Below are 288,358 nucleotides of genomic sequence, written 5' to 3'. Positions count from 1 at the left end.
GACAGGGGTATAGACACTAGACACCTGAGTAAAATAGTGCCCCCCTTTAAACAAGGGGACGACATCCACAAGTGGATAACTGCCTTGGAGAGGGCCTGCACTGTCCAGTGCGTCCCCCCAAGTCAGTGGGCAGCTATACTGTGGCTTTCCTTTGAAGGTAAAGGAAGGGACAAGCTCCTCACTACAAGAGCTGAGGATGCTAACAACTACCAAGTCCTGAAGAACACACTGATTGATGGGTTCGGCTTAACCACGGAACAGTACCGGGTGCTGTTCCGGGACACCCAGAAAATTCAGTCTCAGGATTGGGCTGACTTTGTCGATTGTGCCACTAAGGCTTTGGAAGGCTGGTTGCTGGGTAGCAAGGTTACTGATTACACAGGATTGTACAATCTTATCATGCGAGAACAGATTTTAAATAACTGTCAGAACCAATTGTTGCATCAGCACCTTGTCGACTCGGATCTGACCTCTCCCCAAGAATTGGGAAAGAAGGCGGACAGATGGGTCAGAACAAGGGTCAAGCAGAACCAGAATCAGAACCAGGGTGGTCAGAAGAAAGCAGACCAAAAGGGTAACAAGAACGAACAAAATGACCAGAAGTCTTCGACAGGTCCCCAACAAACCAAAGAGGGTGGGGGTCAGGCTTCACAGAAGAAGAAGACTCAAGAAGGCCAGTCAAAAAGGTGGTGCCAATACTGTAAAAGTAAGACTCACTGGTTTAGTGAGTGCACCAAGAAAGGAGGGCAAACTCCTACCACTGCAGCCCCTAAGGCACCTGCGCCCCCTAGTACAGTCAGCAGTGGTAGTGCGCCTCCCAAGGCATTAGTTGGGTTAACCTTGGGAACCGAGGGGAGTGACGACTTAGTCGGCACGCTCACTCAGGCCGTCCTTGTCTGTACAGGGGATATGGATATGTCCCCTGATGCCAGTCCCAATACTTTGGGCAAATACAGGCAGACACCTTTGATAAATGGAAGAGTGGCTCAGGCCTACAGGGACACGTGTGCCAGTGTCACCATGGTGACGCCTAACTTCGTGGACCCTGGACAGATCATGCTAGGTACCAGTTACCTAGTGACCAATGCCAGCAACGTCACTACCAATCACAGTATGGCAGTTGTTGATTTCTCCTGGGGGGGGGTAAGTGGCCCGAAAAAGGTTGTGGTTAGTTCAGACCTCCCCGTAGAATGTCTGTTGGGCAATGATTTGGAAACGTCACAATGGTCAGAAGTGGAGCAGAGGACTCACATGGAAATGTTAGGTTTGCCAGCACATGTCCTTGCTGTGACCAGGTCACAGGCCAAAAGATGCCCCACTGAACAGGTGCTGGATCCTGGAAGAACGGACCAGACACCTTCCAAGAAAAGGAGCAGTAAGGGTAAGGCTTCGCCTTCCCCCTTGCCCCAGGTCGTGGATCAAGTCTCCGAGGAGGCTGACCTTAAAGAACTGAGGGAAACTGAGCCGCAAGAGCTTGAACCTGGTCAGGTTGAGTTTCTGGGCTCAGGGGGACCCTCCAGGGAAGACCTGGGGAAGGCACAGTTAGACTGCCCCTCACTTGAACCCCTCAGACAGCAGGCCGCTGCTGAGGCTGCAGGGAACGCCACAGGTACCCACAGAGTGTACTGGGACGATGGACTCCTGTACTCTGAGGCAAGAGACCCCAAACCTGGTGCGACCAGGAGGCTGGTCATCCCCTTGTCTCTGAGAGGTTTCCTTCTCACCTTGGCCCACGAGATTCCCCTTGCAGGTCACTTAGGCCAGAATAAGACTTGGGACAGAATTGTTCCACACTTTCACTGGCCCCACATGTCCGAAGATACGAAGGAGTTTTGCCGCTCCTGTGTCACTTGCCAAGCCAGTGGTAAGTCAGGTGGCACGACAAAGGCCCCCCTCATACCACTACCAGTGGTGGGGGTACCCTTTGAACGAGTGGGGATCGACATTGTCGGACCAATGGAACCCCAGACAGCATCAGGGCACAAGTTTATACTGGTGGTGGTGGACCACGCCACCAGGTATCCTGAAGCTATTCCCCTTAGGACCACTACTGCACCTGTGGTGGCACGGGCCCTACTTGGAGTGTTCTCCAGAGTGGGCTTCCCTAAGGAGGTCGTCTCAGACAGAGGTGCAAACTTCATGTCGGGATATCTGACTGCTATGTGGAAGGAATGTGGTGTCAACTACAAGTTCACCACACCCTATCACCCACAATGCAATGGGCTTGTTGAGAGATTCAACAGGACCCTAAAAGGGATGATTCACGGACTACCTGAAAAGCTTCGGCGGAGATGGGATGTCCTGATACCCTGCCTCTTGTTCGCCTACAGAGAGGTCCCGCAGAAGGGGGTTGGCTACAGCCCTTTCGAGCTTCTGTTCGGACATCCTGTAAGGGGACCCCTTTGTTTGGTAAAGGAAGGATGGGAGAGACCTCTCAGAAAGCCGGCATCAAACATTGTGGACTATGTGCTCGGTCTCCGCTCGCGGATGGCGGAGTACATGGAAAAGGCGTCTAAAAACCTGGAGGCGAGCCAAGAATTACAGAAAGCTTGGCACGACCAAAAGGCTGTCCTGACTGTGTACCAGCCTGGACAGAAGGTGTGGGTGCTGGAGCCAGTGGCCCCAGCAGCACTCAAAGACAAATGGTCTGGGCCCCACACGATCATTGAGCAAAAGGGAGAGGTCACCTACTTGGTAGACCTGGGAACTCCCCGGAGCCCCCACAGGGTGCTCCATGTAAACAGGCTCAAGGCATATGTCGACAGGGAGGGCATGGGCTTGCTCATGGCCACAGATGAGGGACAGGAGGAGGAGAGTGACCCTCTCCCAGACCTGCTCTCTCAGAACCCTGACGATGGATCAGTAGATGGTGTTGTCTTTTGTGGCAGCCTCTCTGGACATCAACAAGAGGATTGTAAACAGGTTCTTCAATCCTTTCGACATATGTTCTCTCTGACACCCAGTCAGACCAAGTGGTGTACCCACGAGGTCGACACTGGGGACAGTCTGCCCGTAAAGAGTAAAATCTATCGGCAACCTGATCATGTCAGAGACTGCATCAAGACAGAGGTGCAGAAAATGTTGGAGCTGGGAGTCATTGAACCCTCGGACAGCCCCTGGGCTAGTCCCGTAGTGCTCGTGCCGAAACCTCACACCCAGGGCGGTAAGAAAGAGATGAGGTTTTGCGTGGACTACAGAGGTCTCAATGCGGTCACTAAGACCGACGCCCACCCGATACCAAGAGCAGACGAACTTATCGACCGGTTGGCCTCGGCCAACTACTTAAGTACGTTTGACCTGACAGCTGGGTATTGGCAAATCAGGTTAGCTGAGGAGGCCAAGCCCAAAACAGCATTTTCTACCCCGGGTGGGCATTATCAGTTCGTGGTAATGCCCTTTGGTTTGAAAAATGCACCTGCCACCTTCCAAAGGCTGGTGAATCGAGTTCTCACTGGGTTGGACGACTTCTGTGCGGCGTATCTGGACGATATCGCTGTCTTTAGCTCCACCTGGGAGGATCACCTGGTCCACCTGAGGAAAGTGTTAGAGGCCCTGCAGAAGGCAGGCCTCACTATCAAGGCCACCAAGTGCCAGATAGGGCAGACACAGGTTGTATACCTGGGCCACCTTGTAGGTGGAGGCCAGGTTCAACCATTGGAGAGCAAAATACAGGCCATCCAGGACTGGGCTCCTCCAACCACCCAGACTCAGGTTCGAGCTTTCTTGGGCCTGACTGGTTATTACCGGAAATTTGTCAGAAATTATGGATCCATTGTGACCCCGCTAAACGACCTGACAAGTAAAAAGATGCCAAAAAAAGTTCAGTGGACAGCAAGCTGTCAGAAGGCATTCGATGACCTAAAGCAGGCCATGTGCACAGCACCTATCCTAAAGAGTCCAGACTACTCCAAACCATTCATTGTCCAAACAGATGCTTCGGAGCTGGGTGTGGGAGCTGTTCTATCGCAACTGAATTTTGATGGTCATGACCAGCCCATAGCTTTTATTAGCAGGAGGCTGACCCCCAGAGAGAAGAATTGGTCAGCTATTGAGAGGGAGGCCTTTGCTGTGGTTTGGGCCCTGAAGAAGTTGAGGCCATACTTGTTTGGCACTCACTTCAAGATTCAGACCGACCATCAGCCCCTCTTGTGGCTAAATCAAATGAAGGGTGAAAACCCCAAACTACTTAGGTGGTCCATTTCCCTACAGGGGATGGACTTCACAGTGGAGCATAGACCTGGCACTGATCATGGCAATGCAGATGGGCTCTCCAGGTATTTCCACTTAGAGCAAGAAGACTCACCTGGTCAAGGTTAGCTTATTGTCCCGAAGTTTGGGGGGGGGTCATGTAGGAGAGTAGGGTCTGCAATCCTATGATCACCCAGATTTTTTGCTTTTGCTTCATTGGTTTACGACTTTCTCCGGCTGTGGGCCTGCCAATCAGACCCACAGCCTAGCTGTTCTCTCTCGAAATTAACACACCTGTACGTTAGGTGCATCCACTAATTGGAACTGGGCCGCCTTGTCAGTCCCTGTCTCAGCATACCACAGGTATCCAGGGCATCGGTGTACCCAGGGCCTACCAGGGGCTGAAGCATGTATTATGCCACCCCTGGAATGGCCGCCCAAATCTGACACAACTGGCTGCACGACAGCTGGGGCCACGTGGTGTAATCACCCGTTGCTGTAGGTGTAGTATTCCTACACCTAAACCCTAAAATGGACACATGGATTCCTATCAGTCACTCCTATAGCAGGCCTTATCAATCCTGAAGGCAGAGTGCAGGGGATCATGTGGGACGGTGCTCTGGCGCGAGCTGAGCCCGTCGACGGCTTGCGGAACCAAGTCCTAATAGCCGTTCCATGGTGACGCGGGCCAACTACTTTTAATGCAATTGCTAACTTTGGCCTCACCTCACCTATACATGTCGAGTAAGGTGTCATACGAATGGGAATACGAACCCCTCGCCAGTCCTGGTGACGGGGTTAGCATTCCCCCCTTTTAGAGGGACACGACATGGAAGTAACCTTGAACCCCGGTTAAAGTTGACTCAAGCCTCAGCATCACAAAATGGATGCTGCCACCAGACACAAGTCTGACCTCCTGCTGCTGGGGGACCTTCCAGCAAGGGGAGCTTGGACAAAGGGTTTCCTGTCGAGGGCGGTGTTAGCACCGTCCCAGACAGGGTTTGTGTATCCCAGGTAGGCAGGGCTGAAAGGAAGGTGATTGCAAGTGGCACCCCGGTGCTCACTGTGCATAGCCCGGCTCAAACCAGTTTCGGGGGCACAACAGGCCCTGAGCTGGCGCGAAGCCGGACAAAGGTTAGGGGTGTAACCACCCCCCCTCCTGGCTCCACCCATAGGTAGAACCTAGTCACGGGCCAGCCCCTTTTCTTAGAATAAAGGTAGGAGCGAGTCCCCTTCCCAAATTGGATAATCAGATAATCGGATAACTCCGAATCACGAACCACTTTCCACGAAAGGAACTCTTGACTATTTCTGAAGACTCTCCCTTGTGGCTAAGGAGTAGCCACCCTGCACCAGCAGGCACCACCTAAGCGCTTGCGGTTTGCTGTAAGTCTCTCCTACAGATCAAGACTGCCCAGCTCGAGGGGAGGAGCCTAGCGCGCATCCAAGATGGTCGCGTGAGCACAGGGCTCCCCGGACCCTTTCTGCTCCTCGGAATTTATCCTGAGAATATCCTGATGTGGTTTATGGAATCTGGGAGATGAAGACCAGCTGAGCACATATCTCTTTTCAAAAATCAACTCGGACCTGGGAATCCTGAGTTGTCGTCGTCGGAACTTTTGGGACCCACCCGACGGAGGTGACCGGGGTGAAGGTGACCCGTGGGGCCGGGCTGCAATTGAACAACAGCGGCTTCAGCGCGGTGCCAGTTGCCGATCCACCACTTTCGGTTTCGGTTTTGGACTTCAGGAGACCAGCTGGCGGGTGCGCTCGGGGTGGCGAGGTGCTTCCTGGGCCTCTGCACGAGGTTTTCCTCCACCTGCCACTAGAGTGCCTATCGCCTCGGACCCCCTATACCGACATTTTGAGGTCTTCTTGCTGGTGCCCTTACACCTCTTGATTGGAGGTCCCCTTGAGTGACCGTGTTCACATGGGGGGCAAAGGGGGTCCCGAGGGGCGCAAGACCAAGGCCTCCCTCCGCGGGGGAGCGGTCCAGAGCAACAACATGGACCGCTACACCCAGGGCAGAGGGTCCCCTGGCGCTGCTGGCCTCCCCCCGGACGCTGCAGGGGGAGGCACGAACGTCTCTACGGAACTTTCCCTGCAGGACATTATGGGCGCCATTGCTGGCATCAGGGAAACCATCGCCACGCAATACGAGGCCCTGGCCCGTAAGATCGACACCGTCGCGATTGATGTCACCCTGATCCGGGCCGACCTCTCCAAAACTAACCAGAGGGTCCAGGCCCTCGATACACGGACCTCCACCCTCGGTGCGGAGGTGTCGGATCTGCGGGCCGCGCTTGGAGACATCAGGGTGGTCAACGATCATATGGCCCGGCGGCTTGAGGACTTCGAGGGACGGGCCCGACGCAACAACATCCGCGTCATAGGTGTACCGGAGTCCTCCGACGGCCGCCCGGTTGACCTCGTGGTCGAGGAACTTATCCTGCAACAGTTGTCCCCGGCTGGCCTAAGTAAGTTCTTTGCCGTGGAGCGGGCCCATCGAGTTCCGGGCGGTCGGCCACGGCCGGGGGCCCCCCCGAGGCCTATCGTGGCCAAACTATTCCACTACAGGGACCGCGACGCTATTCTGCAGGCCTCACGGACCCACGGCCCGGTTCGTCACGAGAACTCGACCATCAATTTTTACCCGGACTTCACGCAACTGGTCCAGAAACAGCGGATGGGATTCCAAGGGGTGAAGCGTCGTCTCCGCGAGCTGGGCCTAAAGTATTCGATGCTCTACCCTGCAAAACTCCGAGTGGAACATGGGGATCGGACAGCCTTTTTTGACTCTCCTGTGGCCGCAAGTGACTGGCTGGACTCGCTGCCGGACGGAGGTGGCCGTCCCGGACCCTCTGCGGGCACCGCAGGTGACGGGTCCCCTTTAGAATGACTTTTGGTCCTTGATTTTGCCGTTTTGCACTGTTCAGTTGGGTCTTACTTCTTTTGTATATTGTGTCTCACCAGGACCTGTGAGGGGGGCGGGCGGGGACGGGTCCCTTTCCTCCTCCGGGGTCTTTTCGTAGAATGGGGTTAGTGGGGCGACAGGCACACTGCAAGTTGGGGGGGTTTTTTGGCCCGCAGGGGTGCAGGGTGGGGGGAGTTGGACTTGGGGTGGGGTTGGGGGGGAGGAGGGGTTGTTTTGTTGTGTGTTTTTTGTTTACAGGGCGAGGTATTGATTTTTGTCCACATCTGGGAACTGTGCTGCAGGCTGGGGGACCCTTGATCTATTGGAGGGGATGGGGGGGGGACGGGTTGAGGCTTATGTCATGGAACGTCAATGGGTTGGGGGACCGTATCAAGCGGGGTGTAGTGCTGCAATATTTGCGTCGTTTGACTCCTGATGTGGTGTTTCTCCAGGAGACGCATCTGGTTGGTAATGTTTGTCATGCAATGAACAGGGGGGGATATCGCCTCGTAGCCCATTCTGGTTTCACAACTGGTTCCAGGGGGGTGGGCATTCTCCTGCGAACCTCCCTTCCGGTGGAGATCACTAAGATAGTCTCGGATGACAGAGGGCGCTATGTGTGTTTGATTGGGAGGTGGGAGGGGCAGCCCCTTACCCTGGTTTCAGTCTACGTCCCCCCGGGCCTCCAGAACTCCACCTTCACTGACTTGGGTCGAATGCTGCTTGACCTTCCGGACAGCCTCCTGCTCATGGGCGGGGACTTTAATTCTGTGGTTTCGGGTGAACTGGATCGTCACCCACCAAGGACCCTCCCCGCTGCCCAGGCATGGCTGGGTGGGATGTTGGAGACCTTCGGTCTGGTGGATAGCTGGAGATTAATGCATCCGACCCAATGTCAGTTCACCTTTCACTCGGGGGCGCATGGGAGTCTCTCTAGGTTAGACTACTTCCTTATGCCCGCGGCGCAGACTGGTCGGATTAGAGAGGTCAGGCACCTGGCGCGGGGTATCTCCGACCATTCTCCGCTGTGGCTTCTTTTTGACACCGGGTCGCGGTCTGCAGGGCGGATCGCTCCCATTAACCCATGGTACCTGCGAGACCCTACGACTCGCGACAGCCTGGTTAAGGCTATGGACCAATACTTCCTTGATAACGAGGGGTCGGTGTCGTCTGCAATGTCCCTGTGGGAAGCCTTTAAAACCGTGATCCGCGGACACGCCCTCTCCCAGATAGTGGTGGCTAAGAAGGTCAAGAGTGAGGCAGTGGTGAGGCTGGAGACTGACATCTCGGGGCTGGAGTCGGCCTTGGAGGCGAATGTCACTCCGGACGGGCTCCATGCCCTTAGCCTGAAACAGTTTGAATATAGGTCCCTGGTCACGGACGCGGCCAAAACTATGTATAGGGAGCAGCAGGGTCGACTGTACGACGCCGGGGACAAGGCGGGAAAGTTGATTGCGTGGCTGGACAAAAAGGAGAGAGTGAATCGTGTGGTCCCGGAGTTGCGTGCTGCGGATGGTGTGTGTGTGACTGAGCCGGATGAGATTGTGGAATGTTTCGCCGACCACCTCCGGGCTGTGTACTCCCCAGTGACTGACAGAGATGAGGACGACTCTCGCCTTCTACTGAGGGATATTGCCTTGCCCGGCCTGTCCGTTGAGGACCGTGAGCGGCTGGACGCCCCCTTGTCGGCGGATGAAATAGCGACCGCGATCCGCTCCCTTCGCTCGGGCAAGGCTATGGGTCCCAACGGTCTGCCCATTGAGCTATATAAATTGCGCCCTGATAAGCTTGCGCCCTTCCTCAGTCGCATGTTCCGTGAGTCTCTTGCGGCGGGTTCCCTTCCGGCTGACCAGCGTTTGGCCACGATAGTCGTGATCCCCAAGGAGGGCAAGCCGCGAGACCGCTGTACTTCTTACCGGCCTATTTCACTGCTAAATGCAGAGCCTAAAATCCTGGCGAAAGTCCTTGCCAATCGTTTGTTGAGCGTCGTGTGCGATCTTATTCATCCGGACCAATGCGGCTTCATCCCGCACCGCAACACCGCTCTTAACTTGCGGCGTCTTCACGGCGCCCTGGCCAGGGCGGAGCTCCTCTCCGAACCGGCCGTGCTGGTTTCTTTGGATGCCACGATGGCTTTTGACACCATCGAGTGGCCATTCCTCTGGGCTGTCTTGGCTAAATTTGGCTTTGGGGAAGGATTTATTGGCTGGGTGAAGCTTCTTTACACGGGACCCATGGCTCAGGTGGTGGTGAATGGGCGGGTCTCTCGGCCCTTTGCCCTCGGCAGGGGCACGAGGCAGGGGTGCCCGTTGTCCCCTTTGCTCTTTGCTCTCGCCCTGGAGCCACTCGCTGCTTGGCTCCGCTGGGAGCCCTCGCTTAGAGGGATCCGGTGGGCCCCGGGCTTCGAAGATCGGATCTCGCTGTATGCGGACGATATTCTCCTGTATCTCACCTCACCGCGGCAGTCGCTCAACGTCCTCTTTGACGTTCTGACTTCCTTTGGGAACAATTCGGGTCTCACGATCAATTGGTCTAAATCCTGCGTCTATCCTATCTCTGGTGGTCCTCCTCTCCTGCCGCCTCGGCTTCCGATCCAAATATCTCTGAGCGGCTTTAAGTACCTGGGGATATACGTTTCGCTGGACCCGGTGGCTCGCTATGAGCAGAATCTCCTGCGTCCACTCCGGCGATTGCGAGAGGACACGGCCCGGTGGTGCAGGCTGCCCCTGTCCCCGCTGGGTCGGGCCGCGCTGTTCAAAATGATGTCCCTTCCCAGGTTCCTCTATGCACTCCAGAACTCCTTCGACGTTATCCCAGTGGCCTACTTTCGGGAGGTGGAGAGCCTGCAGAGGAGACTGGTGTGGGACGGGCGGGCGCGTATTGCTCTTGCTAAGCTTACTCTCCCCTGGTACGACGGGGGCATCGCGCTTCCTGACATTCGCAGGTACTATTGGGCCTCGCAGCTATCGGCCATTAACCATGCCACGTATGCGCCTGGCTTGAATCCGGCGTATGAGATGGACAAGTTCCTGCTTCCCGGCGGGAACTATAACAGGGCACTTTACTCCCGCTCGGCTGGCCGGACCCTTACGGGTCCTACTAAGATTGCGGTGCGGACCTGGAGGGCTGCCACTGCGGCCACGGGCTGGAGTGAGCGACTAACATGTGCTACTCCTTTGTTTGCCTCCGACCGCCTGGGCAGCCTCTGGACTACGAAGGGGTTTGACCAGTGGGATACGATTGGTATCAGCAAAGTGGGAGACCTGTGGCATAAGGGCACGGTTAAGACTTTCACGGTGCTCCAGGCCGAATACGAGCTTACGGACAGGGAGTTCTTCCGCTATGCCCAGGTTCGACACGCCCTGCTCTCGGTCTTTGGGGAGGGGACCAAGATCCCGGTTTCCTCGCCCCTCGAGGACCGCATACTTGACGGACATGTCCCTGACAGTACTATTTCTTTAACTTATAAAAAACTGATTAATCATCGGGCTGACCTCTTTGTGCGCCTCCGGGAGGCTTGGACGGGGGATGGGGTGGAATTGGACGACGAGGACTGGCAGTCTGCACTGTCGTCCCCCAAGGAGGTCGCCATTCCAGCCCGTCTCCGGTTGGTACAGCTTAAGATTCTTCACCGGGTGTATGTGACGGGTCCTCGCTTGGTCGCGATGGGATTTTCCGACGACGGGCTCTGTAAGCGGGGTTGTGGGCTCAGCGCCACCTTTCTCCATATCCTGTGGGAGTGCCGCGAGGTGGCGGACTACTGGCGCCGGGTCCATACGGTTATGGGACAGGTCACTGGGGTTGTGCTGCTGCCGGAGGTGCGTCGCTGTGTCCTGAATGTGTGGGAGCCCAATGATTACAGCGCGGCTCAGACTCGGTGGGCGGCCCTGGGGAACATGATTGCCAAGAGAGATATAGCGCAGCTTTGGGGCGCCCAACGGCCGCCCACCGTGTCAGTATGGAAGGAGAATATGGACTGGTGTATGTTCAGGGAGAAGACTGTGTATGTGGCCCGTGGTAAGCCGGGGGCATGGGGTAGAATCTGGGGGCAATGGAATGCGTATCGCGGGGGTATCTGTACGCCCCCCCTGGTGGACACCGATATCGCCATGTCCCCCTGACCCTTGATGGTTCTTGGCACCTTTTGGAATAACTACATATGGACGTTCATCTCCCTTGACCCCCCCCCCCGTCCCCAGCCTCCCGGTACTCCTTCCTTTTGCCGGCTGCTTAATGGTCTGCACTGGAGTTCCCCGGAGGAAGCCTGACCCGCACTGTTTGCCCTTATGCCTCGCCTTTTGTTTTTCTTTTAGTTTTTGTGTCTGTTGGACTTAAGTCTCCTGTTTCTTTAGAACTATCCGGAGCCACTACGGGGCTGCGCCCCGGGACTTGACTGCAGCCTTGATAAATGTATATTTCATTCTGTACCTAGCGGCCGGCCCTGGTGGTTGTAGGCCCGTGCTTGTAACCGAATTATTGTTCAATAAAAATTTTATAAAAAATTTAAAAAAAAAAAAAAAAAAAAAAAAAAAAAAGACTGCCCAGCTCGACGAGACCCGAGTACCCTGCCATCTCTGACCTTTTACCTACCTCATCAGCCCAGCTGAGAGACGTAGGTGTGACGAGACCTGCGGGACCGGCTATCTTCAGAACCTGCACGACGCTTATCTAGCACGCCCACCGAGGGACCCTCGAGTGAGTGCACCTAGGGTTTGAGAAGCCCTAAACCCTGAGCAGCTCCAGCATCGAAGTCTGCCTCCCCAGCATCCCCGAGATCTGCGTGGGGGCCCTTCCGCTCCTTGTTGTTCACCGCGTTGTTCGACCACTTGCCGACCGGCTTGTGGCCCTCTTCACGACGCACCACGATTGTTTCATCACTAGTCTGGTTGCTCCAGACTGGCTCTTGCTCCCCTTCAACAGAGGAGTACCACGGACCCTCCTGGTCCACTCCCGACGCCATCTTGACTCCCCCGCTTGGGTTGCCACTGCCAAGATCCGCTGCCCCTGCCTGGGCCCAGCATCATCGACAGCAGACACCTTCGTGGGACAGCTCGCCCTCCATCCTGGTCGGCGCCGCGCCTCCTGGCCCGAGGAACAGCCGAGTCCGACGTCACCCACTCACCTGGTCGAGGTGACTTCAGCCGGTACCCTCCTGGTACCCACACGATCGCTGGCTAGCGGTTGAGAACTGAGTCCCCTCTGCTTTCAGGTTTCCTTCATCACCGATCCAGGCGTGGATCGCTCTGAACATCGTCACTGGTCGCCTGCCAGCAACTGCTTCTTTCAGGCTCCTGAGACTACACGAGGACTCCCGACATCTTGCCGAACTTCACGCAGCCGCAGCCTCCGGGCTAGGTAACTCGAGCATCTCGGTGCTCCATCGCAGGTTCGCTCTACAAGTGTCCAGTTCCTTTTTCGTTTAGTCCCACTGATCGGATCACTCCGGAATCAGTACCTCCAGACTCTAACCATTCGCATTTCACTGTTAGTGTAGATGGTTTCTCGTGCCCCTCGGGCATTTGTGTAAATTGTGCAACTGAAGTATTTTCCTAAGAGTTTTGTAGTGTGCTTAGCTCCCTGACTCATAAGGAGCCAGGGTAGTCTTGTTATAAATAAATATCCTTTTATTTTCATAACAACTTGTGTGGTGTCCTTTCACTTGGTGTTCAAGGGGTATATGTGATGGTAAACAGCTGGCTTAACACGCCCTCTAGAGTTTAGCCTAAAGACTGCTCGTATCCACGCTACTAGGATAGCTGGTCTAAAAGGTTGACTTACAACCAATCATCAATAAGGGTCGTTTGGAATGATACACAGTGATCACTAGAATAGTGAGCACTACATATCAGGCCAACTTCTCACAGGCAGCAATCCGAGGGTGCACCTGATTTGGTTTCCATTAGGAGGGACTGAAAGGTCTCTTCGCTAATCAGAGGGAGACTATTGAGGGTGCTGTTGTTACAATGATGGACCGGGGCATCCTGCTGAGGGGGATGAGACGGTATACTGCTTTTTATTAGTGTAATCTTGTCAATGAAATAATCATTCAGGGAGTCACATAGTTCCTGGGAAGGGGCGGCTTTTCGTAGGGTACGCTCAGGGTTGGAAAGTTCGTCTATAACTGAGAATATTATTTTGGAGCTATGATTAGACTTTAGGATGCGATCAGAGAAAAAAGCAGTCTTGGCTGTCAAGATGTTTTTCCTATAACCTTTGTGCGCAGTGATGTACTGAGATCTTTTTTCAGGAGAGTATTGTTGGCGCCATTGTCTCTCCAATTGACGTACAGTCAGTTTCTGTGCTTTAAGGTCATCAGAGAACCATCTGTTCGTTTCAGTCCTACGCAGTAATTTGACTCTTTTAAAAGGAGCATGTTTGTCACTGGCCTCAAGAAGCCACCTGGATACCTTGTTTTCCAGGATGTTAACATCGTGATGATGTAGTACTGGAGTGGTGTCTGCTAGTGTATTGAAGAATTCTTCTTTGTTAATAAGGTTCCATTTTCTAGCCATGCCTAGCTATCCCAAGGTGCTCTTTTAGAGGGTAGTGTGGTTGAGCGGCCTTAGGCTTATCAAGGAGGAGTGTTAGACATCCGCTGCTCACACACAGCCAGTAAATGATACACATGACTCAATAAGGAGATCCACACCAATTTATAAAAATAACACTTATATTTATATAACTTTTGGCACCCAGATCATCAAAAGCAGGTAAGTACTTTTTAAGGCAGCAGGTTTGTAGAAAACAGGTTTTTGATACTTTAAATCATAAGTGAAGCACTTGGTGGGAATGTTAACCAAGGAGGAAAACATATGCTTCATACAGTCACTTAACAACGACTTGCGTGACCCTTCCCCGGGTCCGAAGGTGAGTATGGGGCAATGTCCAAGGCAGTACCAAAAGGTCACTTTGGGAGGCACGGGGACGTCTGGGTGCAGAAGTGTGTCTTTGAGGCTTCGGGTGATTTTGATACTTTAAATTGTGATTGAAGCACTTCGGGGTAATAATAACCTGTGGAGGAAAAAAATGTATTGCATTCGGGCTCCCAGCAGTGACTTACGGGACTAATCTTCTGGACTTAAGGTGAGTATGGGGCAAGGCTCAAGGCCACAACAGTAGGTCACCTCCAGCGGCACTAAGGCGACCAGGGGCAGTGGTTTAAAATAGAGTCAGGTACCCAGGATTATACAAAGGGGGATCACTTCAGTCACAAAGAGGCTGCAGGTTGGGACTGAGAGGTCAGTCCAGCTGAGCCAACAAGGGGGTTCAGGTCGTGCAATGCTGCAGGATGTGGGGACACCTTTGGGCCTGTTCTCTTTGGCCTGGGGTGGCCGGGTGCAGAGGGTCTTTGGGGTGTTGGGTTTCTTCGTCTAGTAACACTTGTGGTTGAGGGGGGCTACAGACAGAGGCTGCAGGCGGCGTCAGAAAGTTCATGAGGGGCAAAACCAAAAACCAAAGTGGAATCTGTCTTTTGAGGGCATGGGGACTGCACTGACACCATTGGCCCACTTCGACAGGTGCTGGGGGGTGCTCGGGTGCAGTGGTGCTTGGCTGCGTTGTGTTTTGGCAGTACCGGAGTCCTTGCAGTTCTTTTTTGGGTGCCTGCAAATGCAGGGTAAGCGAAACAGGCTTGGGTCCTTATGCTACCTGGACTGAACCACTACACTAATATTTAACAACCAAGATGTCCAGATAGACCATTCATAGAAATGATTTTTTTAAACGTAACCTTGGAAATAACTACCAAAGTTCGTGTGATTTATTCCACTTTTCTTTGAATTTTTAAGAAAGAGTTTTTATGGCATTATTTTCATGTCAAATATCGGGCAACACTTTATATACATAGACAAAAAAAATTCATGTGATATTCACTTACAAAGACAAAAATCATACATAAACATTGCTATAATTCAGCACAGTGAAAAGCAATCTAACAACACAAGTGACATGCATAATGTACAATGTAAACAGAGCGACCAGCCCAGCTACAAATACCACTAGGCGGACACTACATTGTTCATTGACAAAGGCTAAGGCCTTGAGTTCTGCCTGTGTACAAGGCTAAGGGATTGCAAATAATGGAGGATATTGTCTTGGCAGGGAAAAAAGATAAAGAAGTTCCCTCTTGACACACCCTAACTGTCTTAACCCATTAGCTAGAGTCAACGCGTTTTGAGCCCCGTGTCGTTCAGGGGTTCTCCTCAGGACTAGGACTTGGTCTTGAGAACTGCAAAAATAATAATAAAGAATATGTTATAGTTATGGAGTCCTGTTCTACACCTATCACTCTCTTGTCATTTACATCTGAGAGATTTGGTACCTGTAGGTTAGCAGAGGTGCCAGGGATTTAATTGATCTGTGGCGCGTGATTCATGCAGGGAAGCAGCTCCGCTCCTCCACGGGACTCCTTGAGTCTTTTATTGAAGGCAGGCAGTCCTCCCAGGCTTTGGAGGCATGACAGCTTGCTGGACGAGATGACTTTGGCGCAATTTGACTGGGATACAGCAGACAGGCGGGCAAGACTGGGGCCAAGTCAGTTCCTCTTTCTCAGTCTTGGCCTTTGCGGCTCTGCAGTGTCCTTCTTCTTCCTAGGTTGTCAGGATCTCATTTGGTGGTGCCAGGGTTCCCTTAAATACTGAATTTAGCAGTGTTAGAGGAGCGTAGGGTAGTAACTAATGGGCTAACTACCCTTGAAGGCACTACACCCCCTATATGACCACTTTCTGTGAGAGGTGGTCATATCCCTGTCCCAGAATTCCTGATTTTGTCAACACCAATATGGCTACTTTTGAAAAGTCATGCCCACTTCAGGTTAGGCCACCTTAGAGGGGGTATTAGCTGGGGGTGGTTACGCCTGTCTGACTTGATACTTTTACCGCAGGTTCAGGAGCCAAAAGGCACTGGACAAAGGGAGTCACTTCTTCTCCTGTGAGAGAAACCAGATTCACATACCAAAAGCGGTTGGCGCTTTGAAGATCCCCTGCCTTGGAATGTTAATCTGCAGGTCATCCTTTTGGGGGAGGTGAGAGCACCCCCTTCCCAAGCAGGCTCGGTTTATTGCCCCCGGAGAGCAGAGGCCTCAACCCTTGGGCATCAGACTGACAAAAACCAGTCAGTCAACACCAGCGGCTTGTATTACTAAATCCAACAATGGTATCAGTGTTGATTTATTAATATGAGCTGTTTCATACCAAACATCCCTATTTTCAGTGAAGCCACCCTGTAGTTGGGGAACTAGTTTTCACCAGCATCCAGCACATGTTTTAAAATGGCTTCCCTGGTCACTGGTATTGGCAGAAATTGAATATAAGGCACCCTGCCTTAGGGCTGTAAGGCCTGCTGTAGGGGTGACTTATGAATATTACATGCAGTGTTAGGTGGCATGACACACAGGAATGCCGTGCTTTCACTTTTGTCTGCACCAAGACACTCAGTCTTCAGTGGTGGTTTGCATGACCTTAGAGAGAGGTCCCTTAGGGTGGCACACTTCGTGCTGTAGCCCTAAAGGGACCTCTTCAGTGCCTTAGGACCTAGGTACCAGAGGTACCATTTACTAGGGACTTACAAGGGGTACTAAAGGTATTGCCAATTGGGGTACAATTGCACAGTTTTGGGAATGAGATCAGGCACTGGGGACCTGGTTAGCAAAAAGCCAGTGCCCTTTCAGTCAAAATCACATCAAATACCAGGCAAAAAGTGGAGATGACCATGTCAAAATGGGCACTTTCCTACAGGATACATTAAGACTTCTGTCGAAACTTCAGCTTACTAAGGAGTGAAAGGCTTCTTCATCTCCTTCATAATCTGACTGTTCATTCATACAAGGATCCTGCTTGCTCCAGGCAATCTGACACCGAGACAACCTCTACCATGACACACTTACTCATGCAGAAAAACATCTTGATTGCCACTCCCTAACAGGGGCATGTTCCTTCTGCGGTCCTTTTTCCTGGATTCTCATATTTGAGCATTGTTTTGATGGATGGGATTCTTCTTTTCTGAGGTATCCATCAATGCTTTTGGTGTTTACTGTTTATAAATAATTTCTTAACTGGCGTTCACAAAACAGGATCTTCACCCCACCTGCTCTTTCCCAAGAAAATATAAGGAGTATTGTGGAGATATGGGGGCACTCCATAATAACATAGAAACTGTATAGGACGCCCTCATAAAAAAAATTAAATACAAAATAACTAAGGAAAATATAAGAGGGTTGCTTCATGAATGCAGGCCATCAAGACCTGTCTTCATGGCTGCCGGTCGATTCCCATTAACCCTGCCTGCATCATATTCTGGACGCCTAAAGATTACAAGTGAAAGAGTGGTAGAGGCTAACAAAATATTTGTGGCCAAAAGGGGGAAACAGCAGGCGCGCTGGTAGTAGAAGAGAATATGTGTGGACCCCAGGAACTTTAATGTGGAGACCTCATCAGTATACTGCACACGCTAGTGAGATCCTCACCATTAAACATCTTAGAACCCTTAATTTATGCTTCTAAAGTACTTCCGTTGGTAAATATTCAAAACTTTAGCACGGAGCTTACTACAGACATTGGGGCAAACTTACTTAGAATTCACACAAAGCAGTGCAGCCAACAAAGTTGCTGAGATGTGTTTTGTGAAAGGGAAAGAACCTGGATATCTACTAAGAGGTGGCCTAATGATGTCTCCCCTAGAGCTAACACACACTAGGCACTAAGAGATTGCGCTGTTGCTATCTCCCCTACCTAGTTCTGATGCACTTTAGACTGTCTTGCGCTACTCACACACCCTTACACCACAGTGCAAGGGTGTCTTTGTGATGTCTAGCATAGGTTTTATACTGGAAGGTTTCCCTTCTGGTACAAAATACTGCAGTTGGGCATAGTGTACATCTTTTGCCATTTTGCATGTGTGTTGAGCAAACTAGCAAAAAAACAAAACTTCATACATTTGAACACATTAAAACAATGCTCCAGGGGGGCGTGGCTAAGATGGCGGCCGAGTGAGACGTGTTTCTCCGTCTCTCCGGCGCCGCCACCCATCGCCTTGTGTATCCTGTCCCCTGATGCCCATCAGCTCCTGTTCTGTCGTCTGCTGGAGTGGCCCACTTACCGGCTGATCCCGGGGACCCCCATTTCGAGGAACGCCGGGGCTCCGGTGTGTGACGTGGGCCTGCCCGGCCCCGGCCTCGCTGCGGCCCGGCAGCCCGCAGTGCAGGTGCGGCGCCGGAGCCGCTTTGAGTGCGATCGGACTTAGCGGGCCTCCTGGTGCTGGCTGACGCGCCCCCGGTGGAGGCAGGGGCGCTGGTGGAGACCTACGAAATGTGGAGTTCGGGCGGCGTCGGCCGCCGACTACGGCCTTGGTGGAATGGTGAGGCGGTTGCCGCGCAAGTGGGCCTGCGGCTGGCGGTGATATGGCCGGCGGACTTTGAGGCCTTGAGACTTATCTGTGAGGCGGACTCTGAGGCCTTGAAGCTTTCCTGGGAGGCAGGACGTTGCTTGGTGGTTCCAGCGGGGCCCTCCGGTCCCGGCATAGCTGCGACCCGGCGGCCCAGTGGACTCCAGCGCTGGACCTGAGGACGCCGGCGCTGGGAGCTGGTGCGGGCCCCCCTTGTGACGGCTGGAGACAGCGAGGGCCGCGTGGTGCGAGGATCTGCTGGAGGGCCCCTCTGCGGTTGGTTCCGGCGCACGCTGCCTGGCGGGACTTCGTGCCCTTTGTGGAAAGCGCTTCTCTTCGCCCCGGTGAGTGCTGGCTTCTAGGGGGCGCTGCTCGGTCCGCATTTCGGCGGACGGGGGACCGGTCGCTGCTGGGGTGTGCGGGGGCTTGGCTGGGCCTTGGGGCCGTCCCTTGGCGATGATGCTCCATGCGGCCTGGGCGTGAATTGAAGTGAGGGAGCTGTTGGTGCATTACCTGCGCTGCCTTGGAGGGCGTTGGCCCGGGGCCTACATCTCGGCCCGTGGTCTGGAGGGCGGTGCTTTTGGCCCAGTGCACTTACGTGAGGGGTCGGCGGTGCAGCCTCCTCGGGCCGCATTTCGACGGACGGTGTGAGCGGAGGGACCGGGGTGTGCCGGGATCCTGGCTGGGGTCCCTCTGGTCGACGGCTGAGGTCGTGCTTCGGGTGGCCTTGGGGCTAGCCGCACCCTTGGGTGGTGGAGAGCTGAGACTGTGCAGGGGCTCCCGGCCTTGTCGGAGGGCCTGGCTGGGGGTTCGAGGGGCCAGTGTCTCTGGTTCCTTGGCCCGCTTCTCGGCCCGTGGATCGGCGGGTGGCGCTCGGTGGCTGGTGCCCCTCGGCAGAGGGCCGGTGGGCAGCCGGCTGGGCCCGGAGGGTGGAAGCCTCTTGCTGCAGTTGCTGGTGTGCCACGTGCTGTCACACGATTGAGGGGCCTTAGCTGCTTGAGCAGGGGTGGTGTTCGGGCCGCACATCGGCGGTCGTGGAAGGGGCTGGTGCCCCGTCAGCGTTTTGCAGCCGGGCCAGGGTGGTGTTGGTGCGCGGCCTCCTACTCCGATTCCAGGGGCCGGACTGCCTGTGTTGGTCGGTGGAGAACCCGGGCAGCTGCCATGTCTTCCACTAAGGCTCGGCGAGATAAGACTCCGAAGGATGCTCTGCAGCGGTCTGGGGGGCAGACCTCCTCTCAGCCAGTTCCCCCCTCGCAAACACCTGAGGACAGTGACCAGATGGCTACTAAGGCCTTTATGCTCGACCTCTTCTCTGCCATTAAGGAGGACATCCTGGAGCTCCGCTCCCAGCTCTCATCTGACCTTCGTGAGGTGAGGCGCGACGTGGATGCTGTCGGGGACCGCGTCGCCACTGTGGAGGAGCATGACTTAGGACGCGAGGACGACATGCACCAGCTTCAGCAGGATGTCCTTCGTCTCAGAGAGCAAAATCTAGACTTGCAGGCCCACGTCGAGGACCTTGAAAATCGGTCCCGATGGAATAACATTAGAATCCGTGCAGTGCCGTGGAAGGGCGAGGGGGATGATCTCCGGGAGCATGTGCTCCAGCTTTTCCGTCAGATTCTCGGGGAGGAGACGGAGAGGGCCATTCAGATGGATCGCGTGCACCGCGTTGGCTTGCTGAGAGGTCCGAGGGCACCCCCTCCGGACATCTTGGTGTGCGTGCACGATTTTCAGCTTCAGGAGCAGATTCTACGCAAGGCTCATGAGCATAGCCCGATCCGGTTCCGTGGTCACCAACCAACCCTCTTCCAAGACCTAGCTGCTTCCACCCTGGTGAAGCGTAGGGAGTTCAGGCCCATCACTACTCACCTGCGCGAGAATAACATTCTGTACTCGTGGGGCCATCCTTTCCGTCTTATTTTTAAGCACCAAGGCAAACCACATCAGCTACGCTCGTTGTCTGCAGCTTATACGGCTCTGGGACTGAGGTAGCTGACGCGCCTGCGCGGCGGCGCTCAGATGGCTGGCAGCGGGTTGGCCGCTCCCCCCGGCCCTCGGGGCCCGATGTGTCCGCTAGTCTTCTGGAGCGGGAGGCGGCGGTCACTTTGGTAGTGCAGGTGATGGACAGCAACGGTGCTCCCTGAACCCTCTAGAGCTGCATCAGGTGGTTTTTCTCTGGCGGCGACGGGGGGAGGAGGCCCTTGGTGGGGGGTGCTGGTCGTCAACTACCCTGTGGGGTTGGATGGCTGATGCCCTTTGTACCGAGGGGTCGTCCTCCTAGGTTCCATGTTCCCCACACCGTTGGCTCTATCTGTTAGACTGTCGTCCCCTTTTGGGGTCTTTGGGTTCTGGGTTCTGCAATGACTTTCCTATGTCTGCTGTGTTTATTGCCTTTGGGGTTGGGGGTGGGGGGAGGCGGTGGGGGGTATGGGGTGTCTTTGGGAATGTGTTGGGGCTCCGCATCAGTCCTCTTTGGGGTGGGGGTTTGTTTGTTCCCGAGCCCTTACCGGTGAGTCTCCCTACTGGCTCTGGGTTCTTGCGCCTGATCATAGCCTTTCTTTCCCCTGTCATTTATGAGCAAGAGTCTTAAAGTGGTGAGCTTGAATGTTCGGGGCTTAAATAATCCGGTTAAGCGCTCAGCTATCCTATCCCTCTTGGAGGGTGCGGAGGGCGATGTGTGTTACAGGAGACTCATCTTCTCTCTAAGGACGTTAAGCGGATGAGAGATCGTCGCTTCCCCCTGCAGGTGTGGTCTTCCGGGGCGGCTAAGAAACATGGGGTGGCTATCCTTTTTAGTGCGTGTGCTCATTGTAAGGTTCTCGCCCAGGTTGCTGACTTGAAAGGGAGGCTTTTGGTGCTTCGTGTGCAGTGGGGGGACAGGTGCTTTACTGTGGGGTCCATCTACGCCCCGAATGACCACCAAGAGTCTTTCCTAAAGAGGGCCTTTTCTGAGGTACTGGCCTCGCCTGATTCCCTGATACTGATGGGGGGAGACCTGAATGTGGTGATAGATGCGGGTCTTGATAGTTCGGGGCAGCGATTGCACCAGGCGGGCGCTCTCTCCCCCGGTGGCAGACAATGGTTGAGTGATGGTGGTCTGCATGACGTATGGCCCCTCCAACACCCTACTGAGCGCAATTATACCTTCTACTCAGGGGCGCGCAAAACGTATGCCCGCCTTGATCATTTCTTTGCCTCCACCTCCCTTTTGCCCTCTCTCTCGGATTCGACCATCGCTCCCCGCTCCCTGTCCGATCATGCCCTCATCTCTGTGCAGCTCAGTTCTCCGGCGACCCGTCCCTCTCCGTATGGCTGGTGCCTGCGCGATTCTTTGCTCAACTCTGACTCCACGGTTGCTCGGATCCGCGAGGCGATCATTGCTTACTTGGCGGTTAACGATCAGGGCACTACGTCGGCCCTCAAGCTGGTGGTGCGGGGGGAGTTCATTGCGCTGGCGGCTGCATTTGCGCGTCTCCGTAGGGAAAAGAGGGCGGAGCTGGAACATGAGGTGGGGGCCCTAGAGTCCATCCATAAGCGCACCGGAGCGCCGCGGGTGTGGCGAGAATTAGAGGCAAAGCGGCGTATGCTGAAGCATCTGGATCTTGACAGGGCCGAGTATGCGTTGTTGCGCCTGCGGCATAAATTTTACCTTAGCGGGGATAAGGGGGGGAGGTTATTGGCTCATAGGCTACGAGCGAACATGCAGCGCGCAGCGGTTCAGTCTATTCGGGATGCTCGGGCGGTGGAGCAAACTACTGACGCCCTTATTGTGGAGTCTTTCCGACAGTTTTACCAGCACTTGTACTCCAAGGAGGCGACCGATCCGGCAGGCCGGGAGGCTTACCTCGCTTCTTGTCGTGTCACACCGCTGTCTGCGGCCTCTGCTGATACGTTGGAGTCTGCCATCCGTATTTAGGAAGTCATATCGGCGATTGCTCGCCTCAAGATCGCCAAGTCGCCTGGTCCTGACGGTTTTTCCGCCCTATTTTTTAAGACCTTCTGTGCTGAGCTGGCTCCCCTTTTGACGCGTCTTTTTAATTCTTTTCTGGAGACAGGGGAGGTGACCCCCACTATGGCAGAAGCTGCGATTACGGTTATCCTTAAACCCGGGAAGGACCCGCGGGAATGCGGCTCGTATTGGCCAATTTCCCTCTTAAATGTTGATGCTAAATTGTTCGCGGGCATCCTGGCGGCGCGTATCAGTCCACTGATGGATGGCATTATTGACCCAGGTCAGTCAGGGTTCATTCCTACGCGTCAAGGAGGGGACAACACCAAACGTCTTCTCCATCTTATTGACTTGGTCCATCGGTCTCGGACCCCGGCCTGCCTCCTTTCCATTGACGCTGAGAAGGCCTTTGACCGGGTTGACTGGGACTACATGTTCGTGGTCCTGCGTACTTGTGGCTTCAAGCAGCATTTCCTTCCCTGGGTGCACTGTCTCTATGTCGCTCCTAGGGCGTCCGTGAGGGTGAACGGGTGTTGGTCCTCACCCTTTCCCATCACTAGAGGGACGAGGCAGGGGTGTCCCCTGTCTCCACTGTTATTTGTGCTTTATATGGAGCCCTTTGCTCAGCGCATACGGTAGAGTCTGGGGGTTGAGGGCCTTAAATTTGTCACGGACATTCACAAAATTAGCCTTTACGCGGACGATGTTATTCTCTCTCTTACCCGCCTGCGCACCTCTTTGCGGTGCTTGATGCAAGAACTCTGCGACTTTGGATCGGTTGCGGGCTTTAAAGTTAACTTCTCCAAATCGATGGTGCTTAATCTTTCTATCCCTGACGAGGAAGTCGATGATTTGCGGAGAGATTTTGCATTCCAGTGGGTGCATTCTGACATCTCTTATCTGGGGATGCGTTTGGGTCCGTCAGTCGTCAAATCCGCTCACCTTAATTATAGACTATTGGTGGAGCACACCACTAAAGCGCTCACTGATTGATCTCGTCTTGGTCTGGCCTGGTATGGGCGACTTGCGGCGGTCAAGATGACGGTGTTGCCGAGGGTCCTTTACCTGTTTCAGATGCTTCCTGCACAGCTGTCTCCTGGTGCCCTCCGCAAGCTGCAAGACCTGCTCAATAAGTTTTTGTGGCACAATAGGAGGCCAAGGTTCGCCTTCTCGATTGCTACTGCGCCGAAGGCTGCTGGTGGCTTGGGTTTTCCGTTGTTGCAGGCATATTACCAGGCCTCTTGCCTCCGGTATATCACGGAGTGGAATCGGCCTTCCTCTAGCAAGCATTGGCTTTTTATGGACCAGACGGTCGCGGGCTCTAATATCTGGCGCGAGCTCTGGCTCCCACGGAAGCATAGGGCCTGGGGTCTTTACTCCTCCCCGGTGACTTCTCCGACTCTTAAGGTATGGGATCAACTAGTGCGCGCTCGGGGTGGACTACGTTCCCCTTACATATGACGCCTATTGTGGACAATCCCGATTTTCCGCCGGGTTGCGCATCACCTGTATTTCAGCGTTGGCGTGAGGCAGGTTGTAAGAGAGTGGGTTCCCTACTGGAGCCGGATGGTGTGATCCTATTCGCCCGCCTGCACAGAGATTATTTTGATCTACCACCCGCTGACGCCTATCACCACGCACAGCTTGCACATTGGGTGTCCCTTCCTCGTAACTTCGCCTTGATGTCCCGTCCCTTGACTGCTTTTGAGCGCTGGTTGATCTACAAGAAAGATGATCAGAAGCTCATCTCGGAACTCTATGCCCTCCTAATGGCGCGTCCTACGCAGCAGAGGTCGAAGGCGCAGGTTCGCTGGGAGACTGAGCCGGGTCGCCCGCTGACGGCTAAGGAGTGGGAGCAGGTCTTCTATCGCGCCCATCATACGGCATCAGATACAGCGCGGGCTGAATCTGCTTATAAAGTGGCGTCATACTGGTACTATGCCCCGGCGCGCATTCACTTTTGGGACCCTGCTAAATCGGGTCTTTGCTGGAGAGGGTGTGGGCAGACTGGTACTCTGTTGCACTTGCTGTGGCGTTGCCCGAAGCTGGTGCGGTACTGGGCGACGATCTTGGATGACCTTGATGAGGCGTTTCATATTAAACTGCCGCGGAAACCTGTCCACACGTTGTTAGGTCTTCCGCACCCCAAGTGCTTCCCCTTGCGCTCGTTGCGGGGCAGGCAGCTGGCCCTGGCGCTGCTGTCGGCACTGCAGGTGCTGTTGGCGCAGTGGGGCTCCCCGGCTGCGCCGGATCAGCGGGATTGGTTTCGGAAGCTCTGGCATCTGCTGGCGATGGAGCGCCTATCACTTAGAGTCGATGGGAAGGGATCGGATTATGTGAAGCTCTGGTCCCCCTTTGTGCAGCTTTTATCCAAGGAGGTGCGGGAAGTTATGTGCCCTAAATACCTGCAAATTCTTCAACTTATCCCGCTAGAACCAGCAAGGGGCGCTGGGGAGTTTTGATTTCTCGTTGATTGAGACTGTGGGCTCCTAGGGTTTCGGGGTAGTGGGTAGAGGCTGATGCGGAGAGGGACGGGAGGGGGGTGGGGATTTGTTTGTTTTGTTTTGTTTTAGGTTCTTGAGTTAAACCTGTGATCTCCGAGTGCGTACCTGGCTGGCCTGTCCTGTGTTTCATCCCTGTTTGCGGGGTCGCCCTCCGGGCTGTAGACCTGGGCGCTGTGTATGGCATATATTGTGTCGCTCTGCCGGCCCATGGATGTAGGCAGCCGAGCTGTGTATTTGGCAAGCGTATCACTTAATAAAAAAGATTGATTCTAAAACAATGCTCCAACGTTATGCCTGCCTGGAAAAGCTTTTTGCCACCAACCTTGTCTACAAATTTTAGCAGACAGGGATTTGTGTCAAAACTCATGGACGGTTACAGGGTGTACTACCCATGGGACGTTCCCTAAATGCAAAGTAGTGCAAAACACAACTTTGCGTTACTTAAGGCTACTTTCCAGAGAAAGTCAAGTTTTGTGTTGGAAAGTAAATCACAAAAAACACTTTGCACAAGTTTGAGTCACATTGGGTGACACTGCACCGACGTAACGTTTAAGTAAATCTGGACCTTCATCTCTTCTTGACTAGAATGTTTGTGATGATAGGAAAGTTGCATTGGCTCTCTGTGTCTCAGTTAGATGTCAAGGTCTGCTGGCTGATTGGGCTATGAATCCACTCCTCAAACCTCGGTTTGACCTCATCGCAAACAAGTTCAAATCCCGGCTGACCCTATCAGCCTTTAATGCTTCTAAGGTTGATTAAATGAGTATCTGTCAGCTGGGTAACAATAAGCACCTGTTGTTCAGTTCCATTTCTCAAGGGGTGAACAACTGCTATATAAATACGTGCTGGGTTATTAATTTATGGCCACATTTTGGGCCACATAGAAACAAACTAAACGGCAGTGACCCCTGTCCGCTTTATTCTTCACCTCCATCTCACCTCCATTGGTCATCTCAGGTGTAGTTCAAGCGAGGGTGAGGTAGCTTCTTTGTGGAACCCCTTCTTGGAATGAAAGATGCAGAGATGCGCACTTAGAGACAATTGCCTTTGCCACTTAAATGTAGATCCCTGTGCTAAGTGCTTCATTTAAGCAAGTGGGTGCATGTCGGACCCTGTACTCGTTTTTAGGGGCCAGGATTTATTTCAAGAAATCAGACTTTGAACCAGAACAAGAGAGAGGAAGGCAGCAAAGTGCGAAAGGAGGAGGGAAAAAAACTGAAAACAGAGACAATGGAGGAGATGAGAAGAAAAAACCTTCAAGAGTGAGACAAAGGCGCAGGGAGGGTATATTGATGGAAGAAGCAGGTATGAGGTGACTAGGATTTAGTATTCGGTAATCCCAACATTGTGCAGTGGCGCTAGCGGGCTTCTGAGAAACATTTGTGGCCTGGCGTGTATTCTTCTACAAATTAAGCACTGGCTGTGGTTGTACGTTTTTAGATGTACTTCTGTTTTACTAATTGCATAGGAAGAATACCATAATTACACATTGGTCTCCACTCTACATTGTGAATCGGACAACCACTTTATGGTTAAATGTTCTCACTTATGTATGCAAAAATATTAAAATGTGTAGTCTCGTTCCTGTAGTTTCGTTAAAGAAATGAAGCTCACTCAGAACGCACGCATGTAGCTTGTTTTGACGTTTAGCCCTGGCAGGGTGAATATTAATGAGCACATTATTCCCGCTGAATTTAAAAATGTCATTTAATACTGGAGTTTTGTTACCAAAAGCAGGCAGCAAGCCTAAGTCAACTTCTCCGTTGGAAGCGAATTACCAGATACATATTACATTTTGTGGAGAAAAAAAAGTCCCAATATCTCAGCTTGTAAAGGGCGTGAATGGAAAAACATTGGCTGGAAAAGGTTTCATAGAAAATCCTATACCCTTTTTTTAAAGAACGTAGAACATGGAAATGAAAATATTTTATAACATCGTAAAAAAAAGGCTGAGGGTTTGGAAATCACTCGGCGGGGGGCGGCGTGAGAACGCACCTGTTGGGCTCAGACTTGCCCAGCGCCGGTCCCAGACTGTTTACGAGCTGCGCGTTAAAATTACATAATAATGGGTTTGTTAATCACAGAGAGTGCAGCGATCGTATGTGGTTAGGAAATATAAATGAGGGTACATCTTTCCAATGTGCTGTTCTTTCCATTGGCAATCGGAGCCCAGCAGGCAGCTGTTAATTACACAGACGCCTGATTGTTACAGGAAGGAGCTCCTGGTAATGTTATGTTTTGTTCTCAACTTGTTACAAAACCCCCTCCCTCTTTCTGATCCATGCAGCGAGCATTATTCGTATAACGCTTGGAGGCCATTTTGTTAGGGTTGCCGAATAGCTTGGAGCTTATTTGTGAGCCCCTGCCTCACTTTTGCCCGGCCACTGTGTCACTTTTTGTGACGCAGCGGCGGCGTAAATAATGTGCCATGTTGCGCCATATTTACGAAGTGACGTATCTAGGCAGATGTCACTTTGTACACCCTTGCGTTGCATTATACGTATGTCAGGTATAATGTATGCAGGATGGGCGTTCCCGTGCAAAAAAGGGTTGTTGGAGTGGCGCAGTAAAATCTATAAGATTCCAGTGCGCCACTTCTAGGACGCCAATGCGTCAAAACCTTATGCCTCCCTCATGGCAGGCTTAAGGGTGACGCAGGCCCTTTCACACGAGGCTTACCCCATGTGAAAGGACACATTCCTGGAGTTGCATCTGTTTTCAGACATACCCCAGCAATGCGTCGCTTTTGCGCCTACAGATACATCAGTAATACTGACGTATCTGTAACTCCTTACGACATGATGCGTCATGCAGTAAATATGACACATCCATCATGTCGCAAGGAGGTCGCAATGAGAAGTGTCACATCGCTGCTTTCACGTAGCAATGCGACACTTCTCATAAATAAGGCTCCTTGTTTTCTTCACTGCGCCACTGGTATTGCATTTTATGATCGCGCGCATGGTACCACAGCTGAGATCAGCTCCAATATAGCCCTCCCACTGCACAAGGCCACTGACGTTCGGTAACAGAGGACACTGGGCGCTTGCAGTGTACTCAAGAGTAGGACAGCCAGGGCGAGCTTCTCAGTGAACTCCAAGCCAGGATCAAAGAAGTGCCCTGTAAATTTAAATGTTATTGCTATCCTACTAAAAAATAGAAGAAAATGAGTCAGTGAACTTTAGCTCCGCCTTTTAGGCACTCATCCATCCGCAGCGGGGCCAGACTGGGAACCGAAACCGGCTCTGGCAAACTGCTCGTCCGGGCCCCCCGGGGTGAGGGGGGTGCAGCCGAGCTGTATTGCCGACCCCCGGTAATGGCGGCCCACAAGGGAAACACCTGATGCCCGCTACGGCCAGCCCGGCCCTGATCCGCAGCCATCATTCTCAATCGAACTCACAGGTACTACCACCCAGTACAAGACAAAAAATTCTGTTCCCAAGTGTAACGTGCTGCACAAATTTAGGTTTAAGATATATAGTTCATTTTTAATATCCATTATATTTTTCCATGCTTTACATATTATCTTTTCAATGGTTTACCTTTAGGATTATTTTTTTTTTGCACATGGCATTCAATTTAAGTGCTTCTTTTGATGCCTTAACGGGGAAGCCAACTTTAAAGAGTTCTCTTAAATCTTGTTGTATTGCCATTTGATCTAATTTTTTATAGAATATTTTAGTTGTGCCATAGGAAACACCTTCTAACATCTATCTATTCGATGGGTAACTTGTATGATGTATTGTTTGATAGCGTATAACATGGGGCCTAACCCCCCAGCACTTTCACGCTGACTGGAATGCGAGCTAAGGCACTAGCGGGACATTAGGAATACCGCTTGCAGCCTCAAGGGTGATGGTGTTCTAGTAGAAAGAACGGAAATATCGGAATAAAAAAATATTCCCACAGTTTGTTCTGTGCTACAGGGACATCTTTGGCAGTTTCCAGCAAGGTTTGATGATACATGATGTACGTATGCAAAGTTGGGCGTGTCAGAGTCAATTGCTGGCCTTACCTTATTCGTTCTCTTGACTGAGGGATGGTGAGGGCGACCCTACCCTGATGCCCCTGTTCCTTTCCGTAGTGTAAACTAGGATACGCAGCGGAATGCAGAATTAGGTGTCAAAAGAAAAAAAAAACTGCCAAAATGCAGGAGAATACAATGAAGGACTGTACCTTATTGAGAGGAAAGGCATAAAATAGGCCTATCAAACTTCTGAAAACAATATTTCCCACACAAGAAACAAGGAACAAGAACAAAATCAGAGTAACAGTCATGCAGAAGAAATATGGGAATGCAATGCAAAAAGGATAAAGAGCATGGCAACGAGGGAGTGTCCTTGTGCGTCGTTAGTCAAGGCGAATACCATATATGCTTTTAAATAGGACCCTAAGAACGCTCTCCCTGTCCTGACCTGGGAGAAGCCATCCCCTGTCATTGACTGGGACATTAAATACATGTACACAAAGAGCGTTTGTGAGAATCCATGAAAACCCATGCCAGTATGGGTCACTGTGAACACGTGCAGACAACCCGTGTTGAGAAGCAGGACTCTTCTGCTCCAATACCCTGCTTGTCCTGCCTGTGAACAAAGCCTGCTGCTACCAATTCACCATCACACAAAGGTAAGTGCTGCAGGAACAAGGACTGTCGAACAAGAGGACCAACCACAAATCCGCCATTTCCAAGGCTCTGATACTACAAGAAGCATGGCACCGATGTTGCAGCAGTCCCAGCAGTGAGGGGCAGATAGGAGAGCGTAGGCGCCGCCATGAGGAAAATTGTCTAACTGCACAGGCGGAGAGCTGGAGCCATTACAGGGACAAGTGCCCACTCTTTACAGTCTCACATGCCTCAGGTTGAACCAGGATTAAGCTTCTCTGTTTGCGTGTAGGTGGACGCTTCTTCAACCATCTCGACCAATTCTCAGTCGAATTATAGTTTGTCTATGGAGATTCTGGATGGTTTGTTCCAATAGGGGATCCATGGTCAACCAATGGAGCTTCTCTCCCTGGATGTTTCTGTCTATTGTCTTAAACACTTGACTATAATAATCGAGCAACAAACAGTACAGTGGCATAGGCTTCAGACTGCAATATGTCTTATTGAGATGTTACAAAACATACATTTACTCGGTAGTGAAAGGGCCTTTCCAAAAGCCCCTATACAATTATGCAAGTGACGTAAAATGCATCATGCAAACAGTTTTTATTGAAGGAGTTTTATGGGTCGATGTAAAAAGTAATGCTCATCCTGCCAAATAGGCGTGATGTCAGATTCACGCTAGGGGAGACACGCAATCCGGCATAAAGTGCGTGTGGGTGGGAGACTTTGAAAGACGGGTCTGTGGGAACTGAAGATGCTAAGAGCACAGGATTGATAATCACCAGCAAGTTCAGTTCTCACTTCCTAATTTTGGGTCACTTCCGGGTAACTGGCAGCAGAGCTGTATGCACTTAAGACCTTTCAAGCCAAAGAGCCTTTGCCGGCCAACATGTTGGGAGTTGTGGCTCTTCGCTTCCTTACCAGTTCACACTCATTACCTGCCCCTCACGTTTGTTGGTTTCCTTTCTCTCAGTTTTCCTCGGTCGTTCCTGCCTTCTTCCCTGGTGCTCGGTTTTGTGCCTCTTCTCTAGCTTGCATCCTAGCTGCTAACTGGTGAGTTAACAGTGGTGTCCTGGGGCCCTCAGTTGGAATCCGTATGTGCTAAAGTGTTTCAAAGAAACACCTGATGCCGAAGCAGGTAAGCCTTACAAACACTGCTTTACTGTGAATGTTCAACGCAGCTGTTATCCCTTACGTACCTGTTGTCTTCTGTTTCTGATGCAGCCGATTCAGTAAACATTTCTCCTCAACATCGAGATAGAGTTATGCTGCCACTCGACTGAGATAAATCCCACCTTAAAGAGTGAGGTCCAATTTGATCTCTCTCTCTCTCTCTCTCTCTCTCTATCTCTCTATCTCTCTATCTCTCTCTCTCTCGTTAAAGCAAATCAATTCAAATGTAAACATTTTTCCAGGAAACAGGTTTGTAAGAAGGAAGAGCAGCCAAGAACCTGTTGTCTTGCATGGGGCATGGTTCGTCCGTAGAGGCTATTTGGCTTTCTAGAATACAGAAAAGTACACCAGGGTCACGGAGAGGCATAGGGAAAGAGGAGAACAAATGGGGGTAGAATGAGAAAGAAAGAGAGAGGTAGCTAGAAATCACTTAGGAAAGTGAGTACTACTTTTTTCAGTACATTTGAGAACATACAACGTTTGCGTTTCACATTACATGACAGCTGTATAAAAATAGTTCTGTTTAAATTTCTACAAATCTTTCGCATGATTTTTCTATGTGGAATGTCCTACACAGAACAAGCTTGAGACCTCTAAGCAGCAAAGCATAAAAGTGTAAGCATGGCAGTGCTGTAGCAATGAAATCCTGAAAACTAACACAGAATCAACAGTGTTTAATCATCAGCTGTTTGAAATGAGTTTCTCAACTCTGCAGCGAGGCACACAGCTCAGATAAGCAATCACTTTGAAAGTACAGACCCTCAGACCACATGAGGGCCTGTGGTTTCTCTTCGGTTACTCAGCTGTTTATTCATAAATGGACAGGAAGTAATACTGCTGAGAAGGGAAATCATTGCGTTATACAGCACACGCACAAGAAACAAGCACCCCCAACATTAACTTGAGAAGAGAAGACGACAACAAAAATGTTATGAGGCTTTGATATTAGGGTTTCAAAAGACAGACCTTACCCTTGTCTTCAGCCATGAAGCAGGTGTCCTGTATTCAAGAATATGAAACATTTGCACTGTACAAACAAAGTGGAGCTGAAGTAAAACTATGCCTTCAAACTGATCTCTTGTTACACTTTCAGAAAGATCCCTGCAACTGAACTACAACCTGAAACTGATCTTCCTGTACAATGTCGGCTGAGCACATGTTTGCAAGGAATCCTGCAGTGAGTGTTACTCAGTCATGCAAAATTAAAGTACAGTTCGGAAATGGGTTTGGAGTTTACGCACAACTAAAAATGCCCCTCCCCCTGCCCCGGGTCTGGAAGCTCCAATTTGATCACAACAACACCCAAGTATTAGCAACACTAATTGCTATTCATCAATTGGAACTTTCAAAAGGCAAGCTGCAGTACCTTAGGCCTCCAGCAGAGGTCCCCTCTAACAGGCTGCAGTAGCTTAGGCAGCTAGTAGGGATCCCTTAGAGCAGGGTACAAGACTTTAGGCCACTACTAGGGTTCCTTGTAGCAGGCTGCAATACCTTAGTGCCAGGAATTGGGGTTGGAAGTTCAGTTTACTGCATTATGTGGCTCTAGTGTGTGTGTGTAGAGGAGGTATTCCAAATCCACTTGTACTGGTTGCCTTTCAGGAAAGGTAAGGCTGGCGGTCATTACAGAGTGTTGTCGGGACAAACACAAGAATAAGGAAGAGAGCTTTCAAATCAAGACAAGAGCAGACACCTGGGGTAGACAACAAAGGCATCTAGTCCTATGCAAGGGCCTGGTATAAAGGCCATTCTATATATAGGTTGTGCATTGGAAACAATATGTTTACCAAGAGACAGATAAAGCTGCCCATGGGAGGAACCTAAAAACTACCCTTTATCCTGATTATTTGAGAAACATGTACTCGATCTCTACGCTCTCTTTTGGACAACGATTAAGCACTGAGGATGTGATATTGTAGTCTTGGATGAGATGGAGAAAGATGGCAGAGGCGTCAGCTCATTTTTTTACTGGATACCTTGGCTGCTTTTCATACTATTGGCTATCCTCTCTTTAAAAGCAACTTATACACTTTGGGATTTAAAACACTACCTTACAGAGTAGTGAGCCTTTCTTCTCTGATCTAATTAAACCAGTGATTCTTTCCCAAATCTTAACTCATTATTAAGTGCATTTCCCCCTGAGCCCTTTGTGTAGCTAGTAAGGTGGCTTCATGGTTATAATGCTCTTTCTTTGCCAATGGTGCACAAATTTGGATAAGACTTAAAGACACTAATAAGGCATTCTTGGCTGTAACTGTAAGTATCATTTTAATCCAGCCTGTCAATGATCAGATTGGGTATGACCACAAATCTTTTAAATCCCAATCCCAAAACAATGAAGTTCTTCCTTGCTACCTTAGGGTCTTCTCATTGGGATTGTAGATTATGGCCCACAGACTAAAGCGGTGGTAAACAATCTTGGAATCCCAAATCTCGAAAAATCTCTCCAACTCTCTGGAACAAAATTTTACTCCATTATCAGTTAATACTGTTCTGGGAAATTCCTTGCAGAGATAAAGCACCTCAAGAAATGTTATAACTGTAGTAGCAATTATACCCTGCACATAGGAAACCACTGGCTATCTTGAGAATATGTCTAATGCAACAATTAAAAATGGCAAACTATTTTCTCCCCTCAGAGATCCCATAATATCAACAGAAATATCTTAGCAAGGACCACTCAAAGCTCTCTGCAATCACTGGTTTTCAAAGTGTTGTCACTGGCAAGACAGTTATACGAACTTCGAACAAATCTTTCCAACTACAGATCAAAACCAGGCCACTAAAAGTCAGCACAAATACGTGCCTTAGTTTTATAGGTTCCAAAATAACTTTCATAAGGAATATTCAGCAGCTTTTTCCTCAATTTTGTTGGGACTACCAACCCGCTACCTCAGAACATCAGGTTATCATAACCAGACAATTCATACCTAACGTCAAATTACGTTCCTAACTCTTGTTCAAGCAATTTCTTCTCTGGTCATGTATCACTCAAAAATGTTCTACATTTAGATGGTAGGTAATCCTGTAACATTTCGCTTTCCCTGTCTTCGCTTTCCCACTATGTATAACTCCTCGGTTCACTAATCATACACTGTCTTGCAGCCACACATCCTCAACTATGATTTCCTCCCTTGGTATGGAATTGTCTTGTGCAAGCCTGAAAAACAGTCTGCCACACAGTTGACTTTACCAGGTATATGCTTCCTTGTAAAAGTATGCTCCTTTCATTCCACTACCCATTTCCTAATATGTGCTGAGACTGTGTCCAACCCTCTTTTCATAAAGATCTCTTTCAGAAGTTTCTTGGCTGAACTAATAGCAAAGTGTTACCACAAAGAAAGCTCCTAAACTCTTCAAAGCCAAATCAACTGCATCCTTTCCTATGACCGAATAGTTCAGTTTAGCTCCCATCAACATGAACGAAGCAAAATAAATAACTGTTTCTCTTTTAAGGATGACCTGCAAAAGAACAGCACCAAGATCTTTCATGTTTTATTCTGTTATCTTGGGTAGCTAAGTGAGGTAATTCTCGGAATACTGTGATGCTCTTGACTGAGGATTCCAAGAATGACCATTAGAGACTTGGTGGACGAGGTTCAATAAATATGACTTATCTTTCAAGCTGCCTTATGTGCTCCTTCTTCTCTGCCTAATCCAAACTTCACACTGGCACAGTTTTGTCTCTTGGTACAAAAACCTGAAATTCAGGCGTCTTCATAAGCTCTTCCTATAAACAAAAATACATCAGTTTGACACAAATCATCCCATAAAAACGTAAAACCTTTTCTGCACAAATTCCTCAAAGCATGTGATTTATTGGCCAGATTATGTATAAACCTAATGTAGAACTCCAACATTCCTAGAAAAGAAAATGTTTCATCACTGTTAGTAGGTACAGGAAGCCCTACATATAGTTTCAACAACAACCCTTAGACTTTACCCCATTATCACCATTGGGTTTGTGGGCTACAACAACAGTAACCAAATACTGCGTGTCCTTAACAGATGGATTTATACCCTCCTCTTGCAGATGATTCAACTTGTTTTTGACAGCCTCTTGATAATTTAGAGGAAGTGTTCTCACCTTGGAGACTGAAGGTATGGCATCTTTTTTATTTTTATTTATTAAATAGAGTCCTGTGAGTGTATCCTTCAAAATAACCAAACTCAGATCTAAAAATCATCTGAAAACTTTCTGGAAAATCCCAATCCCACCTTCTTTTGAATGCTCACACTTATCCAAGACTTCTCTCACAAATACTTGGGGATCAGCATTAGGATCAGGATAAACACAAAGTTATTTTTGATTTGGTTCTTAATCTGGGCAAAGATTGTAAGTTAAGTTTCTTTAAAGAAATTTCAAATTCATTCAGACCATCAGCGTCTTCAAGGCTCAACTGAGGAAGATCTTCTAACACTTCCTGACCCTCAGCACCTAAGCAATGTAATAAAAGAGCTAGTTTTCATTCTGCACCCAAATAGTTCCACTCCTGAGTAATTAAAAAAGAAAAAATTTCCATCTACTCCATCTAATAATTGGTTCACTGGGATGTGCGAGAAAAAAATGGAGGAGGAGTTACATTCTGAAATATGACAACCCAACAGTAATTTCTGAACACAACAAACAAGAAACATGCAAAACAAAATAAATAAATATGTGAAAGAAAATGCAGAATAGATTTCCCCAATTATCTCCATATTATACAGCATTACTCAAAAACAGACTATGGGGCATATGCATCAACCAAAGTAATACCGATTCCTTAATAGCGAAAAATAAGGAATCGCCATTAAGGAATCGGTAATTGGCATGCATCAACAGATTCGGTAAAATTTAGCGATTCCTTAAAAATCGCTAAATTTACCGATTCCTTAATAGCGGGGCACGCAAACGGCCCCACTAGCAAATAGCGAGTTCGGTAATACCGATTTGGCTAATAGCGAGTTCGGTAATACCGAATTAGCAATTACCGAATCGGTAATAGCGAAATCGCAAATTGCCGCGTCGCACCGGGAACAGGCTGATGACATCACCAACCAGGAAATACTGCTGCCCCACCCACATAGCCTCGACAGAGGAGCAGACAGGAGCTGGAAAGAAGGACAGGCTGTGCAGAGTGAGGCCACACAGATTCTGCCAGTCACAGCACACATCCATCATGTCGCAGGAAGTGCCATCCAGCGCTGAATCTGCACGCAAGCGCAAGAAGAAGTTTTCAGACAGGGAGCTGGAGTACCTCATCGAGGGAGTGGCCAGCAAACACGACCGCCTCTTTGGCAAGCTGTCCCTCAAGGTGCCTGAGACCGAGAAGCGGCGCATCTGGCAGCGCATCCGTGAGAGGGTCAATGCGGTTGGCGTCACTAGCCGCAGCATCGACGATCTCAAAAAACGGTGGTATGACCTCCGGAAGCGCGCAAAAGAGAGGATTGCTGAGAGGCTCCGGGAGGCAAGAAGGACTGGAGGCGGAACAAGCACTGCACCATCCAACACAGCCCTGGAGGACCTTGTGGAAGGGACGATAGAGCGGGAAGCCGTCGTGGGGGTGATCCAGATGGACACGTCCGGCGCAGCCACAAGTGCCCAAGGTAAGATGCATGCCTGTGCCACACCCAGCATAGCGTAAATCCATACCCATGCCCCCAGCCCAATCTCACTGTGTCTGCAGCTCTGGCACAGACAGTTCCACACATGACACTACTGCATCTTGGGAGTTGTAGTCTAGTCAGCCCAGAGTGCAGGCACAGGCGTAAATCCTCACACAACACATATTTTGTACATGGCTGTAGACTGTTCATTTGTTGGACCACAGAGGGACATTGATGGGTACAACACTATGTAGGTGTAATCATCCCACTAATCATGCACTGTTTCACACACAGATGCATCACCTGGGGACTCTGACGACAGCGACCAGCTGATCATATCTGAGACACCCGTGGAGTCAGACCAGGAGACTGTGCAGGATGCGCACGCACCGCCAACACCTGCCACCCCACCAGCACAACCTCCACCAGCGCCACAATCATCGGCACCAGCACCAGTGCCACAAGCCAAGGCACCACCACCTGCGCCACAAGCAACGGCACCAGCAAGCCAGCCTGCAGCCAGTGCAGCCACAATACCGCAGAGGCACAGGCACCAAGTTGCGCCCTTGCAGGAGATGGCAACCCCCCCCCCGCAATTGGCACCCACGCAGCGCACATCCACACCACCTGCTGCACCACATGGAGGCTCAAGACACGCACGGCGTCACAGGGCCCGTCGCAGTTCCGTCTCCTCAGCTGACCAGGATGTCCCAACAACCTCTGCAATTGAGGAGAGGATGCTGCGCACACAGAACCTGCAGGGAAGACATGTGGCTAGCATCAGCTGCAACATCGTGCGCCTAGCGAGGGAGATGCGCGCCATGACTGCAGCAGTCACCGACATGGGCTCCGCGGTCAGGGACATGGGCACGGCGGTCAGGGACCAGACCACTGCGGTTGCTGATGGCAATGCTCAGCTCAGGGAGGAGGTACGTGAGCTCACCCGTGCCATCAGGGAGGGCCATGAGTCCCAGAGGAGGAGTAACCGGCAGCTAATGTTGCGTTCTGCCGCCGCTACCAAGGCCATACAACGGCACAGCAACTGCACCGCTGTGTTGGCACGCCGCACAGTCTCCCTGCAGGTGGACCTTGGGCACTTCTGCGGTGATGTTGCCAAGTCACTGGGACACATCACCACTGCTGTGGAACAACTGCAGAGCAGCACATGCAGTGCTGCAGCATTGGGAGGGGATGACACCAGTGAGGCTGCCTCCAGTGTCAGCAGCGTGTCACTGGCAGAGGCCAGCACCAGGCGCCGAAGTTCGCGTGCCTCCACGGGGACAGGCCGTGGTGAGGGTTTGGATGCACCTGAGCGGAGGCTTGGTGTACGTGGCAAGCGGCACTAGAAATTTGGACATGCTGCAGGTCCATGGTGGAGCAACCATGGCCATCCAATTATTCTGTTTGCACAGGCCTGACTTTAAGGAACCTTTTATTTACATTTATGCAATCGGAGCATGATTCACAATGCTAGTTCTGTTGCACAATCCTCTGTGCTACTGTGCATTAAACAGTTGCACCCAACACCAACTTGTAATGTCTCATTTTACCCAGGGTCAAAAATGATTTTGCGTTATGTCTGTCCGCCTCCTATGGCCCTCTGCTGTGTTAGGGATGTGTGCCGGTCGTCGTTGGGCGGGTGGTTGGTCAGCCTGGGGGTCGTCATCCCTGTCCACCTCCATGGGTATCCCCCTTCTGGTGGCAATGTTGTGCAGCATTGCACATACAGCAATTATTCGACAGCATGTGTCTGGTTGGTATAGCATTGTGCCGCCAGTCTTGTGGAGGATACGGAAGCAGCTCTTGAGAATCCCAAAAGTCCGCTCTATCACATTCCTCGTGCTGATGTGTGCAGCGTTGTAGCGATGTTCCTGCGGGGTTGCTGGATTTAGGTATGGGGTTAGTATGTATTCCCGCAGGGCGTAAGCACTGTCACCTAGAAGATAGAAGCATAGACTTAGCATTGGTGATGTACATACATGTGTGGTGTTGGTGTGGGGAAGCGTAGTTCTACTTACCTAACAGGAGTCCCTCTCCAAATTCGCCATTGAGTAGTCGCCTGTGCATTCCACTGTTGCGGAAGATGTATGAGTCGTGTGTGCTCCCTGGGAATTGTGCCACTAGGTCCGTTATGATGTTGTTGGCATCGCACACAACCTGCACGTTGATCGAGTGGTATGACTTGCGGTTCCTGAAAAGGTACTCATTTGCTGACGGAGGGCATATGGGGATATGCGTGCAGTCGATGCATCCAATCACATGTGGAAATTGTGCCACCTGGTAGAATGCCTGTTTGGTGCGGTCCAACTGCTGTGGGGTTGTGGGGAAGCTGATGTGTCTGTGGAGCATTGTCAGCATGGCATCTAGGAATTTTTGGAAGAAGCGTGACAGTGCGCTTTGCGAGACACCTCCGGCAACCGCAATTACCCCCTGGAAACTCCCTGAGGCCAGTAGGTGCAGGCTGCATAGTACCTGAACGTGCGCAGGGATTGCATTTGTCCGGTGGGTCTGGTGCTGCAGTATTGGTTCCAGGTCTGCAATCAGGCGCATGATCATAGCGCGATTGAGGCGATATTTCTGGTACACCTCGTCCTCATTCTGGCCGAGCAGGGTGATGCGCAGTCTGAACACTCGCTCCTGGACCCTTCTCCTGCGCTGTCCTGCTGCATTGATCCGCATCCTCCTTGCAAGCACGTAGAGGGCAGCCATTTTGTGGGAGCCAACAGGGTCTCCTGGGCCAAATTTAAGGGTTTAGTGATTGCCTCAATCATTTGCACATGTAGGAATATTTTTTTTTTTTTTTTTTTTTTTTTTTGTGACTTTACCTCCAGGTTTTGATTCCCCTTATTTAGCTCTGGCAAAATAGCGATTTTTGGGATTTTCGTTATTAGCGAGTTTTGTTGCATTGGGGTGCGATTCGTTATTTGCTATTGGCAATTTCCGGGAGCTAATAGTGATTTCGGTAATTGCGAATTCGGTATTTAGCGATTCGGTAAATTAGCATTTTGGGTATTAGCGATTCGGTATGTCCGAGGTTATTTATTTAGCGATTCGTTATTTGCTCGGGTTTTGGGTTGATGCATTGGGATTGGGTATTTTTAACACAATACCGGGAGCTATTACCGAATCGGTATTTTACCGACTGGATTTTGGCTTGATGCATAAGGGTGTATATGTGTTATTTAAAAAAAAGTTATCAAAAAATTGCAACGAAGTTCACATAAACATCTCCCGTAGAAAAGGTGTGCATCGTAGAACAGAACACGCAGTCTCTTCGTAAAAGATGCATGTCCGTGAACAAGACACATAGTACTTTTAAAACTGTATGTATCTGTGAACTAAACATGCACTATACTCCAACGTTTTTGCACAAGATACACCTCCAAAACGGTGTGCATCCATGAGTGAGACGCACCTTGAATAATACAGAAGTCATCTATCTGCCTCTGTTTGACTTCTAGGATCCACCTGCAATAATCCTGCACATGGAGCCCAGCCATGTTCTCAATCCACATGGGAAGCCTTCCTTACACAGCAAAGCGTTCAGCACTGCTATGTATCCTGCTGCTAGACATATTGAAACCGCTCCACAAGATAGAGACCAAGAGGAGGACACAGTGAGATACATCAAAGGTGCTAGGCAAATGGATACTTTGTAGGCCACCAAAAGTCAGCACAAATACGTGCCTTAGTTTTACAGGTTCCAAAATAACTTTCATAAGGAATATTCAGCAGCTTTTTCCTCAATTTTGTTGGGACTACCAAGACCTCACTTCGAGGGAATAGAGAGTGGACTGCAGTGCTGAATTGTCGTGCAGTCAACAAAGATCAGAGGTAACTTAGAATCGCTACCTTGAGAGCACAAAAGCACCACATAAGATGAAAGAACCTTGTAATCTCTGAAAACTCATATCACGTCCTCATAGCCAGTGTGAAGTTTGGAGCGGGCACAGAAGACGGAGCACTCAAGGCAGCCTGAGATCGAAGTCATATTTATTGAACCTCATCCACCAACTCTCTCTAGTGGTCATTCTTGGAATCCTCAGTCAAGAGCATCACTGTATTCCAAGAATGACCTCACATAGCTAACCCAGATAGCAGAATAAAACAGTGTTGAGAAGAAATCAGGAATAAATACCACACAGTGGTTATCCCTGACATAATCATGGGCCTGGAATATTCTTAGCATCTTTGGTTTACTGCGTCCCTTTATCAATATGATCGCCATCCCTAGCATAATTGTGTCATACATTAGGCTACCTTACCATCTTTTAGCCGTTGTGGTGGCAATCCTGGTATAAAAGTGGCCATGGCATGGTGTGGTTATCCTTTGCACAATTTGCCCGTCTTGTTGGCCACTCCTGGCACAATGGTCACAACTATATTGCATTATGGCACACTTGGCATAGGCAGCCTTTATGGTGGCCAACTCTGGCACACTGATGCCCTAAGGCATTGCTGGCACGCTTCTTTGATATGGTGACGTATTGATGGCATCCTGGCATAATGCTTTCATTATGCTAGTGCGAGCATCTGCATCATTTTGTTACTCAATGGCATTGTGGTTGCTATCCTTTCATTAAACGTATCTCTTGCATGGTGGGGACAACCCCGTCATAATGGATGCCATAGCTGCCTGTAAAACCTGTGTTTTTTTAACAAATTAATTTGAGAATTGTCCTACAAAATCATAGAACCCTGGGAAAGTTTCCTTCATACTTGGGTACAAAATTGAGGAAAAGAATTAAAGCGTATGAGATACTGAAAGCATTATGATAGTCCCATTTTTAAATTATGGCCATTTAAATTGAACTGTGCGTGGTTAAGGCATAAGTGTGGTCAAGGCATGTGTGGTTGAGCTTGAGGGGAAGCGGCACGCGTGGCTCGGCTTGAGTTGTAAAGGCCATTTCCCTTTTGGACTGGCAGCTACAAAGCAAAACAGACCTCAAATCACACACAGGTCTGACAGAGAGGGGCGTGTGGGTCGAGCATTCCCTCATCCAGCTGACATTCCACATGTGAGGTAGCAGTGAAATGTAAAGATACACAACTGATGCAGCCTAGGTCTGACTGAGGCTCCTTTTCCCTTCTGTCTGCCTCTCTCTCTTGTTTGTTCACCCTTTATTCAGAATGATCCACCTAATAATGCTTACCAGTGTTGTCGCGCCCTTGCAAGGCTTGCCGGTGCTACTTCCTTTGGATTCAATCATTTTATTCATGTCTTCTGAATTACATTTTTGATTGAAATTTGTGAGGCTCTGTCAATCATCCATTACCCATACTATCTGTAGCACTGTTTTTTCAAGGACTAATTTACAAAGTGATTTGCAGAGAAAACCGTTTTAGCATCTGATTCACGCTTGGCAGAGTTGTTTTAATTGCACATTTAGTTTTTGCAAGAGTCCTAACATATGCAAGAGATGCGCAGTGGAGTAGAGTTTTCTTTTTTGTTTTGTACGTGTTTGCGATGTTCTAATGATGGGTATGAAACACCAAAGAACACACATGATCACAACCACAATAAACAACTTTTATTTTTTTAAATAAACAGAAAATAACAGAGTCTAGATTACTAATTACACCAGGTAGAAATAATACTAAATCATTTTAAATTGATTATGACTAATAAGATTCAAAAACAATTAAGAAAATATCCAACTATTTAAATTTACAGTCCTTTCAAGACATCCATAAAATAAATATGTATATTAGAAAAGTAGTCCTACAAATAAAAGTTGCTAATTTTCGAGGAAGTATAATGGCAATAGTTAAAACTGGGTATCTACCAAATCTGACACCAATGATCAATAAGTATTTTTTGGCAGCTTTACTTCAAAGCAATGATTTCCGGAAATGCTGAAACCAGTAAGCCGCTAAAATAACTTAGTGGACCAATGGATCCATTTTAGAGATCTGTGTGTAAATCGAATATAACAGGTTCTTCCTAGAGGGCACTCTCAGCCAATAATCTTTGTGAGAGCTCCTGAGTAATAATTAACGCCTACAGTCCAGACAACTGGCAGAGAGTGCTATTTAAGTTTAAGAATTATTATTACCTAAAACAAATTTTGACTGAAAGGATCATGGTCCACAGTTGTCATGTACAGTACGTCACCGGACAGCTTAAAAGTGCAAATTGCTGTAAGGTTGGCTGCATCCCTTCCAATAGCATGGGTGTAATATGTTAAGTGTATAAATTGCTAAAAATGGCCAGTCAAAAAGTGAAACTCAAACACCCTGCGCTAATACATCAAGCCAAGTTAATGTTTCTAAAGTTGAGTGAGAGTCAAGCAGAGAGACTGCATGTTTTTCTACCTTTATAATTTACACTAACAACCACCCTCATGTTGGAGGCGTGTGCGTGTTACAGTAAGCTGCCTACCACAATGACCAATCAAGGATGCTTATTTGGTGGGGCAGAGCAACACACCCCTGAGTTGCATGTTCATTGGCTGAATGTTTCTAAAGACAATATCCATTGGCTTCTGAAAAGATCTTGGTAGTGAAAGTTGATATTAATTCGCTGATCCTGTCGTGAGGCTGAATAGGGAAGTCTGTATTTGTTTGTTCCCTTGACTGTATGTATTTTATTTTTTTTTGGGAGTTTTATATAGCGCGAGCTTGACACGAAGGTATCAGAGCACTTTACATGAGCACCAGTTGCGTTACACAAGGATACATTCATTTTTGTTAGGACAGGGTGATTAAGGGGCATATTTGCAAGGGCCATATCACCGCTTTTTTGGCTTTTAAAGCCAAAAAAGCGGAGATAAAAATATCGCCCTATTTACAAGAGGGTGATAACATGCATTAGCGCATGTTATCACCCTTTTACCCGACGCCTCCCTTTGCATCTCTAATGAGATGCAAGGTGGGTGTCACTGGGCAGTACAACTTTGTAAATATCGCTGATGTACACATCGCGATATTTACAAGGCTGCCCACGCATTTTAGCAGACGTTAGTTTTTGGAGAAAACAGCTGTTTTCTCCAAAAACTGACGTCTGCTAAAATACAGACTTAGCTATACTTACCATTGGGGGTGGAATATGCTGATACGACCACAGGGTCGAATCAGCAAGATTATTGCCGTTTTCCATGGAACATCGCTGGAAAACCAGCGATGTTCCATGGAAAACATTGCTATCGCTGGGAAATGATCGCCATTGAGCTATGCGTTGTCAATACAACGCTAGCATGGCGATAATTTCCTGCGATAGCCAGCGATAAAATTTTACTCGCTAAGAGCGTCCAGCAATAATTATCGCTGCCGCTTGTTAATATCCCCCTAAGTGATTTGCCCAGAATCACAGGATGTTGAGCGTCCCTGCTGAGACTCAAACCCGGTTCCCCAGCTTCGAGATTGACCGCTCTAGCCGTTAGGCCACTATTTAAATAGTGCGAACCTAGGTAGAAAGCAAAGGAACACTGTATATTACATGTGGGGATTAGGAGATGATCTACAGGATCGATACATCACACAAATCACTTTTTCCCAAACAATTTTAGTCACGGGTAGCTTAAAGTAATTCGCCCTGAAACTAACAATGTTGAGCCAAGTGTTGAGGCTGTGGCTCAGACCTGGGTGCCCAGGTTCCAAAATCAGCAATCCTCTCCACTGAGCCACATCTCGTGCATGCCTTTAGATTATGAAGAGTTGATCAATGCACACAGTTCTGCATGACTTAATACTGGTCAAGAGATTTGCTCTTAATTAGACAAAATTACTTCTCATTGATAATGACTAGGATATACATTCCATTAATGAGTTCAGTCCTCATAAAACAGATCAACATGCATAAAATTGCAGAACTTATTTTTAATTGTCTTTGAAAAGCATTACTAGAATTACAAAGCCTCGAAAATATTAAGTAGCACATTCAGAACTATTTGCAAATAGAATGGAATAGTCTGCCCTCCCATCTGCGATTAGAGCCCTCGGAGGCTCTCTTTCCAAGCACCTGACTGCTATTCAGGGAATTCTACTTCCATTTATGGGGATTGAAATCCAGTGCGGGAGCACTCTGGATTGGAGTAACCAGGCACTTTACACTTTGCTAACATAACATAACACGTATGTGAAGTGGTACTCCTCTCCTGCTCTTGACATTTCCTTTCATGCTTTGTGAATTGGTTCCAAAACACCTAAAATAGGAAAACAAATGGAATAGTCATGGAATGTCCACATATAATTAGTACAAATAGGAAGAGCTTTGCCCTTTTTGCAATTTTTGATTCACAACATATAAGACTATGTAAAAGAGTACTCCTGTTTTACTAGTTCTGATACTCCTTAATGCTTTTGTGGATCAGGCCCAATGTTTTTAAATAAAATCCATTAGATGTTAATTGAAACCCGAGAGAATATTCTGTAGACCAAATGTTTTCAAGGTTTAGTTGGGAGAGTAGGGGTAACGGTAAACAATACATCCAGTACAAGAATTGGCATTGGGAACATATTAAGTGAATGATGCAAATAGCACAGAAACATACCTCTGTATCTGGGGCTAATTTGGCACATGCCATATGATTTGTTCAATTTCTATTTGAACTATATTCATGTTTTCTATTATTACTCAGATTTTGTGTTGTAAATATGTCTCTGATTTTGTAAGTTCACATTTTCTGAGATGATTTTGACCAATTACTGATACTTAAAGAGAAGGTGAATGTATACACTTATTTATTGAGTTTTACATAGCGCTGGCTAGACCCGGAGGTATCAGAGCGCTTTACATGAGGAAGAAACATTGTTTCAGAACATGGTTACAAAGTTACATCAGTTACTGGAGCTTAGTTACAGGAATTACTTGAGTACAAAAGCATAGCATAAACATGAGGAAAAAATAGGCAAGGGGAGAGAAGAAAAGGGGAGAGAGGGAAGGAATAGGGGAGGTAGAGGAGAATAATGGAGGGAAGAGGAGGGGGAGGGTATAGGAGGCACAACGGGGAGAAGAGGAAAAACAGTGTCTGCCGTCTGGCTTGGTAGGTGACGACCGAGGGGTGAACCAGAGCCAAACTCCTCTATAGCTGCGTGGGACAGCTCCACCGGTCATCGTCAAACTGATAGTGACATTGTCATGAGCCTGGCTGGATGAATGAGACTGTGGCGCTGATACTGCAGCAAGTCTGGCACCATCTTAACTGAAGGGAAAGCGGCTGTGGGAGATGGTGAATCTCTGCATTTGCGCTCACCCAGGGCAAAATGGGGTTAAGGAGGGAGGTAGAAAAACAGAAGCAGGCTCCGCTGACATAGGGCCTGATTCAGAGGTTTGCGGACCGTGCTTCTCTGTCTCAAGCGTGACAGATATCCCGTCCACCGTATTACAAGCCCATTATATCCTATGGCACTTGCAATTCGGCGGACGGGATACTCCGTCACGTTTGTGAATGCTTCTGCGATCCCTAAATATCTGCACTGATACAAGATAGAATGTATCATCAGACACAGAAATTAGGAGAGGCACAGGGAAGGGAATGAGAGAGAGAAATCCCAGACTGAATCCCACTTCCGGGGTTTTGTCTGTTTCAAGGGGACGGCATGACTCCGTTTGGATGCTACCGTAATAGGTAGATCTGATCAGCTGGGATACAGAGTGCATATGGTAAGGGTAATAATACTAACTGAGGCGCACGGAGCAAATAACAACTGTAAAAAGGCTTATTGGTTTCAGCATGATGCAATGGTGAGCAGGGAGATGACTTCGAATCCGGCTAAGGTCCCTGGATGCTTTTGGACACTCACGGGTAAGACAAGAGACACCACAACCAACAAAACAAAGAGAGAGAGAGAGAGATTAATGGGAACCATAAAAATGTAAACAACAAACACTGAATGGATGCAAGACGGGTGTATACAGTAGCGAGAATCAGAGAGCCAATGCAACCACACATTATGTGACTAGCACAGGACTAAGGGCCTGATTTAGAGTTTGGCAGACAAGTTACTCTGCGACAAACATGATGTATATTCAGTCTGTGGTATTACAAGTCCAATATATTCTATCACTCTAATAATACAGTGGATGGGATATCCATCACGTTTGTGTTGGAGTAACCCGTCTGCCAAACTCTAAATTAGGCCCTGCGTTCCCCTGTGATCTAAATAGGGCTCTAACCCTCTTAAACCAGAGATGTCCCCAACGCAGGAAGTGAGTACATGTGAATCACTAATAGCGGTCTAGTGGCCCAGCCTCAGCTTCCACTGACCGATATTTCTGCACCTCCAGCCCCTGTGTGCCTGTCATTTAGACTGAACTCTCATAATATGCAAGCAAACCTGGAAGCACTGAACAAGCTCCGCCTGTTACCCTATTGGTCCTTCATCTGCCTGTGATGTGCCTCCACCTCCTGTTCTGCCTCCCCCACCTCCACAGGCCCAGTTTCCACCTTCTCCATCCACTAAGTTTCAGTTTTTGCCATACTCCTATTTCATGACGTTTCATTCTTTTCGTGTCACTCCTTCTCACAAACGTTTGTCTTAACTTCCTGTAATTTATTTTAAAATGTTTCAAGTACTGGTCATCTGATATTGTGAATCTGCGAATTTGTTTTTTAATTCCCATTGATAAACATTTCTTATTTTACATTATTTTGTGAGTTTTTTCTTATATTTTCATAAGTGTACAAACTCCAAAATATCCAAAACCATTTTGACAGAATGACTATTGTCTCACTAACAATTTAAACATAACTCAGTTTGTTCTCTATCTTGGTACATAACCCCACTTTCTACTATTAATTCATCTTGTGCGTATTACTATATAGCACACTATTTTTTTGTCAGGGTTTGCCATTTGATTACAACTTCACATGGGCTGATTAGAGTACATGCTCTGGTTGATTCTGTGGCCTTGTGATGCTTCACGGGCAATCATTTCCAAGTTCAACACCAGTTTCCTGTTACTGATAAATCAGAAAAAAGAGGAAAATCAAGAAATTAATACTACAGGGGTGACTTCAGGTGCCTTTTCTGTAATGCTGTTAATGGCTACCAAGGCTGAGAATGTGAAGAAACTATCATATGATCTCATTTATGCACCATTTTTACGAAAGTCCTCTGCACTATGTAGTTGAGGATTCACGATGCACAGAACAATTGGACAGCAAAAATGTGTCTCAACTCAGCATATTGCAAAGAACATGGTTTTCCTAATCCACATTCAGAAAGAGGGCATTCTTTGACTTGTCTAGCCATACTACCAAATGCAGTGAAGACTGAAGGAAAAATTGAAATGACTGAGAACATCAATACTCCTCCACAATAGGCTTAATTTTCTGACGTCTTAACTTGAAAGCAAAAAGATTTAAAAAATGAGATGGCCTATGGGGGTTGCTTCTGTCCTTCCTGTCCTAGTTCAAGAAGTACTTGGCCTGGCAGCTCAGGCTGGACTGCTCCTATTGTATCTGGGTCAAGACTGATTTGTATATGGCTGGGTCCTAACTGAGATGGCATGGTTGGCTAAGGAACGATGGGTTGGAATGCAACCTGAGTGAATACCAGTGGTTATACAAATTAACCACTGGCACTGAAAAATTACAAGCTTTATTTCCATCATGTTTTGTGTGTTTGATGTACCTCCCTGAGTGGCAAGGGTATGTCCAGATGTTGTCCTGTACTGATGGTGCCATTGGAACCATGCTACACCCAACTCAAGAGCGACAATCAGGGCAAAACTGGTCTGGGGTTGCTTGTGTTCTGGTATAGGGAGTACCTGGTATGGCAGTTTGGTCAGACTGTTCCTATTGAAGCCGGGTCAAAACGATATGGATGGGTCCAAACTGAGGTACCATGGTGGGCAAAAGATCAATGGTTTGGAATGCTACCCAAGCAAATGCCAGTGGTTAGACAAATTGCAAGCATTCTCCCATCACCTTTTGTGTGTTTGAGGTCTTTGTGTATTAAACTTTGTGGTTTTAAATGTTAGGTTTACCTGATGAACTTTATGTTATTTTGGTTCTGTAGGCTGAGCACACATCCTTACAGGAGGAAATGTGTTCCTGTTGTTTTAAAAAAAAACAGTTTAGTAAAGTTAATAACACTTAATCGTTTATAATTGTTACATATTTTCTTGGGTTGCAAGTATTGGTGGGCTGGAGGACTGTCTGGCTGTTTGCCTGTAATTTCCTCTATTAGTGTCATTTAGGAGAATGGATTTGAGCTGGACCGGAGCTGTTCATGAGCAGGATTCTTTTTTGGCATCTCCTGACCTTGTTTAAGTTCGCCTGTTCTACCTCTCGCCTTTTTTCCTATTCTTCCTCTTATGCTTTGCTTTGCTATGAAATTGGGACATTTATTTATTTAGAGGAAGTGAGTCCTTGGACAATGGGGATGATGATGAATACAAGCTAATAATTCTATACCATGCTCAGAATGTCTATTTTCTACTAAGACAATGTTTATCATCAATTGTAAGTAAGCTCCATATTCTACCACTGGAAATGGAAGGTGTTAACCATCAAAGTGAAATGCAGGAAGATCCTTAAATGTGGGAGTAGATGAAAAGAGATATCATTACAGATGAAAAGGGAGTGGGTTGAGGAGTTACTTAATTCTGAAGCTATTGATCAGAAAAATAGAGTTGTGATTTTGATTGTCAAGAATGTAGTCTTAAGTTAAAAGATGGAAAATTGACAAAGATGGAAGATGCGGTTGAGCCAAACTAAGTGGCAAGTTAGAGGGTGTGATAGTTTTCAATATCTGTGGACCTATGTTGAAAAAGTGTGGAGAAAGAATTATTGTCAATTCCAGACATAAATAAGCAAGTTACAGGGGTAGATTTTAAGTTGGTATTAGATCAGGTATAACATATGTATAGCACAAAAATACATTTATACTACATGTGAACAGATAAACCCAAAAGACCAATGAATGGACTGTTTCACCCCATCGGACAAGAGTTTACCTCCTTTTTTTCTTTCTTTACTAATCTTAGATTAGATCACTTGATTCAAAGTCTATTTTGTAGTGTAGAAAATGAATTTATGTGAATATTGGATCACGCTTATGTTCAGATAAAATTGTGAAGACTGAATAATGATTTGTTAAGTTACTACCTTTGTAGCATTATTTCCAGGAAAATAGAAATGGTGTTTCTAATTATGTAATGATGGACGCTGCAATGAAAGTATTAATAAGAAGTATTTGAACTGGTATATCTGCATCTGAAAAGGATAAAATATTTATGCCGACTGAACAAGAAATCTAAAAACTATGCCTCTTTAAAATGAAAAACGATGAAATACAAATATAATAAAATCTTATTGATGAGACCCCTAGGCAGCTAGGACAGTGTATGTGACTAATAAATCTGGACTCTCAATTCATTTTTCCTAACTATTTTAAAACAGAACATAAGATCAAGGAACCATATTTTAGCTCTTGGTGTTGGGGAGTGAGTGATAACTGAAACTATTGAAGATTTTAATACTCTTTATAGTCATTTTGTGAATCAAGATCAGAATGGAATTTATTGCATATCTTAAGTCCTTACCCTCCACAAACTTACTGTTGAGGGGAATGACTACTTGAATCAACACTGTAATTGAAAAGTTTAGAGAGCTGTTCAGTGTTACCAAAAGGCAAAGCTCCTGGACCTGAATGAATTACAGATATTTTCTATAAAATATATAGCTCAGTCTTATCTAACCCAATGGAGAAAGTCTCTCAAACCTTTGAAAATAAGGTTTTCCATGTTAATTCCCATAGGAGTTTTGAACACAACTACAGCCCAAAACGCTGGAAGGAATTACACCAAATTTGGCAGAAAGGTAGCTTTTACTTTACAAGAAATTAAAGGAATCCAAATTTGTATATTTGTGGCCGCAAAGCCTTCGCAAATCTTGGCAAACTCGTGCGGAGCCAGCTCCTGCTATGTCCCAGGGTGCCCACCTCCGGGGGATAGCTGTTTGATTTTGCTTGGTGGGAGCTGTGTCGAATCCCGTCAAGCAAAAGCAAACACTCCACTTCCAGCAAGCAGGAACTGTCAAACCACTCCCGCTTGCTGGAAGCGGATGTTTCATCTCTTTCCCTGACCGCAGACATGCGGGCAGGGAAAGAGATGAAAATATTGCTCCTGCACACAGGCAGCTGCATTTCCAGCAGCTCCCTGTGTGAAGCAGCAATGCCGGCTCCCTCAGGAGGAGGGGAGCTGGCTGAGATCACGGCGAGCCGGCAGAGACCGCAGGAGTCTTGAGGCTCCCCCATGGTCGCCATCAAACCACACTGGGTGCCAAGGTACACATGGTCAGGTGCCGGAGAATGGGGTCCCCATGGCCAAAATTGACGCAGGCCTCGGGTTTTTTCAAGGCTTTTTTGGTTTGTGAGGACACGTTTCCAGGAGAGCAGCTGCATCCAGACGATTTGTGTATATATTCAATAGTTACATGTAGGGTTGTCTCTAAAAATATCTGTGGGTCATAGAGGTGGGATAATCTCATGGGTGGTGCTAAAGAGTATAGCAGCTGTGTCCAGACATCCAAAGGGTTGGTATAGCCCTTTAGTTGTGTTCTGAGTGAGTCAGTAAGGAACTGAAAAGGTCCTTTTGGTGACTGGTCCTTTTGACGACCAGAGTGACCGCCTTGAAGATTTTGCTACAAGTATACCCATATGTGAGATAATTTGGATTTATAAACAGTGTCTGCTTAGTGTCATAAACGTTTTGCACTAAAAATTAAAACAGTGCACTTTCCAAATGTATGTTTTCTTAATATTGACCAAAAAAGGCCTAAAGTAAGCTTGACTCCATCCATGTTCATGTTTTCATTTCTCCTCTCATCACATGTAGGAAAATTTGCACTAATGAAATGGTTAGTGTTGAAATGCACTCTGTGAACTCCGGAGGAAACTTTCCTTCCAAAAGTCAAGGTCTTTCCTGTCTGTATTTCAGTAGGTCTATTCATTATAGGAGTCTGTCATTATTTTGTTTGCAACTTGATTTGTACTGTCCCATCCAATGGAATTACACCAAGAGGGGACTAATAATTATTTATTTACTGGATGGTGTTTGTATTTTTGCGCTTCTGGCTGCATTATGATTGGCCGAGCCTTGCAATATTTTATTCACTTAATGCTGTCTATGTGATTTTCACCTGTATTTTCTTATAAAAAGGACACATTTTAAAGATGAGCCGTGAATCATTTCTTGACTCTTACAGAGCAGACCCTTGTCAGCCTGTCTTCTGCTTAGGACTTAGAATCATCTTTTTAATTCTTTCTGGGACTTGACTGTATGTCAGATCTCCTTCTGCATTTGACTATCTTTATGCTAGTTCCCTGTGTTTGATTTATTATGAATTTTGGCTGACTTTGAGACTAATCATATTTTGCCTTCTGCAATGCACTTTGATCCTTTTATGAGCTTTTAAAGTTTCTAAGGAAGACCTTGTCTAAAGAAGTCTCATTTAACTGATTATTCAACCTGTTTTATTGATAATTTTGTCTTTTATTAGGGGCATGTTTCCTCATTCAGTTTTTAGGATAACACTGGCACCCAATCCTGCGAAGGTGTTTTATTTCAGTTCTTCTCAGATAATCAAAGATTATCTTGACCGCCACATCTCGGGAGTGTAATTTGAGACACCTTATTTTTGTCCATCTCTGTAGCCCACTAGACTCCTGTTTTCTCCCGTATTTCTGTGATTGCTTTCAAAGTTCAGTACTACATCCTGAATGAGAAGTCTAAAGCCATTCCTTAAACTCTGAGCCAACATAGGAACTACTTCAGGCATGTTTTCAAAGGTTCCTCAGAAATATTGCAAAAGAGCGTGCAGCAAACTGTGGTTTGCTACAAGGCCCCATTGTATTCCGCCTAAAGTTTCCTAGCCCTGGCATGCACACAGAAGGCTCAAACACAGGAGTCTCACATTCCATGGGATTGTCATCTGTCTGGGATACAAAGTAGTGAGGTCACTACCAGTGCTAGACACATGAATGGAACATGTTCTGAGTCTACTGTGCAATACAAGTCTCTTTGTACTCACTTGCCTTGCTGGTTCCCAAACTCTAAAGGAATGCGCCTAAAGAAAATTACAAGTGCCTCTTGGTGCTGTGCGGGGCCTTTAAAAGAATATTCCAGTCCGACAAGCCCCATAACCTTAAAAAACCTTCTTTGGCTTGTGGTTGGCCTGTTGAAATGTTGCAAAGTTTTTCCAGGCTGGAGGAGCGGGGTGAATGAGGGCGGTTGTTCCACCCTCACGGGTATAATTGCGCGCGCAAAACACTGTTAGGGCCTGTGATGAAACTCCTACCGTTGCTGGCACACGGTCCTGAAACTTGGAATGTGAAAGAAACCTTTACAAAGGGAAAGCTAAAGCTGTAAGTAAAGAAAAAGGTCTCATTGTTTGTGAGGGCCAGAGGAGCCAGGTGCGTGAGTGACCCAGGTGTTTACTGCATCAAGCATCTGTCAGATTAAACCTCTACCTTCATCAATTTTATCTTAACTTGTAGTCATTGGTTTGTTGAACAGCACTCCAGCAGACATTTTGGCACTGCGTATGCTATGTCATAGTTAAATAGTGCAAATATAAGAAATTATTGAGAATAAGGCTACTAGCCTGCCTTCATGCAATTATGTTTACTTTGGTATACTTTGTTAGTCTAACAAAGCACCTTCGTATTGCTCCCGCTGTATTCTTCATCTATTTCATTGACTAATGGAAGCAATACAAGGAATACATGCTGTTTGTTTTTTCTGGTTGTCTAAATAGTCCTGCTTAATAAAACAGAAGGTGATTAGATTACCTAAATTCGGCGCTCAAGACTTTTAATCTGTTTTTTTCTCTATTTCTGTCTCTTTCGCTCTCCCTATATATCGAGAGAGATTTTATATATATATATATATAATATATATATATATATATATATATATATATATATATATATGAAGGACAGAGAATGTTATCTCAGCTGTGATCAAACATCAATCAAAATAATGCAGAACAACTACTATAGCAAGCTAATAGCTTGGAAAACTGCAAGACTAATCAAAGCACAGGAATACAAATTTCTACGCAATGCCCATCCGGTCACTCCCATACTATATTTTATTCCAAAAGTGCACAAGGACCCTCTCAAACCTGCGGGCAGACCTATAATCTCTGCCCGATGTAGTCTACTAGAAGCAACATCACAATATGTAGACTTCTATCTACAGGACCATGTCCAACAACTACCCTCTTACATCAGAGACACGGGGGACTTTCTATCCAAGATACAAGATCATGAGTGGAAGGAGGACTATCTATTAATTGCTTTGGATGTCACGTCGCTTTATACTTCTATCAACCATCAGGATGGACTCCGGGCCCTGGGTCATTACCTTGCAAGAAGAATACCGGAACAAGAACAGCATAGTAAAATGATCATCGGTATGGTTGAATTCTGTCTGAAGAACAACATTTCTTTGTTCCAAAATGCCCACTACCAACAACAACGGGGGTGGCTATGGGGGCCAGCTTCTCCCCAAGCTATGCCTGTCTGTATATGGGGTGGTGGGAGGAGCTGGTCCTCCATAAACACTTTGAAACAACTCTACGCAACAATGTGAAATGTTGGCACAGATTTATAGGTGATCTCTTTGTAGTATGACAAGGTTCAGAAAGGTCAGCAAAAGAGTTTATAGACGGCCTTAATATAAACAGCCTAAACCTGCATTTTACATTCACCATTAGCCAAGAAAGAATTACATTCCTGGATGTTGAGATTTACATAAAAGAAAGTAAGATAGAGACCACACTGCATAGGAAATCTACGGCAGGGAATTCTGTCTTACATGCGAGCAGCTCCCATCCATCGCATTTGATCTATAGCATCCCCTATGGGGAGATGCTTAGATTGAGAAGGATCTGGAGTGGTCAGGATGATTTGAAAAAAGCACAGACAGATAGCAAATTCAGATTCTTAGCAAGGGGCTACACACAAACATGTGTAGATGCAGCTATAAAGAAAAGTGCAGCTATCCCCAGAACAAGCCTCCTAGAACAGAAATCAGATAAAAGAAAACAAAGCACTCAAGGAGAGGATTATACAACATTCAGAATGATTTTTGGCTACAACAAACAGCACAGACACATAACAAATATCATCAAAACAAATTGGCCACTCCTGCTAGGAGATCCTGTTATAGGTCATTTGCTACCAAGACAAGCTTCCATCACATTTAGTAGGGCACCCTCAATTTTCCCAGGTACATAATGATGTAAGCACACCACCAACTGGCACATGGTTATCCCAGAGAAAGGGTTTCCATAAATGCAAAGTTTGCAAAGCGTGCCAATTTGGGAGGAGCAAAACTACCTATCAGACACCTTTCAGTGAAGTGAGCAAACCTATTACCATAGCATTAACTTGTAAAAGTGAGTTTGTTGTTTATGTGTTGGAGTGCCCCTGTGGCCTACAATATGTGGGCAGTACCATTCTGCAGGGCCACAAAAGGGTACTCCAACACATACGAGCCATTAAAAATCATGACCAATCTTACCCGGTGGCGAGGCACTTTGAAGAAAAACATAATGGAAACCCTATGGGTCTCATGTATTTCCTTATAGATGCCATCCCACCCAACAAGAGAGGAGGAAATAGAGAAAAGGCACTAAGACGCTTAGAGACCCGGCACATTTTGGATTTAGATACAAAAGCCCCACAGGGCTTGAATGCTACCGAGGAACTCTACACATGCCTCTAGCGAATCATTTACACAGAATCTAGCTGAACCAAATCTGTCAAATTATATCAAGCTAAAAGTAATAAGGTTATTACAATCAGAGATGAAATTCGCCCAACTCCCAATTAAATTTATTATAAACACATTCATTCACGGTTCAAGACAGGGTGATTATTTTTAAGATAACAGCACATCAGCACTTTACACTTTTAGTAACTTAATAATTTTTAGTATTTGCACTATACGCAATGGGCAAGATTTTATTTGCAGGTATTTATCTTTGAGCTTTTAAATAACTGCACATGTTGATACAACAAGCTATGTGGCTATATAGCATAGTAACAACTGTACGAAGTCTATGGCAATTTCAGGTATTTAGACCTGAACGCCACCTAAAACCCTCAAATGGGCAATACAGGCAAACCCTGCAAATACATTAGTGAGACAAGGCAAAAACAAAGGCAGGCAACACATCTTAAGTTAAGCAGGGGGAATTACAGTAATTAAAATATAGAAGAAACAGGAAACTCACAAAATGGGGTTCCCTGCTAATCAGCTTTGAATTGGATACACTTAGACCTAAGCACTACTGCCGAAGGCCAGCAAGCTGTCAGATATATGTTATTAACAACAATATATAATGAATGTTTTCACATTAATGGTTTTACATATTTAAAACTGTTTTTAACCTTAACAGGTAATCAATTGTGAATATTTATTTATTTATTTATTATACCATTTGCTGCTATTCATATGATGTTTACTTAATAACTTGCACTATAAAATGCCAAAGGTCTGTCCACTATGTCTATTATACAAACCACCCATTGCACTGTCACTGTAAGAGAAAATGAAAAAAATGCATTTAAACTTACCTGTTACCTGAGAGCGCATCATGTGATCAAGGGCCTTGGGGCTCGAAACGCGTCATGATGGCTGGTGTTGGAGGAGTTTAAATAAAAGACTTCTATGCACCAAAAACGTGGTCTGTGCTCCGTCACTAATATTGGTGGCAGTAGAATGCGAGCGGAGTTTGCATATATATATATATATATATATATATATATATATATATATATATTCACTGAAAAAACCATAGGTTTCACACATGTTATAGTTAGCGGAAATTTTACTGATAAAAAACCAATGAAATTCCCCCGTTATAGTTAGTGCAGGCAACTATAACTCACGCGACCGCAATCCTCTGCTGATGCTAATACTGTATTTAGACACTTATTTGCCCATGTCTTCTTCCATACATTTTTAGCTATACAGATATTACAAATATTTTTTTTTCATAAAGACACATATTTCATCAGCAGAAGATTGCGGTCGCGTGAGTTATAGTTGCCTGCACTAACTATAACGGGGGAATTTCATTGGTTTTTTATCAGTAAAATTTCCGCTAACTATAACATGTGTGAAACCTATGGTTTTTTCAGTGAATTTGCAAGGTTTTTTAAATGCTAATTCCTAACTATAACGTGTGTGAAACCTATGGTTTTTTCAGTGAATTTGTCCTAGTTTTTTAAATGCTAAGTTACTTTACGCCATTCGTGGCGTGCGCGCCCACTTAACGCAGTTCGTTCCGTGCGCGCACGGTGCGCTTCGCGCACCGTGCGCGCACAGTGAGCACGCGGTGCGCTTCGCGCACCGCGCGCCCACTTTACGCAGTTAGTGCCGTGCACGCACGGTGGGCACGCGGTGCGCTATGCGCACCGCGTGCCCACGTTACGCTAGATGGGCCATGTACGCACGATGCGCTTCGCGCACCGTGCGCACATGGAGGACATATGATGCACTTCGTTTTGAAAGGTAATATTTTAATTTTTCGTATATGCTATAAGCCATGCACAAATGGTGCCCTTCGGGCACCATTTGCACACGGGGTGGAGAGAGTGTGGATCATTTTTTTTTTAATTTTTTTTTTTTAAAATATTTTAGTTTCTCTCAAACCTAATAAGCCATGCACAATTGGTGCCCGTTGGGCACCAATTACACACGGGGTGGGGAGAGTGTGGATAATTTTTTTTTTTTATATAATTTTTTACCGTACGCGTACGGTAAGCGTAATCGGCGAAATTAGCGAAAAAATAAAAATTCCGTTTTTGGCCTTGGGGGATCTTTGGGGACTCCCTCAACATGGCTATGTGTGTGGGAGCTGTCTAAACAGCCCCTTTACATGTTTTTGTGCTTTATATTTTAAACATCACTCCGCCGCCGCTTCCTGGTTTCGGCCGATTCGAATGTTTACTAAGATCTAAGAGCCAATCAGAATCGCGCTCGCGCACGCCACCGTACGCGTACGGTAAGCGTACCGTAAGCGCACCGTAAGCTGGCTCAGATATATATATTGATTTAAAGGCTATTTTCTCAGAATCTACTGAACAGATTTACACCAAACCTACAAAAGGCACTTCCTTGACCTGAGGACTACCTCTCTGCCAAATTTCTAGTAATTCTGTTCAGCCGTTCGGGCTGTAGCCCTGTCTAAAGGTCCTATGGAAAAATGCATGGGAAAAACGCGTTTTGGGACCCCCCTTTTATCTCAGCCCCCGCTTGACGAATCCCCCCGAGACTTTCAGGGTAGGAGCGGAGCGTAGCGCCCCACCTATTTTGAAAAATTCGCGAGGATTCGTCGACCGGCGCCAAAGTTATTCAAAATAGAATGTTGCGGATTTCCTATGGAAACGTGGTCCTAACTATAACTACCTACTGGCGACCGCCAGTAGGTAATATATATATATATATATATATATATATATATATATATATATATATATATATATATATATATATATATATATATATATATATATATATATATATATATAAATATATATATTTCTTCTTCTCTCGCCCTCTGCCCCCTCTACTATAGGTAACGTGCTTTTTTTTTTCCCACTATTTGGGGTGTCAGTTTCTTAAAACTGACGTCGACACACAAACTGCAGTGGTGGCTCGCATGGGGCGTGGAGCGGCTGCTATGCTAACAGAATAGTAATTGACCTTGTTTAGTGCTGCTAGTTCTATACATATCAAAAATGTCACAATGAAGAAAAGCACACGCAAATTCGCACATGCTCAGACCAAACTCACACACGCAAAATGTGCCAGTGCAGGAAGGGGATATTTTCCAACTCACACGGCACAGTTTGTGTGCAGACCTCGGCTTAGGAGGCATTGGTGCATTCAGAAGCCTAGAATTAGTCCTTTCTTTATACTTCTTGCCTTGTCCCTCCCAGCCAGGGTCCAAGATGGCCACTGCTTAGCAGTTTTACAGCATATCCCTGTTCTTGGAATTAGCTTTCATTGTGTTAGGGCAGGGCACTCCAAAGTTGGTCATGGAAGGCGACATCCTTGCCAGATTTTTAGCATATTCCCGTTTGGATAAATGTGGTTATCAAATCTGGCATAGATCTGGCTCTCCAGGACCGACTTTAGAGAACCCTGTGGTAGGGTGTAATGGCTCCTGAAACGTTGGTCCATTCCCACTTGAGGTATTGGTGCAGCTGTGGGAAGCGTCTGCGGGCTCCATGGCCTGAGTTGTGCCCCCTTAGAGAATTTACATAATGAGGCCTAACATGGGCTATTGTGATTTTTGATTTGGCATATACAGAGAACCCAGAGGAAGCAATTGAGGTACTTGTTGCAACTGGACAGTGGTGTGACCTGCTAGAGTTGGTGGTTGTGTCGAGGAGCATGGAAATTCAGATGCAAGGGATTGACACAGCAAAAAGAACAATTGATGGACATAATGTTGAGCAATGTCAAACAATCACCCCAGGCCAGAGATCTAGGCCTAAATCCATAGTTTTTATGCTCCCCATGCCAAACCAGTTTAAAGCCAGTCATATGCAAATCAGTCTTGACCCTGCTCGCCATGAGAACAGTCCCGGACAAACTAACAAGCCAGGTCGTCCCTAGACTGGAAACAGGCTTTCTGTGACCTGTTTTGGGGTTTAACCCCTCATCAGCCTGGCTAGCTTGAGAACAGTGGCATGGAGAGCACGGGACCCACGTTTGGGCATTCCCGTCCCCCTCAGCGTGACAAATGCAAAAAGAACAATTGATGGACAGAAGGTTGAACAATGTGAAACATTCACCCCAGTACAGAGATCTGAATTATAGGGTCCAGAGGGGGCTAGCCTTGCAGTGTGAGGAATAAAAATGCCTACAAAAGATACCAAACAATGTGTACGGAAGGGAAAGCATGATTTTTCACACCATGGGTTCGACATGTAAAAAGGCAAGCAAGGTGTGCCCCCTGGACCTTAGTGGATTAACTTTTTCCACAGGGGGTCTTTGATCCTGTTTCAAGGAATTGAAGGACTACACTGCCAGGATAGAGGCCAAGAAACAATGATGGACGAAGAGTTGGAGGTGTTGATGATTCACTTTGCAAAGACAGACACTACAGTTTGGACTGCGGCTCATCAAGCCCTGGAAGATACAGTAAATAAAAAAGAGGAAACAAAGTGAAAAACCAAGAGATTTGAGGAATGTCCCTTTTCATCTGATCAATCTTGAGGCAAAAGCAGAAGCCCTAAAGAATGGGGCAAAAGCATCCAAACTAATTGTCCTGGAAGTCATGGTACCTAGTGGAACCTGGACCCTTAAATGATGAGTTCAACAATTCTGTGGTGCCTGGTGGAGAGAAGAAACAGGCAGTGAAAGTGATGAAAGTTAAGCAGGGGCTCAGTGGCCTCTCTCCTAGTAGAAACAGTGGACTTGAAACCATGTGGGAGAGTTACACGTGCCTCGATGAGCAGAAAGAATACGGTAGTGGGTAACTCTAAGACACAAATGTTTCCAGAGGAGAGTCACGCCACACTTAGACGATGGCCAGATCGGCGGTCAACAAAGACGAAAATGGTCTTTGTGGGTGTTTAAGGCCTTTTCCTGGTTCGTGGTCAGATTTCTGGTGTAGAACAAAGGGAAGTTTTTAGTTTTCTCGCCCAGAGGCCGCTAGAGTCTTTTTGGTTGCACACAAGAACAAAACCCCTCACCCATCAGAGGATACTCAAACCGCCAGGGGAGGCATGAAAGATTTTCCTTTCTGTCATTTACAGTAGAGGTCTGGCTGATGCCCTACGGGGCTGGATAAAAATACAGTCCGTGTAATGGGGCTGATTTTTGGGCGAGACTAATATGTGTTTTTTTATGAAGTCGTTTTGTTTCCTACGAGTGCCTCCTGCTGTTTCTCCTACCTCCCCGCTTACCCACCTACCCTTTTACTATGAGTGCCCCTCTCTGTTTCCCCTACCTCCCCACCCACCCCTTTACTATGAGTGCCTCGCCCTGTTTCTCCTACCTCCCCACCCACCCCTTTACTATGAGTGCCTCGCCCTGTTTCTCCTACCTCCCCACCCACCCCTTTACTATGAGTGCCTTGCCCTGTTTCTCCTACCTCTCCACCCACCCGTTTACTATAAGTGCCTCTCCCTGATACTCCTACCTCCCCACACACCCCTTTACTATGAGTGCCTCGCCCTGTTTCTCCTACCTCCCCACCCACCCCTTTACTATAAGTGCCTCACCCTGTTTCTCCTACCTCTCCACCTACCCCTTTACTATAAGTGCCTCTCCCTGATACTCCTACCTCCCCACACACCCCTTTACTATGAGTGCCTCGCCCTGTTACTCCAACCTCTCCACCTACCCCTTTACTATGAGTTCCTCTCCATGTTTCTCCTGCCCATTTCCCCCTTCCCTTTACTACGAGTGCCTCTGCCTGTTTTTCCTGCCCCTTCCCCCATCCTCGGCTCGAGGATCAGTCCCTGATCACGTGGATTCATCAGTGTGTGTCAAGTGAACTTAGATATGGACAACACACTCTTTCCACTGTGTTTTAGTAATTTTGCGTGGCAAGGGGTTGCCTATGTTTCTGTAAGTGGACTTTATTTCCATTAGTGCGCACGTAAGGTTGGTTTGGATTAATATAAATATTTAAACCATGAATATATTCTTTTTTCGGCATTTCACTTAACATGAACAAACTTGATTGATCTGTTTAACGAGGTAAGGGGGGGGGGACATATCGAGTTAAGTCAATTTGAGGCGTGTTTTATCATCATGAATATTTTTAAATAAATAACAAAGCAGGAGACAGCCCATAGCAGCAGCCCAAAGATTGTGCATTGCTACCTGCTGAAAGTTTTGATTGATAACCTTTTGGAGGTCATTTTTCATGTTTTTATAATATATCCAGCCCTTCCTGTAAAAGTCCACACTCCATAAATATACAAATCACAGTAGACGCCACCATTACATGTAAATATTTTAAAACATTTTCTGCTGTTCAAAAATCATAAGGTATGTCCAGTTGAATGCTGCAAATCTCTCCTTTCTTATTCTGCAGTGTTTGCCCTCCCTTGCTTCCCCTCAACAGTTTCTGATCTCACTGCTCATTCTCCTCAGCAATGCTTACGCCTCATGCTTCTCTTTCCCTCTGAAGAAGCAGTTCTTGTTGTCCTTATTTTTTTCTTCTCCCAGATATGTGCCGATCTCCTTTGGTTTTTCACATCCAACACTAGTTTCTCTCCCTGTCTCTTCTCTCATTAACAATCCCTACTAGCCTGCTTTACGCTCACTTCTTCAGCCTTTCTCGTTCTCTTTTTATTCACCACTCCACGACAGACCTAGTTCTTGCTTTTTTTTCTTTCCTCTTCTCAGCATGTCTTCCTCTCTGCTTGTGCTCTTTCTTTATCAGTTCCTGCTATATTTGTTTTCCTGTCATGTTTCTACTTTCCTCTTATATTTAAATGTGCTTTATTAGAGTCCAAATTTTAACATTTCAGTAAGAAAAAGGAAACATTTTCCACTGCAATCCTTCCAAATTTTTATATAAGCCATTGGGTATAAATTGAAAGTAAAACTTAGACCCAATCTCTCTGTCATGCACGTTAAATGTGAAAACTAGTTACCCGTTCTTGCACTCTGTCTTCTTTCGCAAGTTTGTCTGTTCATGTTTCTCTGCTTTCTTGTCCCCAAAACATTTTGCTAGATCACTTTTTGTACAGCCAGGTGCTTGCAAGACACTGTGTTCACAAGATATAGGAACGAAAGGGTATACTCTAAAAATAAGCATTTGAAGTGAGTGAGAAATGTAACAGTTGCTCGGTTAAACGACAAAATATCAGAGGCAAACATAACGAAATAAAAAAAATCAGCAAAAAACATATTGAGGACAAAAAATTCCTCTTTCCATACTTTGGGCCTTATTTCGGTCTCAGCCGGACACCATTGCAGAATTGAACCGCCCGACCATAGGTCGGCGGTTCTACACGCAGAATTGGATGTGACCGCCCTATGGGCTGTTGGAAACATCCATTTTACAATTGTAGCTTTTGCGGTGGGTGGAAAAGGCCTGCAGCACAAGCTACAATTGAAAGATGGATGTTTTTAAACATCCCTGTACCGTGAGGCAGGCACCATATGGTGCCTGCCACACGGTGCAGGACCCCCCAGGCCCTATAGCTGAAGCAAAAGGGGTGAAGGGGGCCCTGATAGTGGCTCCCATAGTCACTTTCCGCCTGCCTTTTCTTGGTGGGTGGACCGCCATGAAAGGACAGGTGGAAAGAGACATCATAATCCCGATGGTGGAGCAGAGGCTGGCTCTGCCGTCATTAGGAAATTATGAGTCCTCCCGACACTCCAACGGACTCCTTGAGCTTGTCGGAAGTGCGGTGGAATCCCCCCACTGGTTTCCCTCTGACTGTCGTTATTGTAATATCCATCGATGTCGCGCAGAAAGCCTCTCACTAGCTCTTGGATTGCCTTCCGCCCGACATTGAAATCGGGCCCATTGTTTGTAAATGACAAAATATTGACTACAAAAATATAGACGACAAAAATATTGTCACAAAGTAGATAGATCTCTTGAACTTTTTAAAATGATAGAATATATTTACTTTAAAAAATGAATGTACTTAAAAAACGTATTAAAAATGCACATCATGTACAAGTAAAAAATAGTTTTTTAATATAACTTACAAAAATGATATACAAACTACTTTGAAATAAATGTGAAAAATAATAAACCAAATTAATATATTAGTAAATAAACAATGAAGAAATAAATAAAATAAATTATGAAAACATATATTTAAGATATTTAATTAACAAATATATGCAAAAACATTATTAACATGATAAAATCATTTTTTTAAATATTACTATAAAGAATAAAAACACATAGGAAAAATAATTAAAATGCATTAAATCTGATGAAAACTAAAGTGAAAATTAGCATAAAAAAGTAGGGGTCAAATGTACTACTCTCACTCTAAAGCAATGAATATTAGGAAAAGTGTTGGACTTTGAAGGGGTCAAATTTACTATTCACCAAACCATCTTCACCAACAGTAATTGAACGTGTTGAACTTTGGAAGAGTGAAATATTATTATTCTAACTCCAACAGAGGGAATGTGTTGGAATTTTAAAAACTTACATTTGTTATTCCCCCACAAATAAATAAGAAAAAAATTTAACAGACTATATGTTAACAAATATATATATATATATATTACCTACTGGCGGTTGCCAGTAGGTAGTTATAGTTAGGACCAAGTTCCCATAGGAAGAACATTCTTTGTTTTGCTTATAACTTTGGCGACGTTTGATGAATCTTCTTGAAATTTTCCAAACTAATTCTTTGTTCATATCAGCTCATATGTGGGAAGTTTGGAGGTGATTCGTCAAGAGGGGGCCGAGAAAAAAGGAGGGTCCCAAAACGTGTTTTCTCCATGTTAATTTCCATAGGAAACTTTAGACAAGGCTACAGGTCGAACGGGTGAACGGAATTACCCCAAATTTGGCAGGGAGAATGGTCTTGGTCTAGAAAGCACGCTTTTGTTTATGTGGGGTACGTAGTTTTTGAGAAATATCGAAATTTACAGATATCGATATTTGGGAATTCTGCCATCTGATTGGCTGAGGCATTACGAGCACAAGCTTGCTGCTTATTGGTTGTGAGCGCTGCGAGCGGTTGCAACTAGGAAGTGTTGGCCGCCATTTTGTGATTCCGTTGAAGCGAGTAAGGGGAAAGAAGGGCGAAAAGAGTAGGAAAGAGAAGGGTAGGAGCGCTGTGAGGTCTGTGGGGTGGTTAGGGTGTGCTACACAGGGAGTGTGAAGCGATGTATTCACCCCTACCGGTGTGAAAGTGCTTTTTTGCCCAGAGTGAGATGGTGCTGAGGTGAGGTGCCGGTACACTCGGGGATGAAACCGTGAGCTGATTGCTGCAAACTGATGTGCTCTGGGCGCTGTAGGATACTGGCCGCTGTAGCATAGCTGTGCAAGTGGTGTTAATATGGGTTTAGAGTATAGCGGTATGAACTCTGTGGGGTGGTTAGGGTGTGTTCTACAGGAAGTGTGAAGTGAAGTATTCACTCCTAACGGTGTGAAAGTGCTGTTTTGACCAGAGTGAGATGGTGCTGAGATGAGGTGCCAGTACACTCGGGGATGAAACCGTGAGCTGATTGCTGTAAACTGATGTGCTCCTGGTGCTGTAGCATACTGGCCACAGTAGAATAGCTGTGCAAGTGGTGTTAGTATGGGTTTAGACTATAGCGGGAGTGAGAAGCAAACTACTCACCCCTACCGGTCTGAAGACTCGAATGGAGTGTTTTAGCAAGCAAAAATAAAGAAATAATTGTGAAGAATATAATGCAGAATGTTGCAATGCCACAGAAGACAAATGGTGAAATCAGGTGTGTTTAAGAAAGTGGCTGTGTGGGATAAAGCGATGGGGTCTGCAAGTTATATAAAAAGTGTCTTTATGTAAGTGCCATAAATGGAACCACTGGTGCAAGAGCTAAGGCATCCAGCTGAGGCAAACTCCAACCGTTTCTGCTGTATTCAAAGCTAAGCTTCTGCATCAGTCAATTCCACATTTCATGTTACAGTTCCATGTGACATAAACAATACCTATTAGACATGAATAACTGTAAATTGTAGAATGAAAATAAAGGTAGGATACGATTACCACACTGTGCCTACCAGTTCCTAAACAATGGTGTGTTTTTTGATCTTGATCGCCAGTTCGTGAGCAGAGGCTAAGGATGAGCTAATTTGTGTGAAAGGGCATCGTGGATAAGAGGCAGGCAGACAGACGTGTGTACAAAGAATAGATATGGTTTCAAAATGGATGTCGGGTTTAGGCTAATTTAGCAAGTAAATAGCGTATTTGCATAGGCCATACATCATCCATCCCTGGTTAGTGTGGAGGTAAGGGCCAATAATGAAAACAGCGTTCAAATGCCTAAGCATACTTAGAAAGTTATTATATGAAAATAGTTCAATTGAAGTGTATTAAAAAATGTACTAGGAAAAAGTCAAAAAGTCGAAAAAAATCAATCCAAGAATAAAGTGAATTTCTTACAAGTCTTGGAGATTGCAGTCCGGAAGTTCTTCAGCGGCTTGAGATGCATATTGTTCCAAGAGGCGATTGTTGCCATCGTGTGAGAAAAGCGAAGTGATCCAATTAATATCCTCGAAGGGACAGTAATGTTCCTCGAATGTTGGAGTGGCAATTTGAATTGGCAGGCAATCTGCGATGTTGTCAAAGGTCGCACGTTGCAGGAGATCTTTCGCGGCTGCGCAGAAATCCCATTCCGCCAGGATACCTTTTTGCGTTGCATCCGCCATTGCTCCACTGCCCGAAAAATCAAGTTCATGTTTTTCAAGATACTCCATTACCTGCTGGTTATCGGGAGCGCTTGCTGGGATGTTGGCAAGGCATAGATCCATTCGCCAGTCGATTGGGCAAGTTTTGCAATAAAAAGATGGTTGCACGCAGATTGTATATGTGTAAATAAATGTCATGTTGTAGCTGGCTCCGATAATAGATAGAGGCAGGCAGCTGAAAAGTTGTTCCATTTTTTCACGGTATTGATGTAGCTTCGCGTAGAGGCGTATTCTGTCGGACATGCTTGTTACCACAGGGAGCGTAGCAATTTTTAACAAGCTAAAATAGTAGTAGGATGGCCGCAAACAGAGCGAGAATTATGGGCACTGTTGCTGTTATTCCAGAGATGATCGAATGAATGAAGTCTGGAATTAGACTAAAAACAGTTTGAAAGCCTGTGAGAAGGCCGGAGGAGACAATGTTAAAAAAGTGTGCCAGACCTTAAATGTCAGATGTGTTGAAAATTGTGTAACAATTCACAAAGTGTAATGGGAGGTTCGTATTTAAAAGGGAGTGTATTTTACTTGAAGTTCGTGCTATCTGCCGTCGATAAATTACTTTTGGAGAAGTGAGGGACACTTCTGTTTGAAACAAAAGCGCTTTCAGTTTGCTACGTTTAATAAAATCTGTTTTCAAAGTAGGTATTGAAGGCCAAGTTGAACTTTGGGAGTTACTTTGTGTGGGTGGGAATAGAGATTGCCAGAGGATGTTATCTGGTTTGAAACAGTAAGGACATATGGTATGCCAGCTCACATTGCGTAGCAGTCCATGTTATTAAGAAGCAGATAACTGCCGTTAGAAAGCTGTGTGAATGTTGGTCTGATTGTGGGAGTTGGCGTGCTTTTAAGAAAGCACTCACAATTGGGGGCTGTAAGCTTAGAAGCGTTGTGCAGTTGGACATTCTTGCATAGTAAAGAATGATTGCCATTGCGGTCCCAGTTTTCACCTGTGAGAAAAACTTTGGTATCCTCTTTAAGACAGCAATATGTAAATGGGAGTAACCACTGCTCGTGAATAAACGCGCTACCTTATATAATCACATACAACATGACAAACAGCATGTACACCTAGCAGACACAACGACACTACATACTGTGGGAACCGTGGCTAGCCATGTCCACAAACCAAACATGGCATGGCACCTCTGCCACACAATGCAGAATGCGGGGAGAGATGGGAGCAAAGTATGTGCGAAGGTGGCAAGTGATTCTCGATTATAAAAGTATACAATGCAAAGTGTTGAGGGGATGTGCAGGACAGACTTTGAGTATGCAGAGCACAGACATTTACTTGTCAACATACACTGATGGTCTATTGAGTGAAGTCGACAGTGGACGCAACCATGATAGTACAGTTAGTAGGGAAGATTACGAAAACATAGCGCGTACGTGCCCCCTCCCCCCCAAATCTTTAGCGTAGTGGGCTGGCTCGGCGTACGCAAGGCTAGCGTAGGGGTAGGAATAAAAGGCACGTTTTTCTGGGTGTGGTTCTCTTCCGGAATAGCGATCATGTCTGTCAGGTCTGCGCAGCTTACACCGCCACGAGGCTGACGCCATGAGCGAAGGTGGCTGCGGGAATAATGCTCTCAGCCTGCTGCTACCCAGAAACCGTCATGGCCGCTGCGACGCACATATGCCCCACAGTTCACCTTTCGACACCGTCGTATGTGAAAGAGGGCCCACCACGTGCTGGCGGAAGCTTTTGGGCCGAGGTCTGCGAGTTGGGAAGGCTCCTGAGATCAACACTGGCTACCGCGACACAGGCAGACAGTGCCCAGCCTGAGGCCCAGCACAGTGAAGTGCTCTGTATACTACTAACACAGCAGTCGAAGAGGTACCAACAGTGGAATGGTGTCTTGATCCCACAATGGACGATGTTAGAACTGCATCTGAGAGTGCAGATGAAGGTACTCCCTTCGACCAGGTGTAACCAACTCTAGGTCCCAACAGTGGAACGGTGTCTTGATCCCACAATGGACAATGTCTAATATTACCTGCTGCTTGTGGGTTTTCAGAGAAGTCTCTGCGTTGACGTGCATCAGACTCTGTGCTTCCGTAGCTAAGTGCTGCACATGATTATTGTGCTTGGTAGACACCAGTCGGTGGAGTACACCGCGGTACAGCAGGTCATGGGAGTGGAATGGGGTCTTGATCCCAAAATGGATGATGTTAGAACTGCATCTGAGAGTGCAGATGAAGGTACTCCCTTCGACCAGGTGCAACCAACTCTAGGTCCCAACAGGGGAACGGTGTCTTGATCCCAAAATGGACAATGTCCGATATTACTTGCTGCTTGGTTTTGACAGAACTCCCTCCGTTGAGGTGCATCACACTCTGTGCTTCCGTAGCTAACTGCTGCACATGATTATTGGGCTTGGTTGACTGCAGTCGGTGGAGTACACCGTGCTACAGCAGGTCGGAACAGTGAAACGGGGTCTTGATTCTGTGATTGAGGATGTCAGAAGTTAAAGTTTGTGATGATTTCTGTGTACCCACTCCGATCAGGTGCAACCAACTGCGTGCTTCCGAATACAACGGCACATGGCTGTGAGGCGTTAATGACCACTGCCTCTGGCCTACAGTGCGGTCAGCAGGGCTCACAATTCAGATCGAGTGGTGATTGTTTAATTACAGAATCCAGTAGGCAACTAACTACAACGTCTATTGAAATATACACAGTAGCCTTTTAGTATACTTGCTTGAAGAAGTTTTTTAAGAGGACTTATAGGTCTAGTACAATGCCCAAATTCTTCTTGGTAGTAGTAAAGAACACTGACTAACAGTCTACACATTGGATAGCAGAGATCGCAATTCGAATTGTTTTGATTTATTTATTGCAGAGTTTTGTGTAATTTATGTTGTTGTATTTTGTGAAGAGGACGGGAGAAAAAGTATTCATGGAAGACTGTGCTCACTACTGCCTTCAATTTACACTGCAGACAGCAGTGTTAACAATTCAGATCGAGTCGCTATTGTAGATGACACAGTCCTGTAGGCAAAAGACATTGCTCCAGTGCGCTCTGTCCGCACCATGCATACGCATCATCACAGGGTGCGCACACGGTTTTTGTTGCTTCTCGTACGGCAAACTGGGCAGCTCAAGTCAACGCCACGTGGCTGTGGGCCCTTGCTGACCGCTCTCTGGCCTACACTGCAGACAGCAGTGTTTACAATTCTGATCGAGTCGCTATTGCAGATGATGTAGTGTTGTAGGCAACATACATTGCTACAGTGCGCTCTGTCCCCACCACGCATACGCATCATCACAGGGTCTGCAAACGCTTTTTGTTACTTCGGTAATGGCAAACTGGGCAGCTCGAGTCAACTCCACATGGCTGTGGGCCCTTGCTGACCGCTCTCTGGCCTACACTGCAGACAGCAGTGTTTACAATTCAGATTGAGTCGCTATTGCAGATGATGTAGTGTTGTAGGCAACAGACATTGCTCCTAGTACGGCCCGCCCGCAGCACGCATCATCGCTGGCTGTGCACATGCTGAATGCTTTTGATTTGGCTATCTAAGTGCACTAGACCTGATTGACCCTTTATGATACAATCTTTTTGTGTATTATTTCAGATCTACTGCCTGTATCTTAGTATACCACAAGTTATGGTTGTTTTACGATAGAATCTTTTATATATTATTTCACATCTAGTGTCCCTACCTTACTGCAGAACAAACTATTGACCCTTTTATTATTGAATCTCTGTGTGTGATCCAATGATTACTGTTGTAGTTGATGCTAGCACAACCATTCCCAGAGGGCTGGTTTACACTCACCCCACACCCATCCAGCACAGACGTCACTGGATATGTGACCCTGGTAATAAAAAGGAGTCGAGCGCACGTGTCCGTACCCACTTCCACTATCTATCTGTGTCCGTGTGTTCATTATGTATGCATGATACTGCCCCTGGGCCGTACCACATTACATTGTGCTGTGGACAGCGCATGCAACCATGTTACCTCTGGCAGTGGGGAAAAGTTCTGTTATGTAGCTTTTAGATGCATGGCTATCAGAGGTGGATGGCTGCTTTACAGAGCATGAATATTGATGAAGATGATGGTTGCATGTTGTGTGTACTGTCAGATATGTGTACATAGCAAACAGTTTTCAAAAAAGCTCTGTAAGCAAAAGAGGAGTCTCTCATCAAACGCTGTAGAGAGAATGGCGAAAATGGGTGGGGTCCTCCAACTGTTACAATGGGAAATGTTACGAACCAATCAAATGCTTTGCTTTGTTCTTTTACCCACCATGACACATCAGTTTGGACCGAACCATATTCAAATCAGTCTTGATCCTGCTCCAGTAGGAACAGTCCAGCCAGAACTGGCAGGCCAGGTACTCCCTGTAACAGAACAAAAGCAACAGTACTCCCTGTACCAGAACAAAAGCAACAGAAGGCCGGTTTTGCCCTCATTGGGGGACTTTAGTGAGGTGTATCTTGGTTCCAGCAGCACAGTGAGCACAGGACCCACACCTGGGCATACCCTTGCCACTATGGGCGATGGCCACTGCCAATCACTCCGGTATCATTCCAACCCATCGGTGTTTTGCACACCATGCTACCTGATATTGGACCCAGCCATATCCAAATCAATCTTGACCGTGCTCCTCTTGGGAACAGTCCAGCCCGAACTGCCAGGTCAGGTCCTCCCTAAACTTGAACACAAGCAATCCAGGACCGGTTTCGCCCTGATTGGAGCACTTGGTTCCAATGGCATGGTGAGCAGGGGACCACTTCCAAACATTGCTGTCCACTTATGTTGCAATTCTGGTTTTATCAGACCATTTATTTTATTTTACAGTGCTGCCTGGCAGAGCAAGCTCACCTCTCATTGTCCCTTGGTGCCACCAGTGGGGGTTCCCAGAAACACACCTCTGTTGACTCCCGAGAAGAGAAAATAAGCTTTCTGCTATTAGCTAGTTTAATGCTCTGAGGGGCATATTTACAATCCTCTGTAGTCACCACAACGTCACTTTCTAGACATTGTTGTGACGATAGGGGCTTGCCTTATTTACAAGGCAGCGTTAAGCCACTTAACGTGGCTTAACCCCACCTTGTGAATAAGGCACCCTTTCACACTATACTTAGCGTGAAAGAGGCGGGCAATGGGTGTTGTGGTGGGCGTTCCCCTGCAACACCCATTGATTTTGATGCTGCCCCATATTTACAAGGGTGGCGTAAATATGGGGCAGCGCCAACATTAAGACCCGGAAAAACCTGGTCTTAACCTGGCGCAAAGGGGAGAAATGTTTAATTTCTCCTTGTTTTTGCTGTTTTCATGTGTGCTGTGTTGTGTAGCACACATAGAAACAGCAAAAGGTTATTGATTGTTAATGTGCAGGAAGGTGTCCCTTCCTGCACATTAACAATAAATGTAAAAAATTATGTTTTGCAACTTCTATATGTGCTGCATTCTAATTATCCTTTCCTAACATAAACAATCTTCCCAAGCAATGGAGGCACCCTTGCACTATGGAATAAATAATTCTGTTTTCAAAATGCTTTCTTTCTTAGTCTTGGATTTACTCACATAACTATCCCCAACTTTCCTACGTGGTAATTAAGGTTATCCTTTCTCCCCTATTTTGGGAACCAGGTTTGAGCAGTTATGGAAGTTTGACTGCCGTCAATCAATCAATTCATCAAAGCCTTATTTGTTTATTTAAAAACAATCATAAAAGCTATATGAGCATAACAATCATTTAAAAGAAAGCATAAATAAACTTGAAATATTCCATAATAAATAAAGCAAAAGGATCAAAATATTAAACCTACAATGAATTACATTTATGTAACAGACTACATAAATACAAACCAAATAATTCAGAAGCATACGTAAAATAAATACAAGGCACGCTTCCTTTGACGAAAGCCATAAAGCTTTAAAACTGGTTTTAAGAACTTGTTATTTGGAAATTCGAAATATTTGTAGAAAACAATGACATGTTCCAAAGTTTGTAGAGACATCTGGTCACAGGGACAAACTAAGACAGATGCTTCATCATATTGGAAAAGCAGAGGTGGGATCTAATGGTTCCCAACCGCAATTTAGCTACGAGTAATCTTTCCTAAGGGCTCCTCACCCTGGTCAGATAAGGCTCAAGGTTGGATGACATTTGAATAATAGCAAAATCAAGCAAAAGGGGTTTCCTCATCTCAACTTGCTCCCTGGATGTCACAAAGTAGCTCATAAAACGTTTTTTTTTTAAAGTTGAAGAAGCTTTATGAATGTATTGTACATCATACAACATAGGGCAAGATGTTACAATATTAATAATAACAAACATATGTAGTAAAACATGCCATAAAAGATATCTGAAAGCTATTTTCAATTTGTAGGGTTTAAATAGGGAAAGAGAAGGGGAGGGAAAGGGAAAGGGAAAGGGAGAAATAAAATATACTCTATAAGTGAAGATGAACTAGCAATAAATACTCATCAGAATAATTGAGGATACAATCAAAAAACAGGAGAAAAAAGGCAAAGAGATATAAGAAATAAACAAAACTCATGGAGGTTGAAAGTTTTCTGACTGGTTACTAGAAATCTGAGAAATAGAGGGTTTATTTAAATAAACCGTTATGGGTAATCAAAATGTCAGCTTTAGATATGGAATAGGGAAATGTAAACAGTTCATTCCATCCAATGGCTTTAGAGGTGGATCGAACATAAATTAGCCAAGGGATGGTAATACCCTTCACACAGGACAAACAGTGTTCGATGATATCTCAACTAAGAATAGTATGCTTGTTTGACCAAACTGAACCCAGAGCAATAAAGGTGCAACCTTGGGAAGTTCAGTAATATAGCTAATACCCAGTTCTTTGTGTAGGAAGAAATGGGGGGGGGGGGGGGGGGTGGATTGAAGGAGGTGAAGCAGATGCCAGCAGAATGGGTTCTCGTTTGAATGTAACTTAGATATGCCGCAATAACCCAAACTCCAGCACCATTCATTAGGATGGGTAAATATTGACGGGTATAGACGACCAAAAGGGGCTGAATCGGTTTATTGCCACTCTCCGAGCAAAATCTAACAGAGCCCCAACAGAATCTTTGAAACGTAAACACCGGTTGTATACGAAAGGGAGCCATGAGGATATGGAATCAAGGATAACACCTATGTATGGAAAATTATTGACCAGCTCAATCCCCTGACCCCTGATCCAAAAAGAACCCGCCTTAACTGCTCTGGAACCACAGATTCTATATTTAGTTTTAGAGATGCTGGTTTCCAAATCTAAACTGTCTATGAAAGCAACAAAGCTGTCAACTAGGGCCCTCTACTCGTTAGGGGTGCGGGACATTAGAACGGCGTTATCTGACTGCTGTTAATCACTTTGCTAGGGTAGCAATTAGAAAACGTTATTTCCCTTTTGCCCTCTCACAAGCATTTCTCTTTATTTCAGGCTCTTAAAAATGTTTATCTAGAATATAAGTTCAAACTCAAATTATATATCATAGAAAAGTGCTTTAAATTAAAGCAGAATTATGCATCTTTCATTTTTCCACCCCTCAGTCTCTGAGGGAAAAAGCGTTTACAATGCTGTTTCCACAACGCAAAGCTATTACAACGCGGTTGTTACAATGACTGCGTTGTTAGTACACAATACATTTACATCGCAAGTCATTACAATGACTTGCTGTAGGGGGCACAAACTGTCCGCAGGAAAACAGGATCCTAGTCACGGAGGTGATGGAACACCATCAACAACTGTTCGTCACCTCCAACGTGTCACAGGGCACCAAAAATGGAATATGGCGGGACATCGTGGACAAGGTGAATGCCGTCAGAGAGCACAAGAAGTCAATGGACGAGGCCAAGAGGCGATGGATTGACATCAAGCTAAAGACCAAGGATAAAGCAGCCAACCAGAAGGCAGCAATGCAGACTGGAGGTGGGTGCCCAGCGCCACAGCTCATGCTGGATGACAGAGGAGCTGGTGTCGACAGTCATCAGTGTGGAGACTGTGGCCGGAGTAAGGGGACCGGACACTGCTCGACAGAACACAACACAACCGCAACAGGGTGAGTGACCACCAGGTACTTGGGGGACGGGTGGAGATGGCCACAATGGCACACATGCACAATCAAGCAGATCGCAGTGCACACCCACAATGACTCTGGGTCATGGCCCTGATATACAGACTGTCCCAATGTACAATGCCATGCTGTCTGAATGTCAACATGTACCATGCTGCTATATACATGTGGACACATTGTAATACACCATCTCCCCTTCACATTGCAGGGGCACCGTCAACACCTCCTGCAGAGCAGTCCCAGCCACTCTTCACTGATGACGAGGAGGACACCCCCAGCATCGACACCCAAGCCCTCTAAGACATAATTGACATCATCCGCAACTCACCTCCAGGATCAGGGCAGCCCAGCTGCATCGAGGAGACCCCACCCACTACCCAAACCACCCAGCAGGAGGCACCCACAGCCCCAGCAGTCTCCCAGGACCCTCAGGAACAACACATGGCCTTCCAATGCTGTGTGCTGGAGGGCCAGAAGGAGACGGCTGAGCAGGTGTGGGTGGGGTTCGACATCATGGCTACCAAACTGGACGCCATCCATGGGTGCCTAGGTCCCATCAGGGACCAGCTCCAATCCCTAACGGACACCCACGGCCCGCTCCATGGACTCCAACGAGCCCTGACTGACATAGCTGGAGTCATGACGTGGAGATAAGAACACCTGTCCGCTCAGGGTGGCTCCAGCGATCCCAGCCGTGAGTTGACACACATGCGGAGGCTCATGGAGGACATGGTGCGGATGGAGGCGGCAAGGATGGCAGCCACCGCTGCACATGAGCGAAATGTAGCTGGAATCTACCATGCCCTGCAGATCCTCATCATGGCATTGCTGCCACAAGGCATGGCGCTGATGAATGCTGCTGCCCCCACACCATCCACATCTCCACCCCCTGGTGTGTCAGTGCCTCACTGTGCGGCAGGCGTATCCACTCCAGCACCAGATGTATCACTGTCACACAGTGGGGCTGACAATCCTCCTCTGGCCCCTGATGTGTCAGTGGCACACAGTGCCACAGCCGGTACTGCAACAACCACAGGTGGGGCAGAGCACACATCCGAGGACAAGGATGTGGAAGGGTTTGAGTTCAGAAGGAGGCACTAGCATTCATTTCCGCCACCTGGCCTGTTTCTGCTTGGTGCCGCACATGGCCCTATGACCTTCCACTGACCCCAGATATACTCTGCTGCACTCACCTTGGATCACGACATGGACTGCCATATCCTGTTTGATGACCAATGACACGGCGACCAGACTGCGGACTGTACCCTTCCTCTTCCGCAGTACTTGTCATCCCCGGATGGACTCTGGCTTGCACTCCACGGGCCCATATTGTGAAGTGTGCTTGGCATGTCCCTGTACCGCTCCAGCTGCAAAACTCCACTGGATGTGTAATAAACATCCAGTAACGCACTGCTGTGTCATGTCTTTCATCATTCATGTATGAATGTGTGGATGAATGTAGGGACAGTGATTCCCATTACGTCAATGATGCTCATCTAGTGGGATGCCAGTCACAGTGTGCTACATTGCCTATTGTGTTCCGGGTGCTTTGGACACTACAACAGGGAAACACACATTAGTCACTTCCTTGTCCTGACATGGACTGAACTACGCCCAGAGCCCCCGAGTCATTGTTGCAAGCCCTGCGCTGGTCGGGCGTACGCCAGACCAGACCACTCTGCTTACGCTCCGAGGGGGGGCCCACATAGCTACCTGTCGCAGGCATACTCGCTGGTGGTGTGCAGGTCACTGGTCTAGTTGTCAGCATGTCATAGCCACTCCCTGAGGGCAGGTTTGCACACACACCACACCCATCTGGCACAGGCGTCACAGGCCATGTGACCCCGCAAATATAAGGGGCAAATATAAGGGGCCGACAACGTCACATTTACCTCTGCCGGTGGTGACTGGATGACAGACGCTCCATGGTTCTCAATCATAAAGGGCCCATGAGTTGTTGCGCACAGGGTCAGTCGCACCTGAAGCCTTGTCGCCGTCACCGGCCTTCACCACGTGGCGCTGACTGGGGTTGCACAGGGTTAGTGGCACCCGAAGCCTTGCGGCTGTCACGGGCCTACCACCACGTGGCGCTGACTGGCGTTGCACAGAGTTAGTGGCACCGAAATAGCTGAGCAGGTGTGCAGCCTGCGATGATGACGTGTGCACTGATGTGGTCTCCGCCATTGATGACTCAGGACTCAGCGTCATGTGTGGGACCTGCTGGGCCGCGGGGGCGGGTCCGCATGATGTGGACCATGCCTTGGTGCCGGGACCGGGGACTGGAGCTTGCACGGGTATGTGGTGGGCCCACTGGTGGACACACCGGTGGCAGCAGGTGAACAGTGGGGCCTGGGTGTGGAGGGGCGACGGTGTCTCTCTCTCCCTTCCTTTCCTTCTCTCTCTCTCACTCTCTCCCTTCTCTCTCTTTCTCTCTCTCTCTCCCTTCCTTTCCTTCCCTCTCTTTCTCTCTCTGGCTTTCTTCCCTTCTCTGTTTCTCTGTGTCTCGCTCCTTTGATGTGCACATGACACACGTCCTGATTTTGTGCTTTATTTTCCAGGCTGTGACGTCGAGATTGTCCCTGACGGACCCGACAGGAGTCTTCCACTTTGGTGTTTTATGTTGTATTTCAATAAAGTTTTTGGTTGCTACTTCAGTGCTGTGTGACTGTTTCTTGTTCTTCTGGCCACACGATTTTTTTTTTTAAGGCAATGTGCGTCATCATGCGCTTTTTGTGGCTCTTGTGTCGTGCACGGTATGTGTATGTCCGAGGAGGGACTGGGGGGGGGCTGGGGGTGGTGGCTTGGGTGTTGCGGTCCTCATGGGTATCAGAGCTGCATGATCATTGTCTCCATGGCATCTGTGGGTCTTCAGGTGTGGCTCTTGGCTGGGCTCCCTTTCATGCTGTGGGTAGTCATCCTGCTTAGCACCAGCAAAAGGCAGGTGTTAAATCCCTGGTGTCCACCGTGGAGATACATTTTGGGGCAGTTATCGCGTGAATACTGGCGTTGTCTGCCGTTTGCACCAGCTTGTGAATGGGGTGTTAAATCTATCTCCACTTTTGATGCGTTAAGGTGGAGATAAATCGGAGATAAGTTCTTGTGAATATCCCCCCTAGTGTTTTATGTTACTGTAGCATATTGTATCCTTATGAGATGTTTGAGTGGAGATATTGCTATTTGTAGAGTAAAACACTGTGCTCACTTTTAGGAAGGGTGTGTCTAGAGTAATGTGTTACTTTATAAACTGTTGTGGAACCAATTTTGATGGCATGCTAAAAATGATTGTGAAACAAATGCAATGGTTGAGGGTGTTGAATGCTTCAAGGGAAAGGAATATGAAGGTAGTGGTACAGTATATATAACTATGTGATTGTGGGTGAAAAATGTAAAACAAACCTTAGCGTATATAGTGATGTATCACTGTTATCAACTATTGATCAGTTTGTAACTTTACATTTTTTGTTTTTCTTGTCTTTTTGTAGGTGAAAAATGGGAAACGGAAGTTTTGGAAAACAGAAGTATCATGTCAAAAAATATATGGAGGAGAAGAACTAAAATTGTTTCCTTTGGAAAAAGAGGGAACAGTAACCTTGTGGAATGCCAGGAAAAAAATAAATCGCTCAACTGATGTTGTTACTGCTTAAGGCAACATTGGTACCCTTGAAGAAGCTTGTTCTGTGTAGGTCTGCTTCTTTTTTGATGACAAAATGATCTGCTTACTTAAGCAGCAAAAAAGTGCTTTAATTAGAAAAGGAAGGTTATTATCTGTTTGAGAAGGTTTAGATTCCTGTAATGGTGTAATATACTGGTTGTTTCTAATTTTCCGTCTGAACTCCTTTTTGCAAATGTTATATTATTTTAATTTTAAATGACTCTTTTGCCTCCTAGACTGCCAAAAAAGGCTATTAAAGCAGATATTGTTTGGCAGACTGAGGTGACTGAAATAAAGGAAAAGAAGGTCTATGTACATCAAAATCCAGTAGGGAAATGAAGCAAAAGGGGAGGAGGAATGAGCAAAAACATGTGATAGACTAGTTAAGCTTGTTGTTTTGTTTGTTTAACAGTTGTTGTTGTAGTTTGTTAGTGTGGTTGTTGTTGTTTGTTTAAATTGTTTTGTGGTAATACAAAGTTTAAAGTTTTTTGTTTCTTAATAACTGTTAAAGATTTTAATATTATCACTGTCTTGCCATGTTGACTTAAAGTGGCAGTCCCATCTTTAAGAACTGTAACTGTGCTGCGTGATGTATATGCATGTATCCACTGTAGGATAAAGATTTTTACACAAAAAGAGGTTTTGGCACAGAGATGAATGCATCCTCACAGTATACTATGCACTGCTGTCACCTGGTGGAGATGGTAGTTCTTTTGCATCTCTCTGGAGAGACGTTTCAGCTCAGAGTTATGTCTCTGTGTATACCTTACTATACATGCCTGTCCCCATAAGGAGATGTCTAAGAGAGAGGTGAGTGTGTCCTTACATACATATATGCACATTGGTTGTCTAAGAGAGGATACTCCATTTTATACTCTACTATTGACATTCATTATCATAAAGAGCGGTATGAGCAGAGAGAGCACAGCCTATTTTGCATATATGTTACTCTGGGGAGAAGTCTGAGCTGACCCGGCAGTCTATCTATACCTTAATCTGAATGCCTGTCATCCTAGAGAAACTTCCCTGTATAGCGGCTAATTTCTCTCTGCAGCATTGTTGTATATCTGTCATTCAACAGAGACTTCTCAGCAGAGAGGCCAACCCATACCAACACACTACTATGCATACTCATCATCCAAGAGAGAGATCTGAGGATAGGGGCCGCCCTCTTCACACCCTACTACATGCACCTGCCTCCCCGAGAGAGGTCTCAGCGGAGAGACCAGTACCTCCCCACACCTTACAATGCACACCTGTCATATGAGAGGTCTCAGTGTAGAAGCCAGTTTCTTCATACACCCTAGTACACACACTCTTCCTCCAAGAGAGAGTTCTCAGAGTTGAGGCCAGTCCCTCAAAATACTGTATTGAGCATCCTTATTGTCCTGGGGAGAGGTCTTAGTGGAATGGCCAGTCCCTATCATAACCTACTATGCAGAGTGGCATTGCTGTGGTGAGGTCTTTGTGAAGAGTCCAGTCTCTCCTCACTCCATACTATATACTGCTCCCATACTGTGGAAAGATGGGACTGGAGTAGTCACTTTTTCATAAATACTAGGAGAAGGAAGTAAAAGTTATTGGTACTATAATGAAAGAGAGTGTACATTATGCGTCATAAAAAAACTTTACAATCTCACAAGAGTCTTCCAGATCATAAAAAAAAGTAAAAAACAGGGTGGTGAAAATCGGGTGCTATGAATTAATTACAATAGGATATGTACAAATTCCAGTACAAAAGTACTGTCTCGCGAGACGCTCGCAATGCAAACCAGCAAACACTGCCTCCTGGACATGGAGGACTGGGTGCCTAACTCTCGTGAGAGGCTTGTGAGAATGTCCCATGCTATGTATTGGGGGCCTCTTGACTCTTGTGAGTGTCCCGCAAGAGAGATCAAGAAGGCAAAAAAAGAGGTACATAGTACAAAAAAACCATACAATGAAAGTGTAGGGTAGCTCTGAAAAGAGCTTTTTCAAGTAACATTTTGAAAAACTGTATTTGTCTTTTTAACCTTTTTAACCTTTTTTGTTTTTTTTATGGGCTAGAACCAAAACAAGAAACTGCTAATCTCAGAAGAATAAAAAATCAGTTTGCATATGCAGCAAAAAAAGTTATTTGTTCAGATTTGCTGGAGTGTCGTTTGCTTGAGCGGTGAGTACCTGGGCTGGCACACTGTCATCACATTGAAAAGATGTGGATGCCCCTGACGCGTTATCAAGCTCTGCACCATAGCTAACTTAGCCCGAGCAAGGTGTTCAGGGTGCATAGCTCTCAAATATTGCCACATTCCAGTGGTACTCATGGAATATTGCTTGTTCCGGCTGCCCCTGCTGAACTTTTTTTTACATATGTTTCAAATGACATATTTGACAGACACTTTCTTCCCACGAGGCCCCATTTGAAACAAATGCCAGACCAAGGACTCCCAGGGTGGCTGAGGTGTCTGTTTGCAGGAACAGGGGTAGGATTCTCACCTGAATCAGATGATGACATTCTGATCAAAGAAAAATCAGCATAGTTAGAAAGGTAGCCAAAAAGGTGTAATCACAGGAAAACCCAATAGGCAAATGATTCAACAAGGAATGCTGCAGCAGAAGGCGTTGCATATCCAAATACATCAGAAAACGACGCATTAGGACGTGGAACGCTTTCTGATACCCGTACTTCTAATCATTTCTGCAAAGGACTCTTCGTTATCGATACCCGTACTAGTACACAATGGATGCTTATCTCTTATTAGGACACTTTGCTTTTCCAATTTGTGGTCTAAGCACAACCATAAACAATATCTCCCTGAGGAAGCCTATATTTAGGCTGCACTTGTCTGTATTTTCTGAAGAGGTACAGAATAAAAATAAAAAGGACCAACTTGTCTTGGCTTCTTTGTTCTCTGCATAACTCTTTGTTTCCGTGTTTGAACTATCATAGCCTCCCATTTTGTGTTGACACTTTAAAAATAGATGTACATAGTGAAAACACATAGTTTCTAGTATAGAAAAAACTGATCAATGTATTTTTGAAATATAAAAATGAAGTTTATGTAAAGATACATACATGGACTATGAAAGCTATGCTGGAAATATTTTGGTATTTGTGAGTTACAAAAACTAAGAAGATAACATTCTCAGTGCAAACATTGTTGGAGTAGTTAGTGTCAATGTCTTTTCAACTATATATATATATTTTTAAGAATCCTCGAAATTCACTGAAAAACCCAAAGTTTGAAGTAATAATATAGCTACATCATTAATGTCATCAGTCATGTCATCAATGATTTTATTGATATGTCATGAGTGATCATTGATATGTCATGAGTGATCAGCGCTCTGCCCTCGGACCCCACAGGCAGGGTTCGAGTCCTCCTCCTCCTGGGTCCCGATTTTTTTTCATCCTCTCTTTTATTTTATTTGGATTTCTCCTCTCCCTCTTGGCTCCTTGTTGAGGGTTGCCCGCACCCGGAATGCCACCACCACGTTTCCTTCTTCTTTCCGCAGTACCCTGCCCCACTCCCGCCTCCCAGCCACACACCCCTCCCCCTCCTCTATTTAAATGCTGACTGCTGCGCGGTCCCACCGCTGGTGCTCCGAGGGCGTGCCTAAGGTAAGTCCATCTGCGCCCGTCCGCGCCTGGACTGCGCCCAGCGCCAGACTCCCTGGCCCCGTGAGCACCACAACACCCGACGCCGCTACAACGCCAACACCCTCCACGCACTCAATGCCAGCCGATCCTCCACCTGCTTCCAGGCAATCCCTAAGCTCACCCATGGACCCTTCACCTGCCGAAATTGCAGCTACACCTGCCAGCGCACACCTGCACGTCCTGCCCATCCCACAAAAGCAGACCACAACCATCTCAGATGCATACTGCTCAACACCCGCTCAGTCCACAAGCACGCCGTTGAACTCTGGGACCTGCTCGATTCATCCTCCCCGGACGTCGCCTTCCTGACGGAGACCTGGATGAACGCCTCCTTGACGCCCGACATAGCCATAGCCATCCCGGATGCCTACAAGATCACCCACAGGGACCGAAACAACAAACCAGGAGGAGGAATCGCCATCGTCCACAGGAACACCATCTGAATCTCGACCAACACCGAAGACTCCCTCAGCATGGCCGAACACCTACACTTCCAGATCCACGTCAATCACAACACCACCCTCAGAGGAACCCTCATCTACCGACCCCCGGGACCCCGACCGCAGTTCAGCAACTCCATCACCGACCTCATCAGCATGCACGCACCTGCCTCCACAGACTACATTCTCCTTGGAGACCTGAATTTCCACCTCGAAAACGCAAACAACAGCAACTCCACAACCTTGATCGACAACCTCACCAACCTCAGACTCAAACAGCTCGTCATGACACCCACCCACTCTGCCGGACACACCCTCGACCCCATCTTCTCCGCCAGCAACCGCGTCACCTTCAGCCACACCACGAACTCCACTGGACCAACCAAGACTGCATCCACTTCTCCTTCGAAAAACACACCGCGCACGACCAAACGCAATGAATCCCACACCGCAGCGGGAACAAAGTCACCGAAGACCAGCTTATCACCACCCTCGCTCAAGGCCCTCCATCTGAGCCCTCAGACACCAACGCAGCGGCCCACAACTTCAGACAATGGATCAATGATTACGCCAACACCCTCGCCCCGATCAGGAAACCCTCAAACAGGTGCACTGACACGCGAGCCATCTGGTTCAACGCCAAACTCACAGCTTCCAAGCAAGCTTGTCGAAGACTCGAGAAGCAGTGGCGTCAAGACCAGACACCAGACAACCACGCAGCCCTCAAGAACGCCAGACACAAGCACCACCATCTCATCCGATCTGCCAAAAGGATCTCCTTCAAGGAGCGCATCGACAACAACGCACACAACAGCAAAGAGCTCTTCAACATTGCGAAAGAACTCGCCAACCCCAGCGCCAATGACATCCCGCCTTCGCAAGAACTGTGCGACTCCCTGGCCACCTTCTTCCACCGCAAGATCGCAGACATCCATGACAGCTTCAGCACCCAGACACCAACGACAGATGCTGACAGCCCCAACTCAACGCCCACCAAACACACCGACCTCCTGCTCTCCTGGAACAACATCAACGATGAAGACACCATCAAAATCATGAACACCATCCACTCCGGCTCACCTTCAGACCCCTGCCCCCACCACATCTTCAACAAAGCAAGCTCCATCATCGCACCCCAACTCTGGAAGATCATCAACAGCTCCTTTGAGACCGCTACCTTCCCGGAGAGTTGGAAAACCGCCGAGATCAACGCGCTACTCAAAAAACCCAAGGCGGACCCAAGGGACCTCAAGAACTTCCGACCCATCTCCCTGCTCCTGAAACTGAACTCGGATAAGACGGAGGTCCTGGGCCCCACCCCCTCCGTATGGGACGACTCCTGGTGACCGGCCACGCTGGGAAAGGCCCCGACACCCACCAACCACGTTCACAACCTGGGGTTCATCCTGGACTCAATGCTCTCTATGACCCAGCAAGTCAACACAGTCTCCTCCTGCTTCAACGCTCTCCGCATGCTCCGCAAGATCTACAGATGGATCCCCACCGAAACCAGATTGACAGTCACCCAAGCCCTTGTCAGCAGCAGGCTGGACAACGGCAACGCCCTCTACGCGGGAACCATGGCCAAACTCCAGAAAAGACTTCAACGCATACAAAATGCCTCCGCACGCCTCAACCTTGGAATCCCTCGCCACAGCCACATCTCCGCCAACCTGAGAGACCTCCACTGGCTCCCGGTCAACAAGAGGATCATCTTCAAGCTCCTCACTCACACCCGCAAAGCACTCCACAATGCCGGACCAGCATACCTCAACGAACGACTCACCTTCTACACCCCGAACCGCCAGCTTCGCTCTGCGGACCTCGCCCTCACCACCATCCCACGCATCCGCCGAACGACCACCGGCAGCAGATCATTCTCCCACCTTGCCGCCAAGACATGGAACACCCTTCCCACCCACCTGCGACAAACCCAGGACCTGCTGACCTTCAGGAAACTTCTCAAGACCTGGCTGTTTGATCAATAGCTGCTTCACCTCCCCCCCCAGCGCCTTGAGACCCTCACAGGTGAGTAGCGCGCTTTACAAATGTTTGATTGATTGATTGATTGAGTGATGTCATAAATGATGTCATAGAACATGTCATGAGTGACATCATATGCGAGGTCATAAGCTATTGACTATAACTATTGGATTTCTGTGTTTTTTTTAGTTCAAAATGTTAACATCACTGAGATTTTCATCTAACTATAGCATTATGTAAACCTTTGTTTTTCTCAGTGAATACACACACACACACACACATATATATATATAAAATGTATATACACATACATGCATACACACGCACATTGAAATTGTTGCATAGGTGTTTGTACATATTTTATTTTACTGGTGTTATGTACTGAGTTATATATTTTGGGGGTGATTTATATCTATTTTGATAATGTGGTATATCGTTTGTATTGAATTAACAGGTGTATACGATGTTAAATGTTTATTTTAATGTGGCTATTTGTATTTTTAGTAATGATAAAAATTTTTATTCTTTTGCCAATATTATTGTAGTCGATATTGTATGAGAAGACAATATTGGCTATTTATATGTTTGTTTAGAGGGAACAATGTCTTTGTTACCAATATTCTTGTTTTCAATATAGGTATAAAGCAATATTTTTAACGGCAAACGTTTTGCTCTCAATATTTGTGGTTTTATTAATTAGGTATAGGAAAATCGTATTTTTGTTAACATTATATAATGTCTGATATTTTTGAGCATCGATATTGTGTGCATCAATAATGTGTCATTGAACAGCATAAATCAATAGGTGAGTGTCAGGCATGGAGAATATCCTCCTACCACCAACATGATTGCATTCATAAATGCAGTAACCTATCGTCTGATTTATACATTCATATTTATACTCATCAATTGATCCACTGACTTGTCCATTTATTCACCTACCCATTCATCTATCTAGGTACTCCCTCATATATATATGCACTCAATCAACCATTTGCCAGTGAATCCAACCACTCATCCATCCATTTATCCGCCCTTTGATTTACGTTCACAATCACCCACTCAATAATCTACACAATTGCACAAAGGAAATAGCCCGTCAACGAAGAAGCACTTTCATTAAAATGAAAGGCAGAACTATTGGCTCTGCAAATGCTTTCTAATTCTTCCTGACAGTCTGCACCCTCCAAGCCTACTCCTATATTTATGATAACCTTCAATTACATGAATTAAAAAGTCAATTACATGAGTTAAAAAGTCAGGATATATATGTGAAGTAAGCAAGTATGAAAACTGCTCTTTTTATATCTGTTGGAAATTAGGTTACTGGTTGTGAGGGGTGAAACACTGCTCAAGCAGCAACCACAATTCTTGTCAGAGTGAAACACAAGCAAACCCCAAACTAACTAATGTTTAGCCCTCTGGTAGCTTAGCACAAAAGTATTAAGACTTAATTTAGAGGCAATGTGTAAAGTATTTATGTAGCGCTTCAAACAGTAATCATGTGAAAACACAACACAAGACAAATATTTAGAAAAATCAAGTTAAATGGAATAAATCCAATCAGTAGAATCGGAGATATGCAGTGTTAAAGATGTAAGTGAAAACAGTGCTTAGAAGCACAAAGCGCCAACTGCAGTTATCTGGTCACGTTGGACCAGGACAAAGTCACAAGATCAAGCTGACCGCACAAATACAGATACCAAGGACAAGATTACAATCTCGACTAACGGGCTACTCCGTCACAACAGCGGCAGATATCCCGTCTGCCGAAATCTAAATTCCAATATATCTAGGGCTGCCGGTTTTATGGTGTTTATTTTTTTAACATTTCCATCTGCATTTATCCATATTTCGTTTATTGTTCATTTTCTCTGCATCTATCCACATTTTATTTTGTCACAAGCACAAAAGATGCTGCAGTTAGTATTTTGTTACATTTATTTAAATAGGCAATGCACGCTTGGTTGTTATAGGTTTAGATAGATTTATGTAGATGGGTAAATGGGTTACAGCTTTTAACAAAGAGATCCTTTTGTTACTTGCAATTAATACATGGCAATCCTTCTAATATAGCACAGAGAGCTATGAAGGACCTTGCATCCCTCACTTTCTTATGTAACACATCCTAAACATTGATTTAAACACATATGATTTATTGTAAATCTATAATGTGTGATGTAAAGTGCTTTGCCACCCTGCATTAGGATGATTTGCGCAATAAAAGAAATAAAACAAAATAGTAGTATTTAAATTGTTATTTGTGTAAATACTGGGACAGACCAACACATCTAATATTTCTACAGAGCATGCATAACCTTTGGATCCCGGGACTGAACAAAGCCAAATGTATGCCTCTCTTAAGTACCTGTGAAGTGATAAGCTGTGTGCATTTGTTTTCCCTCAATAGCTTTTAGGTGAGCATATCCCCATGCCGCCCTCATAGCTCCCAGCCAGGATACTTAAAGAAAAGGAGGCCTGATGGCCTCCTAATGACGGCCTTTGTTATGGGCTCAGCTGAAATCCGATAAGACCTCTCCCCACCTGCACTCGGACAGACTTGCCTTCTCCTTGCAGGCAGCAGAAAAGTTAAACATATTTTTTCTGTTTCTATTTATAAATACAGGCAAAGGAAAAATATTTTTCTGTCTGTATTTATATGCAAAAATCAGTATAAATGGAAAAACGGGTGCCTTATAGATATACTATGGGATTTAGATTTCAGCGGATGAGATATCTGTCACCGTTTTGATTGAGTAACTTGTCCGCCGAGATTGTAATCAGGCCCCAAGTTAGGTCCGCTGAACAAAGTACCTTAAATCCTGGTAGCCGAGCAGTGCACGGTCCTGCGTCCAGAAGGCATAGCGCAGCGGTGGCTCCAAAGTAGCTGGAATGTGAGCTCCTACGTCAAGGATATGTCACTCAGCGGTGGCTCAGAGGAGCTGCCGGGTTGCAATACGATGATGCATCATACAGCAGTGGTTCTGAGGAGCCTTGGGGTCCTGTGTAAGAGATGTGTCTTGCTGCAGCAGTTATGATATGGATCTGCAATGCGTGGCGCTGTGTTGTTTCTGCCCAAGTGAGCACAGCTGGGATGGCAGAGCACCCTTGGGCCCACTACCAAGATTTCAGGACTGGGGTGACCCCACTTGGGGGACAAGCCTCACAGCAGGCAGAGACCAGGTGCTGGGTTTAAAGTGGCTGGGCCAATCAAATCCATGAGGCTCCATTTAAGAGGCCAGCCAACTAGCCCTTGGAGTCACTCTAATGGTCCTGGGTTCAAGCTGCAGGTCCAGTCTTTCTCACTCAGGCAGTAGGCCAGCAGAGTAGCAGTCCATCTTGCAGAGCGGCACAGCAGTCCTTCTGAGTTTTCCACTGGTCCGAAGGTGTACTGAAGAGTTGGGTCTGAGGGTCCAATATTTATACCTGGTGCACACTTTGAAGTAGGAGAAGGTGCCAGAGGTTTCCACTGCCAGAATTGTTTGGAATTTCCTGCCTCCCTGCCCTGATGCCAGCTTCCCTTGGGATACAAAAGACTAGAGTCAAACCCTTTCTGAGTGTGCTCAGGCAGAACCTTTGTGATATTTAAGTGTGGTAGGTGACAGCTCCTCCCCCACATCAAGTCAAAGATGGCCCCTCCTGCCAACAAGTATTCCCCCTTTGTCTCACTGTCTGGGAGCAATACACAAAGACCAACTGCTAGGTACACCTAGTCATGTGAACCAGGATACAGGCCGCAAGCACCAAATGGTTAGGACAAAAAAATGCCAACTTTCTAAGTTGCGCGAAGTACCCAGCAGGATAACGAAGGAGAGAGAGAGAGACCGAGTTGGACGATTCGCACTGACATGACCCGCTCTTGAACAAACACTCCCTGCAGAGGAGGTCGAAGCCACTAAACCAGCAGGACCCCAGAGGTGAACAGTTGGATGGTCTCCACAAAAACATACTCCAAGGACCGCCCAATAAAACAGAAGCCCTTGATATGGAAACTATACATGTGCCTCAAAAGAACACGGGGACAAGCTAACCTAAAGTGTCCACAAATCTTATAGCCCTGAAGAATACCTTTCCTGAAACACATCACAGGCCCACCACGAAGGTCGGAACGCATCAGCTCTATTACAAAGGAGCTATCATTAATTGTTCTATCTGCACATAAAGCAGTGCATCACGGGAGATGGAATTCAGGACCATATCCTGCCACAAACTAATGCTCTGTCCCCCACTATCATAGGGCCAAGTAGCACTGTCTAGCTTTACAGATTAGAGGACTAAAGTGGCAAATGTCCCATCAGTAGGACAATGTAGGACACTATATTGTACATATTCAACTGGTAATGTCATGTAATGTTTGTCATTCTTGATTTGTATAAGTCTTGCCCTTTGTCATTTTGTTCATAATTGTAAGTAATATATGTACAATGTTTCTATGACTTTTTCTGTGAAAAAAAGCAATAAAAATGCTATTACTTAAGCAAAGAGGACTGTTGATTCATTTCATGCAGAATCACATAATTATATCTTAATTTTAGTGTGATATATTCAAGTGTACATATCAACTGAAAGCATCAAATAATTACAGGTCAAACAACAGACATTGGAAGAAACAATACTCGGGTTTTTTCCTCTAAAGATTGTTTTGATTGATGGTCTTGGAGGCATTTCCTGTTGAAAAACTTTCTAGATGTTGCATTTTCAGAATTGTGACTTAAAATCCGACAATATGATTGAAGAGGGTTTTAAATTACAATTCTTTTGACACCAAACATGGAATTCCTTTCTGCTGCCAATTGAAAGTTATCACTAATTAAATGTAGAAGGGTAACTCAGTTTTACTCTATGAGAGAGGTAGGCCTTGCAGTAGTGAAAAACGAATTGAAGAGTTTTTCACTACCAAGACATGTACAAGTTAAAAGTACATGTCCAACTTTTTAAAAACACTTCATCCTGCCCTGTGGGCTATTTGGGGCCTACCCTAGGTGTAGCGTCCGCCCCAGTCTGGAAGCTTGCAAATGAATACGCCATACACGGAGTTCTGGATTGAACGTTGTAGGACTTGGCCTTTTTGGCTAAAGTTCCCTAAACTTTTTGCTCTCCCCCTAGACCGTTTTCCTGACCTAGAATAGCTAATTTAGATGCTTTGGGTACTTTGCCACTACTGATCAGTGTCAAAGTACAAGAGTTCCCTGTTTAAAATGTAAAGGTGATTGGTTGGCCATGATTGGTATGTTTGCCTTACTAATAAAAAAATCCCTAGTGATGTGCACTGTGTGTGCAAGGGCTAGTAATGCAAGGGCGCGCAGAGAAGGGAACTCAGGCCTTCAGTGTAGGGCCTGCGCGCAGAATGCTAAGTTAGCATGTTGTCCTGACAAGTGTAACCACTTGTCAGGCCTGACTTTCCCTTTTACATACACATTGGGCACCCTGGTGGTAGACCCCAGGTAATCCCTGGGCAGGGTGCAGTGTAGGTAAAAGGCAGAACATATACTGAGGTGTGTGCTATGTTCTGACAGTGAAAAACTCTACATTTCGTTTTTCACTGCTGAAAGGCTATCCTGCCCATAGGACAGAATGGGGGAGGCTGGGTGTTGTGTTTGTTAGTCTAGTTTCCTGTCAGTTTATAATGGAGAGGTGAAGCTTTGTATGTATGAACTCACAGTGTTATAACACATCTTTCTGTGAAGGTGGTTTTATCACGGTCTGTTCATAAACCACTCTTTTAGAAAGTGGCTGAGTTTTGTGCTCTGAGCATTTCTGTGTGTCTTTGAAATGTGGATTGTCTGTCTGGAACTGAAAGGTGAGAGGAGCTGGGAGAGGTCTTGACAGAGAGAGGGGTGGAGATGGCACCAGGTTGCCCTGCACCTGGAGAATAGGGGGAGGAAAAGCCCAGGAGGTGGAAAGGCCTGGGCTGGCGCTATAAACCAATTGACCCATCTCCTGCTGAGTGATTAAGGATCCAGACCCCCAGTATCAAAGGGAGAGAGGTGACACTGGGAGGGAGACACCCAGAACTGATTTAGGGAGAGGTCGGGTACCCCTGAGCACATACGAACTTCAACGACATTAAGGGATATAACTAGGAGAGTTGAAACCCCTGAAAGGGGGAATGAAACTGATATGGATTGAGACTGTAAAGGCTTGGACCCATTCTGTGGGCAAGAGGAACCTCTGCTAAAGAAGGAGCAACTGAAGAGACTGCTGTGGATAGACCAATCCTTGCTTCGTGATCTGGAGCTGGTCTGCAGTTTGCTGTTCTAACTAAGGGAGAGGCTGTTGGGACTGTGCTTGGAGGCACTGGGTCCCCCTGCTTGAAGAAGACTGTGCTTTGTGCTTTGTCTTGTAACCCCCAAGGGCCCGAGGTGAGATGGCTTCCTGTTTGGAAATACAGGATCATAAAAGTTTCCATAGAAGACCCAAGCAATGCGGTGTGCGCGTGCTTTTGCAGCTTGAGACCCTCAGAAGTTGTGCCGCAGGAATAAACTAAGTCTCGGACGCGTGGTGTGCGTGTCGAAGTGCAGGCCAAGGCGTTGGTGAGGAGCGACTGGTCGTGGTGTGCACGGGGAAACGAGGTGAGGCTCGGATGCGCAGTGTGCATGTCATGGTGCAGCCCGGGTGTTAGTGAAGAGCGCCTGGGCCTCGTGTGCACCAAAGGAAGAAGCGAGACTCGGATGCGCTGGGTGCGTGTCGTGGTGCAGCCCGGGTGTTGGTGAAGAGCGCCTGGGCCTTGTGTGCACCAGAGGAATCAGTGAGTCATGGACGCGCTGGGTGCATGTCGTGGTGCAGCCAGGGTGTTGTGAAGTGTGCCTGGGCCTCGTAGGCACCAAAAGAAGTGAGTCTCGGACGCGCTGGGTGCATGTCGTGGTGCAGCCAGGGTGTTGGTGAGGAGTGCCTGGACATTGCCTGCACTGGGAGAAGAGGTGATACTTGGATGCGCAGAGTGTGTGTCGTGGAGCAGCCAGGGCATTGGTGAAGAGCGCTTGGACATCGTGTGCACCGTGAGGAAAGGAGAGACTTGAACACGCAGGGTGCGTGTGGAGGTTCAAGCCGAACGTTGGTGAAGAGCGCCGGATCGTCGTGAGCACCAGAGAAGAAGCGAGTCTCGGACGCGCGGTGTGCGTGTCGAAGTGCAACCCAAAGCACTGGTGAGGAGTGCCTGAGACAGGGGGTGCACCAATTTGGAAGTAAAAGTCTCCACAGAGCTGAGGGCAGATCTCGGTGTGGACTGAGACCGCCAGAATAAGGGCCAACTCATTGGGCCCTTAGAGTCACCCGCAGTGTCCCGGACCGGCTGCCATGGAAGAGCTGAGCCGCTGGCCCGAGTCGGCCGCACCCTGTGACGGAGTTCTGGATCAATTCCCAAGTCGCCGAATCGGGGAGGAGAGGGGTCAGGGACGCCCGCTTCCAGTATTTGGTGACGGTGGTAAGCGATGAGGACCCCCACTTCCATCAAACGTCTTTATTCCTCCACATAAAATCACATACACTGTTCTCTGATTATGTCATAACCATTATTGCCACGTCTTAGCACCTCCCAACCAGTTACGTACTTCCTCTGTTGAGCCTTCCTAGAACTGTAAGGGTCGTGCCTGGTTGTTGCTGCCTTTAGAGTTTCTCTTTGTATTGGTGATGGCTCTGTGTTTTGCTGTGGCGGGTATCTCTTCTTTTGTCCCCACCAGTAGGTTTCTGGCAAGCTTTTTGAATGAGCTCCTTTGCACAGCCTTCCATTCTTTAGAGGGCTGTATATGGGCTGGAGCAGGGCTTACTTTCCACACATGCAAAAACAACAATTGATGGACAGAATGCAGAACAATGTCATACATTCACCCCAGTACAGAGATCTTAGCCTAAATCCATCATTCTTCTGCTCACCATGCCATCCCAGTTTGAACCCAGCCATATGCAAATCAGCCTTGACCCTGTGCCCAATAGGAACAGTCCAGCCCGAACTGCCAGGCTAGGTCCTTCCTGGACTGAAAACAAGCATTCCGGTTTTGGGGTTTCTCCCTCATCAGCCAGGATAGCTTGACTCCAGTGGCATGGAGAGCACTGGACCTTCAAACTGCTTCTCATTGAATTGAGCTCATATGGTACACATGAGCAGTTAAAAAGTTTTGAGGTATAGATCCTGCACTCATTTCCAGTTGAAGCATCCTCCCCAACCCGGGAGAATGCAAATGAATACACCACACATGGAGCTCAGGATTGTACCTCTTTGTTCTTTTACATACAATCACATACACTTTTCTCTGAAGACGTCATTACTGTTAACAATTACACCTTAATAACTCCCAGTTACATACTTCCACTATCTCTCAGTTTGTAGTTTGGGGGCAAAGCAGGCCATCTCAGTTGCATTCTCAGTTGTATGTATTATTATTCAGAAGCTTTAATCACATTCTTCAGACCATTTGAAAGAGACATTTTGTTTTGTCAGTTCTCTCATTGAAGCACACACAGTGGCAAAATCACAAATGTATATTGAACAATAACTGGCCATGCTTAAAAAGGATCGCCGCATAGTGACATCTTGTGGGAGGGCAAGTAGCAGATAATGCTTTCACCTTATCAGGGTCAGAAGTCATTCCACCATCAGAAAATGTGTTCAAAGAATTTAAGTTTGGGCTGGTGAAACTCACACTTTCCTGCACTCACAGCGAAATCCGCATCAGCAAGTAATTGGCACACTTGTGTAAGAACCTTGTCATGCTCCTTTTTCATTACTTCAACTACCAGTATATCATCACTGTAGTCAAAAGCATTGGTGACAGGTTGTATTATTCGACGCATACCATCCTGAAATATTTCCACAGCTGACGACACTCCAAAACTCAACCTTTTGTATCTGAACAAACCTGCATGAGTTGAAAAAGTTGTGATGTACCTGCAATTCTCTTCCAACTCAAGTTGAAGGTATCCCTTGTTCATGTCAAGACAGGAGAAGACTTTGGCGCCATTAAGCTGCATGGTCATGTCTGTTATCTGTGGACCATGATGTCTTTTTCTCTCAATAGCTTTGTTGACCAGGCGCATATCAACGCAGATGTGCACTACACCCTCACTGTCCTTTTTTGGCACCACCCCTAAGAGAGACAGCCATGGCGTAGGACTACTGCAGCGCTCAATGATGTCAAGTTTCAAAAGCATTTCTATTTTTTTCTCAACAACTCCTTGCAAGTGGAAAACTGTGGTATTGCTGGACAACAGGGTGAATGTCCTCATTGATGTGAAGTTGCACTTTCATCATCTTGAACCTGCCTAGGCCATGAAATAACAAAAGAAAATGACTCACAGCTTCCAATTGAGTGTGGAGATTGTAATTGAGGGATATCAGTCCTATGCTAGCAGCAGTGGCAAAACTGAGTAGGCAAAATACTGAATGAAGCTCCTTGAAGAACATGAATTGGTGCTTGCACAGATACTACGTTATGGTTCAATGTTGCATTGAATGACACTTGGCTCCGCAACGGTTTAGAAGTAGCCAACTGTAAACTTTCGCGTGTGACGGGTTGAGGCGTGGCACAGGAGGTAGAGTTTGAACTTTTTGACAGGAATGATGTTAATTGACCCAACACTGTCTATAAAGTTACAGGGCAACCATTGATTTTTATTATAATCTTGGGGCAATGTGAGAAAGAGTTCTGTTGTTTTGGTTGTTGGTTGGTCTTTAGTTCTTCTCTTTAAGAAGCCACACCTATGTGTGCATGTCTCTCTTCGATCAAAGGTATCATCGCGCATCCGCTTCATCGGCACTCAATAGTGATGTTGTTGAGCCCTTGTGGGACGAACTTGATGAGAATCGACTTTGTATGATTTCTGCTTGTCGAAACTGATGTTGCTTTTTGGCTTCGTGGGTGGGGCAAAAATGCTTCTGGAACTTTCTGGTATCCATTTCCTCTTCTCGCTGGACTTAGTTGCTTTCTATTTTGGCTTGTAAACCGTTAAGAAGTGGTTTTCTTTGCCGCAACCTTTGCACATTTTTCCTATGGCAGGACATTTGCCTTCATGGGGAAATGAAAACCCAGATCAGAAGCACCACTTTTTTTTCTGCGGAAGCATTGACTTGCATGCATCTACCTTGCACTTGTGCTGGCTTTTCACAACCAATGCCAATTAATTTTTCACTCTTCCAGCTTCCATATCAGCAGCTTGTAGATTTGCTCTTACCACAGCTCTGGCAGCCACTAGTACTTTCCCTGAGCTGAGCGTCTCTCTCAACGTGCTTCTTCTGAAAGAGTCTGAAAGACAGCCAATGATGACTCAAAGACACATGGCTTCTTCATCATTACAGTCACTAAACTTGCAGTGGTTGATAAGCACATAAAGTCTTTCAATAATCACCCATCGTTTCACCAGCTTGCTGTCTCACTTGATTGAAAATGTACCTTTCAAAGTCGAAGTTTGGCATCGGATATAACTTGGCTCCCAATGCTTCTTTGACCTGACAGTACGATATTCCATCAGCTTGTGATCTACTTCTTCTAGGGCTTCTATGAAATCATCTAACATCTCCATCCATGCAGTCCACCTGGCGCCAATATTCTGCTTCTTCGCCGTATCTAATGGCAGTGGAGGTTTTAGAAATGTGGCTGCACCGTACATCATGCTCTCTATTGAAGCCATTGAAAATGATTTCTTTATTCCGAAGGCCTTTCAGTGCATTGAATGCCACTTGCCCCTGCACATGCATCCGTGGCTCAGCCGGGCCTGGTTGTTGCACCCAATTTGAGGTTGTGTTGTACTTCCCCCACTCTTGCACTTTCGTACCTGGTTATTGCGGTCTTTAGCGTTGTACCTGGTTGTGGTTGCCTTTAGCGTATCGCTTTGTATTGATGACTCATTCTGTGGCGAGGAGTTCTTTTTTTGGCTTTCCCAGTGGGGTTCTGGCCAGCTTTTCGAAGGAGCTTATTTGCAGGGCCTTCAATTTCTTAGAGGGTCATATATGGGCAGGACGGGGCTTCAATTCCACACACGCCACCTATGAACTACTTGCTGTAACGTTTGTGGTAAATAATTTAATTACCGGGACTTAATTTGATGCGGAAAATCTATAACAATAGCTCAGTAAAATAAGAGGCAGAATCCGTGGTATTAGAGGTTCGGAACGGGCTTTATTCCAGAATCAATTTAAATTGAGGAGCTCCATATTCCATCACCACGAAGGTTCAGGAAGTGAAGGACCAACTTTATTGACAGGTAATCATTTTTATACAATATGCATTACAGTGAAACAAATGCAGGAGGCGTAACAGTTGATAGTAAAGATAAGAACATACATGCGTCACTAAAGTAGGTGTAACTGGGCGTAGCTTAAAGAACGTCATTGGATATGACGTCATAAATGGGTGGTTCCATGAAAGAATTTCGCAATGTCAGCAGAAATACTTGGCAGAGATGCGCGCGCAGCAGCATGACGTGTGACTGACGTGTAACTAGGGGATGAAGGGGACTTGACATTTAGCTCTACATGTGGCGACAGAAGTCTGGAGGGTCAAGTCAACCTAATCCCGAATCATATCTAACATCCTATGTTTAAAGAACTGTGTTATCCAAAAAGAAAGGACTCTTAGGATAGAATCTTATTCTATACTGACTATACTGACCGTTAGTGCGTGTACAAGCGTCTAAGTGTCTACACTAGATGCGAGGGCAGAAATCTTCCATAGTAATAGGGCTATGAATTACTTGCATAAAGACAGAGAAGCCGGGCCTTTTGCTCGGTAGCTGAAAGAATGTTTACTTAAACTACTAGACAGGAATGCATTGGATAGGGAGCGGAGCAAAGCAGATAATCTTGAAGGTGAAATACAGTTTTTGGCAAGCAACAGGCTGGAGTCAGGCACCGTTAGCCGCGCAGGGAGTAGGACAAAGTTCATGGGTACAGATGCGAGCTCAGACTGGAGCTTTCAGAGGCAGAAGGCAGAAAAGACTTGATGGCAGAATCAGGGCCTACTCGTCTGAACTGTAAAATGGGATAAGTGAACCATATAAAGCCGGTGGCCTTTCATACTTAGAAATGGAATATCCAGCCCATTCATGGCGGATCTGAAAGAGGACATGTTGGCGGTGGACGCACATGTGTTTGCGTCTTCATAACTGGAACTGGAGGGAACATACATGTACTTGTGATTTATACATGAAACCGTTGGGGTCCAAGATAGGGGACATAACTGACCAGAAAAATCCATATTTCCACATTCCCTCCTTGTCCCCTACTTGCCCGTCAAGAGATATCAATCTTCATTAATCCATCGATCTGTTCATATAGCATCATTTGCTCTTCTTTCTTCTTCCGGAATCTTGAATGAAATCTTGGTGGTGGAATACACGATGTGGCACACAGACCACAGATCGCTGGTCCACATTGTAGGCATAAACAGCAACTGAATAGTATGAGAAAGCCAATACCTAGGAAGGACAGGACCCTCCATCCAAAGGTAGATAATACACTCCAAAACCAACCGGACCAAGTCCAGGGGCCTGGATTCTGGTGTATCTGGCTTACAATCTTATGAAGGCGAGTTATGGCTTTATATACAGATGGCGAATTTTCTGGTATGAAAATGCAACAGCTTGATCCGATGACCCTACAAGCTCCGCCCCTATCGGCCAGGATGACGTCAAGGACAAGACGATATTGAAGCACAACAATCCGCATAGCAGACTGCTCTTCTGTTAAATTGCCTAAGGCGGAAATAGTTTCGTTCACTACTGCTTCAAGGGTTCTGGTTAATCTACGTATCAGCTTACTATTGGTAACTGTACCTATATAGGGAAAGAGACCTTTATTGAAATCTGTGTATTTTTCCCATGCTGTCTCAGTGTAATCGACTATTGGGAGATCTCTCCGTTCTCTATTGTGTACTAAATGAGTATTTCTATGATAATCAGGAGGAGCTAGAAAAACAGGTGGCAAAAGGAATCCAATGTAGCAGGTACCATCCCAATCCAGAGGCAAACGTATATATGCAGTCTGACCACATACAAAGTAGGAATGGCGAGAAGCTCTAAATGTAGACTTGCCTTGATCACTGAATTCTATTACAGTGGTGCATTTACTGTGGCCCATATGTATAGAGCCATTCTTTCTGATACATAATTCACCTTTAACCAGAAATACTGACATAGCGGGCAAAATTGGTGCGGGTTCGGATTCGACATTCAGGATCATGAGATTAAGCGTGAAATTACCTAATCCATATACTTCATTCTCTAGATCAGTTCCTGTTCTTTTGGGAAGTCCCTTCTTGTCAGGGTAGCAGACTTTAAGTAAAACTAAGTTCAGGTTTCCCCAAACCCAGTTGTCTTGATAAACTGCGGAATTCGAATCTAGGGAATTAATTAAACTAAACCATGCTCCACAGGAGCCATTGTGTGTGAACGGATATGGAAAGAGAGGCAAGATTCCATTATAGTTCTGATAGGGAGGGAGTCGGCCGTTATCTGAGTAGACAACACGTGGTAAACCGTACCGTGGGAAGAATTCTCGAACTAACTGTTTGGCAGTAGTCGGGGCAGTGTAATCTGAAACCGGGTATGCCTCTGTCCAACGGGAAAGAGCACAAACAACTACAAGAACGTATTTGAATCCTCGACATCGTTCCATCTGGATATAATCCATCTGGAGGACTTCAAAAGGGTGATCAGGAGGCTGAAATCCACCCTGTTCTACGGGAATGCTTTTACCTGGGTTAAACTGACAACAGATCATACAGGTACGGACTTTTTGTTTAGCTGCTGCTCGTAAATGTTTGTTGAACCAAATGTGTTGAATGCTGTCTAGCATAGCTTTTTCTCCTAGGTGCGCTGGACTATGTACAGTGTTAATGATAACTTGGACCATTGAATCAGGAAGGAACCACACAGATTTTTCCTTCGTCATCCATCCTTGATCCGTTTGGGTCCCTCCTAATTCAGTCCATTTCTTTATTTCATCTGGTGTAGCATGTGTCTGTATGTCGATTACGTCAAGAGCGGGATCCTTAACCGTCATGCAATGTGTTGGTGTCGGAACTATTGTCTTTGTCATGTCAGACGTGTGGGTTTGAGCAGTCTGTTTAGCTGTTCTGTCAGCTAAATCATTGCCTTGGGAAATGATATCAGTAACTTTCGTATGAGCTTTACATTTCATAATTGATATTGCAGTAGGTAGATGTATTGCATCTAGTAAGGCATGAATAAGGGGTCCGTGCTGGATGTGGGTACCGTGGGAAGTTAAATAACCTCTCTCTCGCCACAGCACGCCGAAGTCATGTACAACTCCGAATGCATAACGTGAATCAGTATATATGTTGACTTTTTTATTCGTAGCTTGAATACAGGCCTGTGTCAGAGCGATGAGCTCTGCTGCTTGAGCGGACAAGGTATTAATACGATTTGTTTCAATGACTTCAGTGTCTGTTGTGACTGCATACGCGGCCACTAACTCTCCTGTACTTGTTCTCATACATGAACCATCTACATACAACGTCAGGTCTGGATCTGACAATGGGACATCTGTCAAGTCTTGTCTAGGTTTCGTCGTGATAGTGATAACTTCAATACAATCATGTGCAAGTGGGTCTGTTCCGTTTACTGGTAACAGTGTGGCAGGATTCAATGTACTACAACGTCTGATTTCTATATGTGGCTGAAACAATGTTAATTCGTAACCAGTGAGTCGTGCTATAGTCAAGTGTTGTGTCTGTGTGCGGTTCAAGAGAACCTCTACTGCATGTGGTACTTGTACTGTCAATTGGTGTACTAACACTATGGCATCGCTTTGTCGTATTGCTAAAGCTGTCGCTGCCACTGATTTCAGGCACGCAGGCAGAGCCTGAGCTACGGGATCTAATGTACTAGAAAAATAAGCACACGGTTTGTGTGATCCTGCTTGTTCCTGAGTGAGTACTGACAAAGCAGTACCTTCGCGTTCTGTAACAAAGAGTGAAAAATGTTTATAGTAACATGGTGTTGCTAAAACGGGTGCTTGACATAAAGCTTTCTTTAGACTTTCAAAAGCTTGTGTATGTTCCTGTGTCCAAGGGAGGACAGTCGATGTGGCTGCCTCCTGTGTTGTCAACTGAATGAGTGGTTTTGCTAGAAATGCATACTGAGGGATCCACTGCCTACAATATGAAGTGAGACCTATAAAAGCCCGCACCTCTTTTTGTGTCTTGGGTATTGGCATGTTAGCAATTAACTGGATGCGATCTGGTGTAAGCTGCCTTCCCTCCTTGGACAGCGAGTGACCAAGGTAAACAACTCGCTGGACACAGAATTGCAGCTTAGAAGGGGACACCTTGTGCCCCTTTTCGGCCAAAAAATGTAAAACCGTCAGTAAGGCTTTTTCACATTCACGTTCGCTTCTAGCGGTGATCAGCAGATCATCGACATATTGAAGCAGGGCAGTGTTGACTGGCATGTGTATACTGTCAAGTTCTCGTTTCAGTGCTTGGCTATAGATGCTGGGGCTTTCTGTGAATCCTTGAGGTGCGCGTGTGAATTTAAAGCTTCGTCCATTTAAACTAAATCCGAACAAGTATTGGCTTTCCGGATCTATTGGGACGCTGAAAAAGGCATTCTTGAGATCAATTACAGTAAAGAATGTTGCTTCAGAATCAATAGCTGTCAGTAATGAAGAAATGTCTGGAACTACGGGGTATTGTGGTACAATACATTTATTTAATTCGCGCAGATCAATAACCAATCGATATACTGGCGGAGCCTTTGGATCAGTTCGTTTAAGAATCGGAATTATCGGTGAATTACATACATTGGAGTCGGTCTCCACAACCACTCCTTGGCCAATAAGCTCGTCAATGATTTGTAGTAAAGCCACTACAGCATCTGGGGGTAACTTGTATTGTCGCATTCGTGGTAGTACCACTCCTGCCTTTAGTGTGACTCGATATGGTGTAATGTTCATGCAACCAACATCTGTAGGGCCTTGTGCCCATAAATGCGTGGGTAAAGTCTGCAGTCGGGAATCCATGTCTCGGGACACATAGTGCCCTTTGAAATCACGTAAAAACAATCTTACTCCTTCCGGAGAACAACATATTATAGCTCCTAGAGCTTTCAAAGTTTTTATACCTAACAAGTTTTCTGGGCATGATTTAGTAAGCAATAAATCTGTAGTTCGTGTCAAAGGACCAATCGTAAGGGGAAGAGGCTGTGATACTTCGTTAACGATAGGTTTTCCTGAAAACCCAAGGGAAATATTCTGTGAGCCTGAGAGGGGTGCCCCTGGAACTTCACTACGTTTTATTGTTGTTCGGCTTGCCCCTGTATCAAGTAAAAATTTTCTATCTTGGCCTAATAGTTCACTGTGTACATAAGGTCCTTCTTGATCTACAGGGACCTCAATAAGGGGTAAGCCAACTTCCCTCTCTAGGCTGTTTCATGAATATCGTTGATAATCAGGATAGTCATACTGTGCGGTCTGGTACATCTGTCGTGTCGTTGTTTGTGTGGCAGCAATAGGCTGCTGTGGTGGAGCTGGCAGAGACTGTAGCGGAGCTGGCATGGCCTGTGCATGCTGCGGAGCTCCTTGTTGGTTCTGATCCTGTCTAAGTGGCCGTGGTCTTTCTTTAGTATTACCTATGGCGATATTATGTTTTAAAACTGGACAATCGTGTACATAATGGCCTGGCTGTTTACAATAGTTGCATGTCCCTTTTACAGGACCTGTTGCAACACTGGACTGTGTCATACCCTTTTTATGACCGTCAGCTGGAACTGTCTGGGAAACTAGCATTTTCATTTTCGTGTCTTTCATGCGTCTTTGTTCATGTTCTTGTTCCTCTCTAATTCTATTGTGATGGTACTGTAGCATTTGTAACATTTGTGACGGAGTGTTGCCTTGCCAGGTACTCTCGAATTTCAATACTCTATTCTTAACTTGGGGCAAAGAATTTTCAACTAACTTTGTCACAAACAGATGTGGATACGATTCGCTACTTGCTTTTATTCCACTATTTATACCAAAACATTTTTCGAATCGGGCATAGAAATCACTAGTGTCTTCATCTTGCTTTTGTTTACAGGCTGAGATTGCACCCCAATCTTCCTTTTTCGTAGTTAATAAACGTGGCAGTACCTGTACTAGTAAACCTGGTAGTGTTTTTGTTTTCTCCCCAAGCCCTGCACCGGGACCTCGAGCTTTTTCTTCGTTTTCTAATGCTGTCCAATCTATCTTCTGGTCTCCCACCTCCCAGTCCTTTTCCTTGAGTTTTTCATAAATGCCCGCAGGCATTAATACCTTCAATATTGTCATAATGTCGGGGTAGGTATACTCTCCCATGAGCAACATGTCTTTAATTTCTCGGTGGAAACCCGCTGGGTCTTTGTCATGACTGGGTACCACCTTCTTCATTTCTAATAGTTCTATTTTAGATATGGGTGTGTATACAAACACACGTTTAAACTGATTGTCCTCACCTTTTATCGGGTGCACTTCACGTAAGGGATTCTGTCTATCCATATAGTACGTCGTTCTTTCCTTGATGGGCAGTGAAACATGTTCGGGACATACAAAAAGAATGTACTGCTTTCTGGATTCTAGTATTTCTCTAATTAACTCAGTACCTGAACCTCTCCATTTATTCGTGAGTAATTTAGTCAATATATCAGGTAATGGACCAGGATCGGAGTGTTGGCCTTTATATAATATAAGGAGTTGTTGAATCATATAGGTACCAGCTAAACGCTGTTCCTCTGGAGCGAGGTTCAAAAACGTGTGTGCTAATGTATCATCACTATATTTTCCGGGACTGTCAACCCAATGAACGGCTGACCTGGCTAATTCTTGTTCATCCATAGAATCAAGTATATGATAACCCCTTCGTTCTCGGAGCAATTTGTCAGCGGCTTGGAACGAATGTTCGGGGGACCTCATATTTATTATTGGGTTTTGGAAGCTTCTGTTATTATCTGAACGTGTCGGACGTATCGGATCAGTAATGCATCTAGTATTATTACAATATTTCCCTCTACCTACATAGGCCATAGTTTCTAACTGTCCTGTGGGCAGTTCTAATTCTTCCTCGTCTTCTGCTTGTTCAGGTTCGTCTACTGCTAATCTTTCCTCGTGTATTCGTTCTATTTCTTTGCGGATCTTTCGGCACATAGCTACTATACATGATCGTTTATCATGTCTCCCCTCTGATATATTCTGACTCCATGTGGTAAGAATTTGCATTTCTTTCGGATTTACCCCTGGTCGGTCTTGATTTCTGATCACACAATTTATGAGGAAACGTAACAGTTCCCCCTGTATCTCCACTTTCTGGTACTCCAAGGCTCTATTAATACTTTCGGAATCTCGTCCTGACTGGACAAAGTGATATATATTTTCTAAGTGCGTAGTCATTCCTGGTAGCTTCCCTAAATATATAGCAGCTCGTCGGATACGTAATGATGATAGCATCATTTCGTCCCCTTTTCCGGGCACCGGATCATATCTACAATCTATTAGAAGTTCCTTGAGCGTGTTGGGAGTTACTAGTTTGGGCGTACGTTGGTGAGCTAATTCTTGAAAGGAAAGTTTATTTACTCTGGGTGGCGTGGAAAAAATGTTTGATGCACCTCCGGTAGCCCCACCTGGGGTGCTGGATGTGAAAGGATTCGTCGAACGTGATATAGCAACTATAGGTGTGGATACAGATGTCGAAGCAGATGTGCTTGCCTGAACTTGTGTCGGAGTTTGCTGTTGCGGAGGTACAGACGGAAGAGGGTCTTGGCGTTGAACCCCCTCTGCAGGCGGTCTATGTGGCGCAGCATTAGTATACTCGGGAGCTGCGTCGTCTAAATAAGAGGAAAGAAAAACATCTTCTGCGGTTCTGGGATGTCCTTTGGGATGTACCTTTATCGGAAACAATGGGGGTGGCAAGTCTTTTGGTATCTCCGGCGTAGCCTTAGGTAATCCTTCGGCCAGGAGAGGATACATACCATTCATAAGGGTATTTCGTTGTCTGTCTACTTGTTCTGATTTTACTCGAATACCTTCTTCAATTAATATATTTTCTCGAACTTTATTTAAATTCTCCTTACTCTTCTCTTCCTGTCTACGTGCTTTTTCTGTACGTCTATACGATTCTTTACGCCATAATTCAATGGCGTCTTTCTGTGATTGTCTAGCTTTCTTTTTCCATAATTCTTCCTCTACTTTCACGATGCACTCTGCATCCCAGGTCCCAGCTGCGGGCCACCTCTGACTTTCTGGTAATTCCTTGGTGTAGTCTACCCATAAATCAAGAAATAATATGGCGTCTAGGCCATGTTTATGATACATAAAGTACCCTGGAGTGTCCCTAGGAGGAATGGGAAGAGCTTCTTCGAGTAACCCTTTTCTAGTTTTGATCTGTCTTAATTTCGAAAAAAGCGGCATTTTGAGAACTGATCTGATCTGATACCTAATTTTGAACACGTTTAATACAACGAAACACAATAATGAACAGTCATTCACACCACAATATGCAGAACGTATTTAAAACATTTGACATTTAACATTTAATGAACAACAATGATGGCCGTTCACTAAGCATAATACTCGATATTTAACTAGATAATTCTGACTTCATATACTAGACATACTTGATATACTGCTAAACAGTACAGATACACTGCTGAAACAGTGCAGACCGGATTTGTGTACCCAAACCCGTCTTGACCGGCACAACCTATGTGCACGTCAGAACGCCTCCCCGACAATGGTACCCACCGGGTAGCTCGGAACGGAAGGCCTCGGAACTGAACTGAACTGGACTCGGACCGGACTGGACTCGACTCGATACTTCGGAACTTCGGAACTTCGGAACTGGTGGGCCTCTGTATACCTCGGATCTTGCTCTCTCAGCTAGGCTCTGGTCGGGATACTTCGCACTTCTCACCGCCTCGTCTGGGTGTTGATCGCAGCCTCAGTTACCCCCGCTCGGCAGGAGGGAGATACAGGAAATCCTGTGGGTACGCGTTGTTGTCCGTCCAGCTGTGACAGGAGACCGGGCCTGCAACGCACCTCCGGCGCGTGAGATGAGAAAGTGTCCCTATTCGGGCGCCATTTATGTGGTAAATAATTTAATTACCGGGACTTAATTTGATGCGGAAAATCTATAACAATAGCTCAGTAAAATAAGAGGCAGAATCCGTGGTATTAGAGGTTCGGAACGGGCTTTATTCCAGAATCAATTTAAATTGAGGAGCTCCATATTCCATCACCACGAAGGTTCAGGAAGTGAAGGACCAACTTTATTGACAGGTAATCATTTTTATACAATATGCATTACAGTGAAACAAATGCAGGAGGCGTAACAGTTGATAGTAAAGATAAGAACATACATGCGTCACTAAAGTAGGTGTAACTGGGCGTAGCTTAAAGAACGTCATTGGATATGACGTCATAAATGGGTGGTTCCATGAAAGAATTTCGCAATGTCAGCAGAAATACTTGGCAGAGATGCGCGCGCAGCAGCATGACGTGTGACTGACGTGTAACTAGGGGATGAAGGGGACTTGACATTTAGCTCTACATGTGGCGACAGAAGTCTGGAGGGTCAAGTCAACCTAATCCCGAATCATATCTAACATCCTATGTTTAAAGAACTGTGTTATCCAAAAAGAAAGGACTCTTAGGACAGATCATTTTCTAGTGATTTTTACACTACGATGGTGGGGCCAGCCGAGGGAGCACCGTCCGATCTCTGCTCTAAAGCGACCTTGGCATAAGCTAGATAGCAGCAGACTGGCCACCTATTGGTCTACTGGGTAACATCTGGTCTGGATAGCTGTATTCCATCAAAGCTGACCAGGATAAGTCGGGATCAATCCAAACCTTGGTTTAATGAGTCGCTCTCTAAAGCTAAAAAGCACTGCAAACAACTAGAACGCGTGTGGAGACGCTCGTACAATGCAGATTGTAAACTAAATTATAGAGCGGCCATTAACCAATACCACAAGCTAATCCGCAGAGCTAGGGCTGAGTATGTGGGCAATAAAATTCTAGCGAGCTCCAATCCGGCGAAAACTATATTTTCACTAATTAAGACTATGAAGAATGGTGATGTTTCTAGGACTTCACCCATCTCCTCGAATAGTCAATGCAATGAGTTGGCCAACTATTTCATTAATAAAGTGGAGAAAATATATCAAAACCTCCCCCCAAGGGTTAATTCTGATGGGAAGATCGGGTCTGCTGTCCCGCTTCCCCAAGGACTCAACAGCTTGCTATCATTTCCAGAAATGTCCTTAGCAGGGTTGGAGATCATATGTAGGAAAATCAAATCAGGATCACCCATAGACCCACTGGCTCCTAAGCTCTTTTGCCAAGTCATGCCAACGCTCCTGCCAGTATACCTGGAATTGGTGAATCTCTCTTTGTCCTCCGCCATAATACCTGCTGCGTGGAAACACGCCAAAGTGATCCCACTGTTGAAAAAACCGTCTTTGGATCCAGCCGAGCCGGGCAATTATCGCCCCATCTCGCAGCTCCCTTTTCTGTCGAAAATGTTGGAATTACACGTTCATACTACTCTGACGGAGTTCATCGAACAGAATGTAATCTTGGACCCGTCCCAGAATGGCTTTAGAGCCCGTCATGGCACGGAATCTGCCTTGCTGGCAGTAACGGAGGAAATTAGAGGGATCCTGGATGTTGGGGATTCGGCGGCCTTAGTTCTTCTCGATCTAAGTGCCGCCTTCGATACGGTCTCCCATGAAATCCTGCTGAAACGTTTGCATGACATCGGGGTGAGGGATCTTGCGTTAGATTGGTGCCGAGCTTTTCTTACAGGAAGAACCTTCCAGATCTGGATGCCACCTTTTCAATCCCAGAGGTATGCTTTACAACAGGGAGTACCCCAGGGTTCTATTTTGAGCCCCCTCCTGTTCAATATATATATGCAACCTCTGGCTCAGGTGGCGCGTAGCAGGGGATTGTCAATGGTGTCATACGCTGATGACACCCAATTGGTGATCGCCTACTCTAAGAAGAACAATGCCAATCTAGGCAGGTTCAAGAATGATCTGCTAGAGGTAGCAGACTGGATGGCCAAAAACTACCTGCAATTAAACTCCAGTAAGTCGGAGGTGTTGCTGCTGGGAAAAGACCGGGACATGTGGGACAACCAATGCTGGCCAGACAATCTCAAGCCTGCCCCGGTACCCAAAGAGGCAGTTAAAAATCTGGGGTTCTGGATTGATAGTAGGCTGACGTTTGATACCCAAGCTAAAGTTGTGGCCGGGACCTGTTTTGGTTTATTGCGCGGCCTGAAGCCGATATTAGGCTTCTTTCCCCCCAAAGTTCGTCAGACCATCATCCAAGCAACAATACTATCCAGATTAGACTATGGAAACTCTTTGTATCTTGGGGCGAATAAATCTTGCATCCGGCGCCTGCAGCGGACTCAGAATGCCGCAGCTCGGCTCCTGGTTGCACTCCCGAGATCGGCATCAGTTGCCCATATTCTACCAAAACTACATTGGTTGCCGGTTGAGCGACGAATTCAATTTAAAACCCTCTGTGTCGCTCATAAAATTCTTACCCAACAGGCCCCTCTGGGCTTGGCCAAGCTGCTGCAACCGTATCTGCCTCAGCGACTTCTTAGATCGGCCAATCAGATGCTGGCAATTGTCCCTCGGGTTGCAAGAGCAAAAGCCGGGGGGCGATCATTCCGCTGCCTTGCGGCGACCCTCTGGAACCAACTCCCGCTGTCAATTCGAGAAATCCAGACTCATCTGACCTTTCGTAAAGCAATTAAGACCTGGCTCTACCCCCAAATGGCATAATGCCTACCTGCCTAGCTTCTCTCTTGCGTCTCTGATCGCGCTGGGACGCCCCATTGCTGGGGCAGCTATGCGCGTTATAAGACTACTAAATAAATAAATAAATAAATATACTGACTATACTGACCGTTAGTGCGTGTACAAGCGTCTAAGTGTCTACACTAGATGCGAGGGCAGAAATCTTCCATAGTAATAGGGCTATGAATTACTTGCATAAAGACAGAGAAGCCGGGCCTTTTGCTCGGTAGCTGAAAGAATGTTTACTTAAACTACTAGACAGGAATGCATTGGATAGGGAGCGGAGCAAAGCAGATAATCTTGAAGGTGAAATACAGTTTTTGGCAAGCAACAGGCTGGAGTCAGGCACCGTTAGCCGCGCAGGGAGTAGGACAAAGTTCATGGGTACAGATGCGAGCTCAGACTGGAGCTTTCAGAGGCAGAAGGCAGAAAAGACTTGATGGCAGAATCAGGGCCTACTCGTCTGAACTGTAAAATGGGATAAGTGAACCATATAAAGCCGGTGGCCTTTCATACTTAGAAATGGAATATCCAGCCCATTCATGGCGGATCTGAAAGAGGACATGTTGGCGGTGGACGCACATGTGTTTGCGTCTTCATAACTGGAACTGGAGGGAACATACATGTACTTGTGATTTATACATGAAACCGTTGGGGTCCAAGATAGGGGACATAACTGACCAGAAAAATCCATATTTCCACACGTTGCAAACTTCACGGCAGAGCAATCTTATTTCTTCAAGGCATAGATCCCGCACTCGTCGCCACTTGTAGCATCCTGCCCAGCCCACGAGCATGCAAATGAATCTGTCACACATGGAGCTATGCATTGTACGTCTTGATTCCTCCACATACATTCGCACACACTCTTCTCCTCCCAAAGAGTTACCTATTTCCTCTGTTGAATCGCCCAGAACCACAAGGGTCCCAGCACACATATTCTCAAAACACAACACTAGGGTTGAATTTTACATATAAAAGAGAGTGCAGGCCTGGTAAAAGGTTTATTTTGCCATGTCAAAATGGCAGTTTAAAACCGTACACACAGGCTGCAATGGTAGGCCTGAGACATGTTTAAAAAGCTACTTAAGTGGGCGGCACAATGAGTGCAGCAGGTCAACTAGTAGCATTTAATTCACTAGCCCTGGGTACATGTAGTACCACTTTAGTAGGGACTTACCAGTAAATCAAGAGTGCCAATTGGGCTTAAGCCAATTTTACAAGGTTTAGAGGAGAGAGCCCATGCACATTAGCACAGCCGCTGGAATCATAGCTTGATTTGGGATTATGGAGTAGTTAAGGCACATTTTTAAGTCTGCCATAAACAAGAGCTTTTGACTTTACTCAATTTATATGTACATACTTACATAAAGGGGCTTTCAGCCACCTCTCTTCAGTCAGTAGTCTCTTCTTGTGCCATTCACATTTTGCTACCCACTACAGTATACAGCATGGGGATATGGGCTAGCCTCCTTCAGCAGCTGGCTAACTTCACTTTGACTGCATTTAGCTCTTTCACAAGGCACACATCTGCACACAAGGTAGTTCTCTTCAGTGCCAGTGTGTTTTTTAAAACGTTATTATTGCTTTAATGTTGCCTTTGTTTGTAAAGGCTAATGCGATAGCAAGAAACCTTCTACCAGATGAGAGGAGAAGGCACTTCCAGCTTTATCGGCTCCTGTCTCCTGCCAATGCTGTTGTAAATTTCCTTTTGAAGTGGCCTTTGTTTTTATGACTGCTGCTTTTTCACAACATATCAGCAGCTCACAGAAATTCTGAATATAAGCTTTTGTTGGTACTCTATTTTTGCAACTCTGTGTGCCGTTTCTCCTTTCTGTCCGTCTTTCGTCCTTCTTTCTTTCCTTCTTTCATTTCTCTTTTTACTTGCTTACTTTCTTTTTTCTTTCTTCCCTTCTTTCTTATTTGCCTCCTTCTTCCCTTCATTCCTTTTTCTTTTTTTCCTTATTTCTGCCTTTCCTCTTTCTTTCTTGGCTTCCTCTTTTATCTTTCCTTCTTTTTTCTGTCTCTATTTCTTTCCTTCTTTCTTTTGTTTCTTTTATTTCTTGTCTTCCTCGCTTCCTTCCTTTCTTTCTTTCCCCCATTATTTTTTTCTTTCCTGGGTTAATACAGTAAAGAGCAGAGCGGGCATTAATGCACATGCTGGGTGTACATGTGCTTATTGGTGGTACAATACATGGCAGATGTAGAGTTGTGCAGTGTGTGCTGGAAAAATGCATTTGCTGGCTGTATGTGTACCTGTGAGTGAAACAATAAATGAAGGGTGCAGTGCATGCATGTGAAATGCATATGCTTGGTGTATGTGTGGCTACGAGTGGTACAGTACATAAAGGATACAGTGCTGGACAATATGGGCATGTTAAATGCAGGTGCTGGATATATCTGAAAGTAACACGCTAGTTAGATTCCTCACCTTAGAATATCCCCAGGCATCAGGCTGGATCCAGAAATATTTTTCGTCAGCAATACCCCGTGCGCGTCGCTAGGCATCGTCTGCGGCTCCACGTCCGTCGTCGGCGTTGTGCGCCGGAATGATGTTGTCGGAGTACTTAGACACCGCCCTCGCGCGCTGACGTCAGTTCTTCTTTTTTCCGCGCCAGACAGCGCCGATCCGGGAATTTTTGACTAAACTTTTTGACTCTTTTTGGTCTTTTGTCAACTCGACTCTGGTGCCGGTAGGATGCCTGGATTTAAGGCCTGTGACGCCTGTCATCGCCTGATGTCGGTGACGGATCACCATCGCCGGTGCCTTTACTGCCTGGGGGCCGACCACGACGCGGAGTCGTGCCCCGATTGTCAGGCCTTGACCTCGAAGGCTAGGCGGGAGCGGTCCCGTAAGCTTCTCGAGCTTCGGCACTCGGCTCCGCGCCGCTCACGGTCCCAGTCCAGGAGGAGGTCCAAGGACCGGTCGAGGAGCCGCAGTCACCATCATCGCTCATCGGGCTCGAAGTCTTCGGGTAAGTCGAAGCAATCAAAGAAGTCCAAGAGGCGACACCGCTCTTCGGACTCCCCTCGCCGGTCGTGCGACTCGGCCGAGGGTCAGGGTGGTCCCACCCCCGCGGCTCTGCCGGAGCCGCAGGAGCCGCGTCCGTCTCCATAACCGCCAGTCCCTGTGACTGACGCGACTCCGGCGAAGGTCAGTGCCTTCCTCTTGGCCATGAGGGGCCTGGCTCTGCCGTTGATGCCTGCCGGCGCGCCTTCGGGCCCCGCGGGCTCGACTGGGCGACCTCACGTGCCGGCGGCTCCGGCCCCAGCGCCGTCGACGACTTCGGTCCCGACACCGCAGGTCCCAGAGGGATCCAGGCCTGGATCTCTGTCGGCACCGGTCGACCTCACGACGCCTCCTCCGCCGGCGCCGACACCGGTTCCACCTCCGGCACCATCTCCGGACGACGCCGTTCCCCGGTTTAGCCCCTGTCCGGACCCGACGCCGGCACGGCACCGCCCGGCGCCGCACCCGACGCCGATGGATGACCGTTTCATCTACCGTCTGGCTCCGATCGTTCCTCCTGTTTATCAGGAATCGGATGACGGGGGCGACTGGGAGGGGTATGAGGATCCTATGGCCCTCCAGGGTCAACTTTCACAGGACTGGGCAGATGAACTGGGGGATGCCAGTGGTCTGGACACTTCGACGGACGCTGGCTTCATCTCTCCTCCGACTGTGGCTTCGGAGGAAGGTGCAGCTTTTTCAGTGGTGCTGCGCAAGGCGGCCGAAGCCCTGGGGCTCGAGTTGCCTGCTGTGGCCGTGAGGACTAATATCCTCACAGAGGTGCTTCAACCGTCAGCAAGCTCCACAGAGCCTCTGCTGCAGTTCAATGAGGCCCTCGTCGACGTTCTGCAGGGCACTTGGTCCAAGCCCTCCACAGTTCCTCCTGTGGATCGGAACGTGGCCCGGCACCACCGCCCTGCTCCGGGCGACCCCAGTTTCCTGTCCCAACACCCCACCCCCGAGAGCCTGGTTATCCAGCCCTCCACTTCCCAATCCTCCTTCCCGTCCGCTCCTCCGGATCGGGAATCCAAGAGGCTGGAACAGTTCTGAAAGAAACTGTTCTCTTCCCTGAGTTTGGGCCTCTGGTCTTCGAACACCGCTTGCCTCTTGGACCGTTTCTCCCACTCTCTGTGGGATGCGGTGGAGGACGTGCTGCCACTGTGTCCGGAGGAGGCCCGTACACGTCTCTCCCAGGCACTTGCTGACGGGCGAGATGCAGCGCGACATGCCATACGGTGTGGACTTGACACCACGGACTCGCTGGGTAGGGCGATTTCCACCACAGTGGCGCTCCGGTGCCACGCCTGGCTGAGGTCCACGTCTTTTTCGGGGGATGTCCAGAGTACCCTCATGGATATGCCCTTTGATGGCGCTCGCCTTTTTGGTGAGAAGGCGGATAGTGCGCTGGCTCATTTTAAGGACTCAAACTACGGCCCCGTCCTTGGGTCTCTCGGCCCCACGGCCACACACTTCCGCCTTTCACCCCTTTCGTGGCCAAGGAAGGGGCGCCTCCTCACGTCCGCCTAGCCACCGGCCACAGAACCAACCTGCACGCGGTCTCGGACGTGGGTTCCGCCGTGGCAGTTCTAGAGGACAACGCGGTCAGTCCACATCCACCCCGGCAGCATCCGCCTCAAAGCTCTCCTAGTCCGAGCTTTCAGGCCCATTCCACGCCAGTGGGCGGCAGAGTTCGCCATCACCTGCTCCACTGGCGCTCCATCACTTCGGACAGGTGGGTGCTGCAAATCGTCCAAAGGGGCTACTCCCTCCCCTTCGAGACGACCCCTCCAGCCATGCCACCGCAGTGCCACCGTATATCGGAGGATCACTTGAATCTTCTGCGGGAGGAAGTTATGGCCCTCTTGGCCAATGAGGCCGCCGAGCGCGTTCCTGGTCCAGAAGTAGGCTGTGGTTGCTATTCCCACTACTTTCTGGTTTCCACAAGGGCAAAGGGGGCCTACACCCTATCTTGGACCTCAGGAGCGTCAACACCTTCCTCCGGAAGGAACGGTTCAAGATGCTAACTTTAGCTCAGGTTCTGGCTGCCCTCGACCCTGGAGACTGGATGGTAGCGTTGGACTTGCAGGACGCCTATTTTCACATCCCCGTCCTGCCAGCCCACCGGCGTTACCTGCGGTTCACGGTGGGTCAGGAGCACTTTCAGTTTACCGTGCTCCCCTTCGGCCTCACCAGTGCCCCTCGGGTGTTCACGAAAGTGATGGCGGTGGTCGCAGCTCATCTGCGCAGATCGGGGGTTCCAGTCTTCCCCTATCTCGACGACTGGCTGTTGAAGGCGGGCTCACCCCAGCAAGTCGTCTCCCACCTCCAGACTACGGCCGACCTCCTGCATTTGCTGGGGTTCTCCATCAACGTGCCGAAGTCACACCTGAGCCCCTCCCAGAAGCTCCTCTTCATCAGAGCGGTTCTCGATTCGGGTCAGTTCCGGGCTTATCCTCCGGAACAGCGGGTCCGGGATATTCAGGTTCTGAGTCCCATCTTTCGGCCTCTATCCTGGGTTTCGGTCATGTTGGTGCTGCGGCTTCTGGGGCTGATGGCCTCCTGCATCCTGTTGGTGCATTACGCCAGGTGGCGAATGCGGGCTCTGCAGTGGGACCTGAAGTTTCAGTGAGCCCAGCATCGAGGCAACCTGTCCGACCATGTCTTGATCTCGGAGGGCACTGCGAAACAGTTGCAGTGGTGGCTCACGGACCGCGATTGGGTCAGCGGCAGATGCCTCTCCCTACCCCAACCGGAGCACGTAGTAGTGACGGACGCGTCCCTCCTGGGATGGGGGGGCCACATGGGAGAGGCGGAGATCAGAGGACTTTGGTCTCCGGCGGAGACTCAACTCCGCATCAACCTTTTGGAGCTGAGAGCGATCCGGCTTGCACTGAAAGCCTTCCTTCCCTCTGTCCGGGGAAGTGTCGTGCAGGTGTTCATGGACGACACCACCGCCATGTGGTATTGCAACAAACAGGGCGGGGTGGGGTCGTGGACCCTTTGTCAGGAGGCTCTGCGCCTCTGGACATGGCTGGAACACCAGGGCATCACCCTGGTGGTTCAACATCTGGCGGGCTCTCTGAACGCCAGAGCAGACGAACTCAGCCGCCGGTGCATGATGGATCACGAATGGCGTCGGAACTCGGACGTGGCGCAAGGTCTCTTTCTGCAGTGGGAAGAGCCTTGGTTAGATCTATTCGCCACCGAAGAGAACGCGCAATGTCAGCAATTCTGCGCGTTGGAATTTCCAAGGCAGCACTCGCTCGGAGACGCTTTTCGTCGCGAGTGGAGTTGCAGTCTGTTGTACGCCTTTCTGCCTATACCACTTCAGCCCAGAGTGCTGAAGAAGATCAGGCGCGACCGGGCCCAAGTTATCTTAGTGGCTCCGGATTGGGCACGAAGGTTCTGGTATCCCGAGCTACTCAGTATGTCAATCGATCCCCCAATACGACTGCCTCTTCAGGAGGACCTTCTGTCGCAGCAGCAGGGGACGGTCCTCCATCCGAACCTGTCCAGCCTCCACCTCGATGCGTGGAGATTGAGCGGCGGCAGTTGATGACATTTGACTTGCCTCCTGAAGTCTGTGATGTCATTCTGGCAGCCAGGCGTCCCTTCACAAAGACGGTATACGCCTGCCGGTGGAACAAATTTGTGGCATGGTGCACAGCAAAGGCTGTGGATCCCCTTTCCGCTCCTCTTTCTGAGTTTCTACTCTTTCTTCTTTCTTTGGCCCAGCAGAGCTCTGCTTTGGGCACCTTGAAAGGTTATCTTGCTGCAATCTCTGCCTTCTTACGGCTTCCTGATCAGCCTTCTCTTTTCAAGTCCCCTGTTGTTTCCCGTTTTCTCAAAGGCATTACTCACATGTTCCCTCCTGTCCCGTTCGTAATGCCTCAGTGGGACTTGAATCTTGTTCTGACTTTTCTGATGTGCGCTCCTTTTGAGCCTCTTCACAATTGTCCCATTCGTCTTCTGACCCTGAAAACTGCTTTCCTGGTAGCTATCACCTCGGCTAGACGGGTGAGTGAGCTCCAGGCTCTGTCATCTAAGCCTCCCTTTCTTTCTGTTCATCCGGACAAGGTTGTCCTCCGGCCTCGTCCTTCTTTTCTACCGAATGTTGTGACCCCCTTTCACCTCGGGCAATCTGTCACGTTGCCCACCTTCTTTCCGCCTCCGCATCCTTCAAAATAAGAAGAGAGGTTCCACCGTCTGGACCCAAAATGGGCGCTGTCCTTTTATTTGGACGGCACCAAACAGTTCCGGGTGGACGACCAACTTTTTGTTGGATACGTAGGAGCTAAGAAGGGGAAAGCGGTACACAAACGGACCATCTCACGGTGCGCCGTGTTGTGTATTAAACTTTGTTACTCCTTGGCAAAAAGGACCCTCCTGTTGGGTTGAGGGCCCATTCCACCCAGGCCACAGCGGCTACTACTGCCCTGGGCCAGGGAGTTCCCTTGCGGGACATCTGTCAGGCGGCGACGTGGGCTTCACTGCACACGTTTACCAAGCACTATTGCCTGGACAGCCAAGTCCGGAGAGACGGCTTCTTTGTCTGTTCTGTTCTCCAGGACTTTCTGGTGTGATCTTGGTTCGCAGACCCACCACCGGGGTTGGTATTGCTGGGGTATCTATTCTAAGGTGAGGAATCTAACTAACGTGTTTCTTTCAGATGAACAAGTTACTTACCTTCGGTAAGAAACATTAGTTAGTTAGATTCCTCACCGACCCACCCATCCTCCCCGTTCTGCGAACTGACATCTAGGGTTAAGGTTATCCTTTCAGGGCCCTAGATTTTTTGGCACCAGTGTCGGTCTCTTGCCTGGCTCTGCGTTCCTGGCGCGGAAAGCTATGTACAAGAACTGACGTCAGCGCGCGAGGGCGGCGTCTAAGTACTCCGACGACGTCCTTCCGGCGCACGACGCCGACGGCGGACGCGGAGCCGCAGACGACGCCTAACGACGCGCAAGGTGTATTGCTGACGAAAAATCTTTCCGGATCCAGCCTGACGCCTGGGGATATTCTAAGGTGAGGAATCTAACTAACTAATGTTTCTTACAGATACATCGTTACCGAAGGTAAGTAACTTGTTCATATGTGCCTATGAGTGGCACAGAGGATACAGTTCTGTGCACTGCATGTATGCTGCATACATGCACGGGATATATGCGTGCCTGTGAATGGTACAAAACATGAAGAGCCCTGGGTTACATTTTGGAAGACCCAGGCCTGCATGGTGAAACATGGAGAGGAGGTAGAAAAATCCCCAGACAGATTTGTGTATTACTGTATTCCTGTAAACAGGGTGGGACAGACACTTGGAAGGGGAGAGCGAGGCTTCCCCTGTACACTTCACAGGGTGCTTGTTGATTCAGTGAGAGCTCACTAGGAAGGGGCTTGGGCACATCTCAGGAAGAAGATAGGGCTGATAAGAGAATCATAAAGAGTAGGGCTGGGGGCCCTCGGCTAACCTTGTGATGCACATATCACTGTGGCTGACACCCAGTTGTTCACTCTCGTCAATCAAATGGACTGTGTTGCAGGACTAACAGATTTGGAGACACTCCTGCTGTGACAGACTGCTTTTCAAGAGGAAGAGGGAGCATAGTTTACACTTCATAAGGTGTAGAATCTCAACTTAATACTGCAAAGACCCAGACCCTAAATCACATTTGGTGGCTGGAAATTGACTATTAAAATCGGCGTTTGAGACACCAAAAATGATCATCTGCCAAGCAGCCAGGTGGGCTGTGTGAGAAGAGGAAGCTCTGCAAGACTTCTGCGTGTGGCCAGGGCAGGGGGCTAAAATCCGTTAGTCTCCCTGCTGGGTAAGGGGACATCACCCAGGGAATCTGGGACCGTCTGCCTTGGAGCACCAGCACCTGCCTGTTTGCCAAGATCAGTGTGCCTCTTGAGGAAGAGGAGAGCGTTGGAGTGAGCAAGGTCCAGTTGGGAGCCCTGTTGAGTGGACTCGCTGTGCGAGGTGTGAGGAAATGGCTGCTATACTGATTGGGTTGTTGCCTGTGTGCAGGGTAGAGTCAGCAGCTCCCGTATGCCAGGAGAGAGCTGGTGTGGATTAAGCCATGTGTCGTGCTGTGCCGATCGGGCTGAAGCCTGTATGTAGCGCTGAGCCGTGTACCAGGAAGGGCCACCGTGAAGAAGATTGCCATGCAGTATGGGCTGTAACCACGATGGCTAATGTGAGAAGTGAGTGGGACAGGGAAACTCCAAAGAACCACTAGAGCCTGGCCCTCTAACTTTCTTTCTTTCTTTCTTTCTTTCTTTCTTTCTTTCTTTCTTTCTTTCTTTCTTTCTTTCTTTCTTTCTTTCTTTCTTTCTTTCTTTCTTTCTTTCTTTCTTTCTTTCTTTCCTTCTTTTCTTTCTTCTTTATTACTATCTTTCTTTCTCCAGACCCATTGCTTTTTCCACGTTTGTGTTAGCCAAGATCTTTTGATTTTACTAAAACTATATTTTAGACCAAAACATTTTTGCCTTTACCCAATGTTTTTGTTTAGATTGAGGGCTCAGCAGCATTCAAATAAATAAAGTTTTGCTAAACCTTGAAAAAAATCAAACAAGAATTGCCAAAAAGGTGATGGCCAATGCAAGACTTAATCACTTTGCCAATGCTTGTTGTATTTTGACGTGTAGCTAGGTAAGCGCTGAGCCATTTATGAATTTATATACTTAGTACATGAAAAACATTTTCAAGTGAAGTAAAGGTCAAGATGAATGCAATTTACTATACCTATGAAATGGTATTGTTCTATGGTGGTTAGTGCACTGGTGCAATCTGGTGGAATCTTTCTATTTATTGGTTCTATAGAAATGAATTAATTTGTTGGTTTAATTGCCAACCCGCATATATAATAAAAGAATAATTATTTTATATATTTAGAACAAACTCTATATATTTTCATATGAACAAAGACATTGGAGAAGGGATCCTGAAGAAGGTGGTTTTGAGTCATTAAAGCTACCGAATCGTGCATTGACCGTTTGTTGAACCCCTTGTCTCCTCTCTGTGCTGTGCTGTGACACCCAGGGGGTGGAGAGGAGGGAATGGTGTCTTCGAGTTTGATTAAATTGCTGTGATGAAATATTGAATGTAAATATCTATGAAGTTTTCTATGTTATTATCATGAATTAACCAGTAACCATGATGTGGTACCTGCTGTGCACAGTGCTGGGAAAAGTAATGCCCCTCTGAAAACTCCGGGTGTAGTTCATGATTCTAATTTGTCTATGATCTGAGAGGTGAAAAAATGCAATACAATTGTTTTCTACCATCAGGAGATCTTTCGATCAATCATGCTACGGTGCTTCTAGAACAGACCATTGCATTACTACATACTGGTCCTCTAGCTAAGTCTGTGGCTACAATTTAAAGCTCACAAAACTAAGCTGTTTGACTCAACCTAGGAAGACAGATTACACCTTCCATTTAGTGATGTCTCTTCATTGGCTCCCGATCAAGCAAAGGTCCAAGCCTTTGAGCATCCTGCCCAAGGCTTTTAATGGTCAAGGTACACCCTGTCTCAGCAAACCTCTGCTGCTATACCAGTATCCTGATGTTGGCTGTCTAAAAGCTGCGCGCTTTGGTGGCAGACAATCTATACGCAAAACTATTCCCTTTGGATCCACCGTTCTTTCTCTATCTCATTGAGAACTCATTCCATAAAATTCAAGAACTCCCTTAAGACTCACTTCTTCCAGCAAGCCTTGTGTCTGCTTTCCTGGTGATTATCTCTGAGTAGCTGCGTACTCCTGCATTATTGTGGGTTCAAAGCTGATTGTAGCTCCACCCACTTGTGAACCCCCCCCCCCCCCCCCCCCCCCCAGAAAGCAATAAAAGGCTGCTAGCCCTGGCTATGCTCAGAGGTAGCAGTTTCAAGTTCTGGCATCAGCCAATGCCCTGTGTCCAGTACTGGTCCCCTCCACTGAGACAGCATTGGAAGGTCTTGATGTTCCAGCATGGCAGCAGGATTATTTCAAAAGTAAGAAGATGGCAAAAGAAAAACAATATACATTGGAACCACCATTACCAAAGGCAAATAGTTTGTAGTTAGACATTGTCAAAATGTTTAGAATTTCTCGAAGTGTAAAAGAGCATCCCTCCTGAAACCCTGCAATGGCATTACCTCCATTTCATCACCATAGTGCCCATGCCTGCTTCAGAAGCAGAATCCTGGAGCCGGGCTTGACTGGGGACAGAGATACTTCCCCTAGGTTCTCAGCCGAGGGCGGTTTATTTAGTGTCACCCATGCATAACTATTTCCAAAGGGTACTACTCGTCTAAAAACCCTCAACTACACAATAGCATGAATAGAAAATTGGATAGGTTTTCTACGCTTATTCAAATAACAGGGAGAGCAGAGCTTTGCTTAGATCAACACTGTACATCAATGTCAGGAAAGAAAGCCATCAGTTGTAGGACACTGTGCTATCCGGGCCTGGTGGCTCAGTGGTCTACTGTGCCCACTCTAGGGGCCTGAGTTTTAACTCATGGTCACAGGTTATAATCCCAGCAGGTCCACTAAGCCTTTCATCCTTCTGAGATCGATAAAATGAGCACCATTCGTTAACAATAAACATTTGTTATTCAGCGTCAAGATACCCTTCTGGTTGAATGTGGGCTTTACAAATACACGTTATGTTATCTTATTTTATTGCATTTTCATAGTGTTGAACTGCACGGGTGAAACAAACACTTCTGTGTTTTAAGTGCGCTTTGAAGGCATTCGCAGGGGAATGGGTCTTCTGTTTGAGAGCCACAGGTAATCACAGAATACCTTGTAGTAACATGAGTCAAAATAGAGTAAGTGAAGCATATAGAAGGAGGGCACAGGAGTGGGATGGACCCAAACATGGAGGTGATATTGGATCTCCATCTGAAACAACTGCTGTTCACTTGATCACCAGCAGGGGGACAGCTACCAAAGACTCTGGAGCAATTAGTGTAAGATCAATGCCAGCTCTGTCAGGTCCCAAGGCAATGGGAAACTCCCTGTTGTAAATGACTTGTTCAGTTGACAGTCACTTGCCCTGGGGGGAGTATCAAGATTGATCCAGCCGAGGTGGTAAATATTGATTGAGAGAGTGGCTACCTATTTACTCAGAGGGTCAATAAATCCTGCTATTTACTCAGAACAGACAGCGATTGCATTGATCGTGAGGTTTACTTACACAGGGCACAGCAGAAGACACAAACTACTTTTCTGCACGTAATGAATATTCTGACACTATGTTCAGAGACCATTATTTTCACGGATTAGACATGAATGGCTTAACTCCAGACTTCAAGACAACTGTGAATACATGTAGGGGATGTTTACAGACATTAATGTATAGCACACACGTCTGTGCTCCGGGTTTCTTGCTCTAAATCAGTGTTTCCCAAACTGGGGTCCGAGGACCCCCAGGGGTCCGTGGCTCATTCCCAGGGTGTCCTCAGCCAGCAATTTTAAAAGCACTGCAAAGTTCATTGTGAAATTAGCAGTTTTCGAGCAACTATAAAAGTGTCAAGAAAATGCCAGTGATTAATGTACCTGCTGGAGAGAGATGAGAGTTTGTTCCAATGGCAGCTTTGACTTCTCTAATGTGACACAGAGAGTTAATATGCCTACTGCAAAGAACGTGTACAATGCATTTTAAAAAACAGTATTTTGTGTGCCTGGGTCAATGGGTTACTGATTTTGTCACAGAGATTCTTTCGTCACTGTGCAGTTCATAAGGGACAATCGTAATCTAGCAGTGTCCTATAAACTGTCACCAAACAGCTGCTTGCAAACTGCATGGTAAAAGTTAGCAACATATGTTTATTCCCAGTCTATCATTATCTTGATGCTGCTATGTTCCCACTTCCTTCACATGAACAATTTTGTAATGCTGTTTTGTCACTTCTATGTGTGCTGCCTAATGCAGCACACATGGAAGTTACAAAACGTCATTTTTATTAACCCCTTCAGCGCGGCGCGGATTTCCGCGCCGTGCTGAAGGTTCTGTGCGCGGGCGGGGCCATGACGGAGCGGTTCCGTCATGCGCACAGCGCAACCGACGCTCATGACGGAACCGCTCCGTCATGAGCGTCGAAGGGGTTAAAGATTGTTTATGTGCAGGAAGGGTCACCTTTCTGAACATAAACAATCAAAGGTGTTTTGCTTTTTCCGTTGAAAAAAGCAAAAACGAGGAGAAATAAGGTATTTCTCCTCATTTCGCAAAGTTAAGACCAGGTTTGTCATGGTCTTAATTTGGGTGCTGTCTCCTATTTAAGCTGACCTTGTAAATAGAGGGCAGCGTCAAAATCAATGGGTGTTGGAGTGAAACGCCCACCGTAACTCCCACTGCCCACCTTTTTCACGATAAGCATTGCGTGATAGGGGGCCTTATTTACAAGGCAGCGTTAAGCCACAATAAGTGGCTTAGCGCTGCCTTGTAAATAAGGCGAAGCCCCTATTGCCACAGGAACATCGCTAAAAGTGACGTTCCCATGGCGATAGGGACTTGTAAATATGCCCCTGAAATCCTTAGTAATTTGAGTGTTAGTTTTGTGTGCACACGTGTTTTTATTTTTTTTTAATTACTGTTTTAATGTTTGAAATTTAAATCCTACAAATTGCTTGGGGGTCCCCGGCTTTCAGTGGTGACTCAATGGGGGTCCTCAGGAGTCAAAAGTTTGGGAACCACTGCTCTAAATGACAGCACACGATGCAAAATGTCCAAAAATGACATTTCCATAGTGTGATGTGCTGGACAGGACAGATGGGTTCATATATGTTGTCTGAAAACAACCATCTGCTTCTGAAGGCTTCGCAATTGTGATAGATGGCTCTCCTTACAAACAGCAGGCTTGGTTAACTTTGCCGTGGAATTATTTTATATTTACAATGCTTTTTTGAAGGAATCACCAGCGTTAAAACTATTTTCAAAGTTCTATTGGAAAAGTTGCTTTTTAATATTTTTCTGAAACACGGCCAAATGTTTTAGTCTAATGGCTCATGAAAGTGCATACGTTCTGTATTTAAAGAAATCAATTTATTTACTTACAAACTCGCTTGCAAGGCCTCACATTGAGATTACAAACAGAGCAAACAACACAAACTGAAATCGTGTTGATACGCCGTGGTTTAATTATGACATATATCCGGAGAAAGTCATATATTATCCATGTTTAACTTAGAAAGGATGTGCAAAGTCAGAAGCATAGTAGTTATAAAAAGGAAAAACAAATATTGCAGTACAAAAAAAGCCACAAAAAAAGTAATATTTTCAAATTTCGTAGCCCTACCACTGATGAAGTTGGTGTGAGTCAGATATTGGCTTACATCTGCATCTCTCTGAATATCAAACTTTTATGTATGCAATATAGAAATAATGTATGTTTTGATTTCGAGGCCTTTATTCATTAACTTACTTTTCATTTGAGCACTTATTTTGTGTAACTACGCCTACACCCTGGAGATAGCACTGCAACTGGATTCTCTATAGGGGATTCCAAAGAAAGAGGAATTTGATGAGATGCAAAACTGCTTAATGCAAATCACATTTAGAATGATGGGCTAGATTGGAAACCAATCTGAAGGCAGGAATCCATAATGGAGATCTTGGAGGCAAAAAGAATCCCCAGATTTCTCCATGAAAATCCAGGGTTTTAGGGGCTGCAGAAACTGGCCGGTGTGTTACTGATTCTCTTGTGAGTTTGTTTAATATGTAGGAAGATGAATTAGGATATTCCATGCTTAAATGATAGGGAAGCATGCGTTTACAATGGGAGGTTGACAGCAAGGAGGCTGCATGGAGCTACGACTTGTGATTGTTTTTTTTTATTAAGATAGTTTGTTAGGTCAATTTTTAATTTTGCATGTTACCTTTAAGTTAAACACAGTTTATGTGTTTTTTTTAATAAATCTTTTTATTAAACATTGTTCAGTCATATAGTAGTGCGACTGAGAAAAACATTGATTTATCTGATCACATGATACATTCATAATGTCTCGAGATTGGGGAATCCTTTCACCCTCTATCCTTGTCATATTCCCAGACAGAGGATCACTGCCCGTGTCTATTGAATTCTCTCGTGGGGGAGATACATAACTCTCCTCTGTGTATTCCACTTTCCCCATTTGTTTCCCCCTTTTCCAGGACGCCCTCTGTTTTTTAATACATCTTTCTCAGAAATCATACATCTATCCATATCATTTTCCCATCTCTCCAGTGTCGGTACTTCTCCCACCCCCCACTTCTGTGCAATATTGCGTTTGGCCAGAGTCATCCCTAGTGTAGCCCAGGATTGTTCCATTGTGTTTACATTATCAGTGGCTTCCCATATGTTAAGCAAACACAGTTTGGGTGATGGGGGGGATATCTTTTTCACTCACTGCTTGCATCTTGGAAATTATAGCAACCAAGAATGGTTGGATACTTGTGCATTCCCAAATGGTGTGGTAAAATGTACCTTCTTGTATACACAACCTCAGACATCTTGAGCCTTCTCTCCTCCCCATCTTAGTCAAGGAGCCCCACCGAGAGATAGGTTCTGCGTAGGATCTTAAACTGGATTAATCTGAGTTTCAATGGGATAGCTGCCTCTTGTGGGGAGGCCAGTGCCTCCTGCTAATCCTTTTCTTCTTGATTGCCAATGTCACCTTGCCATCGCTTCTGCAGTTGTTGGAGTGGGTCTGGAAGATTATAACTTAATTGTTGGTAGGTCATAGAGATTGCCATACGGTACATGGGCTCTGTCAGGGGTCTATCTTCTAACGGGGATGACTCCGATATATCCTCACCACTGCGTTGTCAAGGCATGCCAGATTTGTAGGTACCTGTATGGTTCCTGATTTGTCATTTTATATTCTGTTTGCAGCTCTGCAAAAGAGACTACCTTTCCTGTTTTTTCCAGAGATCGCCTACCGTTGAGATACCGATAGTGTCCCATTTATCTAACCCGGGGCATCTGTTTAGGTTGCCTAATTGTTCTGCTTCCCATAGGGTCGTTGCTTGTGTCACTTTTCTGTGCCTGCCAAGTTTTTTTGTTGCTTGGTATCATATAGCTATTGTTTGTGCTGTTGGGCCCGTGAGTTTTTGCCAGTTAGGGCTCAAATATAATTCTGTCTTGTATCCTCTGGGGCCCATTGAAAGTTTGTCCAACTGGTATGCAGGATCGTCATGAGGATGGTAAATCCAATCATTAATGACCACCAACTGAGATGCCCAGTAGTATAATCTAATATTAGGGAGTGCGATTTCACCATCATACCAGCTTCTTGTTAATTTATGTGTAGCTACACGTGGGGGTTTGCATCCCATAATAAGTCTAAATTCACTCTCTATATTTGTGAAGTAAGGACTTTGAATGCGGTGTTTTGTTTCCTGTAGGAAATAATATTCTTGTATTAAACTAGTCGACAAACTGACAATTACTATGGCATTACATTGAAACTGGAATGATGTGCAAACTCGGTGGGAATATCTACAGCTAGGTTGAAAGGCAGGTACCTTTTGCTATTCTTTTTATGTGTTTGACACCCATTTTAAAAAAAATGGATGGAGTCTGCCCCTCTTCTACGATAGGATATGTAATGACTGCTGTAATTATTCTAAATGTCAAACGACTCATAACACAGCTGTTAAATAGAGTTTTTCTTTGCTCTACAACATGATGTTTAATTTTTTTTCAAAACAAAAAAATATAAAATATAAATATAAAAAATAAATATTATTAAAAAAATCCATGTGAAAACATTTATTAGACTCCTGCACACAGAAATGTATCATATGTACACAGCAACTTTACATTTGAAGAGGGTTGCACCCTGTAGTGGCTTTAAAACACTGAAAAAAGTGGATCATTTATATAAAAATGAAAAGTATCTTAAATGATAACAGTCCCCGAACTGCTCATTTTAACTCAATACTCTTTTACAAGAGATCTGGAAAAAATGTAAGTCTGAGCCTTCTCTATTACAGTGAGGGAAATTCCTTTGTAAATTAATTCTCAATGAGTAAGTTTTTGTGATTAAATTTAAGAGTAGAACTGTTGAAATGTTGTCAACTCTAAAATAGCTCCTAAAATGACTCTATTATAACTATTCGAGACGGCAACATCATTTATGAGCGAACCATTAAAAATTTGAATTGGGCATGGCCAAGATGGCGGCGGAGTGAGGTGTGCTTTCTCCTCCGTTGTCTGGGTCTTTGACTGCTGAGCCTTGAACTGGTGCTGAGGTGCTGCTTAGTGAACTCCATCCTGAGACCCTCCTCTGAAGATGCACATAAAGGGTTATTTTTCCAGGAAGCTTTTCACTGGGTACGACCAAGTTAAAAGCTTGGAAAGGAAGGCCGAGCTGAAGGACTAGATGGTAGCTGGCTCACTGGTGACATGGTCCGCTTGGTGAGAGCTGCTGGACTTGGGCTTGCATCCCCAGGGGGATCAACCAGGACATGTTCGTTCACACAGGAACTAGGGAATTGTGAGTGGGCCTTGGAGGGCGAGGATGGAGCTCCCCTGCTACAATTTAAGGGCCTTATTAATGAGAAGTGATGCACCGTTGTGTGAAAACAACGATGCGTCACTTCTCAGTGCTCCCTCCTTGCGGCATGATGGATGCATGATATTTACTGTATGACACATCATGTTGCAAGGAATGACAGATATGTCAGTATAACTGACGTATCTGTCAGCCAAAAACTGATGCATTACTGGAGATGTGTCAGAAGCTTGACACAACTCCAGCAATGCAGAGAGGAAGGCTATGATTATAGCACTGCGTCAGTCGTACACCTGTTGTGAGGCAGGCATAAGATATTGACGCAATTGTGTTCTAGAAGTGGCGCACTGAAATCTCATGGATTTCAATGCAATACTCCTACAAGGCTTTTAGCGGGGGAACACCCACCCTGCATACATTATACTGACGCAGGAGTAATGTGGCGCAGGGCTTTACAAAGTGACGCATTTGCATCTGGTCTTGATATGCTGCAGGGTACGATGTCAAGAATTAAGATGGGAGACTTGTACCTAGCAGCAATGGAAGAGTGGACCCTTTGTACCCAGTGTCCAGAATTAGGACACTGTGAGAAATAGGGACCTGGGGTCTGTGTTGGCATATGAGTTTGAACTTGCTGGCATATGCAGTTTAGCAGACATTTGATGTGTGGTCGTATAATGCTGATGTGATGAGATATTATAGGTGTGCAAGGGTATGGTGGTAGGTGTGTTGGTATATGACGCTGGTTGTGTTGTAATATGATGCTGATTGTCTGGACCTATTATGGTTGGTATATTGGCATATAATGTTGGTTGCATGGATTTATGGTGGCTGTGTGGATTTATGAAGATGAATGAATGGACTTATGATGTTACTTGTGTTGATGTATTATAGTGGATATGTTGGTGTATGATATTGGTTGTGTGGACATATGTTGGTAGTTGGGTTGGTGTATGAAAAGGGGTATGTTGATGCATGATAGTGGGATTATTGGCGTATAACATTGGGTGTGTTGGAGATTTACAGTATGTTTATTGAAGTATGGTGGTGGTTGTTTTGGCATATGATGTGGTTAAGTGTGCTTCTGGATTATTGGGAAACAGAGGAGAAGAGAGAAGCCATCCCAAATCTTAGCCCCAACAAAATAAATATGAGGAACGTACATTGACCATGATAGAGTATATATTTTCTAATTATAACTCCACATATGCTTTAAAAAAAGGGCGAGGTTATAAAGTGGACTGAAGCAAATATAGCTGCACTTTTACTTTCTGATACATTCAATGAAATGTACTTAAAAACGTTATGGGGCATGGTCCTCATAGCACTCCAGCCCTCACAAAGATAGTGTTTGTCTGGGTCTGTCAGGGTTTACCAACACTGCAAGGACCAATCTAGTCCACATAACTTGGATTAAACATGCATGAACGAACACACACACACACTCAAACACATAGACAAAACCACTCCTCATTGTAGTACTTACCGTATCATGGTATCTTCCAAGTAATAATGTTGCACATTGCTTTCTGGACATGTGGGCCCATAGCCTATGTCCTGTCCATAGGATCCCGGAAAAGAAAATAGCAGATACATCCCATAGACAAAATGCACATGAAGGGTTACTTTCCCAAGAAGCTTTTCACTGGGTACATTCATGAGACACTGACCTATTGCTCCCCTGAGGCATATGAGCCAGTGCTTCTCCTGAGGTGTAACAAGTGCTCCCTTGAGGCATATTACCCAGTGCTTCCCCTAAGATACAGCACCCAGTGCTTGCCTGAGACATGTTACCCAGGACTTCCTCTTAGACTCATCACTCAGCGCTCCCCTGAGGCATTTTAGCCAGTGCTCCTCTAATGCATACAAATATTTCACTAAATGGCGGTAGTGGTTCCACAAAAGGAAATTACCGCACAATCAAAACACAAATATACTCTATCTAAAACAAAAAGTAATGTGTGAGATTATTATTGAAGGTTGAGGTGCTAAATAAGTTCAACCACCCTACTACCAGAAGGTGATATTGGCATATCTTAGAAAAAATATGCTCAAACATGAAACAATAGAACCCTATGACAGCACTCTCATAAGTAAACCGAAAAGACCATTAGGTCCTCGGATAGCATCAAGATAAGATATGCAATTGTACCAAAAATTACAACTGCTTAAAGTTGGAAAGTATCTCTTCTCTTAATGTAAATGTGCAAAAAAAGGTTCATGAAAGATAGTAATTCCACTGTTGTTTTATTAATTTCTTTTTCTTTTCACAACAATCAGCTGACACGTGTGTATCCAAAAGACTTTTTCGAGGCTGAAATAAAGACAGAATACACATTTGTCTTGATTTGTACAAAATGTGAAATCAGATGGAAACTGTTGAATATAAAATACTCGAAATTTACCATACCAGTGCAAAAAAGTGTTTTTTGCTTTTTAAAGCAAAGAATATGAAAAGTGATATGTATTGAGATACATAAGAACCATAGTGGAAGATCCAAGAAGAAAAATTCAAAGAGAATTCCAAAACAGAAAGAAATCCCAAGAAGAAGAAGAAAAAGCCACAGCGAGACCGGAAATACATCAAGATAGATAATATGAAATTTCCACAAAAAATAAATAAAGGAAATGTGATTGAAAGAACAGAACTGTAACCTAATAAATGACTAACTGAAAAAAGAATTCATTTCTGAATTGAATGAACCCTAGAGTTGAGGACTTCGTTTTTTTCTGAATACCACGTTGAGCTGTGTATATGGGACAGTGCAATTTGATATACAATTTGGTTGAACTAGTGGGTGTTTTTGTAGAGAAATTAATTCTTTTTTCAGTTAGTTTCTTCTTAGGTTACAGTTCTGTTCTACTTATTATGCCACTCATGCGAGTGGCATAATCAGTGCTGCAGACCCACTAGTAGCATTTGATTTACAGGCCCTGGGCACACATGGTGCTCTGTACTAGGGGCATACTAGTAAATCAAATAGGCCAATCATGGAGAAAACAAATGCCATTACATTTTAGAGAGGGAGCACTTGCACTTTAGCACTGGTTGGCAGTGGTAAAGTGCACAATGTCCTAGAGACAGCAAAAACGAAACTCAGCACACAGTCTAATACATGAGGTCAGAGACAAAAAGATAGGGGAAACCACGCCAATCAATCAATCAGGTGTTTGCTAAGCGCGACTACTCACCCGTGAGGGTCTCAAGGTGCTGGGGGAGGGGGTTTCGCAGGTTCTAGTCCATCAAGGAGGGGGTCTGTCGAAGAGCCAAGTTTTGAGGTTTCTTGTGAAGATGGGGAGAGATGTTGTCTGTCTGAGGTGGAGAGGGAGGGCGTTCCAGGCTCTGGCCACGAGGAAGGAGAAGGAGGGGGCACCTTATCTGGTCTTTCTGGTGCGGGGGACCACAGCGTAGGAGAGCTGGGCTGATCGTAGGGTCCTTTGGGGTGCGTGGAATTTGAGTCGGCTGTTCAGGTATGCTGGTCCGGTGTCGTGGAGGGCCTTGTGAGCGTGGGTGAGCTTCTTGAAGGTGACTCTAGCTTCGATGGGGAGCCAGTGGAGTGTGCGCAGGTGCTGGGAGATGTAGCAGTGTCTTCGCAGGTTGAGGACCAGTCTTGCAGCGGCGTTTTGGATGTTCTGTAGCTTGCGGGTGAGGATTTTATTTATTCCGGCATAGAGTGCGTTGCCGTAGTCGAGCCTGCTGGTGACCAGGGCGTGAGTGACGGTCTTTCTGTGTTCGAGGGGGATCCATTTGTAGGTCTTACGTAGGAGGCAGAGGGTGTGGAAGCAGGAGGACGAGACGTAGTTGAACTGGCAGTCCCTTTTGAGCTCTGAGTTCAGGATGATTCCCAGGTTCCGTACGTGGTCCGTGGGGGTGGGCAGCTTCCGAGGGCGGGGGGCCATCAGGTGTTGTTCCAAGCATCGGGGTATGGGCCCATGATGAGTACTTCCGTTTTGTTGGTGTTTAGTTGTAGGCAGCTGTTTTTCATCCATTTGGCGACGGCTTCCATGCCTTCTCAAAAGTTGTGTCTGGCAATGTTGGGTTCGTTGGATAGGGAGAGGATGAGTTGGGTGTCGTCTGTGTATGACACAATGTTGAGTTCATAGGCTCTGACGATGGGGGGGAGCGGAGCCATGTAGACGTTGAAGAGCGTAGGGCTGAGGGAGGAACCCTGGGGGACTCCGCAGGTGGTAAGTGTAGGGTCCGAGAGGAAAGGGGGGAGTCTGACCCGCAGCGTTTTGCCGGAGAGGAAGGAGCGGATCCATTCGAGGGCCTTGTCTTGGATCCCTGAGTCGTGGAGTCTGCGTATAAGGGTGCAGTGAGAGACTGTGTCGAACGCCGCTGAGAGCTCGAGGAGGATGAGGGCTGCTGTTTCTCCTTTGTCCAGTATGGTGCAGATGTCTAGTGTTGCGGCGAGGAGGGCGGTTTTCGTACTGTGTTTTTTTCTGAAGACATATTGGGAGGAGTCGAGGATGTTGTGCTCTTCGAGGAATGTGGCGAGTTGGCTGTTGATGGCTTTCTCGATTACTTTAGCTAGGAACGGGAGCAGGGAGATGGGTCTGTAGTTTCTGAGGTCGGTGTGGTCCGCTGAGGGTTTCTTCAGGAAGGGGTTGATCTCAGCATGTTTCCAGTCATCAGGGAACGAGGCAGTTGCCAGGGAGCAGTTGATGGGGTGGCAGAGCATGGGTGTGATGGTGACGGCAGCTCTGTTGAAAATGTGGTGGGGCAGGGGTCCTTGGGGGACCCGGAGTGGATTGACTTCATCGTCTTCAGTGTGTCTTCGGTGGTGAGGGCTGTCCAGTTGTCAATCGCTGGCTTCAGGGTGTCGGGGGTGGTTGGTGAGGGTTCAGTGTGTTGGTTGTCTTCGTCGAAGTTGTCGTGGATGCTCTAGATTTTGTGGTGGAAAAAGGTGCTGAGTTTGTCGCAGAGGTCTTGTGAGGAAGGGATGTCGGTGGACTCGCTGGTCGGTTGGGTGAACTCCTTATTGATGTTGAAGAGTTCTTTGCTGTTGTGTGCATGAGTGGAGAGATGCCAGGTCTAACACACTCCAATCCAAAACAATCTGCCCCACTCCAATTCAAAACAATCTGCCCCACTCCACTCCAATCCACCCCACCCCAATCCAATCCATTCGACCTCACCCCAATCCAATCCACACCACTGCAATTTAATCCACACCACCCCAATCCAATCTACCCCAATCCAGCCAATCGACCCACCCCACTCAATCCAATCGACACACCACAATCCAATCCACCACAATCCAGCCAAATCCAATCTACCCCACTCAAATCCACCCCACCCCAACTCACCCCACTCCACTCCAGTCCACCCAACTTCAATCCAATACACCTCAATGAAATCCAACCCACCCCACTCTAATTCAATCCACACACTGAAATTCAATCTGCTCCATTCCAATCTACTCCACTCCAATCCACCCACTCCAATTCACCCCACTGCAGTTCACCGCACTCTATTCTTTCCCAGTCCAGTCCACCCACTCCAGCCCACCCCACTTGAATCCAATCCACCCCACTCCAGTCCACCATTTCAATCCACCCAACTATAATCTAATCCACCGCATTGAGTCCACTACACCCCAGTCCATCCCACTCCACTGCAGTCTAATCCAGCTCACCCCATTGTACTCCAAACGACTGCACTGTACCCCAATCCACCCCTCCAGTTCAGTCCACCCCACTTAATCCAATCAATCCATCCCCCCACACTCCAAGCCAGCCCACTCCAATCCAATCCACCCCACTCAAATCCAATCCAATTAACTCTACTCTCCTCTCCTCAACTCTACGACAGTCTACTCCCCTTACTTCCCTCTATGACACTCTACTCCAACAACCCAGTCTACGACACACTAACCCCCCCACTCCAATTTATAGCTTTATTCGAGATAAAAAACTCATAAAAGCATTCCACTCCAGTCTAGAACACTTCATGCCACTAACTTTTAGCCATGCCAAACAATAGCCACACTGGTGTACAACATGGTAAAATCACATTGTCAAAGCCAATAGCTCTTGTATGGGCGGGGCCTATTGGCATTATCAATGCTTGTTCATTCAGTGACGTCTAGTGTGGGTATCTTAATCAGGGTTGTCAGCTGAACACTGGGCTACACTGCCTAGAAAAGGCTGAGACTGGCCAAGCTCATACCGCACGATTTAACATCTGGTACCCAGAATAATCCTGTCATCGTATGGTAATTATGAACGATTATGCGGAAGTGCGCTTGTTTGTCCATTTAAGTAATCTGAGAGCATCTCTAGCTCGTCTGCACTGTGCGTCGTCGCCAGCTCGATGTGCAGCGCCTGGCAGCTCCCGGCATTAAAGGCTTAAGTCAAATCTATGGAAAGACATCTTGGTAATTACTTCACAGGCTGCGAAACACATTGGGTAATTTCAGGGCCGTTTCTACCATTAGGCAAGACTAGGCGGCTGCCTAGGGTGGCAAAAGGGGGAGGGCGGCAAAAAACAGGAGCTTGGGATTCGGAATGAGTCATTTTAATGAGTACCTGTACTTTCCATTTAAAGCGCTGCTCTCATGCATCTCAAGACATGCGGCAGCGGGTCCTCCCTTCACCCTCTTTTGTGAGCGCTATATCCTGCTTTTTACTGACCCCAAAACCTGCCTCGCACTGTGGGAAAAGCTACTCCCGTCTTCTCAGCTGGTGGACAGAATTCGGACCATTTATCCAAATGCAGTCTTCACGAAGACTTTGGCGCCCAAATACAAAACGTATACAACAGACTGTAGTGTCGCGATAGCCTATCTGACGTGACACGCGATTGCGTGCGCGTCAGGTCACGTAACCTGTTTCCCCTCTAATAAATATGACGTCACGCCTGCGCGTCGGCAGAAGGGCCACGGCAACATCACCAATACATGTGTCCCGAGTCGTGATTTGACCACGTGGGTCTGGCCTGCAAGACGAGTGTGTGTGTGTGACACTAACCTCACGACACCACAAAGTGGCGACGAGGGTGAACGTGCCCTCGCTCCTGCTCCGTGCGCTTGGTTGGTGTGGCGGCCGGAGAGCGATCCTCGCTCGCGGTGCTCGTGCCCCGCCAGTTCGCGCGCTGCTGCCCCCGCGTCACGGACCTGCGGTGGACACGTGCGGAAGCGCCGGAGCGCTCCTGTTCAGCTGCTGGCTCGCGCTGGGGCCGTCTCCTGCACCGTCGCCCCAGCGCGCTTCGGTGTCCTCGCGTGCCCCGCCCCCTAGCCTGGGGAGCGTGAAGCATCCTTCGTTCCCTGTCTCCTGACTGACGCCTATGGGGAGAATGAGCTGCGGTGCCCTTTGCTGCCTGCAGGGTGTGTAGTCCCGAGAACACAGCGACTGACCGCCTGAGCCACGTGCTGCCAGCAGAAGTAAGACTTTGGTTGCCCCTGCCTGCATGAACAGCCCTTGGGTTACAGTAATTGCCCCTGCCTGCATAAGAAGCCCTCAGGACTCAGTACTGCCAGGTCCCTCAGGGAGTCCCACACAGCGCAGAGGGGACGGTCCTACCACCCACGGGGGAGCCACATTGGAGAACCCCATTGTCAAGGGGTGGAGGAGGTCTCGCCCAGCGCAAGGGCACACGTGAGCGAGAGGTCCCGCCCAGCGCAAGCCGCGCACGTGCAACATGGCGACCATCCCGCCAATAGAGCCGTTCTCTGTCGAGGGGTCCCCGTCGACGGTGGCGGCCCGATGGAGAGACTGGGAGGACAGAGTGCGCATCTTCTTCGAGGCCACGAAGGTCCACAGAGATCAGAAACGCGCAATGATAATCCACCTAGGTGGGAAGGAGATTCACAACATCGTAAAGACGCTTGCAGAGGCCACCCCCAAGACGCACACGACGCTAATAGCTGCGCTCAATGAATACTTCGAGCCAATGGCAAACCGCGACTATGAACGCTTCATATTTTGCCAAGCGCGCCAGCTGCCAGAGGAGTCGCTCGACAAGTTCTACGCCCGCCTAAAGAACCTAGCGGCCACCTGCGGGTTTAGGGATGAGACGGAGGAGATAAGAGGCCAGATAATACAGGGCTGTGCGTCCGCTAAGCTGAGGGAGAGGATCCTGGAGGAGTCCGGTAAGCCCCTGGCTGATATCCTGACGATGGGCCGAACGAAGGAGCTGTCTAAAGCGCGCGCCGCGCACATGGAAGCGGCCCTACAGGCGCCAGTGAAAACCGAGCCGGTCAACGCCGTAGCAGTCAAACCGAAACAGAGGTGGCCCCGACGAGGACCAGGCCCGGCCACTCAAGAACAACCAAAGTCCTGTGGGTACTGCGGTGGCTCGCCTCACACCCCGTCCGAGTGTCCAGCGCGAGGAACCAAGTGCAGGGGGTGTGGACGCTTCAACCACTTTGAGAAAGTGTGCCGGTCGAAGAAATTCCGTAAGCCCCGCCAAACCGTCAACACGGTTGAGGAAGGAGGCCAGGGGGCTAGCGACATGGACGATGATGAAGAGGAAGAAAAGGTCATACACCGGGTGCACATGATAGGCACGGCGGCCCGCCGGACTAGGAGACTGCCGCAATGCAACATCCGAGTAGGATCACAGGACGTCATGACGGTGGTAGACACAGGAGCCAGCATCAACATCATGGCCGCTGCCATGCACAAGTCCATGCGCCCACAGCCCGCACTCCAGCCCTCGACGATCACGGTGTTCGCCTATGGCCAGGAGGAGCCGTTAAAGGTGCGAGGAAAGTTCAGGACGGTGATATCCCATGGGACGCGCTCCATCACGTCGAATGTATATGTCACGGAAGACGGACAAGGCATGCTCTTGGGCTGTCGGGCGGCAGAAGACCTCGGAGTGGTAACGTTTGCGTTCGGTGTACACCAAGAGTCAGTGCACCACACCCTGGAGGAGTTCGAGGAAATCTTTCACGGGATAGGCAAATTCCGGGGCAAAGAAGTCCACCTACACATTGACCCCACCGTCCAGCCAATAGCCCTCCGGCATCGCCGCATAGCGTTCCATCTCAGGCCGCTCGTGGAAGCTGAATTGAAGAAGCTTGAGGCGGCGGGGATCATCGAGAAGGTGTCCGGGCCGACCCCGTGGGTGTCACCGATCGTCGTGGCGAAGAAACCCAAGCAGCCAGGCGCTGTCAGAATATGCGTGGACATGAGGCTCCCCAATGCCGCCATCAAAAGGGAGCGACACATCACCCCAACAATCGATGATATTGTCGGAGAGATGGCAGGCGCCAAGTGGTTCTCAAAGCTGGACTTACGCTCAGGGTATCACCAACTAGTGCTGGACGAGGAGTCCCGGAACATAACCACCTTCTCCACGCATGTAGGTCTGAGGCGGTATACGAGGCTGAGCTTCGGTGTGTCGAGCGCTGCGGAAGTATTCCAAAATGTGATACAAGAGCTCATCGCAGGAATTCCCGGAGCAATCAATGTCAGCGATGACATCATGGTACATGCCACCACCGTGGCGGAGCACAATGAGAGGCTGGTGCAGGTGCTACGACGCATAAGGGACGCAGGTCTCACCCTACATAGGGAGAAGTGCGAGTTCCTGTGCCGGAAGATCCAGTTCTTCGGCTACATCTTCTCGGCAGATGGTGTCAACCCGGACCCGGACAAGGTCAAAGATATCAAGGAAGCGGCCGCTCCTGCCAACGTCACGGAAGTAAGGAGCTTCCTGGGAATGGTGAACTATTGTGGCCGGTTCATCAAGGATCTGGCGAACCTCACGGCGCCACTGAGGGAGCTCACGAAAGAGTCCACTCCCTGGACATGGGACAGTGACCAGGATCGAGCGTTTGAAGAAGTCAAACAGGCACTCTCAGAAGCCACGACGTTGGCCTTCTTCGACCCAGCCAAGCTGACGCAAATCGCCGTCGACGCAGGTCCAGTCGGGTTGGGCGCGGTCCTGCTACAACGAAGGACAAGTGCCGAGGAATGGGCCCCGGTGGCATTCGCCAGCCGGTCGCTCACGGAGACGGAGCAAAGATACTCCCAGATAGAAAAAGAGGCGATCGCCATCCACTGGGGATGTCGTCACTTTCACCTGTACGTCTACGGAAAACCCTTTGTTGTGACCACAGACCACAAGCCACTGGTATCCCTGTTCGCGGGCACGTCCACTAAGCCGCCGCCAAGAATCGAGAAGTGGATGTTGCAGCTTCAGGACTATAACTGCAAGATTGAGTACCAGCCGGGCGCCCGTAACCCGGCAGACTACCTATCTCGCCACCCTCGCACAGCGACTCCAAAAGAAATGAAGGAGGCGGCAGAAACGGAGGAGTACGTCCGCTGCATCACGGCGCGGTCATGTCCCCGGCCAGTGTCCATGGCCAGCCTGTCTCAGGCCACTAGCGAAGACGAGTGCCTCCAAAGAGCGAGAGTGGCAGTCCGAGACAACAGCTGGACTCGCACCCGAGAGGAGTGGAAAAGTCTGACGCCCCGGGCGAAGCAAATAATGGAGAGCCTGTACCACGTGAGAACGGAGCTGACGGAAGACGATACAGGATGTTTGCTGAGAGGCCACCGGCTGGTTATCCCGACGTCCCTCACCCAGAGAGTGGTGGATCTAGCCCACATTGGTCACCAGGGCATGGTCAAGACTAAGTCCCGGCTCAGAACCAAAGTATGGTTCCCTCTCATGGACGAAATAGTGGAGGCTACGGTTCGAGAATGTCCGGCGTGCCAGGTCACCGGAGAGGTACCCCGGCCCGCCCCTGTGGTGATGGAGCCTCGCCCTCGGAGGCCATGGTCGAGGATCAGCGTCGATTTTGGCAGTTTGCCAGATGGACGGCACACCTTGGTGGCAATAGACGATCACTCCAAGTATCCAGAGGTGGAAATACTGACTGTTCTGAGTGCTCAGGAAGTAATCCCGAAGCTTGAGAAAATCATGGCAACGCACGGCATAGTCAAAGAGATCAGAACCGATAATGGGTCACCGTTCCAGAGCCAGGACTTCGCGGCATACCTACAGACCCTTGGAATCCATCACCGGCGGATCACCCCCCGATGGCCTCAAGCGAACGGAGAAGCTGAACGCTTCATGAGGACACTCAATAAGGTGATACGGATTGCTCACGAAAAGAGCCACCCTGTGGAACTTGCAATCTTCACATTTCTCCGCAGCTATCGCCAAACGCCCCACTCTGTCACGGGAGTGGCACCGGCGCACCTCCTAATGGGGCGGATTGTCACCGACTCCATACCGCATCACCCAGAGTGGAGGCCCGAAACCCCCAATGACAGTGCCATTGATGAACATCGACGCGGAGCCTTTGCTCAAGCCGACGCCCGCCGGCGGGCTGTGTCCTCCCACCTAGTCCCAGGTGACATTGTACTGATCCGCAATCGGATGCCAGGGAGCAAGTTTCGGTTGAACTTTGAACCACAGCCATGGACAGTGGAGAAAGTTCGAGGCACATGTGTGACAGCCCGGAAAAGCGCCGACCAGATCACGAGGAATGTGTCATTCTTCAAGAAAATTCCAGGGCCCCCTGGGGCGGGTGAACGACACCATGACAGTTCCACAATGGACAGGCTGCGGGAAAACCGATTCCGAGAACTCGCGGACCAGGCGAGTGGAGGAGCAGAATCCCCAGGTCAGGAACTTGACCCGCTGCTGAGCCGGCCAGAGCACACTCCACCCGAAGCGGCTGATGTACCCGAGGAGAGAGAGAGCGACGCTGATGGTGACCCCGGGGGTAGAGACCGTGGGGGAGTGCGATATGACCTGAGACCACACCCCGCGCCCTCCTGTCGGTTACGGGACTATGTCAAGTAAGATTGTTTCAGTTTGTTCCCTTTTGTTTTATTTTCAGACTGCCAATAATATGTGCAGGACTGCGGGACACTGAGAGACTGTTTTCCATGCTACAGCGTGCAGTCACCTGCCGTAGGTTGTTGTTTGTTTTTTTGTGTGTTGGGGAGGAATGTAGTGTCGCGATAGCCTATCTGACGTGACACGCGATTGCGTGCGCGTCAGGTCACGTAACCTGTTTCCCCTCTAATAAATATGACGTCACGCCTGCGCGTCGGCAGAAGGGCCACGGCAGCGTAGACGGCAACATCACCAATACATGTGTCCCGAGTCGTGATTTGACCACGTGGGTCTGGCCTGCAAGATGTGTGACACTAACCTCACGACACCACAACAGACTGTACGGGATAAATGCAGCGCCCTTCCAACCACACAGACTACACGCCATAGCCTGCAGCTCACGTAAGCGTGGGTTTCCGTGCCTTCCTGGCAGCAGAAAACCAACATAAATATTACAATATAATAAAATAAAATACAAGCAAGCACCGATGGTCCGGGCTCTACTGAGCAGTCGCTTCCGGGGTAGCAACGGGTGTTTTCTTCGTTGGTCTGTGGGCCGTCTTTTCCGGGGTGTGCCTTTTTTTGCTAAACAATCGCACAATTTTATGGGGCAGTGCAACCTCCCATTACCTCCCAGTACCGCCCTTGCCCTGTCAATCAGTATAAACTAGCTTTCCAATTTCCTCTACCTGTCTTCACTTATTTAAAGTCGGTTAAAGTTCTTTGTATATCGAAGTGGGTCAGAGTCGTAAGCAAGGCGTACCTGGTCTCGGATTTTTAAGATACTCTTTACCGGACACCTTTTGGGGACATCGCACCGCACCTGCCGCGGCAGGGTTGTTACGGGCGAAACATGGAATTATTCTGACAGCACCGGTGACAGGGATTTCTAATGTGCAGAGTAAAGTGAAAAATGCCAGTATATAGTCGAGGGTTTAATTTGTCACCTGTTCATCTCTGAATGACGCGCAGCAGGTGCCTAGAGAAAAACCCCAATTATTTTCATATCATCACTCAACTAATCGTGTGAGTGGGCGTGGAGCTTTGACTGCCACTGCAAGGCATTTGAATACCTCATTGTTTTACTGAAAAGAGAGTGGATATACATGGCACTATAAGCGGCGTTGCGCCGTTCGTTTTCTTTTTTTATCAAAATGTGTGGAGCCTTAGGGGCAGATTTATGTTTCCTGGCGCATCCCTCCAAATCAGCAGGGATGCGCCAGGAAAGATGCGTCACGCAAATTTACCCTTGCGCCACCACAGATGCGCCGCATTTACAATGCAGCGCATCATGGCGCAAGGATAAACAGATGCGTGACGCATCTGATGGCATAAGGGTGGCGCATTACTGGAGTTGTGTCGCAAGCACGACGCAACTCCAGCAATGCTCAGGGGCTGCCCATACCGAACATGCTGCGTCATGCCTTACGCCTGCTTCAAGCAGGCGCAGGGTTTTGACGCAGCAGCGTCGCAAAAGTGACGCAGTGAAATCTTGTAGATTTCACTGCGTCACTTTTCCGAGGCTTTTTCCGACGGAACGCCCACCCTGCATACATTAAACCTGACGCAGGTATAATTTAGCGCAGGGCTTTACAACGTGACGCATCTCCCTAGATGCATCACCTTGTAAATAAGGTGCATGGTTTACAGAAGTGACGCAACAGCAGCGCAAATGTTTCACAAGGGGCTTGTAAATCTGCCCCTAAGTTTTCATTTCAAATTCCTTGGGTAAGATTAATGGTATAAACGGAGCAAAGCAAATATCCCAAACGTGCATACAATGTTATAAATGGAGCAAAGAAAATCTATCAAACAAACATAACAGTACAAAGTTCGCCACATCTGTCCATGAATATCTTCTTCTTTTGAAGTACGCACTGTGGATTTTACTCTGTCTTAAAACTGGAGGTCAATTCCCAACCAAACTTGGCAACATTTTTCGGTTACCAAATTCCATAGCACTATTAAATAGTGTTTTCGGTCCATCAGATCTATCTTATGCTATTAAGTGAGTGATATGTTTAGAAATATAATTAACAGATTCTGCGAATTAAGACTTACTTAAGCACTTCTATACTCCTTATTTTCTTATTGTACCCGATCGGACGAGTTGTTTACCTTTTCCCTATTATCCATAATGTTATATGCTGTTGCTTTTATTTTTGTCACATCTTGTTGATATATGTAAAACGTTCTGACCCTTGCTGGTCTCCTACGTGTTATAAAAAAACTGCTAAATAGTAATGGGACTCAAAGTTGAAATAATGCGGAGTATCGCCAGCTATACACTGGGGAGGTGTTCTTTGGGTTTAGCGTTCCATTTTGATATGTGATTGAGGCATGCAAGCCTGGTACCATGGAGAGGCCATGGTAGTAAATGGGGTGGGGGGGGGGGCAGCATTTTTCAATTCTCGCCTAGGGCGGCAAAACACCTAGAAACGACCCTGGGTAATTTCAGAGAAACCAAAGGAAAGCGTCAGGGCTGTAATTTAGTGGATACACACGTTCGCTCTTAGCAAATTGTCCTGAATTGTTGTTTTCTTTCCGTCGCTCTCAGTCTCAGGCCTGAGTGCCTGCTGCCCTGTATGGGGCAAATTTACAAGCCCCTTACGTCACTTTTGCGTCACTTTTCACATGGGAAAAGTGACGCAAAAGTGGCGAAAGGGCCTTGTAAATCTGCCCCTATGTATTTAAGTTTAAGTATTTATATACCACTAAACTAGTCAGGAGCCGCGGAACGCTCTAGTGGGACATTAGTGTCCCTTACAATATTCATGTGGGCGTGGGGTGCAGCTTTATTGTGTCGAGAGGTGCACGGATGCTCAGCCTGCAAGTGGAAGGTTTGGGGCCCAGCTGACTTCACTCTGCCTTTCATCCTTCTGAGCACTGGTTAATTTGTAAAAAAAAAAAACATAAGTGCTGAGGCTCTCTCATCAGAAGGCAGCTTGCACCAGCCCCTTTCTCCTGTTAGCGCCGCTTAAAACAGAACCAACTACTAACCATCAAAGTAGGGGGAGGATGTGGCGTAACGGCCGACTGCCGACGTTGCAGCTCAGTAACTAGGTTCACATATCCGCGTTGGCTCAACATCCTGTGATTTTGGGCAAATCACTCAATCTCCCTCTAAATGAATGTGTTCTTAACTGGTGCTCATTAAAAGCACCTGTGTTGATTAATTGCGGGTGCTGAGCACAGGAAACAACCGGCACAAATTAAGCACTACTTCTGAGGTTGGCAGCATGTGTGATAATAATTGGCCTAAGTGCCATATAGCAGAAAGTGGGTGCACTGTTCAGGTCTATGCCAGGTGCACCCTTGGCGCAGACTGGGACAGTGCACCTGATAACAAAAAAGGCGCACTCATCCCAGCACAGGTGCGAACTTATTGCAGCGGTGAAAGATGGAGCGCGAGTTTCATTTCCAACCTCTTCTGAACTTTTGGCTGTAGGAGGACCACCCTAATTTTCAGACTGGGGAGAGAACACATATAGGCGAGTGACTTCAGAAGGGCAGTGTGAGTGGGGCCACGGGGACCCCTCATTAACACCTCAAGAAAGGTGCATGGGGGGGGGGGGCAAGCTAACTTCCTAGTTGCACTGTTTGTGCATCCCAGAGAGCCTGTACCTCTGCACTGATGAGCCACCGGAATATGGAAACCAGAATATTGATGGGACGCAATATCAAGGAATAAATAAAATATGTATTGCTGAGTCCAGATTTCCTATGCCTACGCGGTACATATATCTTCAAGTATGTAGATGGGTAGTGAGGAAAAGTAAATCTACATTTCTCTGTATATTTTTTAGCAGTTTTATATAGCGCAAACTCAGAGCAATTGGAGGGCTTTACATGAGCACCAGTTACATTTCACAAGGTCACACTCATTTTGTCCAGGCACGGGGAGATTCAGTGTTTGCTCAGAATCATAGGATGTTGAGTAAACCCGAGACTCAAACCTGGTTCCCCAGTTGCAAAGTCTTCAGCTCTGGATGTAACGCCACATCCTCTAGCCTATATGCACTTAAGTTTCAACATTTTATCCCTTGATATTCTTGTACCACAATATTGTTGGAGTCGATATTCAGTAGTACAATTCTGTGCACCAGGTTTTGTAATACTCGTAAAAGTAAAAGCGGGCACAAAGTCTATTCCCATTGAAACCCTGGTATACTAGGATTGAAAGAACAGTTGTTCCCAAAACTCAGATATACAGCACAGTTGATTCATATACCACATATGGTAACTCACCCATCTATATGTTTATTGGATAGTCTTAAATCAGACGTCCCAACAAGTGACAAATGTGCATACGTGTTTTTGCCATAGTGCCCGCTGAGTCAGGCGGTGATGCTCCTCCTGCTGGCTGATTGGCCATTGCTCTTCTTTGATGTTTGGATCTACTTGCAAAAGGAACTTTATTATTTTACTGACGTCGAATCTGGGTGGATCTTACAAACATACCTTGACGCGTAGAAGTCTGATGTAACTTGTTCGGAGGAGACCTACAGACTTTATTCCACCAATTGTCAAAACCTTTGACAGCTAGTGACATGATTGAACATTTATTCAATTGCTAAATGTTAGAACTGGGGGTCTCTATTTGGCTCAGGTAGGTACCTTAATCCAAATATGGACCCTTGCTTCTAGTCAGGAAAAGGAGGGACACACTCTTAGATAACCCCTGCTCACCCTCCGGTAGCTTGGCACAAGCAGCCAGGCTTATCTCCAAGGCAATGTGTAAAGTATTTGCAACCACACTCCCAGTAACACAGTGATAACACCACATATTGACACCACAATGATTTTATAAAATAGCGGTATCTTTATCAAAAGAAATACGATGAGACCAAACAATAGAAATCCAACATATGCGTATTCGTAATATTTCACTTTGCCGGTTATTAGTCAAACAATCACTTGTAGGTTCTTGCGGTATTAATGAGCAGTTCACGATGATCTAATGCAGTCCTAATGCAATGCTATGCAGTTCGAAAAATGTAGAAATAAGACAGTCCTTAATGCAGGTACTAATGCAGTTCATAATGCAGTTCGTAATGCAAGAATAATGTGGTTCGTAATGCAAGAATAATGCAGTTCTTAATGCAAGAATAAGGCAGTTCTTAATGCAAGGATAATGCAGTTCGTAGTGCAAGGAATAATGCGATAAGCCAATCTAAGCGGGCAGCTCGGGCATCACTAGGCCACAACAACAGAGACAACGGTCGTAACTTAAAGGGGTGGCCCCAGTACTGCTGGGCAGGTACGGGCCGCTCTGGGACTCAGCACGTCTAACGTGGTGCAGCGGGAGAGAGATCGGAGCACTCCTGTACTCCTCCTGCATGCCTCCCCAGGCCACACACGCTTGCGGCTCCCGACTGGAGTCCAAGCCGTACCTGGGGGGTGCGCTGCCTTGCTCTCTCTCTCTTTCCGCTTGCCGGCTATCCTGCTGGGCAGTCGCGATGACGTTTCAGCTCCGTTGCTAGGCGACGCTGTAGCCGGACGGGTTACGGCACTACCTTTTACTTCGTTGACCATCTTAGGCAGATTCCTCTTGGCAAACAGTGATCCCGATCCCCTTCACCTCGCAGCTTCCTTAGCATCAAGAAATCCTTTAGCACGTTGCGGCTTGGGCCGGTGGCGTCGATCCTTACTCACAGTCTCAGTTACGATGACGGCTCGGGCCACAAACAGCAATGCAGCAGCGTGGACGATGATTCACGTTGCGGTGGCAATGCAGTCACGGGGCACCTCGTAAGCAGCACCACAGACCACACGGCAGTCTCAGGCGTGCAAAAGAACACACACCAAGCGTCGCTGAGACATGGTTGGAAGCTTTGATGTTCCTGAGTTTCCACAACAGGGGACCAGCTCTCCTCGGGCCTTTGGAGACAAGTTACTTCAGGACACAGCACACAGCAAAGTCCTTCCAAGCAGGGGGACACAGCACACAACAAAGTCCCTTGTCCTCTCCTTAGTGAAATCAGCAAACTGCAGGCCAGCCCCAGAACAGTCTCTTCAGCTGTTCTTCCTTGGCAGAGGTTCCTCTTGATCACAAAATAGTTTCAATACTGTTTCAGTCTTTAATTCAGTCTTAAGTTTAGTCTTGAGTTTAGGGGTTTCAGCTCTCACATTTATACCCCTAAATGCCTTTGAAGTCTTTGTGTTCAGGGGGCTCTGAGCCTGGTCGAAACCAGTTCTGGTGTCTTCCTGCCAGTGCACACCTTCTTCCTTTGATAGTGAGGGTCTGCGCCTCAGACATTCTTCAGGAGGTGGAGCCATCGTTTTGTGGCAGCAGCACAGCCCTCTTCACATCCAGGGGGCTACTCCTCACACCACACCAAATGCAGACCAGCCTGTTGTTGTCTCATCTACTGCTCCCTGGTATCAGGACACCTCCCGAGACCCTGTCACATCCAAACCCAGACATTCAATACAAAACCAGGCAGAGGCACGCAGGATGGTTAGGACAAGAAACCAGCCAAAAGCGTGCTTTCTAAACACACAATTCAAAAACCTTCTTCATAAAAAGATATGTTATTAAATTCTGAGTTTAAGCACACTAAACTCCATCCCTCCATCTTATGCCTATGGGAAGATATGCTGGAAACATGTTACACAGCATTCCCCATTCTGTATATGGGCAAGATGGCCTTGCAACAGTGAAAAACGAAATTGGCAGTATTTCACTGTCCGGACATGGTACACACCTTTCACATACACTGCGCCCTGCCCAGGGGGGTGCCTCGGCCTACTATAGGTGCGCCTGGTGTGCATAAAAAGGGAAGGGTAAGGCCTGGCAAGTGGTTGCACTTTCCAGGACAACAAGGCAGTTAACAAACTGCGCGCAGGCACTGCAGTGGCAGGCCTGATGTCTCTTTTTAGGGCAACTTATGTGGGTGGCACAATTAGTGCTGCAGGCCCACTAGTAGCATTTGCATTACCAGCACTGGCATAACTTGTGCACTTTACAAGGGACTTTACTAGTAAAACAGATATACCAATCATGGACAACCAATTACCATAACAATTTACACAGAGAGCATATGCGCTTTAGCACTGATCAGCAGTAGTAAAGTGCCCAGAGTCCTAAAAGCAACAAAAACAGGTCAGAAACAATACAGGAGGAAGGCAAAAAGTTCAGGGATGACCCTGCAAAACGGGCCAAGTCCAACACTAAATAAAAGAGTCTCAATGACAAATGCTACTGGACTCCAATAACAAGACTCTGATTCAGACCCGAGTCCATATGTTGCACTTTTTCACTTTTTTAACCTGAGCACTTTTTTACTGTCCACTTTTCTTTCTGCACTTCCTACATTTAATATATGCATTTTCTATATACCCCTTGTTGCAATCGTGAATTGTGCAAACATATGTCGTGTTTTGCCTCGTCCCTGTGTTGTGTCGAAAAAAACCTCAAAAGCATTTATTGAGTATTGTGATATTTGATTTAAGGTTGGTAATACACCATGGGAGCAGGAGAAAGGTGTTCTCTCATTTGCATGGGCCCCAGTGCTTAATTTGTAAAAAAATGAAGTGGCAGGGCCCTTCTCGAAAGGCCACTGCAGTCTGCATCACTCATACCCTGCCAATGCTGCCATGACAGCACCAACAAAACACCTACTCCTACAAGTGTGACAATTCAGACTATTTCAGGCCACACAAAGCTATAACAACAGCATGAGAGGCTGATATTATTAATTTAAAATGTAAATAGACTTAATCAACACCGTTGTGCGCACCTCAAAATTAAAAAGATAGTGTCAAAATGTGGTGGACTGTCACTAGAGCTGATGCTGACAATTAAGGGCGGGTGCCGAGCACCAGAAACCACAGGCACAAATAAAGCGCTGGAGTCACACCTTCATACGAAAATGGGCCACCTCCTTGACATTGCATGAGTTCACAATATGTTACCACGCAAGTCTGGAATATGACTGTGACGCTAACGGGATCCCTCATTTGCAAGAGCCACACTCCCATTTAAATCAGGGTTGCCCCCTTGAGAAAACATGGTGCCTGCACAATATGTATTACATAAGGAACTACACAAGCATATGGGACCTCATCTGTAAGATAGAACCACAAAGCAGTGTTAAAAGCGGGTGTGGGTATTGCCATAAAAGGAATCATTCATTTTAAGCTATTTTGTTTTGTTTAATTTCAAAATACATTGAACTCTGATAGCCTTAAGTTGGAGCGCAGAGTGAATGACAACCTTCTCGGCACAGTGCATATCTAAGTGATAAGCAGATAATTCTATATATAATGCACATACATTGTCGCGGCACTCAAAGATTCCCCACACCGAAGGCAATGGAGCACTGCAGGCTTTAGAAAGTTAGTACCTCCAAATAAGGAGGGGATTGGAGCTGTAGCAATGCTTCACTGTAGTTAATTATATGTTTTTATCATTTCAGCTCATGTATGCCCCTCCAAGACCCTCTACACCATCTTACAGGGTAAGTTTAAAATCACATTAAATTGTGTTCACGAATTTTAACAACTGCGCCCTTCGTGCAACTAGAGAATTACTTGCACTGTTGGGCATGCTATATTGTTGTGATAAAGGAAAAAAAGCTGAACAGGATAGTCAAAACAAAGAAAAACCTTTTCCATCTTGTTCCTATACAAGCTCAAGAGCGTTCAACAACTCTGCTTTTCCTTTGAAGATGCAAACTAGGTCATGAGTGAGATGATTCCCTATGTTTCTCAGTGGGCTCTACAGCATTTTGCCACAAATTTGGGGATTTCATACTTAACCAAGCTACGGTCTGTCGAAATCGCCTTTTTCATTTTTTTCTGGGTCCATGCTGGTCTATCGTCGTGGTCATATCTTTCATTTGGATGAACAACAAGAAAACCATTGAAGGGTATGACTTCCACATGAGATAGTCTATGATGCCAGGTCCATGCCAGAAACCAGCAAGTGTGAACACACGCGCCCTTTAAGTATCATGCCAAACATATTGCCAAGATGTCTCTTATCTTTGACCTCTGACTATACAAGTCGGGGAACTCCTTTATCATGGTGATGGGCCCCCAAGCAACAAGATCTTTGTCATTTAGTATGACTAATCACATCTTGGCAAAGGTTAGGGCTTTCCCTTCTCTGGGTGTATTATTTGACTCCAATATGAGCTGGAAACCCCACGTCATTGCAAAGAAGGAGGAGCTTAGGAGGACAATTGGGGTCATATTTAGATATGCTCAAGGTTATAGAGCAGACCACTCAAAGCATTATAGCTATAATTAGAACATTGGAATGTTGGTAGCTCCATTGAAAACAATGGAGTGCTCCGGGCTTATAATGGCTGGTATAAGCCCGGAGCTCCAACATTCCAATGTTTCTTTGTTCACAGGTCTGGCTGTGAACAAAGGCTTCAGGGAGCCTGAGGGGATTTGAATCCCCTCGCGCTCCCTGAAGGCTTTGTTTTATTTGTTAGAACATTCTGCCCTCTAGTGGCAGAATGTTCTAATAGCCTTATAGCCCTCTGTAGCTGGGCTATACCGGCTCTTAAAGTCCTGCTGCTTTGTTAAAGTCCCTCGCCTTCGGCTCGGGCCTTTAACGATGCAGCGGGCCTTTAATAGCCGGTATAGCCCACTACAGCGGGCTATAAGGCATTAATAATTCCTCTTTGTGAAGCGAAAACATATCACCCACTTAAAGGTTCCAAGGCGCTGGGGGCCATTGAGGAGATTAAGTGAGCTATTACCCGAAGTCACATCATGCTGAGCTGAGCTGCTGCTCGCGATCGAACCGTGAACCCTGCGCTCTGGAGTCAGCTGCTCTGGCCGCTGCGCCACACGTCTCCCTTTAGTGAAGATCTTTCAAGTGCATATATAAGGTCCTGTATGGGAGCTACATCTGGGGTTATGTGGCTTCCAATGAATTTAAGACTGAAGAAAATAAATTCCTCAGGCATCTACTATGTGTCACCCAGAGCACCTCGACCTTTCGTGCGCATGAGGTGCTGGGAGCTAAGCATATCTGTGATCAGATAGCACTTTGTCCTCTGCCGAGCTGGATTAGGATATGGACGAAAGAGGAGCTTGGCCTGAATCGCTTAATTCTCAAAGACTGTTTGTCACTTGACCACACTTTAAAAATTCCTTGGTTTAAGTATATACAGGAATGGATCTGCAAGCTAGGAAGGGTGGAGCTTTTCTCCAACCCTGATGGAATCCTTGGAGCAGATTATAAATGGGTAAAGAAATACTTCCTTTAAAGGAATATCTTGATAAGGAAAGAGTCAGAATTCATTAAACCTTCTGTCAGAAAGTATGCAATGTTAACCACCACCCTGGATATAGAGCATTATTCAGCTCTGGTGAAAAACAACAGGGAAACATATTTGCCTGTAAGATATAGGTTCAATTTACTGCCCCTGTTTTTCGCTCATCCTAGAGGTTTTTATGATTTTAAATCCCTGGGTCCCTGCTGATGCAACCATAGGTCTCCGGCAGCCGCGGTCCGTGCAGGTAACAGCGGTGGGGTGGCGGGGCTGTGTAAGGGGAGATTCCGAGGGACGATGCTGAGGAAACATTTATTATTTATTTAAATTTCCCTAGGCATCGTTCCTTGGAATCCCCCGTTACACTGCCCCACCCCTGTTACCTGCACAAACCGCGTCTGGTCTCTGCAGGATACGAGGCATTTTATCATGTTTTGTAAATGTTATACTGTGCCCAGGAGAACCTTTATTCTCCCTTTACTTGAAGACAAGTTCGTCCAGCCCTCCTGTTTTCACAGATGCTGTCGGATGAGCTTATTCCCACAAATGTTATTTGTTTTTAAAGAGTCACTACCACCCTTATGAGCACATAGAAAGAGGAATCAATTTGTACATTTTTAAGCACGTTCCTCCTGTTCATGAATTGTTTTTATGTCAATGTCAATGTCAATGTCAAAGATTTTTGTATAGCGCACAAATCACCAAAGGTCTCATGGCGCTAGCAACCAAGACAAAGAAACCGGGAGTGACTGAAAGTGCTCATACCACAACATTTATTGGGAAAAAAGCCAAGTTTTCAGCTTTCTACGGAAGAGTAAATGGTCAGATATAGAAAGCAGATCCAGAGGAAGTTTGTTCCAGAGCAAAGGGGCCAAGTATGAAAAGGACCGACCTCCATTGCGGACTGTCCGAATGCGAGGTTGGACAAGGAAAAGTCTGGAACTGGACCGCAGGGGGCGTCGAGGAACATACCATTGGAGTTTTTTTGCCAGGTAAAGTGGACCAGTCCCATACATTATCTTATGCGTGAGACTTAGAAGTTTGAAATGCCCTCTTTGGCGGATCGAAAGCCAGTGCAAAGTTTTTAATGTGGGGGCAGAGGGGGTGCGGGAAGGAAGATTCAGAACAAGTCTTGCGGCCGTGTTCTGAAGGATTTGAAGTTTGGAAATTAAATCCTGGTTGAGTGCGGTGAAAAGGGCGTTGCCATAGTCCAAGCGGCTAACGATGAGACCCTGGACCAAGGGTTTTCTTGCTTCAATGGGTAGCCATTTAAAGATCTTGCGTAACATACGCATAATCCCAAAGCAGGTCCCAAGCACTTGATTTATATGGGTCTTCAAAGATAAAGAATTGTCAATCGTGATGCCTAGGTTGCGGACTGCGGACTTGGGGGAGGGACAGGTGCCCAATTCTAATGGCCACCAAGCGCTGGTCCAAAGCTGTTCAGCTTTCCCAAATAAGATAACTTCAGTCTTACCGCCGTTCAGTTGGAGCTTGTTTAGACTCATCCATTCATTTACACGGATCAAACAGCTCTTAAAACGGGTTTGAACATCAGACTGGTCGGGGTCACAGGTCACTAGCAGCTGGGTATCATCGGCATAGGATAGTGTGTCAAAACCATAAGACCTGATGATATCAGCTAAAGGTGTTAATATATGAATATATATGTATTCATGACTGCATGTATTCTTTTATGGTTTTAAATGTAACCAAGTAAAGATATATATTGATTGATACAAGTCAATCAATCAATCAATCAGGGTATTGTAAAGCACGCTACTCACCCATGGGGGTCTCAAGGCGCTTAGAGGGGGTCAGCAAATCCGTCGACTCATACTGTTTCTAGGCATTCATGGACACTTTCTCCTTAAATCCCTTATAGGGACAGTACCTCCTGAAGACAATAATATGACTCTCATGCCAGTCAGAATTTCAAGACACATTTCTATCACTTTTTCTGTGTTGGATTTGTAGAGCACACTTACACCCAAAAGCAAGAAGGCACTGCCGAATACAGCTGACTTTTCACAAAAGGTACTCGTTGTAGATTACTTGAAAGCAAAAGCCAGGATTGCAAGGTCATCCTACACTCAGCAGATTGGGGTTTGAGGGGTAACAAGGGGAAGATGATTCCAATTGGCCCTCTCTCCAGCCTTAGTTCATTTTGCCGTGAGTTCTTGGAGAAGGCATTGGTAATTTGATCTCAGGGACAGGGAAGGACCGTGCCACTGAAAGTGCATGGATACTAAGGCTAGTCTTTTGTTCACATCTTTATCTACCAGACCGAAGGATTAAAAAATAATCCATTCTTTAAAGAGGAGCCATTGCAGTTTTATCAGTGCTGGAGTAACAGGACCACACTTGCACAATCCCATGACCAGTTGAATAAGTTGAAGCCTATACAACAAAGGGCCCGATTCCGATCTCGTTAGGTAAGCCCTCCGTACGACTTGGCTCCGAATGGCTTTCCTAATGAATTGTGCTCCTGGAAACCGACTGAACGAGTACGATGCATCCGTATGCTGACGGACTCGGTTCGCTCAGGCTCCCATTGAATTCAATGGGAGCCTATGTGCCCAACGTGAACACAGGCTCGCATTGCGAAAAGGGGTAGGTGGGGAAAGCATGCAACCTGTGGCAGGCCCCCCATGGGGCCCACAACACTGTGCATGCATGGAACGGGGGTACCCATGGGTACCCCCACGGAACCGATTAGGTGGGCCCCAGATGATGGGGGGCCTGCCACAGCCCCCCAAAGTTTGATTCCCACAGCCGTTTTGTCCCAGAGTCGGTACGGCTGTCATACAAGTGCATCGTACTCGCTCGCTCGGAAGCTGGCCCCTTTGAGCTGCACGATTCAGGTCCGAACAACTCAGACTGACTGACAGCTTATTTGCATTGTACTTGGTCGTCCGGATAGGGGGACGATTCGTTCGGAAACAGAGGCTCTGAATCGGATTTGCTTTAAGCGAATCCCATTCAGAGCCCTTCCGAACAAGATCGGAATCGGCTCCAAAGTGTTCAGCTTACCGTTCATTGCAGTGGTCTAGTCAAGATGTGATAACAGAATTCATGTTGAGTATCTTGTTTGAGAAAGTGAAAAAAGAGAATGTACTTTTCGACACACTGAGGTAGAAAAAGCTTTAAGAGATTATACCACTGATAAAGGATGCAGGTATTTTACTCCCAAGAATGTTCACATATAAAACAGGCTTCAGGGGACCTCCTAACACCTGTGGCTAAAAGGCATATTTACCAAAGGGTCATGAAAACATACAGCATGAGTATCTCACTTTCGTCCCATTAAGTTTTATCTGGGTACAGTCTAGCATTTTTCAATTGCCTGCAAGGAATACAAACTAGAATCAAAATCATTAGGGTTCTTAAGAATGAGCTGCATATCATAAAAAGTATGTGTAGTTGCAACTGGATCAAGTTGGCCAGAATGAGAACACAAAGATGAAAAATCAGGGATAAAAAATCATTCCCTGAGTAACCCTTAAGAGATCTATAGAGGGGCTGGCATGTACTTTCTATAGTACGTTCACAGCGTTTTCCGAGGATGGCATCAGTCCCACAGCTTCCTGACCCATTATTGTTTTTTGGCCAAGAACAACTTGTTCCTCATATGTATGAAACCTTTCAATTGTGTCACCTTTCAAATGTTTGTTGACTTGGGATATTCCATGGGGCAGATCCCAAAGAGTGCAAAACAACCACTGAGAAAGGCCCTTAACACAACAGCCCATAGGTGACCCCCAGACCTACCAGAGAGGAAAGGGAAAACAACTTCTGCGAACTCCTCAGAAGCGCTACCAAGCTGCTCCAGTTACAAAACAGCACTCAACAAAATAAATAAATATGTAAATAAATTGAATACTGTTCCCTACCCGGCCCACAGGCTTCCTGCATGCTTTAGTAAGAGAGACTAGCATGTCATCCAGATGCCAATCTTCATAATGTATTGGCCCAATTTACAGCATAGGGGTATCTTAGGACACAGGCTCCTTTACATGCAAAAATACTGTTCTGCTTTTCTTCACTCCACAGCCTGGGTTTAATCCTGCAATAGACAGTATTGGAAATAGTACATTCCTACAGTGCTGCCGTTCAGTCCAAATAACTTAAATCTCCAGATAAACTCAGTAACATATTAAAAGTAAACCAAGCATATTTGATCTAAACAATTCTAGTTACCAGATATGAGTTGCCATTCTTTATTAGTCTTTCATTGTCTCTCAAATGCTAACAGTTAGAGCACTTCACCTTTTAAAACAATTTATACATTTTATAGCAGGTTAGCATGTCTTTGCTATAAACAATCTAACAATAATCAAAATCTGTGTCTCCGGAATAATCTCTCTAAAATGAAAACATTAGGTGTGCAGAGAGAAGTTTCATTATGCATCTTAAAGCTGTATGGAAAAAAGCCCTCGCAGCAGCCAGTGCATGGCATTCTGGGGGGAGTTTGTTTAGCTAGGGGAGGGTAACCAGAAAACATCTGTAATGACATGTCCGCTAGGGCCACACTAATGGGATCCAGGTTCAATAGAGGCATGAACGATGTGGATAACATAACAAGCATGGGGTAGATAATGAGTAACACAGGAAGTAGTCCCCATGGCACCACACTAACTGCAACAGATTCTTTCCGTATGCTGCAGTAAGCCACTCCACCATTACCTCCTCCTCCCAAGACCCATCCCTCTATCCTGAGTTTGCTAAGGGAAAAATGATGAGAGCCCACTCCCCCTCACCCCCCCACTGACCAGTGGGCTTATTGACCTCAAGACTGCAGCACATACTGGGGGTTTAGACATATGTACTTACAGGTTGATAATGGTGATGTGAGTCTGTGTTTAGTATTGAAAAGTCTGCAACGTTACTTATGGTCCATTGATGTAATTGTTCGCTTGCTATTGATCACACTTCTTGCGTTGACAACTTCTTTTCCCATCTGTAAATTTTGCTTTTCAGTGAAAAAAAAAGACTGCAGCACATGCAACCCTCTTCCCCCACAGTAGGGAGATGTGGAATCCAGGAGTGTTCAACAGGATGCAGCCACACCTGGCCCTCCACTTTCCTTCAAATAAGCCAACACTATGAAAATAGACACTATTCCTGCAATGCATCTTATATGGAGTGAAATGTTAATGTGTCTCTCCAGTGCACTGGCTCTTCAGCACACATGACCAAGACACGGAACCGTCACAGCAGCCCTGTCTCTCACTATCCTTTGTCAAAAAGTGAGGGGCAATGTCTTAACTTGTTTTCACTGATTGCAGGCCGGGGGTCAGGTTGTGATCCCTGCCTTAAAGTTTCTACTGCATGTACGACTACGAACCACTGCAGTTATGACCTGACCTTCCATCATTTTATAATCACAATACTGTATATTCCCTGGGCTCTGTGCGTAGATGAGAATTTAAAGAGTAACTTCAAACAGTAGGCAAGACATGAGGCAGTGTACCATTAGGAGCAGTCACTGATTCAACATCTTCTGATAGGAAGAATAGTATACAGCTGTCAAGAGGTTTTGAATGTGTGTGTCTTAGAATTTTGAAAAACTCAGAATCACATTAAAAGCAAAATTCTGTATGTATATGGATTTTCTATTGCATGAGCCTAGCCAAAAGACAGCAGAACGCTGTCTATGGTCAAAGGCAAGCTTAAAGTCTTTGAGTAATAGGAGAGGAAGCTGATTTGTGGGCGGTTAAGGCATTTTGATGTAGTGTTCTTTAAAGAGGCGAGCTCTCGACTCTTTCCTAATTTAGAGCAGCATTGGGGCGGTCCTAATGGATATGAGGATGTTCTTCTAGATCCCAGATGTGGGGGTATGGGTCCGTGATAGGGAGGAGAAGCACCGTCTTCTCAACAGTTGGTGGAAGTTCATGCAGTGGTTGATGTAGGCGGGTCCTTGGTTGTGTAGAGGCTTGTGTGTGTGGGTCAGCAGCTTCATTTGGCATCTCTTCTGTACAGGGAGCCAGTGGAGTTGCCTACGGTGGGGACTGATGTGGATTCATCGGGGGAGGTCAAGGACGAGTCTGGCTGCGGCGTTCTGTATGGCTTAAAGTCTCTGTAGGACATGTGCAGTGACTAATCCTGAAAGTCTGGAAGGAGGCACAGGGGTAGTCTAATGATTACCTTGTACTATATACATTTGCATCACTTTGATTATAGATAGCTAGTCTTGTTGAAATTAATTTCTAATGTTGCAATTCTGACTTTTGGGCCGTAGGTCCAAGATTGCGTCTTTGAGCTTATGCAAAGTGAGAGCGAAGGTAACAGACAATTGTTCATTTGAAAAAGTCAGGGACCGCTTCAATATCCTATTCCTAATAAAAACAAATATCATCCAGATAGAAACTCCACCCTAAGTCCACTCTCTGACTGATCATAGATGTAGTGGACATTTTAGAACTATTTAACAATAATAGGCTTTGAAGAATAATCTAACAATTTAACTGCCATGTTTATATCAGTCCGCTGGCAGACATCATACCTCTCTGGCAGCACAACAGTGTATGGCAGGAGCACTGTGCGATCACTGGCTGGAATGTGCTGCATCATGGGTATTTGCTTATGTGAGAAGCAAAATTGGCAACTACAGAAGCCTTAGGACTGGGGTGGCCATTCTTGAGTTAGGACTCACACTTCTGTTCTTACAAAAACATTACAAATGCCTGCTGCAGTAAAACATACTTAGTGTATACAATGCATTTGTGAGATAAAGAAATACAATACATGAAATATGTCTGAATGTGTCTTAGTGAGAAGTTGGCCTGGTATATGATGTCCATATGTAAAATTGTTTCTCGTACATTCCAGTGTTGGCAGAAGGATATCCCAAACTGCCAATAGAATGAGACTTTAATACTCTAGTGGCCTGATCTGAGATGTGATTGACTATGTTTTGAGTCTATGGCTGAAGTTCTGAAGCAAAATAGGTCAATGGCTTAAGCACCAAAACTCTTCAAATGTGAAAAAGGCAAAACAAGCTCCTTAGGCTGTTTACTGCATTGGCAATATATATTCCTGTAAAAACGGAGCTCCAAAAATGAATTATATTGAGTTGATATAACCAGTGAATAGGTGGTTAACTCTGTATGAAGAAAGGAATTGAGGGCTTAAGAGTTCCATTAGTAAAGTTTAAGTAAATTAGAAATGTATAATGGGACAGAGAATTTATAGAATAGAAATAAATGGAGAGGTACAATTTATAATTTACAAGAGTGAGAAACAAATAAGATGAGAGCCAGGATGGAAGAGGGAAGACAGTTAAAGGAAGAGAAAAAGGGAGGCTGGAGTGAACGGAAAATAGTTAATCAATTTCAGAAGAGAAAAGAGTCTTTGTGACAGCAGATAGAATGAAAGAAAAGAGATGCTAGAGAAAAAAAGAGGGGGAAACAATGCTAGAAAAAATGTAAACAAGAATTGCACAGTCCTAATATTAAACTACCTTTATTTTACAATGTGTGCTGGCTAATCATTTTTCACAAAACCTCTGACTAAAGGTAGAGGATGCACTGTACGTGAAGGATGAACAAAAAATATAGTCAGCTGTATTTGATGTCGAGTGACTGCTTCAAGCAAGACATTTTAAAACATTCAGCGACTGATTACCGAAAGGCAATTTTTTTATGTGCGCCTTCTGCTGCAAATTCCTAACCCTCCCTCCTGTGATTAAAGTCACCTTGCAACCATGAGAGATGGCGTGTGACGCATGTGCTTGAATATTGGGCCATGACTTAAAAATATATAAAGAAATTTTTTTGTGAACCTCAGAGCATTCAAAACGTTTCTGACACACCTCTTGCATCTAATTGTTGTTATTTTCTTTGCAATTTATCTTAGCGCTTGTGGTTCTGGCAAAGGTGTGGTTCACTTCTGTGCAGTATTGCTCAGCTTACTTACCAGTAATCTTCATTACTTCCAGTCATGCCTTCTGAAAAGAAGATGGCAGGTAAGTTTCTCAAGAGTTTTATTGCCAACAAGACAGGAGCAACGAACAGCAGGACTGACCAGAACTGTTTCTGGAACTGGTGGAAGTTCCCTAAGGTCACGAGAGGCACGGGAAGCCAAACAATACATAAATAACCATGCACAATACATATACAGCCCAACACATCATCCCCCTATGCAAAAGGAAAACAAAAGTAGAAAACATAAAAATAAAAACATAATACAAAGGTTCATAATGAAGAAACAACATGGCAAAAATAAGCAAGGTGCAGAACATACTAATGCATAAGATAGTCATGAAATTTGTTGGGTAATCTTGTTGCTCTGGAGGAAGGAACACTGGTATTAGAATCATGGCACACCCCACTTTGGTTAGAGCGAGACGCAAAATGATTAGGCGTCAAAAGATGAGGTGATTTAGGAACTGAAATCCTGTTTTCGTTCCACCATCTCCCGTCCTCCAATTGTACTGCACTCTTGAGATTGGAGAACTTGGATTCGCCCTTGGGTAAGATCCGAGAACATTTGACCCTAACTCCGATTTTCACACCCAGCTCCCTAGAACCATGATGAATATACTTGTTTTGGGCTTCTACTCTTTTCCTGCTTACTTCTTTTATCTTAGCTACTGGTAATTCGAACACACCCATCCACTTCCTTAATAACTTAGAAGATGGAAAACGGCCTCTTAGTAAAATGAACGGAGAAACCTCAGTATCTGAATTAAGCATGGTGCACACAGCAAAACCAAAGGGGATGATGGACGGAGTGTTGAACATTGCAAGCACTTACCCCTAGTCAACTGATCTGGGTTTAATCCATTATCATTCTTTAGCTCACTCCGCCACCCCAGTTCAGACAGCCCACAACAAGTTTTTTAGTTCATTCTTGCAATTTAAATTACTGGCTTTAGATAATTGTATGTTGTCTATGATCACCCTGTTGAATCTCTCAACGAGACCATTACTTCTAGGGTGGTAAAGTGAGGTTTTGGAGTGTTTAATACCCATGAAGTCTAAAACCTTCTCAAATTCTGAAGAAGTGAATTGACAGCCATTGTCCAAAACCACTTCATCAGGAACGCCTTCCCTTGCAAATAAAAATTCAAGGAATTCTATCACACAAGCAGTGGTGGGGACTTTCACAAACTTTAACTCTGGCCAACGACTGTAGTAATCCATTAAAAGTATACCAAATTCGGAAACGCCACTGTCAGACAACATCAAAGGGCCAACAATGTCAATGACCAGCTTGGACCAAGCCTTGGAAGGAACGTCTACAGCCTGAACAGGACTGGGAACCGTCACCTGAGACTTATCACTTACGGCACAGTATAAACAGTCTCTAACAAAATGCTGTACTTGCTTGTCAAGACTAGGCCACCAAAAGTGTTCTCTAATCCTTCTTTTCATGGCATGCATGCCAATGTGGCCTTCATGAACCAGGGTTAGCACTTTGTCTCTCATGCTCATGGGAACCACAAGTGAAGAAGAGTGATACAGGAGGCCATTGACAATAGAGAGTTCATCAAAGACGGGCTTGAATTTACTGAAAATATCATCCTGTAAACATTCTCTTGTCCAACCTGTGTGAATCACATCAATAAGGCTCTTAATGTCTAAGTCAGTATCATACGCATCTCTCCATTCACTCTCTAAAATGGCTCCATCTGAAGGAGACATAACGTAACAAAATATCTCAGACTCAAAATTCTTATCGTCATAATCATTCACATCATGCGTACCACTGGGTAACCTGGACAAACAATCTGTTAAGAAGATGTTTCGTATCCCAGGAACATACTCAACATCGAAATTATGTTCTAAAAGCCTATATTGCCATTTGGCAGTTCGAGGAGTAGCTTTGTCTCCCCCTTTGGTGGTAAAAAGCTGGACTAAAGGTTTGTGGTCCACTCTTACGGTAAACTAGGAGCCCCATAGATACTGCTTAAAATGGACAATGCCCCACCAGCAAGCCAACACCTCACATTCTACCACTGAGTATGTATCCTCTGCACCCCTGAGACCTCTGTAAACAAAAGCTACCACCTCATCTCCGCCATTCCTATGTTGCATAAGTTCAGCGCCAAGGCCTTTCTGACTGGCATCAGTCATGATTATAGTGTGGTCATTGATGTTGAAAGGCTTGAGAGGAATGGCATGTGCAATTTCCTTTTTGATTAATTGGAATTCCTTAGCACATTCAGCACTCCATTTGAAAATGACATTCTTTTTAAGGAGATTTCTAATATGAAATGTTTTGGCAGAACAATTAGGTACAAATCTAGCATAGAACTCGATGAGTGCCATGAAGGACCTCAACTGTTCTTTATCACCAGGTGAATAAAAATCCTCTATTGCTTTAACTAGACTGACTTTAGGATCAACACCCTTAGCAGATATTCTGAATCCTAAATTATCCACCGAGGTCACACTCAATTTACATTTTTCAAGGCTCAGGGTGACTACTTTTTCCGGTAAAATAGAAAGGACAGTATGCAATCTTTCATTGTGTTGAATCTGATTAGAACCATAAACTAACACATCATCTTGGAACGCCATCACCCCAGGGATGTCCTTAAACATGCTCTCCATAATCCTTTGAAAGACCGCGGATGCAAGCCCAAAAGGCATGCGTTTGTATTGGAACAAACCCTCCGGGGTGATGAACGCAGTGTAGTGCCTGGAATCAGGGTGTAAATCAATTTGATTGTAAACTGATGTCATGTCAAGTAAGCTAAACCATTTACCATCCTTAAGAGTAGTAGTCATAGCAGTGATGTTGGGCAATGGGTGTTGATTAACCCAGATGTGTTGATTCAAATCGCGAAGATCAACACACATGCGCAACGCCCCATTGGCCTCTCAGGCTAGAACAATGGGGGAAACTCAGTCGGAAGATTCAATGGGTTCTATGACATCGCTAGAACATAGTTTGCCTAATTCTTTTTTAAGTGCATCACGTAAGGCCAGGGGTACCCTGCGAACTTTGTGCACCACCGATTTGGCATTATCAAGCAATTTGATCTTGTGTTTGAATCCTTTAAATAGACCTAACTTGTCTTAAAAAATTTCAGGATACACAGACTCCCATGTTTCTTCCTTGACAGTTTGTACACAAACTAAATCCTTTTTCAGTATGATTTGGTAATCCCTAGTAATCCCAAGGTAATCCCTAGATTACCTTGGTCATGCCACCCCAGCAAACAGGTATCATCCTTAGCTCCATAAATAACACCTTGAACATTACTACCTTTAAAACACAAATTGGCATGAAATTCACCTAGTACTTCGATGGTTTTACCGACGTAAGCAATGGGACGAACTAATGAATGCTTTAAAACAAACCCTTGAGACTGAACCAGTTCTTCCCATATTTTGACACTTATAAGCGTGAATGGGGATCCAGAGTCAGCCAACATCTTGACATCCTTTCTGTTGACAGCCAGGTTACATAAGGGTCGTCTTATTTCTTACAAAACAGCAGAGATGACATCAGCGCACTGGGACTCTGGTGTTAAGCACATTTGGTCCTCTTCACCTGAAGACGACTCACCCGTGAGCTGTTCAACGTTGAGGATTTTCTTGGAAGATGAATCTGGATTAACAGATAGACTTACAAACTTTGGCGAAGTGTCCTTTTCTAAAACATTTGCTACAGGTTTTGTCCAAAGCAGGACAGAATCTGGCATTCCCATGGTGAGAACTGCAGCTGCAACGGTAACATTCCCAACATTTATTAGTGTATCTGGGTTAGTTCTTACATATCCTCCAGTTCTTTCTTAGCGTGTTTTTTTTTTGAGGTTTCGTATTTACTTTTAATGGCCAGAACATTTTGTGTTGGAGAACTAGAACTTGAAATCGACATTTGTTCCAGATAAGAGGTGGTACTTTCAATCCTTGTGGCAATCTCCAATGCCTTTTGTAGAGTCAACTCAGGTTTGGACAAAAGAGCCTCTTGAACTTTTTTGTTATTGTTTTTCTCCACAAGCTGGTCCCTAATCATTTCTTTTTAAAATGCTTTATAATCACATGAAACTGCTAAGATTTGTAAAGCGCCTACATAGCTAGATGCAGACTCTCCAGGAAGTTGCGCTCTCTTGTAGAATTTGTGCCTTTCTAATTTAACATTCTTACATGCTTTGAATCTAGTGTCAAGGGATTTAATAGTTGTGGCATATTCGTCTTCAACACCGTCACCTTCACCGTCAGTGGACAAAACTAAAACTTTTGGAATGTATTTAAGGATACTGCGACCTTCAGTACCTAAACAATGTCTTAAAATTGCAAATTTCTTTTTGTGCGTAAAGGAGTCACCATCGAGGGCATCTAAGTATGCCTCGAAACTTTCTTTCCATTTTTCCCAATCAGATTCAGGAGAAGCAGGAATTAGTGAGAACGCAGGTGGAAGTAACAAGGATTGTTGTATGACTGAGAAAAATTACCAACTATAAGGTTAAGGAAAGAAATGATGTATGTCACTGTAAGACTACTTTTCCAATAAAAGACGCACATGGCGAGTGTGTCACTGAAGTAAGGAAATGACACACTGTAGAAGAGGTATGTGTGTCACCGTTGTATTTGTGCACTGTGTGAAATAAGGCCAAAATGATCAGAATTGCAAAGTAACAAAATGTCAAGGTCAATAGGTAAACGTTGCACCTGACGTTGCTTGTGGAATTGCGCACGATGAGGGGGCACGATAACGTAAAAATCTGCAACTTGTGCTGGACAGGCAAATGAAACTTTGTAAATTGAAACACATTAACATGGGCTTGAATTAATGAGCTGTGCGTGTTAGCGAAGAAGTAAGGAACACATGGAGAAACAATGAAAAAATAGGCTGTGCGCATCAGCAATTTCTTCGTGAGCTGTGCGCATAGAAAACAAAATACCAAACAACTGTGAGCATCAGCATTGGAGGTAACACTAGCATTGCTAAAGCAATGCAATGCGAAGGAGATGAGGCAAAATGGCGGCACGTAACGTGGGAACGCTGCGTGGAGCAGCGCCAGGCAGTCAGGCAAAACCTCACAAGAATGTGTGTGACGTGCAGTACATCACAGACAGGGACGATGTCACTGGAAAGGGTGAATTCAAGATTCGGTGGCATGCACGGGTTGCGGCGCGAGAGGAAGGACTTAAGAATCCAAGCGCAAGGCACAACTTCAGAATGCTTACAAACAAACAGAGTCTCATCACAACCTTTGCCAGAAACACGGTTTTCTTTTCAACGTGTTCAGCAGGACGGCAGAACAACTTCTGTTGGTTTGCTGCTTGGGCGACTTCGATCAAGTTCGCTGCTCTGGGTCATCGGCAAGAAGCAGGAAAGCGAAGAGTTTGCAGGATCTTCACGCTTGGACATCTTGAAGGCAACAGGTAACTCGTCACCAGTGAAAAGAAGATGGCAGGTAAGTTTCTCAAGAGTTTTATTGCCAACAAGACAGGTGCAACAAACAGCATGACTGACCAGCACAGGATCAACCGTTTCTCATCCCGCACCTCCCGTTCTGGAACTCCATTGTGGTCGAAGTTCCCTAAGGTCAGGAGAGGCACGGGAAGCCAATAAATAAATAACCATGCACAATACATATACAACCCAACATCTTCCTTGTCACAGTCCTTACAACATGAGCTCAGTCTCTTCCGGGTACAGAATTCACTTATACTGGTAAAGTTTTGCTCCTACCAATATGGCCGTTCAAGTACATCCTGTCCTGTGACGTGGGAACGCTGCGTGGAGCGGCCGAATTTATACATAACCCACCATAGCAAAGACATCACCAATCCAATTTTGACTATTTCTAAAATATTCAGAAGTATAAAGACTCCTTTCTGCGGTAATAAGGGAGGGAAAGATAACGGTGACCGAAAAAAATATGACTGAGTGATGAAGATTTCCAGCAATTAATTAAGGGTGAGCGGAGCTCACGGATTAGCACTACGCAGAATTTCGCTGTGTTGCATAAAAACTCAGTGGAATTCCACGGAGTTCCGCAAGCTGGCCGAGTTGCTCCACTCACCCACCCCTACGCTATCTTAGGTCTGTCCCCCTAGAAGAAAGGGGGAGGTGGCGTTCTTCATGATCAAGGATCATTCCAGTGGAGCTCCCACCCAATGCCTTATGCATCATTATGAAATGGCAAGAGTTTTCAGCAGAGATAACGCAGAAAGCGCCAGCTGGCATGAAGGGCACACTAAATGCTCCTCCGCCCCTTACTGCAGCTGGCAAAGAGTTGGAATATTTCAGCTCTCTCACCATCCCAGAGAAGACCAGCGTACACCGGCCTAGAACTATAGATTCCGGAGATTTTGGGTAATCCATTCAGGGCCCTGAAACACTCCTAATTGCAAATTGTATTATTTCACCCGAAGATATTTAAAACCAATCTGTTCAGACACTTGGGCGCTCAGCTATTCCAATGGCCCAGTTATCTCGGACTCCTGCCCTCACCCATGCCTGCTGGTTAGACGACTAAACCCAACGTCAGCCCTCCCAACAGCAGGTGTCAATTCTCAGACTCAATTAACTTTTTCCTAAGGCTTTACAATCCAAGCACAAGACTAAGGGCCAGATGTACGATGCGCAAAATTGCACCTTGCAAATTGCGAGTGTTTTGCGACTCGCAATTTGCGAGGCTCAATGTGCCATGTACATTAATATTAATGAGCCTCTCGCAATTTGCAAGCCCATTGGGAATGACTGGCCCTCCCAGGTATGGTGGCCTGCTGGGCTCAGCACACCACCATGTCTGGGACTGCTTTTAAATAAAGCAGTTTTTTTAAAATGCAGCCTGTTTTCCTTAAAGGAAAACATGCTGCATTTAAAAAAAAAAATGAAACGTTTTCATTTTTTAAGGGCAGGTAGTGGTCCCTGGGACCCCTGCCTGCCTTAAAAAAATATTTTCAGAGACAGTCACAAAGTGAAAGGGGTCCCCTTCCAAATTGTGGCTGCATTACCACCCTCTAGAAGAGGATGATAGTTTGCGAGTGTTTTGCGACCGCAATTGCAGTCACAAAACATTCATACATTGGATTGCGGACGCTATTAGGAAGGGATGGCCCCTTCCTAATAGCAGCTCACAATTCCTAAATAATAAGTCGCAAATAAATTGCGACTCGCTATTTAGGAATTGTACATGGCACAGGGCCATTATGCATGCTCAAACGGGTCGCAAACCCGTTTGCGCATGCAATTTAGGGTCGTACATCTGGCCCTAAATCCCACCACATGACACTTACAAAATTAACACCAATATTTTGAGAACTAACAAGACCTCCAGTTTACTGCATTAGGAAACATCAAATTGTGGGCAGAAAAGGCTGCACAAAACTTGCTTTCTATTACGGTAAATATGTTTCTTTCTGTGCACATAAGGCTGAATTTAGAGCCCCACCCTATCTCAAACGAAGCACGAAATGCTAACCAGATATTTAGAAATATATTGTTTGTACATTTCAAGCCCTTACCTGCGATGCGACGTGGCAGCGGAGGGATGAGGGCGAGAGGAGCCCCTTCGGCCCCCACACTGAGCTTGGCTGCAGTCTTTGCCCGCTCCTCGGTGCTCCCCAGTCTCCTTCCTGCTCCCTGAAGCCTCACCTCCTGAGACTCCATGGCTGTGGACAATGAGTACATGTGCACACTGCGCAGTACAAAGAGTGATTTGCTCTTTACAGATGTTTCCGCAGACCACAGCGCGCAAAAGAGCCTGCAACCCCAGCTCATGCGGGGTTGAACGTACAACTTCCGGAACACATTAGATCTTTTCCAGTACCACAGCAAGGCATTTTCTTTAGGGGGAACATGGTTTTCATTTTGTGGGTGGATCATATTTCTAAGCAAGCACAGAATTAATGGTGAAGTGCAGCCTTCGAGTAACGCCCATTCCCCAACAACATAAATATTTATGATAGTGCTAAGTGCTAACAGTAAACTCCTCTACGCGGTGTAGATGGAGTTTTTGCTAAACTCCGACCTCCAAGCGGAGTGCGGTGTGGAAAAACTCTGTGAACTCCAGCGGTGGAGCAGAGTCTACCACCCACCATTACAATTAATCTGAACATTACCTACCCCGTCCATCTTGCTTATCCTAGTCCTCATAGCATGAGTGTATACCCCAAATTGTCAAATAACAAGAAAAACATAAACAAAAATAATGCAACGCCCAGGGAGGATTTATTACAGTCGTCTTCAAACCAAGAATACCATTATTGACCTGCATACACAGCAGCTGTACCAAAGGTAGAAGAAATCACCTCTCCCATACAAAGTTTATAATGAGAAATACATGTGTGAGGAGATGCCTAGGTTGCTGCTGCTCAAATGTCTTTAAGGGAGGCTCCCTAAAATGCCTACTAAGAAGTAGACGTGCTCCCAGCCCTGCATCATGGAGGGAAGAGAATCGGCTGCCTTTTGATAACCCTAAACAGTGGTCATTCTTGTCCACCTACTTAGGGTGGAGGTACAGGGAGAGGGACATTTTTTTCACCAGACCAAGGGGGACAAATAAGGAATCCACCTGCCTAGTAAAGCATGTTCTTTGAAGATAAATAGAGTGTCTTATGCAGATCCAAAATACACCATACTGTCTCCAGGTAAAAGACAGACAGAAACAGATCTTGAGAAAGATGGAATGAGGAGGCCACCTTTGGTGGAAGGACTTTATCTTCAATTTCTAAATTAATTGTCAGCTGTGCAAAGCTTGTTTTTTCATGGGTCAGTCAGCACACACATTGGTGTCAATTGGCCCTGCACTGTGTGCATTTATGTAATCTAAACCCAAGATGCAACTGAAATATTTAGGCATTATAGTTTGGAGCATCTACTTTTTGCTCCTTTATCTAATAACAACCAGCCAAAATGGCACAATAAAAAGGACTCATTTCTGTTTTTTGCACCTATGCAAATGATTTAATCTGACTCCTGTAGGTTACAAATTCTGTTAAATTCTACGCCTGGGCGAAATTTGTGTTACACCAGTGTAATTAGCTTCATTTTTTTTCATTTGGTGTTACTCTTGTTAGACACAATTTCTGAAGTTATCCTATTATGCCACATCGTGTAAAATTATGCACCATTTGTGGTAATTTTTTTTTACCAAGAATGCACTGTATTTGGTAAACATTTACCATGGACACACAGGGACAACACGAATGGAGGGACACAAGTGGTTTTTGGTTACTGTGCTTTTTTTTCTTTTTTTGCACTGTTTTTGTAGTGCTAAAGTGCTTTGTTGCGTCTGTATTTTCTGCTATAGTACAGCGGCAAATTCCAGTTTTGCATTACACGCAAATATGCATAATATTTTGTAATTTTACCAAAAGTTTGCCTACTTACGCAAAAGAAAATTACTCAGATTTCACACATCCCTATTAAATTCACTGAGCGAGGTGGCATTCCCTAGGCAGTGAGGAAGAAATTTAGGATCTAGATGTCATGTTCAAGATTAAAAAACCTGTTTTTCGAATGAGGGAAATGGGCAGCTGGAGCATGAATGGCTCAAATGAACATAAATACTTTTGTTCCTTATCAATGTATTGCGAAATTCTCCATTTTATACCTCCATTGTACAAATTCGTCCATACGTTTTTTCTGCATTGCAAGACAATTTTCACCATATAGGGAGATAATCTTTAGTCTAACCAAACCCAGCTATCAAGGAAAAAAACATATGGAGTATTCCTATGCCAGTTTACCCATTTCAGAATTTTTCTGTGGAAGTTTACCTTTTGAAGAGTTTTTTTCTCTACAAGGTCATTGCGAAGGGAAAGCACATTGCTTGTTTTCAGCAAAGTATACCATATGTAAAAGCTTTTAGTTCATATTAAATAGGAGTAGATGACTACAAAGTGGGACAAAAAATTAGAAATTTCAAACATAGTGGAAAACCTTTGCCTTGTCTGAACCATTTGCCATAGAAATTCAGTGAGGCTGCAGAAAATGTTTAGCCACTTTGCAAAACCCTGAATCATTCGCCGCACGTGCTGTCAACACTGACAGATTGTAGCCTGATAAAACCATCACTGTTCATCCTCCATGTTAGAAAGCATGCAAACATTGCTGGTATTATTTTATGCCTTTTGGTTTCACCTGTTTTTTGACAAGCGACAAACCCTATATATCCCTCTGTCAGCAATATCTGTGTTTCCCTACTGCAAGGACAACACAAGTATGTAGTAAATCTGACCCCAAAATGTTTAACCGGGACCCTGAAAATTCTCCTTTCAGGAGTTGCCTCTTTCTAATTATTAGCATCCGGTGTCTAAGCTCCCATAATCGAATAGATAATAAATATTTTTAGGGAGTCTGTTAAATCACAGTCAGACCTATGCAATTGTGTTTACCAGATGTATCACAGAGGGTCATATTGGCTTCAAAACTCAGATTTCTTGTCAACATTATAATGTGAGTTGTCCAGTCTTGGCCATCCTCTAGCAATTCATATCTGTTCTAACTTATCACCAGAGAATCCAAAATGTGTATCCTGGTTAAGATGAAGGACAAGGGACTTTTACTTCGAACAACCTTTCTCATTGAATATCTCAGTGTTGCTACATTCACCAGGTTAACTTGATGCCAGCATCATAAGAACCTCTCAAAGTATTTATACCTAATATTTATCATTCCTAACTTCAACCTTTGAGCAAAGTTTGGAGTTACCTTACATAGAGGTTGCCCGCATTTCACAAATAACATTTCAGTGTCTCAATACTTTTTTAAGTATGTCCAAGGAAGAATCCTACTGCCTTAAAGAAGGAAGCCTACAAGCTATGCTTCCTCTATATATTTCAACAATTCTGTAGATTGTCTCCCAATTTGAATATCAGTTTTACAAAGAGCTCTAGCTACCATCGTTGTGTGATTGACCGCCCATTTAACCACCTAAGTGCTAAGGACAAGATAGTCTCGTCCTCAGCACAGCCAGCCCCAGTGGTGCTGAAGACGAGACTATCCCATCCTTACACTCAAAGGGTTGATGTGGTCCACCAAAGACAGATTATTTACAAATTCAACCTCTCATTAAAGATACTTTGACGCCACTTCTAAATCTCACTACCTACCCTTCATGAATACTCTTTAACCTACCTCTTCTTAAATGCCATCAGGTTTGTTTTATTGTTGGAGTTGACCCTTCCTGCAGGGTAATCCTCAATCTTTTTGTTTTCCTCCTCCTATTTCTGTTTTAGGTCAAGCCTAGACAGCGCTTTTGCTGTCTGGAAGACCTGTTGTATGTACTTTGTGGGCTCTGGAGATCAGTCCCAGGACTTGTCTGCTTCCACTTTTGCTTAGGAACTCTTTTTTCTGTTTAACTGCCTCTACATAACTTTCTTGATAGAAAGGACCAGTAGCGGTCAGGAAAATACCAGAATTGCTTTCAGCTTAGGGACTTGATTTTTTATTTTTTTGGTAACTGCCTCTATTTAACTTGCTTGATAGAAAACGACCAGCAGAGATCAGTAAAATACCAGAATCACTGTAGCATTCCCTAGATTCCAGGCCATAGAAACTTGTCTTCCACGAGCATCCGTAAACAATAATAGTTTTTTTTTAATCTTGTATTTTCAGTGATATGGCCACCGAAGACCCTCTACGGAGTTCCATAACAGGCGGAATTCTGGTCTGCCATACCCAGCACACTTGTGCCTTCCGATTAGGGAATTGGGATGTTGACTGTAACCCTTCCACGGATGCAGGTACCTGCCTGGCACCCTACGTCTAATGGAAAGCTCCAGGTGCACCAGTAGAAAGCGGCCAAGTCTGTAAGTTGAGTGCTGTGTGCCACGCTGAATAATACATGCAGGGCTAGGGTTACACACCTATATTCATACCTTCTATGTTGTAGAGGACAATTCCTTAAATTATAATGTAATCACGAATGTACTGTGATACACTGAAAAGAAAATGTAATTGAATATGAAGGACAAAAAAAGGAAATAATAGAGTGATCATTGAGTGATCTTGTGGGTTTTATAGCCCCAGCCAACCATGAGTCATAGTTTTTGTTAAAATTGAATGTAGATGCCTTTGGGCATGAAACAATTAAGTCTATCTTTGTTTGATTATTTTATACTATATTATCTACTAGTTGGAAGATACCTCCATGAGCTGAAGGTTTGCTGCTGGAACAAAGCGGTAATTGGTAGATTGAGTATTAAGCGTGACAAGGCTGACAAAGGCTTCTATTCTCCTGAATGTAGTTAAATTGAGTACCATGAGGGTTATTTACAGTGCTTAGAAACAGAAAAACTGTTATGGAAACACTATTTAAAAAACAAATGATTATTATAGCTTCATTCCTTATGGAATCATTCAGTGTATGATTATTGTAGGAGAGTAGGGTCTGCTATCCTATGGTCACCCCAAATTTTTGCTTTTTGCTTCACTGGTTTTTGACATATTGAGGCTGTGGGCCTGCCAATCAGACCCCCAGCCTGCTGTTCTCTCTACTAAATTAAAACTATGCACCCTAGGTGCATAACCAATTGGAAGTGGATCACCCTGTCAGCCCCTGTACCAGTGTACACTAGGTACCCAGGGCATTGGTGTATCTAAGGCCTGCCAGGGGCTGAAGCATGTATTATGCCACCCCAGGCTTGGCCTAACAAATTTGACACAACTGGCTGATCACTCAGCTGGGGTAAGTTGGTGTAACCACCTCTTACTTAGGTGTAGTATACCTATACCTAACCTTAAATGGGACACCTGGTAACCTATAAGTCACTCCTAAGGCAGGCCTTAACAATCCTGAAGGCAGAGTGCTTGGTTCCATGTGAGATGGTGCTCTGGCATGAGCTGAGCCTGTCTGCAGTGGTCGGAACAACTTCCTTCTACTGTTTCCAGATATCGTCATACCATATACTCTTAAGTGCATTATGAACCTCGTGGTTAAATGCTAACTTTGGTTTGGCTTTATCAAAACATGTCGAGTAAGGTGTCATACGAATTGGAATACTAACCCCTCGCCAATTCTGGCGACGGGGTTAGCATTCCACCCTTCTAGAGGGACACGACATGTACAGTACCTGAAACCCGGGTAAAATCAGACATAGCCTCAGCTCCACAAAATGGATGCTGCCACCACAGACACAAGTCTGCCCTCCTGCTGCTGGGAGTCCTTCCAGCTTGGGAGGTGTGGACAAAGGGTTTCCTGCCAGGGGAGGTGCATGCACCACCCCAGACAGGATTTTGTGTATTGGTCAGGTAGGGCTTGAAAGAAACCAGACATGCCTGAGACTCACAAGGAGCCTCGGTGCATATGCCAGTTCAATCCGGTCCTGGGGCACACCAGTCCCGGGCCTGGGGCGAGCTGGACAAAGGATTGGGGGTGTAACCACCCCCCTTCCTGGTCCCACCCTTAGGGAGGGACCTAGCAGGTAGTCCGGCCCCTAGAATCCGCTTAAAGGTAGGAGCTGTGTCCTAAGACTTCAGACATCCAGGAATCAACTTGAAACTAAGAAGAAGACGGGAACTTCGACGCTCTGCCGCACAGAGGACTGAAGCCAATTTCCCCTGTGGTCAGGGAGTGACCACCTTGCTAACGCAAGCACCATCCAGCGAATCAACGTCTGCTTTGCCGCCGCCTCCCGCCGGAGCCCGAGCCCAGAGACTGACAAGACCTGGACCGCCAGACCTCTCACCGCCCGATCCACAGTCCCTGAGAAGAGGAGACCCGTGGAGGCACCGAGACACGTGGAGCCAGCCATCTTGAAAAGACCACGACAAGCTGCAAGCGCAACAACCGAGGCTCCCTCCAAGTTGTGCTTTGGGATCTGAGAAGCCCAACACCCGAGCAGCATCTGCACCAAAGGTGAGCCCTCCAGCATCTCCACGATCTGCGTGGGGCCCTTCTGCATTTTGCCACTCGACGCGCCTAACCGGTTGCTGGCCCGCTGGCTAGTGGCCATCTTGGCGATGAACTTCACAAAATACACCGCTGGTCTGGTTGCTCCAGACTGGCCCTTGCTCCCCTCCAAAGGAGCAATCCCTCTGACCTTGCTGGTCAGAACCATCAGCTTATTTTGTTTTCCACAACAATTGCTTTTGCTAAGGCCTGTTTGCTTCGATCAAGTCGCCGACACCGCCGACAGCGAGAGTCTGCGTGGGACAGCTCGTGACTTGACTCCTGGACGTCGTCGACCTTCAGGGACCACGTGGCTGCAGAGACAAGCTACACCTTCCTTCCTGTTTGCACCCGACATCGCCTGGTACCCACCTGGTGCCACGCTGGTCACTGGCTAGTGCCTGTGAACACTGTCCCCTCTGCTTACAGGTCTTCAACATCTCTGATCCACTCTTGGATCCACTGCATCTCTTCCGGACCGGTCGCCTGCAGCATCTTTGTCCACAGGCTCCATTGAACAGATAGAAGAAACCCGACGCACTTCGACGCCTATGCACCCGCTTCCTGTGGGTGAGGTAAAGCTGGCACTCCGGTGCCCAAGTGTAGAGAATCATCTCTAGTGTCTGTGTTTCCAATCTTAAGTTCCTAGTCCATCCGGAAGATCCTCTTTGCAGTAACTTTGTACTTTTTACGCACCTATTGAAAACTATGGGAGCTCGCGTGTGACTATTTGCTCTGCACACGCAACCCGTGGACCTCCTGGTCACTAACTGAAGTTAGCTCCTTGTAGGCCCAGCGATTCTAGAGGCCCTAGGCCTTTTCCCTTTTCTGTTCGTGGTACTTATACCACTATTTTAGTATATGGTTTGAGCGGCCACCAGGGCCTATCCATATAAAGTGCAACTTCTGTGTATTCTACTGTAATCTTGTTTGACGATTTGTGCTCCTGTGCTCATAAAGAGACTAGGGGTTACTTTGAGAAATAAATACATATATATTTTGAATATATATCTGTGTGGTGTCCTTTCATTGGTATAAAAGGGGGTTACATTTGGTAAAACAGCCTGCTTAACACGTTTCACGAGTTTAGCCTCAAAGACTGCTTAGCCTACGCTATCACTAGGGCAGCTAGTCCGAAAAGGTTGACTTACAACCACACCATAAGGGTTGCTTGGCATGGTACAAGGTGGTCACTTTAACTAGTGAACATCATATACCAGGCCAACTTCTCACATTGGTGAGCAGCGGTTGGATTTGAGCTTGCTGTGTTTTACCATTGTAATCTCTTGGTTACCAATTGAAAGATCACATAGGTACCTATAGGTACATATAAAACAAGATTAGATATACTTAAGTTCTACTGAACTTAGTTGTTGTAGAGCAAAGGGAGTAGCACACCCTGACTACAACTACTAGATAGGTTTAGTAGGTAAACCCAAGTGTAGGTAGATTGCAACACATCCACCCACACTTAAGAGCAATGGCTGGGGCAGAGGGGTCCACTGTACCCATCTCTGTTGAGAGTGACCCCCAGAGGGCACCATCCATCTCTGCTACCCTTAATCAGAATGAGCTCAGGCATTTGGCAACTCTTAGAGGCCTTAAACAGCCCAAGAACCCTACCTCTGCTGAGCTCAGAGAACTCTTACAGAATGATGAAAATCAAAGAGAGCTCAAGAAAGCTTCCCAGTTAGCCCCCTTAGGGACAGGAACAGGAGGCCCCCCTTCTGAAGATGCTACCGAGGTACCCCTTTCCAATAGTCACCCCTTAGATGAGGTTCCTACTACAGAGGATGAAAGTGAGAAGGGTACTGATACAGAAGGTAGTGGGGATGAAGGGAGAACTAGCCCAGTGCCAAGTGTTATACTTGGCCCAGCTAAACTAAGGCTATTGGGGACTGACAGTGGGTTCACCCCACTGGATCTCCCCAGTGGACTTAACACAGGGCTTGGGAGGCAAAGGAATCGCTCAGGTGAATCCAATGCTTCCCATGGCTCTAGGGGCTCTCAAGGTCACTCCAGGAGAAGGATGACCACAGGGAACATGAGGCCAGAATGCAGGAAGCCCAGCTGAGGATCAGGAAGCAGGAGCTAGAAGTAGCCCTGATGGAAGAAAAACTGAACAAGGCTAGGCAACCTAAAGAGAGTGGGTCTATACCCACTGGTGGCAGCATTGTCCCTAAGGACAAAGATAGGGTCTTTGATAATAGGAACCTGTCTAAGGTTGTGCCCCCCTACAAAAGTGGGGATGACATCCACAAATGGATAACTGCTCTTGAGAGAGCCTGCAAAGTGCAGCAGGTTCCTGAAGACCAGTGGGCAGCAATCCTCTGGCTCTCCTTTGAAGGAAGAGGCAGAGATAGACTCCTCACTGTTAGAGAAGAGGATGTCAGAAATTACAGAGTCCTGAAGAGTGTCCTAGTTGATGGGTTAGGCTTAACCACTGAACAGTACAGGTTAATGTTCAGAGACACCCAAAAGACATAGACTCAGGACTGGTCTGAATATGTTGAATGTGCCACTAAGGCTTTGGAGGGTTGGTTGCTGGGAAGTAAGGTATCTGATTTTACAGGATTGTATAATTTGATGATGAGAGAACAGATTTTAAATAACTGTCAAAACCAGCAACTGCATCAACACTTGGTTGACTCTGATCTGACCTCTCCCCAAGAATTGGGAAAGAAGGCAGACAAATGGGTCAGAACCAGGGTTAAGCAAAAGAACCAGAACCAGGGCCAAGGGGGTGATCAGAAGAAAACAGACCAAAAGGGTGGAGATCAGAAACCTAAAGACCAGAAGTCTTCAACAGGGCCCCAAACTACTGCTAAGGAGGGTGGGTCCCAACAGTCCAAAAAGAAGAAAGAAGGTCAAAAGAAACCCTGGTGCAATCATTGCAAGAATACAACTCACTGGACTAGTGATTGCAAAAAGGGTGGAGCCCCCAACACTGTTGCCCCTAAGGCACCTGCTCCTTGTACTACTGTTAGCAGTGTTGGTCCCCAGACAAAGGGTGTAGTGGGAATCACTATGGGAACTGAAGGAGATTCTGACTTAGACAGAACCCTGACACAGGCAGTCCTGATCTGTGATGGGGACATTGATTTGTCCCTGACTGTGAGCCCCAGTAACCTGGGCAAGTACAGACAGACTCCTTTAATTAATGACAAAGTGGCTCAAGCCTACAGGGACACATGTGCCAGTGTCACTATGGTGACACCAGGCTTTGTGGATCCTGGACAGTACATACCAGGTGAGAATTACCTGGTGACCAATGCCAGCAATGCCACTACTTCACATAGTGTGGCAGTTGTTAACTTCTCATGGGGAGGGGTAACTGGCCTCAAAAGGGTTGTGGTTAGTGCAGACCTCCCAGTAGAATGTTTGTTGGGCAATGACCTAGAGAGTTCTCTATGGTCAGAAGTGGAGTACAGGACACATGCAGAGATGTTAGGTATATCACCACATGTCCTTGCTGTGACCAGGTCACAGGCCAAAAAGTGCCTTACTGAACCACAGGTCTTGGATCCTGGAACAATGGACCAAGCACCTACCAAGAAGAAGGACAGGAGGGTCAAGGCTGTGCCTTCCCCCCTGCCTCAGAGTGATGATCAACCGTCCCAGGAAGCTGATCTAGAGAACCCTGAAGGAACTGTCCCTGAAGAGCTTGAACCTGATCAGGTTGAGTTTCTGGGGACAGGGGGACCTTCTAGGGCTGACTTGAGGCAGGCTCAGTTATCCTGTCCCTCTCTTGAACCCCTCAGACAGCTGGCTGCTGCTGAGGCTGCTGGGAATGCTCAAGGTACCCATAAAGTGTATTGGGATGAAGGGCTCCTTTATTCAGAGGCTAGAGACCCCAAGCCTGGTGCAACCAGGAGGTTGGTTATACCTCTGCAATTTAGGGGCTTCCTTCTTACCTTGGCCCATGATATTCCTTTAGCAGGACACTTAGGCCAGAACAAGACTTGGGACAGGCTTGTCCCTCACTTTCACTGGCCTCACATGAATGAAGATACAAAGGAGTTTTGTCGCTCCTGTGTTACCTGCCAAGCCAGTGGCAAATCAGGTGGCACAACAAAGGCCCCCCTAATACCACTACCTGTGGTGGGGGTCCCCTTTGAAAGAGTGGGAATAGACATAGTGGGTCCCATGGATCCTCCCACTGCATCTGGGCACAGATTTATACTGGTGGTAGTGGATCATGCCACCAGGTATCCAGAGGCAATCCCCCTTAGGACCACTACAGCACCTGTTGTGGCCAGGGCCCTGCTGGGAGTATTCTCCAGAGTGGGGTTTCCTAAGGAGGTAGTATCTGACAGGGGTACCAACTTTATGTCAGGATACTTGACAGCTATGTGGAAGGAATGTGGTGTCAACTACAAGTTCACCACTCCTTATCACCCACAATGCAATGGGCTTGTTGAGAGATTCAACAAGACCCTAAAGGGTATGATCAAAGGATTACCTGAAAAGCTCAGGCGAAGATGGGACATCCTTCTACCCTGCCTTCTGTTTGCTTACAGAGAGGTCCCACAAAAGGGGGTTGGCTACAGCCCCTTTGAGTTGTTGTTTGGGCACCCTGTAAGAGGCCCACTGTGTTTAGTGAAGGAAGGATGGGAGTTACCTCTCAAAAAGCCTAAACAAGACATAGTGGACTATGTACTTGGTCTCCGCTCCAGGATGGCTGAGTATATGGAGAAGGCATCCAAAAACCTTGAGGCAAGCCAGGCCTTACAGAAAGCTTGGCATGACCAAAAGGCTGTCTTGGTTGAGTTTCAGCCAGGACAGAAGGTATGGGTGTTGGAGCCAGTGGCCCCAGCAGCACTCCAAGACAAATGGTCTGGACCCCATACAATCCTGGAAAAGAAGGGAGAGGTCACCTACTTGGTAGACCTAGGAACTCCCAGGAGTCCCCACAGGGTACTCCATGTTAACAGGCTTAAAGCATATGTTGACAGGGCAGACATGGGCTTGCTCATGGCTACAGATGAGGGACAGGAGGAAGAGAGTGACCCTCTCCCAGACCTGTTGTCTCAGAACCCTGAAGATGGCTCAGTTGAAGGAGTGACCCTTGGAGGCAACCTCACTGCCCATCAGCAGACTGAATGTAGACAGGTTCTACAATCATTTTCACATATGTTTTCCTTGATACCTAGTCAAACTGACTGGTGTACCCATGTGGTGGACACTGGTGACAGTCTGCCTGTAAAGAACAAGCTTTACAGACAACCTGACCACGTCAGGGACTGTATAAAGGCTGAGGTACATAAAATGCTGGAATTAGGTGTCATTGAACCCTCAGAGAGCCCCTGGGCTAGCCCAGTGGTTCTGGTCCCCAAACCTCACACCAAAGATGGCAAGAGAGAGATGAGGTTCTGTGTGGACTACAGGGGTCTCAATGCTGTCACCAGGACAGATGCACACCCTATTCCAAGGGCAGATGAGCTCATAGACAAACTAGCTTCTGCTAAGTTTTTGAGCACATTTGACTTGACAGCTGGCTATTGGCAAATCAGATTAGCTGAGGAGTCTAAGGCCAAAACAGCATTCTCAACCCCAGGTGGGCATTATCAATTTGTGGTGATGCCCTTTGGTCTGAAGAATGCACCTGCCACCTTCCAAAGGCTGGTGAACCAAGTCCGTACTGGGTTGGATGACTTTTGTGCAGCATATCTTGATGACATTGCTGTCTTTAGCTCCACCTGGGAGGATCACCTGATCCACCTGAAGAAGGCTCTTGAGGCTCTGCAAAGGGCAGGCCTCACTATCAAGGCTACTAAGTGCCAGATAGGGCAGAGTAAGGTTGTATACTTGGGCCACCTTGTAGGTGGAGGCCAAGTTCAACCACTGGAGAGTAAGATACAATCCATCAAGGACTGGTCTCCTCCAACCACCCAGACTCAAGTTCGAGCTTTTTTGGGCTTGACTGGGTACTACAGGAAGTTTGTTAAGAACTATGGGTCCATAGTGACTCCTCTTAATGATCTGACATCCAAGAAGATGCCCAAAAAGGTTCAGTGGACAGTAAGCTGGCAAAAGGCATTTGATGACCTGAAGGAGGCCATGTGCTCTGCACCTATCCTGAAAAGTCCTGACTACTCCAAAGAGTTTATTGTCCAAACAGATGCTTCTGAGTTGGGTGTGGGAGCTGTGCTGTCACAACTTAATGTAGATGGTCAAGACCAACCCATTGCTTTTATTAGCAGAAGGTTGACCCCCAGAGAGAAGAATTGGTCAGCTATTGAGAGGGAGGCCTTTGCTGTGGTGTGGGCCCTGAAGAAGCTGAGGCCATACTTGTTTGGCACTCACTTCAAGATTCAGACCGACCATAAGCCCCTCTTGTGGCTAAATCAGATGAAGGGTGAAAACCCCAAACTGCTTAGGTGGTCCATTTCCCTACAGGGTATGGACTTTACAGTGGAGCACCGGCCAGGTACTGACCATGGGAATGCAGATGGTCTCTCCAGGTACTTCCACTTAGGACATGAAGACGAGACTGGTCAAGGCTAGTTTAATGTCCCTGCGTTTGGGGGGGGGGGGTTGTGTAGGAGAGTAGGGTCTGCTATCCTATGGTCACCCCAAATTTTTGCTTTTTGCTTCACTGGTTTTTGACATATTGAGGCTGTGGGCCTGCCAATCAGACCCCCAGCCTGCTGTTCTCTCTACTAAATTAAAACTATGCACCCTAGGTGCATAACCAATTGGAAGTGGATCACCCTGTCAGCCCCTGTACCAGTGTACACTAGGTACCCAGGGCATTGGTGTATCTAAGGCCTGCCAGGGGCTGAAGCATGTATTATGCCACCCCAGGCTTGGCCTAACAAATTTGACACAACTGGCTGATCACTCAGCTGGGGTAAGTTGGTGTAACCACCTCTTACTTAGGTGTAGTATACCTATACCTAACCTTAAATGGGACACCTGGTAACCTATAAGTCACTCCTAAGGCAGGCCTTAACAATCCTGAAGGCAGAGTGCTTGGTTCCATGTGAGATGGTGCTCTGGCATGAGCTGAGCCTGTCTGCAGTGGTCGGAACAACTTCCTTCTACTGTTTCCAGATATCGTCATACCATATACTCTTAAGTGCATTATGAACCTCGCGGTTAAATGCTAACTTTGGTTTGGCTTTATCAAAACATGTCGAGTAAGGTGTCATACGAATTGGAATACTAACCCCTCGCCAATTCTGGCGACGGGGTTAGCATTCCACCCTTCTAGAGGGACACGACATGTACAGTACCTGAAACCCGGGTAAAATCAGTCATAGCCTCAGCTCCACAAAATGGATGCTGCCACCACAGACACAAGTCTGCCCTCCTGCTGCTGGGAGTCCTTCCAGCTTGGGAGGTGTGGACAAAGGGTTTCCTGCCAGGGGAGGTGCATGCACCACCCCAGACAGGATTTTGTGTATTGGTCAGGTAGGGCTTGAAAGAAACCAGACATGCCTGAGGCTCACAAGGAGCCTCGGTGCATATGCCAGTTCAATCCGTTCCTGGGGCACAACAGTCCCGGGCCTGGGGCGAGCTGGATAAAGGATTGGGGGTGTAACCACCCCCCTTCCTGGTCCCACCCTTAGGGAGGGACCTAGCAGGTAGTCCGGCCCCTAGAATCCGCTTAAAGGTAGGAGCTGTGTCCTAAGACTTCAGACATCCTGGAATCAACTTGAAACTAAGAAGAAGACGGGAACTTCGACGCTCTGCCGCACAGAGGACTGAAGCCAATCTCCCCTGTGGTCAGGGAGTGACCACCTTGCTAACGCAAGCACCATCCAGCAAATCAACGTCTGCTTTGCCGCCGCCTCCCGCCGGAGCCCGAGCCCAGAGACTGACAAGACCTGGACCTCCAGACCCCTCACCGCCCGATCCACAGTCCCTGAGAAGAGGAGACCCGTGGAGGCACCGAGACACGTGGAGCCAGCCATCTTGAAAAGACCACGACAAGCTGCAAGCGCAACAACCGAGGCTCCCTCCAAGTTGTGCTTTGGGATCTGAGAAGCCCAACACCCGAGCAACATCTGCACCAAAGGTGAGCCCTCCAGCATCTCCACGATCTGCGTGGGGCCCTTCTGCATTTTGCCACTCGACGCGCCTAACCGGTTGCTGGCCCGCTGGCTAGTGGCCATCTTGGTGACGAACTTCACAAAATACACTGCTGGTCTGGTTGCTCCAGACTGGCCCTTGCTCCCCTCCAAAGGAGCAATCCCTCTGACCTTGCTGGTCAGAACCATCAGCTTATTTTGTTTTCCACAACAATTGCTTTTGCCAAGGCCTGTTTGCTTCGATCAAGTCGCCGACACCGCCGACAGCGAGAGCCTGCGTGGGACAGCTCGTGACTCGACTCCTGGACGTCGTTGACCTTCAGGGACCACGTGGCTGCAGAGACAAGCTACACCTTCCTTCCTGTTTGCACCCGACATCGCCTGGTACCCACCTGGTGCCACGCTGGTCACTGGCTAGTGCCTGTGAACACTGTCCCCTCTGCTTACAGGTCTTCAACATCTCCGATCCACTCTTGGATCCACTGCATCTCTTCCGGACCGGTCGCCTGCAGCATCTTTGTCCACAGGCTCCATTGAACAGATAGAAGAAACCCGACGCACTTCGACGCCTATGCACCCGCTTCCTGTGGGTGAGGTAAAGCTGGCACTCCGGTGCCCAAGTGTAGAGAATCATCTCTAGTGTCTGTGTTTCCAATCTTAAGTTCCTAGTCCATCCGGAAGATCCTCTTTGCAGTAACTTTGTACTTTTTACGCACCCATTGAAAACCTATGGGAGCTCGCGTGTGACTATTTGCTCTGCACACGCAACCCGTGGACCTCCTGGTCACTAACTGAAGTTAGCTCCTTGTAGGCCCAGCGATTCTAGAGGCCCTAGGCCTTTTCCCTTTTCTGTTCGTGGTACTTATACCACTATTTTAGTATATGGTTTGAGCGGCCACCAGGGCCTATCCATATAAAGTGCAACTTCTGTGTATTCTACTGTAATCTTGTTTGACAATTTGTGCTCCTGTGCTCATAAAGAGACTAGGGGTTACTTTGAGAAATAAATACATATATATTTTGAATATATATCTGTGTGGTGTCCTTTCATTGGTATAAAAGGGGGTTACATTTGGTAAAACAGCCTGCTTAACACGTTTCACGAGTTTAGCCTCAAAGACTGCTTAGCCTACGCTACCACTAGGGCAGCTAGTCCGAAAAGGTTGACTTACAACCACACCATAAGGGTTGCTTGGCATGGTACAAGGTGGTCACTTTAACTAGTGAACATCATATACCAGGCCAACTTCTCACAATTATACAATGGGCACTTGTTTTTACTCATGGTCTCTAAATTTCCACCTACCTACACCTTTTTGATGCCTGAGTTGAGTATAGAGCTCGAGCTTTCGTTGATTCTAAGTGACCTTATGATAGAAGTGGATGGTGGCAGTGTCAGCACACCAACTTTGTTAGATTTGTCTCCATCCCTGTGTCATACATTCACTTTCTCAATGTATCACTCAAAATCTCCGTCTTTCTATGGTTAAGCTATGGAAGTTCAAAAAGCTTCTAACGCTCAGTCTCAATAGACGGGCTAATGACTACTTTAGGCTTCACTAGTTCATATTTATTATTATTAATTATCATTTATTTGTATAGTTGAAATTTGCTGTCAGTATAGGATTTCAGAGGATGGGTAGCTTCAAGGGGCGTTTGTCACCAAGCCTGTAAACAAATCCTGAGCTAAACGTTACCATAAAATATCTTTGAAGAACGAAACCACCATCGTGGTGGGCAGCTCTTTACATCAACTAGGGTTCCTTCAAGGCATTTCCCGATTCTTGATCATGCATTGCTAATGCCTTCCTGTAATTCTGTCTGGACAGCAGAAGGTGGACAGCAGAAGGTGTCTGCTTGGGAAATTCCACTAGAGTTCCACACCCCACTTGTTTAAGAACAAATACAAACAATTTTATAGCTGAACTGTGACCATTCATTAAATTTCTAACACTGGCAGTGTTACATTGGCTTGCAGTGTCAAATCTTTCTTAGCCATTGCTGAAAATCATTAATTCTGAGCGGCCATATTAGTGTCGGTCCCTTCACAGCAACTACATGGGTTTGGAATTATACGTTTGCTGCATTTACTGCAGCCCTTGCATTTTTCCACAGGCAGATTTCAGCAACTCAAACCTACCCAATAAACTTAACAAGTGCATGCATTCAGCATGTCAGTCCTCAGTTTCACTGGGGAAATTTGGCATTAGAAGTAATGATCACAATTGGTAAATTTCAAAGCATGGAGCATGGCAGTTCACCTGGTGCATTAATTGCTTCAGTCTCATCTGGGTCACTCGTAATTAGGCCTAAAGTGTAGTTGGTTTCAACCATATTGTCTACTCAGTCCTCCGAGTCTTTTCAAGCTTTCTGTGCCCAGATTCAGGCTAGTAAGAGCTTTTGCATATAAACTGACAAATTTAGGACACTTTACCCATCCTTCTCAGAAGAGAATCTCAGCTTTTGAATTTCAAGAAGTGCTTAAAAACATAGAGCATTATTCAAAGTTCCGCAGATGGGATGCTGCGTCATAACAATGGCGGGTGTCACAATCACCGTATTACACGTGCATAAAGCCTACAGCACGTAAAATTCAACCGAAGTCGTATCCGTCAGGGCTTGATGGAGTATCCCATTCGCCAAACTCTAAATAAGACTTTAGACATTTTTTACTCCACCAGTCTTGCCTTTTGTTCTCTGCTTTTCAACAACAATAAGCATCTTTGGTTGACAAGTGTTATTCTATTCAGTAAACAAAAATACCAAATGAAACGTTTGTGCACCATTAGCCAACCAGGGAGCTAAAAATGTAGCCCACATTTGTAAACAGGGCAGTTTAGATCTTGTAGAGAACATTGAATAGGTGTTTTGCAAGGTATGGAAGGCTACATGTATTTGTGCTTACTAGAAGCAATATTTGTGGTTATAATGGGGAAATCAAAAGTAAAATATGGACCATAAGACGATAAAATCGATCAATTCGACCCTGGGTGAACTAGAATGTCCATATATATCAAACAGAGAGAGACCCCTTCTGCAAACCAAGGGAGTGGAGTACTCTTCGCAAGTTAAACAAATGATCCCTTGGACAATGGTATATATGGCATCACCTAGACCATTGCCATATTTTAAAATTATTTGTTGCCTGTCTGACAACCACACTGATGTTGCATCCAGCCCACCCAACAATTTCCTATACTAACTCAAACAATTAAGAAAAAAAATGTATTTATAAAAACATGTTTTATTCAATTATTGTCACCATAAAAAAAGTATTTTTTTAATCAATTACAATTTCATAGGCATAGCTCAGACAATTCATAAAAAACTATTCATAAAATAATCACAATATTACACAAAACATAAATCACAATACGAACCGACATGGAAAATAGAGAAAAGAGCTTTTTAGACATTACACTCTGTCATTAGACAAAACATATCCTATGGGGAAAATTAATTTAAAACACAGCCTGGGTGCACTCCTTATATTGCAAAAACAAGTTGACCGTAGGATTATGTTAATCACAATGCGTCGACGCGTTTCGATGGTTCAACTTATTGTTCCATCTTTATCAAGACCATGGATTAGTTTTTCTGTGTTGTAGTTCCCAAATTTTATATCCTGTATAGAACAAACATGTATAAAAATATATATTTATATTTATGTAATACATAGTATCTAACTTGTCATGATATCAAAATATAGCACCTATACATTATTGCTTTACTGTAATAATACCCCCTTCAAAATACATTGGATCTACACATCGCCTATGTTAAACATTCGTCAAATCCTCCTAATTCATAAGCGTGTTAAAGCATTACACAATGTACCAGTTAATTTGTTTAAACATTTCTGTTTCACTATTTATACACCAAACTAAAGTATAATCACATTGTTATGCACCCCAATCATGCCCCCATTTACTTGTTTCCTCGGAGGTTCAGCTCTCTTTAGTCTACCATGAAACTGCATCCTACTAGAGCCGTTAACTTTATGGACCACTTTCCCTTCAACTACTCTATTTATATGATACCTGCACACAGATTCAGTTACCCTTTATACGAGGAGATTCCCAATAAAACTTTCAATTATTGTCGAGTCCGATAGCTCAATCCTCTGACTCAGCTTCTATTTCGGGCCACACTCTGTGTTACTAAACGAATCAAAAAGTCTAAATCAACCTCTATTCGGCTTTATATCTCATGTAAATGGTGTGTGTTAGACGGCGACCTCAGAGGAGCCCGGAAAGGGGGTCCTGACTACCCTGAGACCCACCCTCAAAGTATTGTAGCCGGGCACTGGCGGGAGACTCCTCAGGAGGAGAAATCTCGTATCGAGGATCGTACTTCTGGCACCACACGACACAGAAACACCACACCGTGCGTTCTTAGGAACCAATCTTTATCAAACAGGTTAGCACTGCAAATATGTACAAGGAGCGCACGGGCTCAATGAGTCTCGGAAGGGATAGGGGGTAGCGGGACAGTCTCTGGTAAAAGGTTCAAGGCAAGGGCGTACCCGGCGCACAGCTCACAATCCTCGAGCTGGGGGGTAGGTTGGTTGTCGTGGGGTCCGGCGGGACCGGTGGAGTCTGGGGAAGCCGCGAGTCACTCAGCGGGCTCAGGTACAAGTTCAGAGGTCTTACGATCTTCAGGGAGCCGCGAGTCACTCAGCAGGGCTCAGATACAGTTCGGAGGTCTTACGATCTTCGTGGAGCCGCGAGTCACTCAGCAGGGCTCAGGTACAAGTTCGGAGGTCTTACGATCTTCAGGGAGCCGCGAGTCACTCAGCAGGGCTCAGGTACAGTTCGGAGGTGTTACGATCTTCAGGGAGCCGCGAGTCACTCAGCAGGGCTCAGGTGGTTCTAAGTTCCAGGAGCCGCGACCGCGTCAGCAGGCTCTCGTTGTTCCAGCGTCGAATCTGCGGATGGTCCCAGATCACCCCTTGTTATAGGTCGACCCCTCTTTGATGTCCGGAGTCTGTGCAGGCAGGGGTCTTGTCACCTGGGGGTCGCTTGTCGGGGTTTCCTGCCATTGTCTTGTGATCTTTTCAGGGCCAGGTCGGGAGGAGTCCCAGACACCCAGCAGGCGTGGAGCCAGCCCTCGGGGAGGCCGGAGGGCCGATCGAAACCCATCGCCACAGGGGGGTTCAGAGGTGCGATAGAAACTGCTCCTCCCTCTCTCATCCCCTGGAAGCGTGATGTCCTCCAGCCGGAGTGGCGCCTCTAGGCCCGGGTCGCGCTGGGGCCGGGCGGCCATCTTGGTGCATGAAGTGGGCACGCGGGCCCGGGGTGGCCGAAGGGAGAGAGGCCATGGACGAGGAGGTCCGGGTCGGGTGCGTGTGTTCTGGTGGAAAGGATCGGTTATGCCGGGGGATTGGGGCTGCCGGTACCAGGTTAGGTGGTGTGGGGACCAGTAGAGCCATGTTACGAGGCCGGGTCCAACACGCGTCCCCCCCAGCTGAAAGCCGGAGAGAACTGCCCATCATCTTGGGGGGTTCTCTTCGCTGAGGCGGAAGAACCGGGAGAGGCCGTCAGCGTTGGCGTGGTCCGTACCAGGGCGATGTTCTACGGTGAAATCCATCCCCTGGAGGGAGATTGACCACCGCAGTAGCTTGGGGTTCTCTCCTCGCATCTGCATAAGCCATCGCAAGGGCCGATGGTCGGTTTGGACTTTGAAATGGGTGCCGAACAGGTAAGGGCGTAGTCTCTTGAGCGCCCAGACCACGGCAAAGGCTTCGCGCTCAATGGTGCTCCATCTCTGTTCTCTGGGCAACAGCCGCCGGCTGAGGAAGGCGATGGGCTGGTCTAGGCCTTGGTCATTCACCTGGGACAGGACGGCCCCAATGCCATGCTCGGAGGCATCGGTTTGGACTACAAACTCCTTGGAGTAGTCGGGAGCCTGGAGGACGGGGGCAGTACACATGGCCTTCTTTAGAGCCTCGAACGCCTCCTGGCAGGCAGTCGTCCAGTGCACCTTCTTCGGCTGTTTTTTGGAGGTGAGTTCTGTGAGGGGGCCGACAAGGCTGCCATACCCCTTGATGAATCTTCGGTAGTAGCCAGTGAGGCCCAGAAAGGCTCGGACCTCCGTTTGGGTGGTGGGGGGTTCCCAGGCCACGATGGCGTCAATCTTGGGCTGTAGAGGGGCGACCTGGCCACTCCCGACCTGGTGCCCCAGGTAGACTACTGATCCTTGCCCAATTTGGCACTTGCTGGCTTTTACTGTGAGGCCTGCCTGGCGCAGGGCGGTTAGCACCCTCCGGAGGTGCTGGAGGTGCTCACTCCATTCGGAACTGAACACGGCGATGTCGTCTAGATAGGCCGCGCTGAACTGTTCCAGCCCTGCCAGGACTCTATTCACCAGTCGCTGGAAGGTGGCCGGGGCATTTTTCATTCCGAAGGGCATTACGCGGAAGCGGTAATGCCCATCTGGGGTGGAGAAGGCGGACCGCTCCTTGGCCCCCTCGGTGAGCGCAATCTGCCAGTATCCGCAGGTGAGGTCGAAGGTGCTGAGGAACCGGGCTGCCCCGAGTCGGTCAATGAGTTCGTCGGCTCGTGGAATGGGGTGGGCATCGGCTCGGGTGACGTCATTGAGCCCCCGGTAGTCCACACAGAACCGGAGCTCGGGGGCGACACCGGGGGCCGCTGCCTTCGGGACCAGGACCACTGGGCTGGCCCAGGGGCTGTCAGATGGCTCGATCACCCCCATGGTCAACATCTTTGAGACTTCAGCTTGAATGCAGGACCGGACCCGGTCTGGGACCCGGTATGCTCGGTGTCTCACCGGCGGGCTGTCCCCGGTGTCCACGTCATGGACACACCAGTCGGTGACTCGGGGGATCAGGGAGAAGAGGTCGGCAAATTGTCCTAGTAGCTGGCGGCAGTCCTCTTGTTGCGGGGCAGTGAGAGCTGGGGAGAGGTTTACTCCCTCCACGGAGCCATCCTGCTCCTTGACACACAGGAGATCCGGGAGGGGATCGGACTCATCTTCGGCCCCGTCATCGGTGGCCAGCAGGAGGCTCAGTTCTGTCCGCACGAAGTGAGGCTTGAGGCGGTTCACGTGAAGGACCCGGAGGGGATCCCGAGGCGACTGGACGTCCACCAAGTATGTGACTTGACTCTTCCGCTCAATCACTTTGTAGGGCCCGGTCCACCTGTCCTGGAGGGCGCCTGGCTTTACGGGGGCCATGACCCATACTTGTTGGCCCGGCTGGAACTCGACCAGAGTGGCATTCTGGTCGTACCAGCGCTTCATCTCTTCTTGGCTTGTCTCTAGGTTGGCCTCGGCCAGTGCTCGGAACTTCCCGGTCTGGTTCCGGAGGGTCAGAACATAGTGGAACACATCTCGTGGGGTGGTCTGGGGTGCCGCCTCCCACCCTTCCTTAACCAAGCTGAGGGGGCCTCGGACGGGGTGTCCATAGAGCAACTCAAACGGGCTGAACCCTAGGGACTTCTGGGGGACCTCTCGGTAAGCGAATAAGAGGCAGGGGAGCAGGACGTCCCACTTACGCCGGAGGGGCTCTTCTAGGCCGGTGATCATCCCTTTCAGAGTCCTGTTAAACCTCTCTACTAGGCCGTTCCCTTGGGGATGGTACGGGGTGGTGAATTTGTAGGACACTCCACATTGTTGCCACAGGGACGTCATGTACTTCGAGATAAAATTAGTGCCGCGATCGCTCACGACCTCGCGGGGGAAACCTACCCGGGAAAAGATCCCCATCAGGGCCCGGCCCACTACGGGGGCCGTGACGGTGCGTAGGGGGATCGCCTCAGGGTATCGGGTGGCGTGATCCACCAGGACCAGGATGAACCGGTGACCTTGGGAGGTGGGGGGGTCCAGGGGCCCCACGATGTCGATCCCGACTCGTTCAAAGGGGGTACTGACGACCGGGAAGGGTTGGAGGGGAGCCTTGCGCTTCCCCCCACTCTTCCCACTAGCTTGGCACGTGGGACAGGACTTGCAGTGGGCTTCTACAGCTGCTCTCATTCTAGGCCAGTAAAAATGGGTCACGAGACGGCTGTAGGTCTTGTCTTGACCCAGGTGGCCGGCGAGGGGGACGTCGTGGGCTAAGCCCAGGAGGAAGTCTCGGAAGCGGAGGGGTACCACCAGCACCCGTCCGGATCCCAGCTCCACCGACTTCTGCTCACTGTACAAAATGCTATTCTCCCAATAAATTCGATGCGTTCCAGTTTGGTCGCCTGCGGCTTGGCCCTCGGCCTGGCGCCGTAGTCCGACCAGGGAAGGACAAGTGGCTTGCTCCCGGCAAAACTCCTCCCGGGTGGGCCCGCCCTCGTGGCGCCATTGGGCCAACTCGGGTAGATCGCCTAACTCGGGGACCGGGACGGTGTCGGACAGGGAGGGCTCGTCGCTGGCGACGGGCCCTTCCGGTGGGGGGACGGGAGGACCCTCGGGGGTTACTGCTCTGACTTCTTCGGTCGGGGCGTCTTCGACTTCTCCCAGGGGGGGAAGTCGAGCTGACATGGATCGGGTGGTGGCGCACACCCACTCGGGGAGCCCCATCATCTCTAGGTGGGCCTTGCGCTCGACGTGCTTCCAGGGAGAGCTCTCCAGGTCGTTCCCTAAGAGGCAGTCGACCGGCTGGGAGGTTCTTACGGCAACCCTCAGCTTACCTATCACCCCACCCCACTCAAACGGCACCAGAGCTACCTGACACATGCTCTCTCTATTATCGGCGGAAATTACTGGGCAAAAGACATTGGGGAGGATCTGCTCCTCGGGGACTAAGTGCCTGAGGACACTGGTGATGTTGGCCCCGGTGTCCCGCAGGGCCTCTATTTGATGGCCATTGATCTTGACGAGCTGCCCGTATTTCTTCGTGTTGGAGGGCAGGAGGCTACCAGGGACCAGCTCCCTATCTCCCAAGGATACTAGGGCCATGGCTGCGGGTTCCCACTCCCCGGTTTCCTCAACCTCCTCCCCCAGAGCTATGTTGGCTATCTGTCTTGCAGGGGTGTTTTGGGTGGCCATGGGGCACTCTGGGTCATTGGCGTAGTGGCCGGGCTTCTGGCAACGGAAACAAGTGACGGTTACCCTGTGTCCCCGTCTCCCGGGGGGTCCGGTTACTGGTGGGGGGGGGGCGCTGGGAAAGGTGGAGGTTGGGTTTTTGGGGGACTCGGCTGGGACTCTCTCTGGCCTCCCTGGTTCCCCCCTCCTCTCTGGCGGGGTGGTCCCTGACTGGCCCGGGGGTATTCTCCTACCATGCCCCGGGTGACCCGGGTGTTGGTCCAGCGGTCTGCTTCCACTGCCAGCTTCCTGGGATCGGTGAGTTTGCTGTCAAGCAGATGCTGGCGTAGTTCCACAAAGCAGTTCGCAGCCAGGTGTTCCCACAACAGGAGGTCGGTGAGTTCCTCAAGGGTGGTGACTTTGCTGCCCTTGACCCACCCATCGAAGGCCCGACTAAAAAAGTTTACATATTCCACCCAGGTGGTGCCCGGGATTTTCCTGCAGTCCCGGAATCGCTGACGGTACATCTCGGGGGTGAGACCGTACCTTGTGAGTAGAGCCTCTTTCATGTGGCTGTAGGAGGTCTGCAGAGAGAGGGGTAGGTCGAGCAGGGTGTCTCTTCCTTCGCTCAGAAACCGTCCCCACAACCCTGCCCCCCAGTCCTTCTGCGGGACCCGATGGGAGGTCATGGCGACCTCGTAGGCCCTGAACCATTGTTGAATGTCATAGTTTTTATAATATTCCTTGACCACGTCCTTGGGGATGTGGACCTTCTGCTCCGCTGGGGAGGTCGCCTCTCGGTTTCCCGGGGGCCTCCCTTCCTCACTTCTGGCCTTGAGCTCGATTTCTTTCAAGCTGCGTTCGTGCTCTAGTTGGAGCTTTCTTCCTTCGTGTTCCCGTTGGAGCTTCTTCTCTTCTAGCTCGCCTTGCACGCGCATTTGCTCTACTGCTAGCTTTTTCTCCGCTAACTTTAATTCGCCTTCAATTTTGAGTTTAGCTAACTCGAGTTCGTGATTGCGGCTTCTCTCTCTGTCCGCGAGTTCTTCCGGGGATAGACCCCCGTCTGGTACGATGCCTCGCACCTGATTGCTGCTGCTTTCGCCTTGGGGGGGTTCGGCCTCGTCGGGGCGCTCCCCCGTGTCTTCCGGGCGGGTGGCCCCGGCATCCACCCAGGCTTTCAGTGCTTTCTGCAAATCTTCCTTGGTGTTGAGACCGGTGGTAGCGATTCTAAGTTCTTTGCAGAATTGCTTTAGTTCTTTGTGTGTGTATTCTTCTAGTTGTTCCACCTGGAACACCCTGTTGGCGTTGATTTCTGCGGGGATCATGGCGTTTCCTTCTGCCATCTTTGTCGGTAGTGCGTCCGTTGTTCACGGTACGATCTCTCGGTGATGGGCCCGAATCCCGTCGCTTGCCACCAATGTTAGACGGCGACCTCAGAGGAGCCCGGAAAGGGGGTCCTGACTACCCTGAGACCCACCCTCAAAGTATCGTAGCCGGGCACTGGCGGGAGACTCCTCAGGAGGAGAAATCTCGTATCGAGGATCGTACTTCTGGCACCACACCACACAGAAACACCACACCGTGCGTTCTTAGGAACCAATCTTTATCAAACAGGTTAGCACTGCAAATATGTACAAGGAGAGCACGGGCTCAATGAGTCTCGGAAGGGATAGGGGGTAGCGGGACAGTCTCTGGTAAAAGGTTCAAGGCAAGGGCGTACCCGGCGCACAGCTCACAATCCTCGAGCTGGGGGGTAGGTTGGTTGTCGTGGGGTCCGGCGGGACCGGTGGAGTCTGGGGAAGCCGCGAGTCACTCAGCGGGCTCAGGTACAAGTTCGGAGGTCTTACGATCTTCAGGGAGCCGCGAGTCACTCAGCAGGGCTCAGATACAGTTCGGAGGTCTTACGATCTTCGTGGAGCCGCGAGTCACTCAGCAGGGCTCAGGTACAAGTTCGGAGGTCTTACGATCTTCAGGGAGCCGCGAGTCACTCAGCAGGGCTCAGGTACAGTTCGGAGGTGTTACGATCTTCAGGGAGCCGCGAGTCACTCAGCAGGGCTCAGGTGGTTCTAAGTTCCAGGAGCCGCGACCGCGTCAGCAGGCTCTCGTTGTTCCAGCGTCGAATCTGCGGACGGTCCCAGATCACCCCTTGTTATAGGTCGACCCCTCTTTGATGTCCGGAGTCTGTGCAGGCAGGGGTCTTGTCACCTGGGGGTCGCTTGTCGGGGTTTCCTGCCATTGTCTTGTGATCTTTTCAGGGCCGGGTCGGGAGGAGTCCCAGACACCCAGCAGGCGTGGAGCCAGCCCTCGGGGAGGCCGGAGGGCCGATCGAAACCCATCGCCCCAGGGGGGTTCAGAGGTGCGATAGAAACTGCTCCTCCCTCTCTCATCCCCTGGAAGCGTGATGTCCTCCAGCCGGAGTGGCGCCTCTAGGCCCGGGTCGCGCTGGGGCCGGGCGGCCATCTTGGTGCATGAAGTGGGCACGCGGGCCCGGGGTGGCCGAAGGGAGAGAGGCCATGGACGAGGAGGTCCGGGTCGGGTGCGTGTGTTCTGGTGGAAAGGATCGGTTATGCCGGGGGATTGGGGCTGCCGGTACCAGGTTAGGTGGTGTGGGGACCAGTAGAGCCATGTTACGAGGCCGGGTCCAACAGTGTGCAGTCAGTTTAAGGAGGGGGATTTAAATTCCTAACTCTATTGGTACAAGTTATCTAAATGTGTCCTACGCTCGTAACATGAGTCGACACCTCTGATTTTACTCGTGTACAGGGCTGCCCATTTATATGCACCTATAAATGAAATTGTAATATATACTAAGTAACCCGCTTTTGCTACATCCGAGAGCCTTCAATACCATTGTTGTATTTTTAAGTTACCGTACCTTAGATACAACGTTCCTTAAATACGCGGTGCTCCCGTGTCAATCGATAACTCTCCACGTGACGGGTGTTTAAAAAAAATGAATTCCTTCACCTCCTCTCATTCGTTGTGCTGCGTAGATAACGGAGAACAAATATCTATCACGCGCTCATTTGAACTCATTTAGGAAATGTTTACAATAACGTCTAGTGTTGCGAAAAAAAAAAAAAAAAAAGGGGACCACACTGGGAGCCAAATCTCGTGAATAAGATCATTTTCTCCTAAATCGAGCCATGTGTGCGATAATCCCCTGGGTGAAATACTACCCTCTTCTAACTTCAGATCACTACACTCGCATTGCCTTTCTCATGTCCTTACCTAATAGTATGCAGCGATTCACCTCACACAGCGTCCTCCTCGATGTTATCGGTTCGACAACCACACGTGAGGACGCCCGAGTTTAAAAAGGGGCGTCCTCATGTATGGCTTGAATCTAGGGAGAAAACGATCTCATTCACGAGATTTTCCTCCCGGTGTGGTCCCCCCCTTTTTTTTTTTTGCAACACTAGACGTTATAGTAAATATTTCCTAAATGAGTTCAAATGAGCGTATGAGAGATATTTGTTATCCGTTATCTACACAGCACAACGAATGAGAGGAGGTGAAGGAATGAATTTTGTTTTTTTTAAACGTCATGTGGAGAGTTATCGATTGACACGGGAGCACCGCGTATTTAAGGAACGCGGTATCTAAGGTATGGTAACTTAAAAATACAACAATGGTATTGAAGGCTCCCGGATGTAGTAAAAGCGAGTTATTTAGTATATATTACAATTTCGTTTATTGGTGCATATAAATGGGCAGCCCTGCACACGAGTAAAATCAGAGGTGTCGACTTATGTTACGAGCGTAGGCGACTACGTGGGACACATTCAGATAACTTGTACCAATAGAGGTAGGAATTTAAATCCCCCTCCTTGAACTGACCGCACACCATTTACATGAGATATAAAGCCTAATAGAGGTTGATTTAGACTTTTTGATTCGTTTAGTAACACCGAGTGAGGCCAGAAATAAAAGCTGTGTCAGAGGATTGAGCTATCGGACTCGACAATAATTGGAAGTTTTTTTGGGAATCTCCTCGTATAAAAGGTAACTGAATCTGTGTGCAGGTATCATATAAATAGAGTAGTTGAAGGGAAAGTGGTCCATAAAGTTAACGGCTCTAGTAGGATGCAGTTTTATGGTAGACTAAAGAGAGCTGAACCTCCGAGGAAACAAGTAAATGGGTGCATGATTGGGATGTATCACAATGTGATTATACTTTAGTTTGGTGTATAAACTGGTACATTGTGTAATGCTTTAACACGCTTATGAATTAGGTGAATTTGATGAATGTTTAAAATAGGCGATGTGTAGATCCAATTTATTTTGAAGGGGGTATTATTACAGTAAAGCAATAATGTATAGATGCTATATTTTGATATCATGGCAAGTTAGATACTATGTATTAGATAAATATAAATATATATTTTTTATACATATTTGCTCTATACAGGATATAAAATTTGGGAACTACAACAGGGAAAAACTAATCCATGGTCTTGATAAAGATGGAACAATAAGTTGAACCATAGAAACGCGTCGACGCATTGTGATTAACATAATCCTAGGGTCAACTCGGTCCTGTATTTGCAAGATAAGGAGTGCACCCAGGCCGTGTTTTAAATTAATTTTCCCCATAGGATATGTTTTGTCTAATGACAGAGTGTATTGTGTAAAAAGCTCTTTTCTCTATTGGCCATGTCGGTTCGTAATGTGATTTATGTTTTGTGTAAATTTGTGATTATTTTATGAATTGTTTTTTATGAATTGTCTGAGATATGCTTATGAAATTTTAATTGTTTAAAAAAATACTTTTTATATGGTGACAATAATTGAATAAAGCATGTTTTTATAAATAATGTTTTTTCCTTAATTGTTTGAGTTAGTATAGGAAATTGTTGGGTGGGCTGGATGCAACATCAGTGTGGTTGTCAGACAGGCAACAAATAATTTTCAATCTGGCAATGGTCTAGGTGATGCCATATATACCATTGCCCAAGAGATCATTTGTTTAACTAAACTAGAATGTCCACCAGAGGCATACAGGAGAACAAAAATCATAGTACCTTTACTGGCAAAGGTGAGCTGGAAGATTCACGCCTGTCTTATGACAGACTGCCTTTGAAGAATGCTGTTTGTAGAAAAGTGGCTGATACAGAGGAGTAACTATCAATGGTGCGCCAGGTGCAGTGGCATAGGGGCCACAGAGGAGTAACTATCAATGGTGCAGTGGGTGCAGTGACCCTGGGGCCACAGAGGAGTAACTATCAATGGTGCAGTGGCATTGGGGCCACAAAGGAGTAACTGTCAATGGTGCAGTGGGTGCAGTGGCAATGGGGCCCTAGAGGAGTAGCTGACAATGGTGCAGCGGGTGCAGTGGCACTGGGGCCACAGAGGAGTAACTGTCAATGGTGCAGCGGGTGCAGTGGCACTGGGGCCACAGAGGAGTAGCTGTCAATGGTGCAGCTGGTGCAGTGGCATTGGGGCCACAGAGGAGTAACTGTCAATGATACAGCGGGTGCAGTGGCACTGAGGCCACAGAGGAGTAACTGTCAATGGTGCAGCGAGTGCAGAGCCATTGGAGCCACAGATGAGTAGCTATCAATGGTGCAGCAGGTGCAGTTTCACTGAGGCCACAGAGGAGTAATTATCAATGGTGCAGCGGCACTGAGGTCACAGAGGAGTAACTATCAATGGTGCAGCGGGTGCAGTGGCACTGGGGCCACTGGGGAGTAACTATCAATAGTGCAGCAGGTGCATAGGTACTGGGGCCATAGAGGAGTAACTATCAATGGTGCAGCAGGTGCAGTGGTAATGGGGCCATAGAGGAGTAACTATGAATGGTGCAGCGGCACTGAGGCCACAGAGGAGTAACTATCAATGGTTCAGTGGGTGCAGGGAGCCACAGTGCAGTAACTATCAATGGTGCAGCAGGTACAGTGGCACTGGGGCCACAGAGGAGTAACTATCAATGGTGCCGCGGAACTGAGGCAACAGAGGAGTAACTATCAATGGTGCAGCAGGTGCAGCTGCACTGGGGCCACAAAGGAGTAACTATCAATGGTGCTGCAGGCGTCGCGGCACTGGGGCCACAGAGGAGTAACTATCAATGGTGCAGCAGGTGCATTGGTACTGGGGCCATAGAGGAGTAATTATCAATGGTGCAGCAGGTGCAGTGGTACTGGGGCCACAGAGGAGTAATTATCAATGGTGCCGCGGAACTGAGGCCACAGAGGAGTAACTATCAATGGTGCAGCGGGTGCAGTGGCACTGGGGCCACAGAGGAGTAACTATCAATGGTGCAGCAGGTGCAGTGGTACTGGGACCACGGAGGAGTAACTATCAATGGTGCAGTGGGTGCAGTGACCCTGGGGCCACAGAGGAGTAACTATCAATGGTGCAGTGGCATTGGGGCCACAAAGGAGTAACTGTCAATGGTGCAGTGGGTGCAGTGGCAATGGGGCCTTAGAGGAGTAGCTAACAATGGTGCAGCAGGTGCGGTGGCACTGGGGCCACAGAGGAGTAACTGTCAATGGTGCAGCGGGTGCAGTGGCACTGGGGCCACAGAGGAGTAGCTGTCAATGGTGCAGCTGGTGCAGTGGCATTGGGGCCACAGAGGAGTAACTGTCAATGATACAGCGGGTGCAGTGGCACTGAGGCCACAGAGGAGTAACTATCAATGGTGCAGCGAGTGCAGAGCCATTGGGGCCACAGATGAGTAGCTATCAATGGTGCAGCAGGTGCAGTTTCACTGAGGCCACAGAGGAGTAATTATCAATGGTGCAGCGGCACTGAGGTCACAGAGGAGTAACTATCAATGGTGCAGCGGGTGCAGTGGCACTGGGGCCACTGGGGAGTAACTATCAATAGTGCAGCAGGTGCATAGGTACTGGGGCCATAGAGGAGTAACTATCAAAGGTGCAGCAGGTGCAGTGGTAATGGGGCCATAGAGGAGTAACTATGAATGGTGCAGCGGGTGCAGCGACACTGAGGCCACAGAGGAGTAACTATCAATGGTTCAGTGGGTGCAGGGAGCCACAGTGGAGTAACTATCAATGGTGCAGCAGGTACAGTGGCACTGGGGCCACAGAGGAGTAACTATCAATGGTGCCGCGGAACTGAGGCCACAGAGGAGTAACTATCAATGGTGCAGCAGGTGCAGCGGCACTGGGGCCACAGAGGAGTAACTATCAATGGTGCTGCAGGCGCCGCGGCACTGGGGCCACAGAGGAGTAACTATCAATGGTGCAGCAGGTGCATTGGTACTGGGGCCATAGAGGAGTAATTATCAATGGTGCAGAAGGTGCAGTGGTACTGGGGCCAGAGAGGAGTAACTGTCAATGGTGCAGCGGGTGCAGTGGCACTGGGGCCACAGAGGATTAACTATCAATGGTGCAGGGAGTGCAGAGCCATTGGGGCCACAGATGAGTAGCTATCAATGGTGCAGCAGGTGCAGTGGCACTGAGGCCACAGAGGAGTAATTATCAATGGTGCAGCGGCACTGAGGTCACAGAGGAGTAACTGTCAATGGTGCAGCGGGTGCAGTGGCACTGGGGCCATTGTGGAGTAACTATCAATGGGGCAGCAGGTGCAGTGGTAATGGGGCCATAGAGGAGTAACTATGAATGGTGCAGCGGCACTGAGGCCACAGAGGAGTAACTATAAATGGTTCCGCGGGTGCAGCGGCACTGGAGCCACAGAGGAGTAACTATCAATGGTGCAGCAGGTACAGTGGCACTGGGGCCACAGAGGAGTAATTATCAATGGTGCCGCGGAACTGAGGCCACAGAGGAGTAACTATCAATGGTGCAGCGGGTGCAGTGGCACTGGAGCCACAGAGGAGTAACTATCAATGGTGCAGCAGGTGCAGTGGTACTGGGACCACAGAGGAGTAACTATCAATGGTGCAGAAGGTGCAGTGGTACTGGGGCCACAGAGGAGTAACTATCAATTGTGCAGCAGGTGCAGTGGTAATGGGGCCATAGAGGAGTAACTATGAATGGTGCAGCGGCACTGAGGCCACAGAGGAGTAACTATCAATGGTTCAGCGGGTGCAGCGGCACTGGAGCCACAGAGGAGTAACTATCAATGGTGCAGCAGGTGGGGTGGTACTGGGGCCATAGAGGAGTAACTATCAATGGTGCAGCAGGTACAGTGGCACTGGGGACACAGAGGAGTAATTATCAATGGTGCCGCGGAACTGAGGCCACAGAGGAGTAACTATCAATGGTGCAGCGGGTGTAGCGGTACTGGTGCCACAGAGGAGTAACTATCAATGGTGCAGCAGGTGCAGCGGCACTGGGGCCACAGAGGAGTAACTATCAATGGTGCAGCAGGTTCAGAGCCATTGGGGCCACAGAGGAGTAACTATCAATGGTGCAGCGGGTGCAGTGGTACTGGGGCCATAGAGGAATAACTATGAATGGTGCAGCAGGTCCAGTGGTACTGGGGCCATAGAGGAATAACTATCAATGGTGCAGCGGGTGCAGCCGCACTGGGGCCACAGAGGAGTAACTATCAATGGTGCAGCAGGTGCATTGGTAATGTGGCCACAGAGGAGTAATTATCAATGGTGCAGCAGGTGCATTTGTAATGGGGCCACAGAGGAGTAAGTATCAATGGTGCAGCGGCACTGAGGTCACAGAGGAGTAACTATCAATGGTGCAGCGGGTGCAGTGGCACTGGGGCCACTGGGGAGTAACTATCAATAGTGCAGAAGGTGCAGTGGTACTGGGGTTATAAAGGAGTAACTATCAATGGTGCAGCGGGTGCAGTGGTACTGGGGCCACAGAGGAGTAACTATCAATGGTACAGCAGGTGCAGTGGTACTGGGACCACAGAGGAGAAACTATCAATGGTGCAGAAGGTGCAGTGGTACTGGGGCCACAGAGGAGTAACTATCAATGGTGCAGAAGGTGCAGTGGTACTGGGGCCATAGAGGAGTAACTATCAATGGTGCAGCGGCACTGGGACCACAGAGGAGTAACTATCAGTGGTGCAGCGGGTGCAGCGGCACTGGGGCCACAGAGGAGTAGCTATCAATGGTGCAGCGGCACTGAGGTCACAGAGGAGTAACTGTCAATGGTGCAGCGGGTGCAGTGCCACTGGGGCCACAGAGGAGTAACTATCAATGGGACAGCAGGTTCAGTGGTAATGGGGCCATAGAGGAGTAACTATGAATGGTGCAGCGGCACTGAGGTCATAGAGGAGTAACTATCAATGGTGCAGAAGGTGCAGTGGTACTGGGGCCACAGAGGAGTAACTATCAATGGTGCAGAAGGTGCAGTGGTACTGGGGCCATAGAGGAGTAACTATCAATGGTGCAGCAGGTGCAGTGGTAATGGGGCCATAGAGGAGTAACAATCAATGGTGCAGCGGGTGCAGCGGCACTGAGGCCACAGAGGAGTAACTATCAATGGTTCAGTGGGTGCAGGGAGCCACAGAGGAGTAACTATCAATGGTGCAGCAGGTACAGTGGCACTGGGGCCACAGAGGAGTATTTATCAATGGTGCCGCGGAACTGAGGCCACAGAGGAGTAACTATCAATGGTGCAGCAGGTGCAGCGGCACTGGGGCCACAGAGGAGTAACTATCAATGGTGCTGCAGGTGCCGCGGCATTGGGGCCACAGAGGAGTAACTATCAATGGTGCAGCAGGTGCATTAGTACTGGGGCCATAGAGGAGTAACTATCAATGGAGCAGCAGGTGCAGTGGTACTGGGGCCACAGAGGAGTAACTGTCAATGGTGCAGCGGGTGCAGTGGCACTGGGGCCACAGAGGAGTAGCTGTCAATGGTGCAGCGGGTGCAGTGACACTGGGGCCACAAAGGAGTAACTGTCAATGATGCAGCGGGTGCAGTGGCACTGAGGCCACAGAGGATTAACTATCAGTGGTGCAGCGAGTGCAGAGCCATTGGGGCCACAGATGAGTAGCTATCAATGGTGCAGCAGGTGCAGTGGCACTGAGGCCACAGAGGAGTAATTATCAATGGTGCAGCGGCACTGAGGTCACAGAGGAGTAACTGTCAATGGTGCAGTGGGGCAGTGGCACTGGGGCCATAGAGGAGTAACTATCAATGGGGCAGCAGGTGCAGTGGTAATGGGGCCATAGAGGAGTAACTATGAATGGTGCAGCGGCACTGAGGCCACAGAGGAGTAACTATCAATGGTACAGCGGGTGCAGCGGCACTGGAGCCACAGAGGAGTAACTATCAATGGTGCAGCAGGTGTGGTGGTCCTGGGGCCATAGAGGAGTAACTATCAATGGTGTAGCAGGTACAGTGGCACTGGGGCCACAGAGGAGTAACTATCAATGGTGCAGCGGGTGTAGCGGTACTGGTGCCACAAAGGAGTAACTATCAATGGTGCAGCAGTTGCAGCAGCACTGGGGCCACAGAGGAGTAACTATCAATGGTGCAGCGGGTGCAGTGGTACTGGGGGCCATAGAGGGATATCTATGAATGGTGCAGCGGGTGCAGTGGTACTGGGGCCACAGAGGAGTAACTATCAATGGTGCAGTGGGTGCAGCCGCACTGGGGCCACAGAGGAGTAACTATCAATGGTGCAGCAGGTGCATTGGTAATGGGGCCACAGAGGAGTAGCTATCAATGGTGCAGCAGTTGCATTGGTAATGGGGCCACAGAGGAGTATATGTCAATGGTGCAGCAGGTGCATTGGTAATGTGGCCACAGAGGAGTAATTATCAATGGTGCAGCAGGTGTATTTGTAATGGGGCCACAGAGGAGTAATTATCAATGGTGCAGCGGCACTGAGGTCACAGAGGAGTAACTATCAATGGTGCAGCGGGTGCAGTGGCACTGGGGCCACTGGGGAGTAACTATCAATAGTGCAGAAGGTGCAGTGGTACTGGGGTTATAAAGGAGTAACTATCAATAGTGCAGCGGGTGCAGTGGTACTGGGGCCACAGAGGAGTAACTATCAATGGTGCAGCAGGTGCAGTGGTACTGGGACCACAGAGGAGTAACTATCAATGGTGCAGAAGGTGCAGTGGTACTGGGGCCACAGAGGAGTAACTATCAATGGTGCAGAAGGTGCAGTGGTACTGGGGCCATAGAGGAGTAACTATCAATGGTGCAGCGGCACTGGGGCCACAGAGGAGTAGCTATCAATGGTGCAGCGGCACTGAGGTCACAGAGGAGTAACTGTCAATGGTGCAGCGGTGCAGTGGCACTGGGGCCACAGAGGAGTAACTATCAATGGGGCAGCAGGTGCAGTGGTAATGGGGCCATAGAGGAGTAACTATGAATGGTGCAGCGGCACTGAGGCCATAGAGGCCATAGAGGAGTAACTATCAATGGTGCAGAAGGTGCAGTGGTACTGGGGCTACAGAGGAGTAACTATCAATGGTGCAGAAGGTGCAGTGATACTGGGGCCATAGAGGAGTAACTATCAATGGTGCAGCGGCACTGGGGCCTCAGAGGAGTAACTGTCAATGGTGCAGCGGGTGCAGTGGCACTGGGGCCACAGAGGAGTAACTATCAATGGTGCCGCAGGTACAGTGGTACTGGGGCCACAGAGGAGTAACTATCAATGGTGCAGCAGGTACAGTGGTACTGGGGCCACAGAGGAGTAACTATCAATGGTGCAGCGGGTGCAGTGGTACTGGGCCCAGGGAAATGAGGGGCTCAATTAGACAAGTTTTTATCACCAGACCAGGGGGTGATTGTTCCATTTCCCTTGCTACGATTGGGGCCCATGGAGCACAGCTACCCTATAAGTGTTGAGTAACTAATAAAGAATAAGTGACGGCTGTCAGTCCTCCAGCTGCAGCTCCAGCTGCAGCTCCAACTTGCAGAATTCCCCTCACACTTGAGTCTTTCCATGACTTGCCACCGCGTCCTGCCAGGTGGCGCGAGGAGAAGCCAAGCGCGTGCGACCAGGCGCACATTTGCTGGCTCGCGCTCCCGGTCCTGGGAGAGCAGCCGGCCGGGCCCTGCCTGCGTGTCGTGTTGTTTCCTGTCCGTGCAGCTGTTGTTCTGTGTTTCTTTGCAGATTTAAAGCTAAATATGATTCATTATTACAAGAATAAAGGAACAAAAATTGCGCGCCGTCAGACCTCTGTTTTAAAAATAAGCATACGGTGGATGTTTACTTTGTTACACACTAAAATGAATGCTTTGTTCAGCCGAGGCACCCGTGTAGTGAGCAGAACTATGTGCTCGTATTATTCTATCGACGGATATTCATCGTACAATACGGGGAACAAGTGATGGCGCTGAAGAGCAGAAGGGAGCATGCTGGCAACGGCGCCCATTATAACACTGAGTATTTCCTGCGGCACACTCACGCCGGACAGAATGCTGATAACACTACACACCATGTACTCGAGAGAATTAAAAAGCACACAAAACATCTGGATAAAAGGAAATGTTGAGTCAACTGACCAGCAGCTTGCTTCTGCCTAAAAATCCCTCTGGGCCGTTTCTAAATGGTGTTACGGCCCACAGGTTTGGACCCCAAACTACATGTTTGCATGTGTGAGTTTTTAGTTTATTAAACTATGTCCTTTCTAATACATTTTCCGAAGAATGCAATATTTAAGAAAGACATATAGCAAGAAAAATACTTCTTTCCTATTTAGATTTCTCTTTAAAAATACAGCAATATATTTTTAATGCAAGGCGGCGTAGCGTTTTTTGCTAGAAACTTTTATCTGCCCACTTATATGGCAGCCCTCGCAGCCCCTAACCATCTTCAGCGGGAGGGAGAGCTTGCGGGCCGCTTTGAAGTGTACAACCGGGGTGTGGCGAGCGCGTCTTCCTTTCATGGAAGACCCGGGACGAAAACTGAGAGGACACCCTACGCCAGAATTATGTTCCATCCTGACATTCCCGTTTGAGGTGGTTTTATAAATTCACCAGAAGTGGTTCCGCCCTCCTGTGGGGACCACAAGCGAAATGCCTTTGAACGATAAAGGCAGGGCCCTTCTTAAAATACCACGATTGCAGACCTCGACTCCCGATGAAAAGAAAGTCACTTATTTCCATTCGAATAAAACATTTCTATTTTTGGTTTGTGTTTTTTAAATGAATTCTATAAGCTGCTTTCATGTCCACGTGGCAAATCGAATCGGGGGCGTGTCAAACAGTAGAAATGAGCAGCTGAGAGAAATGCTCTGTGCGACCAGATCCTGCTCCCTCGCTTCATCCACCGTAATTGCAGCACTTTCATGGAACTGGCCGATGCTTAAGTGGTTGACTCTGTTAAGAGCCACTTTGCACTGGAAAGCTTGAACTCATTACATATGGCAGAGACACCAATTTCACATGATGTCCTTGCTCGAGTGCTTGTCCCCCTTGATAATGCTGTGTTAACATTTATAGTTCTGCCTACAAACAATGAGTACGTAACAACAAATATAGAATATTTCTAACAGTGTAAAAATATTAAATACAAAACTGCACACAGCAAAGGAGAATACAAAAAGGCAAAAGCCTATGCAAAGTTCCTGTGTGAAGTTCTGGTGCAACAATGCAAATAACTCGGGTTCAGGGCCTTTAACAACCGGTACAGCCATCAGCAGCAGGCGATAAGGCTATATTAGTAGCTCCGGGCTTCTAATGGCTGCTATAAGCTCCCTTTTTTAATTTAGAACATGCTACCCTAAGTGGGTGGAATGTTCTTAGAGCCTCATAGCCCTTCTGCCTCGGGCTATACCGTTCGTTAAAGGCCCTCCCCCACATTATAGGTCCTCCCCTGCGGCTCAGGCCTTTAACCCAGGTTCAGGGCCTTTAACAACTGGTATAGCCATTTGCAGAAGCCTATAAGGTTATATCATGTCATGACAACACCGCCCAGACAAACTTGTTAGTGCGTCTCTATGTACAAGGAACTATGGATGTCATTGATCCATCATGATAGCACGCTGATAGAAATGAACAACAAACAAGCATGTAGATAGACATGTAGAAATGTGATAGGTTTGACCTTGCCCAACCCTCTTTCTTAAAATTAGACATGGGGGTGGAGCTTGATGAGGCAGAGACCACGGCTGGTGGAAACAAGGGAGAACTGTACATAGGGGGCATTATAAAATGATCAGCAGTGGGGAGGGGCTAGAGCACAGCCTAACAGAGAGTAAGAGCCCATCCACGCAAATACAGATGTTATACAAAGAAAGAGAAACACCAAGACCACATGAGAGGTGGTTTGGTGTGCGTGAGGCGAAGCAGTACAGGGAGCAGCATCTGTAGTTCTTACCATACAGGCGAAAATTTCAAAGCATTTCACCACAGAATGCAAAATGTTTCTTTACTTGAACGTTCTATGTTTTTGCATGGAGTTTGCCATTGAAATATGACTTACAATTGGAGAAGTGCAAACAGCAACCCATTTCCATCCTCTTCTCCATGGGCTAAATGATGATCCCTATTTGCAGAATATTTTAAAATGTTATACGGAGAGGAAGGGACGTGTCTCAATAGTCATACAATCCTCAAGAGTGTCATGTCCTGTTCAGTACTAATTCTGTGTCCCGGTCTCTGTTTGTCTCCGTGTGAGACAAAAATATACTGCGAATAAGGATATCCTGCAGAAAAGAGGGTCACTATATTGTTAGATCTGTCAGCTTTAGGGTGGTGTTACCCCAAGTGTTTGCCCTTCTCCTCTCCTTTTCTGCTCAATTTGTGTTTGCTGGCCTTAGGATTCTGTGCACTTTATCACTGCTAACCAGTGTTACACTGCTTGTGCTCACCCCCTAAAACATGGTATAATTGGCTTACACATGATTGGCATATTTAGTTTATTTATATGTCCATTGAAAGTGGTATACCATATGCCCAGGGCCTGTAAATGAAATGCTACTAGTGGGCTTGCAGCACTTATTGTGCCACCACTTAATTAGCCCCTTAATACATGTTACAGGTCTGCCAATGCAGAATGAATGCAGGTTTAAACTGCCAATTCAGCATGGCAATTAAGCCCCATTACCAAGCCTTAAACTCCCTTTTTATTGCATACACATCTCCCCTAAGGTAGGTCCAAGGTCACCCACAGGGTGGAATGCATTATAATTAGAAGGTTGGACATGTACTTTTAAGTTTTACATGTCCTGGTAGTGAAAAACTCCTAAATTCGTTTTTTCACTATTTTGAGGCCTTATTACATTTAATAAATGCTAACTTTTGTTTGGGAACAGGTAACCATTTCCTGCTTGTTGTTTGAGAATTTGTAATTAAAAATCCTCTTTAATGATAAAGTAAGATTGTAAATCACACTTTTGAAAATGCCACTATTTTAGAAAGTTGACATTTTCCTAACTATTTGCTGCCTGAAGCCTGTCACTGAGGCACATGACTGGGTGTATTTGGCAGTTACACTTTGTTTATTCATCTCAGACAGCCACATAGTATAGGGATTAGGTGTGACTGGATTGGCCAACAGCTGGAAGAATGGGGATCAGAGATGAGCACAGCCCCGCTTGCAACTGAAAAAGGCTGTGCTCTGGCTTCACACAAAGGACTAGTCACCCCTGAATTGCTCCTGCTGCCAGCTTGGAGCAAGGACAGGGGAGTCAAACACTTCAAAGGGAATTCACTAGAAACTTTTCCGACTTCAAAGAAGGAACAAGGTAAAAAAAAGGACACTGAGACACACTCTTCAGTTCACTTTTTGAACCTGCGAAAGGAGCCTGTTTTGTACTCCATAAGACAGCTTTTCTGCACATGGAAGGACTGCTTTGCTGCCTGAAGCCTGCCTTGAATCATCAGAGGCCTGCCCTGCTACTTGAGCCCAGTTTCATCACTTGAATCCAGGACTACCAGAGAGACTCCAAGGGCTAGTTGGCTGGCCTCCTGATCAAAGCCTCAGGGAGAGAAAAGACTCTAACCATCTTGAACCTGCACCTGGACCCAGCCTGAGTGAGTCCTAACCCCCCAAGTGGTGCCCCTGCTGCCGTGAACCCTTGGTGGTGGTGCTAATTGTGAAAATATTTGGCTAAAAACTGCTTTAAGAACCAAGGGAAGACAGAGACCAACCTGCTTGTCTATCTGCCCATGGTGCATCGCCGGTCAGCCTGGCTTCGAGGCAGCTTACACTACATTCTTCTCTGCAGCAACAAATCCTGTTCAGCGGTCCTTCGCCAAAGGGATATCCAGCCTCGTGTAACTTGTGTCGGCTATTTATTTATTTATTTTATTTTACTTTTACTCACTTATATAGCGAAAACGAATCATCCCCACAGGGATCTCTCGGCGCTTAAAGAAATGAGTGCTCATAGTCAAAGTCTCCTACAACAGCCACGTCTTCAAAAGTTTCTTAAAACAGGATATCTCGGTGCAAGACCGGATCTTCTCTGGTAGAGAGTTCCAGTGACTGGGGGCCAGATACGAAAAAGCACGGCCCCCCATTTTTACTCTGTTTATTCTGTGAAGGCACAGAAAGTTACGGTTACTAGATCTTAGTTGCCGCATAGGATTATATAAGGAACATTTCTTATTGAGGTAGGCAGGGCCATTCCCCTGTAAAGCCTTGAAGACCACACATAGCATCTTAAAGATAGCTCGTTTCTTAATAGGAAGCCAATGAAGTTGGATCAAAAGGGGTGCAGAAGGACTGAGGGCCGGTTTATTAAGGGCAAGGCGTGCTGCCGTATTCTCCACCACCTGTAGTCTGGATAATAGGTCTTCCCTTATTCTGACAAGCAGGAAGTTGCCATAGTCCAGTCGGCTAACCAAGAGTGACTGGATAAGGGTGGTTCTAGCGCAATCCAGGGAAAGATCTTTCTTAGCATCCTCATAGTTCCAAAGCAGGTCCCTGACAATGTCTTCACGTGTTCCTCCATTGATAACTTATTATTGATCCTGATGCCAAGATTCTTAGCCCATTTTTGGGGGGCAGGTGCCTCTCCCAACTCTGGCGGCCACCAGTCGGGAGACCAGATCTCCTCGGCCTTCCCGAACAGCAGTATCTCTGTTTTAGATGAGCTGAGCTGTAGGAAGTTCTTCCTCATCCACGTTGCAATACTAGACATGCAGCTTTTAAATTTTAATTGAGTGGATACAATTTCATCCCCAATGGGGACAATCAGCTGCATGTCATCGGCATACAAGATGGTTTCATACCCACAGCTTCTGATAATTTCCGCCAAAGGAGCCACATACACATTAAACAGGGTAGGACTCAGGATAGATCCCTGCGGAACTCCCCTGTCCACCAGTGAGGTTTGTGACACAAAGGTACCCAACTGAACGCTCTGAGTGCGCTCTGATAGATAACTTTGTATCCACTTAAGGGCCAAGCCTCTGACACCAATCCCTCACAGTCTGTCCAACAGGATCCTGTGAGAGATGGTGTCAAAGGCAGCCAACAGATCGAGAAGGACCAAAATCACTGGAGTCCCCTTGTCCAATGTCATCCTTATTGTATACGTGACCTCCAGCAGAGCATCTTCAGTGCTATGTGAGGTGCGGAATCCGGACTGGGAAGAATCCAGGAGTTTATTATGTTCCAGGTAACGAGACAGTTGCTGGTTTACCAATGACTCAATTACCTTCAAGCAGCAAGAGAGAAGCGAGATCGGCCTGTAGTTTTGTGGGTCAGTCGGGTTCCACTAGCGCCTTTTTAAGCAGCGGTTTGATACGTGCGCTTTTCCACTTCCTCGGGTACGTGGCAGTATCTAATGAGATATTATAGACCTCTGCCAGCGCAACGGCCAGGACCGGGCTGAGATCTGACATGACGGTCGGTGGTACAGGATCTAAAGGAGATCCTGATTTCACAAGCCTTAATAGAGAGCCCACTTGTTCACTCGTAACATGAGGGAAATTATCTAGCCTGGGAAGATCTAGTATTTCCAGCAAAGAAACTCCAGGAGGGTCTAGCTCCACTCGTGCAAAAAAGCAATAGATTACATCAATTTGTTTTGAGTAAAATAGGTGGCTAAATCTTCGCAACGCTCCTGGGTGGGCGGTGGCAATGGATTGTTGGCCTTAGGATTAGTAAATTCCTTCAAAATCTTAAATAGCTCCTTCGACAAGTTCTTTGCCTCAATGATACGGGAGCCCAAGTATGTTCTTCTGGCTATATTGCAGCTATTAAGATAGGCTCTATGCATCTTTTGATATAGTTGTTCATGCTGCTCTGTCTTGGATTTTCTCCATTTTCTTTCCATGACCCTGCATGCAGCTTTTTCCCTCTTGAGGGTATCTGAGTACCAAGGAGCCGGGGCTGCTCTAACCTGCACTCTTACCCTTCTAAGTGGCGCTATAACATCCAGGGCTTCTATAATTGCACCCTCCAGCATTCCCAGAGCTGCGTCACAGTCTTCACCCATACTAAATGAAGGAGCCTTATATGCCTGGCTGAAGGCGGCAGCGGTAACCCTTTTCCAGGGCCTGCGGAGATCTATGTGACCTTGCATGCAGGCAGTTAAGTTTGGAGACGTCAAAATAAAGCTAAGTGCCGAGTGATCTGTCCAACCTAAAATTTGGGGTGGTTCGACAACTAGCTGGAGAATATTTAATCAAGCATATGGCCGGCACTATGAGTAGGACTATCAACTCTAGATGATAGGTCGAGTGACTCCATCGCTGCCACTAGGCTGGCTGACTCTGCATTGGAGAGAATCTCTAAATGATTATTGAAATCCCCGACTAAGAGGAATTTGTTAGCACTTAAAATATACGGAGCCACCCTCTCCAATAGCGTGGTGCAAAACTCTTTCTTGCTGCCTCCCGGTGGATGATATACTAATGCTCCCGTCCATTCAGGGATTAGATCGCGCTCTACTCTAAATACAAGTACCTCTATATTTGATAAGGAGACTGTATCCAGAGTCTTAATATAGTAAGGAGAGCGTGTGGCAATTACTAGCCTGCCGCCACGCTTTGTGGGTCTATCCAATCGGGTGACCACATAACCTGCCGGAAAGACCATTGCCAATGTCGGGGTGGAATCCTTGTTCAACCAGGTTTCTGTAATAAGACATATGTCTGGTTTGGTGCCATCCAGCAAATCCCAGATCTCCGCTACATGTTTCGCGATCGATCTGGCCTTAAAGTATAGCCTGCGCATGCCAGCTCTCTGTTCTTCTCCTATCTGAGCCTCTGTTCCAACAATCTGTTTCCCCTCTCTATGAACATTACAGGGGGGACGCTGTAGGTTAAGGGAAGCATGTTGTTGTATACTCAGGGCCCACCCACAGTACCCACAGCACCAACCTCCCTCATGGCGCTTGATGTCATCTACCTGCAGTTTAGGCTTACCCCCCACACATGAGGACTGATGTCTGAGCCTTAATAGTAATTCTCGTGGATAGCATATCCTACCAGTAGATGGTGCCTGCCATGGAAAGGCCGTATCCTCAAGCCGCTGGCCGCGTCCCGGAGCGGATGGGCACAGACGGGCTTACCTTTGGCGCGCCCGCTGTGCGCCCGCTAACGCGGTCGGATTTATACCCCAGGAGGATGTGCACTAGAGCGCTAACCACTGCAATGGCGCCCGCTGTAACTGAGGACTAAATAAAAGACTCTCTCCACTTAATCAATCGCCGAGCGCGATTGCGGAGGACTGGAGAGATATACAAATTACTTTACTCAGCAAAATCAGGTGAGAAATTCCCAACCCCTCAGCACAGAATACAAAACAAAATTCCTGCCTTCAAGAACATTCAATATTTAAAAAGCTCGTTAATTTTAAAAACAGGGTTCAGGGATACTACATCTGAGTGCCCATTTCTCTGCTGCGTGCCCGCTAACGCGGTCGGATTTATACCCCAGGAGGATGTGCACCAGAGCGCTAACCTCTGCAACGGCGCCCGCTGTAACTGAGGACTAAATAAAAGACTCTCTCCACTCAATAAATCGCTGAGCGCGATTGCGGTGGACCGGAGAGATATACAAATTACTTTACTCAGCAAAATCAGGTGAGAAATTCCCAACCCCTCAGCACAGAATACAAACAAAATTCCCGCCTTCAAGAACATTCAATATTTAAAAAAAGCTCGATTTTAAAAACAGGGTTCAGGGATACTACATCTGAATGCCCATTTCTCTATAACTCCAGTCTCGTCCTGCTGGAGATTTTCAACTTCTAAAAAAGAGTCTAAGCGCCTAATTTAGTTCTTGGCAGATAGGTTACTCTGTCACAATGGAGAAAGATATCCCGTCCCCCAGAATATGAATCCCATAGGATATAATGGGATTTATATTTCGGCGGATGGAATATCCATCACCGTTGTGACGGAGTAACCTGTTCGCCAAGATCTAAATCAGGCCCTAAGTGTCGTCCAGTGGCTCCCCGTCAACGACACTCCCTCCTCAGACACCGCCTGCAGCCTTGCCCCGCTGAACTTTACCTTTTCACAACAACTTCTTCAAAGATAAGCGCCAACCTGGCCCAATCCACTTCCTGTATCTGACTCGCGCTCCATTGCATTGGGCCCTATTTATTTGCTTTGACTTAATCTTGCATGACTTAATGTCCACGGTTGGCACTTTGATCTTGTTGTTGTATACTCAGGGCCCACCCACAGTACCCACAGCACCAACCTCCCTCATGGCGCTTGATGTCATCTACCTGCAGTTTAGGCTTACCCCCCACACATGAGGACTGATGTCTGAACCTTAATAGTAATTGTCGTGGATAGTATATCCTACCAGTAGATGGTGCCTACCATGGAAAGGGCCGCATCCTTAAGCCGCTGGCCGCGTCCCGGCGCGGATGGGCGCAGACGGGCTTACCTTTGGCGCGCCCTCTGTGCACGTCCGCTGTGCGCCCGCTAACGCGGTCGGATTTATACCCCAGGAGGATGTGCATCTTCAAAGATAAGCGCCAACCTGGCCCAATCCACTTCCTGTATCTGACTCGCGCTCCATTGCATTGGGCCCTATTTATTTACTTTGACCTGATCTTGCACGACTTAATGTCCACAGTTGGCACTTTGATCTTTTTGGTCCTATTTTCTGCTCCTTAAACTTTAAAAATTCACAACTTCCATTCAACTAATTGGATTTTTGTCATTTTCATGTCAAATAATCTATTCAAATGCACTCTATTTTTCTAAATTGGTGTGGGATTTTACTTCTGTTGTATTATGACTATATCATTGTATGTGTGCTGCATATATACTTTACACATTGCCTGTAAGTTACGCCTGACTGCTTTTTTGCCAAGCTATCAGAGCACAGGTTAATTTAGTGACTTTGTTGGTTCACCCTGACAGGGATTGTGGCTATTGCTTGAACAGGGGTCACCACCCACTCAACCGACAACACAATTTCTCACATTGGTGATCAGTGGTGGGGTCCAGTACTTGTGTTTGTGTGGCGCCATACAGTGATTTGTGTAACAAAAAAATCCCATATAAATAATCTGACACCGGAGTTGACCTGTTTTTAAATTCTTCTTAGTTTTCCTTTGGCTGTTTTCTCCTTTTTATAAATTGAAGTGCCCTACTTCCCTTTTTGTACCCTGGAGATGGATCTGATCAAATTTGACATCCTCAGCGGTGTAAGATTGTGAGCAGTCTAGTAGCTAGGTGGGCGGAGTACCCGGGATGGGGGAAGAGGAGGAGCAACGGGAGAAGCGGGTAGTTAGAGTAGGGACGAGACACGGTCAAGAGGTAGAGAAATAAAGCTCCTTGAAAGATACCGTTGTGTCGGTCGTTATTGGGGGTCACGACACGACAGCTGGCGACGAGGGTGGGATGAGCAGCATGCTCTCCCATGAACCCCGAAGAAACCGTGGTCCGTCCCTGGGCAGAATGCGGAGGTAGTCGCTGTCGCGACACGCGAGCCCTGACACGATCGCCGTCCGCTCCGAAGACCAGCGATCCCTGAAAGTGCTCCGCGATGCGATGATCGCGTTGAGTCCCTTGGTGAAGAGCGCCGAGGAGAAAGTTTAAAAGAGGCGCTGTGCGCGCCAAATACCAGCTCAAGTGCCCCGAGAGAGCTGAGGGCCGTGTGAGGCTGAGGGGTCGAGAGCGAGAGTAAGATCCCGGCCCTTGCCGTGCTGCCTGGAGTGCCAGTGTCAGCGAGAGTCAAAGGAGTGCTGACCCGCCGTGAGTAATTGTCCTCCCCCTTCAGTGCGAGGACGGAAGCACGTGCGTGCCAGGAGGAGCTGAGGCTGAAGTGCGCGCCTACCTGGATGTTGATGTGGTCCCGAGAGGCGAAGGTGAAGCGCTGGAATCTGCATGGAGCTGGTGAGTGAAGCCTCGACGCAGCCCTGATCGTGTGGGGAGGAATGTGAGAAGCAGCCAAGCCTCGTGTGAAGTCGGTCCGGCGGCCATCTTAGAATCAGGCGGCCACAGGGGGACACTCCTATGAAATGAATGGGCGGCCATTTTAGAGTCAGGCGCCCGGGAGTTACAAGTGAATTTCAGCAAAGCATTGGCAAAGAAAGAAAGAGGGTGTCAACAAACAAGCCCGAGCAAAGGCAAAGAGAAAAAAAAAAAACAAAATAAAAGAAAAGATAATAAACAAGATATATAAAGACAATACGGACCATCCATACTAGAAGGGTGTTAACCAACAAGCACGAGCAAGTGCAGGAAGAGGTTACAGTAAGCCGTGTCCTACAAAAGTAAATCGCGATGTCAAATCACGGATCGCCTATACGTCATGAAGTAAAACCCATTGTGATGGGATTATCACACCTGCGCCCTCCAGAGCCCCTGGCCCTCGTGGTTGGTGGAGCGGTACAAAAGGGGGTGGTGATGGACGGAGTATCAGAACCAATCAAACACTCACACCCAGTCAACAGATCTGGGTTTGATCCATCACCGTTCTTTAGCCCACTCTGCCAACCCAGTTCAGACATGGCCATATGCAAATCAGTCTGACCCTGTGCCTCATGGGAACAGTCCAGCCCGAACTGCCAAGCCATGCCTTCCCTGGACCGGAAACAAGCTTCCTAGGACCGGTTTCTGGCATTTCAGCCGTCTTCAGCCAGGCTTGCTAGAATCCAGTGGCAAAGTGAGCAAGGGACTCACGTCTGAGCATACCCTGCCAACTTATGGCGAACAAAGCGGTACAAAAGGGGGTGGTGATGGACGGAGCATCAGAACCAATCAAACACTCACACCCAGTCAACAGATCTGGGTTTGATCCATCACCGTTCTTTAGCCCACTCTGCCACCCCAGTTCAGACATGGCCATATGCAAATCAGTCTGACCCTGTGCCTCATGGGAACAGTCCAGCCCGAACTGCCAAGCCATGCCTTCCCTGGACCGGAAACAAGCTTCCTAGGACCGGTTTCTGGCATTTCAGCCGTCTTCAGCCAGGCTTGCTTGAATCCAGTGGCAAAGTGAGCAAGGGACTCACGTCTGAGCATACCCTGCCAACTTATGGCGAACAAAGCGGTACAAAAGGGGGTGGTGATGGACGGAGCATCAGAACCAATCAAACACTCACACCCAGTCAACAGATCTGGGTTTGATCCATCACCGTTCTTTAGCCCACTCTGCCACCCCAGTTAAGACATGGCCATATGCAAATTAGTCTGACCCTATGCCTCATGGGAACAGTCCAGCCCGAAATGCCAAGCCATGCCTTCCCTGGACCGGAAACAAGCTTCCTAGGACCGGTTTCTGGCATTTCAGCCGTCTTCAGCCAGGCTTGCTTGAATCCAGTGGCAAAGTGAGCAAGGGACTCACGTCTGAGCATACCCTGCCAACTTATGGCGAACAAAGCGGTACAAAAGGGGGTGGTGATGGACGGAGCATCAGAACCGATCAAACACTCACACCCAGTCAACAGATCTGGGTTTGATCCATCACCGTTCTTTAGCCCAATCTGCCACCCCAGTTCAGACATGGCCATATGCAAATCAGTCTGACCCTGTGCCTCATGGGAACAGTCCAGCCCGAACTGCCAAGCCATGCCTTCCCTGGACCGGAAAGAAGCTTCCTAGGACCGGTTTCTGGCATTTCAGCCGTCTTCAGCCAGGCTTGCTTGAATCCAGTGGCAAAGTGAGCAAGGGACTCACGTCTGTGCATACCCTGCCAACTTATGGCGAACAAAGCGGTACAAAAGGGGGTGGTGATGGACGGAGCATCAGAACCAATCAAACACTCACACCCAGTCAACAGATCTGGCCATGTCTGAACTGGGGTGGCAGAGTGGGCTAAAGAACGGTGATGGATCAAACCCAGATCTGTTGACTGGGTGTGAGTGTTTGATTGGTTCTGAAGCTCCGTCCATCACCACCCCCTTTTGTACCGCTTTGTTCGCCATAAGTTGGCAGGGTATGCTCAGACGTGAGTCCCTTTCTCACTTTGCCACTGGATTCAAGCAAGCCTGGCTGAAGACGGCTGAAATGCCAGAAACTGGTCCTAGGAAGCTGTTTCCGGTCCAGGGAAGGCATGGCTTGGCAGTTCGGGCTGGACTGTTCCCATGAGGCACAGGGTCAGACTGATTTGCATATGGCCATGTCTGAACTGGGGTGGCAGAGTGGGCTAAAGAACGGTGATGGATCAAACCCAGATCTGTTGACTGGGTGTGAGTGTTTGATTGGTTCTGATGCTCCGTCCATCACCACCCCCTTTTGTACCGCTTTGTTCGCCATAAGTTGGCAGGGTATGCTCAGACGTGAGTCCCTTTCTCACTTTGCCACTGGATTCAAGCAAGCCTGGCTGAAGACGGCTGAAATGCCAGAAACGGTTCCTAGGAAGCTGTTTCCGGTCCAGGGATGGCATGGCTTGGCAGTTCGGGCTGGACTGTTCCCATGAGGCACAGGGTCAGACTGATTTGCATATGGCCATGTCTGAACTGGGGTGGCAGAGTGGGCTAAAGAACGGTGATGGATCAAACCCAGATCTGTTGACTGGGTGTGAGTGTTTGATTGGTTCAGATGCTCCGTCCATCACCACCCCCTTTTGTACCGCTTTGTTCGCCATAAGTTGGCAGGGTATGCTCAGACGTGAGTCCCTTTCTCACTTTGCCACTGGATTCAAGCAAGCCTGGCTGAAGACGGCTGAAATGCCAGAAACTGGTCCTAGGAAGCTGTTTCCGGTCCAGGGAAGGCATGGCTTGGCAGTTCGGGCTGGACTGTTCCCATGAGGCACAGGGTCAGACTGATTAGCATATGGCCATGTCTGAACTGGGGTGGCAGAGTGGGCTAAAGAACGGTGATGGATCAAACCCAGATCTGTTGACTGGGTGTGAGTGTTTGATTGGTTCTGATGCTCCGTCCATCACCACCCCCTTTTGTACCGCTCGTGGTTGGTGGAAGCATGGGGCCCCGATGGGAAGAATGGATCAAAGATTTCGAAGACTACATCAAAGGATCCAAGGTAATCGGTGATGAAGATCAACTAATTCCGCTCCGTAATCTCGTAGGAAAGGACATCAGCAAAATGATTAAGGAGCTTCCGGCTGCAGATGCAGGGACGTATGCCAAGGTACGAGAAGCTTTAGACAAGAAGTTTCTACACAAGAAAAATGTAGACTATGAGAGATACGTATTCCAACGAGCGCGTCAGGAGAAAGACGAAATGATGAGCGCATACATAACACGGCTACGCCGGTTAGCCCGCCACTGCAATTTCGAAGCGTTTTCAACAGATGACGCCATCCGATTGCGCGTCATTGATGGCTGTCAGTCTGAGACACTCCAGAGAAAAATGCTGAAGAAGAGTCACAATCTTGACGAAATTGAAGAGATGACGAGGGTGCACGATCAGGCCGAGGAACAGGCCAAGAACATGGAAGCAGGACGTACCGATCGCAGAGAGCAAGTCTACCAGGTGCAAGCCAGTCGCCCTCGCCGAGGATCCAGAGAGCGTGGGCGGCACTCCCGGCCATCTTCGCGTCACCGACACTCCGGACGCCGTCGGCCTGAGTCGAGGAGGAGAGGCAAACGCCATGAACATGTGAGAAAGGCGCAGGTGAGAAAGTGCTACAGGTGCGGGTATGATTTCCCACATACAGGTGCATGTCCAGCAATGGGACAGCAGTGCCGCAAGTGTGGTCGGAGCAACCATTTCGAGGTCATGTGCGGAGAATATCGCCGAGAGAAAGAGAAGAGCGCACTCGGGACGTCGCGAGTGGACACACGCCGGCATCACGCGCGAGCAGTGCATGATCGCCCAAAGTCCTCGTCTCGGTCTTCCCACTCCAGCGGAGAGTCGCAGACGACCCGATGGTCGAGGAGGTCACCATCCAGAGACTCCAGATCAACATCGGATGAACGGGAGTATTCAGTTGAATATGCGAGTATGGTTGCCGACCCGGATCAACTTAAGAAATATCCCCGACTGGACATCAGTGTCGGTGAACATGCCACAAAATTTGTGATGGACAGTGGAGCGTCACTAAACTACATTCCGGTGACGGAGTACAAAAAAATGAACCCTCTCCCTCGTCTGAGTCCTGCATATGTTCGGGTCTACACCTGGATGTCCAGGAAGCCACTTGCCTGTCTCGGGAAGTTTTCAACTACGCTGAGACACAAAATGATGTCAGTTCCCGCTGTGATCCACGTCATAGAAGGGCCGGAGGCTGACTGTCTTCTTAGTCTGCCGACGGCCGAGCGGCTGCGACTGGTGGAAATTCTCTATCGCGTCAGCAATGACATCGACATCGTCCACAAGTTCCCAAAACTGTTCATGGGACTTGGCAAAATGAACAGGTGTCAGATCCGTCTACATATCAATGACCAAGTCCAGCCTGTCGCCCAACATCCTCGGCGGGTGCCATTCCATCTCCAGCAGGCTGTGGAGGATGAGCTACAGGATCTGTTGGCGGCTGACATTATCGAAAGGACAGAAGGTCCCACACCATGGGTGTCACCAGTGGTAATCGTTCCAAAGAAAGGGACTCCTGGAAAGGTTTGGTTGTGTGTCGACATGCGGATACCTAACACCGCCATCGAAAGGGAGCGACACCCAGGACCACATTTGAGTGATATGATAGCTGCACTGAATGGTGCTCGAGTGTTCTCCAAGTTGGACCTCAACAAAGGGTACCATCAGTTGGAACTTCACGAGAGCTCTCGGTACATCACAACCTTTGCAACGCACCTGGGGTTGTATCGATATAAAAGACTGAGTTTCGGTGTTTCTTCGGCTGCCGAAATATTTCAGGAGGCCATTCGCCAGACCATCCACCACATCCCCAACACGCTGAACTACAGCAATGACATCCTAGTGTATGGGGCAAATGTTCAAGACCATGACACCGCTCTCGACCGAGTATGCCATGCTCTCCTGGAGGCTAACCTGACGCTCAACAAAGATAAATGTGAGTTCCATCAGTCGAGGCTGAAGTTCTTTGGGCACGTCTTCTCGGGGGCCGGGATGAAGCCCGATCCTGATAAAGTGAGTACGTTAAATGACACAAAGAGTCCACGAGACGTCAGTGACGTGCGGTCCTTTCTGGGAATGGCGAGCTACTGCTCGAGGTACATCAAAGATTATGCTACCCTTAGCCATCCGCTCAGAACGCTGACCAAGCAAGGACAACCATTTGAGTGGACTCATGAGTGTGAACAGGCTTTTCAGGAGATCAAACAAGCTGTGGGAGCAGCCGAGAGTTTGGCATACTTCAGCCCTGATCGCAAGACAGAAATAACGGTGGATGCAAGCCCTGTCGGCCTAGGTGCCATTCCAGCTCAATACGACAACGACACTGATCAAAGACACATAGTGGCTTATGCCAGCCGAAGCCTCTCCGACACAGAAAAGGCCTATTCACAACCTGAAAAGGAGAGTCTTGCAGTGGTGTGGGCCTGTGAACATTTTCATGTGTTCATATACGGCAAACACTTCACCATGGTGACGGATCACCAAGCGCTCGTCACCATTTTTGGAAATCCGCGCTCAAAATGCCACCTCGCATCGAACGCTGGGGACTGCGTCTGCAAGAGTATACGTATACCATCGTGCACAAGCCAGGAAAATCAGCCAACCCGGCTGATTACATGTCGAGACACCCCAGGGCATCCCACATCTCTGGACCGTCCGTTGCGGAGGAATATATCCATTTCATAGTGGATCAAGCGCGACCACCCGCTGTTCCCTTAGAGGTCATTCAACAAGCCACCTTGCACGATGAGATGCTACAGAGGGTGATACGCAGGGTGCACACACACCGATGGCGGCAAGAAGAGCCCAATGAGGAGAGTGATCCGACAATGCGTCAAGAACTGCAGGCTTTCAAAAACGTGAGTGAGGAGTTGTCTGTCACCGCAGAGGGTCTGCTGTTAAGGGATCACCGGATCGTCATTCCCAGTCAACTGAGGCAAGGTGTTATCAACCTGGCCCATGAAAGTAATCGGGGAGTGGTTGCGACAAAAAGGGCTCTCAGAGAGCGTGTCTGGTTCCCACTTCTTGATAGGATGGTGGAACTCACCCTGAAGGATTGCCTGCAGTGTCAAGTAGTAGGGCACGGTGATCCTCCAGCCCCACTTCAGATGACACCGCTACCACCTGGAGTGTGGCATGAAATAGCCATGGACTTTTATGGCCCAATGCAATCGGGCAAGTATGTTCTCGTAATAATAGACGAATACTCACGGTTTCCCATTGCCCAGTTTGTGCCGTCCACCAGTGCCGCCGCCACCATCGCGGTTTTAGATGAAGTCTTTGCAGCCTGGGGTGTGCCCAAGGAACTGAAAACAGACAATGGTCCACCTTTCAATGGACGGGAATTTAGTGACTTTGCAAAATTATTGGATGTCCAGCATCGGCGAATAACGCCCTTATGGCCACAAGCCAATGGCACTGTTGAAAGGTTTATGGCCACCCTCAAAAAGACTTTCCAGCAAGCTACCCTTGATAAACGAGATCTGCAAACGGCTCTTAATGAAGTACTTCGAGCATATCGAAAGACACCCCATGCTACGACAGGTAAATGTCCGGCTACGCTCATGCTGGGGCGCCCCATTCGGACGCGGATACCCACCTGGGAGGGTGCCTTACGACCAGTGTCTCCAGGGCGTATTCACCAAGAAGTAGCGGTTGCTGACAGAGCTAGCAAGGAGAGCATGAAAGTATATGCCGACCGAAGAAGGCGAGCCAGATCTCTCTCCTTTCATGAAGGGGACCGTGTTGTGGTCAAGCAAGAACAAACCAGAAAAACGGACTGTCGGCTCAGAGCGGAGCCCCTGACAGTCCCTCGACAAAAGGGCACCATGCTGACGGCGGAGTCTGAAAACAGGCGCATCACTCGAAATGTGTCTCACTTCCAAAAATGGACTCATGACGTCTGGGACCGAGCGCTGTGAAGAACACGATGAGAGGCCCACAAGTCGGGAACGGGATGCTGGGGGCAGCTCTGGAACTGTGTCTGAAGGCAGGTCTCTCAGGCCCAGACAAGACATTCAACGGCCTAGACGGCTAATAGAAGAAATGTGAACGTGTGTTACATGTTTTGTTAACAAAGGGGGAGATGTAAGATTGTGAGCAGTCTAGTAGCTACGTGGGCGGAGTACCCGGGATGGGGGAAGAGGAGGAGCAACGGGACAAACGGGCAGTTAGAGTAGGGACGAGACACGGTCAAGAGGTAGAGAAATAAAGCTCCTTGAAAGATACCATTGTGTCGGTCGTTATTGGGGGTCACGACACGACAAGCGGGGTTGAGCAGTTGAAGCTTTGCAAACAGTAAGGCTGACAGGAAGGCTGCCAAGCTTGATCTCCAGGTAGCTATCAGAGCCTTTGAGGAAGTCCAGAGGTGGCAGACCACCCCAGAGGGAGATGGCGAGGAGGAGGAAGCATACTTGGAGGATGAGGATGAGGTGGAGGAACCAAATCTAGGTCCTGAGCTGCAGGTTGAGCACAACTCACCCCCAGAAGATGACCAGGATGACCTGGATGGGACTGTGAGAAGTGTATTTGCCTAGGGCCTGTCCCCAGAGGAGCTGGAGGACGGGAAAACAGAAAGGGAGCTCAGACTCAGCTGGCCAAGATGAAGCTGGAAGCAGAGGAGAGGATGGGTGATACAGAAAGAGCCTTGGCCAGAGAGAAAGCTGAGGCATAAAGAGCCTTAGCCAGAAAGAAAGCTGAGGCTGAAAGAACATTGGCAAGAGAGAAACTGGCCATGGGGGAAAGGAGGATGGCCCATGAGATCAGTCTCAAGGAGCTGGACATCAGAATCAAGTGGATTCAGCCCAATAGAATTGCTGGCGGTATTACTACAGTCTCAATTGGGGATAAGAGTGTCCCCATTCCAAAAGATCAGGTGTTTAACTTTGTTGTCGGAGATGACATAGACAACTGGTTTGAGGTCTATGAGGTTGCCCTGTAAAAATGACTAGGGTCCTTTAAGAGGATTGTGGGGCAGCCTCTGGATACACATTCCCAATAAAGGGAGGGGTGCCCTGTTAACCCTATGGAAAGGGGACAGGATGAAGTATCCCCTCATTAGAAAGCCTTGACCAGGAAATAAGGGATCACCCGAAGCAGTAAAGACAGAAGTTTAGAAAGCTGCCTCAGCAGACCTGGGTGGATTGTGTGGATTACTTTTGCAAGGCCCTGAAGGCACTGGATGGTTGGATAAAGGGCAGTAAAAGTGAAAGATTACCAAAGGCAGTACAATTGGATGGCAAGAGAGTATATGTTCAGTCTTTGATTTGCAAACCTGCTCCAACACCTGATTGATAGCCAGCTCACTGACCCCAGAAAGCTTGCAAAGGAGCAGGACTGCTGGCTCAGCACCAGGAAGTATCTGGGGTGGATCTTCCCAAGAGTGGACAGGGTCCACACTAAAAGAAGTAGGGGAGGATGTATAAATAAAAACAAGGTGTTTTCTAAGTATCCCCAAATTAGTTACATGGGGCAGGGTTGTCAATCCCCACCTGAACAGAACAAGAATAGGTTCACTTCAAGGGTGATACCAAGAGTGTGCCAACACTGGGGCTGGCTAGTGTAGAGCTTGGGAAGAAGACTGCCCTCATTAGTAAGGGGGAATTGCAGAGGTTACCGTAGTGTCCCTGGGTGATGGAGAGACGGTGCCAAAGACCCACATGCCTAGCAAAACTAAAAAGTGCAGGCAGTGGGGCACGATCAATGGGCAGAAGGTGGAGGCTCTGCGAGGCACAGGATCCAGCATGACAACTGTATAGTGTCATCTGGTGTCCTCAGAGCAGGTAGTGCCTAATGTATTCCACCAGGATGTAGTAGCTGACAATCATGAGAGTCTCTACCCAGTGGCTCTAGGTCCCTATGAATGTGGGGTGGGGGGGGTCTCAGGTTCCTTGAGGCGAGCTGTGAGTCTGTCCATGTCTGTGGATTGTCTACTCGGTAATGACCTCAAACACACCATCTGGAAAGGGGTGAAGCCTGGAAATGCTGGAGTTCCCTGAGTGGGTGTGCCTGAACACACAGTCTATGGCCACCAAGAGGATAGTGAGGAAAACCTGGGGCCTGGAAGACTGGCCAAGGTACCGGCCAAAAAGAGAAAGGGCAAGGGGCACAGGAAACCATCTACTGAAATTCCCACTGTCTGGGATGACGCTCAACCTGAGGATGAAGCCCCGGACAGTACAGGAGACGATTTAAGACCAATTAGCAGAAGGAAGGAGGTCCCCGTAAGACTGCACCTCTTAGGATAGGGACTGCATGTGCAATGGCCAGGGCACTAATGGGTATAGTTACCCATGGGGGGTTCCCCAAACAGCATTTATTTAGAAGATTTTAAAGTCTATACCTCTTAGTTGAAATTCTCCATTGACAGTGAATAAGGCCAGCATGGAGCAGCTTGCATTGGCGGTCCTTGATTGTTGTTGGATGAGGTTGGCTTGGCTAATCAAGCCCAGCCGTGGTCATGCAAGGAGAGTTACTGGTTTGGGCTGTTTATCAAATTGTCTGCCACAGGAGTGGAGGCAGCAGCACAATGCCCTTGTGCTCACCCATTTTTCATCTTTACCATAGTTACTGCACACACTCCATATGACATGCTGGACTGTGCTGTTGTTGAGATCTAGAGGATCAATGGAGCCCAACATTCTCACCTCTGCCCATCTTTGCGCCACTCTGTTGTCAGTTCCACTCTGAGGCCCAGATTTACAAAGAAATCATGCAGCACAGCAAGTAAAGTTGCTGCGGTGTGCTGCAAAAACAGGAGACAGCAGAACAGTGCCATATCTGGTAAGATGTGGCACTATTCTTCTCTCTTCCTGCACAGGCTCGTGTTAAGCTGCCATGTGCCAGCACAGACATCATTGCGCCATAGTGGAAGGGCATCTGCAATGTGGTAAGCATAGTTTTTGTGCCTGAAGGTGTCCCTTCCTGTACAAAAACTCTGCTTTAAGATATTTCACTCTTTGTATGGGTGCTGTAGATGCAGCACACATGCAAAGAGGGAAACACAAGCAGAAATTAAACTATTTCTCATTGTTACGCCTCAGTCAGGCAGATGCAGGATTCTGGTGCAAATCCCTGTCTACAGTTCTTTGTAGATAGGGATTTGCATCAGAACCCATGGGTGGTTGCATGGGAACGCCCATGCAACATCCATAGAACGTTCACTTGAAGCAAAGTAAGGGAAGCAGCTCATTGATCAGCTTTGCATTACTTTTAGATACAATTCAATGCAAATCGCATTCTGCGCTAGATTGTAAATACCAACACAATACTTTGCGATGGGTTTGCGTTTAACAAGTAACGCAACCCCAGTACAAACTCCTTCTAAAGCTGGGCCCCAGTATCTTCAGTGTTATGGCTATGCAGTGCTCTATGGACTATAGCAAACATGACATCTGCATTGCTATCAATACCTGTACGTGACCCTATCATGGCTAGAGCGCAGGACACAAATTTCCTTCTGTTTAGAGGATGCATGCACAGTTTCTAATTCAATCCTGCCAATAAGAAAACCATAAAATGTACCAATGAAAAGTCTGCTATACTTTACCGAGAATCAGTCCTTGTAAGGTTGCTCTGGGTTAATTTTCTCATCTCTTGAGTTAAGGCTCTTTCAAGCTACACCTAAACATAGCAATCTCTCAATTAAATTATGTAACATGTTTAAGAAACAGTTGAGCTCCCTCTAAAGGTAAATGCCAATATCTCTCTGATGAGAAGCAAATTTACTTTTGGGTTTGAAAGGCAATAAAGTTAGGTGCAACATTTTGGCATTTAAGAAATCAACGAGTATCACTTAACAAGCATGTAATGCCATAACGTTGTCTATTTGAGGCCTTAGAAGATGCTGTTGGTGCAGCCAGAATCATATACAACTACTGCAGTTTTTTTTTCTAGGGTAACATCACTGTGTATAAAAATACATCCAATAATAATAATGCACAGTGATAAAAGTGATCATTAACACCATGAAAGAACTTGAATTCGGGATGGACCGCGGAGAAGGTTCCTCAGGAGGACAATGAGAAAGAGGGACTGGGTACCCCGCCGGGACACCATGGATGTGGGACCCGCGATCACTGTCTGAAGAACTCTGTGACAACAGGGAGGAAGAGTGTGTCGGGTGGCCACGTGTCCTCACAGTTCGGGGGTGTCCTTGAGGGGTGTTTGTTTGAAGTTTATGAAAATTCCCAAAAATTATATTTAAAAAAAAAACTTTTCCCTTCCTGAGTAGTCCTTTCCTTTGCAGTGTATCTGTGTCTCTCCTCCGTTCAAGAAACAGAACATGCCAATGTATTTTGCGCCGTATAAACATCATGGGGCTTATTTACAAGTCCCTTGCGCCGCAGGTGTGTCACTTTTTCCCATATAAAAAGTGAGGCACCGGAGGTGCAAGGGGCTTTTATATAAGCCCCCATGTTTTTCTGTTTGTAGTTCATGTTCGTGACTCGTTAGGCCAACAACATATTCACACATATCCATTTGAATTTGGAAAAAAACATATTTTTTGACATGTTTTTCCCTTACTGAGAAGGCTTTAATTGCCTTCTCAGAGGAAGGGTGAGAAACACACATCTTCCTGTTTTGGCTGTGTTTTTCATGTGGCTTCCTGTTTATTACAAATAGCAGGTTACTCCACAGTAGCAAAGCAGAAATTAGAAGTGTGGAGTTAAACCACCTTCTTGCTGCTACCAGAACACGACTTCTGCTTCTTGCTACCCTGTAAGAGCATGTTTAAAAATATCAGCAGGCATGCATTCTGCCCCTTCATCTAACGACACCACACTCTCATGCTTTGAAATAGCACAATGACATCATTGTTAAGCTCATATTTTTCCAGCGTTTGGAAAAATATTTATCTAATCTTTGTGCATACCTCAGTCCTTCCATACCTTTGATTTTTTGTTCCTGAATCGTTTCCAATCCCCAAAAGTCTTTGTATGGAGTTTGTGATCAAAAGCAGCACTGTGGATACCAGCTGCGGTCTAACTTTAGAAAAAATGTTAAACCACATTCTTATCCTTGCAAATGATGTTTTTTTTCAGACTTGCCAACATTGCCAAAGGGTTTGCATCTCTCGCCTGTCATTGCGGGAACTCTGTATTACTGAACAATAGACTAAAACTTTTAAATGGAGAGCTTGTCCAAGAAGGAAGGGTGTCATGGGGGCTTTAGGGTGTTTTACGCCCAATTCGTCGGTTTGCTGTGTGCTCTTTACCTCAATCTCCCTCAGAATGATTGTTGTTTCTCAGTGACGTGCTACTCTTCATTGATCTGCAGAAGGATATAAAAAGAGATTATAGTGTTACTTTTCTAACTCTCACACACCCCTTCAGTAGAAATGCTCCTGAGTTAGACACCTAAGTTCATTTTTAGTTCTCACGCCTAGCGTTGCAGTGCGCAGCACTGCCGCGCAGCGAGAGACCTCTTATAGGGGGTTTGAAAACTGACCTAGGAATTGCACATGCTTGTGCGTGTGCTTTTCCTTTTGGGCCACGCTATTGGCCTTTGCGTGTGTCTTTTTATCAAAGACAGCACGCAATTGGCCAAAGGCGGGCACATTGCTCAGCCCCTGGCCTATTGGTGTCGGTTACCCGCACCGCCACCATGTGGTTTCCATTATCGTGCCCAGACACGGGCGCGATAATTGAAACCACATATCTCGCTGTGGCGCACGCGCACCACTCGCGGGCCTGTTTGCTTGCGATCGCTTTCACTTTCGCGATCGCTTTCAATGCTGCTTTTTTTATTGCTTTGTTTACTGCATTTACGTAAGCCTCTTTCACACAGCAAGCAGTGAAGCCCAGGAAAGGAGGGAGAAACCTGGGTGCTGACTAAACGTTTGTGCTGCAATCAATGGCCTCTCTGAATCATTATGAGATCCGGTTTACACAGCATGTAGGAATTACATGACAACATCTTGGCGGCATCCCAGGCGGCCCCCGGTTGGCTCAATATTTTCAGATCAGTTTGCAACTGTATCCACTTATGATGTGTAACGAACCCTTTCCCAGCATTACTTCTGAACAACACGCTCACAAGGAAATGAATATTGTGTTTTTGAAACGTCCTGTGCTCAATTGTTTATTTTGTTTAACAAGCCCGTGACGTAGGGATTGGCTAGAGTGAGACGCCAGTTTACTAAACCCCTGAGAATGTAAAGAATATTTGGCTGCTGGGTGAGACTGATCTAAAATGAGTTGGATTCAACGTTCAGCAAATGCAAAAGTGACTCTTGAAGCAAACGGGTATATTGTAGTGGCTATACTCTAAAAGAAGCGAGCGCGTCAGGCTTCAGGTGACTTCACTGCGTACAGTGTCGCGCCACCGGGACCAGCTGTCCTGTCAGCCGGCATCAGCTCTGCCTTCATGCACCCGTCACCGTGGCCTGACAGCCCGCCACATTCAGTGCTGGGCTCTAAACGTTTCTAAACAATATGTCTTTGGCATACAGGATCAATTTAATACGAGCCGCAAACCACACAGATCTATGGAGCCTTCTGATGCCATCAGATGGAATCTGCCGCCAGGGGTTGTCAGTGCACTCTTAATAAGGATGTTGGTTTGCAGTTTTTAAGAGTATTATATACAAATACAAACAGAAAGCAAGCTCTTTCCCATCGACATTTGTTTTTAAAAACAGAAAAAATGAGAAATTAGGTCTTCCTTTGAGAGTCTCCTAATACGTGTTCACAATGACGGCATAGAGTGTAATAAAATATGATTTCCTAATGAAGTTTTATAGCTACAGATGCACCTGCAGTCCTAATATTTTCAAGTGGTTGTATTGCAGCAATTATATAGCGCTTACTACATGTTTGTGGGGCACAGAAGCACTTGGCTACTTTGTCAGCAAGCCACACTGTGTAAGGTGTGTGGTTGGAAGTGTGCTGTCATTGTTTTGTACTTTGTGGGAGCGATGGTGCTGGAACAATATTGTGAGGGGGTGGGTAAGGGGGACTGCAATCAATGTTCCTTCCCTAAAGTCATATGGATTGTGAAAAATCCAAGCACCGCACAAAGAACGAACATTACAGTTCGCAATCACATACATCGTCCACTACAATACATGCAACTATGTATATTTACATAAATTCACTTCACTGCAAACACAACCATAGAGCTGACAATATATTTACAATGCCAATAACTCAAACTCTAACAATTGCTAGACCTATTGCATTGCAAATGCTTGTTTTCTTTTAAAATAGTCAATTAAAGGTGAAGAGTGAATGGTTCACGCAGGACCTTCCGGGGTCAACATACGTCATCTGAACAGAGACTCTCCATGCCTCTCACAATCACCCTCTCTCCCCTCACAATTCTTTACTGTAATTTCTGACAAAAATGTCTATTTGATTCCAGGAAGAAAAGCATTGTTTGTTAAATTGTGTGCTGGGTTTCCAACAGCACAGCCTCAACTGGCTCCATCCTTGGAACCCTTTGACATGATGGCACGTCTGCCAGTGGGCTGTCATGTCACAGTGATGGTAGGCCCATCCTATTTAGACTGAGGCCACTGTCTCCAGATTTCCCTTCCCTTCACCACTATGCAAGGCATGGCAACCCCAGGCAGGGAAATAACTTAATGGTCCTCACACAGGAAAACAACTCCTTGTTCATGGAGGTAATTGATTCTATTTTTCCAAGAGTACACTCCAGATCTTAGAAATTTTCCTTTAAAAACAGAGTGGGTGCAACACACATTGCGCCTGCTCAGCAAAGCTTCACTGCCGTCAATAGAGGCACTCGTGCAGTGCCTCCACCTAAAGACAGCAAGATGAATAAATATGGTCGGCAGTTCTCTGCTTGAGGAGCAGAAACCACAGCCTTCAATGACCTGGTGGGCCAGCAGGCTGCCTACCACACTTCACATTAGACCCGGATTTAGTAGAGTAGTTTTTATTGCATGCCCACAGCAAACAATGTATGTGTAGTAAAGTACTTGTCAGCTATTCTCCACTGTACTGCTCTGCTAGAATGTTGCATGACATCATAGACTGCCTGGGTGCCTCTCTGGGTGAGATTGTCAGTTGGTCTACTCAGGCTGAGCTGTAAGGAGCTTGCTTCTGGTGGGGCTGTCTTTGTATCATCTATCTTCTCCTACCATCCTGACCACCTGTGCTGGAACCAAGCTACTAATAAAGAAGTAACCTACATGTACAGATGGACTCTGTATCTTCCTTTACAACAATTTTGGCGACGATCTGAAGAACTTACGCGTGATTTAAGGACTAAAGACAACTAAGGAACCAAGGAACCAAAAGACAAAGATCTATGGACATTAAGGACTTTCAAAATGTCAATTGAAAGTCAGAGGTAACGCCCTGGCCAGCCCCACCAGTGTCATGTACCACCTGGACAGCCTGCAGCCTGGGCGTTTGTCATCTCATCATTGAAAATCATTTGGTCACCTGGAAGACTTCTGACCCTGTATCTCCAGTAAGAAGCTTCTCACAAGCGCAACACGTTTACACATCCTGCTGTTTTCCCTGTTCTCTTTGGGCCGTCAACCTGCGTGAGAAGTGTTTGACAGCAGCCTGTGTATGCACTACTTATGGACTTCGTCTCTACTTTTTGGACTTTGGGCTGATTGCATGTGGAGGAAAGCTTTTCAGCGCTACGTGTCAACTTGCTGGGGAGTTAGCGCCTGCTCTAGAGAAACCAAGGCTGTTGAGAGGATCACAGAGTGATTAACTAGATTCAGCACTTCTTGAGTCTGTGCTTGGCAGGGCGCTTTGAGAAGAACCACTGAGGAGAATTTTCGTGGTGTGTGTGCTGTGCCTACGGAGGTATCGTACTGGTAACTTTATTATACATGTGCGCGCATTGCCGTGGACATGCAGAGCCCCATTGCTGTGGAGCCGTTTGGGCAGTTTTTCTTCAGATACGCGCGAGCTGCCTTTTCAAACGGGTGTTCCCTCGTCTGTCTCAGCACGCGCTCTTACCTCCATCTGGTGTCGAGTGGGGTTTCCATGGAGCCACAATGACGTTCCTCAGTCTCCTCTGCCTCTTGTCCTCTCTCACGTCGACGTGCCTTGAGCCACTCGGCTCGGCGTGATGCAGCGTGCCGCCATCTTGGAATTGGCACTACATGCTGTTTCCATTACCTTAAGCCAACCATGTTTATTTTGGGAGTTTTTCAACGACTCCTACCAGCTTCAACACTGTCTCGCAGGCTTCGGTCTTCGCAATTTGACAGTTAACAACGCTGTCGAGCGGACCAATGATGTGGCACGAGTAGGGGCATTGTTTGACGGGCACCAGGAGATTAAAGGTGAGATTGATTCCGGTGGCGAATTCCCGACGAGTTTGGGCTGGACTTCAGTGTGCTCTTAAAGTCTGCGGGGAGTTGCATATTCTAGCAGGGGCAAGGACAATGTTCGGGGAGCTGTGGTGGCTATGCGGACAGCTGATCGCACAATACGTGGACTTGCAGCTTTTCTACCGGGACACAGAGCATGTCCTGTTTTGTACGTAGTCGGCGTGTAGGGATCTCGGGTGAGAAACCGCTCACCGGTGCTCAACAAGGGCTGTGTGATAATGTTTTCATTATGCATGTTCTCCATTGTTTTTTATTTTCATTTTGTGAGGGGTGCTCAGTGTATGACAGTGGCTCTAGCGGACTGTTAGTTCACCAGTTTTGTGGTTTATCTTCTGTGTACCCTATGTAGGGGACCTTCTAGATTTAAACTAGTTAGGGGAGGTTATGTTTGTGGGTAGTCAATGCCTTTAGTTTATGAGTCTTCATACATAGAGTGTACCCATTTCTTTGGGGAGGTTGTGGGGGTAGTCAATGCCTTTAATTTTGTAGTCTCTGTACATAGGGTGTATCCATGTCTTTGGGAAGGTTCTGGGAGTAGTCAATGCCTTTATTTTATGAGTCTAAATACGTAGAGTGTACCCATTTCTTTGGGGAGGTTGTGGGGGTAGTCAATGCCTTTAATTTCGTAGTCTCTGTACATAGAGTGTACCCATTTCTTTGGGGAGGTTGTGGGGGTAGGCAATGCCTCTATTTTAGTTTTCAGTTTTCTTGGGTGCGTGTACCCTATGGTGTACCCTATCTAGGGGAGGTTGTTTTGTTTTCATGGGCTAGTACCCTGTCGTGTTCCTTGGTGAATTTTTTGGTTGGTTCCTGATGTTATCTTGGGTCTTCCTTTCATGTGGACACCATGCTCCGGTCGAAGTCTACCTGCGTGGAATTCGTGGCCAAGGGTTTCACGCTTGTACAACTTGGAGTGGGAAGCTTTTTCGTTAGTGTTTAGACCTCTTTAAGTGTCAGCATGCCTTCTACCAAGGGACCTCGTGTTTCTTTACAGAGTGTTTCCTCTCTGGAGTATATTTGTTGTTGTGGTGGCACTCTTCTTGTTATCTAGAGTGTATCTAGCCACTATTGTATTTCTTTGTTGGGGATGTTGTTTTCTCCCAAGGGTCTGTGTTTACATCCACTTTTGTTTAACAGGGTGTCCACCCTGTGGTGTACCCGAGTATGGGGAGGTTGTGTGGGTGACCGCCCTTCTTTGTTGCAGTGTTTTTATCTAAGCTGCTGTGTTTTCCCTAAGGGAGGGGGATGGGGCGTGTAGTAATGTTGTTTGCGATTTTAATGTTCAACATCTTAACACATTTCTGTTCATGCCAGTGGAATTCATGATACCTCATGTAATACACCTGTGGATATGTGCACCTCATTGTTGCACCTTCTTGCTAAAGATTTATTGGGGTATCTTATTTGTCTTTACTTTTACTTCTGTTGTTCCCCAAGGAAAGAGGATGTGTAGTAAAGTACTTGTCAGCTATTCTCCACTGTACTGCTCTGCTAGAATGTTGCATGACATCATAGTGTCACGTTCTGTGTTCCCAGGTTCCTCGGAGCTGTGCTGATGCCAAATGGGGTCCACCTCTTGACCTCCCCAAGTCCGGATATATATATCAGCGCGGACTGGTGAAGTGGTCAAGCGAGGGAAGGAAAGGGTAGGGACAGCGGGGAAGGAGATCTGAAATGAGAGAGAGCGCACTGTTAATATATACACCCCCAGAGACTTTGTGGACCCTGTGTGAATCCCGAATGGATGCCTCCCCACCCCTACCTGAAATGAGAAGCAGGGGAACAGAATAGTGGATGCGGGGTTGGTCGTGGTGTGGATTACCTCTGGTACCAGGAATCACGGAGACCGGTAGGATCTCAACCACCGATGGAGGCAAACCAGCAAAGAAATGAGCGGGGTTGTGTCTTACGAAAAGTGTACCAAAACCCCAAACTCATTCATACCCCGACATAACAACCAGTGATGATACAAGAAAGCAATGTCTCCCAGTGGGAGTCTTACTGCCAACGGAGTGTGTCTCCTCCCGGGAATCCTCCAACAGCAGGACTCACCAAGGACTCCGGCGTGGTGATCAGTGGCCAATCGCTCCTCTGCATGAGACGAGGCAACCGTCTCTCCAACAGAGGAGCTACCAGGGAACTCACCACTACCGGGTTGAAAGCCGGCACACGAAGCCGTAGTGCTCCTCTGCACGAGACGTCGCAATCGTCTCACCAACAGAGGAACAAACAAATGCCGGGTTGGAAACTGGCACGCGAAGCTTTATTGCTCCTCTGCACGAGACGTCGCAACCGTCTCTCCAACAGAGGAGCGAACAGGGAACAAACAAATGCCGGGTTGGAAACTGGCACGCGAAGCTTTATTGCTCCTCTGCACGAGACGTCGCAACCTTCTCTCCAACAGAGGAGCGAACAGGGAACAAACAGATGCCGGGTTGGTATCTGGCACGCGAAGCTTTATTGCTCCTCTGCACGAGACGTCGCAATCGTCTCTCCAACAGAGGAGCGAACAGGGAACAAACAGATGCCGGGTTGGTATCTGGCACGCGAAGCTTTATTGCTCCTCTGCACGAGACGTCGCAACCGTCTCTCCAACAGAGGAGCGAACAGGGAACAAATCCGGAGTCGGGTTGAGAAGGCTTCAGGCAGGATACTCCCAACTCTGAAACGGGAGCCTCCGGAGCTGGTCGACAGGACTGTACGTCACACGGAACGCCGTAACTGCATACAGCATGGGAATAACCAGCGCCTGTCCGTCCTTCCGGGTTCCCAGATATAGGCGTGGCGCGCGCATGCGCGATGCGTGTCAAGCGTCTTGCGCTGTGCCTCATGGGAAACGTAGTTTTTTCTCCCGGCTGCCGCCGGGAATGGGACAGTCAGTGTTTACCGGGTGCTCGGCCTGACAGTACATCCGCCCTTCCGAGAACACTGACTGATGCGCGGCTTACTCGGGTATCGTGCATGGAACGCAGCAACCAATCGAGCCGCGTGAATCGCGGTTGCTGGTTCCCAAGAGTTCTCCTCTGGCCCATACCCCTTCCAAGCCACCAGGTACCACAACTTGTCCCTCACCACCTTGGAGTCCACGATCCCTTGCACCTCGTACTCCTGATCATGTTGGACCCATATCGGTACAGGGCGTCTTTTCACCGGACAGTGGGATGGTTTGAGAAGGGAAACGTGAAAGACCGGGTGGATCCGCAGAGACGGAGGTAACCTTAGTTTGACTGCCACAGGGTTAACATGCCTGATCACCTGATAAGGTCCTATGAACTTTGGGTGAAAAGCGCTGTACTTTCTAAACCTGATATTCCTCGTGGAAAGCCAGACCCGCTCCCCTTTCTTGTATGTGGGGCCTGGTCGTCTGTGTTTGACTGCCTGGGCTTTATACTGTGTTTTGGCGTGGAGTAACCTTTCTCGGGTCTTGAGTAAAATACTGCGGATATGTTCTAGTCTCTCTTGTACTGTAGGGAATTTGGAGTTCAGATGTGGAAGAACAAGAGGAGTAAACCGGGGGTGAAAACCGTATGTGCTAAAGAAAGGGGAGTGTTGGGTAGAAGAGTGTTCGGCGCTATTGTAAGCTATCTCTGCTACCCAGACCCACTCCACCCACGCCTCCGTATTACTGTCTACATAGCATCTGAGAAACTGTTTTAGCGTTTGATTAAGTCTCTCAGTTTGGCCATCAGTCTGCGGGTGAAAGCTGGTGGAAAGAGCGGATTCAATCTTGAGTTCAGAGCACCAGGTTGTCCAGAAACGGGCAGTGAATTGGGCCCCTCTATCTGACACGATGACTTTGGGGAGGCCATGAAGCCGAATGACATGGGTGAGAAGCAGCTTGGCCAATGAGCTGGCTGTTGGAACTTGTTTACAGGCAATAAAGTGACCCATTTTGGATAGATAGTCAATGACGACCACAATAGCGGTGCACCCTTGATCTTTGGGTAACCCCACAATGAAATCCACCGAAAAGCGTTCCCAGGGGGTATCGGGTGTCGGTAGTGGGCGTAACAATCCCTGTGTGGGGCGATGGTCGGCCTTCATTTGGGCACACGTGGAGCAGTTTTTTACCCAAGACAGGACATCTGCACGAACCGAGGGCCACCAAAATTGCCTCTGTATTTTTTCCAGGGTTTTCTTCCCTCCGGGATGTCCGGCACAGGGAAGGTCGTGACACCAAGAAAACACTATCCTTCATAGTTCTTGTGTTGGGATCAGGAGCTGGTGACCTTTTATCAACAGCCCCTGGTGGTTTTTCCATTCGGGGTGGAATTTCGACCAGGTCCTCCACGGAAACGTATTTACACCCCGCTTGGTTTTCTGCAGGAACAAATCCGTGTGGATGGTCCCAATCACTCTGGTGGGTTCGATAATGGCCCTTTCCAATGTTCTGGATTGTACTGGTGAGGTTTCTTACCTTGTGAGAGCGTCTGCTTTCCGGTTGTCTTTGCCGGGGCGAAAGGTGATGAGGAAATGGAACTCAGCAAAGAACAACATCCACCGAAGCTGGCGAGGGGTGAGGTGGCGTGCCGCTCGCATGAATTGGAGGTTCCGATGATCGGTGTAAACGGTGACTTGGTGAGCGGCCCCCAATAACCAGTGTCTCCATTCGCTAAATGCGTCCTTTATAGCCAAGAGCTCCTTCTCCGCTATCGTGTAATTCTGCTCTGCGGAATTGAGCTTTCTGGACATGAAAGCAATCGGGTGGAGATAACCCGTTTCTTCATTTCGCTGGGATAGCACCGCTCCCACCGCTACTTCTGATGCATCTGCTTCCACGATGAATGGTATCTCCGGACGGGCATGGGCCAACACAGGCGCAGATGTAAAGGCTCGTTTGAGCACCTCAAAAGCCTTTTGGGTGTCCAAAGACCATACGAAAGGAGTCTTCTTTCGAGTGAGCCTGGTGAGCGGCGTTACCTTATCCGAAAAGTTAGAGATGAATCTTCGATAGAAGTTCGCGAAACCCAGGAATCCCTGGATTTCTTTCACATTCCTGGGTTGAGGCCAGTCGAGGATAGCTTTGACTTTACGTTCTGCCATCACCTGACCCGATGGGGTGAGCATTACCCCAAGGAACTCCACCGTGGTAACATGGAACTCACATTTGGATATCTTGCAGTAGAGTTGGTGGTCCTGGAGCGCTTGTAACACTTGTCCTACATGACCTTGATGTTCCTCTTCGGTAGCCGAATACACCAGAATATCTTCTATGTAGACAACAACAAAGCGATCCAGGAAGGGCCGCAGAACGTCGTTCAGGAAGAACTGAAACGCGGCTGGGGCATTACACAGCCCGAAGGGCATGACTAAGTACTCAAATAGCCCATACCGCGTCTTGAAGGCCGTCTTCCATTCATCGCCTTCTCTCATGCGAACCAGATGATACGCCCCCGCAGGTCCAATTTGGTATACACAACCGCTGTCCTTACTTGTTCTAGCAGAACGGGGATCAAGGGTAGTGGATATTGATTCTTCACAGTGATGGCGTTCAATGCCCTATAGTCAATGCAGCATCGCAACTCCCCGTTGGCCTTGGGGATGAAGAAAAGGGGGGAGGCCGCTGGTGATCTGGACGGGCGGATGAACCCCAAATGTAAATACTTGTCCAGATATTCCCGGAGATGGATGTTTTCGGGTGTGGTGAGGGCATATATTCTGCCACACGGGATGTCCGCGCCTGGAACCAAATCAATCCGGCAGTCGTAGTCCCTGTGCGGGGGAAGTTCGTCCGCTTTACTGTTACTAAACACTTCCGCGTGTTTCATGTAGCATTCTGGCAGGATCACCTCCTTTTCTGCCGCTGTGGCCACGCAAAAACCAGTGGCTAACGTCTTTGAGGGTCGTGTGGCGGGCAAGTAGCACCTGTTCTGACAATAGTGTGACTGAAATGTTAACGTCTGGTTGGCCCATTGTATGGTCGGTTCGTGTTTTTGCAGCCAGGGAAGACCAAGGATCACCCCGTACTGCGGGGCATGGATCACTTGAAACGACAATAATTCGTGGTGGTATCCTCCGTAGACGATTTCGTATTCTCTGGTCCGGTAACTGATAGGGCCAGACTCCAATTCCTTGCCGTCCACCACATATACCTTTTCAGGAGTAGTTTTCTGGATGAGGTGCAACTGTAGTCGTTGGGCTTCTTTGTAATCAATAAAACACCCAGTGGCGCCAGAATCCACCATGGCCTTTGTATGTCGGATGACGTTTTCCACGTGGATGTCTACCTCTATGTAGAAATGTTTTGTCTCGGCTATGTCATGGCTGTTAATGGAAGGGATCAGATACTAGCTTGAGGGCTCCCCTTCTTGGGCCTTCAAGCATTGATGTTTTCCGTGTCCTTGTCGGTTGTGACCGCAGCCATTTGTCCCGGTCGAGAGCGTCCATACCTAGGTCTTACTGGACAATCGCGTAAGAAGTGCCCCTTCTTGCCGCAATAGAGACAGAGGCCTTGCTTCCTTCTCTGGTCCTTCTCGCTCAGGGTGAGGGACGCACGAACTGCTCCGATTTCCATGGGTTCAGGTTTGCTAGCCGGTGAGTCCTTAGGAGGACCATGATCGCTTAGGAACGGAGTTCTGTCCCTACGTCTGTGGTCTCCTTTCCGTTCCTTGAGGCGATGGTCCAGTCGCAAGGTCAGCTCTATGAGAGCAGTGCATGTGGAAGGTTGCGGGTCGATCTGGGCAAGGACGTCCTTCAGCTCTTCTTTCAGACCCTGATAGAAGACGGCAGCTTGTTTGGATTCAGGCCAGTCGGTCTCTGCCACCAACCGCCGAAAGTGATTGAGGTAAGTAATCAAATCGGAACTGCCCTGGCGCAGTTCCAATAGGTCTTTGTCTGCCGCGAAGGACTCGGTCCTCCGATCGAATGTTTTCTCAAACTCGGTCCTGAACGTGTCCCAGTCGTATAGCAGGGGGTCGTCTTTTCTTACCAGTGGTACTGCCCACTGTGCCGCTTCTCCGGCCAGATAGGAAATCACGAAGGCCACTCTCGCTTGGTTCGTGGCGAACAATCGGGGTTTACAGGTAAAGTGCAGGAGGGCTTGAGTTAGGAATACTTGAACCTTTCTATTGTCCCCATAAAACCGTTAAGGAGAGGCCAACGGTATTTGCGTGGGCATCTCTACTACTACAGGAGCGGGGTGATGGCGTGGACTCCCTGCATCGAACGGATTTCTTTGTATCCTATCTACTCTGTCCTGGAGGGCGGCCGTTTCTGTACGTGAAGCCGTAAGCTCGGCCTGCACAACCGCCAGTGCTGCCATAACATCCTCGAGGGTGGCCATTCTACCACCAGCACAACCGGGAAGAAACAAACTCGTGGGCTGGTTATTCTGTCACGTTCTGTGTTCCCAGGTTCCTCGGAGCTGTGCTGATGCCAAATGGGGTCCACCTCTTGACCTCCCCAAGTCCGGATATATATATCAGCGCGGACTGGTGAAGTGGTCAAGCGAGGGAAGGAAAGGGTAGGGACAGCGGGGAAGGAGATCTGAAATGAGAGAGAGCGCACTGTTAATATATACACCCCCAGAGACTTTGTGGACCCTGTGTGAATCCCGAATGGATGCCTCCCCACCCCTACCTGAAATGAGAAGCAGGGGAACAGAATAGTGGATGCGGGGTTGGTCGTGGTGTGGATTACCTCTGGTACCAGGAATCACGGAGACCAGTAGGATCTCAACCACCGATGGAGGCAAACCAGCAAAGAAATGAGCGGGGTTGTGTCTTACGAAAAGTGTACCAAAACCCCAAACTCATTCATACCCCGACATAACAACCAGTGATGATACAAGAAAGCAATGTCTCCCAGTGGGAGTCTTACTGCCAACGGAGTGTGTCTCCTCCCGGGAATCCTCCAACAGCAGGACTCACCAAGGACTCCGGCGTGGTGATCAGTGGCCAATCGCTCCTCTGCATGAGACGAGGCAACCGTCTCTCCAACAGAGGAGCTACCAGGGAACTCACCACTACCAGGTTGAAAGCCGGCACACGAAGCCGTAGTGCTCCTCTGCACGAGACGTCGCAATCGTCTCACCAACAGAGGAGCGAACAGGGAACAAACAAATGCCGGGTTGGAAACTGGCACGCGAAGCTTTATTGCTCCTCTGCACGAGACGTCGCAACCGTCTCTCCAACAGAGGAGCGAACAGGGAACAAACAAATGCCGGGTTGGAAACTGGCACGCGAAGCTTTATTGCTCCTCTGCACGAGACGTCGCAACCTTCTCTCCAACAGAGGAGCGAACAGGGAACAAACAGATGCCGGGTTGGTATCTGGCACGCGAAGCTTTATTGCTCCTCTGCACGAGACGTCGCAACCGTCTCTCCAACAGAGGAGCGAACAGGGAACAAACAGATGCCGGGTTGGTATCTGGCACGCGAAGCTTTATTGCTCCTCTGCACGAGACGTCGCAACCGTCTCTCCAACAGAGGAGCGAACAGGGAACAAATCCGGAGTCGGGTTGAGAAGACTTCAGGCAGGATACTCCCAACTCTGAAACGGGAGCCTCCGGAGCTGGTCGACAGGACTGTACGTCACACGGAACGCCGTAACTGCATACAGCATGGGAATAACCAGCGCCTGTCTGTCCTTCCGGGTTCCCAGATATAGGCGTGGCGCGCGCATGCGCGATGCGTGTCAAGCGTCTTGCGCTGTGCCTCATGGGAAACGTAGTTTTTTCTCCCGGCTGCCGCCGGGAATGGGACAGTCAGTGTTTACCGGGTGCTCGGCCTGACACATAGACTGCCTGGGTGCCTCTCTGGGTGAGATTGTCAGTTGGTCTACTCAGGCTGAGCTGTAAGGAGCTTGCTCCTGGTGGGGCTGTCTTTGTATCATCTATCTTCTCCTACCATCCTGATCACCTATGCTGGAACCAAGCTACTAATAAAGAAGTAACTTACATGTACATATGGACTCTGTATCTTCCTATACACCAGTATGCAATGAATTGAGATGAACCCTAACTTTCGTGAAGTTTGGACAAGTGTAAAACCTGGCTTCTGTTATATTTATCACTCCTGGTTTTTCGCATGTATTTTTTACATTTCTTTCTGCATTTATTCCTATCCATTTTGTGTTAAGTGAAAAAGTAACTTCCAGTATGATTATAAAAGATTTTAGGCGCTAAACACCCACACACGTTTAGATTTCTTTTGGTTTTCAGTTTTAGAAAAGCCCCCAAAAAATCATCGAAAAAAATGAAGTGTAGTACATCTGGAGCTAGGTAAGCTTCATTTGTTCATTTGAATGTCCTACTTTGAGTTCGCTGCTTTCCTCCATATTCTGTGTTCGTCCCCATGCTTTTTGATTGGATGTGTTGTATTCTTACATAGCTGCTGTAAGGAGACTATTTTTTCTCTGTTTAGCTTTACATATGATTTGTCTTTTAGCACTCGGAGTGCATGGTTGTTGTTGTCCTCTCTTTCCAATTTGTCTGGATCACTCCAGATGCGCGCTTGTTCTTTTTCGCCTTTCTTCCATTGCACCAGATCCCCCCTCACTCTGTCATCTTCTGAATAATGTTATACTCCCACCACCCAGCTTGTTTATCTTCCCATTGCTCAAGGTCCCCTCTGGCTCCTTCATCTTCTGAATGTTTTTCTCCCCTACTGCCACTCGATTGCACTATGTGGAAGCCCTCTATGGCTTTGCCAATGACGGATGCTTTTAAAATTCACCAGCACTAACAAAGATATAACAGTGTTCAGCCATGTTAAAAGTGTAGAAAACATTGTTTTGCATGATTTTAAGATGGCCGCCTCATTGCGTGACACAACGTGCAATGCATCTTCAAAACGCATCATGCAATGTAACAGCCAATAGAAAGTGTAGAACCCATTGTTTTCCATACTTAAAAACTTTTCCCTGCACCCGAGGAAACAATGTGGCAATGCAACTCACAATGCATCACGCAAAGAGTCTACCATCAGGAAAGTATTAAAAACTATATTTAATACTTTTAACATTGCCAGTCGGGCACTGACAAAACCCAGAATTGTCAAAGCGAGCCTGATTGGCTTTGCCAATGATTGTTACTTTAACTTACCCTGCATTGAATCGGTGTACTCGAAGGCCTGACAGTTATGATTCGCAGAACTCTCAGTCGCTCCCAAAAAGTCAGGCTTTACTTTTTTAAATGCAGACAAGAGAACATTACTTTCCGTCAGTATTCTATCTCTATATGTGCATTAAAATAAACAAAAAGGCAAAAAAATGACAGCCATGGTAATTTTGACTTGACTAAACAAAGGAGCCAAAACGGTACCAGCTATTCTAGGAAACAGCTGGTTTGATCTGGGCAAGTTCTTTTTTTTAGCAAAAATCATCTTATGCTATCGGGGCCAATAAAACTAGCCAATGCAAAATAATTCCCTACTTAAAAAATACTACTTTACTACACTTTGAGACCACTAAAGATTAGTTTTTTAACACTCTAAATGCCCTCAACAATACTACAAATCGTTGCATATGGTGAAGGCTTTCTGAAAGTCCTCAGTAAAAAAATATAACACTATTTGGGGGTCCACCTTACTGCCAGTATTGGGGACCTCTACAAGGCTAATTACCCATCTTCAGTGGCACAAATACAACAAGCTTTTAGGAGATGGACTCCCTTTTACATCTCCTGGCTAGGGCGGAATAACGCTGTTAAAATGTCGGTCTTGCCAAAAATGTTACATCTATTTCAAACCCTGCCCATAGAACTTGACCGAGGTCTATTGCTGCAACTGCGCTCATTAGTCATCAATTTCATCTGGAAGGGAGGGAGAGCTCGCCTTCCTTTTCATGTGCTGCGACAGCCGAGGAGCAAAGGGTGACTAGCCCTACCTGACTTCGCACTATATTACCAGGCCGCACAATTGAGAGTGGTGACAGAGTGGTCTGTGCGAGAGTCCGATAAACATTGGCTACATATGGACCGCTCGGTTATGGGAAGATCTATTTGGGATGTCCTATGGAAGCACAAGAGGGACGGACCCGCAAATGCTTACATGAGCACCCCCACACGCACCACCCTGACAATCTGGGACCAGGTCACTGGGAGAGAGGGCTGTACCTCATTCCCCTCCCCTCACACTCCAATCCATTTTAACCCGGCTTTTCCACCGGCCTTACGCAAGGGACCCTTCGACTGCTGGAGGGAGGGAGGATGCCTAAAACTTTCAGATCTGTTTCATGACTACGATATTCGAACATTTGGAAATTGTAAAAGAGAATTTATGATTCTCCACAGTGAACGCTTTCACTACCTCCAGCTTAAACACTGGGCTACACTCCCACACGTTAGAGAGGCGGCCACTAGAGAGCTAACAGCCGCGGAGCGGCTGGTAATACACAAGGCAGGCACCATGAGGGGTGCCATCTCCTCACTTTATGATATGCTACTGACTACATTGCACACTCCCCGAGCACGCTACATGTCTTTCTGGGAGCGGGTCTTGGGCAGAGATGTCACCGAGGAGGAGTGGAAACACATTTGGGGCGACATCACTAGACAGAACAAATCGGTGGCCTTAAGGGAAGCCCACTACAAGACGCTACTTGACTGGTATCTATATCCTACTAAACTACGACAAATCGTCCCTGATACCTCTGATCTCTGCTGGCGGGGATGTGGCCTTCAGGGGGATTTTCGCCACATTTGGTGGGACTGCCCGGGTATTTGACCTTTTTGGGAAGAAATCCTCTCCCACCTCAAAGATATGCTGGGTTACCCTATTCCAACTACCATAGAGGGGATTCTTCTGGGTATTAGAAACTCGGCCTTGGAGCACCAAACGAAGGCTGACAAGGCGATCATGTGGACATCTCTGGGGGTGGCGAAACTCACCATAGCGAAAAAGAAAGGTATGCCGGCAACATCGGTGTGGCATTCCCGCTTATGGAGGATCCTCTCCATGGAGCGTCTGGCAGACATCTTTAGGGGCAATTACAAGGCTTTTGAACATAAGTGGGTCCTCTAGTCACCTACTTATCCCAAGGTTTGCCCTGTGCAGTTTGTCCGCCCTCCGTAAGGGCTATGCACCTCTTCCAAGTCTAAACCACCCAAGGCCGGCATGTGATGGTGTGTACCCAGATATTTGAATGGAGGGAACCTTGTCTTGTTTACTCTGCCCTGCGACAGCGCTTCTGCTTAACATTATTTCACTGTGCACCACCATCACCACCGGGAGGGGGGGGGGTTCTTTTTTTTTTCTTTTGGGAGGGGGAGTGGTGGGAGTTGAGTTGAGGTTAGGTTCTTGCCTGAAGACCTTCCTCAGGGGTTTGATATTTCAAATCTTGCATCTTATACTTTGACTAGGGGGATTGATATGACCCTAGGGCTGTATGAAACTGAGACCCACATAGCGGACTGTTTTGCAACCCCGGGACCTGCGCGCCCTACTGTACTCATGATGTCACTGTGATTCCTTTTTTTGATGCTTAATAAAAAGAATTTTGACAACATAAAAAACCCACTAAACTACAGCTTTCCATCCAAGAATTCCCTTTATGTCAATCATGGCAGTGGGCAATCCCTATTGTGGTTCCGTAGATCAAATTGCTCTCCCTAATTGAAAATATTCATTCACCGGGGTCATTCAAACCTAATTGCCAAGGATTATCATTAAGGATCCTTATTGCACTTTATCCTCACTAGTTTTTTGATCTAGTGTAAGAATGAAGACACAGCCAAGGAAGGCTGATGTGAAGTAAATTATTATCTTAAGGAAGACCGCCAGCTGTCAGTTCACCACCCAGTAATATCTGACTTTTTGTCATCTCATAATACACATGGACAATCTTTTATCCTGCATTGTGAACACATTCTAATTTCAAATGCAGCTCTGTGCTTAACAATGAGATGACAATTCCACACTTCTTCTTCAAAACAAGCAAACCTATCAACACTCAAACACACACAAATACACCACTTAGCATACACCATACACACACAAATCCTCTCCTCCAATAGCTTCTAGAGGCAAGGATACATTTTGCATACTTTGCATACGTTTGCAAAAAGTACTGTTTGTCCATTCCTCAATTTCTCTCAATTCTGCTTTATTTATGGTATGTTGTTTAGGGAACATTATTTAATCTTTCTTCACTGTCATCTTGTTTTTTTCAGAATTACAACTACCACATTGACTTCTCTCCCTCCTCTTCTTCTAACAGTATAACACAGCACGTCTGTCTCCTCATAGAGGACGTTTTTCTCCTCTCAACTATATTGCTAGAAACTTACTTGCTGGTATTTTTCTTTTAGTGATACAAAGGGAGGAACACCAGGTGGCTCAAAGAGGCATTGTCCTGTAAACTAATAGCAAGCATCACAGAGTATCCTTCATTGCCACACATTTTGATGAGAATAGCTTTATACCCTCCATCATAACTGTTCACTCTTTTTAGAACACAAACACAAGGAGATGATGGACGGAGCGCTGAAACTTTTCAGACATTCACCCCCTGTCACAGATCTGGGTTGAATCCATCATCATTCTTTAGCTCACTTCGCCACCTCAGTTCAGACCCAGCTATATGCAAATAAGTCTTGACCCTGTGCCTCAGTCCAGCCCGAATTGCGAAGCCAGGTCTTCCCTGAACTGGAAACAAGCATCCTGAGACCGGTTTCTGGGTAACACCCTCATCAGCCAGGCTAGCTTGAATCCAGTGGCAAAGTGAGCAAGGTACCTATGTCTGGGCATACTCTGCCAACTTAGGGCAAACAAATCAAACACAAGGAGATGATGGACGGAGCGCTGAAACTTTTCAGACACTCACCCCCTGGGGTGAATGTATGACATTGTTCTGCATTCTGTCCATCAATTGTTCTTTTTGCATTTGTCACCCCGAGTGGGACGGGTATGCCCAGACGTGGGTCCCGTGCTCTCCATGCTACTGGAGTCAAGGTATCCTGGCTGATGAGGGCTGAAAGCCCGAAACCGGTCCTAGGATGCTTGTTTCCACTCCAGGGAGGACCTAGAATGGCAGTTTGGACTGGACTGTTCCCATTGGGCGCAGTGTCAAGACTGATTTGCATATGGCTAGGTCCAAACTGGAATGGCATGGTGAGCAAAATAACGATGGATTTAGGCCCAGATCTCTGTACTTGGGTGAATGTATGACATTGTTCTGCATTCTGTCCATCAATTGTTCTTTTTGCATTTGTCACCCCAAGTGGGACGGGTATGCCCAGATGTGGGTCCCATGCTCTCCATGCCAATGGAGTCAAGCTATCCTGGCTGATGAGGGCTGAAAGCCCGAAACCGGTCCCAGGATGCTTGTTTCCACTTCAGGGAGGACCTGGCCTGGCAGTTCGGACTGGACTGTTCCCATTGGGTGCAGGGTCAAGACTGATTTGCATATGGCTGGGACCTAACTGGAATGGCATGGTGATCAAAAAAACGATGGATTTAGGCCCAGATCTCCGTACTGGGGTGAATGTATGACATTGTTCTGCATTCTGTCCATCAATTGTTCTTTTTGCATTTGTTACCCCGAGTGGGACGGGTATGCTCAGACGTGGGTCCCGTGCTCTCCATGCCACTGGAGTCAAGCTATCCTGGCTGATGAGGGCTGAAAGCCCGAAACCGGTCCTAAGATGCTTATTTCAAGTCCAGGGAGGACCTGGTCTGGCAGTTCCGGCTCGACTGTTCCCATTGGGCGCAGGGTCAAGACTGATTTGCTTATGGCTGGGTCCAAACTGGAATGGCATGGGGAGCAAAAAAACTATGGCTTTAGGCCCAGATCTCTGTACTGGGGTGAATGTATGACATTGTTCTGTATTCTGTCCATCAATTGTTCTTTTTGCAATCTTTTTACAACTCCATTTGCTAGCATTCTACAATCTGTAAAATTCTGTTCTCTCATGTTTCATCCCCAGATTGCTTAGAAAGCCTTCTGCCAGGCCATCATTGAGAAGGGTTTACATTAAAAGCTCAGCTACAGTAGAACATGTTGCATTTCCTACATTCACCATAACAATGTGTTTAGAATTAGAATAATAATAAGTAGAACCCATCATGTCTTTCTCTCATTTATTCAAGGCATGCACAGGTCCTAAAAGATAAAAAATACTTTTTTCTATGGATGGTTTAGCACTTGCTCTTGAGATAATAGTGGTTATCTCAACATTTTTACCTTATCACTCCCCCACATGTATAATAATGTTTTCACAATTCAATCTCATTAGAACTAAGACCGTGATTTCAAAATAGTTGCCCTATAGTTATCGTTGTCCTATTGAAACCTAGATGTCCTTCATGTGCCAATGATATCTTGCAACCTCACAACTTAACCAAAGGAAACACTTGGCATGTTCTCAAAACCTTACATTAATTTATATATATTTTTCACTCTCACATTTTCTTACTACTACATCATGATTATGTGTTTCCTTCTCTCCCCCTACAATTTGTTCTTTTACTGCTTTCATGAAACCTACAACTCTCCATACATACAGTTCCATTTCCAACTCATCAATCTTTTCTTGTCCATCACTTGGCAACCTTGATTGGTGGTCTGCAAACAAAAGAATCTAGAATTTATTCAGGTGTTCGGTCTTTTAAAACCATTACACCAAAACAACATATTTTACAAACATAGAACATCCTAGTAAAAATCATTAGTAAAAGTTGAAACCATGGATCCTTATTGGACATTTACTGAACTCGAGTTCAATTTCTATTGTCTGTATAGTGCTTTAACCTTAAAAATCATCGCCATAATAATAAAAAAACAATATATAACACTGTGGCTCTCTTTTGAACATTGGTAGAAAAATACTGATCATTATCCTTAAAATGTTTTAGAAATTTCCATAAATTCTAAAATTCTGTTTTGGATTTACACTGGAATTTGACCTAGTTCTTTTAAGTACAGATTACATTTTTTTACCCCCCTGAAAACTAAGGGGATTGAGGACCCGCCTAACCAGGTGGTTACAGCTTCTCTGCATGTTTGAATGTTCATGTTTATAAAAATGTCTTTTAGTAATATTTTCCTTTCTTTTTTGAACTGTGGGCATGCACAGAGAATATGTTGTAGAGATTCTTGTTTATAGCCACACAATCTGCAGTATTGGTTTTGGTTCTGGTCTTTCCAGCAAGGGATGAGATCCTTCGTTTCCCACATGCCAAAGCGAAATTTCATGAATTGATGCTTTAAGGCCCTTGAGAAGCGAGCTGATAAATATTCCCGAGGCTTCCTAGTACAGTATGAGTTAATCACCGTCCAAGCATGACGTCTTTGTAATAGAGTGTTCTCGTCTGTTGAATGAGACAGGAGTTTTGTTGTTAAATGAATTGCTTAACCCCTTCCATGCTGCGCAGATTCCGCCGCTGTGCTGACGGAATCTTGCGCGGGCGTGGTCATGACGGAACGGTTCCGTCATGAGCACAGCTCAACCGTGGCTCATGACGGAACCGTTCCGTCATGAGCACCGAAGGGGTTAATTTAAGGCCTGTTTCCCATTGCTAGAGTTCCAAATGTCTTGCACGTAAAGATCCTCTATAACCTGGTTTAGATAGCAACCCCAGGAGCCCTGTATTGTATTCTCTTTTTGTGCCTCAATTTCTTTCCAGCACAGGTTTTCAATGGAACCAGTTTCGGATGCGCGGATCCTCCCACGTAGTTTAATAAATGCGCCTTTGCTCTGGAATATTTGGTTGGACAAGCCAAACTCGAGTCAAACTAGTGCCGGAGATGCTGATTTCTGGATGTGGACGACAGTTTTGTAAACTTTTGTTTGAATGTCGTTTAGGGTTGGAATTTCACGACCCCTCATTGTTTCGGTTCCGTAGGTCACAGATGGCATTAGATGTGCACACATGACAGATAGTAGTAGATGGCCATAGGATGGACAGCTTAATTTCTTTTTTTATAGTTTGAAGCCATATATGAACGCTTGGGCTTCAGCCCGCATTGCTAAGAGCTGCTGTTTATAACACAGTTTTTGTTCGAGTATAAATCTGAGATATTTATATGTGGCTACAGTCTCGACTTTTTTTCATCCAAATACCACGAGTATTTCTTATATTTGGCATCCACTAACCGTACTAACTTTTGTTTTAGTCAGATTTAATTCTAGACATTGCATTTTCTGTGTAGGTATTTTGGAATCCCACTAACTTGTCACATTTTACCTATGAATGGACATACATAGCCCTGCAGGGGCAGACTTCATATCATATGATAAAATAACAAAAATATGGGGCTCAGTATGGTGCATGAACCACCTCAGAGATGCAAGTCAGAAAACTATGTGGCATTAAGGCCAATCCAAGGACTCAGCCCTAACTTCTAGCAAGTCTTACATTGACCCCTCCAAGGACTCAGGCCTAATTAGCAGCAAGATTCATGCTGATGGCCCATCCAAATCGCCAGCCTCAACTGCAAACAAGGGCTCCCACTGGAGTGCCATCCAAGGAAAAGCAAGAACTCATACTAAAGCAATGTCAACTGCTGTGTGGCCAATACCACATTCACCACTACAGCCGCCATGTCCACCATTACCACTACCCCAACAATACCAACCTGTGCAATCAGTGGGAAAGCACCACATTTCTCTGCAGCTGCACATACATCCACCAACAGGCAGGGGACAGGTATGTCTGGCACTTACAGAGTAGCCATTTACACTGTGGGTGTTAAGTCTTCATGGTGTTTGAAATGCAGCTTCTGTGCAAGAGCGTGCATGCCATAAAAATGGATGAAGCACAAATCTGCATCACACACCATTTAACGTTTAATGTGTGCTGCATGTAGCACATTGGGGAATCCTGATATGGCATAGAACTTTGCCTTTGTTGCATTTGTGTGAGCCAAGGTGAGGCATTCTGTGGTGTGAACTGACTTTCTGCAATGCTTACAATATATGATTTAGAATACTCAAAAACAGTGGTTGAGACACCCTATAAACTATGGACATGGGTGGTTAGCCATGTGCAAGAAATTCTAGCACCACCAACATTTTCAGAAGAGAGGTGGGGTATTACAGCAGGTATGCCTATATTGGATTCCAGAATGTCTCCTAATGAGTCAAGCAAACATCAGATGGTGTTCATATGTAGTCTTTAGGTGTGAAGGACCTCTGCTTTATTAGCAGCAATACCAAAAACCTTCCTTCCTCAGAATGAAGCTCAGATTGGCTAGAAACTGATCTTGGTAACTATTTTAAAGACACTACAGCTAATGTACAGGATTCACCCCACAAATCTTCACAGAATCTCAAGGAAACAAATTAGTACGCCTTTTCTGCATCAAAATCAAGCAAGAGGACATGGTCAGACATTCACCAAACCTGAAATGAAACAAATCGCATTCATAACAAAATCTTTTCCTCATAAACTGCCTTTGTACTCATCTTCTCTCACACATTAACTGACTTGTGATTCTCAATGGGAACTGAAGAGAGAACCACGCCAGCTCAGGTCACTCCTGGATTCGCTCCTTCAGGTTGTCCTCTTTCTCTTGGTGCTGTTCAGGACAGAAGCACACTGGGCTTCTCTTACTGGACAGTCTCTCCTTCTGCAGGGTCAGGCAGACTCCTTCCTTCTCTCAACAAGCAGGCTTCTAGGCATTAGACAGGCCCTCTGCTCTTTCAGCAGTAGCTGCAGACTTTAGGAGATGCCCCGATTACTTACCGGTAATCTTCATTACTCCGAGTTAGTCTTCCTCGCCACATGAGTTCCCCTCCCTCCCTCCCTGTCTGGCTATCGGCTTCATGTTTGGCTTGGTAGTTTCAGGCTTTGTGGATGGGCCAGCCCGCCTCTTGTAGTGGCCATAGGGGTAGGGGCCGGCCATATTGGGAAGGGATGGGAGGCTAACTTTTGCTTTGGAGGGTTCTGTTGTGGAAATGAAGCTCACTTCGTTAGTCATGTGGCGAGGATGACTAACGAGGCGGTAATGTGCTCTCACCTATGGGAGACTGGCTATTAGGCAGACCCTAGCTCTAACCACACAAAAGTCCCTTGAGTACACTGTGGGGCACCCCCATCCCTGTCCATAAAGAACGTGGAACTGGAGCAAAGTGGGGTCACTTGGATACCACTTTTGTGCACTTGTTTTAAGTAGGTGATGGGGATCCACTGTTGTAAATTTCAGAAACCGTTAAGGGGGATTCTGTTTCAAGCGTCCTCCTCAGGCTGCTCTACAGACACTGCCTTTGTGAAAAGTGATGCTTTTCACAGCAGATAGTATTGGGGTTGTCTCCAAGCTGAAGCACTCACAACATGGGCACCACGAAGTGTGATGATTCTGCACCTGAGAGTAATCATGTACAGACAAAATCATCTTCACTTTTTCATCCTCACCTCAGGGTCTAGATCATCTCCTTTTAGGCACATGAACGGATGCAGCACACATTTATTGTCTGGGAAAGCTATTTTCATTCCCCACCTTGTGCTTTGCTGAACCAGGGGCATCCAGAATGGATCCCACTGGCTTCAGTACTCAGACTCACTGAACACTTATGGCCTAATTCACAAACTGCACTTTTGAGTAAGGTTACACTTTTTAGTAAGTGTAATGCTTTTCGGTATTCATAAACTGCATCTTTGTAGTAAGTTACTCTTTTGTAGTCACTCACACTTTTATAGTAGGTCCAGCACTACCCATGGATAACCACTGGTCCTGCAACACCCACTCATAGAAAATAATGGAGATAGGGACTTAAATAAAACACCATATGAAATAATATTGAATTACATTTAAGTATTTAAAATGATAAATCTCTAATCAATGTTAAACAAGTATATGAAAATAGTACAAACTTATAATTTAATGATAACATATTTAATACGTTATTTAGAATTTAAAAAATAATCTAACAATAAATATCAATGTTTAATTTAACATTATTTTCTATGAGGTTTTTAAAGTCCCCACCTCAGGCTACTCCTAGTTTAACCCCTTCCCTGCTCATGACGGAACCACTCCGTCATGAGCCACGGGCGCCGTGTGCTCTTGATGGAGTGGTTCCGTCATGCTGCGGCCGTTGGCGGCTGCTCCGCCCACGCGGCGCTGATTCCCCGCCTGTGCGGGCGATTAGCGCGAGTGGGCGGAGTCGTGACAGAACCACTCCGTCATGAGCACAGCGCGCCCGTGGCTCATGACGGAGTGGTTCCGTCACGAGCATGGCGGCGCCGCGCTGCCCCCAAACCCCCCCAGCGCCGCAGCAAAATTCGTGCCGCGGCGAAGGGGTTAATAGCTTGTGGTGGTTATTGCACCGCTGATACAGAGGGGCTACTGAGAGGGGGCAGCAGTCTGATATAAGTAAGAGATCATGTTATTCAGATCTGCATCGTTATCTGTGACAGGTTACACGTGTAACCCGTGAAGGCAGGTGCGGGTACCAGAGGAACTTGCAAGTATTTTACCCTCCAGGACAAGGTGGCATTGTGCTCCGAGGCTGCAAAGGACTACCTTTACTACTAACTGGGCAATGTGATGCTCCCTTGCTGGTGGTATCCTAGGCAACTGCCTCTTCTCACCTAAACCCACCCCTGCCTGGCCCTCAGTAGAGTCAAATAATAGGTCTGCATCCGCAAAATGCCCTGGGGGCTCTAGTCTTCGTTCTCCACAAAGTATTTTTGAAGAGCAAATGTTCTGAATGAAGCTGGGATTCTCACAGAGGGAAAAGGTGATCGTTGACAGAGAGGCAATCCATCGACCCCATGCCACGTGGACAAGCTGGCGCTCTGTTTCTATGCTGGGTACAGAGTGGTAACTGCAAGCAAAATTACGCTTATGTAATGAAACGTGTGAGGATCGCCATTCCATCCATCTAACACAGGAGGACGCGCTGTGGGGCTGCATTGCTTCTAATGCGCTAGAAAAGGCCTTCGCGGCGTGTAGTACTAACGTCTGTAGCTACACCTGTGCTACAGGAATGTTTATTCTTTTATTTTTGCATGCCATTGATTTCGCAGAGCGGGGCAGAGAGAAGAGAAGGTGGAGAAGAAGAGAAAGGAGCAGAGAGAAGTAGAGGGGACAGAAAAACGGGGCTAAGAATTGGAGGAAAGAGAAAGAAAGAGAGCAGGAAAGAGAAAAAGAGAGACCGAGTCAGCGAGAGAGAGAGAGGGAGAGAGAGAGAGAGAGAGAGAGAGAGAGAAAGGTAAAAGCAGCGTCAAGGAAGGGAAATGAGGGAAAGCCAGAAAGAAAGGGAGAACAAATGAAACAGTTAACCTGTGTGTGAGGGATCAGAAGTAAATATATGAGCATGTGAGTGAAATGCAGAAATGGGGAAATATGTCAGCACAGGCAGCATTCGAGGTCGGTACATTCATCCTAGAAAGCACCAGTTTTACTGCTCACATAGTATTCTTCAGCTGTCCAGGCAGCCCCTTCCCGGTGTCTTGAAAATAGTTTGCATAATTGTTTGGGGGGGGGGGGGGGGAGGGTGGCAGCAGATGAGGAGAAGAGGAGATCCTGGCCTGCCATCCAGTTTTTTGTGCATTTGGATTAGACCCCTAATCAAAATGCAAAAAATATATGTCACTGAGGACCCCAAGGGCTTTGCACTTTTTACATTTTAGCTATGGGGATAATTAACATGAAAAGGCCGTGGCATTGGCCAGTCTCTCCTCTGCTGCACTCAGCAGGTGTGTAGAATGTGAGTGCTCACGAGAGGCAGGAGAAGCTCCATGAAAGTGTCAAGGGCTGGACGAAGTGCTCACTCCTTTCTGTTTGGGGAAATGGCAGCCCTTTACAGTTGCCACGGTGCCACTCTGCACAGTTGAGATAGGTGACGGTGAACATTGCCTCACAGAAGTGGTTCCAAAAGAAGAAAAAAGCTGCAAGTTTGAATCAACTTCCTTAGAATCGTTTCACTTTTGGAATACTACAACGCTTGATTGAGGTGATGTGTGGGAATTCTTTTATTTTTTTATTTTTCAAGCCATAAATAAAACAGACATTATATATACATGACATTAGAAGGGTAGACAATTCCAAAGAAGAGAAATAAACAGTAAGAAAATAGAAGAGAAAAAAAAATAAGATCTTATACATTAAAGCCGAGAGTGAAAGTCATGTAGAAGGAGAACAAAAACACCGTCATGGGCAACCAACGCCTTATTGCTCCCATAGTGGAGAAGTGTGGCTCAATGATTAGAGCGGCAGACCCTGATGCAGAGGTCTAGCCCGGGACCAGGGTTCAATTCCCTGCCTCGGTGGGTCTTGGGCTAAAAAAATTCCACGGACCTGATAATTCTCGCCTCGGTGCCTATTCGAATCATGGAGTCCCACTCTGCAACTCTGGGCAATAGCTTGCTTAATCTCCACAACGGCCCCCACAACGCTAAGGATGCCTGGCCTCCACCTTGGGGGTGCCCAGGAGTGGAGGCCTCACAGGGAAAGCCAGGATGGGTTCCACAGCGGTATTCGTACAAGTGCCTTGAGACCCTTGCAGGTGAGTAGTGTGCTATACAAGTATCAATTTACATTTACATTTAACTGGTCAGTCCAAATCCGATTAAATTTCAACCAAGAAAGCAGTCCCCTAATTTGAGCAAAAGCAAGTTCCATCTCATAGACCTGTCTAAGTTGAGCCCATAATTCATTAACACTAGGACTGATAGTATCTACCCAGGCTCTAGCAATACATAAACGGGCACAGACAATAATAATAGTTGCCAGGAGACTCTAGTTACTAACAGCCCCACTTCTGATCCCAAGAAAAATGTATTTTTCAGTTAGCTGGTGATTAGGGCCCAGGAGTGGACTGAGAATACTAGCGACCCCCCTCCAGAATACGTTGAGCTTTGGACAATCAATAAACATATGCCTGAGGTCTGCAGCCGACATTTCGCACAAAATGAGTTTTCCGAATTACCAGAAGCCCACTTAGATATAACCGCCGGGGTGTAGTACAACATGTATACACCCCGATGCTGTTGCAACTTTAATCCTCCTCTCCCGATTGTCCTCAACAGCTGTTTCAACCTGCAAGACCCGGCTAAGTTTAGCCGCGATTTGTAAGCTATCATCGTTAGCCCGAGCCAAATTTTTTTGATAGAGTCAGCCAATTACCCCCGGACCGGTACGTGTATATATTCTGGCAAATACTTCCGACGAGTTAGGCAGTGTTAATAACTTTTTGCCTCATATAAAATAATCCCTAACCTGTAGGTTTTTAAAAAACGTTTTTTGCAAGAGGCCAAATTCGTCCTTAAGCGCAGAAAAGGGCGGAACCCCTTTCCATCATAAAATTGGCCCACCCGGGTGATGCCCTTAGATTGCCAATCTTTATCAGTACAATCCTGGAATATGCTGGGCATCATTGGATTGCCCCATAGAACAGTGTATTGATGCTGCGCCGGGAAAGAGTATTGCTTACAGATGTCAAGCCAAACCGATTTATGTCTATAATTAGCTTAAACTTTACCCGCTTGAAGTAGTTTGGGTCAGCAGTTTTATACAACATAAACCCAACTATTGGACCCCAAGCAAGCTGATAAGGTAACAATGTTCGGCCAGCATCCAGTCCGCAAAGCAGTTAGCGGAGCTGACCGGCAAAAGAAGCCCAAAAATAGAGCTGAAAATCTGGGAGCTAGAAACCCCCCAGAGCATATGGTAATCTCATAAATTTAAGAGCCCGCCGGAACGGCTTATACGCCCATATGAAACTACCTACAACACTATTCAATTTCTTGCATTAAGACGGGGGGACGCGTAATGTTATAGCGAAACAAATATAGAAATTTAGGGAGGATACTCATTCTTATAACGTTACACCTCCCATAAATACTTAATGGTAGTCGATGCCAGCTGAATAATTTGGCTGCAACAGTTTTCAAAAGAGAATTGTAGTTTAATGTAACAATATCATTAACCTGACTACAGGTACATACCCCGAGATAAGTTGCACACCGAGTAACCCCCAATGATGTAGGAAGAGCATCAGATGGAAAATAACAATTGTCTGGGTCTTGTTGACATTTAGCTTATAACCTGAAAAGGAGCCAAATAACTCAGCCTCTTGCGTAATGCATGTGATGGCGTCGGCCGGATTAGTAGAGTAGACTGCAATGTCGTCGGCATACCCTGTAACCTTAAGTTCAATACCATTACGGCTAACAGGGAACATCCTTCCGTTAGTCAGTAGGTGCCTTTTGTATGGGTTGATGTAGAGAGCAAATAACAGAGGTGACGGGGCATCCCTGCCGTGTCCCGTGTTGTACATCATAATTAGCAGATGTCAAGCCATTCACTTTGATTCTAGAAACCGGATTCTTGTACAGTTTCTGTACAGCAGAGATGAACCTGGTGTCAAAACAGAGTGACTGCATGGTAAGCCATAAGGCCTCCCAGGCCACTCTGTCGAACGCCTTTTCCGCGTCAAGCATGATCATGCCCATTTGTATATTAAGTTTACTCGAGACATCCAGAGCTGTGATAGCAGTGCCTATGTGGGCCGTTGTATCTCGTCCAGGAACGAAGCCGTGCTGCTGTACTGATACCAACTTGTGGCTAAAGGGAGCTAAGCGGGAGGCCAGGATTTTAGAAAAGATTTTAGCGTCTGCATTAATGAGTGATTTCGGATGATAGGTGCTTCTATCGTCAACCGTTTTCCCTTTTTTAGGGAAAACCACAATATTAGTTATTCTCCATGAGTCAGGTGCATTGCCCCCATTGATAATACCCAAGCTAAGCTGCAAATAGATCGGAGCCAATAGGTCCTGAAATACCTTATAAAATTCAAGCGGGATGGCATTATCGCCAACGATGTGTGTGAATTCAAGGAAAACTGGAAACTGAGAAATCACTTGGAGGAAACCAAATAATGGAAAAACAATTTTAACGAAAGACAATGTTAAGGAAATAGAAATAAATCAAATTCAAGGGAACATTATAAAGAACATAATTTTAAGGAAAAATCCAAAATCACCTTAAACTTGGGTGGGTGGAGCTTAAAGGTAGTGAGGGGTTTTTGATTCAGGGATGGGTGATATTTAGTGGTGAAAAAGGTTTTTTTAGGTTTACAGGTTGGGTGTAGTTTTGGGGTGATAGGTTTCTTTAGGTTTCAGGGATTGGTGGAATGTAGGGGTGTTGAGGTGTTCTAAGCGTTCAAGGACAGGCGGAGCCTAGGGCTGTGGGGTATTTAAGGTTCAATGGTGTGTAGAGTTTAGGGGTGGTTGAGGGTCTTTAGGGTTTAGGAATGGATGGAGGTTATAGCAGAAATAGTTTTAGCATTAAGAAATAGATTGAGTTTAGGGTTCCAGAATGAGTATACATTAGGTGTAGTGAGGTGTTCTAGGCCTTTATTATGACTGTGGCGATGTGGCAGTGGGTCGCCACACAAGCGCCCCGCTGCCACACTGCCAAAGCCATATTGAGAAGCCTGTCGGATTCTGACTGGAATCCAGGTCGGGCGGTCATGCTGAGGCTGGCCCGTGGTGGTGCACTGCTTAGGCTCATACGTGAGCCTTCGCAAGGCACTGCACTGGGAACACCATTGCACATTCCTGTCGGGAATGGACTGTGAAGTCCATGCCCTGCAGGAACTGGGGGTGCATGCAAACAGGAGGGGCCCCTGAATGCATCCCCTGCTGCAGAGGCAACAGGGGGCCCTTTAGGGTGCCTTTTGTTTCTACACCACCACACTTTTCATGGCGGGCTCACCGCTATAAAAACTGTGGCTTGTGAAAACTCCTAATAGAATATAGCATGTTACAACACATGCTATTACATCGCGTACTATTACAACGCTGTCGTTACAACGACCGCGTTGTTAGTACGCAATACCTTTACATCACAAGTCATTACAATGACTTGCTGGAGGGGGCGCGCTGGACTTAGGAATAGTATGTTTTACTATTCCTACTCCAGTTTGCGCAACAGCAGGGAAGGTGTTGGATTTCATATTCAATACCTTAGCTCCCCCTACAGCAAGTCGTTCTAATGACTTGCAATGTAAAGGTATTGTGTACTAACAACGCGATCGTTGTAACAACCGCGTGGTAAAAGCACTGCATTGTAACAACAGCGTTGTGCACACCGTTTCCCCTCCTAATATGTTTCGCTGTGCCGCAGCGGCACTGCCAGCATATTAGGGGCCTCAGACAGCTGCAAGACCACCGGGGATCATGTATCCCTGGTGGCATCAGCGGTCCCATGGAGGTCCGACTTCCCTAGTTGTAATAGGGTGGTCGGACTACTGGGGCAGCGGTAGCCGCATCACCACTGTGGGTTTGGTAGTCCATTTGGACCGCCAAACTCATAATAAGGCCCCTAGTGTTCAGTGTTGAGTGGTGTTTAGGATCAGAAAGAGCTTTTTGGGTTTAGGAATGGGTGGAGTTTAGGGGTCAGCAATAGGTTGAGTTTAGATGTGGTGAGGGGGTTTTCAGAGGTGTTAGATGGTCAGGGATTGTTAGAGTATCAGGGATGAATGGTGTTTAGGAGTGGTGAGAAGTCAGCGAATTAAAAGCACACAAAGTAATTGTTTGAGAATGTAAAAGATATAAATCTGAAATAACGACCACTGAACTAAAGTGCTGAAAAAAATACCTAGAACAAAAACATTCTGGAAGTTAAACCTGCAGCCATTGCATTTATATTTTAAAAAATAAGCATGGAAAAGCCAAATTAGAAAAAAGACACTCAATGAATTGGTTTCTATGAAATGGTAAATGCCATTCATCTTGCACATTTCCATTAAACCGCTTAGGTGAAATGGTTTCTCAGTAATGGTATTCCATGAAATCGTTTCTATGAAATGACATACAACCAATTGATTTTTTGAGACTACTCAATTATAGAATTTTGACACTCTTGGTATAGCTAGTCTTGGTAGATTATATCATGATACTCACAAGCTAGAATCTTGATACTCTTGGTAAGAGGAAGTAATAGGCAGAAAGTATTGCAAGACCCAATCATGTCAGAATAAGAAGCAAAAAAGATAGCAAGGGGTCAATATATGTGATGAAGCATGGACATCAAATGTGATGAGACACATCTATCCATAAACTCAGCCTCTTTATATAAGGAAAAAACACACAAAGTAACAATAAACAGAATCAGCTGGTAACAATCTTGAATTGGGAGGCTTATGGACAATATGCAGGAACAGTGGCCATCTTGGTTTGGGAAGGATTCAGGGCTGATCATGTTAAAACTTATTCTAAATGTGCAATTTTAGGTGACAAATTATTTTTGAATACTAATTATGTTTGTGATTAATATATTAATAACCAATTAATTATGATTGTTGCACTTGAAAAGAATTCATTTAGAGGATCAGAAATTGGTTTATTAATTAAATTTAATTATGCTACATTTTCACAGAGACACCATTTTATTAAAATGGGTGCTGTTTTGGTGTTCTGTTCATCTTGCCCCTACTCTTTACCCCTCCCAATCAATGTCCCCGTGCGTATCTTCTCTCTCCACAGTTTTCGCAGAGCACAGGACACTGTGACACAAGTGGTTATTTTCCTTAGAGAGCATGTAATGTGAATTAAACCTTCTTTGTGTATCTAATGTAAGATTCTGAAGGGCACTTCTGCTGGAAGTTCTGATATAGCTTGTTAGAATATGAGTGTATGAATCTTTGTTTGAAAATGTTTCATATTGTGTTGAACATCTTCTGACTGCGTTGTTGCTTTGGCGGCTAATGGAAGATTTCATCTACCTTAGAAATGGGTTTGTATTATAATTATTGATGTGACGATCATCATTCTGATTTGCTCAATATGTGTTATCACTAGTCATGCCATGCTGAATATGCAGGTTTTGTTTATTACGTATTTGTAAAATGTGTTTAAAAACCCTTGTTTTTGATGAGGTTCCACAATGATTTCCCTGTTCTACTAGGGTCTCTGTCCGTTCCTCTTATGATTTTTGCTGCTTAATGGGACTTATCCGAGTCTTCATGGCATTGCAATTCTCTGTGTTGCCTATTTTGAGACTTTTTTAGTAAAACCCTTTAACTTTTCATTGATCTACAACTCAGTTATTGAGCAGTCTGAGTCACTCATTTTAATACTCTGCTAATTTGTTGGGCCTAATGTCGAGGAGGGTGGCGACTCTATCACAGGATCAATGATGAGGAGCCAAGCCGCCGGAGGGAAAGTTTTGGGCCAATCAAAACATTGGGGTGCAGTCAAATATTGGGGTTGGCTCCCACTAAAATGGTAGCAGAGGATGGCTGTGTACCTACTCTTTGGTAGGGTCCCCAAAAGATTTTCCCTTGATTTCTGAGTCTTTAATGCCCAGTCTGAGAGAGAAAGCAGTTTTTGGAACTTTGCCAAACGTCTGGGGTAGGAGACTTCTGTGGAGTGATGTGCTGAGCATTCCTGAATGATTTGGAGTGTAAACATGAATAGGGTGAACTGATTTGTGTGTTGTATATATTTGTGATGTATGTTGGAGTATGTGTTTGAAAGATTGATTTCTGTTTCTGTTGTGAGTTGTTGATGATTGTGGGTTCAATTGGCGGATTGATTATTGCTGTATTGATATATTTGTCATATTTGTAAACATATTTGAAGATTATTTGAAGTTCTATTGGTTGGTTTAGTTTGGGTATCAGATTTGGCGAAATGCAAGATCTATAGATATAGTGGTTTTTACTTCTCTGTAATTGTGGTGTGTAGATCGAGGCGCCGCCAGCACATTGATAGGGATTCTTTTCTAGGTTGCATGTTTAATTTTAGTTGATTCTTGCTCTTGAGTGTACAGGAGCTAGTGCACTTACTAGGGCACTATACGTGTACCTGGATCTCAGATTGGAATAAATATACTGCACATGATAAAGCTTTACAATTTTCATTGGAGGATACCTTTAATGTTACAAAACTAGAGAAAACCATTTGTGACATGAAGCCAATGCCTACACCTACACAGTTTGAGGCTCTTATTAAGGGGATCACATGGGGACCAAGAAAGATTGCAAGAAAGTAGATGAAAAGCTACTTTAATCATTGGATTGAGAATAAAATAGATCTGCAGAAAAAGAGTTGAAGAGAGTTTATGATTGGATGTGTAAAAACATACCCTGCTAAAATTAATGATAATACTGACAAGAATAAGGTAAATAAAAAAGAAAACCAGACTAATAATTCTGATGAGGGTCATTTTTTTAAATGAGCTTTTAAATTCCAGACCTCCTCCATACAAATCAAGGTCAGCAAGGACAAGTGGGAGTAGCTTAGGACCTGATACAGGTGCTGGCGGAGATAGTGGCATGCTTGTGCAGGGCTCTGCTACTACTGTAGTTGTACCAAGAGCACCAACAGAGATAGTGATGATTGCTATGCCTATCACATTAGTCGGGAGTACAGGCTCAAGCTGCTGCATTCGACAGTGGCAGTTGAAGTAGTTTGTACACAACTTAATACCTGCATTTTAAAAAAACAAATTGGTGAGATGCTGCAGGGACATGTTGATTTAAATAAACTGTTGACTTTACAATGCTGATGAAATCAGGTTTTATTTATTAATTTAAGAGTTTTTTATAAAGCGCTAGCAAGACCTGAAGGTATCAGCGCGCTTTACAATAATAAATGTTCACATCAAAGATAGCAAGTTTATATAGAGCAGCTTAGTCAGTGTGCTTTACAACAGCAAATGTTCACATCTAAGATAACAAGCATATACAAAGCAGCACAATCACATCGGATCAAATCAATGGTTGAGCACAAGAGTGGAAAGAGAACAAGGAAGGGATATAAGGAAGACTAGGGGTAGAGAGTCTGTCCAATTGGATGATAGACGACCCGCTAGTTGAGATCCCGTTTTAGAAGGAAGTACTTTAAAGACCTCTCGAAGCTCAAGAAGGAAGGGTTCATTCTAATATGTGCTGAGATGAAGTACCAGACTTAAGGGGCATTGCTCGAGAAAGAGCATGCCAGTGTTTTTTGTTTTTGGGCTTTAGGCGGAATGAGGAGTAGGGTGTTTGAGCTTCTTAGGTTTTTCGTCTGACCTGCCTTTTTTAGTTTTGAGGCAAGGTAAGCTGGTTTTCCAGTGTGAAGGGCTTTTTGAATAAGACAAGCAGTTCAGAAGCTGTAGCAAGCTTCGATCAGGAGCCATCTCAGTTCTTTCAGGGCGGGGGTTATGTGGTTGTATTTCATTCCTATGACCATTCTGGCTGCTGCATCGAGAGTGGCTCTAGGGGTGCAAGGTGGAATTTAGCCGTGCCTGTGAGGGTGGTGTTTCCATACTCCAATCTAGATAGCACTATTGCTTGAGTGGCAGATTTAAGATCATTCGGCTGTAAGTAGGGTTTGATTTAGTGTAGAAGTTTCAAGCCGTAGAAGGCGTTCTTCGCACTATTCTTTCTATGATCAATGATCAATTTGGGATCCAGTGTGATTCCTAGAGATTAGACGGTGTCAGCTAAGGTTAATGCAGTTGAGAGCATCTGTGGAGTTTATCCATTTTTGCATCTGGGGGTTGTTCTGTCTTTGATATGAGGAGAATATCTGTCTTGTCTTGAGTGAGTTTTAGACGGTTAGAGATAGCCAGTGATGGACTTCTTTCAGGGTAGTATTTAACCTGTGTATGTTGTCTAGTGAGAAGATTTCCACGTAGAGGTGTGTTATCTGCTCATAGATGGAAGGGAATGTTTGGTTGATTTAGGATGGTGGTGAGGGGTTCCATGTAGATATTGAAGAGTGTGGGTGAGTGGACAGAGTCTTGATTAAAGAAGGAGCCAGATGTGCAAAGGAAGCATGTGATCAAATTAGCTGATACATCAGAGGCTAACATCAGCAAAATGAGGAATGTGAAACCAATTACAAAATGGATTTGACACATGTTGAAATTAAAGAGATGGGTTTAATTACATTGAAAGCCAATGTTAAAGATTTAATTGAGGAAACACAGTATTGGAGTGACTTGAAGAAATATTGAGAAAGATGGAAAAAAGAAACAGCAAATAAAAAGAGAATGAAATGAACTGAAGGTAAGGCAAGAGGTGTCACAAGTAAATGATGGAAATTGGGACAGAGCAGTTTTGGCATTTCCTTTGGCAGAAGTTCATGGAGGGAATTTTGTGCATGTGCAATAGACACAACCTGATTTGCATGCATTTGCAAATAACTTTCTGATTGTGAGAGAGGATCTAGGAAAACGGTATGAAGAGATGCATAAATTGACACATATTTCCTAGATGTTGTGTGCTGATTTGAATATATTGCTTGAGATTGTAGTTCCTAGTGATTTGTGAGCTGAGTGTAAGGCAGTCGCGAGATGGCCTACACAAGAACCAGCAGGGATTACTGTTAGTAGTGCTCCTTTAAGGAGGTAGCTACTAAATACAAAAATGTGATTGAACATTTGAAAAAACAAGTCTTGGAGAAGAGTATAAATTGGAATAAAATTCAGAAAACTTTGCAAGAGCTGAAAGAGTCAATGCATGCTTTTTAAAGAGGATTATGCAGATTGTCAAGAGGCATGGGGTAGTCGAAGGCCCCGAAAGCGATGGGGTCAGTGGATTTGTGTCTGCTTTCGTGAATGGTTGCGAGCAGAGATTAGTAAGCACATTCAGCAGAGTACGTTCGTTAATACTTTATTTCGGTTCTTTTACAAACCATAAAAGTACATATACAATATAAAACACATTTCAGGTAAAGTGCCAAAAGTGAATAACTATACATTCTTCCACAAAATAAAGTCATTACTAAAGATGAAGACATAAATAGTGCAAAATACACAGTGAATCATTGCTGGTCCAGACAGTTTCTCAATTTAACAGTTCATTTTAAAAATTCCTTCATTTGGAGGATACTGTCACTATGCAAAAGTTGTAAGTACATTAGTGCCGGTCTGATTTGTGTAAAATCAAGTTTTTTTAAAAGAGTTACCAAATAGCGCTTGCGTGGGAATTCATAAAACTTACATAAAAATATAAAATGCAGCATGTCCTGCGGAGACTTTCCGTCGCAGCCGCAGGGTGCTGCCGATTTATTAAAAATGTCTGTTTTTGGTCTGATCAACAGATGATGGAAAAGATTTAACCTGAACCTCGTCAACAGAAATTTTTCATGGGAGGTCAGTGAGCCAGTCAGGTACGGTTATATAGTTACACAAGTTTTCAGCATGGCAAATTTCCTCACGCGTTGTTTCTGGAGCTCCACACCTTCCCTCCGGGTCCTCCTATCCATAAGGAAGGCCCGTTTAATGATCTCCAAATCCCCTTTTACAATTTTACTCGGGTATTCAAACAGTTCTGGACGGCCAAGCCTAGGAAAGTTGGATTTCAGATATTTTATCCAAGGAGTACACGTTACCTTCTACTGACCCAGAAAGTCCCTCACAATCAAATGCGTTAGTGGTATATCCTGATTTAACCATAATTAAGCCAGCAGGTCAAGGGACGTAGAGAGAACATGTCACTTAAATATGATGGTGCCCCTATTACCCCCCTCCAGGATATCAGTTACAGCCTGGACCATCGGTGGGAAAGGCACCTCTTCGTGTGAAGCAGGGTAATCTCCTCGACCTAGTGAGGCCCTACGCTCATTATTAATTTGGTTTACCTTTTTGACCAGGTAGTTGTCCATGGTTCCTAGCCCGGATACAGTTTTGTCGGTCTTAGACTTAGACATGGTCCAACTTGCCTATATGTCACAATACAACATGAATAACCAAATTAGGTAAACACAGGCACTTTACTCTAGTGACAAATATGAGAGACTCACATCGTTTATGAAATCTTTGAGACGGAGCCAAGGTCCGTGGCCCAGCCCAGCCTCCTCTGGCCTCTGAGGGCCACAGAGGGCCCGCCCTTTGCCCGTGCTTAGCCCGGCATCGCCCGCGCGCGTCCCGCGATGCTGGCTTCCGGTCTCCTAATTATAATCCTCGTGATTGTGGGAAGTGGCCGCAGCTGGTGCTTGTGCCCCGCAGAGTTCTGGGGCCTGCAGTCCTCGCTCTCCCCCAAACCGTCAAACAGGTAATTTACAAGGACCTCTGGCGTCTCTGACGATGCGTCTCCTGCGAAGCGGGAGGCGCGAGCAGTAGAAGTAGCCCCCGGTGATTGCGGGTAGTGGCCGCAGCTGGTGCTTGTGCCCCGCAGAGTTCTGGGGCCTGTAGTCCTCGCTCTCCCCCAAACCAGCAAACAGGTAATTTACAAGGACCTCTGGCGTTTCTGACGATGCGTCTCCCGCGAAGCGGGAGGCGCGAGCAGTAGAAGTAGCCCCCGGTGATTGCGGGTAGTGGCCGCAGCTGGTGCTTGTGCCCCACAGAGTTCTGGGGCCTGTAGTCCTCGCTCTCCCCCAAACCGGCAAACAGGTAATTTACAAGGACCTCTGGCGTTTCTGACGATGTGTCTCATTCAGCAGAGTAAATTGTGTTAGTAGACAAAGAGTATAGATACAATTTCGAAATTGACAAAATATAGTAGTGACTATGAAATAGAAAAGAATCAAGAAGATGTTAATGATTGCCCAAACAAAGCAATTGGAGAAAGTATCTCAAAACCAAATCGGTTCAAATATGAATTTTGTTCAATCTGATATGAATAGAAAGAATCAAATGCAGATTCAAGGTGGCCATAGAGCTAATGGTATGAATATCAATGTTGAAATGATGAAAAAGAATATAGCTTGTCACTTTTCTGAGAAGATAGGGCACTGGAAGGTGGAAGGCCGTCAGAGCCCTATCAGGAATCAGGAAAATGTGCAACAACTATCACAGATGAAGAGAAATAATGTGGTGGTTCTGAATATGCAAAATTCTGAACAGAATGTGCAGGGCACAAATAATTTCAAATGCCCAGTGCCTATAGGCCCAGTGATGCAGCAAAATATAAGGCACACAATGCCATATATTCTACCAGCATAATCCATTGATTCTGAATGATGAATTGGCAGGGAGTAGTTCATAATGATGGCGCCAGAGGAGGAGGAGCATTGCATACTTGGACTATTACTTGCGGTAGACCAAAGTGGCCCATATGTTGATGAAGAAGTCAATGGCAACCCTTTTTTTCTGATTGATACAGGGCTACCTGTTCTACAGTTCATTCTGTGGAAATTCCAAACCTACCCCTCTTGGGAATATAAGGCCAAGTTTTAGGGATCAATAATAAACTAATTGTTAATCAGGTTACAGTCAATGTTCTAGTTGAAGTTGGGCAGATGGAGAATAGGCACCAAATTATTTTGTGTGATTCAAGTCCTGTGAACTTGTTGGGAAGCGACTTGTTCTTCAAAATTAATTGTGTGATTTATTGCACATCAGAAAGTGTTGCAATTGAAACACATTTTGAGCATTCTATGCTTAAAATAAATTCGCAAGTTTTGAGAGTTTAGTTATTCCCAGTTTTAACCAAAAAAGATCTACCTCTGGATATATGACACACTGTTAATGATAAGGTATTGGATTTTACTGGAAAGGAGATAGTATTGATTAAAAAAGCAAGGCTATTCAAAATAAAAGTCAAAGCAGAAGCAATATTTCCCAGAACCAGACAATACAGACTTAAAAAAGCAGAAGAGGCAATGAAGCCAGTGATTGAAAAAATTATTGAACAAGGAATTTCTGGAAGGTACTTGGTAGTCCTTGTGACTCTCCTGTGATGGGAATTTAAAAGCTGAATGGCAAGTGGGGATTTATACAGGACCCCCGCAAGATTAATAACATTCTTGTTTTCCAGTGGTTCTGAATCCAGCAGTGATTTTCTTTCCGATTCCATCAGAAGCAGAACGTTGTACAGTCATAGACATATGCCAAGCGTTCTTATCAATTCCTTTGCATGAGGAATCTCAATTCCTTTTTGCCTTCCAATTTCTGAATAAAGTTCTCGTGTGGTGTAGGATCCCACTGCGTATACGAAAAGTCATTAGCCAAATCTTGAAGAGAGACCAAGAGTATTTGAAGCTGCATTGCAATTCAGTCTTTGTGCACTATATTAATGATCTACCCATTGCATCTAAGACAAAAGAGGACTGTAAATTGGATATAATTACCTTGTTAAATCATCTAGCTGAAAATCGTCATAATGTTTTTCTGACTAAAATGCAGAATTATAAAAAGGAAGTCATCTACCTTGAACACCATATTGAAAAAGGTGACAGGAAAGTTTCAAAAGGGTGTGTTTCTGCAAAGCTGAAATTGAGTCAGCCAACTCCCCAGAGGAAGGCTAAAATGTTTCTTGAAATTCTTTGGGACTATTAGTGGATTTCAAACTTTTCCTTGATTGCAAAACCTTTAGTAAGGTTGACATGTAGTGATGCCCAAGATCCTGTACCATTTGATGATAAATGGATTAATGCATTTAAGAAACTGAAAGAATTTGTGTTATGCACCTGCACTCATGATTACAATTTGACATTTGTTCTGTTGTCCTGAGAGAAATGGATGTGCACTTTTGGTTTAATGTGCCCAGTGGCATATCTTTGTGCTGTGTTGGATCCTGTAGCTGTGTTGTTTGAAATCAGTTGCAGCTGTTTGCATTGCCATTGAACATAGTGAAGGAATTGTTATGAGACATACTTTAATTGTATATGTCCTACATTCCGTCAAGATTCTTTTGACAAGAACACAACATATAGGCAACAGCAGACTGAATTGTTATGAGCAGATCATACTTGCAGAAGAGAACATTTCTATGCAGCGATGTAATGGTTTAAACCCAGTAACACTGCTTCCCATCTCAGACAAGAATTGTGAAGACGGAGAATTATGAGCTCGATAACTGTTAGAAATTGGGTGTTTGCTTGGCAGAGTTATGCACCATGTCCAAGCAGGAACCACAATCCTAGTCAGAGTAAGTGTAGCACACACTTAGGGCCTTATTACGAGTTTGGAGGTCCATAGGACCAGCGAACCTGTGCTGGTGGTCCAAACACTGCCACACTGCAGGCCTGCCCACAGTATTACATGTGTGGCGTTCGGACCGCCACAGGACTGCTGCGACCACCAGGGATCCAGGATCCTGTGGCGTGCCATTGGCATTCAGGCTGAGTAATATGCTGGCAGTGCCGCTGCACATATTACGAGGTGCCTCACCGACACCCTTTCCATGGCGGTGAGCCCGGCATGAAAAGGGGGGTGGTGAGGCAACTAAGGGGGCCCTAACAAGGCCCACTGCCACTACAGGGCCAGGGGGTGCAAGCAGGGGGCCACATCTTATGCCCCCCTAGAAATGCACCCCCAGTTCCTGTACGGTATGGAATGCATGACATGGTGCATGCCATACCATGCATGACCAGAGTCATGGCGGTGCCTGTGTAAGGCTCTACTATGAGCCTTAGACAGGCAACGCTGGGAAACCGCTGCAGGTCTGCCCGCCAGCTAATGATTACTATTGTAATCCGGCGGGCGGTCGCACTACGGACTTGGCTGTTCTCATGCAGAGCACTTCTGTGGCAGGCCACAGTAGGACAGCCAAACCTCCTAACAAGGCCATAAAAGTTTACCTGTGCTCACCCTCTGGTAGCTGTCAGGCTAAACTAAAGAGGCAATGTGTAAAGTATTTATGCACACATGCACAGTAACATATGGAAACACCACAAAAGTACTCCGTGCCAGTTTAGAAAAATATCCAATATATATCTGAGTAAAACAAGACCAAAATGACAAAGATCCAATATACAGAAGTCAATATATGAATTTTGCAAGATTAATTCAAAAGGCAGTGCATAGAAGTCAATAGCTCTAACTGGGGCTATCCGGTCGCATTTGACCAAGGAAAATCCAAACGTTTAGTCCGACCCCGATGAAGCGCGGGTCGGATACAGGAGTCACGCAGACCCGCTGACAATACCTTGAATGCGTTGATGCTCTTGGCCGATGCGTTGAAAAACAGAGGTGAGGCGTCGCTGTTGCAGGTAATGCATTGGTTCGCTGGGCTGAAGGCAATGTGCCGGGTAATATGGTAAATAAGAGACAGGCTGCAGGCACTAAATGGCTAAGGCAGGAAACCGCTTCTTACATCATATTAACATACTTGTTGTGCCAATAGCGTTCATCACACCACTAGCCTGAGGTTGTTAACAAAATTTTGTGGGCTGTATGCAGAGAGAGTGTGTTGCGTTGCACGTATGCCAATCCCTGGGGACTGATGCGAGACGATTAGGACCACTTCTTGCATTGTATTAACATACCATACGGTGTGAGCAGCATAACTTTCGCGAATCCCTTTAACAGAATCCCTGATGAGTCATATCCACTCAGTTTACTGCTTCTTTCCTTTTTTGCCTGTATTACGATCAGAAATAGGCTATTAACATGCTCCTCTACTCCTGGCAAGTAGGGACCGAGTTATATGTAATATGTATGTTGACTGTTTGTAACCTTCCGAACCTTGATCTCACTAGTGTGTGACTACAAAGGACACTGTCCCCCTCTCTGAACAGGAATCTAGGGTAAGAGAGCTAATGAGCACATACAGTACAGTAATATTAAAAGCAATCATGCTATTTGTTTAACAACTCCGCATGACGTATGTGCAACGTCTCTGGATGTTTCATTCACCTATTACGTGTGCTTTGAGTGTTGTGGTTTACTGTGCACTGTCACTTGCTTCCCATATTACTTTTTTTCTGGTTAAGAAGGAAAGGTCCTCTGTTAACAAAAAATATAAATTGTAAAATTCTTGTTTTCTCATGTTTAATAGGTTGATCTTATTGTAAATTCCAGGTATGACTCACCTGAGCACATTAGTGTTTTCCTATTATTATTTTTTTTTTATTTCACCTCACTAAGAATCTAGGCAAATAGGCCTCCAAGAGGTAGTTAGGGATCCCTGGCCCTGAGGAATGCCCAGACCCGTATGGGCTTCTAGGACGGGCAGAAACATGTTGGCCTGACTCTTACGGTGGGATGAGTCATTGTTCTCATACTACTGCCCACTAGTTTTTAACCTTACCGAATGTACACACCAATAAAGGCAAATAGACGGGATGCATTAAGGTATTTTTAACTCAATGATCTGGATCGCTCTGTAATCCAGTAGCTTTTATCTAAGAACTTCCTCCTACACCGAGTCCAATTGGAGTTTGAGTCCACCCTGGAGGCACTGTTCTACCTGTCCTACCAGGGTGGGGAGAGGTTGCCGATGATGAAGCATGACACAATTTCTTCTTCCATAAGGATGACCTTCCCTCCCTTTAGCACTTACACAGGAACTCTGTGACCGTCCAAGTGGGACTTTTGGATGTTTGTCTCAGGGTAGGAATACTGGATTGTGTATTCCACCTGCAACTGCCGTACTTGTTGTAATTTGGTCTTCCAGGTGGGTGTACAGTGGCTTACCTCCTCCTCTCTCATATGTGTTATGAGTAAGGCAGGAACTGCCAACTTTCTAAATGTGGTATTTTCAAAATTGAATTAAAGAATCAGATTTCACCATTAGAGAGGATTTTTCATTGTCACACAAGAACTGGCCCCATTTGGAAATCATCACTTATTAGATGTGATAAGATAACTTCAATGTCAGCCTATGGGATAGGTAGGACTTGAGTAGCCGAAAACAAATTTAAGATTTTTTCACTATCAGGACATTTAAAACTAAAAAGTACATGCTCCACTTTTGAAATACACTGCCCACTGGGCTATTCAGAGCCTACCCTAGGGGTGACTTACAAGTATTAAAACAGTAGATTTGGGCCTGGCAAAAGGTTTATTTGGCCTGGTCCAAATGGCAGTTCAAAACTGCACACACAGATTGCAAGGGTAGACCTGAGACATGTTTAAAGGGCTCCTTAGTTGGATGGCACAATCAGTGCTGCAGGCCCACTGCTAGCATTTAATTTGCAGGTAGTGCCACTTTACTAGGGACATACAAGTAAATTAAATATGCCAATTGGTTGTAAGCGAATTCTAACATCTTTTAAGGAGCGAGCACAAGCACTTTAGCACTGGTTAACAGTCGCAAGGTGCACAGAGTCCTAAAGTCAGCAAAAATGAGGTCAGCAAATAGTAGGATGAAAGGCAAAAAGTTAGGGGGAAACCACACCAAGGATGCCAGGTCTAATAGTTATTTTCCTTAGAGAGCATGTATTGTGAATGAAACTTTCTTTGCGTGCATAACATAACATTCTGAAGGACACAACTGCTGGAAGTTCTGATGTAGGCTTGCTAGGACATGGTGTGTGAATCGTTGTTTGAAAATGTTTTATATGGCAGACTTCCTCTGCGGTAGAAATGAGTTAATTTTATAATTATTGTTGTGATGATCATCATTCTGATTTGCTCAAGATGTATTATCACTAGTCATGCCACGCTGATTTTTCAGTTTTTGTTTATTACCTATCCGTAAAATGTGTATAAAAACTCTTGTTTTGGGGATGAGTCAGAATGACTTCCCTTTTCCACTAGGGTCTCTTTCTGTTTCTCTTATGAGTTTTGCTGTTTAATGGTTAATGGAATAATTCTAACATTTGACTATGTATCTGAGCCTTCGTGACATTGAAATTCTCAGTATTGTCTATTTTGAGATTTTGTAATGAAACATTTAAGCTATTCATTGACCTAGAGCCTAGTTATTGAGTGGTCCCAGTCACTATTTTTATTACTCTGCTAATTTATTGGGCCTAAGATCAAGGAGTATGGTAACCTTTATCACAAAATCAAGGAGCAAAACCACCGGCGGTAAAGTTTTTGAGTGATCTAAATATTGGGGTGCAATTGAGATTCAGCTCCCACAAACCACACCTATTTTCACTAGCAAACGCTGTTTCCTAGTCATGGAAGGCAGGAGTAGGCAACAGTGTCTCCATTTCTCTGCTCATTCTTCACTTAGCGCTCCAATTCTTGCACTCCTCAGTCCTCTGCTGGCTGATCAATCTCTCCTGCGCTCTGGCCCACAAGCAAAACAACCCGTTGCTGTGGAAAATCCCCACGGACAGCCGTGGTGAGGATACCCCAGCCTACGGACTTCAGATAGCCTACTGACTCAAACAGAGAATTTAAAACCCCCTCTAAGAGCGGAGCTGCAAGGAGGCCCATAAGAACAACAAGCTACTCAAGGGGTGCAACCTCCAGTCCACTGCAGCACCAATGGTCCATGCTCCCACCACCCTGAAGGATCGACAAATGGGTGCTGACAAGACCTGCTGCCAGTTATGACAGAAAGATCATTTTTATGATTTAAATCATTTTATTGATTTATGATAGAGAAGAGCAAACACCTATATGCAACAGCCGGTGGGGAGTAGCAAAACATTATGGAAGAGATAGAGAGAGAAGCAGACAATTGGGCTATCTAAGAAACATATAAGGAGAGGAAAGTAAAGAGAGATCCTCGACAGCTTAGAGAAATATTCGTTCCATATGATGGAGTATGTCACACATAGATGCCATGCATGTCAATAGCGAATGTATCATGCATTCACTTGGACTGACCTAGTAAGACGGAGAACTCGCAAATACCATGGGCAGGTTAGTTCATAAATTTTGTCGCTAAGAATTCTATAGTGAAACCCCATGTCTTCTCAAAGCCCAGTAGTGTGGGTGTAATACTCGCCGTCAGCTTCTCTATGCCCACCACCTACCACAACTTGGGCAGCCAATCCAGTCTAGTCGGGACACTTTCAGCCCCCCATCGGGAAAGCAAGACCTGCTTGGAGCCCCTAGGCCAGAGTCCATCATCCCTTAGGCATCAAAGAGCTCTCCAATTCTTTTACCGTTAGCTTCTTGCCACTTAATGTAGCTATCATCCTCCCTGGCCGGTAGGAAATCCGGATGGCCTATAAAAGGAGTCAAAGGTGATGTGCGAGTGGAGAGGTGGCGGCACTCTTGCACCTTATTCCATACTCCTACCGTGGCCCTCAGAACCGGTGAGATATGCACCGCTGCAGGTCGGTATTTTTTTGGTAGCCAGGGCACCTTCCAGATATGGATTCCTGTGACAGATCGGTAAATAAAACACCAATGTTTCTCAGAGGTGAGCCTGTACCATTCAATCATAAAGGCACAGTTCGGCCGCTTGGTAATATCTCTCCAGGTATGGGATTTCCAGACCGCTGTCCTTCTGCTTCAGGTATGTCTGAGTGCGGGCCATACGGGCTCTATCCTGCCCCATATAAAATTGACCATAAGGTGTTGCATCTCAGCTAGAACTAATGGGGGGGCTACAGTGGTAGAGTTTGCATCACATATAGAATATGAGGGAGTAAGGTCAACTTAACTGTGGCCAGTCTACTTAACCATGAGAGCATATTCCTTTTCCAGGTTGAGAGTTCTGTCCTGGCGCTGGCAAGTAGTGGTGGAGCCAGGATGAGCACAACATCCTCGGCATAAAGCAACATCTTGTGTTCCCTGTTCCCATGCGTATCCCTGAGATTAAGCCGTGATGGTGAATGCGTTCCGTGAAGGGCTCCATATAGAGTGCAAACAAAAAGGGAGACAGGGTGCACCCTTGGCGGGTACCCCGCCAAATCCGAAAGGGGTGGGACAAGATGCCATTTACTTGGACCTTAGCCTCCGGCGCGGTGTAGTTACAGCAGCTCTGGAACCTCTCTCCCAGACAAAATCTAGCTAGGACAAGTGCAAGTAGGGCCAGTGCATCCGGTCAAAAACCGTTTCAGCTCAACCGACAGGAGTAAATCCTGTGTTTGAGAGCGTTGGATCTTGTCAAGGAGGGGACAAAGCCACTTGGTTCCGTCGCTGCATTGCCTCTCCGGGATGAATCTGGATTTGTCTGTTTCTATGAGACCCTGCATCTAGGTCACCAGACGGGTGGCTAGTATGCTAGTGAAGATTTTTTGGTCGACATTTAACAATGATATAGGTTGGTAAGGGGCACACCGCATTGGATCCCTGTCCAGCTTGGGTATAACCACAATGGCAGCCATTCGCATGGAGGGGGCAAGGCTACCGGATTCACTAAATGAGTTAAAAAGGCATGTGAGCAGTGGAGTGAGGACAGATCCAAAAGTTTTATAAAAGTTGGTGGTGAAGTCGTCTTCTCCGGCAGCCTTGCCCATAGGAACATTTTGGTAGCCCGAAGCACCTCATCAGGCCGGATGTCCATGTCCAATTTAGACACTTCCAGGCCAGGTAGTGAGGCCACCCCGCCTGCGACACGTATTCTGCTGCAGCTTTGTCATTAAGGGATTCTGCAGATTACAAAGCGGAGTAAAATCATTCAAACTCACCAGTAATGAGTTCACCGGTCAACAGTTTCACCTCCTATGGTCCCTCAATCTCCAACACCTGGTGAAGGGCAGTCTGGGCCTGGAGTTGGTGTGGCAGAAGCTTACCAGCCTTGTTACCTTCTTCGTAATACTGTTGTTTAGTGTGCAGGAGTGAGGTCCAGCGCCTTCAACTGCTGTAAGCTAGCGTCTAATCTGGAGAGAGCCTGTACACTGGTGCACCCCTTCAAATTCCTTGACCTTTCCCTCTAATTGCTCCTGCTTATCCATCTGGTCCCTATTCAGCCTGGCAGCTATTGCAATGAACTGTCCTTGAATCACTGCTTTCAAAGTTTTCCACAGCAGCGAGACGGACATAACACCATCATCACTGGAGTCTAGGAAAGCTGCTATAGCTGTTGGAACCTCCTTTATGTTAGCATCATACATGAGCAATGTATGGTTCAACCGCCACACCCGTTGGCAGTTCGGACCCCCAGGTAAGTGAAAGGTGAGGGTAATAGGGGAGTGAGGGGATGTCAGGAAAAGATCTATTCGGGCACGGGTCTGGTGTGCTGCAGAGAAGAAGGCGTATTCCTGGGCAGTGGGATTGCGTCAGCGCCATATGTCAACAAACCCCACCTCGGCCAACCACTGACACATGGAGTCGGAGATCGCACCCATCCGCTCCACCATCTGCACTGACCTATCCATTTGGGAGTCGCCAACTATATTAAAGTCCCACCCCCCAATTAACAGGGCCTCATCCGGAATCTCCAACACGCTACTTAGGGCAGTGTTGTGGAAGGTTTCCTGCAGTTCATTTGTAACATATATAGAAGCTAAAGTATATATGTGGTTCCCAACCTTTACCCGCAGGGCAAGCAGCCTATCGGGAACTTCCGCTTGTGTCCCCAGAACCTTCCTCTGGAAATGTGTTGCAACCAGAATGGCAACCCCAGCCTCTTCCCTTGTATAGAAGAAAAGTACTGGTGGTCAAACCACCAAGACCAAAGACGTTTCCAATCCGTACGGAGCAGATGCGTTTTTTACAGCAAGCAAATATCTTACTTGGAATCCCTGAGAAGGGTCAGGAGTGCTCGCTGCTTTGCCGGAGCGTTAAGGCCCCGCACATTGAGGCTCATTATGGTTATCTTAAGTGGAGCCATACTCGGGGGCAGAGGCACATGTGTAGGGAGAGAAGGACCCGCCTCACCCCCCGGGAAATCCGGGACCAGAGCACACAAGCACCATGCCAGAATAGAGAGGAAGAAGCTGTTGGGGTAGAGAAGAGAGGTTCCGTCAAGATCAGAACAAAGAGGGAGTCCCAAGAGTTGCATAGGACAGCAGTCTGTAGTGGACTCCATGGTGAGCAAGGCCAAGTAAACACTATAAGAAGTACCCAACAGAGTCCCCCCGAGGTAGCACACTGGAGCAGCAGGAGGTAGCAAAATTAGGAAAGAGGGGGTATCCATGAGAGAACACCAGGGCCCATCCTTAGGAAAGCCAGTGTCGAGACTCCCCTTGATACCCAGTGGGCAAAAGGCAGAGCCAAGTTGAACATTAGCCACTCGAGGGGCTGGATTGCGCGCGTCAAGCGGGGTTGATAGAGAGAAATTAGAAAGCCAGAAAGATATAATAACTTTGAGAGAGTCAACAGTAGAAAAACAACCCAGTTCTGGGCAATAATGTCACCAGTAAATGAGGGTCCTTCGCCAGGCGACCAGCCATCACAGCACCACAAAGGCAATGAAAGAAGGGGAGCCCCACCAGGTGAGGTCACAGCAAATGTGGCATCCCAGTGTTATCTTCCAAGAAGTAGTGGGTGGTATAGTCCACCATGGCCTCTGCTTCTTCTTCCCTGTTCTGTAGTTGTCGGAGGAGAGCTTCCCTTTCCCTTTGGCTTTCGTCTTCCGAAGGCCTCAATTGGATGTCCTTCCTGGTCCGACGTCGCCACCTTGGTTTGTCGCTCTGGTGTGTGGGTGACCTGTGATGCGACTGGTTCAGGCCCCATCGGCAGTTAGATAAAATCCCAGCACAAATCCCAGCACAGACTATGCCTCATCGAAGCAGCAGACTGCATGCATTTCATTTTCTGGGTCCACATGAAGATCATCTGAAAGGGGTGACCCCATCTGTACCGGATCCCTTTCTCATGCAGAAAGGCCGTGGCCAGCTTCATGCCTTTACGGCGCTGGAGAGTTAGCGGGGAGAGTTCCTGGTACATCCCAAGTTGCAGCCCTTCAAAGGATCTGACCGCCGTGTTCCACGTCACCGCCATGATCATTTCCTTCTGTATGTAGGAGTGGAAACAGGTGAGTATATCCTGAGTCTAACCCAGGCCGGCGGCGGGGCGCCCAGCTCTGTTTGTGATCCAGGGGGATCTCATTGCCTCCCAGCACTGGGGCAACATGCCAGAAGAGTCACAACACAAATTCCTCTAACCTCCCTGTGTCTGCTTGAAGCACGACATGCTTTATACCTTAATTCCAACAGCTACCGAGCATCGTCATCAAGTTCTTCCTCTCTCTGGTCCCCAACCCTCTCCAGGGAGTCCACGCGGTTCCCAATTCAATAAGCTCAGTCCTGACATTCTTAATGTCTGTGGTGACATCTTGTTGGAGAGTAGCGAAGTCCCCCCTCAGCGTGCCGAACAGCTGCTCCAAGAAATGACGGTGACCAGTTCCTCAGTGACAGTCCCCACTGAAGCAGGATCCACCTCCTGCACAGGGGGTGGCAGCGGGGAAGCGGTTCTCCCATCAGTCTTTTCAGCCTGGGTTTATGCAGGAGGTCCTTTATGGAGGTCTCTTTTTTGGAGCAGTGAGAGGCCATCACAGGGGCGCCGCCACAGCAAGAGTGAGACAACAACCCAGTGCAGGAGACCTGGGGGATCAGAGGCAAGTCCAGGGTACATGCTGTCCCAGCACGGGGACCTCAAGAGAAGCGGCGAGATGCAACATCCCTCACCCAGGACAAAAGATGCTTCTTCCAGGTGCCCACAACTCAGTCCGTAGGGGTAGGTGTAGGGCGAGGCACTCACTGACTGCACAAGGGTTTCTATGTGTCTGCAACCCACTGCTGTGAACCTCACCCTTCAAGTGCTCTTGTAGGCCCTGCTAGGCCTCAAGTCCATGCGTCCCGTCCAGCCTAAGTGGGTTCAGCCGCATCAGTCCGTCACACCCCACAAAAACTCAACTCCTGTGCCCCAGGGCTGTCAATCTTCCGCATAGACCCATTGTACCAATTAGTACCGCTGTTTCGGAAGAGGCCTCAAGGATGCATTAATGTCTCGTGGGCACGCCGGCCTCAGAGGTTCACGTTGGCCTCCGGCGCTATCCCCTGCGCGGCTTGCTGCTCAGGTGAGACCTCTCACTCTCCCTTGCACAGGGCTCCTCCTTTGCCGCAGCGTCTCTCACTGGGCCCGCGGCCCCGGGCCATCGGGATCTGTGTGGACCGCGTTCCTCCTGGCCCCGATCAGGGCCCAGTGCAGCACTCCGGGGCCAGCGCCACCCCCGCTGCAGGCCTCACCTCTGTAGTGTCCTGCAGGACATGTTCTAGTGTTCTGGTAAACACTTGTATTCCCAGCAGCTCCCTTGAGGGCTGGACCCACTTGCACCCCCACCCATCCAACATAGGTGTCACGAGTGACGTGACCCTGCCAATAAAAGGGCCCGGGTGCATGTGCTCGTGGCCAGTTCCACTACAGTACCAAGCTGTCCATGTGGTCCTTCATCAGCATGTGGGCCTAGAGGCCCCAGACACAACATTAGCGACGAGAGGGTTCACCCCCGCGTGTAACATGGCAGCTGTCCTTGCTGGTCGTCATGAGGGAAGTGCAGCTGGCCCCTAAGCCCCCCTGCCTGCTGCCAACACAAGGGCGCATGAGAAGACAACACGGCTAGAGTGACATCTGTGCATAAGGGAGAAGCGTTGCAGCTAGCACCACGCTGCTGACCCACCTGCAAGTGTCTTCAGCGTTCCAGTAGTACCGCGTGGCAAGCAAGAAGTTGGAAAGACAGTTAGTGTACAGAGTGAGAAAGCGGGCACAGCAAACAAAAGAAGTGCCACAACACACTACTAGACATGCATGTGAGGCCCACAGTGTCAGGAGAGCCACCTTGGCCTCCTGTAGCATCCACATGACATAGCCGTCACCTGCAAGAGAGGGTGGGGAGAGTGGATTGGCTCGCGCCGCAGCCATTGGCGAGCGCTACCCCTGACAGACGCGGCCCGCCGTGCTGGGAAGGCGGCCACGATCGGATGCGTCTAAAGAAGTGACTTGCCTGTGGTCGATCGAGGCAAAGGTGTCAAGAAGAGTCCAACGTGCTGCTCCAGCATAGCGCAGCCCCGACAACTGCAGTGTGAGCCTACAGCATCCAAGATGCACAAGTCGGCATATGTGCAAACCCTGCGCCAGCACGATGAAATCACTGGCCCCATCGCCTGAATGTCCAGTGCTAAGGTGAGTCACGTCATCAGCAAGCCTGCAACCCGAAAGAGAGACTGCTATAGCGCCACCATGCCAGTGTCCACCACACCAAACCGAGGCATGGGAAGATTGCCCTGAGAGCAACGCGGCCTGCCCAAAGCTGCTGCGGTGTGAGAGAGAGGCCGGCAGGGCAAGGAAAGCAACACTCGTGCCATAGCTGCAGCGCTCTGCCCCCAGGATGGAGGAGGAACGTGGATCAGCTGCCACGACTCCGAGAAAAGTGCCTGCACTGCACACGGCCCACCGTGCTGAAAACAAAAGCACCAAGAAACTAAATATACAAAGATAAAGTCCCCGGTCGCCCAGGCATCAATCACAAAATAGCCTGCAGTGCCCCAACATACCTTTTGGAAGTCCACAGAACAGAGGGTGACCTCTTCTCTGCATGAGGAGCTGGCGGAGCCTGCCATGAACACAAACACTGTACTGCCACTTAGTGGCCACCAGTGGTACTCCACCCCAACAAAGTAAGCCCATGAGAGCTTGTGCCGGTTGTCACCCCGGGAAAGAGGAAGCCAGCTCGCAAAGGTATGTCTGGACGACTCAAGCAACCTGCTTGCAGCCACAAGCGTGTCGAAGCAGGCCCCCAGTGAAGCACATAAATGCTGCCAAGTGCCCGAGCAGCAAGGAAGTGCATGAAGCAGCACATAGAATGGGACAAGTATATTAAAAGGTGAGGGCATGTGCCCCCACCCAGTGAAAAGAGCACCGCAAAGCCCAACCACAGAGAGAGAAAAGAGCGGAAGGGACTGAGCAATGCTCCAGACGTCCCACTAAGAGATTGGCTAAGAGAGTGCCACATTCCCCCATAGACTGCTGATCATTAAAAGGGAGAGACTGCTGCCCAGCCAAGACACTCGCATAGAATCAGTGCGAGAACCAAAGTAATGGAACAAGAGGCACCCAAGCGAGTCACACTTTGAAGTACGTGAAAAATATGCACATAGCTTGCAACCCCTTTGGCTCTGGCACCACCACATGCAAGAAGATTGTGCCACCCACCCTCAGTGGTGCACGACCACCACCTCAAGAAAAAGGAGCAAGTATGCCAAGCGCCAGATGAGGGCGCTGAAAAGAAAGGACCGAGAGCGCGCAGACACGGACAAGCGCCAAGAAGAGAGAGACATCTCCACACAATCGCACTGCTGAAGACAGAAGGGAGATCCTCGACATCTCCACCATGCCAGCGAAGCCCTGCAGTGGGCCAAAGACAGCACAGTGTCCTCCCTCACACTGCCTCAAGACAGAGTCGGCAGTGACCCAAGACTGGCAAGAGGAGAGTCGCACATTCCAAGTGGCCAGCCACTACCATATCTCCCTACTACCCGTGGAAGTCATTCCCAGTAGAGGGAACACCCGGAGTAGGAGCTTCAAGAAGCTGCCTGAAGAAGGAGCACACGAGAAAAGTGGCTGTCCGAAGCCCATGAGAGAAAAGCGCCGAAAGTCTCGACCACATGGTCCAGAGACCATTGAAGTTGATAAGCCCTGTTGGTTTTTTTGGAACAAGGTGCATGCGACTGCACCAGAAAAGAATCGCAAAAAAGAGCGACAAGCCTGTCACCAGGAAGAGCTGGACAAACACAGGTGCGCTAAGGAAAACAAGAGGAGAAGCACGTGGACTTGTAGCCCCACAAGCCAAGAGCACACCCAGAGACACCTGATAGCCACCAAGGCGGACCGACATCTCTGGAGATAGCCCCATGGGAGAACCAAATGTAAGCCGTAGCAAGCGCGAACCGAGTCTCTCCCCAGCGCTTCCCAGTGCGACCGTCCATCCCCGAGCATCAGAAGTCTAAGTCGGACGGCATCCCTGCTCCTGACCGCAGATGCCATGGGTGTAGGAACAGTCTCAGCAAGACAAAGACACATGGCTGCAAAGTCCCTCCAGAAATCTCCTCTCACAGAAGATCGTCAACACCTGTTGTCCAGGTCACATGGCAACCACCACATCAGTGCCATGTGCATCACACCACATTCAGCAAGAAACGTGGCAGTGTGACCGGATGGTCTACGCGAAGAATCGGACAACCGACCAGGTTCAGAAGGGGAAGTCGTGAGTGGCCGGGCCGGATGATGAAGAGAACCTAGCTGCAAAGGAGCAAATCCCGACACACCAACGCCAAGTGAAAACCAGAGAATGATCTAGGTGACCGCCCAGCGGGAGACCGAGAGTATGCCGCAAAGCCTGTGAAAACAGAGTCTCATGCCTCACATTTCTCAGCATGCCTCTTATGCCACTGTCACCAACATCCTAGTAGCTCAAGAAGTCCAAGTGGACGAATGTAACTGTCTCCCCAAAGGAAATGGAAGCACCTGACAGCAGAGGGAGACTGAACAGCAGATGGCGCTAGTGTGAGCACTTCCCTTTTCCCAGTTGCCGCACGGACAGCACTTGAGGATGTTCTGATTTCGCCGGCCGATCCTTTGAAGTTTTGAAGAAGTCAGCGCGGGCTCAGCGGTAAATGCTTGGAATTGTTGCGGCTTTTCAGGCACCCGTGTCTCGGGCGCCTAGGGCCTCAGCTTATGGTTCCAATGGCCCAGGAGGGGCGAGGCTTCATGTGTGGTGCTCCGTAGTGCTCCGCTTTCATGGCAGTGCCGATTCCGCTTCTAGCGCGGGAAAAACTACCGCTTCCTTCGCCGGGAGGATTCGTGCTCAGCTGGTTTCGCTAGGGGGTAGAGGTGTCAGCAGAGGGGCAGGTGATATCCTTAACAGACGCCGTCGCTGGGAAATGGCTACCCGCGGACAGAGGATACATAAATCTAGACCCGCCGCCGCACAGGAGGAGATGGGAGAGAAGGAAAAGCTGGAAAAAACGGAGAGACCTGATCTTCCATCAAAAGGTAAAAAGGACTTGGGATCCAAAAAGAATATGAATAAATCTGGAGGGGGTGTTCTGTGTTTAAAGGAGAAGACAATGGAGAATGTTGGGAGTTCTATAATTAAACATTTCCCAATTCTTAAGCATACGCCCTTTCCTTCTACAACTGCCTCCACGAGCTCTATCGAGCCTCTCATAGAGCAAGGAAGCTTACCATCTCTGCAGTCACCTCAAGACAAGGCATCGGCGGATAAGACAGACAAGGTGCCAGCGTCTGAGCCTAGTCTCTGTAATCAAGATATCGTTAGTTTTGCCTCTACGACTCCCGCCTCTACTTCTGCCGCTTCCAATATTACCCTCTTGGCTACAACAACCCCCACTGCTCCTTCTATCGTTTCTGAGAATGGTTTGGATAACCTGACACCCGGAATGACAGATCCACAGACTCCTGATCTAGTTAACGAGAACTTTTTTTCCATTTCAGATGGATCTTTAACTGAAACTGACAATGAGCTAGCGAGCTCCACAGGAACCAGTGTATCTGAAGGGGAGTTGAACTGCCTCGCCTCTAGAACTGTTAAACAGAAAAAAATATCGACTAAAAAACGTACCCAATTGAAACGAGGACACTTAGAGCTTCACGGTCCCCCCTCAGATGGAGATTCTAACTTACAATTACTCGCAAGCCCACAGTCTACTATCGACATCCCTTTGGAGCCTTCTTTATCAGTAATATTTGCCTCCATCAAGCAGTTTCAGGAAGAGGTCAGATCAGACAACCTTGCCGCAAAAGGGACTACCAAAAAACTCCATGGCAGTATAAGGAAATTAAACAAAATCTGCACCGATATAGGTGACCGGGTCTCTATGGTAGAAACCCAGACAGAGACCCTAGAAGCAGAGGTCTCCCTACTTAAGGAACAAGGAGCATCCCATGAGGCTCGTCTTACCGATATGATGACCAAGCTCGAGGAGCAGGAAAACAGGCTGCGGAGAAACAACTTAAGACTGTTAGGGATACCGGAAGGCGTAGAGGGAGACGACCCTAGAGGGTACATTGTAAAATTGCTCCGGTCCGCCTTTCCATTACAGACTAGCTGGAATTGGGATCAGGAAGTACAAAGGGCTCACCGTTTTCCCTTTAATTTAAGACAAAACCAGGTCAGCAGTAATCATGAAAAAGAGAGACCCAGAGTCTTTTTGTTTTTTTTTGGCAATTTCCTCTTAAGGCAATTCATTTATGATCAGGCTAGGCCAAACTCCCAGAGAGAAGTCGATGGAGTTAAGTTTTTTGCTAAGCCAGACTTTGGGCACACAACAGTGGAACGCAGATGGCGTCTGCGTCAATTAATATCTCCTCTGCAATCGCAAGGCGCTCAAGCCTTCCTGATGAACCCTGCAAGACTGAAAGTCATTTTTGAGGGATCGACCCGAATGTTCATCTCCGAAATCAAAGCGGGAGAATACTTAAAGGAATTAACGGGAAGAAAGAGAAAATAAATCTTGTAGCTCAGGACTCTGGGACTCTTGGGACTTTTGGGATAAATAATATCTAAAAAAAATAAAAAGCCCTACCTTATCGGTGTGGGGTGTCAGCCAAAAAAAAAAAAAAAGGAGGATTGAGTAGGGTGGTGGGGGACAAGGAAAAAAAAAAAGTAAATTACTTCTTCAAACTTCTCTTTTTGGGCAATTGATAGGCTATTCAGATTGGACTGTTTTTTCTTTTTTGTGGCAGCTGGGGGTCTCCCATTCGTTTCCATCATTCAGGGGGTTCCTGACTGTTTTTTTTTGGGGGGGGGTGGAGCTGGGGGTGGGGGGGGGGTCCAGGTTTCCATTGAATGCTTTGGGGCTAAAAGTTAATATGTTAGTATTTTTTCTTGAAAAAAATATTTAATGTTACTTTTTAGGTTTTATTCACGCTGGCAATTTAAGAGAGCAGGAAATTGGCTTGGCTGGAGAGTTTACAGTGTCAGGGGGGTGGAGGGGGAGAATGGTGAGAGGTGGGTTGTGGGTTATGGGTTTGTGGGAGACTTGATTGATACAGGACTACATGTAGGGTATCAGCCTGGTTATTATCAACATTTAAAAAGAAAGAGGAAAAGATGAATACACCAAATAAGCTTAGAATAGTCTCATTAAATATCTGCGGCCTAAACGAGTTATTGAAAAGGCAGAAAGCTGCGCAGGCATTACGTCAGATGGGGGCGGACATGGTATGCCTCCAAGAGACTCATATTGAAGGCTCTCAGAAATCTTTGCTGAATATTCTCGGTTTTAAACTTATTGGGGCAACCTCGCAGGGGTCCGGATAAAGGGAGTTGGGATCCTGGTACGTAATACACTACCAATAATAGTGAATCAGGTTAAATCCGACGCATTAGGGAGATGGGTCATCGTACAATGCTCTTTACCTCTTAATCCTGTGTTTACGATTTGCTCGGTATACGCTAGCAACTTAGACGATCCTGGGGTGATAAATCACGTTAATCAAGAATTAGTGCATTGGCCACTTCCGATAATTTTATGTGGTGACTTAAATCTAAATCTCCCTAGCATTTGGGATTCCCACAAATCTTGGGGCTATAAGGGAAGAAAACCTAAAGTTTTTCGGGCTCTGACTAATCTAATAAATACACATGGCCTAATAGATATCTGGGCTTATCTCAAACCTGGTCAGAACGGCTTCACTTTTTTTTCTGCCCCTCATCGGTCTCTAGCTAGACTGGATTATTTTTTCGTTTCCTCTGCTTTTATTCATGATTGTTCTATTGATGTCTCCCCCCGATTACTGTCGGATCACAACCCTCTTATTTTAAATTTAGAGGGCTGGGGTGTTCAGAGACCAGGCGTAACTTGGACGTTTGAAAAGGCTCTGTTATATGACAATAACTACCGAGAATACATGGCCGGTTGGCTACGGGAATTTTTGGATATGAATATTGGGACAGGATCTGTAATGGTGGTGTTGGACACCCTTAAGGCAGGCATCAGGGGGGAAACATTACGTTTTTCAATCCGAAAGAATAAACAGGAAAAAATACAAATTGAATTATTACATCTACAGATGATAGAAGCGGAAAAAAAACTAACACAGGCAGTTCTGACGGGCGTAGGATTAGATGAGGCACAGACTCTGGTAGCAGTTTCTAAATCAGAAATGGGGGCTGTGTTAGCGGAAAAAATAGCTATCAAATGGGCTGCATCTAGAGAGAAATGCTACGAGTGGAGTGAGCATATCGTACATCAGCTCGCTATTTCCACAAGACAAAGGATAACAGCAAATACCATTACTGCTATCAATACCGAGTCTGATGGACTTATCACCGATTCGAAAAAAATAGAGGAAGCCTTCAGGCAGTTTTATGAAAAGCTATACTTAGAAGAAATCAATGGGCCATCTGAAGACTTAGATATGAAGATAGGAGAATATCTAGAGGGAATATCGATTGGTAAACTGAATGATGCTACACGTGACTCACTGGAAAATATCCCTGCTTGGGACGAGGTCGCAATAGCACTGGCCAGCCTTCCGGACGGTAAAGCTTCTGGGATGGACAGTATTCCAGTCGAATTTTAGAAAACTTTTTCGGCTCAAATTAAAGACCTTTTTACAAGTGTAGTAAGGTCTATCTTTGAGGGGGCTGCTCCTTCGAATTCCTGGTCCTTAGCCAAAATTGTGATATTTCCAAAAAAAGATAAATCACCCCTCGAGATGGCATCCTATAGACCGATAACTCTAATTAATACTGACTCAAAAATCTTCTCTAAAATTATTGCCATGAGAATATCTATAAACATTGAGTCACTAGTATCTAAATGGCAACATGGATTTATGCCAAAAAAAGGTACTACTGAACATGTCCGTCGGACTATTACTCTATTTGACGCCGCTGAGGTGACAGGAGACCCGATCTCGTTAATACTCCTTGTTGGAGCCGGCCTCGTGGCGTGGTCCTGTTCCCCCGCGCTACGCCGCACGAGGTCCCATGCACCTCGGGGCTCCTCCATTTTGGATTGTACGTGACTCTACGTAACCACCTACGTGACCCCGCTCCACCCGGCCTCGGTCCCAGCGAGGCCCGACATCGAGGCGCCAACCCCTGGCCCGGGGGATACCACGTGAGCCCTTCCCACTCCCGGCGGAGGGCAGTATCGATGGGACCCCCAACCGTCCTTCCACACCTAGGTGCGATCGCCCCACAGCTCTCTGGGGCCTGGCGCCTCTCCTGCTGGGCGTCTGGCCGCTCCCTACCCGGCCTCTCCGCCCCCCCGGGCGCAAGGGTCCGGACATCAAAGGGTTCCAGACCTATATCTGGGGCGACCCGGCAACAAGACGACAGTTGTATCCCGGAGTCAAGAGCCCTGCTGATCGGATCGCGGCTGACCCTATGGAGAAAGACTCATCCTGAAACCACACTCTGAGCCCTGCTGACGACGTCGCGGCTCCATCGTGTTTAAAAGACCTTCAAGAACCTTTGGGGCCCTGCTGACGCTGTCGCGGCCCGACCTTGTTGAACTTACCATCAGAGCCCAGCTGACCTCGTCGCGGCTCAACCGAAGCGGACCTACCACCGGAGCCCTGCTGACTGTGTCGCGGCTCGACCCAAGCGGAACTACCACCCGAGCCCTGCAGACACCGTCGCGGCTCCCCATGTCCGAGCTGCTTTGAGACCAGCCCGCAAGGTCTGGCGCGGAACCTCCCCGTACCAGGCTGGTACTAAGACTGTCCCGCTACCCTACCCCCACAAAGACATTGAGACTCTTCTGGATCACTCGATCCCCCTGTAAATATATTGAATGTGCTACTATTGATAAAGTACCAAGATAAGCAACTGATACGGAGTCCTGTGTAGTGGTGTTACTGGGCCTAGTACGATCACAGGAGAAGGACCTCTCCCAGGAGGCTTCTCGGCGGCGCTCGGCTGTAACTTTGCGGTAGGAAGGTGCCCCGGAGTAGTCTCCCTGACTCCCCGGTGGTCCTCCCTCCAACATTTGGTGGCCAGCGACGGGATCCGAGCCAGACGCAATCGTACAGGCAAGTAACGCAATCACTACCTAACCAGACGGAAAGAAGGGAACCATGAACGGCCAAGAAGCAACCGTCGCCGCAACCTTCCAGCTGGAAAAGCTGGAAGAATACACCCACAAAGAACTTAAACAATTCTGCAAGGACAAAGGGATCCCAACCACAGGATTGGGCACCAAGGAAGAAATGCAGAAAGCCCTGAAAGCCTGGGCAGAATCCGAGACCACTCCACCCCGAGCCGAAGGAACCTCGGCCCGGGGCGGAAACCTGCCACCGACCATAACCCCGACCGATGGGGGACGAAGCATCCCGGAAGCCGGCCTGTCCCACGAGGAGATGCAAGAACGGGAGATGGCCCGGACACACGAAATGGACCTCGCACGACTCCAGCTGGACGGTGAACTCCTGCTGGCGGAGAAGAAACTAGCATTGGAGCAACTACGGCTGCAGGAGGAAATCGAAGAAAAGAAACGGCAGCGAGAACTAGAAGAGAAACGGCTAACCCTCGAGCACGAGAGGGGCCTCAAGGAACTCGAACTGAAATCCAAAACGGGGAAGACTAGCACCCCCGGGGCCCGGGACGCTCTGCCACTAACCGAGCCAAAGGTTCATATCCCCAAGGATGTCGTCAAGGAATACTACAAAAATGACGACATCCAGCAGTGGTTCCGAGCCTACGAGGTAGCCATGACCTCCCATTGGGTACCCCGGAAGGATTGGGGTGCCGGCCTATGGGGGAGGTTCCTCAGCGAGGGCCGGGATACCCTGCTGCAACTCCCCAACGTGGTGATGACATCATACGACCACATGAAAGAAGCCCTACTCACACGCTACGGACTATCAGCCGAGATGTACCGGCAGCGCTTCCGGGACTGTAAGAAGCTCCCCGGTACCACATGGGTCGAATACGTGGACTTCTTCAGCCGGGCCTTTGAAGGGTGGATAAAAGGGAGCAATGTCACCTCGTACAACGAACTGTTCGACCTCATTGTCTGGGAGCACCTCGCCAACAACTGCTTTGTGGAACTAAGGCAACACCTCCTGGACAGTAAGCTGACCGAGCCCCGGAAGCTCACCGCCGAAGCCGACCGATGGGTCAACACCCGGGTCACCCGGAACCCCGTGGGGGACTACCAACGGAGTACCACGGGACCTCCTCGCCAGCGGGGCGGAGGAGGGGGGTCCCACCGCAGTCGAGAATTCCCGACCGGGCCGCCCAGAAGCCCGCCACGAGGCCAAGCCGCCAACCACACGTCCCCGACCCTGGTCCAAAGGGGGACCCCCATCGCCAGGCCTGGACCCCGACCAACAGTGACCTGCTTCGGCTGCCAACAGACCGGCCACTATGCGAGCGACCCGGCCTGCCCCGTGAACCGATGGAGCAGGACCGCTGGGCCCCCTCCCCGACAAATAGCCGCCGCAGCCCTGGGGGAAGGAGAGGAAGAGGAGGAAAACCGCGAGGACGGGTCCCCCGAGTGGGAACCCGCTGCCATGTCACTCGTATGCCTGGGCTCCCGAGAAATGGTGCCCCGAGCTGCCATCCCAAGCAACACCCAGAAGTACCAGCAGTGGGTCACCATCAATGGACAACGGGCCGAAGCCCTCCGGGACACTGGGGCCAGTGTGACCGCTGTCCGCTGCCACCTGGTGACCCCCGAACAAATCCTGCCGCATGTCCTATGCCCTGTCCGGACCGCGGACAACACCGAAAGCATGTGCCGGATGGCAGGCACCCTCAAAGTAACTGCCCGCGACGACGCCCCAGTGGACTGCCTCCTGGGGAATGACCTAGAGAGCTCCCCCGGGCCCAGGTGGAGCGCCGAGAGCATCTGGGGATGCTAGGGCTGCCCGAGTGGGCTTGCGCCACCACCCGATCCATGACCGCCCAACCAGCCGCTGCCGCGGCCCCCGACAAGCCTATGGGCCCAGAACTACCACCCTCCTCTGGCACGGAGGAACCTGACGATGAGGCCGGGCCATCCGAACTTTCTCCCGACGAGGCCGCCTCCCTCAGCGAGATCCCCGAGCTGGCCCAGTGGCGCCACAACGGGGGCCCCACCCGCGAACAATTCCAGCAAGAGCAGAAGGCATGCCCGTCCCTCGAGGGGGCCCGACAGCAAGCGGCCGTCCAGGCCTCGGGGGGACCCCACAGGAACCCACTGGATCTATTGGGACAATGACTTATTGTATAGCGAGCAGAAAGTCGCCGAACTGGGAGCCGGCCGGGTGTTGGTGGTTCCCCTCCGATTCCGAGAGTTCCTCCTGAACCTGGCGCATGACGTGCCCCTCGCCAGACACCTCGGGCGAGACAAAACTTCCAGCCGCCTAGTGACCCATTTCTATTGGCCCCGAATGCGGAGAGACGTGGACCATCACTGCCGGTCCTGCCAGACCTGCCAGGCTAGCTGAAAGACTGGGGGTCGAGTTAAGGCCCCCCTCCAACCATTTCCAGCCGTCCACACCCCGTTCGAACGAGTAGGGATCGACATCGTGGGGCCCCTCGACCCCCGAACCGCCCTGGGACACCGCTTCATCCTGCTACTGGTCGACCACGCCACCCGATACCCCGAGGCCATCCCACTCCGCACTGTGACAGCTCCAGTGGTGGGCCGGGCCCTGATGGGCATCTTCTCCAGGGTGGGGTTCCCCCGAGAAGTGGTGAGCGACAGGGGTACGAACTTTATTTCAAAGTACATGAGATCCCTCTGGCAACAATGTGGGGTCACCTACAAATTCACCACCCCTTACCACCCCCAGGGGAACGGACTGGTCGAGCGGTTCAACAGAACCCTGAAGGGGATGATCAAGGGCCTGGAAGAGCCCCTGAGGAGGAGATGGGACGTCATGCTGCCCTGCCTCCTGTTCGCCTATCGAGAGGTACCACAGAAATCCCTGGGCTTCAGCCCCTTCGAACTGTTGTATGGGCACCCCGTCCGAGGGCCCCTCAGCCTGGTCAAGGAGGGCTGGGAGGCGAACGTCCAAGATGCCCCCCCCCCGACGTCTACCGGTACCTCCTGACCCTGTGGAACCAGACTCGGAAGTTCCGGGCCCTGGCAGAAGCCAACCTCGAAGCCAGCCAAGAAGACATGAAACGCTGGTATGACGAAAATGCCTCGACCATCGAGTTCGAGCCGGGCCAGCAAGTCTGGGTCATGTCACCCGTGGACCCCTGCGCCCTGCAGGACAAGTGGACCGGGCCCTTCAAGGTGGTTGAGAGGAAGAGCCCCGTCACCTACCTGGTCGACATGGAGTCCCCGAGGAACCCCCTCCGGGTCCTACACTTCAACCGGCTCAAGCCCCACTTTGCCCGAACTGAACTAAGCCTGCTGCTGGCTACCTACGATGGGGGCGAAAGCGACTCCGAGCCCCTACCAGACCTCCTGGGGTCCTCGGGCCAAGACGGCTCCTTGGAGGGCGTCCACCTCTCCGCCACCCTGACCCCAGAACAGCGCCATGACTGCCGGAAGCTGCTGCAACCCTTCGCTGCCCTCTTCTCTCTCACGCCCGGGGTGACCCCCTGGTGCGTCCACGATGTGGACACTGGGGACAGCCCCCCTGTGCGGCACCGCGCCTACAGAGTACCCGACCGAGTCCGAGCCTGCATACAGACCGAGGTCTCCAAGATGCTCGCCCTCAGAGTCATCGAGCCATCAGACAGCCCGTGGGCCAGCCCGGTGGTCTTGGTGCCGAAGGCCGCCGCCCCCGGCACACCCCCCGGAACTCAGATTTTGTGTAGACTACCGGGGCCTGAACGCAGTCACCAAAACCGATGCCCACCCCCTGCCACGGGCAGACGAGCTGATCGATCGCTTAGGGGCCGCCCGCTACCTAAGCACCTTTGATCTCACCGCTGGGTACTGGCAGATCAAGCTCACTCCCGGCGCCCAGGAAGGATCCGCCTTTTCCACCCCCGATGGGCACTACCACTTTCGGGTGATGCCCTTCGGTATGAAGAACGCCCCAGCGACCTTCCAGAGGCTGGTGAACAAGGTCCTGGCCGGGCTAGAAGCTTTCAGCGCGGCCTACCTCGACGACATTGCCGTCTTCAGCAACCACTGGGCCGCGCACCTAGGACACCTCGGAGAAGTCCTGGCCGCCCTCCAAAGGGCCGGGCTCACAATTAAAGCCAGCAAATGCCAGATCGGGCAAGGATCTGTGACCTATCTGGGCCACCAGGTGGGGAGTGGCCAGGTGGCGCCCCTCCAGTTAAAGGTCGATGCCATCCGGGCGTGGAAGCCCCCCGCAACCCAAACCGCTGTCCGGGCCTTCTTAGGCCTCACAGGCGATTTATTAAGGATTATGGCAGCATTGTGGGGCCCCTCACGGAGCTCACTTCCAAGAAACAGCCCCAGGCGGTGCACTGGACGCCCCGCTGTCAGACCGCTTTTGAAGCCCTCAAGGAGGCCATGTGCGCTGCCCCTCTGCTACAGGCCCCTGACTACAGCAAGGAATTTGTGGTTCAGACCGATGCCTCGGAGTACGGGGTCAGGGCGGTCCTCTCCCAGATGGACGCCGAGGGCCTCGACCGACCTGTGGCCTTTATCAGCCGCCGACTGCTGCCACGAGAACAGAGGTGGAGCACCATCGAGCGGGAAGCCTTCGCTGTGGTATGGGCTCTCAAGAAGCTCCGGCCCTACCTTTTCGGCACCCACTTCAGAGTCCAAACTGACCACCGGCCCTTGTGGTGGCTAATGCAAATGCGGGGCGAGAACCCCAAGTTGGTGCGATGGTCCATCTCGCTGCAAGGGATGGACTTCACCGTGGAGCACCGGCCCGGCAACGACCACGCCAATGCTGACGGCCTGTCCAGATTCTTCCGCCTCGGCGAGGAGAACCCCCAAGGAGATGGGTGACTCTCCCTGCCTTCAGCTGGGGGGGACGCATGTTGGAGCCGGCCTCGTGGCGTGGTCCTGTTCCCCTTCGCTACGCCGCACGAGGTCCCATGCACCTCGGGGCTCCTCCATTTTGGATTGTACGTGACTCTACGTAACCACCTACGTGACCCCGCTCCACCCGGCCTCGGTCCCAGCGAGGCCCGACATCGAGGCGCCAACCCCTGGCCCGGGGGATACCACGTGAGCCCTTCCCACTCCCGGCGGAGGGCAGTATCGATGGGACCCCCAACCGTCCTTCCACACCTAGGTGCGATCGCCCCACAGCTCTCTGGGGCCTGGCGCCTCTCCTGCTGGGCGTCTGGCCACTCCCTACCCGGCCTCTCCGCCCCCCCGGGCGCAAGGGTCCGGACATCAAAGGGTTACAGACGTATATCTGGGGCGACCCGGCAACAAGACGACAGTTGTATCCCGGAGTCAAGAGCCCTGCTGATCGGATCGCGGCTGACCCTATGGAGAAAGACTCATCCTGAAACCACACTCTGAGCCCTGCTGACGACGTCGCGGCTCCATCGTGCTTAAAAGATCTTCACGAACCTTTGGGGCCCTGCTGACGCTGTCGCGGCCCGACCTTGTTGAACTTACCATCAGAGCCCAGCTGACCTCGTCGCGGCTCGACCGAAGCGGACCTACCACCGGAGCCCTGCTGACTGTGTCGCGGCTCGACCCAAGCGGAACTACCACCCGAGCCCTGCAGACACCGTTGCGGCTCCCCACGTCCGAGCTGCTTTGAGACCAGCCCGCAAGGTCTGGCGCGGAACCTCCCCGTACCAGGCTGGTACTAAGACTGTCCCGCTACCCTACCCCCACAAAGACATTGACACTCTTCTGGATCACTTGATCCCCCTGTAAATATATTGAATGTGCTACTATTGATAAAGTACCAAGATAAGCAACTGATACGGAGTCCTGTGTAGTGGTGTTACTGGGCCTAGTACGATCACAGGAGAAGGACCTCTCCCAGGAGGCTTCTTGGCGGCGCTCGGCTGTAACTTTGCGGTAGGAAGGTGCCCCGGAGTAGTCTCCCCGACTCCCCGGTGGTCCTCCCTCCAACACTCCTCGATGCTGAAAAGGCATTTGATCGGGTCTCCTGGCAATTCCTCTGGGCCATCATGCGGCGTCTTGGATTTGGAGTAAGACTTATTCAGGCTGTACAGGCATTATATAAGAATCCAACAGCCAAAATATGCATCAATGGCCAAATGACTGAATTAATACAGATAACTAGAGGAACGAGGCAGGGGTGTCCCTGTTCACCCCTGCTTTTCGCCCTTTATATTGACCCTTTAATAAGAAGAATTGAAGTCAATCTTTTAATTCCCCCGGTTTCGAGGTTCGGTATTGATACAAAGATTATGGCCTATGCCGATGACATCGCCATTGTTACCCCGGCACCCGAGCTCGCTATCAGGACTCTGGAGCAAGAAACTCAAAAATTTGGAATGATTTCTTGTTATGCCCTGAATCGAACAAAGACACAGATAGTTGTTAATAAAATGATAACCTGGGTAGATGAAAGAATTACTAAGAAAGCAAAATATCTTGGGGTTGATATTGTTTCAGACCTGGACACTTTAGTGAATGAAAACCTGACCCCTCTAGCCACTAATATGAGAAAATCACTCAGGAAAATTGACAATTTACATTTAACTATACTTGGAAGATGTAACGTTTTAAAAATGACTTATTTTCCAAAATTACTTTCTTTTTTTCGTACAATTCCGCTTATTTTTAATAGACGTATACTTCTAGTTTTTAAACAAATTTTCTCTCAATTTATCTGGTCATACACGAGACCGAGAAGGGCTTTTAACCTTCTCTCTTTATCTAGCGAGAGGGGAGGCTTGGCTCTTCCTAATTTAAAATTTTATTACTGGGCTGCTTCTTTACAACAATGCTGTGAATTGATGCATGAGGAATATATTTTTTCTCCTTCAGGCCTGCCCTCTCCCTATGTTTTGCTGATGGGGGAAAATGTAAAGGGGTGTCTCTGGCGCCAGTTGGAATATAGCTACTACAAGTGAGTGAAATTTAAGACAATGATCTGTGCCTACCAGGTCTTTCGTAACATCCGTAAAATATTTGGAATTAACAGGCTAAGCTACTACACTCCGATTAGAAATAATGATAACCTCCCACTAATATTTAAAAGTACATATCTCCGGCAATGGCACCGCGCTGGTGTTTGTAGATTAGGAGATTTATATATGGCTGGTCGCTTTCTGTCATTTGAGGAATTGCAAAATAGTTTCAATTTAAGCAATGACCAGATATTTCAGTATCACGCGATTATAAATTACCTAGTAAAGAACATTGAGGGGTCTGTTGGGCTTGTAGCTCTAGATTTTATAGACAAATTACTTGGCTTTAAAATACCCATGATTGGAGATATCTATCGCACTTTGAATGAACAAAGACCAGATGATTTGAGTAAAATAGAGGCTAAATGGCAGCTGAAGCTGAATATCTCTTCTAATGTTTTTTGCTCTGCATTCAGCCTAGCACGAACATACCTCTTATCCCCTAAACTGCAAGTACAATTTTATAAGACCGGATACTTTATGTATATAACTCCTAATAAGGTTGCGAAATGGGCAATTGGTTCTGGAACTACCTGTCCTCGTTGTACAGAGTATGCTGCGAATTCTGTGCATATGTTCGCTACATGCCCAAAACTCGCGCCACTTTTGAAAGAGGTACAATTGTTTCTGAACAGAATCCTTTCTCTAGATATTCAACTTATGCCAATTACCATTATGCTAGGGTTATATGATTTGCTTAATGTTAAAGAAGGTGGTGCTTTATTGTTCGTTGCTATGACTATTTTGCGGATATGTATTGCTATGCAGTGGAAAGATCTGAACCCCCCTTCTTTTGGCCAATGGCAAGCTAGATTTCTTGCTACGTATAGGCTGGAGAGAGCTGTCTATGCTAAGAAGGGAAGAAGAGCAAGAGAAAAGGGTCTAGTGGTTTGGGACCCGTTGACTAGATGGCTTGATACTCTGAGCCCCCATAATGCATAAAATATATGTAGAATATTTTTCTGTATATTTGTGATTCATTTTTCCCTCCCTGTCTCTCTTTACCGATCCCCTGCTCTTATTCGGACCTATTTTTCTTTTTTAAGTTTGCTCTCTTTTTTGTTTTTCTGGCGTAGACAGCTACTTTTTGTTTTTGCATATATTTGCAATGACTGTGTCTTAGGTTCAATAAGTATATATTGACCGTTTTATTGTAGCTACATCTGTATTTTTCTGTATTTTTTATTTTTTATTGCTTTTATCCTTGGTTACTTCTTGGACCCAGGGTGGGGGGGTGGGAAGGCACGATGTCGTTAAAGATGATTTAACTTCATTTGTATATGTTGGTAAAGAACAATAAAAAAATTTATAAATAAAAAAAAAAAAAAAAGGAAATGGAAGCACCTGGTCAGCCCCACATTCTGTGATCGACTCTAGAACACAGACCTGCATCCATCCTGGCAAGTCATCACCAACTGTTGTCCAGATTCACCACCAGGCTGGCAACGCCATCACAAAAACAACAGTTGATGGACAGAATGCAGAACAATGTCATACATTCACCCCAGTAGTTTAAACGATGGATTTAGGCCCAGATCTCTGTACTGGGGTGAATGTATGACATTGTTCTGCATTCTGTCCATCAATAGTTCTTTTTGCAATTGTCACCCCGAGTGCGACGGGTATGCTCAGACGTGAGTCCTGTGCTCTCCATGCCACTGGAATCAAGCTATCCTGGCTGAAGAGTGGTGAAACACCGAAACCGGTCCTAGGATGCTTGTTTCCCGTCCAGGGAGGACCTGGCCAGGCAGTTCGGGTTGGACTGTTCCCGTTGGGCACAGGGTCAAGACTGATTTGCATATGGCTGGGTCCAAACTGGAATGGCATGGTGAGCAAAAAAACGATGGATTTAGGTCCAGATCTCTGTACTGGGGTGAATGTATGACATTGTTTTGCATTCTGTCCATCAATAGATCTTTTTGCAATTGGCAAGGCCATCACAGCAGTCCTCGTCAAGTACGTCAAACGACACCATCTCAAGAGTACCAATGAACTGGAGTCCTCCACCGTTGTCACACCAGCCGACAAGAAGAACCAGAGGCTACCTACGAACCTGGCCTACACCTGAACTGCGGCAGCGAGAGAATGTCTTTACCAAGCCTCATCCACCCCTGAGGGTTGTGCAAGCGACTAGGTACTAGCTCCTCGGAGGTCTTGCAGCTGCCCCCAGCCGGCACACAAGCAGCCCCAGCGCAGCCCACCAGCAGTCCCGTAGCAACCCCGACAATGGGCCTCCCCAGGCGGGAGAGTTGGACATGATATTGTCCCACCGACGGGTTACAGGTTACATCAAGCAGTTTAACAGAGACGGTCAATCAGGCTACACCTTCGTGAATTCTCACCATGGACTCCAACCATACTTATGACGCATCCTATTTTATGAACTGTTGGAACCCACCACAGACCATCCTCAACGTCAGCCGAGTGGAGCAACGCAGGACCCAAAGACATTTTCTCACCAGTGTGCTGGCGGGATGCAGCTGACGTTTCCAGGCCAGTGGTCGTGTCCTGAGCCACTCAGGTTAAACTATGAGTGCCCGCCGAGATCGTCCTGCTGCAGGCAGAGTCACCCGCCCATGTCTGCTGTATTCCTGCCGCCTGACTCGTAAGGCTGATGGACCCCGTGATTTTCAGTTGTCTGTTATTTATCTCCACAGGTTGGACTAATGCTTTGTTTTGTTTGTTCTTCAATAAAGTTTGGTAGGAATGTAGTGTCCTGCAGGACACGTTCTAGTGTTCTGGCAAACACTTGTATTCCCAGCCACTCCCTTGAGGCCTGGACCCACTTGCACCCCCACCCATCCCACACAGGCGTCACGAGTGACGTGACCTTGCCAATAAAAGGACCCGGTGCATGTGCTCGTGGCCCGTTCCAGTACAGTACCAAGGTGTCTGTGCGGTCCTTCATCAGCATGTGGGCCTAGTGGCCCCATACACAACAACCTCCAGGGCCTGCAGGCCCACTCACCTAGGGGCCATTGCCGTTCAGCTCTGCCGCCGAGCCCGGGGTCACCGCTCTCGTTCAGACACTCCCCTGGATCCGGAGACCGTCGGTTCAGGCCTCCCACAAGACCTCAGGGGGAGCGGCCCAGCAGGGCCACCCATTGTGGGTGGCCATGATGGAAGGCGCACTGCCGGCAGCTAGTTGGTGTCGGGCAAAGCAATATACGGCAGGCGTGATGCGTCTCCCGGACTTCCGCCACACTGTTGCAGGCTCACAGGTACACGGGGGCCCTCTCAGCGCCGGGATGCTTCCTCCCGTGTCCATTTCAGGCTACAGCTGGCAAAGCTCCACAAGTGAGCTGTTACACTGCTGCCATCTTGGCCACGCCCCTCCAAAAAGCTCAATTTTGATGAGAGAGTCCTAGTGGTCCTCAGTCCAAGCCAGAGGCAGACATTTGGCTTAAGTTAGGGTCGAGTAAGTGGGTCACTCCCTTCTATTTAGTTGATGAAAGCAAAATTTACTTTACCTCATGATAAATACGGAGATGAACAGAGTGGAGCAGACCAATGAGGGGATAAAAGCATTTGCTGTGATTTGCTTATCACTTCTGTGGTAATTCCTCATACACCGATATCTATAGCGCATGGGGACATTACTTCCTTCCACTAAGAAGGTGACCTTGGGTCTCTTTGACAGACATGTCCAGAGCCCTGCTCTCATGCCATATGGGAGAGGAAGATGCGCTTTGATGTAACAAGTTACTGTTCTGCCATATTCGTTAATTCGCATTCGAGCTCTTCTCAGTTCGTGCTCCTGCCACAGCTTTTGTGACTTGTGTGACCAGAGGGCAGAAAGGGCTGTACCAGGGGCACAAAAGGGCAAATCGGGGATAGCAGCTGACGCCCTGGTAAGCCCCCCTTTGATATCTGTGTACGATTCCTGTCTAGAGTCCCAAGACCGTCGCTTCACACGTCAACACAACCATCTTTTTGGCGAACTCTGTCAGTGTCTGAAGCTGTAAACAAAATGCTCT

Source organism: Triturus cristatus, chromosome 6 (assembly GCF_964204655.1).
Source record: "Triturus cristatus chromosome 6, aTriCri1.1, whole genome shotgun sequence".
NCBI classification, from domain to species: Eukaryota; Metazoa; Chordata; class Amphibia; order Caudata; family Salamandridae; genus Triturus; species Triturus cristatus.
This window is presented reverse-complemented; position numbering follows the sequence as displayed.